Source organism: Pelobates fuscus, chromosome 3, assembly GCF_036172605.1.
Source record: "Pelobates fuscus isolate aPelFus1 chromosome 3, aPelFus1.pri, whole genome shotgun sequence".
NCBI classification, from domain to species: Eukaryota; Metazoa; Chordata; class Amphibia; order Anura; family Pelobatidae; genus Pelobates; species Pelobates fuscus.
Genome location: NC_086319.1, coordinates 330,790,666 through 331,079,023, shown reverse-complemented (window position 1 = coordinate 331,079,023; position 288,358 = coordinate 330,790,666).

Below are 288,358 nucleotides of genomic sequence, written 5' to 3'. Positions count from 1 at the left end.
AGAATAAAGTTATTCACTTCTAAAGTTCCCTAATTTGCTGCAAATTGCGATCATCTATATGGATCAGGAAGTGGATAGGAATTCCCAACCAATGTTGGAACGTCTATTATTCTCAAGGTGAGCGCTGGGCACTTTCCATAAACTCCTGATCAGCATGCCATACAAGTACTTGTATGAATAGGGGGAGTTACAGTATTAGAGATGAGAAGGGCAGAAAACCTCCTTGCATCATAATCTGCATGAAACATGCATACATTTATGGTGTGTGGATTGTTTAATATTTTAATAATAATAATAATAATAATAATTACTCATGAATAAACATTTACACATTGATCAATATTTTGTAAATAATAAAGGTAATTACAAGGGACCAAGAATGTCTTAATATACCATTGGTTTGACGTAAAACAACAATATTACTACACACTACAGTAACAACCCTCTGAATCAGAACTAGACATTTAGTTAGTTCACTTATTGCATTAAAGGGAATCTCCAGTGCCAGGAAAACAATCAGTTTTCCTGGCACTGCATGATTCCTCTCCCTCCCACCCCCCAATCCCCAGTTGCTGAAGGGGTGAAAACCCCTTCAGTGACTTACCTGAGGAAGCGACATGTTCCACGTCGCTGCCTGCTCCTCCCCCGCCGCTCCATCTTCTGCCTACGTCGGCCGGTGGGCGAGACTGATCCTGCCCACCGGCCGAGGAGACCTAATGCGCATGCGCGGCAATGCCGTGCATGCACATTAGCGCACCCCATAGGAAAGCATTGAAAACGATTTTCAATGCTTTCCTATGGGGAATTGAGCGACGCTGGAGGTCCTCACACAGCGTGAGGACGTCCAGCGACGCTCTAGCACAGAAAACCTGTGCTATAGAGCAGGAAGTTCCCTCTAGTGGCTGTCTAATAGACAGCCACTAGGGGAGGACTTAACCCTGCAAGGTAATTATTGCAGTTTATAAAAAACTGCAATAATTACACTTGCAGGGTTAAGGGTAGTGGGAGTTGGCACACAGACCACTCCAATGGGCAGAAGTGGTCTGGGTGCCTACAGTGTCCCTTTAAGAGGTTAACATACATAGCAGATTCTCTCCACAAACTTTTCATTTTGTCTTTCATTCATTCACATATGACAGATATCCACATTTTTGTATTATATATATATAATTATATATATATATATATACACATAAAAAAAAACTATTAACACAAGCAGCATGATATATGGGATGTGAAAGAGAGGTTTCATCCTCTTGTGTTTTTAATTAACTTGAAAATTGATATCCCAGCTCTCAGCCCTACCTTTTCTTTCAGCCAGCTCATTAAAGTATTTGGTTTTGAATATCTTTTACATCTCTTAATCATTCATCTTTTCTATTCTCTAAGCAGTAATGTTCCTTGAACATCAATACCATCCACCAAACTTCTAGAATGTTATAACTCTGTGACAGACTCACACCTCCACCAACACTGTAAAAACATACTGCTCTCCACACTGTACATACACACTACTACACATACTACAAACTAAACTGCTACACACTTACTGCTTAACACACTGTGCACCAACAACTACACACAGTGCTACACACACACATACTACTACAAACTCAACTGCACATGCTGTTACAAACTGTTACACACTGCTGCACCTCTACACATATACAGATATATACATAGAAACACAGACATGCAATGAAACACACACACCACTACAAATCTACATACATATATACATACTTACACTAAATATGTATATTACATAACATTATATAACAGTCAAGCTTTTCATCTTTTTTGGGGGGGGGTGTAGAGATAACTTTAACCCCTTAAGGACACATGACGTGTGTGACACGTCATGATTCCCTTTTATTCCAGAAGCTTAGTCCTTAAGGGGTTAAAAGGGGGAAGGTTGAAGGCCCCTTGAAATTCTGCGACTACTGGTGCTTGTGACTCTCCTCCCATCTCTCTGCTGTTTTTTCATTCCCCCTAAGGAAATTATTTTATTGTTTAAAGTATGTGCTCATTTCATCATATAACAATACTGTTAAAGTCAGCATTATATATTGACATTTTCATTCATTTTTTACTGTCTTTAGATTTTTAACACATTTTGTTCATTTCCTAATAAAATATCCTACAGCATCTACAGCACATTATACAATTTTACTGTAGATCCCTACATCAGTGTCAGTTCTATAGGGGAGGAGGATTAATGTCTCTTTTTTTTTTTTGTAATTTGGGTTTCATTTGGGATGGCATTTCGGTAGACATTAGGAATATGAGGGACATCCAGCATTCTGGGTAGCAATTAATATTACTTTAAAGGTTTACTACTAGGATATAATTTAATATTAAGAATATTTTGGATGATATTTGGGGGCAGTGGTTACAATTACTGATATATATTTGGGTTACGATGATATTTAAAGTTGGGGTTAAGGATAGTTTTAAGGTGTAGGAATAGGTGCAGAAGGAAGGCAAGGTATTTAATATTAGGGAATATTATAGTCTTTAGACACATACATTAGTGGTATTATTTGAATTAGGGGTCGTATGTAGAGTTAATAGGGAATATATGTAGAGTTGGGGACATTACTTGGGGTTAATGGCAGCATTTAGTGATGGAGGTTGCATTTTGTTCTTCATAACGCATACCTCTCAACATTTTACATTTAAACAGGGAAACTTGTTTTTGGAGGAACATACAGGTGTGTGCAAGGAATCAGTAACATTCCATTTAATTTTAGAATGTTTTATATAATTAAAAGTTTCTTGGTTTTTTTTTTTTTCCTCAGGCTATTCTATGACATTTATTGTAATCTAAAGCACATTTGTAAACCTATTATTCATGTGGAGCTCTCACCAGACCATGTGAACTGTGACAATTTCCCAGAAATAAGGAACATGGAATACAAGAGAGAGATTTGGGATCAAAGACAGACTGTCTCTCCTAAAGAGGCAAATATGAAAGGTACGGTACAGAATAGGTTTGTTTTGTGTGACTAACTCCTGTATTTCTACAATGATTGTCTATTGCAGATTATTTCTTTTTCATTTTAATTTTACTAGCACAGCATCGTAGTCTGGTTAACAGGAAATTTGAGCCTACACGTGTTGCATTGAAAAAATCAAGCATTCACATGTATTTTTTTCAATTAAAAAAAATTAAAGGGTTATTCACTATAGTGAGAATTCAAAGTCAATTCAAACTGAATTTCAAATTTAAGATTGATGGAGCTGAACTGGAAAAATTCTCTAAATAAGCTATCCTTTCAGTTTTGCTATTCTGGCTACACTTTAAATTCTGATTTTAGTAAATAACCAATCGAAAACAGGATTCACTCCGAACAAGTCAAATTGAAGGCAAATTTGCTAAGTAACCTACCTGCTACTTCCAGTAAAACCTACAAAATCCAGAATAATTACCCTCTGTTGGTTCAAGCAGCCTTCAAGCAAATCGATTTTTTTTTTTATAATGAATAAATGAAATTAAATTAAATTCCATAAATAATATAAATACATTCATCATATTATTTTAACAGCCTTATAAATATGCTTTAATTATAGGAGTATATGCAACCCTTTCTCCTATGTAGCTACCGATCAAAATTCCAAAGTTTCCAAAACATTTATCAAGAGAAGTCACTATTAAACTCTATGGGAATTTTTGTGGATAAAACATTTTGAACATTTTTGTAACAGTATTGAATCATTTGGAAAGCTTATTAAATTGAGGCCATTATTTTGAAAAATTCTCAGGATTAGCAACTGTCTGTCTGAAAATGTGTCCATTTATGGAAATTTGGTTGGTCTAAATGTGCAGTCAGAGATAATCCATTTCTTTATAAATTAATAACGTATTCCCATTATCCGTTATGTGTTTTAGACGTTCCGTTCGATTTAGACAAGCTGAAATACGGTAAACATTGACATGAATTCAAAGCTTGTATTGTCAAATCTAGGCATTGTTCATTAGTGTGATCAATGTCCAGAATTCAGACTTTACGAGATTATTTTTGTTAATCTGGACTAAATGTATTCCGATTCTAGGTAATAAACCTGTTAATGTTCTATTGACATCAGAAAAGAGCAAAAGTGAGTAGACAGGTTGCCTTGAACTCAGTATGAATGGGCAATAAAGTAAATCATGATATACTTATTGATGTAAAAAAATATTATACAGTATATGTATATATATATTTCATGGCTCCCTTAATACCAAATAGTATAAACTTGTTGCTGCCAGAGAGACAGGCATTGCCCCTGTAACCTCAATTTTGTCAGCTAATTCACATTCCAGATCTCTAGCTGCTGAATGGTACAGCATTTTCAAAGTTTACACAATCTGGATGTTGTTTTGTGATTCTTGTCACATATCATAAAGTTCTATTTTTCAACTATCGGAGCACTTTAGGAGAGTTGCCTGTCAACGCCTGCACTGTAAAAAGACTTACTACGTGTCGGAACAGGACTCCTAATGTCTATTGCGGATGGTTTTTATTAGATAAGTTGGTTTATATTAATGCATATGAAAGTGATATACCAGCCACGTTGACAACAGACAAAGCACAGACATGGAGTCACGAACTATTCAACTTTTTGCAGGCAGGACTTTTTTTTCTTCTGCCTCTCCTACAAAGCTAATTTATCTCGCATGCCAATTTGTGTGAAAGATTTCTGTATCTGGAAATTGTTCGCTTTAAACTAGGTGAAAAGTTTCTAGTTGGGTGCACATGAAGCATATAAAATGAAGCTCTGGAGACAAAGAACACAAGGAGCGTAACTGTAGTTTGACTCCATAGGAAATAAATATACACTGGCATTTAAGGGAATACACGAGCGGGATACCAATGTGAAACGGTTGCAAAAACAAAACTAAGTCTCTCTTTGAGACACTTTAGACCAGTGGTAGTCAACCTTTTTCTACCAACCGCCCACTAATGCATCTTTCTTGATGGAAACATTTCCTTACCTCCCACCAGTTTTCGCGCAACTGGAGAATATTTTTTAGAAAAGAGGGTGTTTTATAAAAAAAATAAATGTACGTACATTTATCTTTTTATTTCTACTTAATGCATGTTTATAAAGTTTAATGAGAAAACAATAAAGTAAATTGAAATTACCTTTACTAGTGATTAATGAGATCCTTGAGGTTGATGCTGCAAGACTAAATATTTGATATCTGGTTCGATTTTCGTAAGGAACAAACCAAGGTCTCCTCTTTCGGTGATATTCAGGCGATTTCTCTGTTTGCTCATAATATGATTTCTCATCTGTGCATCAGCTCCCGTCCTCTCCCTCCTCAATTCCCCTCACCACCTTTTTTTCCCCCCTTTTTTCTATTTTTTAACCTTCCTTATAGCAATGCCCAGTAGGAAGGCTAAGCTAGGTAGCCCACTTACTATTATTAGCCAACAACAATTCTCTCCTTTTCCTTCTTTCTCCTTTTTTTACAAGTACTCTACTCCTTCTTTCTCCTATGCTACAAGTACTCTGCTCCGTATTTCTCCTTTTTACAAGTACTCTGCTCTTTCTTTCTCCTATTCCACAAATAATCTGCTCCTTCTTTCTTCTATTCTACAAGTACTCTGCTCACAGAGAAACACATACACACATATACTTAGACACGCACACATACACACTCACACATACACTTACAGACACACACACACACATACACTCACACATACACTTACAGACACACACACTCACAGACAAACACACTCACACATACACTTACAGACACACACTCAAAGAGAAACACATACACACAAACATACACACACTCACACATACACTTAAAGACACACACACACATATACTTACAGACACACACACACACACACATATACTTACAGACATACACACTCACAAATACACTTACAGACACACAAATTATTAAGATTAAATGTCCACCCAGCCTCCCAACCTGGAGAGTTGGTGTGGATCTGTCCCTGGGGTCCAGTGGTGCTTCACTTCGGCGGGCGGCAGAGTTCTAATCCGAGGCGGCGAGAGAGCTGTAACCTCTCTGCTCCCTCGTGGGCTGTCTACTGGTGCCAGGAGCCAAAATATACCGTCATATTCGGGCTCCCGCGGCAACAGCAAACAACACGCGAGGGAGAAGAGCAGAGAGGTTAAAGCTCCCTCGCCGCCTCGGATTAGAACTCTGCCGTGCCGGGGGGTCCAGAAGGTGGCCTGGCAGGAGGAAGGCTTCCCTCCTGCCGGTCACTGAAATCTTGCGCCCCCAAGCCGCTTGCGCCCGCCCGCTCTAAAAAGGAGAAATCCTCTCAAAAAGAGGATTTAGCCGCCGAAATCCCTACCATCCACCTGGAATCCTGAAACGCCCACTAGTGGGCAGTAGGGACCAGGTTGACGACCCATGCTTTAAAGGGAAACTATTGCTACAGTAAGCGATACATGTATACAAATGTGCATTTTGAACGTTTACACAATATAATATATTACATTTTAAATTGTATTGAAACGTTTTTCTCTAATTGAGCAGTCGTGTAAATATGTAAATAACTATACAAGGCACTTAAGCAAGGGAAATTGTACTATTAGAAATCAGTCACACACATTTTTATGCTCATTCCCTTCTTCCCCCCCCCCTTTTTTTCTCTCTCCCCCAACCCTTCCTCTTTTTCCTCCAATCCCCACTGTCCACTTCCCTCTCCCCTCTGCTGTATCTTAATATTTCACTCGCCATCTGGACAGTTAAATGCGGGACAAATAGTGAAATATAGTGAGGATATTTAACAAGGTTCTGCTAGGCACTTCACCACTGTAGGTGAGTGTGTGTGTTAACTATTACCTATCTGCTTCATATTTGAATCCCACCTGCTACACATGGATGAGGGGCATGGGGAGATCATTTGGCAGGTCCCCCTAACTATAATTATATAACCACCATTCAGTGTACGGGGGTGTCAGGAGGGAAAGCCTAAGTTTAACCTTACCCCCACTGCCTCTAGGGGAGAAAATATTTTTCCCCCTGGGATGTGGGACAGAGCAAAGTAGAATGTGAGCAATGTTCCGCGCTCACTCATATTACTAACCTCTTACCTATTGCTTACTGGATGAGAGAGAGCCATAAAGCTGCCTCATTTATAAATACATATATGTATATATAACAAAATGTAGAAAGTCCTTGCACTCACGCTTTAGTAAACTGTTTCCCGGATGCTTAAAATCCAGGAAAATTCAAATATGTACAGGTAGTGATCAGCACTCTCGGACTTTTGAAGGTTAAAACTTACAGTTTATTAGCAATCCATTAAAAACAAGATCAACGTTTTAGTCCCAGCAGGGACTTTCATCAGGATCCTGATCCTGATGAAAGTCCCTGTTGGGACTGAAACGTTGATCTTATTTTAATGGATTACTAATAAACTGTAAGTTTTAACCTTCAAAAGTCCGAGAGTGCTGATCACTACCTGTACATATATGTATATATAAATATATATACTGATGAACAATCAATAGCATTCATTTGTAATTCAGTAAAATGAACAAACTGACCACATTTCAAATACATTTGCAATTATCCGAATCTGACTTTCTAAATGTACTAATTAAAAAAAAAAAAAACAGTCAGTGTAACATATCTATAGTCAGTATGGTTTTTGTTAGTTAGTGTGGTTAACGTAAAAAAAAAATACAGTTTCATACATTTTACATCACACCTTCTACTATAAACTGTACGTAGTTATTTCTTTGATTATAATGGAGTTTTGGCCCCATTTCTGAATCACATTTTAGAAGACTTCAAGTTTGTCCTTATAAAACAGTTGAATGGCGAATTAGTTTCTTCATTGCCAAATAAATTCATGTTTAGCTAGTAATTTATATGAATTAAATACAATTGTTAAAAATTAAAGTATATGCATGAGACGATAGATCCGTCTCCTATTGTTCGCTCGGGAGATTGGAAAAAAGCACGTGTAAGCTTGAGTGAGCAGATAAAGAACACTCATGATTTCAAGCACAAAAAAGCTCTGATGACAAGCAGGGCAGAGATTCAATTTACCATTACTACCTATACAGTTTGCCAACACAGAGTCTGATGTAAGACTCATTTTTTGTCTATGACACTTCTGCTGTTTATGTAAAATCATGAAAATAAAAATCCCTTTCTCAATAAGAGAAAGCATTGGATAAACACTCATTAAGACAGTTTTGTTACCCGATAATAATGACAATACCACAAAAATTCATATATAAATAAATATATATTATATATTTTTATATTTAATAAAAAATATAGCAAGTAGCTACATTTATTCCTTAAAAGATACAATTAACTGCTAATTTTGAAGGAATGACATATTAAGGTAAATCAATGTAGTAATTAAATGTTAACTATGTGAATCATTTTTTTTTTTTTTACCTTCCATTGCTATTTTGTAAAACAAAAAAGGCTGTTCTGGCACGGTCTGGCATCTCATGCAAATGTTTCCCATATCATAATACACATTCAATGAATCATTAGAAGCAAATATAAGTTGCATATAGCATTACTAGAAGAGGTTGGTCAATTAAAAGTATTAAAAGTTCAGCTGAGATGTTTATTTCTCATTAACTCTACATCATATGAAACCTCAACATATTTACTTGGTGGTGTAAAAAAAAAAAAAAAAAGGCTACCACCAGCAAAATCTGACACTAAATTTGTAAACTAATTTTTCTTCATTACCGTAATCAAAATGATAAAAAAAAAAAATGGCATACACGATACATGTAAAAGGATTTTAAAATGTTACTGTCACTGTATGGTTAAAGAGCAGGTTGATATTAATAGAAACAGAAGCATTGGAAAAACAGAAAGTAATATGGAAATTTCTCCATATTAGATGAATAAAACTTACAACCAGTTCACTAGACTGTCTCCTCCTGCAGTGTTAGATATAGTGTTACCTTAACTGGTTGTACATGAGAATTATAAACCAGAGGCAGTCTTTAGTATAAGTGGCCAGCTTGTAGGGCATCTGTTATAGACATTACGCTGAAGTCATCTTGTAAGCATAAGAGCCAACAATGATGGTCCAGACAAAGCAAAGTGAGAACCCATAGACAGCACCAGTGTAAAATGATCACTATAATTAGTAGAAGCAGGATTTAGATACAAAGTGCAACACTATATCTTGGAGACACTACAAACATTTCAAAGTACAGACCACTATTTTCTTCTTTGCACTGCTCAAAGTTGGTTTGCTGTCAGCTATTCCATAGAAGCAGAGCTCTTGGTGTCCACATTTCCAAAAAGGGCGATACTTGTGGTTAAATGAAATTAGTATTTATGGCTAGATAAGCGCTTATCAATGATATCCCATGCAGCACTATTAAGTGACCATTACAGAGACCAGAGGACTCCTTAGAAATACTTCAGTCTGTTAGATCAGTACTCAACATCTAAGAACGAAGACTGGGCACCTGTCTTTTATATGGTTGGCTCTACATATTTGGAACCTATCATTCAGTATCATTCCTCCATTGCCTTGCTTCTTGATAACCGATAAACTCGATTGACCTTTCACATGTGTGCAATGTTCAAAGTTATATGGATTAAAAAAAGGATTTTATTGACAATATCTTGTTGCAGATAGCCATGGTCCTAACATGACTAACAAATAATCTATAGGCTTGTATGGTTGAAATAGATCAAAAGAGGGGTAGAAATATCTTTATAGAATGTTGAAGTCGTTGTCAATGCTATGAGACAAAGTGAATGTCATAAGAAATAGAGAAAAGTTAGTGGAACTAGGATATTGACAAAGATGTCAAAGTATTGCTGGAATTTACCACAGTAACTACATTTTCACAAGTTTGAGCTTTTGAGCAGGGTAACAAAAAGCAATTTCTCTGAAAATTCATGAAAAATCTTGTAGGAGACACAGTGAACCACCTAAAATGGACAGGGACGTATATTTTGATCAGCTGGAGTGTGTAGGGGGCGTGGTTCCGGCTCTAGCCAAGATGGCCGCGTGAAGAGTGAGCTCCGCTCCACCGGACCCCAAATAGCTACATAAGCACGCATCCACTAACTTCATGGGGCGCACAAAACGCCCGGAGCACCCCCAAACCCCTAAGAATCCACAACAGAGACCGCTGGACGGCTTCTTACAGCCGCAACCCGGATCGAGCGGAGGCTCTCCAAGCCCCAAGATGGCGGCGCCCACGACATCGGCGCCGGACGCGGAGGTACCAGCCCTGAGCCACATTGAGGCCTCCCTGCAGGACCTAAAGGAGTCAGTGGTTACAAAAGCTGACCTCCAGGCCATTATCGCCACAATTCAGGACACCATGTGGTCCGAAATAGCGGAGATGCGCAACTACCTCACCGCGCAGGCAGGCCGCATTACAGTGGTGGAGGAAGCGAATGAGGCCCTTACAGCCAGGGCTACGGCCACAGACACCGCGGTAGCACGTCAGGGCGAGATGCTGCTCTCTCTACGCCGACAGATGGAAGATATTGACAATAGGGGTAGAAGATGCAACATACGAGTCCGCGGGGTGCCTGAGGCTGAGGGGCCGGAGGATGCAGTGGCTACACTTACTGACCTCTTTGGCTCTCTCCTGCAACCATCTCCTCCGACAGAAATTAAGTTTGAAAGGGCACACAGAGCCTTGCGGCCCCGCTCAGCAGAGGAGGGCCCGCGTGACCTAATTTGCTGCCTACACTCGTTCCCGATAAAAAATGCCATAATGTTGAAGGCCAGGGAAAGGCAGACCTGGCCCTTCCGGGGGACCCAGGTCTCTCTTTATAATAACTTCTCCCCAATGACGCTTGAAGCCAGGAGGGCCTTACGACCGGTCACTACGATATTCAGAGACCGCAACATACCTTATAAATGGGGATTCCCCTTCTCCCTGCAAGTCAGACATCAAAACCGCTGGCTCTCTCTTAGGTGGCCTGAAGAGGTGCCACGCTTCATGGAAGAATTGGGCCTTCCCTCACCGCCGGTTCCTGACTGGATCCTTGGTCCTTTGAATCCGCCGCCAAGGCCGCAGAGGGGACCTAGACATCGGGGCGGGAGAGCACCCACTGCTCCACATATGGGAAGCCACAGAGACCCGTTGTCTCCAGAGGCGTGACACCGTTTGCCAAACTGGACCCAGGCACGCCTGATACAACCCCGGGACGGCTTTCCTTACTGCACCCTCAACATCTCATACGCCCTCCTTAACCAACTACGATGCGCCCCTAAGCTGTTGCCGGATGGCTGATACTACCTCTCAGAATCTACAGGACACAGGTTTGACTTATGACCCAGTTTCAGGTACCTTGTACTTTGGGCTTAATAAGAGAGGACACGGGCTTTGGGTGGAGGGGATTGGGGCACATATATGGGGGGGGAACCAGATCCTGCTTCTGGCACAGGCGGAGGTACCATGGAGATAGCGACACTGGCCCATATGTATCTCCAACCGCTAGCTCCTTAAGGGTTGAAACGGGTTCGCCTTACCTTGGGGTGGGGGGAAAGGGGGGCATTGAGGGATGTTCACACTTGTTGCCTTATGGATGGCACCTCTTATAAGTTCCACCCGGGTGTAGAATGCCTAGATTCATATGTTCAATTGTTGCGGGGAACTACTCTTCTACGGGGACATACAGGGTACTGTGGGTTCCTTCTTGTTTGGCTTTGGAAGGGGAGATGGGGGGAAATGTGAATTGTGTTTCATGCTTTTCCCATACATTGTGATGTTTTATTGATTTAATACATGCATCTCATTTTGGGCCAGTATCCACGTACATTGTTAATCAGTATTGCACGGAAAGTTATGAAGGCCTGCGTCTCACTTCCATAGCATTTCTAGCGCCCCCCCCCTCCCCCTCCTCCCCCGATAGATCGAACACATACAAGGATCGCCGCCATACTCCGAGCCTACGGGCTCATGAAAGCGTATGAAAGTTTGTACTTACCAGTGGTTACTTGGCATATCTCCCCCTCTCTCCCTCCCCCCCCCCTCCCCAGTAGAGGGAGCACTTGCATGGTTCGCCACCCGCTACGCCCTAGGCCCACGGGCTCACATCAGTGGGTACAGCATTTATCCTTAACTCTAATCACCTGACGCAAGTGCGACCTGCACATCTCCCCCCATCCACCCCCCCCCTTATGGTGATACACCTGCGATTGCTCCCGCCCGGGGAAGCCTCTGGCGCAATGGTTCTAGGAGCTAGAGGGACACGGGTACGATGGGGATCCTTATGTTGGGTCATGGGGAGAATTGTGTATTGTATATATATTTATGATGTTTAAAGTTGTTGACGGCTCGCTCCACTTATGACGTGCAATGTTCCCATGTTGTTACTGTTTGCTCAAAGCTCAAATTGGGGGGTGTGGTGGAGTGGAAGCCCTCATACTTGACCCATCGACTCTCTGACACCTCGCTTGGCTGGGGCTTGACCCACGTTCTCTGCAACATCTACTCGCGCAAGTCACTTGGTGACCGTACGGAAGGAACTTGGTCTCCTGGGCTGGTCCCGGAGCTAACTTCAGCCGCAACCGGTTACCGCGCGAGACTTTCCTTCAACCGGTTTAGGGAATCCTAACTTGGGACGCTCACTGGTTCCTGGGAAATTACCTACATACAGTCACACGACTAACCACACATACACAAGATACTGTTAGCTTGACCCTCCTGTATTGACTCCAGGGCTCGCCGGCGTCCGACTACTGCTATTGCCCGCTCCTCCCCCCACTACCCTCGCCCTCCCTACACACACCCTCCCCCCCCCTTTTTTCCCACCTTCTCCCTTCTCGCCGCTCGACTTCTGGCCCACGCGCCGGGTGCGCGGTCGCCCTTGGCCTCCCGGAGTCTTGAGGATACCACACGGTCCTCCTCCGTTTGGGAGTTCTACCGGCACGAATAAGGAAGTATGGCATTCCAGAGTGCACCTCTGAGATTCCTCACCCAGAATTGCAGGGGACTCAACATCCCGGAACGGCGAACGCACCTGCTACGGGAAATGAGGAAGAAACGCACCTCAATTGCCTTGCTACAAGAAACGCATTTCAAGGAGGGTTCGGCACCAGGACTGCGAAGTAGACACTACCCGGTTAACTACTTTTGCAACCACCCTACAGCTCACAAATCTGGTGTAGCCATATTAATTGCGACGGAACTGGATTTTAAAGAACTGGAACGCGCTCAGGACTCACAGGGGAGATATCTCTTCCTCAAAGGCACCATAGCGGATAAGATATATACAATAGCGAATATTTATGTCCCCAACAAAAGGCAAGCATCATTTATACGCAATGTCTTACTCCAACTGGAGGACTTCACGGATGGGATACTGGTGATGGGAGGGGACTTCAACGCCCCACTCGATCCGACCCTGGACTCCTCCACGGGTCATAGCTGCATACCACAACGCAACATTAGGTCAATAAGGCAGTCACTCGACTCGTTACGATTAGTGGATTGCTGGAGGGCCCTTCATCCCTCAACAAAGGATTACACCTATTACTCCGCACTCCATAATCGTTATTCACGCATAGATTATATCTTTATCGGGGCCGACATTGGAACGACCACCTGGTCAGATCACGGCGCAGTCGAGATTGAGCTGAACTCACCTCTTTACAGACCGAAGAAATGGACCTGGAGGCTCAACCCATCTCTACTACTGGACACGGGCGTTAAAATGCAAATCCAAGAGGAACTGGAACAATACTTCAGAGAAAACAACACCTCAGACTCTTCCCCTCTCACAATCTGGGAGGCTCACAAGAGTGTAATTCGGGGCACGCTCATTCGCATCGCGTCCCAGAAGCGCAAGGCCCTCATGCAAAACATGGTCGAAGTTTACGCTGCTATCTCTACCTTGGAACGCCAACATAAACGCTCCCAACTCAATGCTACGTATGGCGAATTGATGGAGCAGAGGAGGAAGTTGAAGGACCTTATCCTTAAAAGACATCTTAGCACGGTTCAACGTACCAAGGGTTTCTACTACACGCACGCGAACAAAGGGGGCAAATATCTGGCACGACTATTGAAACCCCCCCCTAACCCCAACGACAAATCCATAAGATCAGGCTGACCTCGGGAGAAGTATCCCAGTTCCCGCAGACAATTGCGGAAGAGTTCCGATTGTACTATGAACGCCTATATAACCTCTATGGTCATAATGGAACCCCCACAGTCCCGAGTGTACACGACTCGTCGCGGGACTATTTGACCGACACAATCACTAAAGTGATAGACCAAGAGTCTGCCACACGTTTGGATGCCCCGATAACCATAGAAGAACTGTCAGCAGCCCTTAAGACCTCCAAAACGGGCAAGGCCCCCGGACCAGACGGTTTCCCCACGGGATACTACAAAAACTTTACTAATACATTGTTGCCTTGGCTTTCTAAGGCAGTCAATGCGGTTGGTGAAGGCGGATCCCTGGGGACGGAATCCTTGGCTGCCACCATCACGGTCTTACTGAAACCGGGGAAAGACCCCCTACAATGTGGTAGCTACAGGCCGATCTCCTTACTAAATATCGATGCCAAGCTGTTCACGAAGGTCATAGCCACCCGTCTTAAACATCTGCTCCCTGATCTTATACATCCTGACCAGACAGGCTTTATTCCAGGTAGGGAGGCTCGAGATAGCACATTGAGACTTTTTTCCATCCAGCACCACGCTAGAAAATCGGGGACACAACTGCTCCTGCTGTCTACCGATGCCGAAAAGGCATTTGACTTTGTCAACTGGAAGTATATGCTAGAGACCCTCCGTTTACAAGGATGTGGGCAGAGACTACTTGCGTGGATATCCGCGCTATATAGCAGTCCACGAGCGTCTGTGAGGGTGAACGGGGCTACAACCGGGGATTTCGCAATTAGCAACGGAACCCGACAAGGATGCCCGCTCTCGCCCTTATTGTTCGCCCTCTCTCTGGAACCCCTCTTACAAGCGATTCGCAACAATCCAGACATACATGGTTATGATTGGAAAGGGACACAACACAAAGTGGCAGCATACGCGGATGATCTTCTTTTCTTTGTCCGCAGCCCTAGGATCACGCTGCCGTGCCTACTCAAGGAATTCGATAGATTCGGGCAAATCTCTGGATTTAAGCTCAATGTATCGAAATGCGAGGTCTTGAACATCACGCTCCCCTCAGAGGAATTCCGCTCATTGGAAACAGAGTTCGCATTTCATTGGTGTCATGACAAAATGAAATACCTGGGGGTCTGGGTGTCAGAAGACCCGAATAGCATGTACCAACACAACTTCGCACCCTTATTAAAGGCCGTACTTTCGGACCTCATCAGATGGGCACACCCACACATCACTTGGCTCGGCAGAGTCGCGGTAATCAAGATGAACATCCTTCCGCGGATTCTGTACCTAATGCAAACCATACCTCTAGCTCTACCGATGGTCTTCTTTTCTACCCTGAAGACGGCAGTGCTCAAGTATATCTGGAGAGGCGGTCGATCTCGGATCCGGCACGAAATCATCTGCCGACCTAGAACCCAGGGTGGGTTGGCATTACCCGACTTCAAGAAATACTACCATGCCGCGATAATGCAACGCATCCTGGATTGGCATATAACACCCTCCACCAAGCAATGGGTGACACTTGATAAAGGTCTTATAGGCCCGACATTGGAGGAACACATATGGGGCTCCCCGAGGCGATCACCGACCCGCCACCCGGTCGAGGGACTGACCTACCAGACTTTGGTGGGATGGAGATTTGTGAGACAGTTGGATCACATATCCCCATCCCCGAGCCCGATGCTCCCGATCTCGCATAATGAGGCCATAGGTGGGGTACTTCCCCCCATAGCCTGGCCCTTGCAGGACACAGGGACGTATATACCCATCCACAGAGCCCTTGAGGGCGGGAGGCTGCGGACCTTGCCTTCGATGATGGGCGACAGACCACGAACGCCTCTCATATGCTTTCGATACTTCCAATTACAGCACTTCTATGAAACACTACCTCATAAAGACAAGCTGCACAGGCCCCTCACATGGTTCGAGAACCTCTGCGACCAAGGCACGGCTGTGGAGCATGCTATATCGGTCCTATATACATACCTCCAAACCAGTCAAGTAACGACGTCTCAGACGTTCAAGAGACAATGGGAAGAACAACTTGGAACATCTCTCACTGTACAACAATGGGATACAGCATTATTATGGCAGCATAAGAGCTCCATGAGTTCTTATTACCAAGATGTGAATTATAAACTCATCTCCCATTGGTATAGGACGCCGACCTTATTGCACCGCATATTCCCCTCCATACCTTCTGTGTGCTGGAGATGTCAGGAGGCGAGCGGAACGGTTCTACACATCTGGTGGACCTGCACGGCTATAACCCCGTATTGGGAGATGATCAGGGACACAATCGTACAGATCCTGGGGGACGTTCCGGACTGGTCAGCGGAACTCGTCCTTCTGCATATCACGTCGTCCTCTATTTCATCGTACAAAAAATCGATTTTGCGGCACTTACTCAACGCCGCTAAAGCCAACGTTCCAGCTCACTGGAAAAAACCTGATACACCTTCCAAATCCGAATGGATTCTTAGGGTGGAGGAAATCCAAAGTGCTGAAGCAGCCTACTCTGTCCTAACTGGCAGGGAAACGAAGCATGCGGAAATGTGGACGCCGTGGTTCATGTATATTTCTCGGTGCCGCGAGGACAGGGGCGCTCCAGGGAGCGCGTCGGGTGCGAGGGCCGTGCCGAGTTAGGCAGAGGGAGCAATACCCTTTCTGTTCCATTCCTATTCTCCCCCCTCACCCCCTTCCCTACCCATGTCGGTGGCCGAGGTTCCGGACTCAGACCGGAGGAGTCCTTTAGACGCTCACTGTGAGATAATGACTACACACTTCGACCTTAATACATGATGTGGAGATCCGAGATACACACACGACAACAACACTATATAGCAAGCGCTCACGGACTGAACTACCTGACTATCAGACTTGATTATTACCTATCTTATGATGGGATGATACCCACCGAACCGTGGGTTATAGATGTGACACCCCCCCGACACAATTCCTGCTTATGCACCGATAGCACACGCTACAACTTACATAACACGCTTCACTTATGAAACTTGAGATGGTGAACCTCCTCACGTCCCCCCCCCCCTTTTTGTTTTTTTCTTTTTTCATACGCGTTGAAATGGCCAACTGGCCTGATCCAGAGCTGAGTTGGAGGGGACCGTCGATGGGTCACATATGAGGCCTTTATTAGTTATAGGTCCCGTCTCCCAAGTTTACACGGGGCCTGAGGTCTTCACCAAGGCACGTGAATCCACTCTTCATACATCAGGGGTTTCTTTTTTGCTTGTTTGCCCTGGTATCGATACCACTAGCCATTTAATTTTCAGATATAGCATTCCCAAACCTAAGTGTGTAGGTGAGCAAATAGCACAATAGATATTTATAACGTGTACTGTACGTAATGGAGGGCTCGATTCCGGACATTACCTGTTTATACCTGAGACGTTTCATCCCAGAATCTAGTATATAAAGCGTTTTGTCGGCAAGATTACTGCCGCTTATATCTTTTCACATGTTGAAAATACGCTTATGAAGGACCAGGCTCAATTGTCGTAGATATTTTATTGTTTAGACCGCTATTGATTACCTAGTGAATGTTCAAAGCCGCTATCTACCTGTTATATTTTGTTGTTTCATTCAAAATTCTGGACCTGCGTGTCCTATCAGTCTGACATGTCGTCCTTGTTAATCCTTTAATAAAGAGATTTATAAAAAAAATATATATATATTTTGATCAGCTAACAGGTAGGATATTTCGTCTTCATTGTACTAATATAATTAGATGACTTTATAGGAAAATGTAGGATTATTCTGGCCTTAAGACTTAAAGATGCTGTAAGTGTACGAAAATTCTGACACATGGTATCTCTTAAAGAACAAGATCTACTGTCAGGTATTGGTGTGACAGTATCATGTTGTAGGCCTGCTCCTCTTCATTCGACATATGGGGTCTAGTTAGGATAGAGAGAATTACTGGTAACTCCAAATGTTTTGATAAATTGGCACAAAATAGAAAAGCAAGGTCACATATATAATGTGAAATATGATGTCAACACTGCAGTACAGAAGTGGAAGCTAGCTTAAAATGAATGAACCATTTATAATTAAATCATTTAGTAATAATATTATTAATAATTTCACCTTGAGGTGTCAGGGGTTTCCAGTCTCGAGACCTACCTTAAACAGCCCTCAAAATGCTGCTCACTTTCTCGGAGTGCCCTCTTGTAGCCTAAATCCTAATTATTGCAATCAGCTGTGCTGAACACTATCAGCAGAAACCAAACTTGTGCACTAGGGTATTTCAGTGCAACAGGTTAACGACAGAATCTTAGTCAAGTAGATCACTATAAAAGCTGTATCCTCCAATTATTTGTTGCCCTATTGTCATTTCTAGCTCTCTGTTATGTCATAGTGTTTCAGATAGCGATTTTGGTATGAGACCTGGCTTAACTTTTTATATTCCTGCATTCTGTCATCCATGACCTGTCTAGAAGAAGTTATCCATAGGCATCATGGTATATAGTGCAACAACGGAAAAGGTTTATTAGATCATGGGGACAGAATAAAAATACAATGTTATAGCCTTTTGGCCTTAATCATGTATATAATAACATAGAATGAACAAATACATACTTGTGGTATAAGTGAATTCCTGCCCAAACACCAGCCTTGTTTGAATGTATGACATCAGTGTGATAGGAGAACACAAAGGGAGGTGTAACGGCATGGCAAGTTGCTATGGGAACCAGAACCATAAACACCATCAAATCACCATCAAAGAGATCTCAACAGGTATTAATGCACACTTAATGGGTTATTCCAGGCACCATGACCACCAATGTTTATTGGCGTTGTTATGGTGCCCTGGAATCTGCAGTGTTTTGTGTTGAAATGCTACATGTAGTGGGTTTAACCCCTCTAGCTGCCAGAGGTGTAACTCCACCTCCAGAAACATCACGGGGTTTCATCAGCCAGCCCTGGACTAGAGTTAACTTTAAAGTTAACTCTGTACTAATTTCAATGCAGAGAATCTAATACATTGGTTGAGTGCAATCAGCTGACACTTCCAGGCAATGAATCAGAGGCAGGAGTCAGCGGCAGAGGCAGCAGCTGTGCAAAAGTCGGATGTCACTGGAGACCTGGTGGCCACCTGGACCAATTAAAAGGGTTTTCCCAATTACCATGGAATAGCACCAGGATACTCCTCCCATCATAACCCCAACAGTGGGCTCTAGTGATTATAACTGTTGGAGTAAACCATTAAGCAACTAAGGCATTGACAAGGTTTTTTTTTATTTTATTTTTTTATTATATTTACGTAGAAACAATTGTTTTCTCTTAAATAATGTTGGTAATAGACTTGTGCACAGCGAGAACTGTTGTTTCTGCTACATTTTGTTCAAGGATAGAACGTTTTTCGGACAGCAGCATATTCGGAGCTGAATCCGTAAAACAACCAAGAAGGTGTGAAAATAGGACAATCAGATTTCTTCACAATATGCAACATATAGAATTTTACTGCCATTTGTTTCACAGATCAACTGAGAAAAAGTAACCAATACAGGGGAAAAACTGTAGAATTAATCATAAAATCTGTAATTATACGTATTACATATTTATTAAATATATACAGTATATTTTTACTGCTCCTCCTCTTTTCCTTCTATTGGTCACTTATCACTTGATCTGTGAAGAAAATCAAGATTGGCTGTCCCCTAACCATCAATATATATTTTTTTCTTTTAATCCTCTTTTTTTTTTTTTTTGGTGCCATTAATAGAAATTAGAATATTAACTCCCCGAACGTGTTCGGTATTGCACAATTAAGTTACTTTGTAATTCTAGAATATTAAGGCACAGAATTTGGGAATTCAACCGATCGCCCAATTTGAGGCTAATTGCAGTTTGGTCTGAAATAAATCCCAAGTCTATTGATTATTTATTGAAGGGTAATAAAAGATTGGGTGGCTTGAATTCACCCTTTATTTCAATGAAAATACAAATGCAATATGTATGTGTGTAGTCTATTAGTGTACAATAACATTCAAGAGTGCTAAAACTGTAAGTAACATGTAAAGAAAAAAATCCCTTAAAGCAGGTATACTGAAAATGAGAACCCAAGTCTTGCTCAGATACCAATTCCCAAGAACCGGCCAAAGGTTTAACCATACAGACAATTAACCCCCTTTAGTAGTAAGCATAAGGGGTTACAATTGTTAAAAAGTCTTTATGTAGACACGTAATACTAATATGTGAATCGAAACAAAACGGTGATATAAAAATATGTGCTTAAAAAAGGGGCGTCTATCATGCCTGCCTGATATGTCCTAAATTTAGCTGCTAGACAAGTATCCAAATTATAAAGCAGCTGTTCCTGTAGCTATTCAAGTGCATAAAGTTAAATAACTATGTAAATTGTAGCTGTTAGGGCAATTTGTAACGACATTGATCAGGTCAATATATACACATGATCTAGATAATGATGGATGGCTTCAAAAAAAGTACAGAGTTTGGGGTGATAGAGGGGAATTCTCAGTATAATAGCTGAGAGAGAGAGTAAAAATCAATTAAAGAGTAATGGTAGATTACCCCTCCCTACTCAATCAAAAGAATTAGGAGATGAAAGTTAACAATCTCCCCCTTTCTTGACTCTTAGTTGTATATTATTATTTAAATGCACATCAGAGCATCTGGGAGTAGAAAGCAAAGCCTACGTGGGTAGAAATAAGGAATATTTCCCCCAGGGCAAAAGAATTGCGGTTTCCCAAGTAAGATACTTTAAAGCTGTACAGGTATAAAGTTCAGAAAGTTACTCCAAACAGGGTGTGGGAAATAAGGGTTAGTACCTGCCCCTACCCCTCTCTGGAATTTAAATCTCCAATGTAGCTTAAATGTGCAACAGAGTATCTGGAAATGGCAAAAAAGCCTGAATTAATTAAAGACAATTATCACCACCAGGGCTAAAAAGATGCGGTTTCCCAGTAAGATACCTGAGTACTGTGCTACCTACAACATCCACCCACCCCACAATGCCTGATAAGTAAATTGCCAAAGTACCCTAATCTCTAAACCTAGTGTTGAACATTATAGAGAAGGCACTATTCACCTAGGCTTAACCTACAATAAAGTAGCTGTTTACAAAAAAATATATTTTGTTAGTAAGGCTCCACAGAGACCCCTGTGATGATTAAAGGAAATAGCCTAAATGCAGCATCTTCGCTCGACGCACGTTTCGGTACTATGTTGCGCCTTTATTGAGGGCAATGGTATCTAAATAAGCCCGCCGGGTATTTAAAAGGTGTAGGCCCGCCCCCTACATTACGTCATGCGGCCAATCCGGTGCCGCAACGTTAGGTGGGGGTTAACCACACGGCATTAGTATCCTGCTGCCAATGGGTTATCATCTCGTCCAGAGTAGGCGGGAAAAAGGGTAGAGACCTGCCCCCTACACTGTCATGCAGCGATGTCAGGGGGAAGGTAGCTACACAGCACCAATAACCTGTAGCCAATAGGCTGTCATCTCGTCCAAAGTAGGCGGGGAAAAGGGCCGAGATCAGTTGCAGGCGTTTCAAACAGCCTGTTGTATCGGCTATGTATTAACCCCTAAACATGTAAAAAGTCCAAAGTCAACAGACCAATATGATAGTGGTATAGTAATATTAGTGTAATAATGGCAGGTATGTGTGTCCATAAGATCTAGGGACACAGAAGTGGTTAATATTAACACTTATAAGTATCAAGCAAAAGACAGGGAAGGTGGATAGTACATTAGATTCAATCCATCCTTCTTGTCATATATACAGTTGCAAGAAAAAGTATGTGAACCCTTTGGAATGATATGGATTTCTGCTCAAATTAGTCATAAAATGTGATCTGATCATCATCTAAGTCACAACAATAGTCAATCACAGTCTGCTTAAACTAATAACACACAAAGAATGAAATGTTGCCATGTTTTTATTGAACACACCATGTCAATTTTGTTTACCAGTTCTTTTCTTTACCAGTTCTAAACCACTTTTCTTTACCAATTCTAAACCACAGAAGCGTAGACCCTTGGAATCACCTCCATGACTTAAAACTGTAAGTAACAGGCATGGGCGTCCGCAGGGAGGGCGCTGTGTATGGAGAGACAGGGATAGGAAGCTGCATCTATGTCTGCTTCTCTCTGCTGATTGAAACCGCAGGGGAGCAACACATGCAGCCAGAGACAGCCTACAGATCAGGTAAGTGAGGCATTGGGGGGTGAGGGAGAAAGCCTATAGATTAGGGGAGTGAGGCACATGGGGGAGAGAGATGGCCTTTAGATTAGGCAAGTGAGGCATGGGGTGGCAGCCTATAGATTAGGCAAGTGAGGCATGGGGGCAGCCTATAGATTAGGCAAGTGAGGCATGGGGGGCAGCCTATAGATTAGGCAAGTGAGGCATGGGGGGCAGCCTATAGATTAGGCAAGTGAGGCATGGGGGCAGCCTATAGATTAGGCAAGTGAGGCATGGGGGGCAGCCTATAGATTAGGAAAGTTAGGCATGGGGGGGCAGCCTATAGATTAGGCAAGTGAGGCATGGGGCAGCCTATAGATTAGGCAAGTGAGGCATGGGGGGCAGCCTATAGATTAGGCAAGTGAGGCATTGGTGGGGCAGCCTATAGATTAGGCAAGTGAGTCATGGAGGGGAAGCCTATAGATTAGGCAAGTAAGGCATGGGGGGGAAGCCTATAGATTAGGCAAGTGAGGCATGGGGGGCAGCCTATAGATTAGGCAAGTGAGGCATGGGGGGCAGCCTATAGATTAGGCAAGTGAGGCATCGGGGGGCATCCTATAGATTAGGCAAATGAGGCATTGGCGGGAAGCCTATAGATTAGGCAAGTGAGGCATGGGGGTGGGGGGCAGCCTAAATTAAGAGTCAGCAAGGAGCAGGAAGGGTCTGCAATGAGCAGGAAGGGTCTGCAAGGAGCAGGGGCAGCAAGGAGCAGGAAGGGTATGCAAGGTGCAAGGGCAGCAAGGGGCAGGAAGGCTCTGCAAGGAGCATAAAGGGACAGAAGGAGCACAAAGGTAAAGGAGCAGAAAGAATCAGAAGGAGCACAAAGGTCAAGTAGAAGAAGGAGCAGAAAGGGACAGCAAGGAGCACAAAGCTAAAGTAGGAGAAGGAGCAGAAAGGGTCTGCAAGGAGAAGAAAGGAATCAGAATGAGAAAGGAGCAGAAGGGCGCAAAATAAGCAGAAAGGAGTAGAAAGGTAAAGGAGCAGAAGGAGCCAAATATAGAAGACAGTGTCAGAAGAAAAAGAAGACTGTCAAATGAAGGAGAAGAAAATGAGATTGGAGCAGGAAGGACAAATGAAGTGAACCCTCCACTTTATTCTGGACACCACATCATAAGGCTTTGGTACCTGGGCCTGGCAGGGAAACTCTGGACCTTCTCATCTCCCCAGGTAAAAAAAAAATATCAGTGTTAATATGTTCACTTTTATTTACTGAGTGTCAGGAAGCACAGAGTGCCGCTGGGTAGGGGTGTTGCTGATTGGCTAGAGCGGTCAGCTGGCACTCTAAGCCAATCAGTAGCTCCCCATTCATAAAAAAAAGTAAAAAAAACTTTTATGAACCAGGAACTAGTGATTGGCTTAGAGCGTCAACTGTTAACTCTAGCCAATCAGCAGCACCCATGCCTGACGTCAATCTGCACTTCCTGACACTCCGTTTCAGATGCGGAATACCACTGAGCGACCTGGAGCTGGAGGAAGCCTTTGGAGTTAAACCATTTGAGAGTGGTTTAACCCCATTAACCCCTTAAGGACCAAACTTCTGGAATAAAAGGGAATCATGACATGTCACACATGTCATGTGTCCTTAAGGGGTTAAAGGAAAGAGAGCACCCAGGAGCTTCAAGGCATCATAGCATTTTCATTTAGATGAAGTTGTTATGGTGACCAGAATGTTCCTTTAATTTGCTTAAAGGAACACTATAGTGTCAGGAATACAAACATGTATTCCTGACACCATAGTTGTGAAAACGCTATTCATCCTTGCTTTATGTGATAATGACTATGCTCCTCCCCTTCATGACACTGTCAAAAAGGGGCCAAGCATAGATGTCATTACAATTATGCCTCCCCCCTGGAAAAATTCCTGCGGACGCCCATGGTAACAGGTAATACTTTTGACAAAGACAAACTATTGCAGGAGTCTTTGAGGTCCTAGTTCTCAAATGTACAGTCTATTGCGACTGTGGATATAGAACTATAATCATAAAAATAGATACTTTCTCAAGAAACCTTTTGCCAATATTTATATTGAAAAAAAAAAATTACAATACTTTTAGACTTAAGGGGACTTTGGAACTGCTTAATTGGAGCTGAAGAATTTTACCAAAGTAAATTACATTTGCTGGAGAACTCATTTTGCTCTTTGTAAATTGTAAGATTCAATCTACAGCTCTCTCAGCAAACGATATCATTAATCTTACCTTCAAATAATTAAATGCACATTAGCGCAGGTACACTAAAGTGTTTTTGAAAAGTGCACCTCTCTATTGCTTTTATCCTTTATTTCCAGTCCTTTAACCTTCTTCAGAAACCACAAAAGAAATCTATCATGAAAACATTGTATAATCAAATTTGCGTTTAAGCACTGTAGTGAAACTTTCTGTTTCTTAAAAGTACATATTTGCATTAAAGACTGGTTTGCTAAAACAAAAGAAATGGCAAACAGAAAATGAAGAAAGGAAATAAAAAAATATAGAACTAAATTAAATAAAGGCTGCAGTCTCCCAAATTGTATTTAGAATGCACCCCGACACCTGTATGCTAGCTAAAAATAAATGTATACCCAAACTATATATATATATTCATTTAAATATGTTCCTGAAAAAATATATTGTGCAGTGGATATTTTTTTCATCACACTGTACAGTTTTTGATGTTACAAATTGTAGTTAAAATGAATTTTGCCATTTTATTTAAACATTATACCTAATCGCTCTCCCAAGCTGAAATAATGGCAAGAGCGTAATGTGCACTAATTTGTGCATTCCAGGACATGTATACCGTTTACTGCTCTGAGATTACAGATATATATACACTAACACTAACCCTAAAACTTGAAAACGAGCACAAATACTAAATCTGTTCCAACATTATCGGGGTTATTTACTGAATCGAGAATTCAGTGAATTTCAAATTTAAGGCTGAAATAACTGAACTGGAAAAATTCCCAAAGTCAGCTGTGCTGTCAGTTTGGCTACTTTGGATAAAATTAGAAATTTACTTTGAATTTATTTTAATTTCTAGTTTATAACAATGGATACATATTTGGGGAAATAAATGCCATCTTGAAGCTCTGGAGAGATTCATAAAGCACTCTGCCTTTGTTATCATGTTTTTAAATATGTCTTCAGAACTCCTTTTAATGGTATTGTTTATATATTCTTAATAAATATATATATATATATATATATATATATATATATATTACATAATAATAACTAAAGGTGGTTTGCAAATTTTAAAACACACACACACACACACACTTGCACAGCCACAAAGGCATGCACGCACGCACCCACTTACACGTACACACACAAAACCATTTATACGTGTTTCTTTTCTGCAATCATAGCAATATACTATAATATAACTAATTTATTGGATTAGACCAAACGCAACATGGTAGCTCCAACTAAGAAAAATAAAGCATAATTCTTAAAAGTGATTAATTATACATTATGAAAATTCCCAGAGACATCATATGGGTACATTGTATTTCTAACACTATTTGACCATACCTTGGATAAAATTTGTCATTCACAAAGGGCAGCCACATAGAGCCTTTCCATGTCACAGTCATCTCTCACGCTATGCTAAATAAATCTATGTGACAGGACTATACTGTTCAGAAACCTGGATTATAGCTCAATGGCAAGAGAAATGCTCACAAATAAAGGCTTGTTCAAGGTTACATTTTTAAGCAGTCTTTTTAATTACTTTAAATTTGTGACTGGCTGTTGTGTTTTTTTTTGTTGTTTTTCTACACAATGTGTTCATTTTAATTTGTCAGGTTATAATTAAACCAGGTTTTAAGGAGTACATTTCATAGTGTAAGCATGACACTTTTTATAGCTTTTGTTTTGTTTTTTTGTTTTTTAGAAAATATTAACTACAGGAATGAACAAACAAAGGGGAAAACCAACAAGTGGAACAAGGTCCAGCAATAATGCTACATATATATAGTAGGTGTATAATCTCAGCTGAGAAAACCGCAGTCAATTACATTAAATATATAAAATATTGTATTATTATTATATAATTTTCATTCTGCAACAGTTGGGCAAGTGAACATAGAGTTCCCTAGCCCATCAGACACTGCATTATTCTGTTGTACAGTCCAGATGAAGTGAGGACTTTGCTATATTTCTTGTAGAAGAAATACTAGCACACAAATTAAGATGTCCTTTGAATAGCAAAACTCCCAATAGCCAACTATTTGTCTCTAGCCTGGGTTATACCAAAACTTCAGGAGCCTAGAGGGACGTATAGAATATATTAAGCTGCTTATGACTGAGCATTTATATGAAGAAATAACAGTTTCTAGCACTGTGTAAGATAACGTATCCACTGCCATAAATCCATTTCTTGATCAGAGGTCAGAATAATAAAATAAAAATAAATCAAATTGTAAAGCGATTGAGCAAGAAATATATTAGTGTTCACCATTAAAAATATTCACTTAAAAGTAATCAATTTGACTCCTTAAGGACCAAACTTCTGGAATAAAAGGGATTCATGTCATGTGTCCTTAAGGGGTTAATACAAATGAAGCATCACAGATATAATAAATAAATAATAAAATAAAGAAGTTCCAAAAAGTGTTGTTTTTTGTTTGTTTTTGTTTTTAAATAATGAATTGGAAAATAATTATCTTTTACCATGCATTAAAGCTTGGGAAAGCAATCATCGGCAGTCCAGATGCTGTGGACTACATCTCACATAAGGCTCTTATAGCCATAATGTTCGAAAAGCATGTGGGGAGATGTAGTCCACAGCATCTGGAATGTCATAGGTTGCCTACCACTGCACTTAATTCAATCTCAGATGAAAAGTTCACATCCCTTCGCCTCAGTGCTATCATCTGGTACTGACTCTGTGCTTAGTGGTGCTTAACATCAGAATTGAAAAAGTCAGCTGACAATCAGCAGCCTGTTAGCTTCATGATTACACTGTAGTGGGTATGGTGCCAGGAGTGTCTTTTCACCCTACCAGGGTAAGTAAAGCAACTTACTTGGGGTATGCTGAGTGTCTGTCACCACTTTCTCTTTGCTGCAGACCCCCAGAGCTCTCTATTATTCAATTTAGATCAATGTTTGCCCGTCTATTGACACGCCTGTCTGTTGTCATGTGAGCACAGGTCAATAGAGATTAAGGGTCACCAAATAACTTTAGGATTAAGAATTCTAGAAAATTATACTCTGACTATGAGATTAGACTAAAACAGATTAAACCTGAAATCTTTAGAGTTTTCATGTAGGTTTACGTCTGAAACATCATACATAGATACATTGAACTTTCTACTCACTATCCATTTGTTGGTGACACAACTGCAATCCAGAGCCAGTTTATAGCACATGTAGTAAACTAACCATTTGTTTCTTTAAAATGTCTGTTTACGTCATTTTCCATAATCACTCTTTCATATTCTTTATTCAGAAAAAAAAAGTAATGAATTAAAATAATTTTAATGGCAATATACTTTACTAATACTGTTATGTTTTAATATGTTAATTACTTTTAACTGCACCACATGCCTCTGCTGTTGTGAAATAAAATTATCTTAGAACGTATAAAAGAATGTTTCATTTTATAAGAACCACATAACAGCGTAAAACGTCAGCAGGCATTATTCTAGTCATCTGGAGTGCTCCCACAACAAAGATAATTTTTTTTGTTAGACTTGCAAAGTAGTCATTCCACATCTGAGAGTTTAAAATCAGAAGCAAATTCTCATCCACAACTAAGTGCCACATATCAAACACTTGACTATATAAAATGTTTATACAATAATAGAAAACGGATAAAACAGTATTATGAACAGGGAGGATAGTTTTTGTTTGCCACTAAAATTTTCTCGGTCTTATTTTAAGATGTGAATCACTAATTTTATTGTTTGTCTCATCTTATCCGACGCCCCTACACCGCAGTACTTGTGAGTCTTATGAAGATATACCGTGCCGAAAAGACAATTTATCCCTGATGCGTCTACATCGTGCCTTCCCACTATGATGTGGCCAATTAACATCAAAGGAAATTCGGTAGCTATCCTAATGGCAGCTAAATCCTTCCTTTTTCCCAAACAAACAATGGTTTTAATGGAATCCCCTATTACTACAGGTCACTGGTAGCTGTTTCTCTTTTATTTCCCCCCGTGTGCAGGTCACAGTCAGAAACGGATGCGTATTTATTTTATTTCTCTAAGTAATAAAGGACATTAAACAGTGGCTTTCACTGTCAAGCATTTGAGCTGGATATGCCTCAACATGAGGCAAAATGTACAGAGATGAGTATTTAGTGATTTCAAGGCAGACCTGGAGGGGATACAGTAAACATTGAACTGTAAGTTTAAAAAGATTAGTTCTGCCCAAAAGTGAGATAGAAAGTGAAGACCAATAGTTAAGGTAAAGCAGACTCTGAAGGATTGCATTGTGTCATAGTAAATAGTCAGGGACAATTGATGATGGTTTACCCCCTGGGCAGACCATGTAGGGGCTATTTCGTCTTACTGTAAAAGCCCAAGTTGACAACAGGAGGACCCTTTCGCCACAGTTTGTTTTTTTAACATTTCCTCAGCCATCACAGGCACGCATGAGTGATGTGGCTTTTAGTGGATGAAACCAGAGAAGCTGATAATAATATGGCAGTGTTTTTTTTATAATATATAAAACACCCAAAAAAGGCAGATCCACTTTTACATAATCGTTTATAATAGTTTATTAACATTTTGAATTGTATTGTACTATTCTATTGCTCAATAAAATGTTACACACATTTTTTTAACACAATTTAAAGGTGTTTTCAGTTTTATACAGTCTCTGTGGACTCTACCAGAGTTACTGCTTTATTCATATCAGTGAACATTTAACGTGCATTGCTTTGTTACAGAGTTTTAGCACCTTTGGGTGAAATGAGACAAATGCAGGATTGAATGGATAGACACCATTAGCAACAACATTATTTACATCATGAAATATACACACATATTTGCTGCAATGTTTGTTAGGTTACAATTAGTTATCTTGGATTTTGTTTTTATTTATTTTCTCCACTATATAATAAAAATAATAGCGTTGCTCCATGAGCCTTTTCACCATTCTCCCACAACCTGCCGTTTATTAACCATTTGATCAAATTACTTTCTGGTTTAGAGTGGGCATATAACACAGGCTTCCCCAAACTCCATCCCTCCAGATGTCGCTGAACTACAACTCCCATGATTCTAAGAATGAAATAGATAGGCTTAGAATCATGGGAGTTGTAGTTCAGCAACATCTGGAGGGATGGAGTTTGGGGAAGCCTGACTAACACAGTGCAGATCAGGGATTCAACTAATGCAGCCACTGAAAATATATATTTTTATTTTTGTTTATTTTTTATATTTTATTATTTTTTGCCTACATGGATAGATTAGTTCAAGTCTTTTTTGTCGCTTCAATTAAATATATCCAAGGAATGCAATGTGAATTTCAGTTATTAATATATTTGATCAACTAGATTTCTGGGCAATCATATGAATTGTAATATATGAGTTTTTTTTTTTTTTTTTTAAACATACAGGTCTAAGGTGAACCAAGATCCAATAATGGCTTGCAGTAAGATTTTAAAACAATGTATCATAATATCTTAAAACTAATACAGAAAAAGGAACCGCGCACACATAAAAATACAGTTTTACAATTTACAAGGCTACTCAAAATCACCTATCTCAGCAAACAAATTTGTGTTGAGCCCACCACAAATCACAGACAAATCAAATAGTGCTAGTGCTAAATAATAAGAGTATTATAATAATCTGTTTTAAGAGCATTCTAAATATATATAGTGCAAAATTATAATGATAGAAAACACAATAAGAAAAAACAAACAGTGTCAAAACTAAACAATTAAAATTATGTATATACTCACCGTGACTATCATATACCTTCTCTATGAAAATTATAATTAAAGAGACATTACAATCAAAAAGCCTCCTGGAATGTATACCTTCTTGTGGTTGCTTCCAAATGGGCATTGTAATGTCATAAGACTATAAATCCACAACTCTATGCACCAAAAACAACAAGATTTTTTGCAGTGGTGATATTGATCAGTGTTTGCTGGAGAAGAGACATTGTCTGCTTTGCTCAAAGCCATGATATAGAACAGTGTCTGGGAGAGTTTTCGGGGATTGCCAACATAGTCCTTTGAAACCGCGACACTCCAGGTAAAACTAGCTCTCAATCAATACACAGTACATTTCCAACAGGCAACACACGGAAAATCATGTAATTCATGCCATGCTTTACATCGATTGCAAGGGAACTTGGTTCCCTGTAAACAAATGTTCCATTTATTGAACATCGTTTAGAAAATCAAGAATCATAAATGTTTCTCATATTACTTCCATGGTAGAATTGAATTTCAAATGCTCACAAACTGCAACTTGCATAGCTTCTCTACCTTTGTATGTGTTTAGCGAGACATTGAGGGAATAAATCAAATATTTTTCTCATACGTACACTAATGCAAACCTATAGTTTCACTTATAGTAGAAGGTTGGTGGAAATAAAATAATTTTTTAAAAAATATAATTATAATTAAACAAAAGCCTGTGTTTTATTCATTTCTTATAGCGCTAGCCGTTTATAATTTCGAGTTTGTTTCAAAATACTCCTTTGGCCCATTACAGAAAACATTTTCTATTTGTGCACTGTTATTTCTTGTGTATTTTCTCACCAGGTCCTGGAACTTCTCTCTGACCAAAGTCATAGTACTAGTGATAACAACCATGAATGGAGCAAAGCATTTTCCGTTCTTTCCTGAGTTTCGTAGTAGGTGTTTGGATACACGTTGCTCGATGATGTGTTAAGTTGTGTCACTCTAGTATGTTTATTTTTTTGTTAGAAATTATTGTACCACTAGGATATTACTTTTTGTTTAGTTACATTTTGTATTTTATGAATGCCTTCTCAATTAAAATTTATAGAAGTATTTTATAATAATAATAATAATTATTATAATAAAAATATGTCCCGCAGTTTTGTTGTTTAACAGAGTCTAAGTCGCATCCATAGAATGGTACCAAGAATGATAACCATTGGGTTTATTTTCTAAACTCTGGATTATAGCAAATTGAAATTTGAATGGAAAAATCTAGGCTAAGGTATGAATTCTCAAACTTGGCCATAGACGCAGCTTAAACATAATAGCCTTAATTTCTACGTTTTGATTTCAGTTAAATGAATAAACGCTCAAAATAAGAACAAATTAATCTGCCGATGAGCAAGAGGAGAAAAGAAAGAGTGGGAGGGAGATAAGATAATGTGGACACAGAAGAACTAGTTTGTCTTAAATGTAATTTTTCCACTGGAATTGAGATGCTTAACAAGCAAATTTGCTTGTTATTATCTCTCATTTACATGAGTCATCGATCACTGACCACTAACATCATTGGCAGCTTTTCACACATTGTTGATTAAATGTTAATTTATGTGCATGCACAAGGAGATCACATTAATTAATATCTGTGATCATCTGTACACTCATGAGGGTAACCAGCTGTGTGGTGAGAACAGCGAAAATAAATGAATGACTCAATGGTGATGCAACACATTGGAAGAGAAGATCACATAGGTTGCACAGGGAAACATCTCGGAGCAAATGACGCCAGTTCTGCTGCTAATGTCAGAGAACATTTGTTAAAAAAAGTATGTCTGATCAATTAGCCATGTTAAAATCTGAAAGAAGTTCTGTAAAGCAAAGAAATGTAGGTAAATTTCTTTAAATTAAAAATAAAAATGTATAACATCCATCTGCGTCACTTTCCTTGAAATATCACAGTAGCATCAACATATAAAGTATGTTTTATATATTCTAGAAAATTGCTTCTGTGACCTTAAAATAAGGCCACAGTGACAACAGAAAAAGACAAGAAAACAAGTCTCTACTTGAAATCTAAGCTATCTATATATTTATATATATTTCTGTAAAGCAAGCACAGCAGTAGGCAGGATACGTTGGTGGTCTGCCGTAATGCATCTGACTTCCAATGCTGCAGGGGATCACTTAGCTTATATTATTCTTCTTCCCCTTTTCAAGTTGGTTAAAAAATTGTCTGATCGTTAAATAGCTGTGCCTAACATTTACATTAACAAAGTCTATTTATAGCGCAAAGCTTCATTTTTATGAGTTATTAACCTCAAATTAAGTATCAACACTGGGTGAAAGAGAAGGGCCAAAATGAACAAAACGAGAAATACGTCTAATAAAAACAGCACATATGTCAAAAAACATATGTCAAACAAATGGAAAAAGCGCTGTGTATGTGGTTAAGAAATGTAATGGTTTATTCACAGAATATGTACAATATTGGCTAAAGCAAGGGAGCCCAAAAGGTGGATCCCTAGATGCACAACTCCCATGATGCTTTGCATGCTTTTAGAATGTCAAAATATCATGGAAGCTGTAGTTTTAAAACATCTGGGGATCTACGTTTTGGGCACCCCTGGGCTAAACATTTCACTTAAAAAGTCAATAAAAGCTCCAGTTATATTTCAAACGTAGGCCTGAATACTATTAGCCAAAAGTTTTCCTTAACTTTTTGAATAGCGTATCAATAACCAGAGTTCAATTTCTTTCTGATGACAGAATCCAGCCCTTAGTTTGAGTTTATTTGCCAAACTAGATACTGTGAAGAACTGACCAAGAAGTACACTTTGTGGAGGGAAGGTTTAGAATCCATCAGGGGAAGCGGATAAACAAAAGATTTAGCAAACAAAAATCTAGAAGAAATAGTATTGCGTTTTAACAAGGATCGTGAATAAGGAGACATTATCAGCATGAATGAGGGAGGCAATATGGAGAAAACATGTATGATTATCCAGAGATTGCCATGGTCCCCAGACAAAATGCGGGATGATACCTATCTCATATTTAAAGGAAATAAAGTACACATATTTGGGTTTAGACTTGTATAATTTCAGTTTTCAGTTTCACTATTTTATTCTTAAATTTTATTTTACCCACTGTTTTGAAAATTATTTTTATTTTTTCACCACAATTCACTGTTTAAAGAATAAATCCTGCAGTGGGTTAAATTGATAAATGTTACTATATTACCATATTTGTTTCTCTAGATACACATGGTTTTTTTTGTTTGGGGGGGGGGGTTGCCTTAGAATGCAACATGCATGCAAATAGGCCATCTGTGCAGTTGTGATTTAAGGAACTACTAAATTAAAAGTAAACAATATATTCATATATTTAGCTTTGTTACATGGAGAGAAGGCAACAGATAGTGTGAAGCTGCAGAGCTACGGCAATATTTCCCGATGATTTTGTGGCATCTATCCAATGCATTAAGAAGTGATCATCTCAGAACCAGAAAATAGAACAAGCATTCATTAATGAAAGGTTTGTACATTGAATGTCTCTTTTTCTACACAATGTGCACATTAAACCCAGTTCCAATATAATCTACTTCGGTGAATTGTTTAATTATATGCTTCTAAGTTAGCACAAACAGCATCTGTATGTGGCAAACATGCTATCATCAAATTAGCACGTTATTCACAAAAATTCAAATATTTGTAAATTGCCCTCTAACCTGCTGATTACAAGAGACCTCACTATAAATATTCACATTCACCACATATGTTGGATTCTTTCTAGAGTGACAATACAAGAAATCGCTACTAGTTGGCAATATGTCCTCTTCAACATAATTTTACATGCTGACAAAACTTAAAATAACAAACAGATGTATATTATTACAAATATACAAAGTAGGATACGCGCTAGAGAGTCAACTATATATATATATATATATATATATATATATATATATACACATACGAATAGGCAGCAAACACTGAATGTAAGGGATACCCTCAACCCCTTTCTATGAAGAAAACAAAACAATGCAAAATACAAAACCAGGTATAAAATCCAAAAGGTCCTAAGAGGTTAAGAAAAGTCCAAACTATTCTTGTGGAATTCCTGGTTGGTAATCGTTCAGGCTTCAGATAATATTAGGAATATGCAATTAAAACAGAAACAACCAATAATCATGCAGATAGTCAAATGCTATGTGTAGGGCACACAACAGAGATAAGTGGACTAACACTCATATTAAATAGACCTATTTAGCTATAGACCAGCTCTAAGTAAAACAACATACAGCGGTACAATCCCCACTGACGGATATGTAACTCTTGTGGGTTAGTCTCTCCAGATGAATATTAAGGGTAAAATACAAAAGCAAGACAATAGTGCCCACTGTGATAAAATCAAATACAGATAAAACAGATGGTAGTTTACTCACATTGATAAAGCGGTAGCACCGCTCAGATGATTGTGCTTGGGTGGTATGATCCCCACCAAGGATAAAATGTTAAATAAGTTCTCCAGAGGGTTGTCCTCTCCAGGGATTAGGTGTGTAGTAGAGTCAATCATTATAGATGTATCAGGAACATTAAATGGTTAACGAAATGATAAAATAATGTAAAAGCATAAAAAGTCTAATAAATGGTCTACAACACTTAGCAGGTAAAAGCCAAATATACTTTAATGCTAAAAAACGTAAATTAAAATAACGCAATCAGCGTTTCAGACTAGGTTTTTTGCCTTCTTTTGGATCAACAGCATAAACATATGTGAGGAAGGCTGAACTTGATGGATGCAAGTCTCTTTTCAGCTATGTATGTAACTATTGCAAACTACAAATCGTCCATATACAACTATTGCAAACTACAAATCGTATGTAACTATGCAATGTGCTTCGCCAGACAGGGGCCTTTTTAAAGTGTAAGTAGACTTTTTATTTGGAGCAACTCTGTTTTGTAAGATGTATATTGTTCCATATACTGTATATAAATAAAATATAACATATATATATAGCACGTTTATCTATCTATCTATCTATCTATCTGTCTATCTGTCTATCTATCTATTGATTTAGCAGTAACGGGGGGGGGGGGGGGATATCTAGAAATAGGCCATCTAAACCTTCTCACAATTTTAGGACTCAGCCTTTCCAAGCATTTATATTTTTGCATGTATATATCTTTATTGCTGAATTTATTTTATTAACCTTTAAAGGACCACTCTAGGCACCCAGACCACTTCAGCTTAATGAAGTGGTCTGGGTGCCAGGTCCAGCTAGGGTTAACTAATTGTTTTATAAACATAGCAGTTTCAGAGAAACTGCTATGTTTATCAATTAGTTAAGCCTTCCCCTATTTCCTCTAGTGGCTGTCTCATTGACAGCCGCTAGAGGCGCTTGCGTGATTCTCACTGTGAAAATCACAGTGAGAGCACGCAAGCGTCCATAGGAAAGCATTATGAATGCTTTCCTATGTGACCGGCTGAATGCGCGCGCAGCTCTTGCCGCGCGTGCGCATTCAGCCGACAGGGAGGAACGGAGGCGGAGAGGAGGAGGAGAGCTCCCCGCCCAGCGCTGGAAAAAGGTACGTTTTACCCCTTTTACCCTTTCCAGAGCCGGGCGGGAGGGGGTCCCTGAGGGTGGGGGAAAACGAGTATGCTTTCCTGGCACTAGAGTGGTCCTTTAAAGGATGAAGTTATTTCTGAGTTGAGAGGGCTATATTATCCATCTTTTCTGCCATTTGCTCTCTACAAGGCACAAACATTAATCCGGATTTTCTTTCTTACTTAGTGACACCCTGCGTTAGAAGCATTCCTTCATACACTCATCTGGAACGCACCTCCAACAATCTTTTCTATAGAAAACAGTTCTCTAATAATACATTTGAAAAGTTTTACAACAGCGTGGCTGTGGGAGCAATCCAGCTCTCAACCAGTAGGCAAAGGTATCTTCAATAAATCACCCACAAGAGAATTAAGTGCAGCACAAGCTCATCATTGAAGGGTTGTTCCAAGCACCGTGACCACTTCATTTATTTGAATAGGTCATGGTGTCTGGAGTCTGTATGTGCAGCCTTTTCACTATGAAATGCTGCAGATATGGAGATTAATCCATCTGCTTCCATAGGTGTAACTTCACCTTTAACAGCACCATTATCCTGCCTGAGACTAGAGTCTCAGGTTAATTCTGTGCAAAATTAGTGTTTGACACCAGCACGCAAAGCATACTGGCACCAGAGAGCCAATGAAGGCACCCACCCTCGATGCAATGTCACCCCTGTCCTCCCCTCTGGTGAGAGAGGGGATGTCATCAAAGGAGGATCGGGCAGAAGGAGAAATTGGTCTCAGCATTAAAGCATAAGTTTCAGCTGTTTAAATTTTTTTTTATATTAAAGGACCACTATAGTGCCAGGAAAACATACTCGTTTTCCTGGCACTATAGTGCCCTGAGGGTCCCCCCACCCTCAGGGACCCCCTCCCACCGGGCTCTGGGGAGAGGAAAGAGGTTAAAACTTACCTTTCTCCAGCGCCGGGCGGGGAGCTCTCCTCCTCCGATCCTCCTCCTCTCCTCCCATTCGGCTGAATGCGCACGCGCGGCAAGAGCTGCGCGCGCATTCAGCCGGTCTAATAGGAAAGCATTATCAATGCTTTCCTATGAACGCTTGCATGCTCTCACTGTGATTTTCACAGTGTCAGGATCGGGACAGGGATCCAACACGCAGAGTACGAACAGTAGAGATGTATGTATACCGGACCTTAGAATGGCCGGACTAACGTAAGGAGAAAGCAGAGAATAGTCAGAGACAAGCCGGGGTCGAGGGAACGAGAGGACAGGTAAGCGAGAGACAAGCCGAGGTCAAAGGACACGAGAGGTAAACAGGAACAATAGTACAAGCCGAGTCAAAACCAGATAGAACGATAAACATAAGAGCACTGAGGGACCAGACAAGCTTGAACCACGAAAGGGCAATCAACCACTAGCCACATCCCTCTTTTATACCCTGGTTCTCTAAATCATGGCTCCGCCCTTGCCGAGCCCTGATTCGTTGTTCCGAACCAGATTGACAGGTCGGGATGTGATTGCCGTCATGACGTCGGCTCCTGAGCGTCGTGTCATAAAAGGAAGTGGGGTTCTCGCGGCCGGCGTGGGAATGACTATGAGAGCTGTGAGGATTAGATGAATCAGCCCCGCTGAGAGAACGGACGTCGGGAAGTCTAACCTCCTCCGAGGTAGAGACTTCAGGTACCCTGACAGTACCCCCCCCTTCAGAAACGCCCACCGGGCGGAAGGAACCGGGGCGAGACGGAAAGCGAGCATGAAAAGCCCTGAGAAGGCGAGGAGCATGCACATCCTCCTGGGCCACCCAAGACCTCTCTTCAGGACCATATCCTTTCCAGTCCACAAGATATTGCACCTTCCCCCGAGAAATCAGAGAATTGAGGATGGAATTGATCTCATACTCCTCCTGACCCTCAACCTGGACAGGACGAGGGGACGGCACAGTGGAGGAAAATCTGTTACATACCAAAGGCTTCAATAAAGAAACATGAAAGGAGTTCGGGATGCGTAAAGCAGGCGGAAGAGCCAGACGATATGCAACAGGATTTATCCGAGACAGAACCCTGTAAGGGCCTATGAAACGAGGAGCAAATTTCATGGAAGGAACTTTCAAGCGGATGTTTCTGGTACTCAACCATACCCTATCGCCCGGAGAGAATACAGGAGCCACCCTTCTGCGTTTGTCAGCGTGTTGTTTGGACAACATGGAATTATGAACAAGGATTTGTCGAGTCTGATCCCACAACTTTCTCAGATTGGCAACATGAATATCAACCGACGGTATCCCCTGGGAGGGGGAGGCCGACGGAAGAACGGAAGGATGGAAGCCATAATTCATGAAAAAGGGGCTAGAACGAGTAGAATCGCAAACACTGTTGTTGTGCGCAAACTCCGCCCAAGGAATCAAACCGACCCAATCGTCCTGGTGTTCAGAAACAAAACAACGCAAGAACTGTTCAACCTTTTGGTTGGTGTGCTCGGCAGCCCCATTGGACTGGGGATGATAGGCAGAGGAAAAATTTAATTTGATACCAAGCTGGGAACAGAAGGATCTCCAAAACCGGGAAACAAATTGGGAACCTCTATCAGAAACGATTTCAGAAGGAAGCCCATGTAAACGAAAAATCTCCCTCGCGAAAATTTCAGCCAATTCGGGAGAAGAGGGCAATTTGAGCAGAGGTACAAAATAAGCCATTTTGGTAAACCTGTCAATTACTGTGAGGATAACCGTATGTCTTTTAGAAACCGGTAAATCAACAATGAAGTCCATAGCCAGACAGGACCATGGTTTCACAGGAATTTCTAGGGGTTGCAAAAGTCCACATGGAAGCGTATGAGGTTGTTTGGTCCTCATACAGACATCACATGCCCCGACGAATTCCTTAAGATCCTTACGTAATGAAGGCCACCAGAAATCTTTAGAAATCAGAGAACATGACTTGCGTATGCCAGGATGTCCGGCAAATTTACTGTTATGAAAACACTGCATAAGTTCCAGTTGGAGTTTAGGAGGCACGAAGTAACGGTCCCCCGGAATAGGTCCGGGTGCCAGATGTTGTAACTTCTTGATCTCCTCCAGCAACGGAGAGTGAATCTTAATGCTAGTGCTGGCAATAATATTACGCTTAGGAACTATAGAAGAAAAAACCATTTCAGGCATAGTAGAAGGTTCATGTTGGCGGGACAATGCATCGGCCTTAGAATTCTTAGAACCAGGTCTATAAGTGAGAACATAGTTGAAATGAGTAAGGAACAAAGACCAACGAGCCTGCCTGGCAGATAATCGCTTGGCTTCCCCTATATATGACAAATTCTTGTGATCCGTCAAAATAGTAACCGGGTGTAAAGTCCCTTCCAACAAGTGTCTCCACTCCTTTAAAGCCAAAATTACCGCTAACAGTTCCCTGTCACCAATATCATACCTGCTCTCAGGCCCAGACAATTTCCTAGAAAAAAAACCACATGGATGCAGTGGTTTATTCAAACTTAACCTTTGGGACAGAATAGCGCCTACACCTGTCTCTGAGGCGTCTACCTCGAGTAAGAAAGGCAAAGATGTGTCTGGATGAACTAATATCGGTGCTGAGGCAAACTGTTCCTTGAGAGTACTGAAAGCAACAAGCGCTTCTGGAGACCATGTCTTAGTATCAGCACCCTGTTTAGTCATGTTAGTAATAGAAGAGATAATAGACGAGTATCCCTTAATGAAGCGCCTATAGTAATTCGAGAAACCGATGAATCTCTGAATGGCTTTGAGTCCCTTGGGCAATGGCCAATCCAAGATAGATTGGAGTTTAACAGGGTCCATCTTAAAGCCCTCTCCAGAAATAACGTAACCAAGAAAATTTACCTGAGATTGGTCAAAGCTACACTTCTCCAATTTGCAGTACAACCCATGCTGTAGAAGTTTATGTAATACCCTTCTGACTTGTTTGTGATGAGTTTCAGGCTCTTTAGAATGTATTAGTATATCATCCAAATAAACTATAACACATTCCTGTTGAAATTCCCTAAGAACCTCATTAATCAAGTCCTGGAATACAGCAGGAGCATTGCAAAGCCCAAAGGGCATTACCGTGTATTCATAGTGGCCATACCGGGTATTGAAAGCCGTTTTCCATTCATCACCCTGCTGAATTCTCACCAAGTTATAAGCTCCCCTCAGGTCTAACGTGGTAAAAATCTTAGAACCTTTCAGGCGATCAAATAGCTCAGTAATCAGGGGAATCGGATAAGCATTTCTGATTGTTATCTTGTTCAAGCCCCGATAATCGATGCAAGGCCGTAGTGTGCCGTCTCTTTTATCTACGAAAAAGAAACCAACTCCGGCTGGAGAAGAGGACCTCCTAATAAAGCCTTTGTCTAGATTCTCCTGAATGTACTCCTCTAAGACTAAGTTCTCCTTAGCGGATAGAGGATATACATTACCCCTCGGGGGCATAGTACCAGGCAGGAGATTAATCTTACAATCAAAGGACCTGTGTGGAGGTAAAGTATCAGCCTTCCTCTTATCAAAGACTGCCTTTAAATCCTGATACTGGGAAGGTATCTGTAAATCTGTGGGGTTGTTAGAGTTGCTAGGTGTGTCCACTAGGCACAACGGTGAGACTTTCTGTACACAACCTTTCTGGCAACCCTGACCCCAAGAGACTATCTCACCTTGTTCCCAATCAATAGTAGGGTTATGCTTTTTAAGCCAGGGATACCCCAAAACTATAGGAACTGAAGGGGATGAGATAAGCATGAAAGAAATCTCCTCCTCGTGTAAAATACCAATGGTTAGTTTAACTGGTAAAGTTTCACGAGAAATAACTGGATCTAACAACGGTCTACCATCTATGGCCTCAACGGCCAGGGGAGTCTCCTTTAACTGAGATGGGATAGCATGTTTCTTGACAAAAGTTTGATCAATAAAGCTTTCAGCTGCTCCGGAATCTATTAATGCCATAGTTTTAAGTGTGTCACGTCTAAACATTTGTTATGAAGGAACACAACTGCAGATTTCTTATAGTTTGAATATTTATTATAAAAAGTAAAAGGTATTGACTTTAATTCCAATTTACAGGTACTGTAGCTTTAAGTAATAAACGATAACTGAAGTCCACAATTATAGGCACTGTAGCTTTAAGTAGTAAACGGCAACTGAAGTCCACAATTATAGGCACTGTAGCTTTAAGTAGTAAACGATAACTGAAGTCCACAATTATATGCACTGTAGCTTTAAGTAGTAAACGATAACTGAAGTCCACAATTATAGGCACTGTAGCTTTAAGTAGTAAACGATAACTGAAGTCCACAATTATAGGCACTGTAGCTTTAAGTAGTAAACGATAACTGAAGTCCACAATTATAGGCACTGTAGCTTTAAGTAGTAAACGATAACTGAAGTCCACAATTATAGGCACTGTAGCTTTAAGTAGTAAACGATGACTGAATCAGAAAGAGTCCTTTAGTAGTATCAATTAATTAGGTGATAAGAAGTTACAATAGCTGTTCTATAGACTTTAACTGAAGTAAGACAGATGCAGCTAACTGAGACAAAGTATGAGTTGAAGTTCGCTGTAATGGGTTTGTTTTAACGAAGGACTTTGGAGACAGGAAATAACAGCTTTGAGATGCAACGCTTATCACAGAGGTTTTACTTAGCTTCCGGCACATAGAACACTGGTTCCCGAGATCTCCTCAGAGGCGGTTTATCCTGAATGGTGAGAGTTCAGCTTTAGTCGTGGATGAGGAAAGGTGAAGGGAACTTGACACTTGACCGTGTCATAAAGAGGTGTGGCTAAGCTCCGTGGAACCAGGAAGTAAGAGGATACCATAATTAAGGCATGACAGTATCCCCTCCTTAATGAGCAACCTCAGGGTGCTATTGACTTGGCTTAGAAGGGTAACGCTTGTGAAATTTGGAAATTAATTTGTCAGCATGAACGACAGAGGAGTTTTCCCATGTATCTTCATCAATTCCATATCCTTTCCATCTGATGAGGTATTGTAAGGAGCCACGATGGATCCTTGAATCCAGTATACTTTGAATTTCGTATTCTTCTTCACCCTGGACCAATATGGGATCAGGAGAAGTAGTGACATTTCTTTGGAAAGGGTCAGGATGATGAGGCTTCAACAAGGACACATGAAAAACAGGATGTAGCTTTAAAGTTGGTGGAAGTTTCAATTTAACAACATTACGGTTGATAACCGATATTATTGGAAAAGGACCAAGAAAAAGAGAACTTAACTTCTTTGATGGACGATTTGTAGAGATGTTCTTTGAGGAAAGCCAGACTAGATCACCGATTTTATAAGAAGGTGAAGGTTGTCTTTTTGTATCAAAAAACTTCTTTTGATTGGAGGAGGCCAATTCTAGATTCTCATGCAATTTCTTGAATAAAGAGGACATATGAGAGATTTGATTCGAATCGGAGAGATTAGATGAAGAAACAGTCTGAGCAGGAAATGAGGAAGGATGAAATCCATAATTGGATAGAAATGGAGTCATTTTACTGCTGGTATGAAAAGAGTTATTATATGCGAATTCTGCCATAGGTAACCAAGTTATCCAATCGTCTTGTAAGTGAGAGCAATAACATCGTAGATATTGTTCTAAGCATTGGTTGACTCTTTCAGTTTGTCCATCTGTTTGAGGATGATATGCAGATGATAGTTTACGTTGGATATGAAGAGTGGCACATAATGCATTCCAAAATTTGGAGGTAAATTGAGTTCCTCGGTCTGAAATGATTTCGTCTGGCAGTCCGTGAAGTTTAACTATGTTATCAAGAAATATTTTCGAAAGTTCAGAGGATGAGGGTAACTTCTTTAAAGGAATGAAATGAGACATTTTCGTGAAGCGGTCTACTACCACTAAAATGGTGGTATGATGATGAGAAGGAGGTAATTCTACCAGAAAATCCATAGAAATGGATTGCCAAGGTCGTTCAGGAATTGGTAAATTCAATAATTGACCAAATGGTTGATGATGGACATGTTTTGATCTTTGGCATACAGAACAAGATTTGACATAAGATTCAATAGTTTGGTCTTGACGAGGCCACCAATAGTATCTTTTAGACAATTCAAGGGTCTTTTTTATACCTGGATGACCTGCCATAGGAGAATCATGAATAAATTCGAGTACTTTAATTCTGAAAGAGGGAGGTACGTAAATCCGGTCTTTGAAATAGTAGAGACCGTTTTTCTTGGATAATTTAATTGATTTAGGAAGTTCGAGAGCATCTTCACTGAGATCTTTAATGTCATCAATAAGAGAAGATAAGATTCCAATGACTTTAGGCGAAGGAGGTTCAATTTTAGTGTCTTTATGGATCCTGGAAAGGGCATCAGCCTTTTTGTTTCTAGACCCAGGTCTAAAGACGATTTGGAAGTTGAACCGGGAAAAAAAGAGATTCCATCTTACTTGTCGAGCAGACAGTGTTTTATTGGAGTGAAGATATTCGAGATTTTTATGGTCAGTATAAATGATTAGAGAGTTCTGAGCGCCTTCAAGAAGGTGTCTCCAGGTTTCTAAAGCCACTTTGATACTTAATAATTCTTTTTCTCCTGTAGGATAATTCTTTTCGGCAGGAGATAATGATCGTGAGAAGAAGGCGACAGGATGAAGAGGTTCTTGAGGAGTTTTGTGTTGAGAAAGGACAGCTCCAATTGCAATTTCCGAAGCATCCGTTTCAAGGACATAAAGATATGAAGGATTTGGAAGTTGAAGAATAGGAGCTGTTGTAAACTTTCTCTTTAATTCAGTGAAGGCAGTCTGAGCCTTCTCGTTCCAATTGAAGGGATGTTTTTTACTGTTAAGTTGATGGAGTGGGTGAGCTATCTCAGAGTAGTTTTTAATAAATTTTCTGTAGAAGTTGGCGAACCCTAGAAATCGCTGTAATTCTTTTACTGTAGAGGGAACAGGCCAGTTGATGATGCAATTGACTTTTGAATTATCCATACCTATTGAATGAGGGGAGATAACATAACCTAAGAAGGTTATTTCTTTGACGTGAAAAATACATTTTTCGGGTTTAGCGAATAATTTGTGGGTTCTGAGTCTGGATAACACCCATCTGACATGTTTTCTATGTTCCTCAGGAGTGTTGGAGTATATGAGAATATCATCTAAATAAATGATGACACAGACGTCCAATAGGTCTCTAAAGATATCATTTATGAAATGTTGAAAAGTTGCAGGGGCGTTGCAGAGGCCAAAAGGCATCACCAGATATTCGAAGAGGCCATATCTTGTTCGGAAAGCAGTTTTCCATTCATCATTAGCCTTTATCCTGATGAGATTATATGCCTCGCGAAGGTCAAGCTTAGTGTAGATGGTAGCAGTTTTCAATCGTTCAACCAGTTCATTGATGAGGGGAAGAGGATAACGATTTTTAACTGTTATTTTGTTTAAGGCTCGGTAATCAATGATAGGACGTATAGTCTGGTCTTTGTTTCTTACAAAAAACATACTTGAGGCAGCAGGTGAACTAGAGGGTCTAATGAACCCTTTCCGTAGGTTTTCATCTAGATATTCTTTGAGAATTTGTAATTCAGCCTCAGAGAGAGGGTAGATGTGCCCAAAAGGTACTGGGGCACCAGGTATGAGGTCTATAGGACAATCGTAGGAACGATGAGGTGGGAGCGTTTCAGCTTCTTTTTTACTGAAGACATCTGAAAAGTCTGAATAACAAGAAGGTATGGTTGGTTCTTTGGAGATTTGAAGAATAGGAATTTGCTGTAAACATGTTTCTTTACAATAATGTGAGTTAAAGGTGAGAGAGAAAGGAGACCAAGAAATTTGAGGGTTGTGGTTCCTTAACCAGTTGATCCCTATTATAACGGGATAGAGAGGTGATGGAATAACATCAAATACTAGAAATTCAGTATGAATATGATTGGTGGTTACCTTTAGAGGGATGGTTTCATGAAGAATCGGTCCCGAGGAGATAAAGGAGCCGTCAATCACTTTAATAGGAACAGAAATGGTTTTTCGAACACAAGGAATTTTATTCTTTGTTACAAAGGTTGAATCGATGAATACCCCATTTGCACCTGAATCGATGATAGCTTCAGTAACAATTCTCACCTTATCCCACTGTATTACAAGGGATATAGGTGTGAACGGAGTGGTCGGTGTTGAGGGGAGTGCACTGAAGATCGCAGAGGTATAGGCTTGTCTACCGGCCTTTGTCCGTTTTAATAAGGGACAATCAGAAACCAGATGATCTTGAGAGGCACAATACATGCATAGGTTTAATTGACGTCTTCGGTTCTTCTCTGCAGGAGTGAGAGGACTTCTTATTACCCCTATTTCCATAGGTTCACTTGGTAAGGAAGTCTTTTCTGGAGCTTTAGAGGGAGTAAAAGGTTTTCGGTCTTTAGAATGAAAAAGGGCTTTTTCTGCCTTTCTTTCTCTTAATCGTCTGTCAATGCTGATTGATAAGTGAATTAGAGCGTTCAAAGTAGTAGGGAGTTCTGTTCTAGACAGTTCATCTTTTACAGCTTCAGATAAACCAATTCGAAATTGGTTGCGCAATGTGATGTCGTTCCATTGCGTTTCTACAGCCCATCTTTTAAATTCAGCAATGTAATCTTCAACGGGTCTATTTCTTTGTTGTAGAGTTCTGATTGTTAAGTCAGCTGTAGCTTGTTTGTTAGGATCTTCATAGAGAAGAGACATGGCTTCAAAAAATTCATCCAGTGAGCCTAAGATGGGGTCATCATTATCCAAGAAGGTATGGGCCCAGTTCATAGGTTCACCTCTTAGAAAGGAAATAACTAAGAAAACCTTAGATCTTTCTGTTGGATAAGATCTAGGTTTTAAAGCAAACAATAATTTGCAGGAATAAAAAAACTCCTTATATTTGGAACGATCACCAGAGAACTTTTCAGGGTTACATACAGCAGGATCACTAGCCGAGTGCAGAATAGTATGAGGAGTATGAGTTTGTAGATCTCTGACATAAGTGAGAATTCTTTCGTTAGTAACTTGCAGGTCTTGCACACCTTGGGCTAGTTTATCAACTCTTTGATTCAGCGTAGTTATAGTAGAATCGAAATCTGCTGGATCCATTACAAAGGCTGGATTAATCTGTCACGTCTAAACATTTGTTATGAAGGAACACAACTGCAGATTTCTTATAGTTTGAATATTTATTATAAAAAGTAAAAGGTATTGACTTTAATTCCAATTTACAGGTACTGTAGCTTTAAGTAATAAACGATAACTGAAGTCCACAATTATAGGCACTGTAGCTTTAAGTAGTAAACGGCAACTGAAGTCCACAATTATAGGCACTGTAGCTTTAAGTAGTAAACGATAACTGAAGTCCACAATTATATGCACTGTAGCTTTAAGTAGTAAACGATAACTGAAGTCCACAATTATAGGCACTGTAGCTTTAAGTAGTAAACGATAACTGAAGTCCACAATTATAGGCACTGTAGCTTTAAGTAGTAAACGATAACTGAAGTCCACAATTATAGGCACTGTAGCTTTAAGTAGTAAACGATAACTGAAGTCCACAATTATAGGCACTGTAGCTTTAAGTAGTAAACGATGACTGAATCAGAAAGAGTCCTTTAGTAGTATCAATTAATTAGGTGATAAGAAGTTACAATAGCTGTTCTATAGACTTTAACTGAAGTAAGACAGATGCAGCTAACTGAGACAAAGTATGAGTTGAAGTTCGCTGTAATGGGTTTGTTTTAACGAAGGACTTTGGAGACAGGAAATAACAGCTTTGAGATGCAACGCTTATCACAGAGGTTTTACTTAGCTTCCGGCACATAGAACACTGGTTCCCGAGATCTCCTCAGAGGCGGTTTATCCTGAATGGTGAGAGTTCAGCTTTAGTCGTGGATGAGGAAAGGTGAAGGGAACTTGAAGTCTTCCAGTCCGGTCAGGTAACAGAGGCTTTCACAACGATGTTGCAGCCGGTTCGTGAGTACTGAACGTAGTTCATTAATCCAGCCTCGATCAGCTGGTGCGGTCAGATTAAATAGGGAGACCGTGTCATAAAGAGGTGTGGCTAAGCTCCGTGGAACCAGGAAGTAATAGGATACCATAATTAAGGCATGACAAAGTGCTCCCTTTTCCCAAGTTAAAGAAACCTGTACTAGTAGCCTATGATCCCTGTAATCATATGTAGAGGACAAAATAGAAACACCCAAGGCCTGTCCTCTGGAGAAACTTAGGTGCGAGCGTTTCCCGGACGGTTAGGGCAATTAAGGCGTAGGTGACCTCCTACTCCACAATACATACACCGACCCTCCCTTTTCCTATTTTGTCTTTCATTCTCTGAAAGGTGAGTGTTACCAATCTGCATAGGTTCTGGGAGAGCTAGAATAGTAGATTCAGAATTCTGAAATGCGGGAGTTAGACTTAAGGAAGGTCTATAACCAAAATCACGAGTGTTCTGCCTCTGTCTCATGCGTTCATCTATACGAGAAATAAATGAAATTAATTCCTCTAAATTTTCAGGAAGATCCCTAGTGGCAACCTCGTCTAGGATCGCATCTGACAATCCGTTCAGAAATACGTCCATATAGGCTTGTTCATTCCACTTGACCTCTGCCGCCAAGGATCTGAACTCTAGCGCATAATCCACAAGGGTTAGCCTATGCTGTCTAAGACGTAATAGTGATCTAGCAGCACTGGCCTTTCTCCCTGGAGGATCAAAAGTCCTCCTAAACGTAGTAAGGAACGCATTATAGTTATAGACTACTAGATTATCATTTTCCCACAGAGGGTTAGCCCATCTAAGAGCTTTGTCAATGAGTAGCGATATTATGAATCCAACCTTCGCCCTGTCAGTAGGATAGGCGCGGGGTTGTAATTCAAAATGAATTCCTATCTGGTTTAGGAAACCACGACAAGTATCTGGAGCACCGCCATACCGTAAAGGGGAAGTAACACGGGAAGAAATTCCCCCTGTGGCTACCTCTAGGCCTGTGTTAGCAAGAGAGATAGATGGAGTACGAATTTCCTCTGCTTGATTACTCGGATGGGATAGTAATGCCTGCAGCGCCAGAGCCATTTGGTCCATTCTATGGTCCATGGCTTCAAACCTTGAGTCAGGTGAACCAAACTGAGCGTTAGTACCTGCAGGATCCATGGCCCTGTCGTAATGTCAGGATCGGGACAGGGATCCAACACGCAGAGTACGAACAGTAGAGATGTACGTATACCGGACCTTAGAATGGCCAGACTAACGTAAGGAGAAAGCAGAGAATAGCCAGAGACAAGCCGGGGTCGAGGGAACGAGAGGACAGGTAAGCGAGAGACAAGCCGAGGTCAAAGGACACGAGAGGTAAACAGGAACGATAGTACAAGCCGAGTCAAAACCAGATAGAACGATAAACATAAGAGCACTGAGGGACCAGACAAGCTAGAACCACGACAGGGCAATGAACCATTAGCCACATCCCTCTTTTATACCCTGGTTCTCTAAATCATGGCTCCGCCCTTGCCGAGCCCTGATTCGTTGTTCCGAACCAGATTGACAGGTCGGGATGTGATTGCCGTCATGACGTCGGCTCCTGAGCGTCGTGTCATAAAAGGAAGTGGGGTTCTCGCGGCCGGCGTGGGAATGACTATGAGAGCTGTGAGGATTAGATGAATCAGCCCCGCTGAGAGAACGGACGTCGGGAAGTCTAACCTCCTCCGAGGTAGAGACTTCAGGTACCCTGACACACAGTGAGAATCACGCAAGCGCCTCTAGCGGCTGTCAGTGAGACAGCCACTAGAGGATTTGAGGGCTGGATTAACCCATTTATAAACATAGCACTTTCTCTGAAACTGCTATGTTTAGAAAAAAATGGGTTAACCCTAGCTGCACCTGGCACCCAGACCACTTCATTAAGCTGAAGTGGTCTGGGTGCCTATAGCGGTCCTTTAAGTTTGAGTGGGGTGGCTACACAGCAGTAGTTAATGGTCGCACATTAGTGCGACTCTCTACCTTGGCATACAATGGGCAAAAAAATATATATATATAGAGCCGTGGGACTTCCAGACATACTGCCAGACCAAAGAGTTCAGTGCTAACTAAATATATCCGTGACCACTAGTCGCATTCCCCTGGTGAGACAGATCCCGACATGGCGCTATCTACACAATGTGTACCTGAGCAGTCCTGCACCATCTGACTGCTCTGTGAGCACATCAGAGGCACTCCCTTTCTAAAGAAAACATGCCTCAAATGCTGGGCAGATTGGAGTCATCCTTCCAGACAAAATTGTCTGAATTAGGTGCAGACCTCCGCCATCATGACAAGCGGGTTATATCCACGGAAGAAGACAAACATTATGTATTTTCTCAACTTACTGCTCTACAATCAGAGGTCTCGAAGTTAACAACCCAACTCCAGCAACAACATCGCAATCTGGAAGAAAACAGAGGGAGAAGAAATAACCATCGTCTCAGAGGATAGCCAGAAGCAGAGGGTGAGGACCTACCTAATCTGCTACAACAGTTCTTGAACTCTATCCTGCAAAGGGCTCATGATCACGTCTCCTAGAGACATTATTTGCTGTCTTCACTATTTTTCTGATGAGTAGGATATACTCAAAGCAGCTAGAACAGTGAGTATTCCAACACTTACCAACCTGGAAGTACAAATTTACCAGGATTTTTCCTAGGGCACCCTGCAGGCACGGAGGGCCCTATGATAACTAACAGTAGTTCTACACGCAAAACCTTTTTAAAATGTTGAGGATATTCTTTTTCTCTATGAGTCAGACACTAACAACAAATACATGGTAACATCAGATGCTAATGTACCAGCCATTCTGCAGGTGCTGGGCCTGCCAGATATCCCTAGCTCAGATTGGATAGAGGGCTCTCAACCATAAGCACCACGAGCACAGAGATCTAAATGGCAATCTACACCCCACAATAACATAGCTAGGCTACAAATAATTGAAACATCTATCTATCTATCTATCTATCTATCTATCTGTCTGTCCGTCTGTCTGTCTATCTATCTATCTATTGCTTTAGAGGTAACAGGGGGTGCGGGGGGGGGGGGGGGGATATCTAGAAATAGGCCATTACCTTATATAAGCATATAGGCTTCTTAAATTAGTTTGCCTGAAAATATTATGCCTGTCGAATGGTATGTCTACATACTTAACAAATGTATGATAAACCATACCACCCAACCACTTCCAATTTGGGACGCCCAGATGATCACTGCAATGCTTACTCAATAAATATTTAACTTTTAGGGTGATTTTGTTATACCTTTTTCTATTTATTTTTGTAACCCAAGCTCCAATCATTGCTATGCTTGAACTTAAATTTTGTACTTCAATGTACAATGTATAACTGTGCCCACAAAAAACGCATCTGGCACTACAAGAATATGACCACCAATGAGCAGGTATAATTTATTTAAAGGAGACCCATTTCATACAGACAAGGCACCAATCCTTAAAAATCATTATTTTCCCACAGAGTACTTTAGTAACTATGTTAAAAAAAATGACATAGACCATAGAAGGGTTTGGTACATTTTATTAAAGGGGGAAGTAGCTGACAGTTTATTCACATTTGTAAATATCTACTTATCTAATACTGCTCAATCTTTTGCCTTAAAATATACCTTACAATGTGACAGATTTGCGGTGTTCGGCGAGACTGTAATTTCTCCCTAGGCTCCCCACAATCAATTCCCACATTTAACTAAGCCCCAAAGGGGCACAACATCACAATAGTTTACATTCTATAGATCATTATAACATGTTGGTGGCAGCGTGTCACAAGCTGCAAGACTTACTGGCAGCTAATGCCAAAAAATCTATGCTCTCAACGAAAAGCTGTTATTACATACATGGAATATTGTTAAAATTAAAGGAGAGGATGGTTCTCTTAAGTGGTAACATTTCCCTTAATTACTACCAACATTTACATATTTAATATAAGCCCCACCGCTGTCTCCCCACAGGACTTGAGGGCCTATTTAGAAAACCATCTATACAAAACTGTCCCACACAATGTCTCCTCTGCTTGGACGAGCCAATTGCACTGACAGAACTGAAACCTCTTAGAAAATCAAGATAAAAAAAGACCAAAGTTCTACAAAAACCAACAGCATACTGACACACACACAGACAGACATACTGACACACAGACAGACAGACATACTGACACACAGACAGACATACTGACACACACACACACAGACATACTGACAGACATACTGACACACACACACAGACATACTGACACATACACACAGGCAACTGACATACACGCAGACATACTTAAACACGCACACACACACAGGCATGCTGACACACACACAGACATACTGACACACACAGACACACATACACACACACACAGACATACTGACACACATGCTACATTTAGCCACCCTCCAGGTTCTTACCTTTTTCTGGAGGGTGATTTCCCTGGGGTCTAATGGCAGGCTGAGGCAGTTGGGAGTTATCTTCTGGAACTCTCCTCCTCTCTGCCTTCCTCCTCCCGCGCAGCATAATACTGCACAAGCTTCAACAGTCTGTATCTTTAATATTACATGACGTTTTAAAAATGATGGTTATGTTTAGGGATAGGCCTAGGGTTAGGATTAATTTTATTTGATCTCAGGGCAGCCTATGTATAAACAGAATGAGTCCTGGTAAATACTTTAAAAAAATGTTGTTCCTATTCAGAATGAGAATCGTTTCTATTTACACGCATTTTCAAATTATTGTGTACAATGCAGACGTAGGAGTCATAATAAAACATATTTTTCTCCCTATCAATTAATTACCGAAATGTTTTGCAACAAACCAATGATTGCAGGTTCATTTTCTAACATGCGACTGAAATCAAGGTTAACAAGGCTAATTGTGTTTACCAGTATTTGGAAGAGAGACAAAAAATGTCAACTAAATTTTAATATGATTTGCTTTTTTTTGTTGTATAGCAAGGAATACAAATGGAGTAATTGCTGCAGTTATGTCAGTGATTCCAGTACATTTTCTAGACTCCGGCTTTGTGGATTCCTAAGAACAAGAATAAAAGTTGAAAAGAACATTCATGGTGTAGTGCAGAGGTAGGCACTGCAGATGTTGAGGACTAGTGTAGTGTAAAGTACATTTTATTTTGGGTGGTTCAGAGGTTCAGATTTAGGTGAGGTCAACTAAATTTGTCATCATTTGTATTGGACACATTCAACTACAAATAGTCCTGAGTATCTCCTATTTTATCTGAATGTCCTTAAATATCTGAAAATATTCTGAAAGCCTCCACATATTCACCAATGTTTTGAATGATTTTATACCCTGATTGCTTTCTCATATGCTTAGAATTATCCAATAACAATAAATATAAGCATGTAGTTACTTTATGAATGAAACATGGCATCAGGGCCGTCTATAATATGAATAGGAACCCGGGCAAAGCATTTTCTTAGGCCCCCTGGGCCCTGCCCCTCCCATCGCTCCAATTACACCCAACCCCTAATCACACTTTTCACCCCAATGCAGTAGGGGAACTAAAGTAGAGAGATTCAAAGCATACTTACACAGCCATATACACTGACAGACATACTGACACATACACACTCAAACAGACATATTGACACATTCGCAGATACATACTGACACACACATACACTGACACACAAATATATACTGGCAGACATATTGACACACATTGAGATATACTGGCACACACAGACACACATACATACATATACACACACACACACACACACACACAGACATACTGACACACACAGACACAGGCATACTGACACACACACAGACAGACATACTGACACACACACTGACAGACACACTGATACACATACAGACATACTGACACACACACACACACACAGACATACTGACACATACACACAGGCAACTGACATACACACAGACATACTGACACACACACACAGACATGGTGACACAGGCATACTGACATACACACACACAGACATACTGCCACACATGCTACATTTAGCCACCCTCCAGGTTCTTACCTTTTTCTGGAGGGTGGTTTCCCAGTGGGGTCCAATGGCAGGCTGAGGCAGTTGGGAGTTATCTTCTGGAACTCCCCTCCTCCCTGCCTTCCTTCTCCCGCGCGGCTCTGATCTCCGGTGGGAGGAAGTGACGCGCGGCACTCCCTTCCTCCCAGCCGGCTGCTGAACACGAAGGTGCCAGGTCATGCTTTTTGTGCAGCCGCACCGCCTGGTCCATGGGGGCTGCGCAAATCGTGGGGCCCACAGGGCAGCTGCTCTGAGTCCCCCCCAGGAGCAACTGGGCCCAGGGCAGCTCCCCCGTTTGCCCCACGTTAAAGATGGCCCTGCATGGCATTCAAAGACAAGCTTGCCAGACATGTCATTTAGGAGAGAAATTTTAAACAAAAATTTTAATGACACACAAAGAGGGTGGAAGACTGGTCTAGGTATCCAGCATGTAAACCCTTAGCAGCATACTATGGGGGAATCTGGAAAAATAGCAAGGGCATTGACTTCCAGATCTACTAGTATTACTGCATACTAGAGATTTGGGTTAGGAAGAGCAGGCAACTACACTGAAAAAAAGCATATTTTTTTCTCATGTACACAAAATACAAACACAATGCATACATATATTACACATACATCAAGTACCTCTAGGACACCTTTTCCTTGCAAGCGTCATTTATTTATTGTATGTATTTATTTTTATATAGACCTTGCCAAAACAGATTTATGAGATCTATATTTCTCATCATGATCATGTAGGTGGTATAACATTCAGATATTGGGAAAAGGATACTTTCATATAGAATTCGACATACTTGTTGAAAATTAAAATCATCTGGGAAATATACTGGAAGTGTGTAAAAATAATGCTACTAAAGTGATAATTCAGATTAAATTCAAACTGAATTACAAATTTAAGGTCGATAGAGCTGAACTGAAAAAAAATCTCTAAGTCAGCTATCCTTTCAGTTTTTCTACTCTCTGACTACACTTTAAATTCTGATTTTAGTAACTAAGCCAGCGACAACAGGATTCACTCCGAACAAGTCAAATTGAAGGCAAATTTGCTAAATAACCCACTTGATTTTTCCAGGGAAATCTACAAAATCTACAGTAATTACCCTGTGTCAGTTCAAGCAGCCTGCAGGCAAATGGGAAAAAAATAATAATGAATAAATGAAATTAAATTCCATAAATAATATAAATACATTCATAATATTATTTTAACAGCCTTGTAAATATGCTTTAAAGTTTATGTGAATGTATTTAGATAAACTATATAGAAAGTTTTTCTGCAAGTATTGAATTATTTGGAAAGCTTATTAAATCTTGGAACAAAATAAAATAACAATTCCGTAATGTATTTTTCACCTGAACAACCCTAGCTTAATGAAGCAGTTTTGGTGTATAGAACATGCCCCTGCAGCCTCACTGCTCAATCCTCTGCCATTTAGGAGTTAAATCCCTTTGTTTATGAACCCTAGTCACACCTCCCTGCATGTGACTTGCACAGCCTTCCATAAACACTTCCTGTAAAGAGAGCCCTATTTAGGCTTTCTTTATTGCAAGTTCTGTTTAATTAAGATTTTCTTATCCCCTGCTATGCCAATAGCTTGCTAGACCCTGCAAGAGCCTCCTGTATGTGATTAAAGTTCAATTTAGAGATTGAGATACAATTATTTAAGGTAAATTACATCTGTTTCATGCAGGCTCTGTCAATCATAGCCAGGGGAGGTGTGGCTAGGGCTGCATAAACATAAACAAAGTGATTTAACTCCTAAATGACAGTGAATTTAGCAGTGAAATTGCAGGGGAATGATCTATATACTAAAACTGCTTTATTTAGCTAAAGTAATTTAGGTGACTATAGTGTTCCTTTAACGGCAATCTTTAAAACCCCTTAAGGACCAAACTTCTGGAATTAAAGAGAATCATGACATGTCACACATGTCATGTGTCCTTAAGGGGTTAAACAATTGATAAATGCGAGATTTACTCACCTGAGGCTGTTACTGACGCAATCCATTCATCTGATGTGATATGTCAGAGACAACATTTATTCTGCAATAAACGACAAATAAACATAAATAAGCAGAGAACAAAAATTACTAAATATGATACATGTTTTGCGGTACATTTTTGGGGGCATCAAATTACTCTGACTGTGAATTCGTAATTTGTATTAGAGGTGCCTTGATGAAAATGTACATGTTGCAATTTTTATTTAAAGTCAGGGAGTACTATCCCTGATCTTCTTGTAATATGGTGAAAAGTCACAGATAAACTAATTTGTAACTTGGCTCTATAATAGAGATTTCTGTAGACAATATGAAAGCATATCTCATATTATGCATAAACATTTTTCTATGTAAAATTAACTTAGAGAATTTATTGCAAGAAGACCACTTGTGAAGACAACCTTATTCAAGAGAACATAAGCACATCATGTTTTAAAGTTAATAATGCTTTAAATCACACTTCCCATCAATCACCATAATTGTTGAGCACAATAGAATTCAAGTGGGTTGAAATACGGATTAAGAGATTTGTTGTAATTTTAATGCAGGTTAACAAATTACATTTAATGCATTCCTTTTCCACTAGGGCATAATACCTCTTACTTTGTTTTAAACTGCATGACATCTGATCAGAGACCATTCACTGATAAAGACAGGATATAATGTAACATATTTCATGTTGGCATTTTTACCTTCTTTCCTACTGCTTTCAGATTGAAATGCCTGTTGAATTATGATGGGAGGTTGTAGCCACGCAAGGGGTTAATATAGCAATGCAAACGAAATACACAATAGACAACCTTTCTTCAATTTAACACGTATTATACATATATAGATTATATAACCAACCTTAAATTCCCTGTCGACCACAACTTTCCTTGTATAAGAATGTGTCAAGGGCACTAATGTACCTAGGATTATTAAAACGTTCTAGATTGTCTTGGAGTGGATGTTAAAAATGAAGGTTGGTTTCAGAGGGATGCTATCTATATTCCAAGAGAGACTTGTTATGACCTTGATATAGCACAGGCACATACATTACCCCATAAACCTGTATGAATTCATTTGTATGGAGACCAAAAAATCCAAGGGGCAGCTTTTCACCAAAAAAATCTACTACTTCCTTATTGAGAACAAACAACAGTTTCACACCGGGTATCTCTTCACACCATGGAACCTGCTATGAATCTCAGACCTCAAAATATCTATATACACTCTTTATGCTTTGGTTAACTCTTTTTATTTTATTTTTAATTTAATTTTCATTAAGTGTAACAGCACAGATGTACCCAACATACATTCTACAGTGGCACTGGTGGTGCGCCCTGGGTGACAAAGCCTAATTGCAGAGGGACTTACACTGCTGGCACCAAGGGGGGTGCTGGGATCACTCTTTCTTTAGCTTGCAGACTTTTTTTATGTATTAGTTAATTTATTTGTAACACTGACATGAGACTTAGTTAAATGCAAAAAAAAAAAAAAAAATTGTAATCCGCAACAAAAAAAGATTAAACATAATCCTTTCGATTAGCTGAAGGAACAAGTTTTATTTCTTGTTTGTTGTGCTGGAGTTAAAATTTGGATTTTGTGCCCTTTAATTACTTGAAAATTCCAATCTATTAAGATTTAAATATAATGCCAATACAATCATCTGTGGAGAGATTAGCTGAATTTAAAGTAGAGATGTCCAGTCTGATATTTCACAGTTGTGAAACTTCTTCTAGCCATGACATTGAACTTGACTTTCAAAATATCTGGGATTTTTTTCAGCAGACTGAGGTTATATACTATGTTTGTAATCAGTGACTGTGAGTACAAACACGTGTCAAATAACATAAAGATATAAGAATACCAGCTTCATAACTTTTACCATAAGCAATATGTATCAGAATCTCACTTACAACATTAGTGCCACAAGACAACCAGGTGTTTTTCAGTGAGAAAATATGACTATGGTAGATTTTACAGTCACATCCCAGTTGCCCACATACTCACTTATAGACCACATCATATGCATTTACCTACTCTTTCTCATACCACGACACATCCCATCCATCCCTTTCAATTCCACATCACAGCCACCCACTTTCCCTTTCCATACCATATCGCAGCCACCCATCATAAAGGCATTTGTTACATCCCAGTCCTGCTACTCAGTCTGTCAACTCCATACATGCTGGCAGAGTCAGTGGTGCTCTAGACCTTCCACTGCAATTCCTCCAGTTCAGGGCCACTGCCAGTCCCATGCCTTTAGTCCAGAATATTTGTAACCTATTTTTGTTCCGAGGCATTGATCTATCCATCTAAGCAGTTATAGAATCTAGAGTAGCCTTCCATGCAGGGCCGGATTAACATAGGGGCTGATGGAGCTGCCGCTCAGGCCAATGCCCATGCAAAAGGCCCATTGATTTAAAAAAAAAAAAAATGATTTACTACTTAAGAGGGATGTTGGGGAACAAACCTGGTGTGGACTGGCTGACAATAAAATTAGTTAAGGTGAAGCTGACTTTGCGCACTATGCAAATGCTCTTGCTGCTTCAATCTCTCTAGCACTGTGGCATGTTCCCTTTCTACTACACTCACTACATACACTTTTTCTCTGTCCCAGACAGTATACGAGGAGCTTCTGCCTGATAGTAAGAAGGCTAGGAGAGGAGTGGACGAGCAAGGTCTAGTAGACAGTCCTTAACGTAGAGCTAGCGCATAATTAGATGCATTTATGCCAAGCTCAGGGTGCTGTCTGCGCAGTATGCCCTTGGTTGGTCATCCTGCATGATTGGCAGGCAGCCTGATGTGAATTCATGCCAGGCTAACCATCTAATTCTTTGTGCAGACACGCCCCCTTTTGGGGCATTTTTGTCCCTTTGTGTGATTCTGGTTATGTGATTCACATCAGTGGCCCACCCTTTTACCACGCCCACCAAAATTCTGCTTCACTGAACACTGTTGTTAGGGGGTGTGGATTTATTTGAAAGATGAAAGCAAGAAATTAGCATAGGGCATGTGTTTTCTTCTAGCTATATTCTGTGAGTTTTCCTCCAGCTCAATCTCCACCAGACCCATGACATGGGAGGTAGAACTGTTTTAGTGTTTTCTGTTGATAAGATTCTATAACTAGGGCCATCATAATTGTCAGCACCAGGCCCAATGGGCTCTTAACCTGGCCATGCTTCCATGGTCAATTTATCTCTTGACTGGAGTGACAAACCTGCCAAATTTGCACATGCCATGTATCAGCACCTCCCACTCTCCTTTATTTAATTTGTAATATTTCTTAAACTCCATGGCAGTTACTAAAAAAAAATATGTGAAGGGAATCTTCCAGGCTTTCATCATCCAGTGGTCTTCACAGAACGTGTAAAGTTATACAGTGATTCTAAATTCTAGAACTGCTGAGAAGTGTGTGTTCCAGCTAAATCCGAGAAAAAATGAATCTACAATACAATAATAACAGACATAGCATAATACTGTTGACTTATAAGAAAGAGTGGAAGTATAGATAGTAGTTCACACTCACAAACCAAAATTGATTGTAGGCATATCTTATAAAGCGATGTAAATCTCAAGGTTGGTGGACCATCATAGGATACATAGAAGGGAATAAAAAAGCAAAATAGTGCAGAGTATCTTGGTAAAAAATTACATTTTAATAATAAGGCACACTTACAGTGTTGTAGTGGCAGACAGGCATATAAAATCAACCGGTCTCAGGATCAAGTGATGATTTTCAGGATCAAATTTACCCGGTCAAAAGTAATGAAAATAAAAATAATAAAACAGCCTAATCTAAACAATAAAAACTCTAACACTATCAATCAGCCCTACGCGTTTCGTCCAAACGTCCTTGGACTTCCTCAGGGGAAAAAACGTCCTTCTGTGTGTAGGTATAATCCTCCGTATGATGCTGGTGACTCTTTTAAGTCCGTCCGGTTTGGCGCGCCCGCAGTGTCCTCCAATCATTAGCTCGCTTCCGGGTTCGTCCATCCATAGTACTTCCGGGTGCGAGCCAATGACGTAACCGGATATGCGTCTCGCGTCTCTCTTCCGGATTTGATTTATGCGTTCCACCTGATATGCGTTCCACCGCTCGTTAACAGAGCGGAGAATAGCCACAGATAAAGAATTGATTTAGCGATATGCAACAGTAATAGTCTCTTAAACATGATGATATTTTCTAAGACTTAACTTAGAAAACTATTTACAACTATTTACAAACCCTTAATAACTATACAAAATATAGTATAAAGATGGAAAGTAGAATGAAAATATATTATATTCTGCAGAAGTCATATGTTTAGTTCAACCACATTATCAAGACATATATTTGTCATTATTAAGGTTAGAAATAAAAAGAAAAAAGTGCAACAGATACATACAAAAAGGTGTTCATTAAAGAAAACAGACCAAATCAAAATCAACGTTGAGTCCCCTAGGTTGCATGGTTTGTAGGGTATGTATCCAGTGGGATTTTTTAGAGAAGGGGCGAGACCAAAAGAAAACGATAACGGAGTTCTTTCCCCCCAGATCCCAAGAATTACCTTTAACAAATCGATTTATACCCCTAAGAGAAAGAAATACTCCAGGGAAAAGGAGGAGGACGAGCGGAGAAATAATGGGTGTTTAACTCTCACCAGATTACAAGAAGAAAGTTTGGGTGTGTTTAATATTTCAGATTTTCCCATAACACCTCAAGAGATACATCTCTTGAGTAAAGGTCTAAAATTTGTCCCAGAGGAACCTCCCAACCTCTTTCAACTCTTTATTGATACGCAGAAATTTGTGAGGAAAATGTCAATCAAGAGATTTTTTATCAAAAAAAGTAGTGAAGGTCCAATGAATGAATCAGTTAATACGACAAGATCAATACAGAGATTTAAACCAAGATCGAAATTCTGTCCAGGCGAAAAAGGTAGCCAGATTGAGGCCTTTAATAAAATGATTCTGAGAGATTTAGAAAAAATGGGGAATAATTTACGTAAGGATATGAAACGTAAGAATCTAACCGATTCAGAAAATAACATTTTGACCAGATTAAAGGATAGAAAAGAGCTGACTATCAAAAGTGCAGACAAGGGAGGTGGCGTGGTCGTCATGTCTACAAAGTACTATATAACAGAGGCATATAGATTACTTGACGACCACCTCACTTACAAAAAATTGTCCTATAACCCCAATGTGAAGTTTAACCAGGAACTAAAAGTTTTTCTAAACAATGCCAAAATACTTGGTACTTTGGATGAAGCTGCTTTTTCTTTTGTTTATTCAGAGTTTCCAAGAGTTCCCACTTTTTATTTCCTCCCTAAGATTCATAAGTGTAAAGAAAGACCCCCAGGAAGACCAATAATCAGCGGCATTGACTCCCTGACATCTAGACTCTCAGAGTTTATAGATTTCCATCTTCAAAAATATGCTCAGGGAGCCTTGTCATATATTAAAGATACGAAACATCTCATCCAAGAATTAGAATCGATCGAATGGGATGAGAGTTACGTATGGGCCACTTTGGACGTGACTTCCTTGTATACCGTGATCGATCATGATCTAGGTATAGAAGCGGTCAGAAGGAATTTAGAGAGGGACTCTGATCTTGAACCCCCTTTTTGTTTTTTTTTGGAAGAAGCTATACGATTCATTCTCACTCATAATTTTTTTGGCTTTAATGAAGAATTTTTCTTGCAGATAAAAGGCACGGCAATGGGCACCAAGTTTGCACCGAGTTACGCTAACGTGTTCATGGACCAGTGGGAACAAACATCTATCTGGTCCAACAACCCGTTCGGTGCAAACTTGGTGCTCTGGAGACGTTATATAGATGACGTTCTCGTCATCTGGCGTGGTCCTTTAGAAGAACTCAGGGATTTTTTCTCCTATGTCAACAGTAATTCCTTGTCCTTGACCTTTACTCCAAAGATAGGTATCTCGGATATAGACTTCTTAGATCTGTCTATATATATTGAAAATGGAGCCATTAAAACTAAAACTTTCTTTAAGAACACTGATATCAATAGTTTCATCGATATCAGCAGTGGGCACCATCCTAACTGGCTAAAGGGGGTCCCCAAAAGCCAGTTCATTAGGATGCGGAGAAACTGCAGCGATTTGGACTCATTTTTTACTCAAGCTAAGGTCTTAAAAGGTCGCTTTTTAGAGAAAGGCTATAACTCGGAGCTTCTTGATGCAGAAATTAACAGGGTGGGAAGGATTGATCGTAATGATCTCCTTATAGACAAAAGAAAAGATGTTCTCAGGAATTCTACATTCGATTTCTCCTTCAACACACAATACAGTTCTAAGGCTTTTGATATTCAAAGGATCATTAAAAAACATTGGGGGCTTTTGATGGAAGATGAATATCTTAATCAACAGATTCCCCATCTTCCTAAAGTAATTTTTAGGAGAGGGGTTAATCTAAAACAAATTCTAGCGCCAAGTACTTTTAGATCTGGAAAGAACAAAATTAAATGCAGGGAAGGTTACCACACATGTGGAAGCTGTGTTAGTTGCAATCATAAATTCAGTAGTACCACGAGTTTTGTAAGCACAGTCAACAAGAAGAGGTTTAAAATCAAAGGCAATCTATCCTGTTTTTCGACACATGTTGTATACCTACTCACATGTGGATGTGGGATGCAATATGTGGGAAGAACGGGTAGAAAAGCCAAAGTCAGGTTCCAGGAACATAGACATAATATCAGAAACCATCTGTTGACCCATTCAGTGCCAGTGCACTGTAATAAATGTCCAAACTTCAGCTTTAATACCCTCCAATGTACCATCATCGAACAAGCAGTCTTAGATGATAGAGGAGGTGACCTGATGTCATTATTGAGAAAAAGAGAGGGATACTGGATACATACCCTACAAACCATGCAACCTAGGGGACTCAACGTTGATTTTGATTTGGTCTGTTTTCTTTAATGAACACCTTTTTGTATGTATCTGTTGCACTTTTTTCTTTTCATTTCTAACCTTAATAATGACAAATATATGTCTTGATAATGTGGTTGAACTAAACATATGACTTCTGCAGAATATAATATATTTTCATTCTACTTTCCATCTTTATACTATATTTTGTATAGTTATTAAGGGTTTGTAAATAGTTGTAAATAGTTTTCTAAGTTAAGTCTTAGAAAATATCATCATGTTTAAGAGACTATTACTGTTGCATATCGCTAAATCAATTCTTTATCTGTGGCTATTCTCCGCTCTATTAACGAGCGGTGGAACGCATATCAGGTGGAACGCATAAATCAAATCCGGAAGAGAGACGCGAGACGCATATCCGGTTACGTCATTGGCTCGCACCCGGAAGTACTATGGACGGACGAACCCGGAAGCGAGCTAATGATTGGAGGACACTCCGGGCGCGCCAAACCGGACGGACTTAAAAGAGTCACCAGCATCATACGGAGGATTATACCTACACACAGAAGGACGTTTTTGCCCCTGAGGAAGTCCAAGGACGTTTGGACGAAACGCGTAGGGCTGATTGATAGTGTTAGAGTTTTTATTGTTTAGATTAGGCTGTTTTATTATTTTTATTTTCATTACTTTTGACCGGGTAAATTCGATCCTGAAAATCATCACTTGATCCTGAGACCGGTTGATTTTATATGCCTGTTTGCCACTACAACACTGTAAGTGTGCCTTATTATTAAAGTGTAATTTTTTACCAAGATACTCTGCACTATTTTGCTTTTTTATTCCCTTCTATGTATCCTATGATGGTCCACCAACCTTGAGATTTACATCGCTTTATAAGACATGCCTACAATCAATTTTGGTTTGTGAGTGTGAACTACTATCTATACTTCCACTCTTTCTTATAAGTCAACAGTATTATGCTATGTCTGTTATTATTGTATTGTAGATTCATTTTTTCTCATATCTATTGAGGACCTGGAGGAGTCCTTATCTACTATACATTTAGTGCAAGGGTAATTGTTTTTTGCTGTCCACTATTACCCACTAAGAGTGTGTTCTATCCACTAGGAGGTGAATCTACACTTTCTATATTCCAGCTAAATCCGTAGATTTATCGCAGCAGAGTTCAAGTGCTAGGAGTATCAACGTGCATGTGCTGGCAAAATCCATAGATTTCACATGCACACATCACAGAAATTGTGTGCGCTATGCACTGCGCAGGATAATACAAACTAAACTCTCATGTATTTCACATGACTCATTTACGTGGGAATCGGAATACCAAGCACTAGCCATAAAACTGCTGGGTGGAATCACACAAAATGCAAAATGAAAATTACTTGACGATGTGAACTGGACCACATGTCAAGATGCCAGATTTTTACTGTTTTATTTTACATTAAACTATTTAACTTTTAAGTAACTCAGTGTTTTAAAGACATCTTTTCACATTGTGCATTTAGATACTTTAATTAAGCAGTTATTGTAATTAAAGGAATTCTCCAAGTACCATAACTACTATAGCGTGTGCTAATTATGGTGCCAAGAGTACCCAGACACTATCAGCCATAATTAGTCTATACATTTTAATGCAATTGCACACTTACTCCCTTGAGTCTGAACTGCTTTTCGGTTCTCAGAGACCCTGGTAAGTGTCAAATCATGCTAAAATGGTTCACAGATTCCATGGGATGGCGCCAGTGCACTCATGTAACCATCACCACTACACTTAGTGTAGTCCTTTAAATCACCTTTTACGCTGCCTGAATACATATCCTTCCTATTCTTGACATCTATCTGAGTGTGGATTTAATGCTTCTCTATTTTTAAAGAATTAAAAAGAGAATCTGTGTATTCATTTTATAATCCTAATGATAACGATACAATACTGCAGTAACACATGCAAACTGCATCACAGATGTGCGTCAACCGAAGAATATTCAATAGTTTCGAAAATATCTCTCTTCCAGTGCTTTCAGACAGTTAATATTGTGTTTGGTCAAAATAAATGAGTTAATCATAATATTCAGATATTGTAATTATTCATTCATTTCGTTTGACCAAAATGTGAATTCTATACCCTGTCGGGTAGCACTCAAAATGAGCCATCTTACAGCATGATAAAATTATACAGGTCCACTAAAAAGAACAATCTGGACACTGCTACAGTTATGTTTTGGTTGGGTCTACCCTGCTCTGTGTCAGTACTACATTAATTCTGGCTAGAGCAATAATTATACACACCCGGGAAATAGTAAGCACACTGCATTCTGTTGACTTGGATAACATTGTAATCACATGCACAGTTTCATATGATCATACAAATAGTGCCAGACTATTAATATGGCTGATCTTTGACTAAAGTTCGGAAGTTTAATAATATACAAAGTGTTATATTCAACAAAAAGTTAAATTGTGCAAAAACTGACAAGGGAATTAAAAAATGTAAAGATTAAATTGCTGAGCTAAGAAATAACAAATTTGGAGTATTTTGACCTTATATCAATCCATTATCAGTTTTCTATCATTTCTGATTGGGTGAATATAGTAAATGACCCCAGTTGTGTACCCACTTGGGATTAAAATAATTAAAGATGGAATATCTATTATTAGTATTATTATTATTATTTTATTATTTATAGCACTAGCAAATTCCGTAGCGCTGTAAAATGGGTGGACTAACAGACATGTAATTGTAACCAGACAAGTTTGATGCACAGCAACAGAGGGGTTGAGGGCCCTGCTCAATGAGCTTATATGCTCGAGGGAGTGGGGTATAGTGACAGAAAGGGTATAAGTAGGGTTAATGAAAGAGGTTGCAAGAAAAGTATTCAGAATTTGGGATTTTTTTTGACAGTTGCAGGAGAAGAGTCATAGGGGTGAGGGTTGGAATGAAAAGCTGCTTAAATTATATGCTTTCCTTAAGAAGTGTGTTTTCGTTTCCTTAAAATACCAGATAATAAATTTAGAATAATGTAATTAAGCGCTCCAGTACGATGTAGTACATTTAATTTATAAACTACAGGCATAACAGTGGGAAATATCAATATAAATTATACATTATTGCAATTATGTTAATTAAAATGGAACTGGCTAACGTGGAGATGTCAAGGCCAGCTGAAGGCATTGTGGGGAAAAAAGTTTTAAACTTCAGCAAGAAAAGTGCCTGTTAGCCATAACTGGAAGCTTTCTGATGAGTATCCTGTGAATTGTTAACTGTGTAGGATTGACACGGATATGGGAAGTTTTAGGGCAAAATAGTCAAATTGAAAAAAATGTATCCTACTAAGTTTTAAAATCTGTCAATTCTCCAAATTTAGGAAATGAATCACTAATGTGTTTCATTCTGAGATTCAGGATTTTTGCCATCAGAAGTCTTGTTTGGTTCCAAACAAACAAACAACTGGTGTCACTCATGCATCAGAATGTTTACTGGACTGTACAATTTATAGATATTTGGCCCCTTATCTGAATATTTTTGAATTGCAAACCAGGTTGCCAGATGTCAGTTTATTTAGAAATACTAAAGGTCACCAATTTAACAACTGATCTATGTCATATGAATAAATATAAACATTATCTGGTCCCCTATTTAGCACAGCTGTGTTATCTACAGTATCTCACAAAAGTGAGTACACCCCTCACATTTTTGTAAATATTTTATTATCTCTTTTCATGTGACAACACTGAAGAAATGACCCTCTGCAACAATGTAAAGTAGTAAGTGTACAGCCTGTATAACAGTGTAGTACAAATTTGCTGTTCCCTCAAAATAACTCAACACACATCCATTAATGTCTAAACCGTTGGCAACAAAAGTGAGTACACCCCCATGTGGAAATGTCCAAATTGGGCCCAATTAGACATTTTCCCTCCCTGGTGTCATGTGACTCGTTTGTGTCACAAGGTATCAGGTGTGAATGGGGAGCAGGTGTGTTAAATTTGGTGTTATCACTCTCCCACTCTCTCATACCGGTCACTGGACGTTCAACATGCCACCTCATGGCAAAGAACTCTCCGAGGATCTTAAAAAAAGAATTGTTGCTTTACATAAAGATGACCTAGGGCTATAAGAAGATTGCCAAGACCTTGAAACTGAGCTGCAGCATGGTGGGCAAGACCATAGAGCATTTTTACAGGACAGGTTCAACTTAGAACAGGCCTCACCATGGTCGACCAATGAAGTTGAGTTCACGTGCTCAGCATCATATCCAGAGGTTTTCTTTGGGAAATAGACGTATGAGTGCTGCCAGCATTGCTGCAGAGGTTGAAGGGATGGGCGGTCAGCCTGTCCGTGCTCAGACCATACGCCGCAAACTGCATCAAATTGGTCTGCATGGCATGTCGTCCCAGAAGGAAGCCTCTTCTAAAGATGATGCACAAGAAAGCCCGCAAACAGTTGGCTGAAGACAATCAGACTAAGGACATGGATTACTAGAACCATGTCCTGTGGTCCGATGAGACCAAGATAAACTTATTTGGTTCAGATGGTGTCAAGCTTGTGTGGCGGCAACCCCAGGTGAGGAGTACAAAGACGTGTGTCTTGCCTACAGCCAAGCATGGTGATGGGAGTGTCATGGTCTGGGCCTGCATGAGCGATGCCGGCCCTAAGGGAGCTACAGTTCATTGAGGGAACCATGAATGCCAACATGTACTGTGACGCACTAAAGCAGAGCATGATCCCCTCCCTTCGGAGACTGCGCCGCGGGGCAGCATTCCAACATGATAACGACCCCAAACACACCTCCAAAGTGACCCCTGTCTTGCTAAATTTAAAGGTGATGGACTGGCCAAGTATGTCTCCAGACCAAAAACCTATTGAGCATCTGTGGGGGATCCTCGAACGGAAGTTGGTGGAGCACAAGGTCTCTAACATATTGCCAACGCCGTGATGTCTTCATGGAGGAGTGGAAGAGGACTCCAGTGGCAACCTGTGAAGCTTTGGTGAACTCAATGCCCATGAGGGTTAAGGCAGTGCTGAAAAATAATGGTGGCACGCAAAATATTGACACTTTGGGCCCTTTTTGGACATTTCCACTTAGGGGTGTACTCACTTTTGTTGCCAACAATTTAGACATTAATAGCTGTGTGTTGAGTTATTTTGAGGGGACAGCACATTTACACGTATGTACAGGCTGTACACTTACCACTTTACATTGTAGCAGAGTGTCATTTCTTCAGTGTTGTCACGTGAAAAGATATAATACAATATTTACAAAAATGTGAGGGGCGTCCTCACTTTTGTGAGATACTGTATGTAACAGCATAAAACATTTCCAGTTTTAAATGACATTGTATCTAACCATTTGCTACACATTTAATTAGCAGTGAGTTAATGTGAGATTACATTTTATTTACAATAAATGTCACCAATTTATTTTTTTAAATAATATACTTATATTTAAAGTGTCTCTGTTATCTACAGGCCCTTTTCAGATTTTACAAGTCCCCTCAAAGGTGACACCCCAACTCAGTGTGGTGGCCTGGGGTTGAAGCTGAGCAGACATATATTTATCTGAATTTCTGGCTCATGGGAACCGCCATTTTCTTTCTTCAACTCCTGGCACTTCATCTGCCAGGAGCCTGCATCCCTATTGTACTCTTGAGCATGCACTAGACTTTAACCTGATGTCTATGGTGGATCCGACAAGGCCAATTAATATTATTATTATTATTATTATTTTATTATTTATATAGCGCCAGCAAAATTCCATAGCGCTGTACAATATACCATGACAAAACCTAGAGAGGCTTTGTCGATTTTTGCCAACCTTCCCTACTGTGTTTTGTGATTTCTTTTAAATGCATTGGAGTTTCAGTTAAAGTCTAACACAGTCAATATGAGTTTTTCATAAACAGTTTATCTTTATAAAATACTCAGAATTAATATTGCCCAGACAGAGCTGCTTTATCATTAAATGTTGAAAGCCTTGCCAGCTGTGTGAGCATAATCATTAAAGCTAAAATAAAAAAATTCAAAAATTATTCTATGCATGTATTAACAACAACAAAAAAAAATCTGTGCCATAATTTATTTTCTTTAGAGATCTTTGCGTTTAGTGGATCAATACGCGTGCGTTTTAAGCAGTTTACTTGCACAGAATGCAGGACAGAAGGATAGTAATTTCACTTCTAGAGCTGCTCATTTATCTTCACTCCAAACTCGAGCAGCATGCACGGACACCAGCACTTAGTCACTGAAATTTAATTATAAGAATATATAATATAAATATAGATTTCAGTACAAATCCAAGGGGCTTTTGAAAAAAAAGAACTGTTGCCTTGGAAACACATGACATCACTAAAATAAATATTTGGTGTTTCGAGAAAAGATATTGCATTCATTTTTTATAGTTTTTTGATGCAGATGGCACATAGCTGTTATATATTATAGTTGAAAGAGTATATCTTTTATATTACAGAAAATCTACAAAAAAATACACATAATGGTGAAGTGCGCACTGTAACACATGTTTTGGAGCTATGTATCTTTTATATTACATGATTTTTTAAATTAAGGTTAGGGTTGGAGTTCGATCAATATCAGGACAGCTCCAGGATATACAAGTTACACTGTCAGGCAATAGTTGCAATTTACCATTAATTCAGGTACTCTTCCTTTCCTGACATGTAGGGAGAGACTGGGGAAAGAGAGACAGTGTAACCCTTTCAGCATACGAGTAATGGGAGGGAAAGGCAGCAGGGGAGGCAGAGATGGGCACATGGCAAGACCCAGGTACGTTGTCAAGCTGTTCTTAAACAGTTTGACTAATAACTATAGGAGGGCGATATAGCACTCCCGCACCATATTCCGAGGTAATGGTAAGGTGATGTAAATAGAGTAAAATGAAGGATGTCCGTGTCAGACAAGTCCTGTCAAAGAAAACTATGTACGGACTGGAATTGTTGTTTTCATTTCAACTGAGGACTAATCTTTGAGCTGCAGTTGTTTCTTAATGGGAAACTATTGCTTTTTTGGGGAAATTACGCAGATGAAATATATAGTACATATATAGTATATAAGTACATATTTGTTTAAAGGGACATTCCAGGCACCCAGACCACTTCTGCCCATTGGAGTGGTCTGGGTGCCAACTCCCACTACTCAATAATTACCTTGCAGGGTTAACTCCACCTCTAGTGGCTGTCTACCAGACAGCCACTAGAGGGAACTTCCTGATTTATAGCAAAGATTTTCTTTGCTAGAGCGTCGCTGGACGTCCTCACGCTGTGTGAGGACCTCCAGCGTCGCTCATTTCCCCATAGGGGAGCACTAATGCATGCGCATTAGGTCTCCTTGGCCGGTGGGCGGGATCAGTCTCGCCCACCAGCCGACAGAGTCAGTAGGAGGAATGGCGCGGAGGAGGAGGCAGCGACGAGGGATATCGTCGCTGCCTCAGGCAAGTGACTGAAGGGGTTTCCACCCCTTCAGCAACTGGGGATTGGGGGGTGGGAGGGAGAGGGAACCTGCAGTGCCAGGAAAACTGATTGTTTTCCTGGCACTGGAGTTTTCCTTTAACCCCTTCCCGACCGGTGACGGAAATTTTCCGTCAACCTTGTCCTTCAGTTAAGGACTGTTGACGGAAAATTTCCGTCACTAACTAAAAGTTAACCCCAGATCGCCGCAATTGCGGCGATCGCGGGGTTAACGGTGCTCCGGTCTGCCTCTGTATTAGACGCAGACCGGGAGCACCCGATCGGGCTGCCCCAGCACCGGTGCTCACTCTGACAGCATGTCAGAGCGAGCACATGTGCTCCAAATACTCACCTTCCGCCTCCTTCACTTCCCGGTTCTGTGTGAAGTGCAGGAAGATGGATCTTCACTGATCCTGCCCCCTGTGTAAAAAAAAAAAAAAAAAGTTAAATCCCACCCCCCCTTTCCCCTGTTTTAATAAAATTAATACCTTCCCTGCCAATTGATCACTGACTACAGTGATCAATTGGCAGGGTATACATTTTAATGTTATCTGATTTTTTTTTTAACCCCTGAGGGTTAATTATTATTTTTTTTAACCCTCAGGGGTTAAATTTATTGTATTAATTAATTAAAATATTTAAAAATTATATATTTAGCTAGCTGGGATGGGTGGAAGTTAGTGGGGAATTGGGGAATTTGGTGTTAGGCTAACTAGGGGTCAACGTTAATTTTTTTTAAAATAAGCTTTAAAAAGGTAAACAAATTTTTTTTAAACTGTTTTAGTAACGTTTAAGTAAAAAAAAAAAAAAAATACCACCCCCCTTTACCCAGTCTAAATAAAAATTAACCCCTTCCCTGCCAGTTGATCACTGCCTACAGTGATCAACATACAGATTGCAGTATTATACTGTGATCTAATTTTTTTTAACCCCTGAGGATTCACTTTTTTTTTCTTTTTAACCCTCAGGGGTTCAATTTATTTAATTCATTCATTTAAATATTTTATAATTATATATTTTGCTAGTTGGGGTGGGGGGGGAGTTATGGGAAAATTGAGAATTTACTGGTAGTGCTGCTTACTGCTAGTTAGGGGTTAACGGTAAAAGAAAAGTTTAGAAAAAAATGTAAAAGTGTAAAAAAAGTTAAGAAAATTTAAAACATTTAATAAGTAAAAAAAAATGTAAAAACGGGTTTTACAAAGTAAAAAAAGTTTTACAAAGTAAAAAAAGATTTACAAAGTAAAAAAACACATTACAAAATGCCCATTACCACTACACTTGGTACAAGCTAGCGGAAAAATGATCCCACGCTAAGGTTCAAAATATGCCTTTAAAATTACCCTGGGATGTCTTCTTTAAGAAATGGTATGCCTTTATGGAGTAATTGGATTATATAGCCTGGTAAAATACTCTAAAATGGGACATGGACACAGCGTAAAAATTCAAAGTTTGGAAAAAACTGGAATGGCTGTGTCTCAAATGTGCCCCTTCAATGTCCACATATACCTGGCAAAGGTACATACGGGGATATTGCTGTACTCAGCCGACATAGCTGAGCAACATATTAAGTATTATACAGTCGAAGTACACATAAGGTTTGAAAAATATACTGTGCAAACTCACTTTGTGTGTCAAAAAGGCAGAAAAAAATGCGTATTACCACTACACTTGGTACAAGCTAGCGGAAAATTATCCCACGCTAAGGTTCAAAATATGCCTTTTGAATTGCCCTGGGATGTCTTATTTAAGAAATGGTATGCCTTTATAGTGTAGTTGTAATATGTAGCCTGCTCAAGTGCTCCAAAGTGGGACACGGACGCATCAAACCCCTCCATGAAAATTCACACTTAAAAAACTTAACTTGTTATGTCTCTTTTACAGCAATGTAACTTCACAAAATAGTGTCTAGGTCATAGATTGGGCATATTGTTTTACTCAGAAGGCTTAGCTGAGCATAATTTGGGGGGTTTGAACTTAGTGGCACATGTGAAATGTACAAATGCCCAGCAAAAATGTAATCCATATGTAAAAAATGCCCAAAATTAGATTTTACCACATACTTTGGCATATATTGGTGAAAAAAATGGGGGCATGTTAAAGCACAATATGCACCATATGAGATGCCCTGAGGTGTCTACTTTTACAAATGGTAGGCCTTGTGAGGTTTTTTGAACAGTCAAACTGCTATAATACCCCAAATTGAAGCAGAGGCCCATTAAATCCGCCTCTCAAAATTCTACTGTAAATGTTGAAACGGACAGGTCTCCTATATGGCACTGTAGCTTCACGAAATAGTGCCAAAGACATACAATGGGGGTACCGTTGTACTCAGCAGAAGTAACTGAACACATAATAAAACCTTGTACAGGAATAGCACACACCAACTTTACAAAATACACATGAGAAGTTCTTTGTTATAAGTTTGTGTGCCAAAAACCCCAAAATACTAAATTTTACTCCAATATTTAGCAGAGATTGGCGGTGAAATGGCTACTTAGAAAGTGTCAAAACAACCTTAGGACAATAGCCTGTGATGTCTACTTTATATAAATATATACTTTTGTGTGGCAATTTTGTTTTCTTTTATGGCTATTAAGCTTACAAGACAAACATACCAAATTCTAAAATTGCTCCATATTAAAAGTTTATTTTACTCCTTGTGCCTTGTGACCTGTAACTACCAAAAAAACCTGAAAATCCCAGACACATTATATATTCTGTAAATCAGAACAACTAAATGAATTTATTTTTAATTACTTTCTTTAACCTGCACTAATTAGGCACACATTATTATTGCAAAAACTGTACAAAAAACACAAAATATTTCTTTTTTTTTGCATTTTTCTGTATTTTTTTAATAATAAATAAGCATTATATATATATATATATGTTACATCAAATTAAAGCCCTTTCTGTCCTCTAAAAAACAGTATATAATATGCGTCGGTGCAATAAACGAGAGAGATGCAAATTGAAGTTGAACGCATACAGCAGGAAAATGCAAAAATTGCTTGTGTCATTAAGCGTAAGACAAGCTTCTGAAGCTGTGTCCTTAAGGGGTTAATAGAGTGAATAAGTACACAAGATATTAAAAATCATGGGAAACAACACTTCTCTTTAAATATATTTCCCAAGATGCTCAGTCAGTTGGTGATTATACTTTTTTGACAGCCAGTAGCATCTCGTGATTTGTTTTGGTGGTCAAACATAGGAAATTTAGTTCATCTACAGTGCAAAGATAAGATATCAATTTTCAGACTTCTGCTAGTAAATAAATAAATACGTTTTTCCTTTTGTTAAGAAAGGAAATATGCCCATACTCCAGAGAGTATTTTATGTGTAATATGTAATATCGTAAAAAGAATCTTGACTTTTCTAGCAGAGCAGCTAAACTCTATGCCAGAACCACCCTGTGATTTATGCCAACAAGAGCTGACAGAATCTGCTGTATCTTGAGCTTTAATAGCACAGGGAATACTGGCATCTGTTTCCAATATCGCTCTTTTACTGACCTGCTTCTCGCAGCTGTGTCTGCCCCGATCCCACAAGGAGTAAGCTATTACTTCCTAACATTTCGATTCAGACAGGTGTGTTTAATATTTTCTTAAGTAAGGAAGTAATTGTGACATAATTAGTTACAACAATCCTTCAACGAACACCCCTTCAAAGCAATGTGCTGTGCAGAAATTCAAGTTTAACGCAGTGGTTTGAAATTAATGCCTTTATTGGGATTGAAATGTATTTGTTTGAGAGTAAGAGGAGTGACTCTCAATACAACAGTGCCAGTCCCCAGGGCACAGTTACATAGCGGTAGAAAAAACTTAAAGGAACACACCAATCACTACTCTATTTTGCACTGTAGTGGATATGGTGCCACGAGTTTCCTGGCACCCATCATTGTAAGGATTTAATTTGTTTAGGACATTTTGACTTCTTACCTGGGCTCCACCGAGCCCCACTCCCTGTCTCTTAGCTCACATGGAGACAGGGAGAAATCAGGTGATGCATGTTTTAAAAAAACCTACACCCTTCGTCACATTTATTATATAGATAGTGTGTATGAAAAAGCAGAAACATTTCTCTGAATATTCCTTCTTTTTTTTTTTTTGAGTTTTCTCCATAAATCTCTCCTGGCTCTCACAAAATCTAGCTAGCTAGATCTCTGCAATCCTCTGAAAGCTTAGATCTCTCATCTAATTTCTTTTCTCCTATAGTTATCATGTGAGATGTGTTGCAAATTTACCCATGTATTATTCCACACACATGCATGTGCACTCATTTTTCATAGAAATAAATATAATATTTAATAAAACATAAAATAAAATAAAAAAACAAGTTACAACCAGTAAAATAATTAATGTTGTCTGTCTGTGTCCTTCAAACATTAAAGTGAAACAAAGTAACAGGGAGAGGTAAGGCAACCTAGAAGTTAGGAGCAATCCCTCCATCGTATTATTATTATTGCCATTTACATGGCGCCAACAGATTCAGTAGCGCTTTACAATATTATGAGAGGGGGGATTTAACTATAAATAGGACAATTACAAGAAAACGTACAGGAGCGATCGGTTGAAGAGGACCCTGCTCAAACAGGCTTACAATCTATAGGATCTTGTTCACTTCCCACAACCCTTCTCTGTGCAGGCAATTTTGGGAACCTGAAGATATTGGCGTCTAAACTCTTGTTGCAACTTTTTCACAAACACATTTAATTTTTTTTAAACAGTAATTTATTTCACAGTTCACACCCTCACCTACAACAATACCTCTTGAACATTTCAGTTGTTTAAAACCCCATATATCACAACAAGCTTTGATAAACTCCTCAGAACATGTATTGGTAAAAACCGTAATAATTGGGCAAGGCGTTTGTGTCTAAAAGGAAGTCCCGTCTGGAAGAAATAAATCATTTTAAAAACAGGAATGTCACATAAGCATGTCTATGAGAATCTGTCAATCAACCCTGATAGACCCTAACAGTGTTTAAAGTCATGATCTGCATAGGATCATTGGTAATGCAACTGTCCTGATCAAAACACCTAGACTTTGCTTCAGTGAGCCACGGTGATATTGTTATTTTTCAGCCATTCTTACAGTGAAAAATCTTCAACGTTCTCCTCTATTCTATTAGCAGAGGTGTGGTGAAAACTGACATCAACACGGAGCATAATACACTATTCATTTTTGCAAATAAGCTTTTTGGAGAAGTTCTCAATGTGAAATAATCACAGTACCATACCAAACATGGAACGTTATTGCTGATGTCTCCACTCATTAGAACGGTACAGAATAATTTCTCTATACACATAATCCCCAACGGTTCACTGTGGATAGTATTGCTTCTTGCACCTGCAAATTATTTATTGTTTGTGAGTAATTTTGACAACTGGTGGGTGTTGATAAAGGCTTTACGGGAAGAAAAACAATGGGATAACACATGCCAATGTAAAACATGCTCATTTATATATAGAATGCACAATTATATCAATCTATTATTATCTATTATTTTCCATCACCTGTAGATTTGCAGCCAGAGAACTGGCACAATTTTCCAAAGAGAACATTTGTTTAAACTATTTATGTAAACCCAGCATACCTTTCAAAATGCCGTACAAATATGAAATCAAACCACAAATGATTTTCATATTTTTTTGATTGTTATGGGTTCTATGTAGGGTGGTCATGTAAAGCTTAATTGGCTAATTTATCAAAACATCAATGTTTTTAATGCTAATTTAAAATTAAAACCAATAGCACTGAATTTTATAAAACTGTGACTTCTTTTCTGCCAGATCTATCAAGGGTATTAGATAATATATTCTGTATCTTAGATGACCTTAGGTTGCTGAGATTTGCAGCATAAAAATGTATTCCCCCATCCTCCCCCCCCCCCCCCCACCCCCCATTGAGACATTTGGTACTCAGTGCTTACTGGCTCAATGTGCTCACACTATCCTGAAAACATCAGATGGATGAAAACTGCAAGCTATGTTGGCTTTATATAGCTGATAATAATAACAATTTCTAATATAGCCAAGAGGCTCAGGATTCTGGATCAGTCTTGGAACTGTCCAGGCATTTCTCCACCTCACCAATTCCCTGACACATAACTCTACAGTAATTTATCTTAGCTGCCTAGTACCTTGTGGCAAACTGGAATAAGTTCTGTCTTTGTTTTGCTACACCCACAGGTTTATTTACTAAAGCGAGAATTGAAAGTGAACTCAAGGAGAATTTATGGTCAAAATGACCGACGCGAAGAAATCCACTCAGATATGCATCTAGTTTGACTACTAAGACATTAAACTTGAAGTTCACTTTGAATTCTCACCTTAGTGAAAAACCCTGCCAGTGCTCCAGCATCCTGAATCTATAGATTCAATTCTATTCACAGGACAAATCTAGATTCAATCTAGAGGGGACATATTAAGGTCATAAGTGCCCATATATTCCTTATTGTATTTTAGGAGCACCTCCGGCACACCTGCACATATTCTCACAGATTTTTTTTCTGATACACTTCTTGATAGACCTAGATCACTGAACATAAGCAATGAGGTAGACCTGTACTCTGTGAAGTAACCCTCAAGGATTCCTCCGGTACTTAATAGAGAAAGTAAAATAAATCGAGTCTCTTTGTCAATCTTTACTTAGAACCTTTCCAGGTCCTCTTTCTGGTGGAATAAATCAATATCGGAATGCCTAATTACATAGTTACATAGTTACATAGTTACATAGCTAAAAATAGACATGTGTCCATCAAGTTCAGCCTTCCTCACATTTATTTTTTTGCTGTTGATCCAAATTTGATTGTACTAGATCTATTAAATAAACTTTTGTGATTGGAAAGTGATTGTATAGCTTTTATCAGACATTTCACAGCTATTATCTACAGACAGTCATAGATGACTCAATTTTAAATCTTGTTCAAATTCCAAAAGAAAACAGGTTTCACTCATACCCATTCCATGACTTTTGAAAGAATAGCTGTTTTTGCTTTTCCTGTATCTATAACTAAGAATACATATATTATTAGATACACATTGCCCATATTGTAAAATGATAATATCTTAATTTTTAATAGATTTTATTATCCTTTTTTCCCCTTAGGTATTTGAGTTGGTTTTTTTTATACTTATTAACTGTTTCTTTTTCCTGTGACATCATCCGGCAATCTGCTGCTAATTATCTTTTCTATTCACCATAGGTCCTGGGGTTCCAATGATCATTTTAAATATGTAAATCATGTTTAAAAGAAATTATGCCAAGTCAAGCTGTGTACACAGGACATAAAGCAAGTAAATAGATTCAAGTTTCCTGGCACTGCTGTGACCCAGTCAACTGTGGATACTAGGATCAAAACTGTGATGTTCTAAAAACAACAGATGGTCTCAGAGTTACTTAGAAAAATGACATCTGAGAAAAAAAAAGATGAATCACTACATACATTTTTAGGACTATATTTTAATACATATTAACCAGTGATATTTACATATGGCAACAATCCAAATCACCCAGTACGATTGCTTAACCTGACTCACATAGATTGATACTCAACATTTGCCGTCTGTTCATAGGTGTAGGCAGACTCTGTAATGAATGCTGAACTTCTGTGTCTTAAAATTAGATACAAGTTCAGATGTTGTTGAGTAGTGAGGGGTACCTAGAATTAGAACTAAAGGCAATACAAAAAAAATGATTGTGCAGTTCTATAGTATGGAGTCAAACACTAAAGAAGTTATATTTTATTTAGGTTTTTTTTCAATTTGTTTTGTGTTTTTTTGTTAGAGAAGTTTGTATTGATAATGTCCATGTTGATTCCGGTGGACAGGCTTTGGTGCTGAATATTTAATGCATTTTATCCATGGAAGGATATGTTATTATGGAAGAGTATATGGATGTGCGTAAATAGAATGGTTTGTCTTATTTAACTTTTGGTGAGTCTTGACCAAGATTATATTCTGAATTAATTTCAAGAACAGGGCAAATCCTATGCATTTGGAGCTTTGATAACTATATCCAGTGGTAGCTGGACCACCCAACTTGAATGTTAATGTAAGTGGATAAAGGTAATTTGATATTGATTAAGACAATCTATTAGATTCCCTTATTTTACAATTAAAAAACAGAATCTGGAATCAATGGAATCACTATTTGTCTTTTTGAAATAATAATAACACACCAGGAGTATTAAACCATGAATGCATTTTCAGATTATAAAGTGCAAATCGTTCCAGACTTGGATTGCAGAGATAGGCTGAGAGCCCTGGGCATGAGCCCTGCAGAGATAGGCTGAGAGCCGTGAGCATGAGCCCTGCAGAGATAGGCTGAGAGCCCTGGGCATGAGTCCTGCAGAGATAGGCTGAGAGCCCTGGGCATGAGCCCTGCAGAGATAGGCTGAGAGCCCTGAGCATGAGCCCTGCAGAGATAGGCTGAGAGCCCTGGGCATGAGCCCTGCAGAGATAGGCTGAGAGCCCTGGGCATGAGCCCTGCAGAGATAGGCTGAGAGCCCTGAGCATGAGCCCTGCAGAGATAGGCTGAGAGCCCTGAGCATGAGCCCTGCAGAGATAGGCTGAGAGCCCTGGGCATGAGCCCTGCAGAGATAGGCTGAGAGCCCTGGGCATGAGCCCTGCAGAGATAGGCTGAGAGCCCTGGGCATGAGCCCTGCAGAGATAGGCTGAGAGCCCTGGGCATGAGTCCTGCAGAGATAGGCTGGGAGCCCTGGGCATGAGCCCTGCAGAGATAGGCTGGGAGCCCTGGGCATGAGCCCTGCAGAGATAGGCTGGGAGCCCTGGGCATGAGCCCTGCAGAGATAGGCTGGGAGCCCTGGGCATGAGCCCTGCAGAGATAGGCTGGGAGCCCTGGGCATGAGCCCTGCAGAGATAGGCTGGGAGCCCTGGGCATGAGCCCTGCAGAGATAGGCTGGGAGCCCTGGGCATGAGCCCTGCAGAGATAGGCTGAGAGCCCTGGGCATGAGCCCTGCAGAGATAGGCTGAGAGACCTGGGCATGAGCCCTGCAGAGATAGGCTGAGAGACCTGGGCATGAGCCCTGCAGAGATAGGCTGAGAGCCCTGGGTATGAGCCCTGCAGAGATAGGCTGAGAGCCCTGGGCATGAGCCCTGCAGAGATAGGCTGAGAGCCCTGGGCATGAGCCCTGCAGAGATGGGCTGAGAGCCCTGGGCATGAGCCCTGCAGAGATAGGCTGAGAGCCCTGGGCATGAGCCCTGCAGAGATAGGCTGAGAGCCCTGGGCATGAGCCCTGCAGAGATAGGCTGAGAGCCCTGGGCATGAGCCCTGCAGAGATAGGCTGAGAGCCATGGGCATGGGTTCTGCTTTCCAGGGAAAGTTTTGCTTTTTGTCACACTATTCCAAAATGGAAAGAAAACCAGTTAATGACGCCCAGAGACTCATCGCCCCATAAACACTGCAATGGGCTACAAAGGTTATGGTGGTTAGAGTGCCTTTTAAGAACAGATGATGATGAACAGGTGATGCTGGTGAAGCTTGATTATTTAGAGTCCAGGATTCCTTAGATGAGGCACTCCCATCAGCATTTTGGTGCAAGCCACAAGACTATAGACCTATTCTTTTCATTTATGAATAGCAAAAAGCTGTCTTCTTTTATGGACTGGTCTAGACTAGACAATGAGCTTGACTGTCACTAGCTGGAAAGTAAATCTAGACTGAACTGGACTCAGCTAGAGTATTTATAGTAAAGACATGGTAAACTGGAGTCAGGATTCTGGACTTTTCAGTAGCAGCAGTATAAATTAAGGAGTTATCTGCTCCCAAAACCCTGTAGGTATCACACATTAATTGTGAAGTTCTAATGGCAAAAATACTTGAGCAGGTGTAAGTTGCATCCTTGCCAACATATTTATACAATCTCCATGGGCATACAACAACTGTGGATTCTCCTGAATAAATATAAGAGTGAGTCCCATATTTAATCCCTTACGATGCTAGAACATCTGTGTTTGTACAGCAGAGAGTTTTAGCTGACAGTATATTGAGTTAAGCACATATTTCAGAACCGAATGCGTTTTGTATTACTGGCTTCGACTTTGACTACTCTTGGAATTCTACTGTGAATTACTGACCTCTGCCTGGATATTACTACACTATTGATTGGATGTAAGCCTGAGCCCTGCCTGATATTGATTTAGTAAGAAGCTTGCTCCAACCAGAAAATATGATTACTCTATTGCCTTGTTGTACACTGCTTTGGACTATATTAGTGGTCCATGTTATAGTTGTTCATCTCCCCTTGCTACATAAAAGCTATGGATATAGGTCAATTCAGAGGACTGGCAGAAGTGTTTAGTCGAGAAATTATATGGATGAATTGTATTAAGTAACTAATTTGTTTTCCAATCCAATGTCACAGCTAAATCCGCTGTAATATTTTCCATGTGCGTTTTATCAAAGTTTAATTTAAAACTTGTTTTCAGACTTAAACAACTTTTATTAATTCCCTGTCATTCTCCATCTATATACCCCTGTCATACATGACATAAAAGGTCACTAGAACTGCTGATAAATTAAATCAACTTCAAAACACTGTAAGCATGATTTTCTCAGCTAAATCCCCAAATGAGATAAATTATATTATTACTTTTCTACAAGCTGCCTTTCTCGCAATTCCCAAACATTAATATTCACAATAATGCATTATTTTCTACTGTTTCTTTCAACGATTTTGTAAAGAATTTATTGAACATAATATGAAATGATATTTCTAGAATTAAAGGTAGCACTAGAAGGTTTACAAAGTATTACAAAGAGATAAATTAAAGGTGCAGTATTACTAAAAAAAGATATAATATATGTAGTGATGTGACCCAAGGTTTTAAACTATTAACAATTTGCTTCACATCATTTACAAACATCAAAATAATGAATAAAGAAGTAACAATTTGAGATGTAGGCTTACTTTTATTTACTTTGCCCTAATGGGATATGATTTGAGCACCTTGTGTCAAGTGTCAGAAACCAGCGGAAACAGAACAGTCTAACCTCATAACTAACAGAATACCCGTTGGCTTTAGAGACATTCATATGTACCTTGAAGGCATGGAGTTGAACATGTGTCAATCACTGTGAAATCTTCACCATTCTATAGTATAACCTTCATATCACTATTACCTGCTCTGAGAACCCGATGTCAGTTTGACATTCCTCCTTATGAAATGTGTCACTTACTTCCTTCTTTATGGCCAGTCGTTAACACGTCTATTACATCTATTAAGTGTCCCTAATGTTCTCTAATATGAATTCACAGCATTGATCAGAGAGAGAACCTGGAAAGTGAGATCTGTGCCAGCGGAACCATTGATCACCCTTCTGATCTCATTGAATCTGATCACAATGGATCTCCTCCATGAATCTCAGGCACAGCATGTAGGTATTAAAGCAGCACGCCAACCACCATGACCATTACAACTCTCCATGGCAACCACAAACCACACTCTTCGCAGCCACTTGGATAATGTGCAGATTGCATTTATAGCATATTAAGAGCAAATTACAGCAGTGATTGGCTGAGAGCCCTGGTCATTGGTTCTGGTTTCCAGGGGAAATCCTGCTTTTTGTCACGCTATTCCAAAATGGAAAGAAAACCAATAAATGGCACCCAGCGACTCATCGCCCCAAAGACACTGCAATGGGCTACAAAGGTTATGGTGTTTAGAGTGCCTTTTAAGAACAGATAATACAAAGGTCGTGGTGGCCATTGTCCACTCCAGGGTGCCATGAAGTGTGAGCAAGAAAATTAACTTTAGGTGAGTATATACTTTGCCAGCACAATGACTGGATTACATCTATACCAATCTGAAGGTTACCTAGTTATATAGACACATTGTGAATGACAGCTTCAATTTAATCAACCTACCAGACCCATCCAAGCTTCTTATTAACATCACACACGCAGTTCTCCATCTCCAATAGCGTAATACCTCACAGTCCCTACTATAACTTTTACTCCTCTGAGCAGTCTCCTTCTGATTCAGTTGTAAAGACAAAAAGGAATTGTGGGCACATCACGAACATGTATTTTGCAGGAATGGTGCTGCCGTGGTGACCAAAATGTATACATAAAACAGGCTAAGGAACAGCGCACATATAAAAATACATATTTAATTTTATAAGTCTACTTGAAATCCTCTGTCTCAGCAAACAGATATGGGATTGGGTTCCACCATATGGCCATATTGTGTTAAGTCCCCCACTACTTCCCAGTACCCCAATATCAGTGGGTCCTACACTATTTCCAACATGGGAGACAAATTAAATAGTGCTAGTGCTAAATATGCAAACGTGTATTTTAATTATCTGTTGTAAGAGCATTGTAAATATACATAATGCAAAATTAAAGTGATACACATATTTGTATTCGTATGTGCGCACTGTTCCTTAATCTGTATTCTGATTCAGTTGTGGCAGACTTTAGATGTTCATAACTTCTGTACATGAGCTGGAAATTCTACCTCATAAAATAACAATCACATTCAGATTAAACCCAATAACACGTTATGTTTCTTGCTGGATACATTGCTATATATATATATATATATATATATATATATATATATATATATATATATATATATATATATATATATATATATATATATATCTACCCCCTGCTTGCTTACATTTGTTTTAGCAGTATACACAAAAAGATCCCATACTCTTGCATACAATCCAGGCGCTCCGATTCCAGGTTTGGCAAATACCAATTTAGCAGATATGAAGTCAGGTCCATGCACTCAGGATATTAAGGACCAAGCTTAATTTGTTTTTTGTTTTTGCTGAAGGACCAAAACAATTTTTGCATGTTCGCTCTGTTTGTGTTTAAACAACAATTTCCATCTTTCTCATATACTGCACCAACACATATTAATTGGAACAAAGGAGCAACGTTTTGGCATGTCCTGAGGTCTTTGTCTACCTTTAACTAATTGCTGACATTTCCTTCATTCTTTCAATTTTTCATGTTTTAAGAGTTAATTGAATGTAAATCAATCCATTTCTCATCTCACTTCTAACTTTTTCACGATCAGGCACTGTTATTGTTCATTTGTGCTTCCACAGCGGTTCCATGGCAACGTCTACACACGTTGCTATGACAGCGATGTACACGTTGCGTTATTACGCATGGACCGGGGGTTAACGTAGGGTCACAAGGCAGTGCGCGCATGCGCGGTGTTCAGCGGTGAACGCCGGCGAGTAAGCACATCACCTGGGGTAAGTTGTTCTAATTAATGTAATGTCCTATATATTTGAGATGTTTTCTATGTAATGTTTGTATCACTTGATCTTGAGGAAGGTCCCTGTGTGGACCGAAACGTCGATCTTCTTTTTTTCTACCTTCGATGGAATAAACACCATTTGAATTCATAAGTCCGTGAGTGCAGCTTGCTTTACTTAATTTATCTATATATATATATATATATGTATCTACCCCCTGCTTGCTTACATTTGTTTTAGCAGTATACACAAAAAGATCCCATACTCTTGCATACAATCCAGGCGCTCCGATTCCAGGTTTGGCAAATACCAATTTAGCAGATATGAAGTCAGGTCCATGCACTCAGGATATTAAGGACCAAGCTTAATTTGTTTTTTGTTTTTGCTGAAGGACCAAAACAATTTTTGCATTTTCGCTCTGTTTGTGTTTAAACAACAATTTCCATCTTTCTCATATACTGCACCAACACATATTAATTGGAACAAAGGAGCAACGTTTTGGCATGTCCTGAGGTCTTTGTCTACCTTGACAAAGGCCTCTGTGCAGACCGAAACATTGTTCCTTTTTTCCAATAAATCTGCTTTGTGCAATATTCTGAGTGCATGGACCTGACTTTCTTTATATCTGCTTAAATGTATTTGTCATCACAGTGCGTACATACATAAATATTGTGTTTACTCATTGCGCTGAACTAGACAATATGTCATTTTATGAATATAATAATACAAACAACATTAAACAGATCTAAATACGAAGTGATTCAGTTCACTCTTACTTTATTTCTTAAACATTTAAACTGAGCAAATGTTTTAGTTTCTTTGATGTCTTCCATTTTAGTGGGATTTGCTCAATCATCAAACATAACGACTTGTCCCCCGGGTAACATCATTCTATTTACTTTTGCTAGTAATGGAAAGGGTCTGCTGATAATGCATCAGCAGGGGTTGTTATGTGAAGATGGATGGATTCTGGTTATCAGTTACATTAATTTGTTGTCATGAGTGTACACTTTGTAAGAGTAACCTAATTTGAAAGAGAAAAAAATATCCTGTGATTAGAACCGTTTATGCTAGTGTCTTAGTTATTTATATTTAAAAATACTTTATGACATGCCCATTTGTTCATTAATCAAATATTCCTATTCCACCAACTTGTGTTAATGAAGAATTATATTTGAGTGCTACATATTGACATTTGTGGCCCAATTTCATCCAATTTAATTTATGACATTTTGTGATCAATAGAATAAGACATTCCTAACCCTGCTGGTTAATTGGAGTGACATGACAGGGCTCTGTTTACAGTCTCTGCACATCGATTCATAGTAAGGATGCTCTGAAGATTTTATAGAGAGAATCGTAGGGATGATTTCAGCTGATGATTAGGCAGTCAGTCAGAATTAGGTCTCCCCAAGCGAATCTGCAGCAATTGCCCTGATGAATTCGGTATCTGGATTAAAACCGGTGCTTTAGCATCTGAATCCTATACAAAGTATAGGATTCCCAGAATTAACAAAGCACTTCTTGGTATGGGAGTGGCCTATCACTATGGTTACCATTTTTGTTCTTACTGTTTGTTTTCTTTGCTGCTATTGGTGGACAGTAAAGAAAGGGTTAAAGGGACACTATAGTCACCCAGACCACTTCAGCTCAATGAAGTGGTCTGGGTGCAATGTCCCTCGGGTTTTAACCCTTCAGATGCAAACATAGCAGTTTCAGAGAAACTGCTATGTTTACATTTGGGGTTAAGCCAGCCTCTAGTGGCTGTCTTCCGGACAGCCACAAGAGGCGTATCTGCAACGCTGGAGGCATATTATGCCTCCATCATGCAGAGCGTCCATAGGAAAGCATTGAGAAGTGATTTCCTATTGACAGCTTGAATGCGTGCGGCACTTGCTGCGCATGCCCATTCGGCCTCCGCTGACGTCGGACAGGAGAGCTGATGTTGGCGGGGGGGGAGAGGTCATCAGCGCCGAGGGAGCCCGGTTCTGGAATTAGGTAAGCTGCTGAAGGGGTTTTAACCACGGGAAGGGGACCCTGAGGGTGGGGCCACCCTCAGGGCACTATAGTGTCAGGAAAACCGCTTTGTTTTCCTGACACTATAGTGATCCTTTAAGCAATATGAGCCTCCGTGTCTTGACATAAAATTAGGTCTCCCCAAGCAAATCTGCAGCAATTGCCCTGATGCATTCGGTATCTGAATTAAAACCGGTGCTTTAGCATCTGAATCCTATACAAATTATATGATTCCCAGAATTAACAAAGCACTTGCAGGGACAAGTCATATTTATTTATTTTAAATGTGGGCCAGAATTTGCAGCATTCAGTCCAGATTTTAGCTGCCCAGTGGCGTTCGTTCCAAATATGGCTTGTCATATATCGCATGTATACATAACGGCAAAATCATAGAGATATACAGGATAGCAAACTATAGAGATATCTTTGAAACAGCTGAATGATCAAAAATAAGATAATAAATTTTCTTAATTCTGGTCTTTCAGCTGTTTAGAAGATAGCTCCCTAATTTGGTAGCCTTATCCGGGATGGACATTTTAGAGGCTACCATATTACAACTCCCTAATTCGGTATCCTTAAAAATGGTAATCCCATATAAGGAAGGCAAAGTTGTTGTAGTTGTTTACTAAACAGCTGAAAGATAATTCATTTTTATCTTTCATCTGTGTTTAGTAGGTAGCTCCCTAATTTTGTACTCTTATGTAGAATTGTCATATTTAGTTATTCCAAATTACGGAGCTGTTTAGCATATAGCTCCCTTGTGTGGTATCCTTAATAATGGAAATCCCACATAGGATGGAAAATTAGGGGGTTATCTACTAAACAGCGGAAATATCAGTGTTAAAGGGACACTATAGTCACCAGAACAACTACAGTTTAGTGTAGTTGTTCTGGTGAGTATAATCATTATATGAAGGCATTTTCATGCAAACACTACCTTTTCAGAGAAAAGGCAAATTGTCCCTAGGGACACCTCCAAGTGGCCACTCCTCAGATGGACACTGGAGGTGCTTCTTGGCGCAGTGCTGCACAGTAGGCAGCACTGCCATTCAACGTTACCACGCTCTGCATGAGACGATGAATTTTCCTCACAGAGATGCACTGATTCAATGCCTTGATGATTTTAGCCAATCCAACCCTATAGCAGGGCCGGCACCACCATTAGGCCAATTAGGCAGTGGCCTAGGGCGCTCTGTGAGAAGGGGCGCCTGCAAAGGCTGTAATAATCACCTGAATCTCCTATTAAAATGTGCTGGCTGTGTTCAGTCACGGGCAGCAATAACAGAAACCATGCCCCCAATGCCCGCCCCTCGCTGTTCCTGACCTAAACAAAGCATGTATGCTGTCTTAGTAACTCCGCCCACAACACAGTAACCCCACCTCTCTCGCATCTAACTTCTCCTTTCTCCACCCCAGACATTTTAATTCCACCTCCTAGCCTGCATTTGCCCCTCCTGCCAATACTTTACCTCCAACATCCAGTCCTTTGAAGAGGAGGGCAGCTGAGCTAAAGGCAGAGCTTTCATGTGCTGCTCACCCTTTCCTGTCCATGGACTGCCTATGGGAGGGACCCTGTTACAGACTGGAAGCATGGCAAGAGAAAGGGGGTACCACACTGAATGAGCTGATTCCAGTGCCCCCAGCCTCCACCTGAGTATGTGAGGGAGGCAGGGCCGGATTAACATAGGGGCTGATGGAGCTGCAGCTCCAGGCCCAGGCCCATGGAATAGGCCCATTTAAAAAAAAAAAAAAAAATTATTTTATTTTTACACACACTACTCTTAGGTTTGCCACCTGACTGGTATTTTATTGGTTTGCCACCTGACTGTTATTTGAGGCTGCCTGGCGTGCCAGTATTGCAGTAATACCGGCAATACAAATGCAGGTATTTTTCTCAGAGATTACTCTGCAATACCAGCACCGGCCAGGAGGGGTCACTGTGTGTGAGAGGCAGGGATAGGAAGTTACAGCATATCCCTGCCTCTCTCTACTACTTACTGATCCGTGAGGGAGCAGCAACACAGCAGAGTCCAGACAGCAGCTCTACAGCTCAGGTAAGAGAGGGATGGGGGGAAAGGCAGCAGGGACACATGGGGACACTGATACACTATAGGACACTGAGACACTAGGGGACATATATGGACACTGAGACACTAGGGGACACAGACACTAGGGGACAAATGGGGACACAGACACTAGGGGACACTGACACTCGGACACATGGGGACACAGACACTGGGAGACCTGGAAACACTGAGACACTTGGGGACACTGGAAAACATGGGGACACTGAGACACTAGGGGACACATGGGGATGCTGTGAAACATAGGGACATTGGGAGACACTGAGACATTGGGACACGGAGACACTATGTCCCCATTTCTCCCAGTGTCCCCATGTCCCCCATCCAGTGTCCCATGTCTCTCAGTGTGCCTAGTGTCCCCATGTCTATGTCCACAACTGTCCCCATGTCTCCCAGTGTCCCCAAGTGTCTGTCTCCCAGCCAGTGTCCCCCTAGTCTCTCAGTGTCCCCTAGTCTCCCAGTGTCCCTATGTCACTTTGTCCCTAGTGTCTTAGTGTCCCTAAATGTTTCAGTGTCCCCATGTTTCCCAGTGTCTGTGTTCCTAGTGTCTCAGTGTGCCTAGTGTCCCCATGTCTCCCAGTGTCCCCTAGTCTCCCAGTGTCTGTGTTCCCATGTCTCTGTGTCCCTAGTGTCTGTGTCCCCAAATGTTTCAGTGTCCCCAGTGTCTGTGTCCCTAGTGTCTCAGTGTCCCCATTTCTCCCAGTTTCCCTAAATGTTTCAGTGTCCCCATGTCTCTGTGTCCCCATGTCTCTGTGTCCCCATGTCTCTCAGTGTCCTCGGGTCTCTCAGTGTCCCCGGGTCTCTAAGTGTCCCCGGGTCTCTCAGTGTCCCCATGTCTCTCAGTGTCCCCATGTCTCTCAGTGTCCCCAGTATACTAGTGACATGGGGACACACTGAGACATTGGGACACTGGGAGAAATGGGGACACTGAGAGACTAGGGGACTGGGCGACATGGGGACACTGACACTGTTATACATAGGGACACTGAGACACTGGGTGACTTGCGAGACTGAGACACTGGGAGCAATCCATCTATACAGCAGAATCAAACTGTGAGTAGTTTGTTGGTGATTTTACAGAATTTTCTCTGATGTCACTCCTTGTGATTAAACAAATGATTAAGACTGGTATTTTTTTTCCAAGAAAGGTGGCAACCCTAACTACTCTTCACATACTCTTGCTTAAAGGAGCACTATAGGGTCAGGAACACAATCATGTATTTCTGACCCTATTATGTTAAAACCACCACATTGGCCCCTTCTTGCCTCCCTAAGTATAGTAAAATATAACTTGTATTCAAGTCTGCAGCTGCTGGCTCTGCCTCTGAACTGACTGTCTGCTAACATCATCAGAAGTGGTGGTCTGAGCAAATTACAATACTTCCCCATAGGATTGGCTGAGACTGTCAACTAGGCAGATCAGGGGCAGAGCCAGCACAATTCAAATCAGCATCTCCTCATAAAGATAAATTGAATCAATGCATCTGTATGAGGAAAGTTCAGTGTCTGCATGCAGAGGGTGGAGACACAGTGGAGTTATTTTCTCTGAAAAGACAGTGTTTACTGCAAAATGACTGAATGGAATGATTCTACTTACCAGAACAAATATAATAAGCTGTAGTTGTTATGGTGACTATAGTGTCCCTTTAAGTTTGAAAGCTTAAGAGGGATGTATGGGAACAAAACTTGTGTGGACTGGCTGACAATAAAATTAGTTTAGGTAATGCAGACGTTGGTCTCTCTAACACTGTGGCATGTCCCCTTTCTTCTACACTCACTACATACACCTTTTCTCTCTCTCAGACTATATACCAGGGACTTCTGCCTGCTAATAAGACAATAATGAGAAAAGTGGACATGTGAGTGCTAGGGGACAGTCCTTAGAAAGCATGGAGTGAGCGCAACATTAGATGCATTTATGTCAAGCTAAGGGTGCTGCCTGCATAGTATGCCCTTAGTTGGACAGCCTGTAGCATTGGCAGGCAGCCTGACATGCATTCATGCCAGGCTGTCCTTCAAATTCTTTGGACAGACATGCCCCCTTTTTGGGCATGTTCTCCCCTTTTGGCAGGTCTGGTCACATGATTCGCACCAGTGGCCCGCCTTTTACCCCGCCCATTGACTTCCTGCTTCACTGGACACTGCTGTTAGGGGTTATGGATTTACTTGAAAGATGAAAGCAAAAATTAGAGAGAGATTAGAATAGAGTATGTGTTTTCTTATAGCCGCATCCTATGAGTTTCCCTCCAGCACCATCTCTATCAGATACATGACGCTTGGGAGGTATGACTGTTTTAGTGGTTTTGGTCAATAAGATTCCGTAATTAGGCCCATCATAATTGTCAGCACCAGGCCCACTGGGCTCTTAATCCGGCCCTGGAGGGAGGACAGCTTGCTGTGTGTCTGTAGTAGGTAGTGACTGTCTATTAGATAATGTTTGTGTGTGTGTGTGTGTATTAGGTAGTGTGTGTCTATTAGACAGTGTGTATTAGGTAGTGTGTGTCTACTAGACAGTGTGTGTAGTAGTAGGTAGTGTGTCTAGTGTGTTTCTGTATGGGTCATTGTGTGTGTGTGTGTGTCAGTGTGCAGTGTGTTTGTGCATGGGTCAGCGTGTGTGGGTGGCAGTGTTCGTATATGGGCCAGTGTGTGTCTGTGTGCAGTGTGCTTCTGTATGGGTCATTGTGTGTGTGTCAGTGTGTTTGTGTATGGGTCTCTACTCCCAGTTTCCACGGTCTGTTTCTTACTATTTATGTGTCTTCTCACTAAAAAAAGATTAAGCAGGTATATACTTGAGGGTTCACTAAACAGTCATTTGATAAGTCTTGGGTCAAAATCACCAAGTTGGAAAACTTTTCTAACTAAGGTGAGATAGAGACTATTGTGAACTTTTCTTTTTTTTGTGTGGCAAAAAACACACAAGGTACACTGTGAAGAGGGTAAGAGACTCTAGCAAAAAAAACAAAAATAAAAGATTAGTTAAAGCAGAGTGAAGGAAAAAAAACAGAGGAAAAATTGATGAGAATGAGTGTATATACACTACTCAATACTATTCTTTCAAAGAGAGAAATAAATAAAGTATTACAGGTTTCTGAAAGTGCTTTATATGTCTGGAGTTTGTCATTTTCGTGAACGTTTATAAAAGTGCTGATTTCAATAGAAATCGGTCCTTTTAAAATTGGTGGCAAAAACACCTCCCTGTCTGTCACATAGACTCTTTCAGAGGTGACATTTTTTTTTCCAAATTTCGTTTCATTCTAAATTAATGATTTCTGAAATTGGTCCAAACTTGAAATTCAAAAATGAATGAAGCTAAGTGAAACAAAACACATTTTTCATCCTTGCACATCCCCAATAAATAGGGGTATTCATTCCATGTGATAGCCCTAGGACATAATCCATTACTGGCTGTAGTTGTTCAGTAGGAAGACTTGTTGATACAGGGCAGTGGTTACATGGTCCTTGAATACATGCTCCGGTCTGTTCATTTAAGCAGTTATATTAATTCATTCTTGTAGAAATGCAAGGTTTAGGACTAAGTTCCTTTTATCAACTCATCATTTAATCAATGCATCATTTAAAATGAGATTTAGGGTTAAAGCAACAAAAGGCAACATAAGCAGTTTTGCTAGCAAATGTATAGATTAGAAGAAAAAACAGACAACCACAGGAGGTCCCTTTTTGCTCTTCACCCCTAGCAACCACAGTGCATGCGCTGTGGTTGCTATAGTAAATAGAAAACAGGAATGGAGTGATGACATCACTCCGTCCAGACACTGGCACGTTGGCACAAATGTGTAACAATCACCTCTTTAATGAGACAGGCAGGGAAGTGGAGGGTCAGGTAAGTAGTTAGGTAGTGACATTTACACTCTAAACATCTATCTATCTATCTATCTATCTATCTATCTATATATATATATATATATATATATATATATATATATATGTATTTATATATCATTTATATAGTTAATACAATGTTAAACAAAAATCTGCACACCAGTCAAGCCATAATACTTGCTTTTTCCTACAGAAATCACAAATTTGCAGTGATGTTACTACCGCAAAAGATTCTGGATGGGCATATGCAAATACATTCAACAAAGAATCACATTTTTGCCTCATTCCATTTTAAACATGCATTCCTTTGAGTCTGTGTTTGCTGTATACATCAGCTTTGAAACACAACTTAGGAAAAGATGCAAAGCCTACACATACACACTAGCACATAAGAACCTAAATCAATACAAGAACATATACATAATAGAAATGCTTTAAACTTTATATAAAGAGGATCTCCCAAAAGTACCAATATTCCTCTAAAATGTATTACAAGATGTAATACTCTTTTAAAATTTTGCATCAGCATCAGTAGACTCAGGTATGCACACATGTATAAACATTAAAACTCATAAAAGAAAAAGACTAGATGAAGGTTTGAACACTGTTCCAAGAAATGTATATCTTCATTCAGTCATCTATGTTTGTTTGAGCATAGTCTCCTTCCATTTAATGCTGAATTGTTTAATCATTGATTTTTTTTTTTTAGGGGTGCGGGTGAGGGGACACATCACCAATGCTTTTCCAGCCCCCTCTATTGTGTTTAGACAGTCTTTTTAATCTTTTGTGTTTCCATTAATATGGGCATATTTGTGTGTATATGAGTGCATGTACTGACAAAGATTCACAAAAGTGTGAAATAAATCAAAGTGTACAGAAATATCCTGTGTTGGATGGTGGTGAACACCTGGCTTGAATGATTGATCAGCAACATATAGAATTACACAGCAATGTGATGTATCAACAAGCAGCAAAGAGCTTTCATAACATATCACTGCTTGACACTAAAGCAACACAAGGTAGCATGGATATGACATTTACTGAATATGTGGAATATATCATTTCACCATATATATATATATATATATATATATATATATATATATATATATATATATATATATATATATATATATATATTGGCATTATATATTCCACATATTCAGTAAATGTCATATCCTTGCTACCTTGTGTTGCTGTAGTGTCAAACAATGATCATAATAAACATATATTTTTTATGAATATTCTCTATAAAACCCATTTTCAGCACCTACTGGAGATTGACTAACTAGGGCCTATAGAGATAAAATATCTTATGCCACATAGTAGACATCCTTTTTTCTTATATGGAGTATGTAGCAACTACCCTGTTTCTCCTAAAATAAGACATCCCTAAAAATAAGCCTTTGCTTATTTTCGGGGGGATGCTTGAAATATAAGTCCTACCATAAAAATAAGCCCTAGACACTAAGCTTAAGCTTTGTTCGGGGGAAATTTCCCCGAGCATAGATTTGTGGGATAACATTCGTGAGTAAGATAATCTATGCTCAAGAAAGTTTTCGCAGGATTCCATGCCCTAGTAAACTGGTCTATGTTTTGGGAAATTACCCCAAGTGTAAGCCTGTTTTCTAGCACGTTTGCTACCGTTTTCCCCTGAAATTGCTACCTGCATTCCCCGAAAATGTTTTTTAGGGAAAAAAATTTATACAGGACTTAAAAAAGTCTTATTTTCGGGGAAAGATGGTAAGAGAATATAACACATGTAACAAAGAGGGTATAATACTATTCTGCCAAGATTTGATGCAGACTTCACAAATATTCAGATTTCGTCAGGACAGTCCACATTTCAGGGAACTGTCCCGTCATCCGGTGTTTTCTGGACACAAGGGAACTGATCCAAGAAAGTTCAGCGCAAGTGCATGACTAATCAAACCCATGGATCATTAGAATCCGTTGGCTGGATTCTCTAAGCAATATAAAGGCTTATTCTGTTTACTGAATAACAATTGAGGTCTAAGGGCAAATTGCTACTTATTAAGCAGAGTAAACTCCTACTCTGCTAAGAGAACCCAGCCCCATAGCTTCAGTATAAAAAAGTATTCAATCTATGCCTCTGCTCGCAGTTGAGTTAGCACAAATCATATATAAAATGCTAGCCTCTATAAAGTGCCACCACATCATTTTTGTATGACAGGTGCACTTTAAGTGTAGTGACATGAGGTTAGTAGATTAGTGTTGAATTCACTGAGGCTTAAAGAAAGCTGAACTTGTGAATTCCAAAAAAAAAAAAATTGTCTTGCAATACAGGAGCTGTGATTCCAATTTTCCCATTTGCAGTAACTAAAATCCTTCTAAATAACATTGATGCTTATGTCTGTATATACAAAAAAAAAAAATTCATTTCCCACCCCTCGTCCTTTAACACAGTCTGACAAATTGTCTCAGTTTTAGAAAGTGCTTGATGTGTAAAATTACTGATTAATAAAAATGACTGACGTTTAGAAACCTGCTTCCTTAGTTACAAACATTTTTTGTGTGAATTATCTGCATACAGACATTTCATTGAAGATTGACACAATAATAATAATAATAATAATAGTAATAAATAAAAAATGATGAAACCAATTGTATTATTACCCTCAGTAACAGAAACCTGTAAAAATACTCACGGGCACGACTATGAGCCTCTGTAATGATAGATCCCCCCACACCCTCCCCCAGATATAAATGAATTAGCGAGCTGGTATTCAGATTTTTAATATTATTATGGACATTTGTACAGTGTAAACTTATTAAAAAGCATTTTACAATATTGTAATATTGTATTGTATTTAATAACAAATGAGACAAATATACATTTTGGCAGCAATGATAGGTTGATAAGGACCAAGCTTACAGTATAGAGTTAATTAACAATGTGCACATAAAGAGTTAAACCATTTGGACACAATGAAACAGAAATTGGAGATTGACACTTTAAGGGTTATTCTTTATTGGCATCTAAAGTGTTATGTCGGTTAACAATTTAGACTTTTGTTTAAAACAAAAGTTTAACGTTGTGAAGGAAATGTGGATTTTTTTTTTAAAACGGGTATTGTATTTGGGGTTGGAGGAGATTAAAGGGTCAATTTACTGTTTCAAATGCATTCCCCCATTGTATGGTTTTCTGATCAGGAAATTCTGGCCAGCATGGCTGACTGAAAGCACACCTTTCCCCATAGAAACATCGGACACACATTGGTACGTTTTGTTGAGTTTTATTAGGTAGATGAGTCATAAGTAGCTCTATTGAAATGCAAAGCATAGCCATCGGATAACAATGTCACAAGTGCCTGCTGATTGTCCGATGCATATCGATTTGCACCTTGACTGATATAAGTTTTACATAGCAAGTGGCTTAGGAAGAGAGCTGACAGAGGGCACCTTTAGATTGCATTAGCTACTTTCTGATGCAAAGGGCCTCTCTTTCTTTAGTTAACCCCTAGTATACTTGTACTAATTGGCTTCCATCCCACTCAGTCATTTGCTTAGTGGACATCCTGGCACATGTGGTGGGTACAAGCACCACACTCTGATCTATTCCCACTGTAAATGTTGTCTCCATGTTTTACATGTTTGCCCCACCTTTATTTCACACCATGTACTGCATAACTAACCTGACAAACCATTTGTCCTTCATGAAGCCTTGTCTAGTGTTTGGATGGGAGGTTGGGAGATCTATTAAAGGAACACTATATGGTCAAGAGCACAAATATGTATTCCCTATAGTCTTAAAATCACCATCTAGCCCTCTTCCACCCACCCCACCCACCAACCCCCTAACCCCCTATTCCCCTCCTTCCCCCCCTAAGTATAGTAAAATCTTACTTGTATTTAGGTCTGCAGCTGCTGCCTCTGCCCTTGACCTGCCTGCTGCCCAACATTATCAGAAGTGATTTTGTGAGCCAATCACAATGCGTTCCAATAGGATTGGCTGATACTGTCAATGAGGCAGATCAGGGGTAGAGCCAGCACAAGTCAAACATAGCCCTGGCCAATCAGCATCTCCTCATAGAGATGCATTGAATCAACCTGTGCAGTGGATGGAGACACTGAATGGCAGTACTGCACAGTGTGCATCACTGCCCTAGGAAGCATCTCTAGTAGCCATCTGAGGAATGGCCAGTGGAGTTATCCCTAGTTATCTGAAAAGACAGTGTTTACTGGAAAAAGTAAAGGGAATGATTATACTCACCAGAACAAATACAGTATGCTGTAGTTGTTCTGGTGACTATAGTTTCCCTTTAATCATCCAGTGATTGGCTGATGGGTGTGGGATTCTACTAAAGAAGCTCAGGCTGTTAGGTGAGAAGCATCGAGGTACCAGTTTGCCACGGTAGCTCCTTGAGGTCTCTGGTGGCACAGAGAAGGGAAAGGTGCAGAAGAAGCTCCAGGACTGGATCCAAAGGCAAGAAGCAGGCACATTGTTCCTTCCTCTTACACTCTCACAAGAAAAAAATAGTTTTTATGAATTGCATAAATATTTCATATTTAATATGCTTTATGAAATGGATAAATATTTATGAACATATTTGGCTGTCTCACAATAGTCGTATACAAAGTTATCTAACTCGATTATCCATACAAGGCTTACAATAACGGATGCTGTAAAGAGGTTACAAAAACCCCTCTACTTCCTTAGCCACTAAAAATTTCAGATTGTTACGTAAAATGTATATATTCAAACTCCCTGTGTGAACCATGTACACCGTTGCCAGATTACAGGTCAATATATTGCTATGCTCATTCAAGAAAAAACAGCAACAAAACAAGCAATGGAAGAATGGACATGAGCAAAAACATAACACAGGACTGGTATTAGAATCTAGTGTGTACAAAAGCAGATTAAAGGACTATTACAAGCACCATGGCCACTATGGTGATTTAAAAAGGTCATGGTGCCTGGAGTCTGTATGTGCAGTCTTTCACTTTACAAAGCTGCTCAAGCTGATGAAACTCAACATCCAACAGCATCATTAGCCAGCAATGAGGTGCTGGTCCATGCTGTTGTTCTCTCTCGCCTTGACTACTGCAATCCCCTTCTCAGTGGTCTTACGTGTTTCCAGATTGCACCACTGCAATCTATAATGAATGCGGCAGCGAGGCTAATTTTCCTGTCCGCTCACACCTCCCACGCCTCCCCGCTCTGTCAGTCCCTGTATTGGCTTCCAGTTAGATATAGGGCTCAATTTAAAATTCTGGTGCTTGCTTACAAGTCCCTACATAATGCTGCTCCCACCTATCTATCCTCCCTAATACACAAGTATGTCCCGTCAAGGCCCCTACGCTCTGCCAAAGACTTACGTATATCCTCTTTCCGTACTCACACCTCTAATGCTCGCCTCCAAGATTTCTCCAGGGCTGCACCTCCTCTGTGGAACTCCCTTCCCTTCTTCGTAAGACTTTCACCCAGTCTCCACTCATTCAAAAAATCATTGAAAACTCACTTCTTCAAGAAAGCATATCAATTAAACTGTTAGCAGGTTTTTATCCCCCACCCCTCACGACTCCTCTCCTGCAACTGTCAAAAATAACCTACTAAGCCCTCAGTGAATACTTTTCTAACAACCTAATTCATACCCCTACTTTTACCCTTTGTGTCACTATACCCCACTCCCTCTAGCATGTAAGCTCATTGAGCAGGGCCCTCTACCTCTCTGTTCGTACGTCCAGTTGTCTGGTTACAATTACATGTCTGTTAGTCCACCCATTGTACAGCGCTACAGAATCTGATGGCGCTATATAAATAATAAAATAATAAAAATAATGCAATGGTTCTTCACAAGTTCAAGCTGCTTTGAAAGACATGACAATCTGCGCATGCATGAGGCAACATTGTACACAACTGTAACTGCATTATAGGAAAGTGTTTTGTTGCTATGACAATGTTTTCATTTATAAAAGAACACCAAATCAATTCATTGAATTAAAACCACGTGAAAGTTACGTTTGGCATGTATATAATTCCTGGAATGCTGAAACGTACTGTATTTTATTGTAAAAACGATACAAAATAAAATTTGCTTTTATTCTCTCTTAGGAAATATTGCAGTGAGTGTTTTATATTTAAGCTGCGAGTAGGTCTTGTCTGATTTTACCCAGCAGAATGATTAATCTTCCCAGTGTTCATTTCTGCAATTCCGATAAGTTTGTTGGGGATAGTTGGAAACAAGAGAAGAACATTATCAAGTATTTTTTCAATGCCAAACCTAACCTCTGCTACAAGATATTTTTAATTATACTGAGACACATTATGGAAACACAGAGAGATGTTAGTCCAGTGACAGGCTCGTAAGCTCCTATTCTTTCCCAGGTGGAAAATGATGTATCTGACAGTGTAGTAATATTTTCTTGCTCTAAAAACAATAAATCAAAAAACCTCCACCGATTAAAGAAAGAGCTCTGTGATCTCAATTTTACAAAGGAAATTACAAAGCTACATGTTAATACTTCAATAGTGATATTTTGTGCCGTTCCTATTTTGGTCCTGAGATCCAGTTCTCCACCCACATTTTCCCCAAGCTATGTTCGTCTGATTAATGTGTTTTTTTCCACATCATAATTCAAGAATTCAAAGGTACTTTATGTTTGGACCACTGTGGTAAAGGTAGTGATGCAGTTCTTGCTCATGTCATGGGAAACACTGGGAAAACGTCAAAATAATCAAGTACAGCACTTAAAAGTGTATAAATAATGTGGCAGAACTAACGCTAGAGCCAAGCAGACACCATTTCTGACCGCTCCATGCTTGTCTTGCAATGCTCATCTGAAATCAAAGCACCTACTTGGCAAACACCAAAACAAACCGCGGCAATGCAAACTGGACACCAGGCTGCGTTGATTGATGCCTTTCTCGTTCACACAGAGGCATGGTAAATCAAAACGCGAAGCTGGGGTCTACCATGCTCTGCAGACGCGAGGCCTGGAGACACTCCTCGACAGCTTTTTGGAGGCACCTGACACAAGCTAGTCGGACTTCCAACTATCGACACCGCAGCCACACAATCTCCATATGAGGCGCCGTTCACAAAAACCCAACAGGGACATCGGAGCTGTGCTCCAACGACCGGCGGCGAAAAACGCTGCCGACAGAGGACCTCCAGATCAAGGTGGCGCCAGACCATCTCGCTCCCAACCTAATCGGAGCACTTGACGAGCCTACACCTCACCGACAGCTCGGCCCCGACACCCAAAGGAGACCTCAAAATCCTCCTCTCCAACTTACACAAACTGATGCCAGCGGAGCCGGCGCTGCTGAGAACAGAGATTCAATGTCAGGATCCAAAACCTAATTTCGGAACTTCATGCATTTTTATTACATTTTGTTCCAGCAGTAACTATGAGTTGCCACTAGTGGCCTCCCACTAGAACTTTCCTTCCCTTTACCTCACCTGCCTGGGCTAATTACTTCTGCTACTAAAGGACACCAGGGGCGTATTAGCCGCGAGGCAAACAAGGCATTTGCCTTGGGCGGCATTTTCCAGGGGGCGGCAAAAAACGCCGCCCCCAAATGCCCAGGGCAAATGCCTTGTTAGCCTCGCGGCTAACAGAGATGCCGGTCGGGCGGGCGGCGCTGGCGGGCGGCGCTGGCGGGCGGCTGGCGAGGGAGCACTTCCTCTGAGCTGTCTACTCAGCTCCCTCGCGCGCCGCAGAGTGAGGCTGGGAGCTGGAATATGACGTCATATTCTGGCTCCCAGCCTCACTCTGCGGCGCGTGAGGGAGCTGAGCAGACAGCTCAGCGAGAGCTCTCCCTCCCAGCAGCCCGCCCGCCAGATATCAGCCCAGCAGCCAGTGCCGCCCGCCCGCCCAGCAGCCACTGGACCACCAGGGAGAAAGAGACCCTTCCTCCCCCAGCATTCCCAAAGGTAAGGAGGCTGGGGGGGAGGTTAAATAAAAAAAAATGTGTTAGTGTGTGTGTGTGTGTGTTTGCCTGTTAGTGTTAGTGTGAGTGTGTGTGTCTGTTAGTGAATGTGTGTCTGACTGTGTGTGTGTCTGTTAGTGAGTGTGTGTGTGTGTGTGCCTGCTAGTGAGTGTGTATGTTAGTGTGTGTGTGTGTCTGTTAGTGTGTGTGTCTATTAGTGAGTGAGTGTGTGTCTGTTAGTGTGTGTGTGTCTGTTAGTGTGTGTGTGTGTGTCTGTTAGTGTGTGTGTTTGCCTGTTAGTGTGAGTGTGTGTCTGCTAGTGAGTGTGTGTGTCTGCTAGTGAGTGTGTGTGTCTGCTAGTGAGTGTGTGTGTCTGCTAGTGAGTGTGTGTGTCTGCTAGTGAGTGAGTGTGTCTGTTAGTGTGTGTGTGTCTTATAGTGTGTGTGTGTCTGTTAGTGTGTGTGTGTCTGTTAATGTGTGTGTGTCTGTTAATGTGTGTGTGTGTGTGTCAGTTAATGTGTGTGTCTGACTGTGTGTGTGCGTGTGTCTCTGACTGTGTGTGTGTTTGCCTGTTAGTGTGAGTGTGTGTGTCTGTTAGTGAGTGTGTGTCTGCTAGTGAGTGTGTGTGTGTGTCTGACTGTGTGTGTGTTTGCCTGTTAGTGTGAGTGTGTGTGTCTGTTAGTGAGTGTGTGTCTGCTAGTGAGTGAGTGTGTGTCTGTAAGTGTGAGTGTGTGTTAGTGAGTGTGAGTGTGTGTTAGTGTTAGCTAGTGTATGCGTATCTGTCAGTGAATGTGTGTGTATTTAGAAGGCGGGGCGGGGGGAAGCGTTGGGGGGGGGGCACCTGAGTTTTGTCCTGCCTAGGGCAGCACAAAACCAGGATACACCACTGAAAGACACACCCTGCTCTATACTGTGCCTTTACATTGAATGAAGTTGATGGTCTACCTGTAAGTACTTCTGATCCTAGCTCCTAAAACCTTACCTACGCTACAGACTTCTGCCTTTGTTACCAACCCTTACCTATGCTACAGACTTCTGCCTTTGTTACCAGCACTTACCTATGCTACAGACCTGCCTTTGCTACCAGCCTGCCTTACTTCACCAGCCTGTACAAACCTACCAAATCTGCATAACCTGAAACCTAAAGGCTTTTAGGAGTTTCTTTCCTGATTCTACGAATACCAGAGACTCCCCAACCATTAATCAAGTAATTCTTCTACAGAATATGTCTGCATGTGATCCTAAATCTATACCTAGATTCCTTTATTTCAAAGTGTAATTGCCTGCATTATCTGTACTCCTCACAAAACAGGGGGCTGATTGCCTAAACATCTATTTCTGAACCGTTCTGTTCTGTTTTACTGGTTTCTCTATAGAACCTATACTTTTATCTATAGGTTTTCTTCTCTATCTAAATATCTTGTTATTTACCTGTCTGGGGCATATTGCCTAAATCGCTTTTTCTGTTCTCCCTTTTACTAACCTTCCTCTTTATAGTTCCTCTTTGGCTTGTTAGGTATTCTTATTGTGTGTAACTATGTCTAACGTTCCCAATAAATAGCCAAATGTTAACCCTGTCATAAGTCTCTTACCTGACCTGGTCAAGACCACCCTAAGTGGCACTGTACAAAAACTACATTCCTAGCAATACAATCTATCTCAGCTGAGAACTACCCTCAAAGATAACCAACGCCACAATAATATGTAAATTCAGGGCATCCCTGCCGAGATAACAGCGGAGGAACTACCTCATTATGCTCTGCAGGGATGGCCTCTATCCTGCCACCCGCACCCGCTGGCTTCTATCCTGCCACTTGTAGTGGCCAAGAAACATATATACTGCATCGCCGGCCCAGCTACCTTCTCTCCCGCAACACCACGGGATGTTATAGTGCGCTGCACTTCAACCTCTGACAAGACCAACATCATGGCAGCTCTGTGTGGAAAAACTCCCCTGCAGTTTGAGGACACCCTCCTAAGCTTCTTTCGAGACCTCTCAGTAGCGGAGCTCCCTGTACCCTGGCTGGGTATCTCCGCCAGAGGAGGTTGCTTCCTAGCCTTACCAGGGGAAACGGATGGGGAACTAGCTCTCTTAGTCCTTACAAGGACTTTCCCCGTTGCATCTCCCTACAAGCTGGAACACCAGGGTTAAATATTCCTTCCCTCCAGTAACCGGACAACACACAGTTCTGGAGGTTAAAACAATGACTATCTTTATTGAAAACAGGCATCTTTTATGCACAGACCCCCGCAGGGGTCTCCATTCAACACAACACAATCCCAGGCAGGAGGGGGTTGGGTTACAGATAGCCATCTCTGGGAGATACCAACAGTACACAGGGATACACATTAGATCCGGGGGGGTAAACTTTGGGGCTCGGCGCCCCAGGAAGGGAAGGGGTTACAGGGTTGAAACATACATTGCTAGATAGCCCAGGGTCCCCACTGTAGCGAAAGCCACTTCGCCACTGTGTTTTGGAAGGGGCTGCTTGCCCGCCTCTTACCCTGTGACTACGGTCCCTGGGCGATTTGGCCCTTTATGCACGGTATTTGGGCATACTGTGGGTTATTGGGCTGCCCCAGGATTATGGGCCCTCTCATCAGCCCATACGAAACTTAAATCCATGACGTTTGAACTGTGTTTGTGGCATCTGAGCGCTGTTTGGATATGTTGAGCGCTCAGATCCAAGCCATCTGGGGATGGGTTGAATGTGGGGGTTCTGTTTAGTATAACAGGAGTTATGTATTTTTATGACTTTTGGTGGTTGCTGGTAACATGTGCTTAATGGAGGCTGTGTTTGTCCCTGGATATAATTAAATCAGCTTCTCCATTGTCTCCAGGATAGAGGATTCTGGGGAACTAGTTTGAGCTGGAAAAACCATGCTTCCAGAAGGTCAAATGCACATTTGTACTAACTTTTGAACCCCTGGTCCAATTCATATGATTTTCCCCCGAATGGATTGATTGTGAATATGTATTTTTATGCGAATGTGATGTATATTTTGGGAGTTATGAATGTTGTGTAAAAACTGTATTTTCCCTACCTATGATAATTGTATTTTCCTGTGTGTACAGATAATTAGTTTACAGGTAGAGGGGAGGGCTATGTGTGGGATGTAACTATTGTGTGATTGGTTAATGTACGTTACTGTGTGTGTCCCTCCCCTTCATGGGAGCACCTAATAAAAAGGGCTGCAAGCTAGCAGCCAGAGAGTTCTATTTTTACCCTCAACTTGAGTCCTTTCTCTTATTGGGGGAATCTGCTACAAGGGATTGCTATGCTAGGCATATTCCCTTGCTATAATCACTGAGCTCTTGTAAGAGCTTGTTCCTGCTTCGTTCTGAAGGGAGATAGCTGCAGCCTGTGGTGCTTATGGTGTCTGGTGGAGTGCTTGGAGTCCTCTGGAAGCGCTAGGAGCATCTTTCAACGGAGGTACCCAGTCGGGGTGCCAGTGGATTCGTTACATTGGTGGCAAGCGGTGGGATGGCGTCCTAGTGCGAGGAGAAGCAGCTCAGAGACACCGGTAACGTGTGGAGTTGTGCAGCGTCCCTATCTTCAGCTACATAATGGAACCAGCAGTGGCTACAGCAAGCATGGCGTTTAGCTACTCCGTACTAGAGTTTGGCACGATGGTAGGGTTGCACCTGAAGTTTTATGGACCCAATCCAGAGGAGAAATACGTGCGGTTCGTGTGGGACATGGTGACCCGGAACCTACAACACAGGGCGTTGAGGGAAGGCCAGTGGGCAAGTTGGGAGAAACTCCAGCCACAGGTAGAGTGGGACGAGGAAGAAACCGAGGTGGCCAGTGGAGATGGGACCGAGGTCTCTCTACCGGCCCTACAGGGATGCTGGGCACCCGGCCCAGATCCCCAGCGGCAGTATGTTTTACAGGGAGGGGAGACAGTCGGTCTCACTCCCCAGCGGCAGAATGTGTTATTGGAGGAAGAGACAACCGGTCTCCCTCCCCAACAGCAACCAGAGGTACCCGAGGTAGAGGACCTCATAGACTGGTCCTGGGAGGACCCCCTGCAGGCAGGTGGAGATGGGACCGAGATCTCTCCACCGGCCCTACAGGGATGCTGGGCAACCGGCCCAGATCCCCAACTAGAGCTGGAGTTACAGAAAGTGGAGAGCATCGACCTCCCCCCCCAGCAGCAGCCGGAGTACCAGGGGGAGGTAAGTGATATTTCTCCTCCCCAGTCAACTCCTTTGTTCCCTGACCCCCCAGCAGAAGAGCTGGCAACTGGGCACAGCACCGCTGGCCTCTGTCCTCCCTTGTTTCCTTCCTCTGAGCCTGACTTTCTACAGGCTGCCCCAGCGGAAGAGCTGGCAACTGGGCAGAGCGCCGCTGGCCTCTGTCCTTCCTTTTTTCCTTACCCTGAGACTACCCCAGCTCTGACCCCGGAGCAGAGCACACCGGGCATCTGGCCCCCAAGTACTCACAGCCATTTGCCCAGCAAGGCCGAGGGTGCCACAGTTTCACCCCACAACTTGGGACCTACAGGCCAGTATGACTTATTGTGGGGGGGCTATTCTGTGAATTCTTTATTGTGGGGGGGGCTACACTGCTAAATTTGTTTTGTGGGTTAGACCCTCTGTGAACTATGTACCGTGGGTGGGCCATTCTGTGAATTCTTTATTGTGGGGGGGCTACACTGCTAAATTTGTTTTGTGGGTGGGCTACTCTGCTAATTTTGTTTTATGGGTGGGCTGCCCGACTAATCTAGGTACTGACCGGCAGAAGGTCAGGTACCTGGTTAGTCTACCCCCGAATGGGAAGATATGTAGCAAAAGCCACTTCGCCACTGTGTTTTGGAGGGGGCTGCTTGCCCGCCTCTTACCCTGTGACTACGGTCCCTGGGCGATTTGGCCCTTTATGCACGGTATTTGGGCATACTGTGGGTTATTGGGCTGCCCCAGGATTATGGGCCCTCTCATCAGCCCATACGAAACTTAAATCCATGACGTTTGAACTGTGTTTGTGGCATCTGAGCGCTGTTTGGATATGTTGAGCGCTCAGATCCAAGCCATCTGGGGATGGGTTGAATGTGGGGGTTCTGTTTAGTATAACAGGAGTTATGTATTTTTATGTCTTTTGGTGGTTGCTGGTACCATGTGCTTAATGGAGGCTGTGTTTGTCCCTGGATATAATTAAATCAGCTTCTCCATTGTCTCCAGGATAGAGGATTCTGGGGAACTAGTTTGAGCTGGAAAAACCATGCTTCCAGAAGGTCAAATGCACATTTGTACTAACTTTTGAACCTCTGGTCCAATTCGTATGATTTTTGAGTATGTTGTTCCCCCGAATGGATTGATTGTGAATATGTATTTTTATGCGAATGTGATGTATATTTTGGGAGTTATGAATGTTGTGTAAAAACTGTATTTTCCCTACCTATGATAATTGTATTTTCCTGTGTGTACAGATAATTAGTTTACAGGTAGAGGGGAGGGCTATGTGTGGGATGTAACTATTGTGTGATTGGTTAATGTACGTTACTATGTGTGTCCCTCCCCTTCATGGGAGCACCTAATAAAAAGGGCTGCAAGCTAGCAGCCAGAGAGTTCCTCAAAGTGAAGTGTCGTCTCATTATTGGGGGAGGATTTATTGTATGCTGTTCCAGTTTGACTACTAGGAGTGTAAACCTATTCGTATGGTTCCTATTCAACTGTCTACAGCATTCAGAGGCTTGAGAGGATTCATATGCTTCTCTGATTCGGTGATTGTGGTGTCTGCCAGAGTGTTTGGAGTCCTCAGGAAGCGCTAGGAGCATCCTTTAACGGAGGTACCCAGTCGGGGTGCCAGGCGATCCGTTATACCCACTATGATCCCTGAAATAGCGGGGCTATCGGATATACAGAGCCTGAGAAATCCATCTAAAGTCCATGGCTCTGTACATCCCCGAAATTAGTTCCATGAAGTTGCTTGGTTTAGTCAGGTGAATTCAAACTTCACGCCTAAACCAAGCAACAACCAATCAGCTGAAAGGCGCGAAACCAAATGGTGCCAATCAACAGGGGAGGAGAGGAGGTTTGCTGCCCAATCAGGAGAAAGGGTTTGAAACCTTTTTTGAAAAAGCGCTCCCTCTCTGATTGGTCGCCTGCAGCGACCTATCAGCGCCCAGTGTTCGTGCCGACCAATCTAGAGAATGGTGCGATTCCAGTTTGAATGGACGCGCCTCCTCCCATTGGTTCACACGGACTTCCATGCGGCCAGCGGGACTCTGCGGCCGTGAGGCGACATTAAGCTCCAAAGATTCCCTGCTGGTGCGCATCCCTCTCTCCAGTGGATATACCTTCATAGATACCGTAGAGCTCTCAGATAGCGAGAGCTCTCTCTTGGGCAGCTATGAGCCTAGCCTCGTAGCTCCTGGGCAGGGGGAAACTGTGGCCATAGCTCTGTTGGGAGCGGATAGGACGATACCCCGACACAGGGACCTGAGAGTGTGCGTAGGCCGGTTTGGGATACGAATGCTGTTCCTAGTTGGCGTTCGGTTACACGAACCGATGGCCAACTAGGAGAAGCACATGCCACTTGTTTCCCTTGCAGTTTTCACACCTCGTTACGAGGTGTGAACTTTCTAAACAGACATTCTAAATGAGGTGTCGGAGTGGTCCCCGTTCGGGAGCCGAACAGAACAAATTTGTATGAGCTCTTCCAAAATGGGGAGCAGGCAAAACACATGAATACATCACAATTACATATAGATACATGGGGGAAACACAGAATACAAAGGAAATGAACCTGGAACTGTGCTCAATTTGACGGTCAACCCATCGTTTTGCGTTTATTTTTTGCTTCTTAGTTATTCATTTGCTTAGTTACACATTGCTGATTAAGATGGGTCTCCTAATCTAGTTGTGTACCTTTCCAAGAGAGAATTAACCCTCCCCTCAGCACCTGACACCCCTTAGGCAAGGGGAATACTATCCAGCAGGATGAAGGTCTATACGACTCGCCCTCTACGGAAGCCTGTAATCTAATATCACTATGTAACCCGCTACACACAATACCTAAATACCTCACCCTCTCTTGGCACCTTGTTCTGGCGCAAACTGTAAGAGTACACATTAACTTTTACCGTTATAATATCTCTTGCATTTTTACACTCTACTCTAGACCCCCAGGAGCGACACTAACTCACCAGACCAACCAAACCTTCTAAGCACTACTACGAACAGCCTAGAGAGTTAAGAGCCTGATATATTCTAAAATAGTGCAGATAAGACATATGCACCAGGGAAGTTTTAGTTTCGTACGAATTATTTCGTACTAAATAAAAATTAAGTAATTTGTCAATCCCGAATTGTCTGCAAACCATTTGTTTTCTAAGGAAATCGGTAAAAAAATTTAATTATTTTCGTCCATTAGGACGAAAACAGCACTGTGCATGCGCAATAAAAAGAAGTAGGGACCAGGCAGCACTACCAGCTCCCTCCTTGTAACAAAATAACTATTCCTAAACCCCTCCCCCCGCATTAAAACCTATGGGTGTCACTATGACCACCCTTATTAATAAAAGGGAGGTTAAATCCTCCCGGATGCCCCTACTCGTGACATGCCGTGAGTAAGGGCATGTCGCCTAAACAAATTTAAAACTATTAGTGACTGGGCAGCAACCTATTGCTGCCCAGTCACTAGAGCAATAAGGGGGGACCGGCACAGGTTAAATCCTGCCGCATGCCCCTAACTGTGCCAGAAGGGGCATGTTGCCACTGGCTGCTCGCTGTCATTTAAAACTGGTGATAGAGAGCCACTTTCTAAATGGCTACTTTTTCATATTGCAACATTTTTATAGTTTTTACTATAACTTTTGGTTACATGTACTCTTATGGTAGCTCTCAATCACTTCTATATAAAATACTAATTTATTTACATCCAGTTTTAACCTGCCTGGCGGTATTCCCGAGCGTGACTCGGGGTTAATTTTCGCTGCCAGAAGCGGTAACCCCGAGTCACGCTCGGGGTAGATAAGATTTACTTACCTCCGCCGCGATCCGCTTCGGGAGGACTGCCTCACAGCCCAGGCAGCCCTCCCACGGCAAATCAGGCCCCCGGGGGCCATGTGATCGCTCTCAAAGAGCGATCACATGGCCCTCTATAGCTGGCTGTGGATCTGCCAGCAGGGGGACTGTTTGAAATATCAGACAGTCCCCCTGCTGGTGGGAAGTATAAAAAAAATAAAAAAAAGACAAGTGTAAAAACAAATTAAATATATTTTTATATATATATATATATATATATATATATATATTATGTATATATATTATATATATAATAGATGTACATATATATATATATATATTATATATAAATACGTATAATTAAAATAATAAATTAATAAAATAATAAAATAAATAAATAAAATATTGAAACAAAATTTTATATAAATTATATATGCATATGTAATTTCATTCTAACTGTATTTTGTTATTAATATATATATCGGTAACAAAATACACTTAGAATTACATTCTATATATATCTATATATATATATATATATATATAAAATACAAATAAGCGCAAATATATATATATAGATAAATACATATAATTACATAAAAGATTACATTAGTATACACGTAGAATTTAAATACCTATAAATGCATATATATTAAAATTCTACATGTATATTTAAATAATCTTTTAACGTAATTTGATTGACATGCCTGACATGGGGGCGGAACTGGGCGGGTAATTCAAATGCAAAAAAATGGTACCGCTTTTGGTACAAAATTCCTGACATAATCATACCGCCAGGGAGGTTAAATGGCCACTGGCTACTCACTGCTTAGGCGACATGCCCCTACAACACTGGGGCACCTGGCACAGGTATGGGGCATGCGGCAGGATTTTACCTGTGCCAGGTCCCCCCTTTATTGCACTAGTGACTGGACAGCAATAGGTGTCCAGTCACTAGTAGTTTTAAATTTGTTTAGGTGACATGCCCCTACTCACGGCATGCCACGAGTAGGGGCATGCGGGAGGATTTAACCTCACTTTTAATCAATATGGGGATCATAGTGGCCCTCATACTTATTTATATTAAGTTTAAATGCCAGTGAGCAGCCACTGGTGAAATGTCCCTAAACAGGAGGATTTAACCTCCCTTTTATTAATATGAGGGTCATAGTGACCCCCATAGGTTTTAATACAGGGGTGGGGGTGGGGGGGTGAAATTAATATCTACAGGGAGTGCAGAATTATTAGGCAAATTAGTATTTTGATCACATCATCCTCTTTATGCATGTTGTCTTACTCCAAGCTGTATAGGCTCGAAAGCCTACTACCTATTAAGCATATTAGGTGATGTGCATCTCTGTAATGAGAAGGGGTGTGGTCTAATGACACAGTGTGCATAATTATTAGGCAACTGCACATGAACTGAGAAAAGTCAAGCGTGCAGCTGCCAAGATGCCACTTGCCACCAGTTTGGCCATATTTCAGAGCTGCAACATCACTGGAGTGCCCAAAAGCACAAGGTGTGCAATACTCAGAGACATGGCCAAGGTAAGAAAGGCTGAAAGACGACCACCACTGAACAAGACACACAAGCTGAAACGTCAAGACTGGGCCAAGAAATATCTCAAGACTGATTTTTCTAAGGTTTTATGGACTGATGAAATGAGAGTGAGTCTTGATGGGCCAGATGGATGGATGGGTAAAGGGCAGAGAGCTCCAGTCCGACTCAGACGCCAGCAAGGTGGAGGTGGAGTACTGGTTTGGGCTGGTATCATCAAAGATGAGCTTGTGGGGCCTTTTCGGGTTGAGGATGGAGTCAAGCTCAACTCCCAGTCCTACTGCCAGTTTCTGGAAGACACCTTCTTCAAGCAGTGGTACAGGAAGAAGTCTGCATCCTTCAAGAAAAACATGATTTTCATGCAGGACAATGCTCCACCACACGTGTCCAAGTACTCCACAGCGTGGCTGGCAAGAAAGGGTATAAAAGAAGAAAATCTAATGACATGGCCTCCTTGTTCACCTGATCTGAACCCCATTGAGAACCTGTGGTCCATCATCAAATGTGAGATTTACAAGGAGGGAAAACAGTACACCTCTCTGAACAGTGTCTGGGAGGCTGTGGTTGCTTCTGCACGCAATGTTGATGGTGAACAGATCAAAACACTGACAGAATCCATGGATGGCAGGCTTTTGAGTGTCCTTGAAAAGAAAGGTGGCTGTATTGGTCACTGATTTGTTTTTGAATGTCAGAAATGTCAGAAATGTATATTTGTGAATGTTGAGATGTTATATTGGTTTCACTGGTAAAAATAAATAATTGAAATGGGTATATATTTGTTTTTTGTTAAGTTGCCTAATAATTATGCACAGTAACAGTCACCTGCACACACAGATATCCCCCTAAAATAGCTAAAACTAAAAACAAACTAAAAACTACTTCCAAAAATATTCAGCTTTGATATTAATGAGTTTTTTGGGTTCATTGAGTTCAATAATAAAATTAATCCTCAAAAATACAACTTGCCTAATAATTCTGCACTCCCTGTATTACAAAGAGGTAGCTGGTATCGCTAGAGCTCCTTGGTGTTTTTTTCGCGCATGCAAAGTGTTATTTCTCCGTGCTGTGGGGGTTAATGCCCCTGCAGCACAGAGTCTATTAAACAAACAAAATGAAAACGCTTTCTACTTTTTACGATTAGTTAATGTGCAGAGAGCAAATACAAATACAAAAAGAGAAGTCCTGCGCTTAAGCAGCTAGGACTGCAACACACATCAGCCCCAATATATAGTAAAAACCAAAGAAAAGAAAATGTTACTTGCGCTTTCTCCTTTAATCCCTATGTATATTTAGACAAATGGAGGTCATTTAGTTGCTCCAATGGCCATTGGAGGGATGCCCGCCTGCCAACGTCAAGGCAGACCCCCCCTAAGCGGGTCCTAACACTGACCCTTCAGCCTGCTTCCTTGAGCTTCTGGCAAAGATATCTCTAATGAGACAGAAAGGGGTATTTTTTATATACACCCCTTTACTTATTAACCCTTAATAGGGAACACATGGGATGGGTAGCAGCATTGTAACCAGGCTGTGTGATACAAAGTAAATACAAATACAAAAAGAGAAGTCCTGCGCTTAAGCAGCTAGGACTGCAACACACATCAGCCCCAATATATAGTAAAAACCAAAGAAAAGAAAATGTTACTTGCGCTTTCTCCTTTAATCCCTATGTATATTTAGACAAATGGAGGTCATTTAGTTGCTCCAATGGCCATTGGAGGGATGCCCGCCTGCCAACGTCAAGGCAGACCCCCCTAAGCGGGTCCTAACACTGACCCTTCAGCCTGCTTCCTTGAGCTTCTGGCAAAGATATCTCTAATGAGACAGAAAGGGGTATTTTTTATATACACCCCTTTACTTATTAACCCTTAATAGGGAACACATGGGATGGGTAGCAGCATTGTAACCAGGCTGTGTGATACAAAGTAAATACAAATACAAAAAGAGAAGTCCTGCGCTTAAGCAGCTAGGACTGCAACACACATCAGCCCCAATATATAGTAAAAACCAAAGAAAAGAAAATTTTACTTGCGCTTTCTCCTTTAATCCCTATGTATATTTAGACAAATGGAGGTCATTTAGTTGCTCCAATGGCCATTGGAGGGATGCCCGCCTGCCAACGTCAAGGCAGACCCCCCTAAGCGGGTCCTAACACTGACCCTTCAGCCCGCTTCCTTGAGCTTCTGGCAAAGATATCTCTAATGAGACAGAAAGGGGTATTTTTTATATACACCCCTTTACTTATTAACCCTTAATAGGGAACACATGGGATGGGTAGCAGCATTGTAACCAGGCTGTGTGATACAAAGTAAATACAAATACAAAAAGAGAAGTCCTGCGCTTAAGCAGCTAGGACTGCAACACACATCAGCCCCAATATATAGTAAAAACCAAAGAAAAGAAAATGTTACTTGCGCTTTCCCCTTTAATCCCTATGTATATTTAGACAAATGGAGGTCATTTAGTTGCTCCAATGGCCATTGGAGGGATGCCCGCCTGCCAACGTCAAGGCAGACCCCCCTAAGCGGGTCCTAACACTGACCCTAAGTAAAGGGGTGTATATAAAAAATACCCCTTTCTGTCTCATTAGAGATATCTTTGCCAGAAGCTCAAGGAAGCAGGCTGAAGGGTCAGTGTTAGGACCCGCTTAGGGGGGTCTGCCTTGACGTTGGCAGGCGGGCATCCCTCCAATGGCCATTGGAGCAACTAAATGACCTCCATTTGTCTAAATATACATAGGGATTAAAGGAGAAAGCGCAAGTAACATTTTCTTTTCTTTGGTTTTTACTATATATTGGGGCTGATGTGTGTTGCAGTCCTAGCTGCTTAAGCGCAGGACTTCTCTTTTTGTATTTGTATTTACTTTGTATCACACAGCCTGGTTACAATGCTGCTACCCATCCCATGTGTTCCCTATTAAGGGTTAATAAGTAAAGGGTGTATATAAAAAATACCCCTTTCTGTCTCATTAGAGATATCTTTGCCAGAAGCTCAAGGAAGCAGGCTGAAGGGTCAGTGTTAGGACCCGCTTAGGGGGGGTCTGCCTTGACGTATGCAGGCGGGCATCCCTCCAATGGCCATTGGAGCAACTAAATGACCTCCATTTGTCTAAATATACATAGGGATTAAAGGAGAAAGCGCAAGTAACATTTTCTTTTCTTTGGTTTTTACTATATATTGGGGCTGATGTGTGTTGCAGTCCTAGCTGCTTAAGCGCAGGACTTCTCTTTTTGTATTTGTATTTACTTTGTATCACACAGCCTGGTTACAATGCTGCTACCCATCCCATGTGTTCCCTATTAAGGGTTAATAAGTAAAGGGGTGTATAGAAAAAATACCCCTTTCTGTCTCATTAGAGATATCTTTGCCAGAAGCTCAAGGAAGCAGGCTGAAGGGTCAGTGTTAGGACCCGCTTAGGGGGGTCTGCCTTGACGTTGGCAGGCGGGCATCCCTCCAATGGCCATTGGAGCAACTAAATGACCTCCATTTGTCTAAATATACATAGGGATTAAAGGAGAAAGCGCAAGTAACATTTTCTTTTCTTTGGTTTTTACTATATATTGGGGCTGATGTGTGTTGCAGTCCTAGCTGCTTAAGCGCAGGACTTCTCTTTTTGTATTTGTATTTACTTTGTATCACACAGCCTGGTTACAATGCTGCTACCCATCCCATGTGTTCCCTATTAAGGGTTAATAAGTAAAGGGGTGTATATAAAAAATACCCCTTTCTGTCTCATTAGAGATATCTTTGCCAGAAGCTCAAGGAAGCAGGCTGAAGGGTCAGTGTTAGGACCCGCTTAGGGGGGTCTGCCTTGACGTTGGCAGGCGGGCATCCCTCCAATGGCCATTGGAGCAACTAAATGACCTCCATTTGTCTAAATATACATAGGGATTAAAGGAGAAAGCGCAAGTAACATTTTCTTTTCTTTGGTTTTTACTATATATTGGGGCTGATGTGTGTTGCAGTCCTAGCTGCTTAAGCGCAGGACTTCTCTTTTTGTATTTGTATTTACTTTGTATCACACAGCCTGGTTACAATGCTGCTACCCATCCCATGTGTTCCCTATTAAGGGTTAATAAGTAAAGGGGTGTATATAAAAAATACCCCTTTCTGTCTCATTAGAGATATCTTTGCCAGAAGCTCAAGGAAGCAGGCTGAAGGGTCAGTGTTAGGACCCGCTTAGGGGGGTCTGCCTTGACGTTGGCAGGCGGGCATCCCTCCAATGGCCATTGGAGCAACTAAATGACCTCCATTTGTCTAAATATACATAGGGATTAAAGGAGAATGTGCAGAGAGCAGTTCATGTGATCAAAGGCATGGTGTGGAGGATCGGCTATAGTGGGACATGCTTGGCAGGCTGCTGTTTACTGCTTGTGCTCATCCGATCCCTTCTGGGCACCAGGTGCAGACCCTGGGAGTCCCTCATACCTGGAACAACAAAGGCAAGTCTCTGGCTGAGTGCCGGGTTCGCGGCTTGAGGTGGTGGAAGCTTGTTTTGTCAGGTGGTCGGATCTGTCCCGGTGGTGCTTCACGTCCGGTGCGGGATTGTGGTGGCTTAAGGTGAAGGCGAGTGCTTGACGTGGGGAAGGCTCTGCATTTCTGTTTGTGCCTCCGGTCCCGTCTTCGATGCCTTTTGCGTTGGTGGATTTTAATGGGGACTGCTTCGCTTAGCTGTGGTGGAGCTTGTTGGGGCTGTGGTGAAGCTTGTTGGGGCTTCCTGCTTGTTATTTGCTTCCAAAATTGATTGAAGAGTCTGTCCAGCTTAGACTCAATATCCTGCCATGCTTTACTGGTACCAGGAGGACACACGGCTGCCGCCATATTGGGAGAGTCGCAAATGAGTATGTCAGCCTGGGCGGCTGTGCTCTGTGCGTCCATTAGCTCCAGACAGCCTGTCAGGGGTGGACCGGGATAACCCCCACCGGTCCGAGGGGGGGGGATAACGGAGCTCCTGCCGGGAAGTAGCTGCTCCTGGGCATCCCAGGATCGGGAGATCGTCCGCCTTTCCCGCCCGGTGAGCACCAGGCCACACGCGGAGGCAAGTAAGACTCTGTCAAGTTGCTGACCGCTATTAAGCATGTCGGGTCGGTCAGGTAGGAGCAACATTGCTGGGTCATCCCCTTCTGGAGTGAAATTCGCTTGTTGATAGCTGTTTAAAGTGAGATATTGAGGGAGCTCACACGAAGTGCGTCTTTCCTCCATGACAGCTAGGCCCCGCCCCTCGGAAGCTGCATTCTTAGTGAGAGGAGGGACAGTGTAGCTGCTGCTGATTTAATAGGGAAATCGATAGCTAGGCTAGTGTATTCAGTGTCCACTACAGTCCTAAAGGACTCATCTGATCTCTGCTGTAAGGACAGCACCCCAAAAAGCCCTTTTTAGGGCTAGAACATCAGTCTGTTTTTTTTGTGTGTAATCTAATTGCAGTTGCCTGCCTGCCAGCGTGTGTGTCAGGCTCACAGTGTATACTGTGCCCACTTGCCCAGTGCCACCACTCATATCTGGTGTCACAATAGCTTGCATTTAAAAAAAAAAAAAAAAACTTTTCTGACTGTAATATAATAGCAGTCAGTTTCCTTCACACGTGGGCCTGCCAGGGCACAGTGTCACACCAGTGCAACTCATATCTGGTGTAACAGTAGTGTACATTTAAAAAAAAAAAATACAGGGGGCTTGTTGTCACCTTTCGGGGACCCTTGGTGTTATACGTGGCTGGGTGGAGGAAGAGACCTTCAATGACATCAGTAAGGACAAGGAACGGGACATGGCTAGCTTGGTATCCAACCTTGTGCAAATGGGGAGTTTGCGGTTGTGCAAATGGACTGTTTGCGGTGCGTTAAACGGGGAGTTTGGTCTGTCACTGTGAAGCGGGCGTAACCCTTACACTACCTGATCGATACAACATCATACCTGATGTTTTAAAGCACGTTATTCCAAACAATTTAGGAATGTTAGGTGATTTATGCCCTTTATGGATTAAAACCAGACTCAACTATGTAATTTTCCATGGGAGTTTTGCCATGGATCCCCCTCCGTCATGCCACTGTCCAGGTGTTAGTCCCGTTGAAACAACGTTTCCATCACTATTGTGGCCAGAAAGAGTCCCTGTGGGTTTTAAAATTCGCCTGCCTATTGAAGTCTATGGCGGTTCACCCGTTCGCGAGTATTTGCAGAAGTTCGCGTTCGCCATTTGCGAACGGAAAATTTTATGTTCGTGACATCACTAGTTAAAAAGTGATGTGGTATTACTTTGAAAGTAATGAAGTGATATATATATATATCTCAATTAAGCCAACTGAGGAAGCCCATATCGGTGAAACACATTTTGGTATATCAGGACTGGACCTTAGAGACTAATAAGTGCTTGTCATTTGATTTTAATACAAGTTATAATGTTTATTTTTTTTATCTATTTTTGTTAAATAAATACTAGTTTTTAGCACCCGATCTGCCTACTAGTCCAGATTTCAGCTAGAGGAGTATCACCCCTAAATATTGACACCAAGAGTTCCCATCTTATAGCCAAGGCATCATTAGGCTCTTAAGAAGGTGAGTGTCATGCAGGGCTGGATTTAGATGAAAAGAGGCCCTAGGCTATTCCACTTATGAGGCCCTTTCACCTCCCATCATTACTGTGATATATATCAATATGTTAAATCAGGGCCGGACTGGGAGAAAAATTCGGCCCGGGCATTTTTTTATCCCAGCGGCCCACTAAGAAGGGGGCGGGTCAGAGGAGATGTGTTTTGTCATCACTAATGACAAGCACGCCCCCTCTCAAAGTGAGCATGTTGGTTCAATGCTCTTCCAGGGCAGACCATGCGCAGAGCTCTGCTGAAGAGCTCTAGCATGAGAAAAAAAAAACTATTTGTTCTTCACAGTGCAAGCAAATTTAATAACATGCTTGCACTGTGTTTCCTTGCAACTTGTCTCTGGTGTCTCTATAACTGGATACCAGGAGACAAAAATGCCAGGAGAGAGTATTGTGCATGTGTTTGGAGCCTGCTTGTAGGATTGCGTGTGTGTAGAGTGAGCTGATTGTGGTGTGGTATTGTGTAATAAGGTTAGTTTTAGACATGTTGTGCCTGTGGTGTAATGTGATGCATATGTGGCTAGGGGCTGTAGAGAATGTATGTAAAGGGGATGTAGCATGTGTGCAAACAGGCTATAGAGTGTGTGTATAGGTGATGCAGTGTTTGTAGAAAGTGTGTGTTTAGGGGTGTAGTATGTGTTTGCTTACAAGGAATCTAGTGTGTGTGTGTGTGTGTGTGTGTGTATATGTATAGGAGTCTAGTGTGTGTTTGAAGGACCCAGAATGTGTAGGAGATCTAGTGAGTGTGTGTTTATAACGGATTCAGAGTGTATATAGGGATCTAGTGTTTATATGTGTGTAGATGATCCAGAGTTGGGTAAGGGATCTAGTGTGTGTCTGGAATGTAATGTGTTTAGGGGTGCAGTATGTGTGAGGGGTGCTGTGTGTGTGTGTGTGTGTGTGTGTGTGTGTGTGTATGTATATATATGTGTGTGTTTGGAACTATTGTGTATGTGTTGGGGGGGTTCTGTGTGTATGTGAGGGGTGCAGTATGTGTGTGTGATGGATGCTGTGTGTGATGGATGCTGTGTGTGATGGATGCTGTGTGTGATGGATGCTGTATGTGAGGGTGCGGTAAGTGGTATGTGAGGGTGCGGTATGTGAGGGTGCGGTAAGTGGTATGTGAGGGTGCGGTAAGTGGTGTGTGTGAGAGTGCTGTGTGTGACAGTGCTGTTTGTAATGTGTGTGAGAGTGCTGTGTGTGACAGTGCTGTTTGTAATGTGTGTGAGAGTGCTGTGTGTGATAGTGCTGAGTGTGATGTGTGTAAGAGTACTGTGTACGATGTGTGTGAGAGTGCTGTGTGTGATTGGTTAGAGAGTGATGTGTGTGAGAGTGATGTGTGTGAGAATGCTTTGTGTGATGGGTGTGAGCGTGCTGTGTGTGAGAGTGCTGTGTGTGATGGGTGTGAGAGTGCTGAGTGTGATGGGTGTGAGAGTGCTGAGTGTGATGGGTTAGAGAGTGCTGAGTGTGATGGGTTAGAGAGTGCTGAGTGTGATGGGTTAGAGAGTGCTGAGTGTGATGGGTTAGAGAGTGCTGAGTGTGATGGGTTAGAGAGTGCTGAGTGTGATGGGTTAGAGAGTGCTGAGTGTGATGGGTTAGAGAGTGCTGAGTGTGATGGGTTAGAGAGTGCTGAGTGTGATGGGTTAGAGAGTGCTGTGTGTGAGAATGCTGGGTGTGAGAGTGCTGTGTGTGTGATGGGTGTGAGAGTGCTGTGTATGCTGTGGGTGAGAGTGCTGGGTGTGAGAGTGCTGGGTGTGAGAGTGCTGGGTGTGAGAGTGCTGGGTGTGAGAGTGCTGGGTGTGAGAGTGCTATGGTGTGAGAGTGCTATGGTGTGAGAGTGCGATGGTGTGAGAGTGCGATGGTGTGAGAGTGCGATGGTGTGAGAGTGCGATGGTGTGAGAGTGCGATGGTGTGAGAGTGCGATGGTGTGAGAGTGCGATGGTGTGAGAGTGCGATGGTGTGAGAGTGCGATGGTGTGAGAGTGCGATGGTGTGAGAGTGCGATGGTGTGAGAGTGCGATGGTGTGAGTGCGATGGTGTGAGTGCGATGGTGTGAGTGCGATGGTGTGAGTGCGATGGTGTGAGTGCGATGGTGTGAGTGCGATGGTGTGAGTGCGATGGTGTGAGAGTGCTGAGTGCGATGGTGTGAGAGTGCTGAGTGCGATGGTGTGAGAGTGCTGAGTGCGATGGTGTGAGAGTGCTGAGTGCGATGGTGTGAGAGTGCTGAGTGCGATGGTGTGAGAGTGCTGAGTGCGATGGTGTGAGAGTGCTGAGTGCGATGGTGTGAGAGTGCTGAGTGCGATGGTGTGAGAGTGCTGTGTGCGATGGGTGTGAGAGTGCTGAGTGCGATGGGTGTGAGTGATGTATAAATGTTAGAATGGATTTTGTGTGTAGGGGGGGGGTAAACAAATAAAATAACAGGCATTATGTCCCCCCCTCCCTTCTTACCTTTAGCCTGGGAGGGGGGGGACTGGTTCCTGGGACTGGGAGGCAGAGTGGCAGTGTTCCCTGGTGGTCCTCGTGGTGAGTGAACTCTAGCCTGCGGGCTAGAGCTCACTCTCGCGAGATCCGGTCGTTGCCATGGCAACGCTCCGGATCTCGCGAGAGGAACCCGGCGGAGCTGCAAGTTAGAGCTCCGCCGGGTCCTCTCTCCGTGCAGGCTGGCTCCCACCCTCTCTCCCCGCGGGCGGCCGCATTGGATAGCATGTGGGCCGGTGAGGGAGATCTTTGATCTCCCCACCGGCCCAACATGGAATACAGCGGGGCCGGCGCTCGGATAGTGCCGGCCCTGCATAAACCGGCAGGGGAAGTCCTGGGACCTTCCCCTGCCGGCCTCGGCCCCACGGCCATCGCGGCCCACCGGGCATTTGCCCGGTGTGCCCGATGGCCAGTCCGGGCCTGTGTTAAATGAAACATGTTGTGATTGGTACTAACCTTTATAAAAAATGTGGCACGGATAATAAATAAAAAAAAAGTCGAGATGAGGAGGGGGGGGTGATTGTGAGAGGGAGGGGGGGTGATTGATTGTGAGAGGGAGGGGGGGGTGATGAGGGAGGGGGGTGATGAGGAGAGGGGGGTGATTGTGAGAGGGAGGGGGGTCATGAGGAGGGGGGGTGACTAAAAAAATTACCTTAAATCCCTGGTGGTCCAGTGGGGGCTACCTGGTGGTCCGGTGGCCCTCATTTCCGGTCTGCAGCTCCGCAGAGCTGCAGACCATGGATCTCGCGAGACCCAATCTGATTGGGCAGTGCACGCGAGATCCATGGTCTGCAGCTCTGCACATTGCGGAGTTGCAGACCACCGGTCTCAGCGATCGCGACAGGAGGGGCATTGCAGTCTGCCCCAGGCACCCCCCTAGTAAGTGGCACCCGGGGCGGACCACCCCCCTCCCCCCGCCCTCCCCTTAGTACACCACTGGTCATATCATATGCGTAGAATTTCTCCTTATTTTCGGTTCAGTGTTTTAGTGTTCACGGTTTTTAGAATAGTGCAATTTTAATTTTGCTAACAATTTGAATGTAGGCCCCTCTTGATCTTGAGGCCCCAGGGTGAAGCTTAGTTAGCCTATAGGAAAATCCGTCCCTGGTGTCATGGTTCTGATCAGGTCAGATAAGAGACTTATACTGGGGTTAACTTTCTTTAGGTTAGACTAGTGGTGAGGGAGGCCACTAGTGGTGGAAAACTGTAATTGTAGAGAAATAAAAAAGGAGGAAATGAAACATGACTTTGGTTGATAAATCCTGACAGTGAGAGTCCTTTACTTTACTTATATATCACTTCATTACTTTCAAAGTAATACTACACCATAATTTTGCCTGCTTTTCTGTTTTATCCTTTTACCTTAAAGGACCATTATAGTCACCCAGACCACTTCAGTTCAATAAAGTGGTATGGGTGCCAGGCCCCCCTAGTTTTAACCCTGCAGCTGAAAACATAGCAATTTCAGATAAACTGCTATAGTTACACTACACGGCTAATCCAGCCTCTAGTGGCTGTTTCCCTGACAGCCACTAGAGGCCCCTTCCGTGATTCTCACTGTGAAAAATCACATTGAACTCACACAGCGTGAGTTCAGATCCCTATAGGAAAGCATTGAGTAATGCTTTCCTATGGCAGCGCATGCACATTAGGCTCCACTCGGGAGCTGACGTTGGCAGGGGAGGAGAGCCAAGCATTCTTTTTCCATGGTGGCATAGCTGACTTCCCTGGGTAAAAGCTCCCAGCTGAGATATGCCACTGGGTGCTCCATTCCGTCGTCCCCCACTTGGCTTAGCACAGCTCCCAGTGTAGAGGAAATGTGCTAGTGGAGAGGGAGAGATTGAAAATTTTCGTTAGGGGAAGAGCAAGAGAAGGAGACAAAATGCGGATGCGATGCAAGGGAATAGAATGAACTCTTGTGCCAAAAAGTAATGAGTACTATGCAGAAGATCCACTGTCCTAACCCTTCCAGCAAGGAGTAACATAAAGATTTATTTCTTCAAATAATATGACAACAATAGGTAACCTATCCATAAGTAGAACATCAGGTACTAACTTGTGGCAAGTAGGCCCTTAGCATTGAGTTATATGTATACAATGCAACTTCACTTTGTCTCGGACTTGGACAAAAGTGTATCTGGTAAAGGATGCATGTGTGCCTGGATACCAGTTCTGCTGAAGAGTGTTATAAGAGGGATGTCCCTTGATTGGTAATGATGTCATAGATGGGGGTTGTAACACTTTCACAACCAAGGTCGTAGAAGAAGAAAAAAATACATAAAATTAAATGGCTTTAAAGTGTTGTGTCCATGTGTGTAGAGTTGCGGTTGTACACAAGATGGGGGTAGCGGTTTTGCTCATCAAGTGGGGTAGGAGGACCCAGGGACAACCAGCTCCCTGCTCAAAGGCATAGGGCAGGCATAAACCTATGTGTAAGGGAAGGAACTTGGGATTTTTTGTGTGTTTTTATAGTGATCCTCTGTAGTTGGGTACTTGAGGTAAAGCAGATGGGAGAAATTTGCTGTCCATTTGGACCGGTCAACATATATGTTAGTCACATTGGCATAATTTGGGGGAGAAAGAAAATGTGAAAAGAACTTGAATTTAAAAAAAAAACATCTTAGAAAGAACTGATAACTATGTACTCTGTATCAAAATCTAGCCAGTTTGTTAGGTTCAAATGCTATCATCAGAGTAGCAAATTATTCATTACATACAACATGAGTCATACACAGAAAAGAATTTAAGTGTAATTGGATTTTCACTGTGTTAGTCCATTTGTTTTGTTTATATTTTGCAAATGTAAATGTTTCCCCCCTTTTTGTTGCTGTTAACAAATTTTGAACTAATTTCACCAACATGTTTAAACTTCTCAAGGTTTTCTCCTTAGTACTACAGAGAGGGAGAAAGAAAAAAAGCATACAATACCAACAAAAGGCACTGGTAGTCGGATTGGTGGGTCCCGATCAGCGCTCAAATACATTAGAGGAGCATCTCTAGGTAGCCATAGCCCACTCCGGAGACATCCTTGGGATCTTGAAAGTCAATGGCTTGTCCACTGCTGGGCACTTTATATTCCATTTTTGGAGGAGTTGGAAAACAGATACCAGGGACGTGAAAAATGCAAATGGCTGTTTTTTGATAAGGAGTTTAGCTGGAAAGCCCCAGTGGGATGCCAAGGAGTCAGAGTGCAAAATGGAGGTCAGTTGTAGTAGTGATCTTCAAAATTGCAGTGTTGGCAGGAAATGCGGTGCCTTTTATCACTTTTAGTATTTGCTATTTGGTATGACAGAAGTGGATTATTCTTTCTAAATCTGTTATCCAGATCAGACAGCTTTAATTTGTAGTTAATTTGCAAATTCATCCACCTTCAACTTTGTTCAATGTGGCCTGTTCTTTACCCCAGCTCAAATATCTAATTCTTTAGCCAACCTGCTAATCTATGGAATTGGGCTGTTAGAGTAGCCTGAAGTTGTGAGGAGAGCTCAGAGTGCTGCCTGGAGAGCGATGCAGATTGCTGACTCCCTGGGTGCCGCTCAGATGGGGCACATGGAAATGCTTCCATGGGGCTCCAAGTTGCGGCCCCACCACCACCTCAAAACCCAAATCATTTACTCTTAATGAAGTGTTTTGAGCCTAGATGCACTACTCTTTTTACTTTGCAATCCCCACACCAATAGTTGTCAGACAGTCAGTCACTAAGAGCTTCAATTAGTATTGTACGGGGCAAAAAATATCAATTGTTCTGAGCAAAACTTTCCAAATGGAAAGTTCGTTTTCAGTACCAACGACATTTGGAGATGTGTCTCTTCGGTTCGGCCAAGCTTTTTATTGGAAAACTAAAAATTTACTGAACTGGACAGCTCCTCTGCGCGAGGGTTAATCATGTGGTTATATCTTGCTAAAAAATTTAACAATTTAAAAAAAGCATCTGGCGATCAGTATGACCCACACATTAGAACAAGGGAGGTATTATACCTCCCTCATGCCCCCATTTACCATGCTGCGGTCATGGCATGTAATAAAAGACTTGCGATTAAGCTTAAATTTAAGGTACGGCTGTTGGATAGATCACTGTCCACCCTCAATGCCCTACACAGTGAGGATATAAATAAAATAAAGCATGGCGACATAGTTTTCCTTATGTACAGGCCCGTCACTACCAGGCAAGCAAACCAAGCAGTTACTTGGGGCCCCGAGCTGGCCTGGGGCCCCTAGCAGGGCCGGCACTTCCTATAAGGCTGCAGCCGCCTGAGCGCTCTATAGAGAGCCTTAGGCGGCTGCAGCACTGCCTCTCTCGTCACCTCCCATTCAGTTTCCTGTTCCCGGCTGGACTGACAGGAAGTGCACACTGAGTGCTCACTTCCTTTCAGTCTGGCTGGGAACAGGAAACTGAATTTCCTGTTACCACGCGGTACCCGGCTGGACTGACAGGAGGAAGAGGAGCTCGGCCACGCTACAGGGAAGGGGAGGTGAGAAGAACATGGGGGGGGGGAGTAAAAAGTACATAGGGAGGGAGGGGGGAGTAAAAAGAACATGGGGGAGTAAAAAAAACATTTTGAGGGGGGAGTAAAAAGAAAATAGGGAGGGAAGGGGGGAGTAAGAAGGACACAGGGAGGGGAGTAAGAAGTACATGGGGGAAGGAGTAAGAAGAACACAGGGAGAGGGGGGTGAGGAGATGATGAGAACACAGGAAGGGGGAGGTGAGGAGAAGGGGAGATGAGAACACAGGGAGGGGGTGAGGAGAAGCGGAGATGAGGAAAACACAAGGAATTTTGAATTGTTGAAAATGTTCACATTTTATGCACAGTATATGCAACAGCAGTATTTGCACTGTTAACCTTTTTTATTTATATAAAGCAGGGCCGGACTGGGATAAAAATTCGGCCCGGGCATTTTTTTATCACAGTGGCCCACTAAGAAGGGGCGGTGCAGAGAGGGTGTGCTTTGTCGTCACTAACGACAAACACGCCCCCTTCTCAAAGTGCAGGCCAGGGCAGACCATGCGCAGAGCTCTGCTAAAGAGCTCTAGCATTAGAAAAAAGCCCTGTATTTGTTCTGCACAGTGCAAGCAAATTTAATAACATGCTTGCACTGTGTTTCCTTGCAACTTGTCTCTGGTGTCTCTATAAATGGATACCAGGAGACAAAAATGCCAGGAAAGAGTATCGTGCTGTGTTTGGAGCCTGCTTGTGGGATTGTGTGTGTTTGTATAGAGTGAGCTGATTGTGGTGTGGTATTGTGTAATAAGGTCGGTTTTAGTCGTGTTGTGTTTGTGGTGTAATGTAGTGCATATGTGGCTAGGGTCTGTAAAGAATGTGTGTATAGGGGATGTAGCAAGTGTGTGCATACAGGCTATAGTGTGTGTGTGTGTGTGTGTATATGTGATGTAGTGTTTGTAGAGAGTGTGTGTTTAGGGGTGTAGTATGTGTTTGCTTACAAGGAATCTAGTGTGTGTATAGGGTATCCAGAGTGTGTATGTCAGGAATGTAGTGTGTATGTCAGGAATGTAGTGTGTATGTCAGGAATGTAGTGTGTGTGTGTGTGCGTGTGTATATATATATATATATATATATATTTGGAAGTATTGTGTATGTGTGTGGTGCAGTGTATTGGGGAGGTTCGGTGTGTATGTGAGGGGTGCAGTATGTGTGTATGATGGATGCTGTGTGTGATGGGTGCTGTGTATGATGTGTGTGAGAGTGCTGTGTATGATGTGTTTTGTGATAGTGCTGAGTGTGATGTGTGTGAGTCCTGAGTGTGATGTGTGTGTGAGAGTGCTGAGTGTGATAGTGCTGTGGATGATGTGTGAGAGTGCTGTGTGTGATGTGTGTGAGAGTGCTGTGTATGATGTGTTTTGTGATAGTGCTGAGTGTGATGTGTGTGAGTCCTAAATGTGCCGAGTGTGATAGTGCTGTGGATGATGTGCGTGAGTGCTGAGTGTGATGTGTGTGAGAGTGCTGTGTATGATGTGTTTTGTGATAGTGCTGAGTGTGATGTGTGTGTGAGTCCTAAATGTGATGTGTGTGAGAGTGCCGAGTGTGATAGTGCTGTGGATGATGTGTGTGAGAGTTCTGTGTGTGATGGGAGTGAGAGTGCTGTGTGTGATGGGAGTGAGAGTGCTGTGTGTGATGGGAGTGAGAGTGCTGTGTGTGATGGGAGTGAGAGTGCTGTGTGTGATGGGAGTGAGAGTGCTGTGTGTGATGGGTGTGAGAGTGCTGTGTGTGATGGGTGTGAGAGTGCTGAGTGTGATGGGAGTGAGAGTGCTGAGTGTGATGGGAGTGAGAGAATTTTTACGTGACATACTGAAGATCTAGAGGTGACTTTGAAAAAGTCTTCATGTGGAAAGACCTATGAGCCACTATTGGTGTCTCTCTAATAAAACAGAAGATGGAATTTTTGGCGCTTGTGTATTCTATGTTGGCAGCTTGAGCTTCCCAAACCAGAGTGGTAGGATGGATGTATGTAACACAGAGATGCAGGGAAGCATCGCCTGTGATAATATTCTCAAGTTTGAAGCAATACAGGGGATAAGATGTGAAAACGTTATATAGTGTAGTATGTATTGAATACCTGATAAATATAAGAAAACGTAAGGAAGTGCATTACCCATCTTATCCCCTGTATTGCTTCGACTTGAGAATTTCATCACATGAGCTGCTTCCCTGCATTTCCCTGTTTAAGATTAATTTGTCCCAATGGACCCTCGGATAACTTTAATTAAATGGTAATTAATAGCAAACCAAAAATTATTTGCCTATGCAGCCAGAGGCTGCTTCCTGCATTGTGCTTTAGGACAGGGTAACTGACTAGCTACTCCAAGCATCATAACATCTACAGCCCTCTGCAGTGGTTATAAGTAATGGAATAGTAATACTGATCATATAGGTACACAATATCATTATAGGTTCCAGTAGTGAAACAATACTCAAGGATGTAAAAGAAAAACTCACATCCAAATTCAAGATAAAAGAACTTGGAATAATCAAATATTTCTAAAACAATGCTGGTCTAGTAAAGATGAACCAGAAGAGATCCATATATTAAAGATTCTGGAGAAATTTGGCATGTCAGACTGTAAACACAGACAAAGACCGTGTGAATAAAGGCTAGATCATGATGATCATAGTAAGCTTTCAGATACAAAGAAATCTCGAGAGACAATGGCACTTAAAGGAATCCTATAGTGCCAGGAAAACAAACTCGCTTTCCTGGCACTATAGGCTCTTGGAGTGCCCCCCTCCCTCGGGGTCCCCTCCCTCTGCGCTGAAGGGGTTAAAACCCCTTCAGCCACTTACCTTAGTCCAGCGGCAGGCTCCCTCAGCCAGAGGCGTGCGCACATTAAAACCCACACATAGGAAAGCATTACTTAATGCTTTCCTATAGGGATCTTATTTGACGCTGGACTCCGTGAGGACGTCCAGTGTCAAATAAGTGTGATTAAGTTGCGGAAGTGGCCTCTAGTGGCTATCAGTGAGACAGCCACTAGAGGCTGGATTAACCCTGCAGTGTAAACACAGCCATTTTTCTGAAACTGCTATGTTTTCAGCTGCAGGGTTAAAACTAGGCACCCAGACCTATTCATTGAGCTGAAGTGGTCTGGGTGCCTATAGTGGTCCTTCAACAATATGACCAGATCTAAGTTGGATAATTAGTAAACTAACATGTCAGGACCAATTGAACCATTTTTGGTCACAGCTAAATATGTGATGAGATACTTAAAACATAGCATTGTCTATGAGTTATGCTACAAGAAGTATTAAAAAGATTTGAAACTGGATGCATACAATGAAGGTAACTGGATATCTGATGTGAATGACAGAAGAAGCCTGACTGGTTACTGCTTTAGTTTTACAGAGAAGGGTTCACTGATTGCATGGAAATCTAAGAAACAGTCTACAGTAGCTCAGTCCTCATGTAAAGCTGAATACATTGCTTCAGAAAGTTTGTACCTGATGCAATTTCTCTGAGAAATGGAAAATCGATGATAATACTAACCAGTGATTCAAGGAATCCAGTTTGTTATGAAAGATGCAAACATTTTGATATCAAGTACCACTTCATCCGATTAGTGGTCAAGGAAGGTGGCCTGGTCCTTGATTTACTGCCCATCCGACAGGATGCAGATATAATGACTTTGCCTGCAACAAAGTTTCAATTAGAAAAGATCTTGAGTAATTTGTTTTGGATGTGAATTATTGTGAATAACACATGTGAGAGCAAGTGTGGTTGTTAGGGATGTGATTCCAAGGTGCCCACTGTTGAGTGTGAGGCAGCGTAGTGTTAAACGCGTATGTGGTGTGCTCCTCCATTATTGTGTGGCCCTTGCCCAGTTATCCTACCCTCAGAATGCAGATTGAAATACAGGTGACTCCAGGAACTATAACCAATTCAATAAGATGAAATGATTACACTGTCTTTATACTGTCAGTGTGCCTTTAAAAAAACAACACACATATCAAATGAAAAATATAATATTTTGTGTCCACATCATGCTTATTTGGCAGAGGAAACCTAAATAATTTTACAATGGGAAAACCTATATAATGGATATTATGGTTATATCATTCACATTTGGCAGTTTGAAACTCATTTCAATTAATTTCATAATGGAAAACCTATATAAATTTAAATTATCATGCTTTTAATGGATATTAATTAGGCATCGGTTACAAAATGTCTGTCCAATACACAAAAAAGACAAATGAAGTATGCATATATTATATAGCTTGAGCTGATATAGATTCATATACGTTTCAAACCTTAGCCTTTAGCCTTTATGCAAAGTTTCCTCATTTATTTGCTTCGTATCTATCAGAGATTATATAGCAAGAAATTATTGCTTCATCTTTTGTTTCATCAAGGAAGCAAAGCGTCCATTATAAAAAAAATATACCAGCAATCACGCACCAAAGTACCTGTTATCTACATTTTCACCACTTCCGTACGCCCCATTGTTATATGCAGACTAAATTGTTATTAATGTGATTTCATGAAAAAAAAAAATTAATGTGAATTTTAAGATATGCAATTATATATTTAATTTCATCTCAGTCTCCCTGCATCAATGGCAGTTCTCTAATATGGCTGAGTTAGGCAGCCGCCTAAGATCTTGCACTCTCTGGGGCCTTGCGGATGCCTCTATTGCCTTAGGGAAGACTGGTCAGTCGGGTCCATGACCTTGTCACACTCCCCTCACCTTGTCACACTACCTCCTCCAACTATGTCACACTCACCCATCAACCCTGTCACACTCACCCTCCCTCAGTTTGTCATATCAACCCCCCAACCCTGTCTCATTCACCTTCCTCGCCCTGTCACACTCATACTGCCACAGTTACTCCTTTACTCACCCTGTTACAGTCACCCCTGAAGACAATCATCATTCACACACATTCATGAAGCAGAGCTTTGCCATAGCACAATGCACAAAGGTCACATACAGCCTCCCATACATACAAAACACTGCAAGCAGCTACCACAGACACAAACATACAGATGCTCACAGAGACATAGATTCACACACAAAGATACTCACTGTCAGGCACACATACAGGTAGACAATGCCAGACACACTTATAAATACACATATCCAGATACACATTGTGACTACTTGTCTGTATTTGTAAAATAGTGTGTTTCTGTGCATCAGTGTGCATTAGTGTGTATATGTGTGCATTTATTGTTTTTTGTATCTATGGCTACAATGTTAGGGTGGTATGGTATTGGCAATGCAAATTTGCTTGCAAATTATGCCATAACTTCAGTCGGAGAGCTCACAACACAGTGGCATAGGGAGCCGCGAGACTCCAAGCCTCTGAACAATGAATACAGAGTCACTCTCTGTATCCAGCGCTGCAATCTTGCCCTCCATTATCCACTGCCCTGAATTATGTACCCTTCTTACATATATTTGGAAAATGGACATCATTTTGACAAAAACTATACATTTGAATCACAGCTCAGTAAATAATATTTTTGGGGGTAAATTAAATTGTAAAACACTTTAAAACAAACAAAAAGCATTAAAAAGTTCAACAATACTGTTTTTCGAGTTAAAATGCCTTATCGGGCTTTACTATTAGGTCCCCTCAAAAAAAAGGTTTTAATACTTACCTGACATCCAGCGGCGGGTGTAGTACCCAGCGCTGACATCCCTCCTCTGTCTGTCTGATGCCACAGGTGGGCCTCCATGGTACAATGACTGTGAATGGACCACTTCGCCTGCTCAGAGTGCATGTGAGGGGGGGAAGTAAAGGGTGTACCGGGGAGGGAATTAAAAAAAAAAAAGCAAAACTAAATGCAGGGAGGCGGGGAAGTGGAGATGGTAGAAGCTAAGAAATGAGTGTCAAACCACAGACGTTTTTTATGCACAGAATAGACAGTGTTGTATGTTGCCTAAGGTATATTAGTGAGCTTGTAGTGTGCATCAGTGAGCTTGTATTGTGTAACAGTGAGCTTGTAGTGTGTATCCGTGAGCTTGTAGTGTGCTTGTGTGTATCAGTGAGCTTGTGGTGTGTATCAGTGAGCTTGTGGTGTGCTTGTGTATATCAGTGAGCTTGTGGTGTGTATCAGTGAGCTTGTAGTGTGCTTATGTATATCAGTGAGCTTCTAGTGTGCATCAGTGAGCTTGTAGTGTGCTTGTGTATATCAGTGAGCTTCTAGTGTGCATCAGTGAGCTTGTAGTGTGCTTGTGTATATCAGTGAGCTTCTAGTGTGCATCAGTGAGCTTGTGGTGTGCTTGTAGTGTGCTTGTGTATCTGTGAGCTTGTGTATTTGTCAGTGAACTTGTGGTGTGCTTGTGTGTATATCTGTGAGCGTGTGGTGTGCTTGTGTGTATCAGTGAGCTTGTAGTGTGCATCAGTGAGCTTGTGGTGTGCGTGTGTGTTTGTCAGTGAGCTTGTAGTGTGCTTGTGTGTGTCAGTGAGCTTTGCTTGTGTGTATATCCGTGAGCTTGTAGTGTGCTTGTGTGTGTGTATCAGTGAGTTTGTGGTGTGCTTGTGTGTATCAGTGAGCTTTTAGTGTGTTTGTGTATATCAGTGAGCTTGTGGTGTGCTTGTGTGTTTGTCAGTGAGCTTGTAGTGTGCTTGTGTGTGTATCAGTGAGCTTGTGTGTTTGTCAGTGAGCTTGTGGTGTGCTTGTGTGTATATCCGTGAGCTTGTAGTAAGCTTGTGTGTGTATCAGTGAGCTTGTGTGTGTATCAGTGAGCTTGTGGTGTGCCTGTGTGTATCAGTGAGCTTGTAGTGTGCATCAGTGAGCTTGTAGTGTGCATCAGTGAGCTTGTGGTGTACTTGTGTGTATCAGTGAGCTTGTAGTGTGCTTGTGTACATCAGTGAGCTTGTAGTGTGCATCAGTGAGCTTGTGGTGTGCTTGTGTGTTTGTCAGTGAGCTTGTAGTGTGCTTGTGTATCAGTGAGCTTGTAGTGTGCTTGTGTGTGTATCAGTGAGCTTTTAGTGTGCTTGTGTGTGTATCAGAGAGCTTCTGTGTGTCAGTAAGCTTGTGTGGGTCAGAGCACTTCTGTGTTTGTCATTATCAAGCTTGTGTTGGTCAGAGAGGTTGTGTGTGTGGTGAGCTTGTCTGTAGTTAGGTTGTGTTTGTCACTGAGTTTGTCTCTAGTGTGCTTGAGTGAATGTCAGTGAATTTGTGTACGGCAGTAAGCTTGTCTGTAGTGAGCTTGTGCATGTGTCAGAGAGCTTTTGTGTTTATCGGTGAGCTTGTCTGTAGTGAGCTCTTTTGTGTCAGTGAGCTTTTCTGTAGTCAGTGTGTGTATGTGCCATTGAACTAGTGTGATTTATTAATGTGGGACATTCTTTTAATATATATATTTTCTGAAATAATACAATTGACACACTGATGCCGATATGCTGATATTGGCATGGAGTGTTTCCCTGCTTAAAGAATTGTCCCCAAGCAGAGCCAGTCACAACGGACAGGGAGCGTCCTGGAGGGTGGTGGTTATAGCACTGTAACACCCATGGATCATCTAGAGCAAGGGGCTGCAGGTAAGACAAAAGTCTTCTTCAAAATGCATACATATAAACAATACAAGCATACTATATGACACAATGAATTAGAGGGCTGAAATACTTTTTTTTCCAGGGCTGCTTTCTGTTCCCAGTCCGGCCCTGTATTTACTATCCAGTAGCATGTAATGCACAGCCGACAAGTTTCCTACATATATTAAAAATCCCTTCCATTTTCCTAAAGCTTTTATACTGTACTGAAATGCAGGAATATATTGACAATTAAAAATACAATGAAAAAGAAAGGATTAGCTGTCTTCTTAGCAAGCCATCAATCCTTCACCACTCAGAAAGGTCAATAAAGCGGACATTTTTGCATACTCAATGTCTTTACATGTATTTTTTAGTCAATAGCTGTTTACCAAGCAATCATGGTTAGTGAAGGTGAGCGAGTGCTACAAGAGTCAGCATGTAATGAATTGCACACGGAAGGCAATGAAAAGAGAAAAATATAACAAACATCTAGTTTTGTTTTCAATCATTCCATTCAACATAAAGCCAAGCGAGGCAAATATTACACGCCACAATTTCATACCAACCTAACTGATTAAACAACATTTCCCTATACACAAATGACATGAATCCAGGCTCACAATGTGTGTGTTTCCCCTGATTTTGCCTTCAGCAAGATGACATTTTGTGTGGCTGTGGATTGCTTTCTACAGAATGACTCCGAACTAATCTTCTAACAGTCAGTTCCTTCACGCCGCTCCAGCATTCCGCCACAGAATCCTAATGACAGCTAGCAATTCACTCAATCTTTTCCAGCTGAACAGCAAAGCATGAGATATGTTTGGCAACGAGATACTAATTAACAAATACATTTACACCAATAGAGAAAAAGTTCACCAGCGTTCATAGAATACCAATTAGCTGGAGAAACAATGCAAAATCCACATTGCTTTTGTTCTAGAATGAAACAAACCAAGAGCATGCGAGTAGGATTGCTCAAATGTAGGGCAGAGAGCCACAAGGCTGCCGATTCAACGATACCGTCTATTATTTGAGTAAGGATTTGTATTCAATTTAACATGAAACATTTTGTTGCATATTTCATAGGCTGTGAAGGTTGTAAAGCCAGTTTAAATCTTTATTGATTGAATGGGAAATATCTGTGCTTACGCTTATGCAACATAATTCATTGGAAGCCTACCTGACATTAAATGCGTCAAGGGAGGTTCTGGCTACTTACGAGATAGCAGTGCATGAAACTGAAAGGATAGAGTGGTTGGTTAATCTTGATTTCTCATAAAACATCCTCTATAGCTGTGGTTCTCTGGTGATTCAGCTGCCAGGCTGATCACAGCCAAGTAGTGGTATCATACACTCACATTATTCATGCTGACATCCCTCGCATTGATTCCAGCACCATGGCCACTGCTGTTTCATAATGAATTTCAGACATGTATGTTGTGTTTTTGGGCAGAAAATGCAGAAAGACATATCGGGCAGAGGTGCCCAGGCTTGTAGCAACAACGTCTGTTGTTGTTTTATAGTGTATCATTACCGAGCAATCCACTACCCACACACACAAATATAAATTGGCTGCACGGCAAAGAGAAACAGCCACGACCCATACGATTGGGAGGACGGGCGGTAACAACTTTTCACTCTCTAATACCCACGCTTGTTTTGTGGTCTCTTGGGGAAAAAGTACCAACATTTGTTTATGTAAGGGTTCCTTTTGGGGGAGATGGTCTTACATTTTTATGCAAATAAATAGTGTTACGCTATGTGGATTTCTCTTGGATCTTTTTAACCCCTTAAGGACGTGTGACATGTCATGATTCCCTTTTATTCCAGAAGTTTGGTCCTTAAGGGGTTAAGGTACCACTGTTGCTGGGGTATACATTGTATCCCTAGACTGTGAATCCTACCTGTGTGGCAAGATTAACCATTTCTGCATCTACCTAAGAACTCTGGGACATTACAATATTCTTACTAATTTTTGGAGGAATAAACACGCAATAATACATGCTGTGGAAACGTCTAAGGTTTTTTTACAACTAATTGAAATTCAAGTATATTTAGTGGTTGTTTCTTTCATAGATTATTTGTGGAGGACCCAGTATAAAATGAAGGGTTTCTTAGTTCTTAGATATAGCGCTAAGACATTTTAATTTTTTCTTAATAAATGTATATTTGTGTGTGTATACATATATAATACGAATAACAAGGCGCACTCCTGGGTTTGAAAAAGTGTTCAGTTTACTGTGTCCATATAGTCAGATCTGCTGAACTCTGACTATGTGGACACAGTAAACTGAACACTTTTTCAAGTCCAGGAATGCGCCTTGTTATTCGTATTATATATGTTCTCGCTGGTTTTGCACCCTGGTATGTACTTAGAATTTTTCCATTACAAGGTAGAGTGCCTAATTTTTATATATATATACATACACACACACACACTTTATTTTTACATTTAACAGCTCTTATATAGAATTCTTATCCAGAGCACACCATTTATGCTAAAAGAACATTGGTAACTATACAGATAGGCGTATGTAAAATTAGCAACTAAACAGCAACTTCAAAGCATACAGATTTTATGAGTATTTTTTTAAAAAACACCTCCTAGGCAAAAATAATGGGGGTTTATTTACGGTATATGATCATATGATCCACTAAACAGCCCCCATTATTTTTGCCTAGATTAGCTGTTTTTTAAAAAAAATTCTAAAGAAACTAATAAAAGTTTGAAGTTGCTGTTTAGTGGACAAGTGAGTGCTTTGGATCTTGTGTATTGTATAAATCGGCCCCAGTAGCACCCCATTTATGCATGTTATGGTGAGTGCAGCCCCCTGGTTTTACATATACTATATATATACTATACACACACACACACTGATCAGCTCCAGCATTAAAACCAAAGAACAAAAAGTTACCTGCGCTCTTCCCAAATCCCTATGCATATTTAATGAAGGTTATTTAATAACTCCAATGGCCATTAGATGTAAGCCCAAGTCAAGGCAAACCTCTTAGGTAGCTCCTACACTGACTATTCACCTTGCTTCCATGAGTTTCAGGCAAAGGTATCTCTAATGAGACATGGAGGGATATTTTTTCTAAACCCTGTACATACTTATTAACCCTTAATAGATACACATTGGGTGGGCCACAGCATTGTAACATGGCTGTGTGGTACAAAAGTGAATACAAATACACAAAAATACGTTTTTATTTATTGAAATATGCATAGGAATTTGGGAAGAGCGTAGGTAACTTTTTTTCTTTGTTTTTTACTGTATGTATTGGGGCTGATGTGTACTATGGTCATTGCTGCCGCCCATGGGTACTTGTTTTTGTGTATTCATATTTATTTTTGTACAACACTAAAACCCCTGACAGGTGAAGTGAATAACATTAATTATGTTGTTACAATGTCAAGGAGTTCGATACATTATGCAGGAAGTACCCAGTCAGTTCTTGAATTTCATGTGTTGGAAGCACTTTGACAAGGGCCAACAGTGATGGCAATATGACTGGGATCAGAGTATGTATAAATACTAGACTTGTGCATGCAGAGAAAATATGGTTAGACACAACAATATCTGGTCCCCCTCCCCCCCACAAAAAAATGATAACATTTGCGACGGATGAATTTCGACTATATGTTGGTTCGACATGGTATAATTTTGGTAACGAGAATCTAATTCAAGAAATAAATCAGATGAAACAAAAGGGCTCAAAATATTAATAGTATGCATATATTTTCAGTCCATCGATAGGAGCATTTTCCAACCATTTAATTCACAGGTCAAGTGAGAAAAGTAACCAATGGAGAGAAGAACAGGAGGAACAGTAATCTATATTTATATAGTATTATTATTATACTTTTTTCATAAAGAGCCAACACATTTCACAGGAGGGTTGAGAGGGTTATGTATAATATGGAAATGTAATTTTTTTTTATTTTTATTTCTTTACTGCTCCTCATTGTTTTCCTCTATTGGTTACTTCTCACTTGATCTGGTAATAAAATCACAGTGACTGTCCCCTAGCCATCAATCAAAACTTTTTGTTTTGTGCCATGGGTGGAATTCAGAATCACAAATCAAAACGAACTTGCTTGGCCATTGTACATTTAGGTTGGTTAGCGATCCAGCTACATTTCAGCTCGGAGTTCAGGAATTCATCCAAACACCCAAATGTCCCGAATTAAGTCTAATAAATACAAAAATTACAAACACCATAAAATCAATGCCCCAATTTACAACACGCTATGGACGGATCCATCAAGACCAGACACAAAAACACCAAACAGAGATGAAAAGTGGAAAATGACCACAGTTTGCTGATAATATCAAAGCACAGGTGTTCTGGCAGGTCAGAACATTTATAGTGGTTGAATCTTGTTTTGTAGTTAAATCCTGCTTTTAGGGAAAACCTATTGCTTCCTTTGGAATTTACTCTCTATCTACCTCTAAGAATTGATTGTGTTCTTTACAATGCATGAATGAAGCACTTTGGCAGGGATGGATGTCAATGCCAAAATGTTGTCACATTATTACTAGTTTGATTGCTACATTTTGTAGAGGGATCACTTGCAGACGCAGAAGATGCAGAACACTCCCCATAGAGATGCAGTAGGATAAAGCATCTCTATAAGGTGATGCTCAGCTGCTCAGTGTATGAGCTCATTGTCGCCGACAATGCTATGGGGACACATTGAATTGACTGAGATCTTGTTTGTTATGCAAGCACCATAGGACATCTAACTTTACAGGAGTATATGCTAATATTAGAAATATACGTTTGTATTTCTAATGTTAGAGAGCTCCTTTAATCCAAAGTACTACTAATATTTTAGAGGCCTTTGTACCTGTTAAGCAATGTTTGCTCTGCAATCTCGTCCTCAGTGTAAGTGGGTTGTTTACAAACCTGTTTACCTAGAGTCAACGGTGTCGGCGGTGGGGTTTATCTAGTTAAAACCCCTGTGTTGGTCCCCTAAATAGCCCAATACATTTTTTAATTTGTTACTGTTAGCCCTTAGTCCTATGCTCTGTGTTGCCATAACAGGGGACTTAGGCCTAACAGTCAAGACAAAATGTCAACTAAAAATGGTGGGAGAGAGTACTTCTGCAGGGAACAGAGCATTGTTGTGGATTACCAAGGCATTGCTCTGGCTATCAGATATACTTTTGGGTTGCAGCCCCTGTTATTTTACCCACATAGAAACACCCCTGCCTAGAGGTTAGATGTGAGTGTAAATACCTGTACGTATAGTGTGTGCATTTATGAGCATCATCCACATATCAAAAACAAATTTAAAATAAAATCTACGTTAAGCATAGAAATTTAAGGAGCTTAGAGTTGTTATTATTATTATGTTATTTATATAGCGCTATCAAATTCCACAGTGCTTTACAACGGGTGGACAAACATACATGTAGTTGTAACCAGACAAGTTGGACACACAGGAACAGAGAGGTTGAGGGCCCTGCTCAATGAGCTTACATGCTAGAGGGAGTGGGGCAAAATGGCACAAAAGGTAAGGATAGTATTAGACTAGTGACAGTTGCAGAAGAGGAATCAGTCAGGAGCTATTAACAGTTTGATACGCTTTTTTAACGATTTCTTGGAGGGGTGGAGACTGGGTGAGCATCTAACGGAGGAAGGAAGCGAGTGCCACAGAAATCTTGAAGGCGAGCATAAGAGGTGGGAGTACAGACAGAATATAGACGTAAGTCTTCAGCAGATCGTAAGGGCCTAGATGGGACATACTAGGGTATAAGGGAGGATAGATAGGTTTATGACAACAATTTATCACTGTCTATACAATATGCCTTTCTGTGCTCATTTTCATGCCAAGCAGGGAATTTTGGGAGAATTGTGGGCTTCTCAGAATTACTATGTCCAATGTGTTCTCCCGGTCTCCTTTTTGTATTAGGCAGGAGCTGTACAAATGTAATGTTTAAGCCCTTAAGGACACATGACATGTGTGACATGTCATGATTCCCTTTTATTCCAGAAGTTTGGTCCTTAAGGGGTTAAATATACACATAGATATATAGACGCACTTCATATATAAATTATTTGCAATCAAACATCCACACGTTGAAAATCCATTGACCGTCTACCCATTATAAACTAATACTGTAAAAGGACATTTTAGCTGATGATTATTCATTGCACACCAGCTGTTACGCAGGCAACCTAAGATTGAACTCTGTGTTGGAAAAAAAGATTTAGAAGAAGTCAAGTAACCGGGAATCAATACATAACACTTTCTTGATGCCATTTCCACGTATACAGAAGGCAAGTGAGCCTTTAAAGAAGGCGACAGCTCAAAGAGTATAAAAAGAGACATTTAATAACAGGACATTTTGAGCATTAAAAGATTGTCAGCTGAGTGTAGCCAGTGCTGGGGCAAGCTCTCCAGACCATCAGTTATCATGTTTTCTAAGTGGTACTCTTCGGATTTTACATCACTGCTAATCACATATGATTGTGTTTATTTTCCTGGAAGTGGATAATATGTATTTGTAAAAATAACAACATAGTACATAATGCAGCAGAAAGATAGAATGTCTTCAAATACCATGTACATTACCTCTCTGAGAGGCTACTAAGATAAGGTAAGGTAAACTAGATAAATTAAATATTGTTTCCATTTCCTGTGAAGCATCGTGGATATGTATTACAATCCTTTTAGAGTGTAATAACATGCTGGACCCTCCAGCAGAAATATACTGAGCATTGGAAGCATGTCCTGGCTGAATATTGGGTTAGATTATCTGTGTGTGCCCTGGGCTGGGAGAATTTGCAATATGTTTTGTATTGGGTTTCACTGTGTCTGTGAGATGGACTCGTACTGTGTGTGAATGCTGATATTCCCACAATATACTAATATTCCAAACAACTTCTCTTGTTACAGATTCTAACCAGTTAAGGAAGGTGATGAGGGACTTTCCATTGAGAAATGTTCTTTAAATTATTCCAGGATGTGTCACAAGCAAAGTGAATATATATATTTTTTTTCTTTTAACTTCTGGGCTTTACAAAACAGAACATAAACATTTTCTAGATGTGATGTATGTCTACAGCCAATGGCGGAACTAACATAGAGAATTTATTTTGGCCCTGCTAACACAAAGGTGGCCAAAAGGTTGGTTTGTATTATCATACAAGACCCACAGTGCTTTGCCGGTGGTAATCTACCATTAGCACTGAGCAGTGTTTGTGTGTTTGAATGTAAGCTTGTTTATGTATATAGTATGTGTTTGTGTAGGGGTATCTGTGTGTACTGTGGCCAATTGAATACAGATGTGTGTTTTTATGTACTGTTGCCATTGGAAAGCAGCGGTATACTTGTGCAGGGGTGTGCTTTTGAATTTAGGGATGTGTTTTCTATGCAGTATTGGCTTTTGAATGCAGGCGTAACGTTGTGTGTAGTGTTGTTTTCTTAATGCATTTGAATGCAGGTGTCAATTTGTGTGTAGTTCTATTTTCTGAATGAAGGGGTGTGATTATATGTAATGTTAGTGTTTTAATACAGAGGTGTGTTTGTATTTAGTGTTAACGTATGAATGCTGAGGCGTATTTTTAGAGGTGTATACTGACACACACATATCGCTATATATATACACAAATTGAAACACATACAGATACACACACCGACACATTTGCAGATACAGACACATACGAACAAACACTGACACACATGCAGATACACAGGCACGCAGAAATACACACTGACACACATGCAGATACACACACTAAAACACATACAGATACACAGACTCACAGATACACACACTGACACACATGCAAATACTCAGACACAGAGATAAACACATTGAAAGAAAGAAGCAATCACACTTTAGATCATTTGTGCTCTTTGCCCATTTTCTTTTGCCATTTACCTTAACTTTTTGTGCACATTTATTCTATTTTCCATATCAAACCCAAAAGAATAGTTGATTTTAGTCCATAGAGGCCACCTGTTTTTTCCTAGCAGCTTGAGACTACTACTTTCATTGCAGACTAAGCATTGCCGATATGTCCAATGCAGCAGCTAGTGGAATCCTAGCAATAGCACACTGCATTGCTATTATGTGGCACAAAACAAGATCATAATTTAGTTAATTTTGATGTATGGTTTGCTGTTGCTTAGCTTTTGTGTTGGTTATAATTTCCATGACTCCCAAAAGTTCCAGTCCAACTCATCAGACCTAACATGGGTCCCACCATCCTCAGTTTGTATTCTAGAGTTTTTCAAATCTCCAAAAAGTGTATGGTGATTGGTGAGCCTAAATATGCACATAATATAAATATATATATATATATATATATATATATATATACACAACACTTCTTTGTATTACTTGATGCTTGAATAAACAGCACAATTAGAAATATTATTGAGTCCTGTGAGTGCACTTCAACAAAAACCTATATATATATATATATATATATATATATATATATATATATATATATATATATATATATATATATATATATATACACATGAACAGAAATAATTCAACAGAGCGTGTTATTGCTATTATTATTATTAGTTATATAGCGATATGAAGAGAACTTTGCTCAAACTAGCTGACAATCTATGAGGACTTGAGGTAGGCAGATATGTGTTTGTGTGTTTTGCCCATAAAAATACACTAATGTATTTACACACCCATACTATGTTCTATGCTCACTAATCAAAACAACTTTAAAGTATCATGAGTGTGATCCTTTAATTTTTATTTTATTTTAATTAGGCAGCCCATTGGCTACATTACTGTTCATACACAGCCACTGGGCATGTTGGAGTCTCACATGATCTGTGCCTTTTACCATACTTGTTGGTATGTTTTTCTTAACCATTCCCACGGCAGTGTATTACATAATTTTAACCCATCTAGTGTTATTAACGCTGGTCTTATAAAGTATAACCACTGCAGTGTAGCCATAGATAAATATTTATTACCCCATCCCCAGAAATAAAAGCAGAACATTATTGAATGGAAAATAGATCACAAAGATTCCAGGACTAGCACAGTATCAGTTACCTTTCTAGAATCGATGTAGTAATGTGACTCAAAGCAGAAATATATGTTTTGCTAAGATCTTGCTGGAGGTCTTTCGGATTCAGCTGTCAAGAATCCAAGAAGCTGTTTCATGATTTATCTGTCTGGTCAGGGGTTATGGAACATCGAAATGTAATTTCTTCCTCACCTTGGCTGCATTCTTCTTGGACAACTTAAAATGTCATAACCAATATTCTGTACACAACAAATGGACCTTTGTTAAAACGTTATTGAATAGTCAATTCTTCTCTTGCAGACAATGTTAGCTATCAAGTTGGAATATTGTTTAATTTAGTTTAAAGTACCCTGTCTCACCACTTCATACATTACATTAATGTGTCAGATGAAAGTACAATTTCATACTCAGATTTTGTGCAAAACTTTTTATTTTGAAAAGAAAACAGACAGCCAGGATTTTGGAGGATTGTGCACTAAACAGTGTATTGCGTTTAATTTCAAACGTTTGCGCAAAGTAGATGGTGGGAACCGCACTCAATCCCAACGGCCAAGGGTGCTCCGGATCAGGACCAGCAATCCCAGAATAATACACGAAAGAAGAGAGGACCACAGGCACTCCAAATTGAAACCGTATGCAGATTTATTAGGAAAAAAATGCAACGCCAAGCAACGTTTCGACCAACAAAGGTCTTTTCAAGCTTGAAAAAGACCTTTGTTGGTCGAAACGTTGCTTGGCATTGCATTTTTTTTCCTAATAAATCTGCATACGGTTTCAATTTGGAGTGCCTGTGGTCCTCTCTTCTTTCGTGTAATTTCAAACGTTTAGCACCATTTAACCAATTACAAACATTTTTTAGCTCATCTATACCAACATATATTTTCTTAAATATCAAGATATATTGGCCTAAACTTTCAGGTTTACGTTGCGCTCAATTCAATTTATAATGAATCAAGCCTTTAGTCTAGAAATAGTTAATATGTTTAAAGAAGTGGAGACAAGACAAATTAATTAATTAATTGGAAACACAAACAGTGTGTTCAATTAAACTATTGCACAAACGAAGCATCCTATGTGAGCAGAGGTGGGAGTTTGTGTCTGTGTTCCAGAACAATGAGGTCCACACCTATAGAAGTACACCTTTTGAATGATAAAATACTCTGAATGGTCCTACACAGCAGAAAGTGGTAGGTGTAGTGTGGGGCACTGTAACACATATGTCCTAATGTGAGTTCATGGAAGAACAGAAATTTTCGGCAGTGGGGATAGTTGCTTCAATCATTTTTCTAACATAGATATTTAGACATACATTTTCTAATTTGATTTTCAGTTACGGTAACTACAATTAATAAATCACTACTGTGTTCATTTTGGTAATGGAAATGCAATGCCTTTTATTCTTATGAACCCCAATTCATAAATTACTACTGTGTTCTTTTTTGCAACTAATAAATTAAACATACCTTGTGGTTTGGTAGATCATAAAATTATGCCAAAACAATTTAATGTATATTTTATTTCAATTCATGCAATGATGTTGTATTGTCATTTAATCATTCATCTTTTACAGCAATATTAAAGTAATATAGGGTTTCAGCTTTCCTCCAATATTTGTTACTTTTTACAAGTCTGTATAAACATGAAGTTTGGCAGTTATGAAAAATATATGAATAATAATAATGGTCAAATGCAGTAAATGCTTGTTGCATTTACAAGGAATATAAATGTGATTTAAAATGGTAAATTGCAAAAATACCAGCAGAATGAAAATACTTTCACTTACTGAAATCCACATATAATAAATCGGATGCATACCTTAAGGGACACTACAAAGCGGTTTTGGTGTATAGATCATGCCCCTGCACTCTCACTGCTCAATTATCTGCCATTTAGGCGTTAAATCACTTTGTTTATGGAGCCCTAGTCTCCCCTCCCTGCATGTGATTTACACAGCCTTCCTAAACACTTCATGTAAATAGCCATATAATGTTTACACTTCCTTTATTGCAAATTCTGTTTCAAGGAACACAAACATGGTACCACCATCAAGCCCCCCTGGTGCTCTCTTTCCTCCCTAATGTAGTAAAATATTACTTGAATTCAAGTCTGCAGCTCCTGGCTCTTCCCTTGTTTGCCTGTGAACCGCCTCTATCTGCTGACATCATCAGAAGTGGTGGTCTGATCCAATCACAATACTTCCCCATAGGATTTGCTGAGACTGTCAAGGAGGCAGATCAGGGGCAGAGTCAGCATGATTCAAACACAGACCTGGCCAATCAGTATCTCCTCATAGAGACAAATTGAATCAATGCCTCTTTATGAGGAAAGTTAATTGTGTGCATGCAGAGGGTGAAGACACTGAATTGCAGTGTTGCTCACTGTGCAGCATTGTCCCAGGAAGCACCTCTAGCAGCCATCTAAAGAGTGGCCAGTTGAGGTATCCCTAGGCTGTAATGTAAACACTGCCTTTTCTCTGAAAAGACAGTGTTTACAGCAAAAAGCCTGAAGGGGATGATTCTACTCACCAGAACAAATTCAATAAGTAATTGTTCTGGTGAATATAGTGTCCCTTTAAACTAGGCATCTATAGTTCAAGGAGCATCACAGAAGGCAAGATTAAAGCAGCTCTGTCACCAAAAAAACTTGATCTAAACCTGTTTCTATATAGCTCCCTGGGTCTGAATCTTTTTTTTTTTTGCTCTAGTTTTCTTGAAATATACAATTTAAAGTAGGGATCATTCTTTTTTTTTTTAATATAATTCTTCATTTTTGTAGTGCTTAGGAATACAAGCTTGCATAGACAAAGAAATGATCGTCAACGTATATAAATTGCAGTGATAAAACATGTCAAGTTGAGAGACTTGCACTTTTTGTGTAAATTCAGAGTAAGAGTAAAACATTTATGTCTAGCTGCTATATGAAGTAGAGTTATAAAGACATACGGCGTAAGAGAGACATGGGTAGTACAAGCTGCATACTAAAATAAGATGAGTATAGCTATGTACCTAAAAGCTATTCGTTTAAGATAAGTAGTAGCTATATCTCAATGAAGTCAATTGATTAGACTGACCACCACCACGTCATGTTTAAGCTGAGACTGGATCATAGCCCCTGACACATGTTGCAGACTGTTATGTTAAGTTAAAATAAACTAAACCAGAAAATATATCATCTGCTGGTGTGAAGGACTAAGGAGGACTAAGGAGTGCAGACTGCTGTAGTAGTGTGATAAAGAGGCCATCAGCCCAGGAGAGTTCTACTTGAGGTTTGGACAGAGTCCTGCCTGAGTTGCCTTCTGAGCTTCTAACCCACACAGTGAGGGACTGGTCTTTCTGTATCCGGTAGCTGAACCCTCCATAGTCACCATTGTATGGGGTGCTCTTCTGGCAACAGCGAGCCAGAACTGAGTGCAGATGGTTTTCTAGGCATCAAGGAAGGTCTCCTCCCAGCTCTGCACTGTGTCCTTCAGTAAGGTCTGTGGAAGTGTGCTGGTCGCCGCCATGTTGAGAAACTCAGCATGCTGCTCCGCTTCAGGATGTGAAAGTGCCGTGTCGGTGGTAAGTATCAGGGGCTGTTGTGGTGAGGACAGGGATGACCCCTACCAGTCCAACGGGGAGGGCTGGGCTTTCAAAGCAGCCTGCAGCATCCCGCCGAGGAGGTCGGCCGCAACTCCCAGCTGGTCCCACACTAGGTCGCAAATCGAGTCGGTCGGAGTACCGCTGCTACAAGCTGCCATGTGCTTCACCGGAGTGCTCAGCGACACCACGGTGCCTCCAGGCATCAGCTCAGCGCAGATCTGTCAGCTGTGTATCTTGATTTTATTAAAGACACGGAGGCTCATATTATGCATAACTTTATTTCTCTTATTTTTTATTTCCTCAGCAGCAAAGGTAGAGGAATATAAATATTATCAAAAAATGAAAGAAAAAACTGTACAGGCACAACAGGCAGCCAATCACATAATAGAGGAAGTAGCTATATAAGTCGTGTCTCCCACAATCCCCCTCTTTCTTTGCTGCTTCCTCAGACAGCTAAGTATCTTACTTCAGCTCTCCTACTCATTGCATTTTGTTTTGTGATGTTTACTTGTGGTTCATGTTTTTGATTTATGGCTTATTGCTATTTTTATTGTATTTATTTGTAATTGGTATTTCTGTTACCTACATCGTTGGTGTATTTGGGTGTTCCTCTGGGACTTTGCCCGCCGCCGCGGGCTGTTTTCCCCTCCCTCCCGTCCCTGTTTACTCTACTCGCTTCTCAGCGCTATTACTCTGCCGCGATGGTCCTCCCCCTGCGACCGCGGCTGAGTGTGCTCGTTTCCCCTCTCGCGGGCTGCCCGCGCGGGTAGGTGCACGCGCCCCTTCCCCCGCCGGGAGCCGGTCTGCGAGCGCACTCTGACACGTGCGGCGGCCATTTTGGCGGTCACTCGCATCACCCTGTTCTGCCGTGCGGTCGGTCCCTGTTTTTCTCCGGGTTCCCTGCTACACCAACGATCAGGTTATAGCTTGTATGCTGTTCTGCTGGGTTAATCAACCCATTTCTGGTATTTTTCTCTTAGACTTATATTAGTGCCCGTTTTTTTCTCTAAGTGCCTCATTATGCAGGATAGTAAGGATGGGCCTACTGACCCCTCTGGGGATTTCCCAATAGATAACCCTGAGGGTGCTATGGCCTCTCAGGAGTTCCAGGCCTTATTAGAGGCCACTATGGGGTTCCTCCCTTCAAAAGGCTATTGCCTCCGCTATGGGGGCTGTTTCATCCTCCTTTACTCAGTCACTTCACTCTGTGTTTTTACCTTCCATGGCTACCCCTACCCCCCTGGGTGTGGGGTCCCCTTCCCCTGCCCAAACTGTGCCGGGTGCCTGTAAGGCGAAGGCAAAATCTCGACATATCGGCTCCCACTCCTCGATGCAGGCTTTGCCTGCCATGACTGACATGCCTCTGGCGGTCGCAGATAGAGCGCATCCCACGCGCACAAGAGCCCCTGGCCGGGCTAAAAAGGCTAGATTGTGGAAACGGGCTAGAGCCCTGGATAATGGGTCGGATACCGTCCGGAGTGTGGAAGATGATTCCGATATTATGGAGTATGACTCCTATGTTGAGGGCAAGTCAGGCGAGGATCAACCCCCTACGGGTGTAACCCCTTCTGGGTCCTCTGCCAACCCCCGAGGGAAAGTGCCAGGCCCCGCTGGGGATGATAATAAAGGGCTTTTAGACCCACAGGGTAACCCCCTGTTTGACCCGGATGACCTACGTCACCTGCGGACTGCTGAATGGGTCCCTCCGGACCATATCGCCCAATATGTGGCTAAACGAATACGCACACCTCTGTCCAAGGAAGGCCGCAATAAATTGCAAGCCGAATGCCCACGACCTTCCCTCCCTGGCGCTGCCTGTAAGACCCCAGACGTTGACCCTCAAATTGCCCAATTTTTAAATAAGTCTGGGTGGAAACCTAAGAAGGGTCTTGATCACTCCCTGAAAGGGTGCCAAGACAAGATCCTAGATACGCTGGGCCCCCTGTCGAAGCTGTACGAGCTTCTTGACGCCGCTCGTACTGGTGACTCTGTTTTGGATGTCGATGTGGCCATCGGGTGGGTCCAGCGGGCTATCTGCCTTATAGGGAATGCTAACACGGCCATGTCTTCCGAGAGACGCAAGGCAATTCTATTAAAAATAGACCCTAAACTGGCCGCTATGATGTAGCTGAACCTGATTCAGCCGATGAGGGGATGTTGTTCGGCACATCCTTCGTGAGGGACATGGGATCTTATGTCAAAACCTTTACGGCAATCGACAAGGCGCAGGCAAATATGAAGCGCGTATTCGAGCCCAAGGTTTTTGGAGGGGCCGGGCGTAGCAGGAACCGTCCACCCGGCTGTGGTTTCCGAGGCTCGTTCCGTGCCACCAGAGGTTCCTTTTTCCCCTCCCGAGGGTTCCAAGATCCGAAAACACCTCCCTTCTTTCCGGCAAGAGGGAGATCGTGGGGCTCCAGATACCCCCGTGGTGGGTCTTCGGGCAGACGCCCTTATGGTGAGTACCCTTTCTTCCCCTCTCGATCAGGTTCGGGTGGCGGGGAGGCTGGCCTTATTCTACCTAAGGTGGGCAAATATAACCTCAGATGCTTGGGTTCTGCAATGCGTAAAGGGTTATCAACTGGAGTTTGTCTCCCTGCCTGTTCAAATTTCTGCCCCCAGGGAATTGTCTCTCCCACAGGAGCAGGACGCGATGATCTCCGCAGAAGTCGAAGAGATGTTCTCGAAAGGCGCCATCGAAGAATTGCCGTTCGCCACTCCAGGCTTTACGAGCAATCTCTTCCTAGTGCCCAAGAAAGGGGGCGGAGTCCGCTCAGTGATAAATCTTCGCCCTCTCAACGCCTTCCTACGCTACCAGCATTTTCAGATGGAAGGCATTCATTGTCTCAGAGACCTACTGAGACAGTCGGATTGGATGGCCAAGTTGGACCTGAAGGACGCGTACTTCACGGTTCCAATAGCAGTAGAGTCCAGGGACTACTTACACTTCACCTGGCACGGACGGCGTTGGCGTTTTACATGCCTGCCGTTCGCTCTCTCCTCGGCCCCTTGGTGTTTCACCAAGGTGATAAAGCCGGTGGTGTCGTACCTCCGTACCCGAGGGGTTCGCCTGATTATTTACCTGGACGACATCTTGATCATGTCCCAATCGTTGGAAAGCTTAAGACTGCACTTGGACTGGGCAGTCAACCTTTTACAGAAACTAGGTTTTCTGATCAACTGGGACAAGTCGGTCCTGACCCCCGCCCAGTCTATGGAGTTTTTGGGGTTCCAGGTGGATTCCATACGGCAGTTCCTGTACTTGCCGGAATCCAAGATGAAGGCCATCCAGAAGGAGCTTCGTCGAGCTCTTCGTGCTTCGGACTTATCGGTTCGGCAGTTGGCAAGGATCATCGGTCTACTGGCCTCCTCCATTCAGGCGATATTCCCAGGCCCTTTGCATTACCGGGCCCTCCAGCGGCTCAAGGGGTCACACCTACGTTCGGGTCACTCCTACGAATCTCGGATATGTTTGGACGAGGAATCCAGAGACGAGATGGAAGGGCGATTTTCGGTTCCATTCCGGACGTGATCATAGAATCAGATGCCAGCTTGCACGGCTGGGGTGCTCGTTGTGGCGACGTTTCCACAGGAGGCAGATGGTCCGACGCAGAGAAGTCGTTGCACATCAACTGCCTGGAACTTCTGGCAGGAGCCTTTGCGATTCGCAGCCTTACCCCTGGAAGGGCGAACTGTTGCGTTCTCCTCAAGTTAGACAACGTATCGGCGGTCCGGTACATAAATCACCTGGGTGGCACCAAGTCCAGGATGTTGGCTCTCTTGGCGAAGGATTTTTGGCAGTTCTGCCTTTTCAACAACGTTTCGGTGACGACGGAACATATTCCGGGTCTGGACAATTCGGGTGCGGATTGGAACTCCAGACATTTAAGAGACTTGGGAGACTGGCGCTTGCATGCCTCGGTCTTCCAAAGCCTTGCCAGGTTGTGGGGGCGATTCGAGATGGACCTATTCGCCTCTCACCTGAACACTCAATTGCCAAAGTTCTACAGTTGGAGACCGGACCCGGCGGCTATGGCGACGGATGCCTTTCTTCAGGAATGGCCGCCGGGCCGCCTGTATGCCTTTCCTCCATTCAACATGATTGCTCGCACAATCTCGAAACTGGTTCGTCACGACTGCTGTCTGGCTCTGATCACCCCTCTGTGGAGATCCCGTCCGTGGTTCCCTCGACTGATGGAGTTGTCCATAGACTTCCCACGTCTATTACCGAACTTTCGGGACCTCCTTCTGGATCCGGATGGGAACTCGCACGAATTGGTATTACGGCACCAGTTGCCCCTGGTAGCGTGGTTCCTTTCAGGGGACGCTGGGTTGTCCCTGACGTTCCACAGACAACTCTCTTGCTCCTCGATAACGCCTGGGCTCCGGGCACGCGATCAGCTTACCGTGCTGCATGGAAGTCTTGGTCTGGTTGGTGCATGGAACGGGCAATGGATCCCGTATCTGCCCCTCTCCATTTGATCCTGGAGTTTCTCACAGCTCTGTTCGACTCGGGCAAGGCGTACAGAACTATCAATGTTTTTCGCTCGGCCATATCTGCCGGTCACGGCGGTTTGGAAGGTTTACCCGTCGGCAAACATCCTTTTGTATGCCGCCTTCTCAAGGGTATTCGCCTCATCCGTCCACCTAGGTCGTGTTTTTCGGCCTTTTGGGACGTCAACATAATGTTGCAGTTCCTGTCGGCGTGGTACCCTAACCATGACTTGACCCTCAAGCAGCTATGCTCCAAGCTGGTTATGCTGCTTTGCCTGATCTCTTGTAAGAGAGTCTCCGATGTCAGGGCTCTTGACTGGGGTGCCTTTGTGTTTACTCCTGAAGGCGTTACTTTCAACATATCTAGGAGGACTAAGTCGGCATCCAAATCCTTCGTGTATCCTAGATTCTCGGTATGTCCGACACTCTGTCCGGTGGATTGTTTGAAGGCCTATCTGGATGCTACACGAACGTTGCGTTCGTCTGACCGACATCCCCTATTCATTTCCTTTAAGGCTCCTCATCGGCCGGTTTCGACACCGACGCTAGCGCGTTGGATTCGTTGGCTTTTATCCCTAGCGGGTATAGACACGTCTATCTTTACACCTCATTCTGTACGGGGTGCTATGGCCTCGAAGGCAGCTACAGTTGGTTGCCGTCTAGAGGACATCATGCGCACAGCGGACTGGTCCCGAGAATCAACCTTCAGGGACTTCTATTTCAGACCAATTGAACACATCGCATCTCAGGTGATAGCACAGCTTTGAACTTGCATAATATGAGCCTCCGTGTCTTGAATAAAATTCCCAGATTTTACTAGTAACATGACAAAAAGTCATGATTTTATTAAAGACACGGAGGCGAGTATTATTCCCTCCCACCCTCCCGGTGTGGATTTGGGATAGGAGATGCTTCGATACTATTCAGGTATGTTTTCAATTAGGTCTATATTTGGATCATGTGTTTATATCATATATTTTTATCATGTTTTGGATGATTTTGAACGTTTTATGCTGGTTTCTAATTTTTATATATTTTCTATTTCAGAATCCAGTTTTTTATGTATGATTCCTCACGGTTATGTTTGGTAAGTCTACAGTTTTGAGTTTGGAAATTACCATATTTTCTATCTTTTTTAGCTTGAAGTTATCGCATTGTTTCCCGTTTCCTGTTTGGATCAAGTGGGACATCGTTCATCTTACCTGGTCTTCGGTTTCGCAAGAAAGAGGGGATTGTGGGAGACACAAGACTTATATAGCTACTTCCTCTATTATGTGATTGGCTGCCTGTTGTGCCTGTACAGTTTTTTCTTTCATTTTTTGATAATATTTATATTCCTCTATCTTTGCTGCTGAGGAAATAAAGAAAGAGTTATGCATAATATGAGCCTCCGTGTCTTTAATAAAATCATGACTTTACGTCATGTTACTAGTAAAATCTGGGAATTGTTGGTGTTTAACCCAAGATTTTGCAGAGCTCACGCTGAATGTGATAGTTCAGCATGGCGATCAAGCCCCGCCCCCAGGGATCATTTTTACTTATGTGTTCCAGTCAAGTTGACAAAATGTATGTTTCAGTTTCCAATCAGACTACTCACATCCTCTGTAAAATCAATCCTACATAAAGGCAAACAGCAGACATTGGGGGCAGAGGAGGAAAAATTCCCTGCACCCATATATTGAGGTCCTACACATGGAAGAAATATAAATATAAATAGAGGCAGGTGACTAGATAGGAAAATAATAATCAAGTTGCAAGGGGACAAGGGGCATAAGGAAAGGGAAAAAAAGGACATTGTCACTCTAAGTCAGGTTTATTCAATAGAGGCTGCTCCGGGGGGGGCAAATGGGGTGACGCCTTTCCAGTTTTCGTTGAAAAAAAAAAAAAAAAAAACAACATTGGCATTGTACTACTGATTAGTATGTGTTAGAAAACACATGTGTCAGTCATGGTATATCTGCATTCTCAATTCTCATTTTTATTGATGACTGATTTTTGAATAGAGCATGGCATTATTGGGTCATATGGGAAGAGTCCAAAACATCTTTAAACTTCTAATATAGAATAGAAACATAGAATGTGACGGCAGATAAGAACCATTCGGCCCATCTAGTCTGCCCAATTTTCTAAATATTTTCATTAGTCCCTGGCCTTATCTTATAGTTAGGATAGCCTTATGCCTATCCCACGCATGCTTAAACTCCTTTACTGTGTTAAAGAATAGTAGCTTTATTAAATATAACTGCGTAATAGAAAACTCTACAGCATAATCCTATACATTTAATGTAATATCGTAATAACACATCGCAACACAATAACATATGGTATATAGTATCTATAGAGATAAATCTTAATAATATTCAACAATGCATTCAAAAACTGTTTATATTCGCCAGCCAATCCAGACAGATTGTTCACTCTGATTCAAATTTGATTTAGATATTGAATTATCCTCCTTCATTTCTATTATAGAGAAACAATATGAAGTCAGTAGTTTCAAATCTAAGTGCATCCTGCCCCAAAATGACCCTCTTATGGCAAATAATTTATTTTATAAAAATCACACAGATTCAAAAGGTATTTCTAGCATTGCGTTTATAAGAGTTTTAGCTGCATGCTTCCACAATTTACATTTTCAATCTATTTTTCCATTTCCCTGTAGACTATATATATATATATTATCTGTTGCTTGGGGAACTACAGTGCAAATAATACACTCCATGTTTTCCGTAGCACAGCGAAGAATTGGTTGCAAAAGCCTCTTTTGATCCTTATTCCAAACCTTGGAAAAACTGACCTACTTACTTTCATTGTAAATTTCCTCACATGGTTTGACCCAGGTTCATTGACTTATGTTAATGGACCAGATGTTTCTGCAGCTAATGCTTTCAAAGGTCTACACATCCCTTTGAGTTGCTGTTATTAAACACCAGAAGTCAATGAAACAGGGGGCACATCTTCACATCTTCACATACATACAGGAAGAAAATCAATTTTAATTCTCAGTGGTCGGGATTACTAAAGAAAAAGGTCGTGCAACGCAGACCTTGTTTATTTATTTATATTAAAAAAAAATATTTGCTATGAAAGTGGTTTAGTAACAGTTAGGGATTCTCTGAAACGATGGCCAGCTGGGTATTAAGAAGAGCATACACATACAAGACATATTTTGAAGTTATTTTTAACCTGCTTTAAAAGCATTAAAGGATATATTTGTATCATGTTTCTTCTAAACATATGATCATGTGGCTATATTCGGTGCCCCTGCTCATGGATTCAGTGTACAGCACACAATTGCAACAACAAAAGACTTTTAAAGATCACAATTAAGTATAATGTTCAGTAATAAAATGTACAACATCTTGTGAAATAAAATGCTCTTTTTATTCAGATCATATACTAAAAAGTGCCAATATTTAGAGAACAATTTTTGCAATGTCATTTGAGATTCAGTATGTGCTAAAAAGATTAAAAAATATTTAAAATATAACAAACAATTCATTATATCTTCCCATGACCATGTAAAACAAATTTTCTTCTTCATATGAATTCTGTCCATGTGACACATTTTGAAACCATGTAGTAGATGATAAGGGAGCGATGAGGAATGTAAAAGCAGGGACTTGTTTAGCCAAGCTCCCAAATGTAACAAACTATCAGTTCACTCTCTACTGATGGTAGATTGTAATAGCCACATGCAAATCAACCCCAGTATATGTGCATATAATACTGTAATGATACATTGAAATTTCTTCTTTTTACCAATAGAACATTTAGGCTAGCCTTCATAGTTTTTCATTTATAGTGGTGATTATTTAATCATTTCATGTTGTTTGTAATCCAGACCCTATAATGTTCCTTGAAAACAAACATGTATTTCTGATCGTATAATGTTAAAAACACTATCTTGCCAGCATGCCCCCTTTCTTGCCTTCTAAATATAGTACCTTTATTCCAGACTGCTGTGCTCCTGATCTGCCTCCTTGAGTGTCATCATAAGAATTGATCATCTCAGCCAATCACAATGATTTCCCATAGGAAAGCATAGGATCTGTTACGGTTCTCACGGTCCTTCATGTCCTGGGCCTGCTATACTGCCTCTAAACCACAGCAGATTCTGTTATTTTGAGTAATTCTATCTTTGTTATACCTGGCTATGTCTGCAGCACTGGGGGCTGGACTTCTTTTGTGGTTATTACTTGTGCTTCAGCTGAGGCAGGTCACTCTTCAACCGGGTATTTAAGACTGCCTCGCCCTGGGAACTTTGTCAGTTCTTTGACTCTGGTGATCATGTCATGTGTAGTTCCTGTTTTCTTGTCTCCTGAACTTGTTCTGCAGATTGACCCCGGGTTCTGGCCTTGGCTCCACTCTCTGTTTATCCTAACCTCTGGCCTCCTCTGACTTCGGCTTACCCCTGACTATCCTTCTGCTTGTGACTGCGTATTGGTGCACCTTTCCTGCATAGCCACCGTGCACAGATTCACAGTCCAGGTGGCTTCGTACCTGGTCACCTTGGGCCGTGCTTATCTGCAAGGGTGAGTGAACATATCTGCGCTACAGACTCCAACCAAGGTAAGCCGTGACAGGATCTCAGCCAAAGAAGCAAGCCAGGCCAAACAGCATCTCCTTCGAGATGCATTGAGTCAATGCAACTCTGAGAGGAAAGTTCAGTGTCTCCATGCAAAGGGTGGTGACACTGAATGTCAGTGCTGACCCATGAAGCCTCTCTAGTATCCATCTGAGGAGTGACCACTAGAGGTGTCCCTAGGCTGTAATGTAAACAGTGCCTTTTTTTCTGAAAAGATAGTGTTTACTGCAAAAGCCTGCAGAGACTGACTATACTCACCAGAAAAAATACATTAAGCTGTAGTTGTGCTGGTCACTATAGGGTCCCTTTAAGTTTGTGTTTATTTACTAACATCTGAGGTTCAATTTTTCAAGCTTTCAATCTTCTAAATGTTGAGTTCTTTCTGAAGTATAAAAGTTTCCCCCTAATATTTTCCAGCTTTGGTTTCCTCAATAGAGTTTTATAGGAACTTTGCCAATGTGATCATGATGAGGTAAATTATTTTTTGCTATGTTGCCTTCAGCCACAGCCACAGGTCTATTGGTGAGATAATCCATTCTCTCTCTCATTGCCTAAATGGACTTTAGCAACATTCATGATGCAAGTTGCTTTCCAGATGTGTTGTTTAATAGTATAACTGAAGGTATACACGATTCTGATTCTGGATCTAAAGTTGTACCATCTGATAATGCTCTACTTATTGCATCATCTTACAAATTCATTGGTCAACAGAAGCTTATGCCCAGTGACACCCTGGATCTTCCTGCATCATCTTTAAGCATACCTGAATGTTTATTAGATAGTATAACCGTGATTTAATATTGGCCTTGATTTAATATTGTCGGGTTTGTTTTTTAAATTATTTAATGTTTTAGATACACGTTTACATTAATTTCATATTATGAAAAATTTTATATATTTTTTTATATTTTCATATATTAAAAAAAATATTTGAAATGTTTATCAAAAATGTTTAAAATAATTTAAAAAGCTTATCCAACAATATTAAACAGTCCTAAAATGAATGCTTATATATCTGCGACTTTGTCAGGCCAATATACAGTTAACTTTTTTAGATTGCATATAATTAAAGTACTCTTATGAGAGTTTCTCCATTGATACAATAAATGCATGTAAGATAAATACATGTTGTTTATTCTATGCCTGCTTTACACACTCTTCTCATTGTTACTATTCTCACTCATGGTTTCAAGATATCAGTTTTCTTCCTGTTTACATTATCTATCTTCTTGAAGGTATTTTATTAAAGGGACCCTATAGTCATCAAAACAACTTTAGCTTAATGAAGCAGTTTTTGTGTGTAGATTATGCCTCAGAAGTCTCACTGCTCAATTATCTGCCATTTAGGAGTTAAAGCACTATTGTTTCTGTCCATGAAGCCCTAGCCCCACACACCCTGACTGACTGACCACAGCCGCATAAACAATGGTTTAATTTTCAATCAGATGTTAACTTACTTTAGATGTCTTTATCTCCCGTTTTGTAAAGGTAAATTTAATCAGAACCATTCGGCCCATCTAGTATGCCTAATTACATACAGAAGGTTCCTGCAATGTGTAGCAAGCTATTAACAGTGCAGAAGATAAGAAATTATAAATTAAACAGAATGTGCTATAAAAGAAGTATAAACATTACATCTCACGTTACATAAAGTTATTAGGAAGGCTTTGCACATTACACGCAGGGAGGTGTGCCTAGGGCTGTATAAACAACGTGAATTTACTCCATAACCCCTTAACCCCTTAAGACCGCAGCCAAATGTACAAGTTGTGAACAGAACAAAAGGTAAACAAAACCTGGCATTTGCGCTATATGTCTGTCCAACCGTAATTCACCTCTTTCATATTAAATGCACCCCCCTTATTATATATCATTTTATTCAGGGGAAACAGGGCTTTCATTTAACATCAAATACTTAGGTATGGAACATAATTTAATATAAAACAAATATAAAAGAATGGGAGAAAATAAGAATTTTAAAAAAAATTTTAGTTCTACGTGACATTTTAACTGTGGATGTCAAAATACTGTTTGCTTTTACTGCAATACAATACACATATTTGTATTCAGCGATGTCTCACGTGTAAAACAGTACCCCCTATGTACATGTTTTATGGTGTTTTGGGAAGTTACAGGGTCAAATATAGCGTGTTACATTTGAAATTGAAATTCGCCAGATTGGTTACGTTGCCTTTGAGACTGTATAGTAGCCCAGGAATGAAATTTACACCCATAATGGCATACCATTTGCAATAGTAGACAACCCCAGGTATTGCAAATGGGGTATGTCCAGTCTTTTTTAGTAGCCATTTGGTCACAAACACTGGCCAAAGTTAGCGTTAGTATTTGTTTGTGTGTGAAAAATGCAAAAAAACACCAACTTTGGCCAGTGTTTGTGACTAAGTGGCTACTAAAAAAGACTGGACATACCCCATTTGCAATACCTTGGGTTGTCTACTATTGCAAATAGTATGCCATCATAGGGGTAATTTTCATTCTTGGGCTACCATAGGGTCATAAAGGCAACATAAGCAATCTGGCGAATTTTAATGTGAAAAAAATGAAACACAAGCCTTATATTTGACGCTGTCATTTTTGAAAACACCATAAAACCTGTACATGAGGGGTACTGTTGTACTCGGGAGACTTCACTGAACACAAATATTTGTGTTTCAAAACAGTAAAAAGTATTGCAGCAATAATATCGTCCGTGTAAGTGCTGTTTGTGCGTGAAAAATGCAAAAAACGTCACTTTTACTGGCGATATCATCGTTGTAATACATTTTACTGTTTTGAAACACTAATATTTGTGTTCAGCGAAGTCTCCCGAGTAAAACAGTACCCCCCATGTACAGGTTTTATGGTGTCTTGGAAAGTTATAGGGTTAAATATAGTGCTAGCAAATTAAATTCCCTATACTTTCGGCATGGGTTGTTAGGCAGGTCCCGCTAATTGTAATTAATTAGGATACCTAATTATGTAAAATGATTACATAAATATATGTGTAGAATTAATATATGTATATATATATATACATATGTGTATATATACGTGTATATATATAGTGAGACAAAAAATTCCTGCACTCCAACTTGTTAAATTATAGCCTGGTTCACAGTAAAACAAAATCGTATAAAATAGAAAAAATACCGGCACTCTAGGTCTTCCAAATGGTGGTGTTTATTTTCAGATCATCCAAGGTCAACGTTTCAGCCCTGGTTCAGGGCTTTCATCAGGACACATAAGAAACATTAATGAACATAACAAGCTTATATAGGACTGTACAACCTATTGAGCACTTACCCGATCAGCTGTATATATATATATATATATATATATATATATATATAATTTTAAATTATAAATATAGGTATATATATATAGTGATATATACGTATATATTTATGTATATAGATATATATATTATTTCGTTCTATGTGTATTTTGATATAAATATATATATATATATATATTAATATCACAATACAGTTAGAACGAAATAAAACACAACTATATATTTTTTTGAAATTTTATTTTTAATTATTTTTTTTATTTAATTTTTTTACGTATTTACATTTTTTTATATTATATATAAATATATATATATAACAATAATTATATATATATATATATATATATATATATATATATTTAATCAGTATCAGTCTACGTGTAATTTGATATTAATATATATATATATAATTATATATATATTAATATTAAAATACACCTATACAGTGTATGTGTGTGTATGTATATGTGTATATATATACTTAGATCATATATATATAATATATATATATATATATATATATATATATATATATGATCTAAGTATATATTTATTTATTTTTACACTTATTTAATTTTATTTTCAGCCAGCAGGGGGACTACCTGTCATTACAGGCAGTCCCCCTGCTGGCAATGCAGTAGGCAGCTATCCCGGCCATGTGATTGTGAGGGCCTCACTCTCACATGACCGGGGGGGGACCGGAGGAGGAAGATCTGCCGCGGGGGGGCTCCCTGGGAGTCCCCCCAACCGCGATCGCCGGCGTGGGACCGCCGGCGACCGGGTAAGTAAGGAAAAACCGGAGGGCGTACTATTACGCCCTGCAGCGTTTAGAGCCGCTTTAAAAAGGACGTAATAGTACGCCCTCCGGTCTTAAAGGGTTAAGACCGCGGCCAAATGTTACTATATGTCTGTTCAACAATAATTTACCTATTTCATCCTCTTTCATACTAAGTGCACCCACACTTATTATATATCATTTTGTTCAGGGGAAACAGAGCTTTCATATCAAACATTCATATATGGAACTCCATTTTATATGAATAAAATCTAAAAAACTTTAAAAAATTAAGAAATCTTGTTATTTTTCAATTTCAGCATGGCAGTTTAACTGTTAATGTCAGAATACTGTTTGGTTTTCCTGCAATAAAACATACATATTTGTATTCAGAAATGTCTCACAAGTAAAACAGTACCCCCCATGTATATGTTTTATGGGGTTTTGGAAAGTTACAGGGTTATATATACGGCTTGTCCATTATTTTATTTTCTACATAGAAATTTGACAGATTGGTTTGAGTGGCCTAGGTTGCCTTTGAGACCATATGGCAGCCCAGAAATGAAAATTACCCCCATCATGGCATACCATTTGAAAAAGTAGACATCCCAGGGTATTCAAAATTGGGTATGGCCAGTCTTTTGTAGTAGCCACTTGGACACAAACCCTAGCCAAATTTAGCGTTCATTTATTTTGTTTGCATTTTTCATATAAAAACTGTACTTTCACTGATAATATTATTGTTAGTATATAGTTTACTGCCCTGAAACACTCCTAGTTCTGTTCAGTGATGTTTCATGAGCGCCATGGTACCCCCCATGTATAGGTTTTATGTTTTTTTTTTAAAGTTACAGGGTTATATATGAAGCTTATCCATATATGCTTTTTCACATTCAAATTTGTCAGATTAGTCTGCTGTGACAAGGCCGCCTTTGAGACCGTATGGCAGCCACAAAATGAAATTTACCCCCATCATGGCATAGCATTTGAAAAAATAGACATCCCAGGGTATTCAAAATGGGATATTCCCAGTCTTTTGTAGTAGCCACTTGAGCACAAACCCTAGCCAAAGTTAGTGTTTGTGTTTTTTGTTTTTGCATTTTTCACATAATAACTGTAATTTTAATGATAATATTATTTTTAGTATATAGTTTACTGCCCTGAAACACTCCTTGTTCTGTTCAGTGATGTCTCATGAGTGCCATGGTACCCCCCATGTATAGGTTTTATGGGGCTTTGGAAAGTTACAGGGTCATATATACGACTTATCCATTTACCGTATATACTCGAGTATAAGCCGACCCGAATATAAGCCGAGGCCACTAATTTTACCCCCCAAAACTGGGAAAACTTATTGACTCGAGTATAAGACTAGGGTGGGAAATGCAGCAGCTACTGGTAAATTTCTAAATAAAATTAGATCCTAAAAAAATTATATTAATTTAATATTTATTTACAATGTGTGTGTATATGAATGCAGTGTGTGAGTATGAGAATGCAGTGTGTGCGTATGAGTGCAGTGTGTATGGGTGCAGTGTGTGTGTATGAGTGCATTGTGTGTGTATGAGCGCAGAGTGTGTGTATGAGCGCAGAGTGTGTGTATGAGCGCAGAGTGTGTGTAGTGTATGTATGAGTGCAGTGTGTGCAGTGTGTGCAGTGTGTGCAGTGTATGTATGAGTGCAGTGTGTTCAGTGTATGTATGAGTGCAGTGTGTGTGTGTGTGTGTGTGAATGCAGTGTGTATATGAGTGCAGTGTGTGATGCAGAGCCTTGGTGGGGGGTGGGCATTTTAATACCGTATATACTCGAGTATAAGCCGAGTTTTTCAGCACATTTTTTGTGCTGAAAAAACCCAACTCGGCTTATACTCGAGTCAGAGTCTGTATTATGGCAATTTGCATTGCCATAATACAGACCGGGGGAGAGGGGGGCTGGCAGAGCTGTACTTACCTGTCCTGCAGCTCCTGTCAGCTCTCTCCTCCTCCGCGCCGTCCGTTCAGCACCTCGGTCAGCTCCCAGTGTAAGTCTCGCGAGAGACTTACAGTGGGAGCTGACAGAGGGAGCTGCACAGACCGCGCGGAGGAGGAGAGAGCTGACAGGAGCTGCAGGACAGGTAAGTACAGCTCTGCCAGCCCCCCTCTCCCCCCCACTGAACTACCAATGACACTGGACCACCAGGGAAGGAGCCCCCCTCCCTGCCATATATCAAGCAGGGAGGGGGGACGAAAAAAAAATATAATAAAATTTTTTTTTTTTTAATAATAATTCAATTAAATAATAAATAATAATAATAAAAATATATAATAATATTAAAAAATAAAATAATAATTAATAAAATTATTAATATATCAAAATGCCCACCCCCACCAACACATACACAAACACACACTGCATCACACACACTCACACTTCATTCATATACACACACTGCACTCATACACACACTGCACTCATACACACACTGCACTCATACACACACTGCATTCATACACACACACTGCACTCATACACACACACTGCACTCATACACACACACTGCACTCATACACACTGCACTCATACACACTGCACTCACACACACTGCACTCATACACACTGCACTCATACACACTGCACTCATACACACACTGCACTCATACATACACGCACTGCACTCATACACACTGCACTCATACACGCACTGCACTCATACATACACTGCATTCATTATATACACACACTGGAAATAAATATTCAATTAATATATACGCACACACACTGCACTCATACGCACACACACTGCACTCACACTGCACTCATACACACACACTGCACTCATACACACACACTGCATTCATACACACACTGCATTCATACACGCACTGCATTCATACACGCACTGCACTCATACACGCACTGCACTCATACGCACACACTGCATTCATACGCACACACTGCATTCATTATATACACACACTGTAAATAAATATTCAATTAATATAATTTTTTTAGGATCTAATTTTATTTAGAAATTTACCAGTAGCTGCTGCATTTCCCACCCTAGTCTTATACTCGAGTCAATAAGTTTTCCCAGTTTTTTGGGGTAAAATTAGGGGCCTCGGCTTATATTTTGGTCGGCTTATACTCGAGTATATACGGTATATTTTTTATTACTATTTTCTTTTTTTGTTATATTATTTTTTTTTTTATGACTATTTTTATTATTATTGTATTATTATTATTTTAATTTTTCACAAAAAATGTGCTGAAAAACTTGGCTTATACGCGAGTATATACGGTATGCTTTTTCATCTTGAAATTTGTCAGATTAGTTTACAGTGTCCAGGCTGCCTTTGAGACCGTATGGCAGCCAAGAAATCAAAATTACCCCCATCATGGCATACCCTTTGAAAAAGTAGACATCCCAGGGTATTCAAAATGGGGTATGCCCAGTCTTTTGTAGTAGCCACTTGGGCACAAACCCTAGCCAAAGTTAGCGTTTGTTTAGTTTTTTTGCATTTTTCACATAAAATCTGTACTTTCACTGATAATATTATTGTTAGTATATAGTTTACTGCCCTGAAACACTCCTAGTTCTGTTCAGTGATGTCTCATGAGCGCCATGGTACCCCCCATGTATAGGTTTTATGGGTTTTTTGAAAGTTACAGGGTCATATATGAGGCTTATCCATATATGCTTTTTCACATTTACATTTGTCAGATTAGTCTGCTGTGACAAGGCCGCCTTTGAGACCGTATGGCGGCCACAAAATGAAATTTACCCCCATCATGGCATAGCATTTGAAAAAGTAGACATCCCAGGATATTCAAAATGGGGTATGCCCAGTCTTTTGTAGTAGCCACTTGGGCACAAACCCTAGCCAAATTTAGCGCTTGTTTTTTTGTTGTTGCATTTTTCACATAAAAACTTTAATTTTACTGATAATTTTATTGTCAGTATGTAGTTTACTGCCCTGAAACACTCCTAGTTCTGTTCAGTGATGTCTCACAAGCGCCACGGTACCCCTATGTATAGGTTTTATGGGGTTTTGGAAAGTTACTGGGTCAAATATACGCCTGTCCATTTTTGGTTTTAAACATTGAAAATTGGCAAAGCGATTTTCTGGGCCTATCTTGCCTTTGAGAGAGCATGGCAGCCTGGGTAATAACATTTCCACTATTATGGCATGCCATTTTCAAAAGTAGGCAACCCAGAGTATTTCAAATGGTGCATTTTAAGATGTTTGGTTCTAACCACTTTATCAGAAATGAAGGGCCCACACATGAACTCACTTTTCACAGGACATTTCCTATTCCTGGTATGAGTTATTGCAGCAAAGCCTCACTATTTTTTTTTTAACATTGTCTCCTAATATAACAGTACCCCCATGTACCAGATTTTCTGTTTTTTGGGGAAGTCACAGGGACAAATATATAAGATATCCATTTCAAAGTTGGAATTTTGGCAAAGTGATTTTCTAGGCCAATCTCGCTTTTGAGAGAGCATGGCAGCCTGGGTAATAACATTTCCACTCTTATGGCATACCATTTTCAAAAGTAGGCAACCCAAAGTATAACAAATGGCATAATTTGAAATGTTTGGTCTAACCACTTTATCAGAAATGAAGGGCCCACATAGCGGTAATAGATTTATTTGTGCTTTTTTCCACACATGAACTCACTTTTCACAGGACATTTCCTATTCCTGGTATGAGTTATTGCAACAAAGCCTCACTATTTGTTTTTAACATTGTCTCCTGAATATAACAGTACCCCCATGTACCAGATTTTCTGTTTTTTGGGGAAGTCACAGGGACAAATATATTAGATGTCCAATTCAAAGTTGGAATTTTGGCAAAGTGATTTTCTAGGCCTATCTCGCTTTTGAGAGAGCATGGCAGCCTGGGTAATAACATTTCCACTATTATGGCATACCATTTTCAAAAGTAGGCAACCCAGAGTATTTCAAATGGTGCATTTTAAGATGTTTGGTCTAACCACTTTATCAGAAATGAAGGGCCCACACATGAACTCACTTTTCACAGGACATTTCCTATTCCTGGTATGAGTTATTGCAACAAAGACTCGCTATTTTTTTTTTAACATTGTCTCCTGAATATAACAGTACCCCCATGTACCAGATTTTCTGTTTTTTGGGGGGTAGTCACAGGGACATTTTCAAAAGTAGGCAACCCAGAGTACAACAAAATGCAGACCTTGAGATGTTTGGTCTAGCCATTTTAACAGAAATGCTGGGCCCATGTAGCGATATCTACTTTTAGTTTTGTCTTTTTAATCACATAAATTGGATTTTCACTAGAAATGTCATAATCCTGGTATTAGTTAGTGCACTAAAACCTCAGTATTTTGATTTAACACGGTCTTCTGAATAGAAAACATGTACAATGTTTCAAGGTTTTTATTATATCACAGGAATAGAACAGTACCCCCACATACACTTTGATCTGGAGGCAGAGAGAGGCATAGAGATTTTTGATCTCACATAGAGAGTTACTGTGTGAAAAGCTGAGAAGTTAAGAAAAAAAAATTGATTTTATTAACCCTTTCAGTGCTAATCGCAGCATTAACCCTGTGATTAGTTTTTTGCTTTTTCTTTGTGAAGGCACATTTCAAATACTACAATTGTAGTATTTTGAGTTGTTTGGTGTAGCCACTTTAGAATGGCTAGCGTAAACAGGGACAGGCCAAGGTCAGGGGAATCCAGAAGTTAGAAAGATACAAAAAAGGTGTGGCTATAAGGCGCTTAACGCTTATTTGGTGCAAACTTATTTAGTGTAGCTGCTATATGCACTTATAGTGGATACTCCAAAACCACTAAAATATTGAAACCAAAAAAAACAGAATACCAAGCAGTGAGTTTAGAGTGTGAGAAACATTAAACCAACACTTGATATAGGTGCAGCGCTTTCAAAGTATAATGTAAATAATCCTTATGCACTTACCCCTTACAATAGGCACGGGGTGTACATGAAAAATAAACAAAGGAAATATATAGGGTAGTACTGTCAGATAACTTGATAATAGAGTGAAAAATATAAAAGGGGGAACTCACATTGTAAAGAGCCTTTTATACGGGTATAGGCTCTAAACACATCAACCAGTGTGCCTTTCAAGGTAGGCAGCAAAACCTAGGAATAGAAGATGCTCCTTTCTTCCTTCTGTCTGCGAATTATATCTCCAAAATAAAGCACAAAAGAAGACTCCTAGTGCAGATTTATCTTCAATGAAATATTGTAGAACACAGGTATAAATTTGGTGCTCACCTTTTATAGAGCCTTTTGGGGACTGGCTCTAAGTGCTGTAGGCATCAGTGTCAATTTAGAGGTGACACTTCCCTCAGGTGGATACCAGATATATGGAGGAGATGGAGTAAGGGTATTTAAAAAATTACATTTATTGAAAATCACAAGAAAATATATATATATATATAAAATGCATACGAAGTAGCATGTATAAGTATACTACTACTAAAATGTCCAATCTCCTCTTCTCCCAGAAACGCGTTTCGCCGTCCTTATCGGCTTCCTCAGTCTGTACTTGTGAGTCTGCTGGTATCCAGTTTATAAGACATCAATTCGCGCCCTTTTCCTCGCCGTCCTGCAGCTGAATTTCATTTCCTGGTTAGATGCCGTCGCGTCACTTCCGGTTCGGCTTGTATTGCCGATACATCATTTCCGGGCTCCAGTTGTTCCTACAACTCCCAGCATGCTTCAGTTTGTTCTTCCGTTTTTTTCGAACCTGCATGTAGGGAATGAGCTGTGCAGGAAAAAGGGGTCCTCTACCATTGCTCAAAAGTTGATATGTAATTAATGTATTTCATAAAACTCTCTTCAGGGTAAAACATTTAACAATAGCCATATATCAACTATCCTGGTATATTATAGCATACATATTTTTTCATATTCAACCAGGAACAGTAAATAGTTTTCAAATAATTTTCAGTATGAGGTAGACAGGGATATACAAATGTTAATATTTAAAACATACAATGGTCATTATTAGTTAAAATTTCCATAAAAATTACGTTTGCATAACAAATAAATGAACAATAAATAATATAAAAAATATATATGATCGAAAAATGTATTATAAAAAATGACATAACTCAAAATCAACATTAAGACCAAAAGGAACAAGGGTATTAAGGTTAAAAATCCATTTCATTTCTGTTTGGCCAAGTTTTTTGATTACATCTTCCCCTCTCCAATTTGTCTCCACCTTCTCAATAGCAAAAAATTTTAAAAAACTTGGATCACTATTGTGTAGTGTTTTAAAATGTAGGGATACATTATGTTTTTCATAACCTTTTTTGATATTTCTTACATGTTCACTGATACGTATATGTAGGGGGCGTTTTGTTCTCCCCACATAATACAGATCACATGGGCACTGCAGGATATAGATAACCTTCTTGGAGAAACATGTAGTCATAGTTCTCAATTTATATTCCTTTTTGTTATGGGGGTCTTCAAAAGATGTAAGGTGTCTCTTACTGCTGCTAGTGCCCCTACAGGCCAGACATTGTCCACACCCAAAAAAACCTAACTTATGAAAAAAAGGAGTCGACTTTTTTTCTTTGATGTGGTTTTTAGTTAGAAAACATTTTAGATTGGGAGCACCTCTGTACACAATTTTTGGCTGGTCTGGTAGTATGCTATACAGCATAGGGTCATTTCTTAGTAAGGGCCAGTATTTTTTCATAGTTTTCCTGATTTGGTTGCTGTTCTGATTAAAACCACAAATAAAAGAGATCTCCTTATATTTTTCCTCTTTCTTAGGTTTGTATTCTAAGAGGGATTTACGATCTATATTTTCTATTTCCCTCTCAGTGTTTTGTAGTGCCTGATTTTCGTAACCTTTCTCCAGGAATTGTTCTCTAACTCTATGGACTTGATTTTTAAAAGTGTCTATATCCGAGCAATTCCTCCGAACTCTTAAAAATTGTGACCTTGGAATATTTTTTAGCCACGGGGAAAAATGGCAGCTTTTAAGACTGATGTAATTGTTGACATCAACTTTTTTAAAATGAGTTTTAGTTTTTAATATGTTGTTTTCCACATAGATGGTTAAGTCTAAAAAATTCACCTTTTCTTTGCTAAATTCCGTGGTCAGCACTATTCCCCACTGGTTATTATTCAGGAAACATAGAAAGTTTTGTAACTCCTCTACTGTTCCTCTCCAAACGAAAAAAATATCATCAATGTAGCGCTTATAGGTGACAAGGTTCGCGCTCCAGCCTGCATCTTCCAAAATGAAGCTATGTTCCCAAAACGCCATGAATAAATTTGCATAGCTGGGCGCGAACCTTGTCCCCATAGCAGTGCCACATTTCTGTAAGAAAAAATCGTTATGAAACCAAAAATAATTATTCTCCAGGATGAGTTTAATCCCCTGGAGAATAAAATGGATCTGTTCCTCTGGGTAGGTCTGTGCTTGTTTTAAAAAGAATTCCGTCGCTTCTAACCCTTTTTGATGGGATATGATGGTGTACAAAGACCCTACATCTGCGGTAACTAGAATAAAATGAGGTTCCCATTCTATACTGTTTAAAACCTGAATTATATTCAGTGTGTCTTTCAGATAACTGGGTGTATTCTTTACCACCAATTGTAGACAACGATCTAAATATTCTGAAAGTCTACTTGAGACTGAATCAATCCCCGAGACTATTGGTCTCCCTGGTGGATTTAGCAGATCTTTATGTATTTTGGGGAGATGGTATAGCACTGGGATTTTGGGTTTGTTGCTGTTTAAATATTTAAATTCATTTTCATTTATTATTTCCATTTCCCTGCCTTTTAGAAAAAGTTCCTCAAATTTTTTGCTTATATCCTTGGTTGGGTCTCCAGGTAATCTGCAGTATGTGTTGGGGTCCTCCAGAAATCCAGAAGTTAGAGTAGTCGTAAAGCAAGCCAATGGGTCGGTACAGGCAGCTAACAAAGCGTAGTCAGGACAAGCCGAGGTCAGAAATCCAGGGAAATCAAGCAAACAAACTGCCAAAGTCCCATACAGAGTGATTTAGAAGTTCAGCTCTGTATAGTAGACTTTGAAACAATCTGTTATGCAGAGGCCGGGTTGAGATTGGCAGGTTGGGCTATAATAACTAGAGTCCTTTCAGACTCCTTTCTTGTAGCAAACACAGCACTTTTGGGGGGAATTTATTTTACTGGTGGTGGCAGGGATTCGGGAAGGGAAGTGTTTGCCATAAAGTCTTTGGAGATCTTCTGATCCCAAAGTGGGATTGGGGGGCTGGGTAAATAATAAATGGGACAAAAGGCTAAGAGTGAAGTCTAGGAAAGGGCAGGGCTTACCTATGACCTCTTTTTTATAGAGGACATAGGCATTGAAAATTGCAATCTGAGTCACGTAGATTGCAATTTTCTTGTACAGGGTCCTAGATTTTCGGTTCACTAGATAGGGCTGTATGCATCGGTCAGCCAAGTCTACTCCCCCCCATAAACTTGCTGTAGTCTACAATGCACTTCGGCTTTTCCAGATGCTCAGTGCTACCTCTCACAGACACTGGCACTGTACTTTCGTCATGCATTGTAGACAGCATGTATACATCCTTCCTATCTGAGAAACGAAGGGCAAGCAACTCATCCTGGTGGAGGGCTGAATAGGAACCTCTACTACTTCTGCCTCTTGCCAGAGTTTGGGGGAAACCCCTGCAATTCTTCCTCACTGTGCCACAGGCTAGGGTTTCAAAGTAATATAATTTTTTTAAATAACGGTACACTGGTATAATAATTGTCAACCCACAGCCTATATCCCTTATTTAACAAGGGAAGGATTAGATCCCAAACAATCTTTCCACTTGTACCCACAGAATCAGGGCATCCTGGTGGGTAAAGATGGCTATCCTTCCCCTGGTAAATGCGAAACGCCCATGTGTAACCAGTACAGGATTCGCATAATTTATAAAATGTAACGCCATATCGGGATGCTTAGAGGGAATGTATTGCTTAAATAGCAGTCGACCTTTGAATTTCATAAGGGACTCGTCAATTGAAATATCTTTATCAGGGATATAATTTTCAGAAAATCTGTCTGACAGGAGTTGGATAAAGGGCCAAATTTTATAGAGCTCGTCAAACAGTGGGTCATTTCTAGGGGGACACAGTGAGTTGTCATTAAAATTAAGGAATCGCAGCAGTCGCAGATAGCGATCCCTCTGCATAACCTCAGGGAAAAGAGGTGTAGCCAGGATGCGTTGCTTGCTCCAGTAGGACCTGATACTGGGATTTTTAACTATATCCATCACTAGGGTTAAAGCCCAAAACCGCTTCATCTCTGCGACATCCGTGGGTCTCCACATATTCCTGCGATTATGATGGGACCCCGGATGTGCAGAGAGATACTGCATAGCAAACAAATTTGTTTGCTGAGCCATGAGCTCAAATATATCGTCTGACATAAAGAGCTCAAAAAAACGAATTGGCTCGCAGTCGTCCACTGTTACAGTGATGCCAGGTGTAACAGTGAATGGCGGTATTTCTGGTGCCATCATGTTTGAAGGCATCCAGTCTCCCTCTGGCATTGGGCATTCTGAGCGTCCTCTTGTAAGTGGTGGTGGGGCACCATCACTTGAGGTCTCACTCAGAGGCTCAATGTCAGAGGCAGTGATAGTGTCACTGTCTTGCAGAGTGTCACTATCACTGCCTGCCAGAAAGGCATACGCCTCCTCGTTGAGTAGCGACGTGCCATTCTAGGGAGAAAAATTAATTAAGTGAAAGGGGCTAACTAAGGGGCTAATTAATTAACTACCTGCCTAACACGCATTACCCACCCTCAAAAATAAAATAAATGTACTGATCACAGTATAGGCAGCTGCGATCAGTACTGAAAGGGTTATTTTTAAGTTTTGAAAAAAATAACCCTAAAAAAAAGTCAGCCTGATCAGAGAGCCCTTTGATCACAGTGATCACTGATATAGTACCATACAGCAGATATACTGTACAGTACAGTGATCACGGCAGCGGGGAAAGGGTAATGGAGATTTGGGTTGCTGCAACTGACACAAAGGGTCAAAAAAATGAGAAATTATTTTTTTTGACCCCCCAAAAATTAATAAATATAGTACAAAAGTACTAAATGCCCTAATCAGGTTGATCACGGTAATATGCTGTGATCAGCACTGAAAGGGTTAAATAAAATAAAAATTTTAAAACTTTCATAAAGTAATAAAACTTTTTTCTTTTTACAGGAGCTGTAAAACAAAGTTGTCTCTGCCTCTCTCTCTCAGATTGAAGTGAGGTGAGGAGAGGGGCAGAGACAATGTGTCAGCCAGTGATCGGAGGTCATTAGCTGACACATACTAACAGTGATCACAGTGACTGGCTGTCACTGTGATCACCTCCTGCAGATTGGGTAATTGATTGACCACAGGGGGGAGTGCCTGGGTGGTACAAGCACTCCCCCTACCAATCTGCAGGGGGATCATGGCGCCTGTTACATGTATCAGCCATTAGGCTGGCACATGTAACACTGATCACAGTGACAGGCTGTCACTGCGATCAGAGCGCTCTGAGATCGCAGTGACAGCCTGTCACTGCGATCAGACTGAGCAGATCGCGGTCACTGACCCCAGGTTAGATACTGACACACGCTAAATACGCTAAATACACGCTAAATACTGATCGCAGTGACAGCCTGTCACTGCGATCAGAGACTGCAGATAGCGGTCACCGGCCACAGGGGGGGTTGCCCGGGGGGGCCAGGCATCCCCCCCGACCACGATCTGCAGCGGGAGATTAGCGCCGGCCACGTGGGCGGCCATTATAGCGAGGGCGTACTATTACGCCCGCCGGCGTTTAGAGCCGGCTCCTGCAGGGCATAATAGTACGCCCTCCGGATTTAAAGGGTTAATGGCAAAGGATTGAGTAGTGATACTATGGGGGCATGATCTATGCAACCAAACTGCTTCATTAAGCTAAAGTTGTTTGGTGAATATAGTGTCCTTTTTAACATCTGTCTAACCCTAAGCATCATAATACAACTTGCAGTCCACACTATCCTCTCCTTATAAGGTCCTGTCCTTTATAATTACCTTGAAAACATTTCACTTACATGGGATTAGATACATTTTATAATGTGAAGAAGACCTTGCTAAATAATACATCATACACTGTGCTCCACTCACTCCAAGAACACAGAGAAAGAATTAAGGGCCACTGGGAAGTAATTGCATGGACATTTGTATTCCCACTGGATAAAAAACGGCAACATTTCAAAAAATGGACCAAGTGCTACTCACATATTGAAGCACACCGCAAATTACTTTATAGGTGGTATATGACCCCCGATAGATTACACAAAATATACCCAGAGGTCTCACCCAAATGTTGGAGATGCGATGTAGAAGAAGGGACTCTGCCACGCTTATGGTGGAAATGTGGGGGGATACAACCGCTTTGGGGGGATGTTCAAACCCTACTAACTGAACTCGCAATTAACAACTTCCCCATGGACATCGCATCCTGCTTGCTATTGCGATTCCCCGATAACACACACCAGAACCACACCCAACTAGTAGGAATAATCCTCATGGCTGCCAGACACCTAATTGCCTTAAATTGGAAATCACACAGGTGCCCGAATAAACAACAACTAATAGACAAGGTCCAACAATTCTATATATATGAGAAAATATCCACTGAGTCCGCTAAAGCCACAGAAAGGTTTAGAGATGTATGGGAAGTTTGGAATAGGTGGTACAGGGGAGGGAAATCTCGGGGAAAATAAGGGGTACTAAAAGAGGGATTGGTACAAGATAGGGACTTTTGCACCCTGACATGAAACAACATATGTAACAGCGTTAAATATGAATCTCCGTGGCTGTCTGAAAATTTGTTTGTGTAAATACATTTGTTGAGTTAATATTACATGGTACCACATATCCTACTGAAGGAAATAATAGACCACCAAAGTGAAATGAGAGTGAAATGTTAACGTGTACATTAAAACAGACGTAGACATTGTGATACTTTACTAGCCACTGTAAAACTCAAACCTTTTATCTTTTGTATACTCAGATATGTTTATTCTGTGAACCAACTATGTACTGGATTCATAACCTTGAAAACCTTCAATAAAAACTAAATATTAAAAAAAAAAAAAACGGCAACATTTTGGCCCTGAAAATAGATTTTCTCAAGCTTTAAAAAAATGTCTTTACAGATCCCAAATAGTTGACTTTATTGTCCCTTTATGTTGTTTAACTTGTTTCAGAATTTATGCATTGCTCTGGAGAGAAAGGTTTAATTAGTAAGTGCAATGTCAATTATAATGATTTCAAAGGCAGTTAGGTGCCTATTTACTTCTAAAATATATCAAAAACTGATAAACAGCTCGAGCACATGTTATCAGGTGACTAGATTTACTGTTAATTAATGTAAAAGCGTATTTATGTGACAGTTCTACATTATGGTTTAAAACCACCTACACATAACTTATTGGTACGTTAGTCATGGCTATCTGTTAAAAGAAAATAGATTCACCATGAAATAAATTTGCCGTTCGAGCTCTAGAGAGCAACGTTCTTGAAGCTTGGAGAGTTCTCAAACAAGGTTGTTTTTGTTTGTTAATGCATGCTTTGTAATACTCAACACTTAAAGTACACAACACTAAAAAATACATTGGATCCATTCAAAAAGTATATTAAAAACACATTCATCATTACATAATATATGAGCATTTTGTAATATTGCTATAGTATGTATAACGTAAGGCCGACCAAGCACACTCCTTTTACCAATCATTCTATGATCCCAAATCTTCTTTGACCATGATTCACTGCTTTAGAAAAGGAACTGAAATACCGTTGGAAATGGAATTAGGCCAACTAATAACTAATTTTTCTGATATTCCCAAAAGCTACCGTAAAATCAAGGGCCCTTTGCAAATTTGGCTTGGTATAATTCACTATCATGCTTTTTTTTTTGTTTTTTTCTTGTTTAATTCTTGGGACTTATCCTAGGATTATCATGAACCTATTCACTATCATAAAGCATATATTTCTGTTTCAAATGCTTTTCCTTTATTTTTTTTTCCCCTTCTCCAAAAAGCACTGCAAAACCTCTATCACAAAATTTCCAAATATTGCATAAAATAATTGTCACTCTGGTAACTCCTTTTTGTGAATCAAGCAGTCTTATCTAGCCATCAAGTTATCAACCCAGATCAATCACTGGATGGTTATACAGGATGGGCCAAAACTCAGAGTAGAGTTGAAGGAGACAACTTATTTTATTAATGAACCAATTTTAATGATATTACATACAATGAATGTATAACGTACAAATTTTTGTTTGCCTAGGTACGGAAGATGACATCTTTCAAATGAGCTCCATTTGCAGCCTCGCAAAGTTTGGTTCATTCGATTGCATTATTCATAATATTTGTTAATGTTTGAGGCTCTAGCACTCAAAATTCTGCATGCATATGCTTCTTAAGCTGCTCAAGTGTACATGGATTGTTCATCTTCTCCTTCAGATATACCCACAGGATGTAATCGTGAGCTGAAAGGTCAGGCAAATGTGTTGGCCAGTTAATATGGAAATTTTTTGAAATTATCTGCTCGACCAACAGTTATCTCAGAAGGTCCATTATATGCTGTAGTTCCATCCTGTTGAAACCACATTTCTGGATGATTTTCTCATTGCATCAAAATAATGAACCTGCCATTTTGAAAATAAAATTCTACAACTTTTACACTTTTGTAAAAAACCATGATGTATCTCCCAAGACTCCGTTATAATATGTACTTGCCACAAATTGTAACTACTAACAAATACGTTATTTATCTGTCATATACCCTTTATAAACTTGGCTGATTCACCAAAAGGACTTGTGCGTTTGTTTACAAATGAATTATTGCAATTTGTTGGAATTTTGGGAGAATGGCATGTTGTCTGAATTCTGTAACTCCAAATCGCCATATGGACAAATACCAAAACAAAGGAAACGGGCAGTGAACATTTTTTGTTTGTAATCCATGGGGTTTACTCACTTTTGTTCCAATGGTTTAGACATTAATGGCTGTGTGTTGAGTTATTTCGAGGGGACAGTAAATTAACACTTATGTACAGGCTGTACACTTACCACTTTACATTGTAGCAGAGTGTCATTTCTTCAGTGTTGTCACGTGAAAAGATATAATTTAATATTTACAAAAATGTGAGTGGTGTGTTCACTTTTGTGAGATACTGTAAATATAGATTGTTTACTTCTACTCCTTGTTTGCCTCTCTATTGGCTACTTCTTCTCGCGTGATCTGTGAACCAACGTCAACAAAATGCGCATCTTCATAATATTCTATAATGTATATATTTTGCAATACACTGATTGGCCAATTTTACAGCCTTTGCTTTGTTCTAATCGGTTTTTTTTTCGAAACTATTGAATGAACAAAATTTGTCCGAAATGAAATGCCACATTATCAAATCCTGGATAAACAGACACACTTTTTTTTTTTTTTTTGCCGAAATGAGTTTTTTTTTTTTTGTTTGTTTTTTTTCTCCATGCACAAACTTGGTATCCATTTCTCTGCTAACACATCAAATTGATATAGGCTATTGTCAGAACATTACTTATTATACAAATAACCTAGACATTTTTGATGTGTCTGACAATGCAGATTTTTGTATCTTGATGTTTATCTACAGATGTGGCTTCAAGGATTATATCATGATATATCAATAAAGACAACATGAGGATTCTTTAGGGCAAGACTGTCCGGAGTTATTGTTCTACACATTGGTAATGTAACATAATAATATCATACGCTCCTTTGTATTATATTGATAGTTAATTTTCGTCTAAATGCTATGCTTTGGAGAACATTGAAACCTACAATAAAGTTAATATTTAAAGAATCAACAGCGAAATGTGAACTCAAATAGATTCAAGGTAAATTCATTATTTTTTATGTTTTCTGAGCAAAATGTTTCATACTTTAAAACAACATTTACCTTGGTATTTCATTTAAAACAAGATTCTAGAATGTTGTGCTTTTGTTACTTGATTTACTTTTATGAATTCCTTTGGACCATTAAAAAAAAAGTCTGATGGTTTAAAGGAGCCCTATGGCTAAAGGTTTAGAATAACATAAGTTCAGAATGCTATTCTATCAGCAGCTATGTAAAGCTTTAAAAGTCTGTAACATATTTGTCGTATAGGATAGTGAATTCTCATAAAACTCTTTCAATGGAAATGTGTACAAAAAATACATTTTTTACAGTGTATTTATGCGTTTTGTGGAACATAAATTGTATAAAAAAAATATCAAATTAAATTGTGCCCGGAGCCATAGTGAGAGTAACAAGTAACACAGACTACATTTTGCATAGTTATTTAAGAATTCTTATTGTTTTACGTATATTCCTTGATGTGCCCAATGATGATTTAAATTCTGTAAAGTCCATATCTATTAGTTGGAAATTAGATAATAATCCCTATTCAGTATCAGTAATTTTTGTTCCCTCTCTTCTATCTTGAGCCTTTGTTTAGCCTCTTGAACTAATTTCACAATAATACCCACTTCAGATAGAAAAAATGAACACTCTATTGACAGTGATTTTATGGCGAATGCGCACAGACTTTATCTTAAAGGAACACTCTACGCACCATAACCACTACAGCCATGATAGCTAAAGGGAAATGGGAATGTTTAATTTAGCCACACTGTGAAAACTGGAAGTAGTGCAAGTGCCTTTGCGGGACCCAAGAAAGTGTCAAACTATTCGCAAATGTTTTGACACCTTACCAGCAGACAATACAACTCCTGACCACACGCTCAAGAAAACAAGAAGCATGTCCTAAACAGCGAGATAGAACAAATTTATGGAAATATATGAAAGAAACACATGAGCTGTAGATGTCTAACATCATAATTATTAACTCCATAATACTTCTGGTTATAATAGGTTATATTAGACTTAGGGCTATTTTGCTTGTGATCCATAATTTCCTGTCCCGCATAGGTCAATGTCTGGGAAATTCCTTTTCCTAGTGAGCTAGATATGATGCTTGATTAACTTTGAAAACTACTTTATAGCTGTTAGAAACATTAAAACTCTCCCCACTGAGAGGTGTATGCGAAACGTCCAACGTCAGGGACAAAATAACCCCCACATTGCGAGGATTACCAGATAGTGCTCATCTCTTGAATACCGACTCACCAGTGGGGTACCTCAGAGATCTGTACTTGGACCCATTCTCTTTAATATTTTTATTAGTGATATTGCAGAAGGTCTTGATGGTAAGGTATGTAACAGGGTTGATGTTCCAGGAGGGATAAGCCAAATGGCTAATGATTTAGGTAAACTAGAAAAATGGTCAGAGTTGTGGCAACTGACATTTAATTTGGATAAGTGCAAGATAATGCATCTTGGACGTAAAAACCCAAGGGCAGAGTACAGAATATTTGATAGAGTCCTAACCTCAACATCTGAGGAAAGGGATTTAGGGGTGATTATTTCTGATGACTTAAAGGTAGGCAGACAATGTAATAGAGCAGCAGGAAATGCTAGCAGGAGAGGTATTAGCAGTAGAAAGTGGGAAGTGCTCATGCCATTGTACAGAACACTGGTGAGACCTCACTTGGAGTATTGTTCGCAGTACTGGAGACCGTATCTTCAGAAGGATATTGATACCTTAGAGAGAGTTCAGAGAAGGGCTACTAAACTGGTTCATGGATTGCAGGATAAAACTTACCAGGAAAGGTTAAAGGATCTTAACATGTATAGCTTGGAGGAAAGACGAGACAGGGGGGATATGATAGAAACATTTAAATACATAAAGGTAATCAACACAGTAAAGGAGGAGACTATATTTAAAAGAAAAAAAACTACCACAACAAGAGGACATAGTCTTAAATTAGAGGGGCAAAGGTTTAAAAATAGGTAGTGGATGCATGGAATAGCCTTCCAGCTGAAGTGGTAGAGGTTAACACAGTAAAGGAGTTTAAGCATGCGTGGGATAAGGCTATCCTAACTATAATGAAAGTATTTAGAAAACTGGGCAGACTAGATCGGCCAAATGGTTCAATGTTTCTATGACTCCTTGTATTACCAGCTGTAGTGAAATTGTATTTATTAAAATTATTTCACCATGGAACAATTTGTGTGTGTGCAATTAATAATAATAATATTTTTGGTTCCTTAAACACTTGGCAAGAATCAGTTTGAATACAACTTTATTACTTGAAAGTCACCCGTTTGTAATGCTAACTTGAATGGGATATGCTGTCAGGAGAAAGCAGAGGAACCCTATAAAAAAAAACATGGAAATAGTTTCATTAAGTTTAACGGCTGCAAATATTACCAGTCAAAACCCTAGTGATGAAATAGATGAGTGTATACTGTTCTGAGCACAGTAATATAGTAATGAAGTCCTAAACTATCAGGGATGCAATCGTACTTTCCATTTACTGAAAGTGGCCTTCAGAGAACAAACTCTCTATTGTAATAATATTTATACAGAAGCATTTGGCAAAAAAAAAAAAAAAAAATAAGCACTCATTTTGGTGCCCCACCACTGAAGAAATAAATGGTCATTGAGCAAACATTGTTAATATTGGTGCACATTTTTCCAATTTAAATAACAAATTTAGTGTAATACAACTTTGTACAGCCTGGGTTCTTATTTTTTTCTCCATTAAGATATACATTGAGATTACAGATGTCTCAAAGTAAACCATGGTTATTTATCATAAGTAGCAATAGACAGTGTTTGGTAATAGTGTAATGCATTGGCGTGCACAGCCTATTGCATTAGGGGGTGCACCCTAAAGCACAAACACACGCCGCATGTATGTATGTATATATATATATATATATATATATATATATAATAAACAATACACAAGATAATATGGGCCCCAGCAGCACCCAATTTAAGCATGTTCAGGTGAGTGCAACCATCCCCCCCATGTTTCATATATATATATACACACACACACACACTGTTGTTTGTTTGTGTGTGTGTGTGTGCGCTGTTAGTGCGCTGTGTGAGGGTGCTGTGTGTGTAAGGGTGCTGTTAGTGTGATACTTCTGGTAGTGAGGGTGCTGGTAGTGTGCTATGTGGGTGAGGGTGCTGTTAGTGTGCTGTGTGTGAGGGTGCGGTTTGTGTGTGAGGGTGCTGTTTGTGTGCTGTGTGTGAGGGTGCCGTTTGTGTGCTGTGTGTGAGGGTGCTGTGTGTGTGGGTGCTGTTTGTGTGCTGTGTGTGAGGGTCCTGTTAGTGTGCTGTGTGAGGGTGCTGTGTGTGTGAGGGTGCTGTTTGTGTGATGTGTGTGTGTTAGGGTGCTGTTTGTGTTGTGTATTTGTGAGGGTGCTGTTAGTGTCATGTATTTGTGAGGGTGCTGTTTGTGTGAGGGTGCTGTTAGTGTGCTGTGTGTGAGGGTGTTGTGTGTTTGTAAGGGTGCTGTGTCTGGGTCCTCTCCTGCCTCCCTCCATTCTGCTGTGGGCCGGTGAGGTAGATCTTTGATCTCCCTGCTGGCCCATGGAGGCTTAGAGTAGAGCCAGCACTCAGATAGCACCGGCTCTGCATGAGCCGACAGGGGAGATCCAGAGATGTCAGGTCCTGGGGAATAAAGGGTGGGAACTCTCCCAAGATTCCCACCCCCCAAAAAAGATTATATACACTTGTGTATATATACTTGCACACACACACTTACACACATACACAGACACACACATATATATATATATACATATATATATATACACGCGTACACACACATACACTCACAGACACACACATACTCAGACACACACACATACATTCACACACACAGACACACATATTGTGAAGGATTTTTCATGTATTTGCCTGTGGGCCCTCAGTTAAACCTTCTCCCTGCTGTTTAAATGACTGTATCCGTTCGGTTCAATATGTATGTACCACTTTAAGAACCAAGGGTATGTGTGTGTAATGCATTGCAGAACATTTTTAAAAGTTGACAGTTGGGAGTTAACTCCTTGAGCCGGTATTAAAAATTGGCAGTTGTCTCCCTGAACAGTGTTTCGTCTGGTTACTGGGGGATTTGGGATATTACCTTCTATACCAGCAGAGATCTGGGGATTTAATATTGCAGTCCCGTTACAACTGGTTGGCAGCGGCGGGATTTTCCCTTCTACTTCTGTTACACCAGGATTCCAAGCAGACACTGGGAACAGTGAATGGAAGGCTGGTACACCCTGCTCAAAAGAGATACACTGAAAGAGCTACTGGAAGCTCGTGGAAGGATTGCTAGCAACAAAACCAAGCAGGTCATTATAGCAGAGTTAATGGAGCAAGACCGAGAGAACTTGGTTGCAGCAATGCCAGCTGTACAAGAGATGGAGACACCAGTGATTCAAGAGGAGGAATCACCAGCCAACAAAGAAATGAGGGAGAAACTAGCATGGTTCGGTCCGAACCCAACGGCTGACATTATTCTGAAAGTAATGAGCCTTTTAGTGGAGGAGGCTAAACAAAAAAGAGACGCAGAGCTACAATTAAAACTAGCAGCGGTCCAGCAGGAAGCAGCACACTCCCCAAACAGTGAGTACAACACAGCGGATACAAAGAAAATTCCGTTCAGCGCTTTTAAAGCTTTTGACGAAAAAGACTGTGAGATTGATAACTATTTAGCAGATTTTGAGCGGCAATGTAACCTGCACCGGATAGCTAAGGAAGAATGGGTTTCAATATTGTCAGGAAAGCTGTCAGGCAAAGCCTCTGATGCTTTCCGGGCTGTACCAGAACAGGAGATCCATAGCTACGCCAGGGTAAAGAAGCACTCCTGGCCAGTTATGCAGTAACCCCAGAGTCCTACCGACAGAAGTTCAGGGACTCACGCAAAACCGCTAAAGATTCCTACGTGGAATGGGCATGCCAGTTATCCCTGTCGGCCTCAAACTGGGTTAACAGTAGCCAGGCCGCCACCGCGGAGGAGATTTTGCAACTGATACTCCTGGAACAGTTTTACAACCATATCCAGGCGGATGTCAAAGACTGGGTGAGAGACCGCAGGCCCCTGTCTCTACCAGAGGCCGCCAAGATGGCGGATGAGTATGCGGATACTCGCAAAACTAACCAAATCGCACCACGGGTACAACCTCCAAAACCTTCAGTGACATTACACCCACCAGCAGCCCGATACCAACCCCCTAACCGACCTGTGACTTCTAACTCTCGCTACCCACGACAGGATGTCAGCGAGCTACGTTGCTTCCGGTGCCGACAGCTGGGTCACATCCGACAGAATTGCCCCATGGACAACCACACCAGGTCAAATTGGTCTCGACCTGGGTACCAGCAACCACCAGCAGCAGCCCATTTTGTAGATTCGACTTGGGGTCCAAAGGAGCAGGGTCAGGAAGAACCATTGAGCTCCCTTTACGAAGCCCTCATGGTGCAATCCACCATCACAGACAATCGGAAACACCATTGCCAACTGGTCATGGTTAACGGCAAGACAGCACGGGGATTAAGAGACAGTGGTGCGACCATCACGCTAGTACAACGACATCTCATTAAGCATCGGAGAAGCCGGGGAAATCAATTGCTGTGAGAGTGGCAGGGGGGGCAGTGTATCGCATTCCTACCGCACAAGTACACCTGGACTGGGGTGCGGGAGCTGCCAATGTTCAAGTGGGCGTAATGAAAGACTTACCCTCTGAAGTCATGTTGGGCAATGACATTGGGCCCCTGACTTCGGCGTTCGCCTCAACCACCGCTCAGGAGGCCCACGCACTAACCACCAGAGCACAAAGTCGCGCTGCCGAGAGCCATCCGCTTCCTACTGAGACCCAGGTAAGCCAACCCGACCTACCCCTGACTATAGAACCCATTCCCTGGGACACCCCAGAAGACTTTGGGCGGGAGGTGACCGGAGACCCTTCCCTCAGAAAGTATCAAGAGAAGGCCAGGCGGGGAACGGGGGGTTAGAGAAGGATCAGTTTATCTGGGAAAAAGGCCGCTTGTACAGGCTCACCGAGACACGGGTTAACGCACCTGGGCCTAGGCAAAAACGCCAGCTGGTAGTTCCACGGAAATACCGGCGGGAGTTATTGAGAATTGGGCACGACGTTCCTCTGGCAGGACACTTGGGAATACGCAGGACAGGATATCGGGTAACCCAGAACTTTTTCTGGCCTGGAGTATTGCCAGACGTGCGAGATATGTCAACGCATAGGTAAGAAGGGAGACCACCCAAAGGCTAAACTGGTCTCCATGCCCATAATTGAAGATCCGTTCACGAGGGTAGCCGTGGACATCATAGGACCCTTGGCCCAACCTAGCCGCTCCAGCAAATGTTATATCCTCACAGTGGTAGATTACGCCACCCGTTACCCCGAAGCGGTGGCCCTTTCTAACATACAGGCTGAGACGGTGGCAGATGCGCTAGTCCGGATATTCTCCCGAGTGGGCTTTCCCAAGGAGGTACTGTCCGACCAAGGTACACAGTTCACGGCCGAGGTAACCCAGCAGATATGGAAAGTCTGTGGAGTTAAATCCCTGACTAGTTCCCCATACCACCCCCAGACTAGTGGCCTGTGTGAATGCTTCAACGGGACCCTAAAGCAAATGTTGAAGTCGTTCACGGGGGCGTACAAGGATTGGGAGTGGTTCCTGCCACACCTTCTCTTTGCCTACCGAGAGGTGCCGCAGGAATCAACCGGATTCTCACCCTTCAAACTCCTATATGGGAGGCGGGTGAGGGGGCCTTTAGATCTTATCAAGGACCACTGGGAGGGGCAGACGGAGATTGAGGGGACCCCGGTTGTACCTTATGTGCTGGAACTGCGGGACCGCATGGAGGAACTAGCCCAGGCGGTGCAGGGAAACCTCCAGGCGGCCCAGCAGCGTCAGAGGGTATGGTATGACCGACGGGCTAGGCACCGGAGCTTTCAGATCGGCCAAAAAGTCATGGTGCTAAGACCGGTCCGAACAGACAAGCTCCAGGCCGCCTGGCAGGGCCCCTACAAAGTTATAGGGCACATATGCGACACCACCTGCACCATAGCTAGCTGCAAGGATGAGGATGTGAAGCGAACCTTTCACATCAACATGCTTAAGGCCTATCAGGAACGGGCAGAGGAAGTGACCGCTATCTGTGCACCAGCAGGGGAAGACACAGAGACACTACCTCTTCCCGACCTATTGGACAGCAACGAAGGGAGGACCCAGATAGAGAAAGTCCAACTAGGCAAACAGCTGGGACCACAAGAGAGGGCTCAAGCTGTCCGCTTGCTAGAAACCAAACAGGCCTGGGTACACACTCCTAGCCGTCCACAAGGTGGAGACTCCAGGGCAAGCACCCCTGAGGCAGCCCCCGTACCAAATTCCGGAAGCAGTCCGAGAAGGGATGCGGAAGGAAATCGATGAGATGCTTCGGCTAGGGGTAATAGAACACTCGGAAAGTCCTTGGGCCTCGCCGGTAGTCCTAGTACCAAAGAAGGACGGGACAACCTGCTTCTGTGTGGATTACCGGCGACTCAACGACAAGACAGTTTCTGACGCCTATCCAATGCCGCGGATGGACGAACTGCTTGACCGTATCTCTGCAGGGAAGTATCTGACCACAATTGACCTATGTAAGGGATATTGGCAGATTCCCCTAGCAGAAGATGCCATACCCAAGTCTGCCTTCATCACCCCGTTCGGCCTGTACCAATTCCGGGTTATGCCATTCGGGATGAAGAACGCCCCGACCACCTTCCAACGGATGGTGGACCAATTACTGGGAGGTCTCCAGGACTACGCATGCGCCTACCTGGATGACATCGCCATCCATAGCGATACCTGGGAAGCGCACCTAGAACACGTAGGGGTAGCATTAGATAGGATAAAGGGGGCCGGGCTGACCTTGAAACCAGACAAATGTCATTTGGGTATGGCGGAGGTACAATATTTGGGCCACCGAGTAGGATGTGGTAAGCAACGGCCGGAGCCGGCTAAGATCGAGGCCGTTGCCAATTGGCCCACTCCCTAAACCAAGACACAAGTCATGGCTTTCTTGGGCACAGCCGGCTATTACAGACGCTTTGTACCCGACTATAGCGCCCTAGCCAAACCCCTGACCGACCTGACTAAAAAGAAGTTACCCCGACAAGTCCTGTGGTTCCCAGAATGCGAGGTGGCTTTCCAAGCACTAAAGAATGCTCTTGTTAATGCTCCAGTGTTGGTTACCCCTGATCCTAACAAAAGGTTTATTGTCCACAGAGACGCTTCAATGTTTGGACTGGGGGCAGTACTAAGCCAGATCGGAGAGGATGGGGGAGAGCACCCGGTGGAAGTTGTTGCCAAAGGAGGTCAGTTATGCCACCATTGAGAAGGAGTGTTTGGCCTTGGTATGGGCACTCAAAAAGCTCACACCCTATCTCTATGGCCGGGCCTTCACCCTCATCACGGATCACAATCCCCTAGTTTGGCTCAACCGGGTCTCAGGGGATAACGCCCGTTTGCTGCGCTGGAGCCTGGCGTTACAGCTCTATGACTTTACTATTCATTATCGCCCAGGCAAGCAAAACGAGAATGCTGATGGACTGTCGCGCCAAACGGACTTGGCCTCAGATTAAAAACTTTGGAAAGACCCATCAACCCTATTGGACCAGGAAAGGTCCAACTGAGTTGCCGGAGCAGGGAGAAAAAGGGGGGCCATTGTGAAGGATTTTTCATGTATTTGCCTGTGGGCCCTCAGTTAAACCTTCTCCCTGCTGTTTAAATGACTGTATCCGTTCGGTTCAATATGTATGTACCACTTTAAGAACCAAGGGTATGTGTGTGTAATGCATTGCAGAACATTTTTAAAAGTTGACAGTTGGGAGTTAACTCCTTGAGCCGGTATTAAAAATTGGCAGTTGTCTCCCTGAACAGTGTTTCGTCTGGTTACTGGGGGATTTGGGATATTACCTTCTATACCAGCGGAGATCTGGGGATTTAATATTGCAGTCCCGTTACACATATACTCAGACACACACACACTTACAGACAAATAAATTCACAGACACACACACATACATTCACAGTCCCTCATAGCTATGGAGAATCAACTAGCCTACAACCTAGCAATGCATCTGGGGAACTAGAGTTTCTCGTCAGCTATAGAGTAATTGTTTTTTTGTTACTTTCAAACATATTTTGGGGGTTTTTGGGTCCTATTGACCAAGAAAACATTACTTCATTAAAGCTAAAAAGCCAGGCGATGCCACAGAGAATAAAAATAGGATGCACACAGTCAAGGCCCCAAAAACTGTTGGTTGGGGAAGTTGGGTATACTTCATTTATACTTCATTGGCCTTACATGGTCATATAACTACCCACTTTTAATTTAATGTGTGAATGTTTCTCCTCTACAACGCTGCAGTATCCACTGGTATATCAGGACTGTTAGGTTGGTGAATCCGGTTAAGGGCATTTAAAGTCAAGATTTTAACATTTATAGGTCCAAGGACAAAAAGTCTGCCCTACCCTGACTACGAAAACAGCAATCCCTAAAGATTATCTTCCACACCCATAACTTCAACAACAAATAAACCATTCCTCATTTGCAGTCCTTGCAAGCAAAATGTAATTCATTTATTAGTTATAAGGGAATGGGTAAATGTTTTGCTTATTTCAGAACCATTAAAAAAATTATATCTGGTTCCTTCCTTTACAGAAAAAATAACAGATACACTGACAGACAAATAAGTCCCTCCGATGGGCAGCATATCAAGCAACAGAGCCATGAAAAGGGAAAGACAAACCAATAAGCAATTATTTCTCTGACAGAACTCTGAAAATGAAGGCAAACAAAAACCAAGATGTTTTCCACGAGACAAATCAAATAATTTCATACCACCTAACCAACAAAACGCTGAAAACAATGAAAGTCTTTTGACTCAGCAGTTACCTCTGATTGCCAAACACAGTGGTCAATATATGCAATTTCATTGAAAGTCACAAAGCTACAGAGGTTATGTGTATCTCTGCAAAACAAGACTTCTCAGCATTTTCTGAACGGCTTGTTAGTATTTCATCACTAAATACCAAACATTATTTCCTAATTTTGTAATTAAATTGTGAGCTTCATAGGGTTGGCCCTTGGTGAGCAAATGTTAAATATAAAATCAGTATAGGTATACTTAAAGGGTTATTCCTACCCTTTTTGCTACTTCTGCAGTTTTAATTTAGAATGCCCTTTTGGGCATTTCTAATTAGGTCCCCCTGTACCAAAGCAGCAATTTGAGTTATAAACTCACCTAGAATCCAATGCTGGACGAAGCTCCCAGTGTTCCTCTCCGTGATTTGTTTGATGTCACAATTTCCCTTGTGCGGTCCATTCCAATGCTTCTCAACGAGACAGACAGGGGAGAAAAGGAAGGGCTTTGTCTAACTTATTTAAAAAAAATATATAAAACAGAGACAGGTAGGGATGGACTGAGCAGAGGAAGGGGTAATAATGCTTCTCCTTGCAGGTGTGTCGCCTGCAAGGGAGAAATCAACCACATCTGTCACCAGCGTGCTGTTTGCAGCGATAACAGATGTATTTTTCTGCACAGAATTTACATTTGTCAGTCCGGAAATGAGTTCCAGGCAACCTAAATCATGTGTGTCAGGGACATAGTGTAATAACTGTGGGATGAGGCCTGAGAGCCATGCTGGTAAGACACATTTACCTAATGTATCGTCTTGCCAGCGACAAAAACATGCTTAAATTTAATTTTCCAGCTAGGATCTTATACTGCAAACCATATTGGAATCTTTTTTCTGGAGTGAATCTCGGGATTGTGGTGTAGTAGCCAGTGTGCAGGAGAGGTGACCCCTCCCCTTGAATAACAGCTGACCAGCCTGCTTGGGTTCCCAGATTACTTCTCCCCTTTCCCCTCATTTTTTGGAATGGAGAGGTTATTCTGGTCCTTCCTGGAGTAGCCCTTACTCATCCTCAAATAGACATCAGATCAGCTGAGACAGCCTGCATGTGGGCAAATCACTAAGATGGCCACCAATTTTTTTATTCCAGTCACAGTCACAGTCATGTCAGAGGACATGGAGTGCACTCAAGCGGCAGCCTTTGATCAGGCTTTCGAGGCCATATGCACACGTTTCTGAAAAAAAACTGGATCAGGGTAAGAGCAGCCATTTCAGACCATTTCAGAGCTTTAGAAATAACCCTGAGAATTTTTTTATAGTAAGTGAGTAACTTGAGTATTTTAGTATATTTAGTATATACAAATTGAAACAATAGAAGTAGCAACTCTGCAATAACAAGAACGAATAGGTAATGGAACTCTTGAAGATTTAGATTGGAGATTTGTCAATACGTGAATCAAAGTTATGCCTTAATATAAAGGATATAACTTAACTAACAAAGGAGGTATTCAGAGAGAAGACTAGGTTTGGTAATGAGGCTTGAGGTACCTTCAAATAGATCTGATGTGAAGTGATACTGGGAGATAGTGGAGGCTGGGAACCTATTTATGCAAAGGAAACGGTTATCAGTGTTAGAATTAGAATTGGCATTCAAGCAATATTAGAGCTGTACTAGAGGAGAAGTAGCAATTGAAATGGTCAGGAAAATGTTCACAAGTCTCCCAAGAAGATTGGAGTCATGTTGACAATGTCAGTCTTAATAACAATAATAAGAGTGATCAGACGTAATGACTACAAGGTAAGATCACCAGGTAATGATGTATATGTCAATAGTTGGAAATGTCATGATGAGAAGGAAGACCAATGGTGGACATGATGCAAGATTATTTACTAAACAGTCAGTTGTGGTTAAATGAAAACTGGATTGAAAATGGATGTCAGAAAGTCAAAGATGTGTACGTAGCCTAATTGGAGCATCGTCTTTTTATCCTAAATCCTACATATCAATTCACTGAATTCTACAGAAGCAATTCAATGTCTTAATGAATGAAACTCAATATTATAGAGGAAGGAAAGACGAGATTTGCACAAACAAGCAGAAGGTATTTTCAAGTGGATCAGAATACTGGCTATTTTTTCCCAGTATGAGCACCTATTTCTCTCTGTTACACAATTTATATTTTGAATAGCCAAACTGCTGCTCAGATTTTGAGCTCTGATGGATAGAACCTGCCGTGGCCACATGGCTGAGCTAAGAGGCTAAATGCCTTAATAGGTATCTGAAAGAGAGACATTGATTCACGACTGGTAACTATTATCTGATTAAGTGCTGACTTGATGTGAAAAGAAAAGCAATTATCAAAGAAAAATACCAATTGTTTAAAGAGGTAGATTGCTGGAATACATTCTACCAGCTGTTGTGTTGTGGGGATATAAGCATGGGAAACATACCAATTGCTAAATGAAGCAGACTATTGTAATTAGAGGGAACAGCTGAAGTGTTGCAGGGATCCGGTAATGGAACATATATCTAAAAGGGACAGAAGGTTAGAGTAAAGAAATTCTTCTTGGAGAGATTGTCCATAAAGTAGGTAAGGATAACATCACTAAGCTATACCCATCCCCACCCTTTCTAAGAAAAAAATCATATTGATCAGCAGAAATTTGTATAACATTAAAAGAAGTACAGTTTAATACTTTTGTTAACATTAATATTAATTATTCTGTGGATCAAGAAGACACCTGGACAATTTTATAGGGAACCCAGTAAGAGTCCTGCTTACATTTAAATTGCTCGCTAGCGATTGAACTTGCATTTATCACACATATAAAGGCCAACCCCCGGAGTGGATAAGGAGGGGGAGCATGACTGCTGCCCGGAGAGGTTGCCATGGTGACAAAAAATTGATACATGTTTAGGATGAACTTGGACCGGGGTCACTGGGAAATACTTACCAGACCACTGGAGAGCACGCTGAGGGAACCTAGCAGTGCTGTTTCTGGTCATCTTAAAAGAAAAAAAAAACTGCTGTTAGTGTTTTAAAAACTGCTGTTCCAGAATTTTGCCACTGCAGTTAATAACTTAACATCATGGCTCATGTCCCTGACATGCCCAGAGAGGCTCTACTCACGATTTTGCAGGCCTTTCAGAGGACACACGGCGCAGAGTCCTATGCTGCACTGCTTCACAGCGTCCAAAACACCCAGGAGTCTCAAGAGGGGTCGGGGCCCACCAGAGGACGTCGTACCCGCCGTTCCAGGCCGCCATCCAGATTGTCTCCCAGTCCGGTGAGGAGAGCCAGGGCTGTGCCACCAACTACTACCAGTCCGGGGCCGAGCGAGGCTGGCCCCCTGCGGAGGAATCCGTTTTCCGGAAGAAGAAGGAGCGGGGAGAGGTGTTCCACGCGTCGGATGGCCCGGTCGGGGCCTGGCCATCAAGATGGCGGATCCCAAGATGGCGCTGTGGGAGAGGTGAGGTCGCGCAGTCCTCACCCTTCTCTTCCGGCTGCAGCGGATGTGACGTCAGGGCGTGCGGTTGCACGCCGGAAGAGGCGGGGCGCCGCACGCCGGAACGCTGGTGGCGCGTACGTGACGTCTGCGGGTCAAAGAGCGCAGACGTCACAGGCCACTGCCGAACCCGGAAGTCCGGGTGAAGATGGATCCGGGGATTCCGGAACGGAGCACCGCTGGCCCCCCGAAAGTGGAGATGGCCAGCGGGTGCAGGCAGGCCGGCGGAGGAACTCGCCAGGGCATCTTGGGACCACCAGGGAGAGGAGAGGGACGCAGGATTCCCCTCTTCTTCATCACCCCAGGAGACCTGAAGGTGCTTCTGCAGCCACAGAGGAGGGAGGGACGCAGGATTCCCCTCCACACACCCACCCCAGAAGATCTGGAGCTACCATGGGGGTGAGCCGCCAGCCCCCTGGAGGGCAGGCTGGCAGGCTGGCCACAGGACCTGTATTGACAGATGGATCGGATGTGGAGCTGATGGAGAGACCCCTGCTCCAGAACCGTGAGTTGGAATGCGCACGCGCTTGGTTAGGGGCAGAGGGGGTCTCTGGGCTGGAACAAGGGAATACTGGGGAAGTCATAAAATTGCTGCGCTTAGTATTAGATCTCTTAGGGCTGGTTGGCTTAACTGCGCAGGACGCTTCGCTTCCCACGGGGACCCCTCCGTTGGGTTCTCTGGAGGGTACTGCAGGGGGGCCGGTGTGTGACATAGCCCCCCTGGGGATGCATGTGTCGCTGGAGGTGAAGGAGAAAATATTGAAGGGTGAGTATGTGGACCTCATATCGTTAGTCCCTTTTGATAGGGAATCTGCTGATAGACCGCGACGCGGTGAGGCGACGGAGATTGGAAAAGGTAAGGAGCTCCCCCGTACCTTCGGTAATTGGTTGCAAGGATTTGCAACTTACGCTAGTATTTTGTCGACGAGGTTTCCAGAGCGGGCCCCGTCTTTGTTTTCTTATTTGGATTTAATTTGGGGGGCTTATAAAGTTTATGGGGGTCAATGCTGGTTTAAATACGACCAGCAATTTAGACAAAAAATGGCGGTTCGACCGCACATGCATTTTGGCATGCAAGATGGTAACCTTTGGTTACTTCTCATGACCCCGTGCCGTCCAGCCTCATCGTCCTTTCCTTCGGCCGCCGGCGCTCCTGGTGGAGTGTCGGCCGGGATCAAGAAGGGCATCTGCTGGCTCTTCAATGAGAGTCAGTGCAGGTGGTACAACAGTTGTCGATTTAAACATGAGTGTTCCCACTGTGGTGGGGCTCACCCGGCAGTTCGGTGTTTTAGAAGAGGAAAACCCCTCCCCAGGACGTCATCTAAGGATGACGCTCCTCGGGGGGAGGACTCCGGTTCGGGCGGAAAAACTGCTTCCGTGGCTCGCACGGTACCCCAGGCATAGGGATGCGCGGGTGCTTTGGGAAGGTTTCACCGACGGTTTTAGGATCCCATTTACTCCGTCTGGGAAGGCGTCGTTTGCGCACAATTTGTCCTCGATTCGGGGTAGGGAAGGGATTCTGGCGGCTAAGCTGCAAAAAGAAGTGGACTTGGGACGGATGGCGGGTCCGTTTTCCTTTCCTCCGTTTGATAATTTGCGGGTGTCCCCTTTGGGCCTCGTTCCTAAGAAGGAACCGGGGGTGTTTCGGCTGATTCATCACCTGTCTTTTCCAGCGGGGGCTTCGGTTAATGACGGGATTGCGAAGGAGGATAGTCGGGTCCGATACGCTTCTTTTGATCGGGCTCTGGATCTCGTTTGGGAAGCAGGGCCTAGGGCCCTGATGGCTAAGTCTGATATTCAATCGGCCTTTCGGTTGCTCCCAGTTCACCCTTCCTGTTTTCATTTGTTGGGATGTCAGTTTCAGGGGGAATTTTTCTACGATATGTGCCTCCCCATGGGTTGCTCGATTTCTTGTTATTATTTTGAAGTTTTTAGCTCATTGCTGGAATGGATCGTATCGGAGGTGTCAGGTTTTTCTTCCCTCTTGCATTATCTTGACGATTTTCTGTTCGTCGGTCCGGTTCACTCTTCGCAATGTGAATATTTGTTGGGACAGTTTAAGGCAGTTATGCGAGATTTAGGGGTTCCAGTGGCAGAGGACAAGACAGAGGGCCCGAAGGCGGTTATTTCCTTCCTGGGTATAGAGATTGACTCCATCGGTTTGGTCTTTCGTTTGCCCAGTGATAAATTGGGAACTCTTACGACCATGGTTGATCAGGTGAAGGGTGCGCGGAAGGTGCAGCTTCGTCAGATGCAATCCCTGTTGGGCCACTTGAACTTTGCATGTCGGATCATGCCTATGGGTCGGGTGTTTTGTAGACGGCTGTCTCTGGCTACTGTCGGCATTAGCCTTCCCCATCATTTTCTTCGGGTCACCAAGCGGCTCAAGGACGATTTGAATGTCTGGAGTGAGTTCCTCGCAGGGTACAATGGTTGGACAATTTGGCGTCGAGAAGCGATATCTAACGTGGCCCTGGAGTTGTTTACGGATGCCTCCGGCTCCCTGGGCTTCGGGGCATTTTTTCGGGGACGTTGGTGCGCGGAGCCTTGGCCTGCTGCATGGCGCGAGGCGGACCTGATACGTAACTTGACTTTTCTCGAGCTTTTCCCTATTGTGGTAGCAGTGGAATTGTGGGGGAAGGAGCTTGCGAACAGGCAGGTGGTTTTCCGCACGGACAACATGAGCGTGGTCCATGTGGTGAATCGTTTATCATCTGGCTCGGTTCCAGTATTGGCTTTGTTACGCCGGTTGGTTCTGCGTTGTTTGGAATTTAACATTTGGTTCCGAGCAATCCATGTTCCCGGAGTGTCTAATGTCATTGCCGACTCTCTTTCTCGCTTTCAGTGGGATCGTTTTCGGGAGGTCGCTCCAGGAGCCGAGGAAGCTGGTCTGGTATGTCCCACGTGCTTATGGACCCTCGATTTCGGAACCTAGCAGACCTGTTCAGGAGATCGCTGGCTCCCGCTTCGTTGTCTGCCTATCGGGCAGTGTGGGATCGGTGGCTGGTCTTTGCGAGAGAGTTCGGTTTGTACTCCTCTGAGGGTAGGTTGCTGTCTACTTTGGCTTTCATGTCTTCCTTACGGGAGCGCGCAGCTTCGGTGTCATCGGTGGAACGCAGTTTAGGGGCTCTTTCTTTCCTGATGCGTTGTATGGGGTGGGAGGACCTTTCAAAAGAGTTCGTGGTCCAGAGGGTTCTTCGGGGATGGAGGAAAGATAGGGTTCCTGATTGTAGACGGCCGGTGTCCGTCCACTTATTGGATGATCTATGTGGGGTTCTCTCTGCGGTGTGCTTCTCCCCCTTCGAGGCGCTGCTTTTCAGGGTGGCCTTTTCTCTGTGTTTTTACGCTGCGCTGCGGATAGGTGAGTTGGTGGCCGCGTCGGCTAGGGCTCTGGCATCTCTTCAAAGGGGGGACGTTCGCATAGGGCAGAGTGGAGTGGAGGTTTTCATTCGGAAGTCCAAAACAGATCAGTTAGGTCGGGGGAGGTCGGTTAGCATTGGTGCTACTGGGGGTAGGTGGTGTCCTGTGGCGCTGGTAGGTCAATACGCGCGCTTATGGCCGGAGGCTGCAGAATCCTTTTTGCTTCACGCAGATGGGTCAGTCTTAACCCGGTCTCAGTTCTCCAGTGTTTTTAAGACTAGTTTGCGGGCTTTGGGCATAGAGGATAAGGGATATTCTCCCCACTCCTTCCGGATTGGTGCAGCAACTCAGGCGCGACAGGTAGGGTTGTCCGATGCTGCAATTCAGCGCATGGGTCGATGGGATTCTCGCAGGTTTCAACTGTATATACGTCCTCATCTGTTATAGTCTGTTGGTAGTTATGATGTGTTGTTTTCTTCACAGGTTCCCCCCGGTATGTTTGGATCATCGGTCACTCCTTTATTTATTGGGCGGCTAGGCGCGCTGAGCACAGACCGTACGGCCGGAATCTAGGGCTCCCGCATGAACAGGTTAGGGTTCGATGGCGGGGGATACGGGGTTTGGAGTGGCACCAAGTGTATCCGGAGTGCGTCGCGCTCCGGCGCTTCGTGACCGGGTCAGTGGTTCTGGTACTTCATGCCGGGGGGAATGACTTGGGACGGTGCCGAGCTGTGGATTTAATTTACGCGTGCAAGCACGACTTGTATGGCGCTTTTCAGCGAGGTCACACTGGTGTGGTCCGAAGTTATTCCTCGACCGGCTTGGGGGGCGCTGCCACACGCCAGGGCAGTGGAGCGCGGCAGGCGTCGTTTCAACATGACGATTTCACGTTTTGTGCGTAGGCTGGGTGGCTTTGTGGCTCGTCATGTGGAGCTGGAAGGGAACAACGCAAACATAATGAGGGCTGATGGGGTCCACCTAAACGAAATTGGGCTGGATATATTTAATTTGGGATTACAGTCAGCCATTGAACAGGCGCTGGCTTCGGGGGGACGCAGGCCTCTCCAGGGATAGGGGAGAGGCTGCGGTGGCGGTTTGTCCTTCGCCAGCAAGTGGAACTGAGAGCAGTGCCCGGACGGGCTTGGGGAGTCGCAGCCTGGTCTGGTTGAGGACGGATTTCAGGCTGAAGAGGCTCTGGAAGATTTGTTGTGTTAGCTGTCTGCTGGGAAAACCCAGCAGCTGACAGTTGGTTTAAATTATGCTGGCTTAATAATAAAAGCTGTGGCCGTTGCCCTTACCCACAATTTGGTTGTCTGTGTTTTATTGGGGGGAAGGGTAACGGAAGATAAAAGGGAGAGGGTCAGCAGTCAAGGCCAACCCCCGGAGTGGATAAGGAGGGGGAGCATGACTGCTGCCCGGAGAGGTTGCCATGGTGACAAAAAATTGATACAATGTTTAGGATGAACTTGGACCGGGGTCACTGGGAAATACTTACCAGACCACTGGAGAGCACGCTGAGGGAACCTAGCAGTGCTGTTTCCCGCCCACCCTCCCTGGGTTGGTGTGAACACGGGATATGTTATGGTTATATGTGTTGTGTTTGGTGTGTTTTCTTTTCTGTTTCTTTTGTCACAGCTGCGGTTTGTCCTTCGCCAGCAAGTGGAACTGAGAGCAGTGCCCGGACGGGCTTGGGGAGTCGCAGCCTGGTCTGGTTGAGGACGGACTTCAGGCTGAAGAGGCTCTGGAAGATTTGTTGTGTTAGCTGTCTGCTGGGAAAACCCAGCAGCTGACAGTTGGTTTAAATTATGCTGGCTTAATAATAAAAGCTGTGGCCGTTGCCCTTACCCACAATTTGGTTGTCTGTGTTTTATTGGGGGGAAGGGTAACGGAAGATAAAAGGGAGAGGGTCAGCAGTCAAGAGATACAAGTCTGTGTCTTTAATAACAATTGAACAATAGCCAATGAAAATAGATTCATTCATAATATACACGGCCATTTTAGCCTCATCTATCAAGGTCAGTTTGGCCAAAATTGTCTATATAAGTAAGCTGAAAACAATTGTATTTGACTTATATATACCATTCACAAATTATGAGAACACAAAATAATTAAAATTGAGTAAAATACTGGTCAGTATATTATATAGACCATGGAACATGTACTAACAAATGAAAACATGTTCTAAGTCTACAATAAATATTCATAATTTTATAGCATGACAGGAGGCTTCATATTTGCTTAAGTCTCTCTTTACTAGAACTCCACAGCAGCACATTAACATAGAGAGATAAACACCAAAGACAAAAAACATAAGGTATCTATATAAGGCTCCTCCTAAGCCACCATTTTCTCTTTCTTTGCTGCTCCGCAGACAGTACAGGTCAGAGTACCTCTGCCTCCTGGTTTTCCTGGGTGGCTGTGGGTTTTTCTATGTGACATTTTGGAAATGCTTATTATTCATATGTGTATTTATTCCTCCTATTTTATTGTTTGGTTCCTTTTCCTGGGTCATTGGTTTCTATTTTTTCTGCATTCCATTTTATGATTTCGGTTTTTATATGTATTATTTGTTCCTCCCTTTTCTGTGTGGTATTTGCGCTTTGTTTCTCTTCTTTTTCTGCCTTTGGGGTTTTTCCCTTTGTTCCCCTGTGTGCTTTGTTTACTTTACGGTCGCCGGGAAGCGGTCTTCTGACCGCCTCCCATGCCGACCGTCGGGACCGCGGAGAAAGACTCCGGCGGTCCCTCGTGCGCTGTGTATTGATTCCCGCCCGCCGGCTTCGTCCGTCGAGTGGGAATCCCCTACCTGCTTCCCTGTCCCTCCCTCGGCTTGCTCGCATCCTGGCTATACACGTGCGGCGTGGAGAGGGTACAGGGAGCCTCTCTGTTGCCGCGAGTTGCGGCTTAGGTGCGCCCTCTCCCCCGTGACCGCGTGGCCGGGTCCGGGGGTGCGCGGTTTGTTCTGCTAAGCCTGCCGCGTGGGCGCCCTTCATTTTAGGGCGCAGGGCCCACATTTTCTTTTCTGTGTAAAGTTTACTCTAGGGATTACAGTCTGTGATGCACTTCTACACCTTATATTTATTGGAGATTTACACTTTTATATTTATTTTTTATATTCCATGCTTCACTGGTCATTTTCCCTAGATTCATTATATATCTCTCAGGTCTGATTTGAGGTTTTGCTATGTGCATGTGTCTTCCCTGTCTCACTGCATATGGCTGTACAATGCGTGTTTGCTTAGAGCTCTGCTGCTGGCAGTTGCTCTCTGTGCATGGATTCTGTGCCCTTGCTGCTTACACTATGCATGTTCCTGGACTAATTGAGGATTGGTTACTGCTTACATCTGCATATCTCCTGCAGGGGACCCTACTGGGGACACTATCCCTCACACTGTTCTGGGCCTGACCTGGGGATCCTGGTACATCTCTACCCTACACGACGCTGTGTCAAGATATGCCTGCCTGTCACCTCTACGGATTTACGTTTTGCCTCCATACACCTCTGGCCGGTGCTACCCGTGCCCAGATACTGGCCAGCTGTAGTCTGTGCCCCATTGATTGGCCTGCTTTGTCTGTGCCCCTTGATTGGCCAGTTTTGTCTGTGCCCCATGATTTGGCCTGCATTGTCTGTGCCATTTTACGCATGCTACTGGCCTGGTGGCTCCACTCCTGGACCCCTGTTTGTTGAGCCGGCATGCGTATAATACTTGCCTCTGCCAACTATAGGGGTGCGGCCCCTGCTGCCTGCTAGTGATACCTGTTCCCTATCTCCTTAGGTGTCACATACCATCAGCTCGGATATTATGGAGGCCTCTGCACAGGAGCAGAGTTTGCAGGCATTGTTTGATGCGGCGGGGTCCGCCTCTGTGGAGACAGCCCTGGCTAGGGCCCTCCCTCTATCACAACCGGACAGAGGCGCGAGTGGAACCCCCCGCTTGGCAGACGACTCGGCTGAGTCAAACTCTCATGGCAGAGGGCAGGCAAGAGCGCAAATGCGCTATTGGAAGGGCGAAGTCCCTAAACCACGCTCCCGGTAGGGCAAGGCTGCGGCGAAGCGACATGGTTCAAGGTTATCAACCTCGCCGGCCTTGCGCCTCCGTCTATCGGGCGCAGGGGAGGAGGCCTCCTTGTTTCCCCCTATCATAGGCCGTACTGATGAGTGGCGGGCGGTCCAATTCCCTTCAATGGCAGAAGATGATTGGGACTAGGACCGTGGTGTTGGCCCGGTTGGCGCTAGGAGGATGAAGACGCGCCGGGAACAGGGGCCCCCACGGTGGTGCCGGGAGACGACATCTTTCTAGATGCTAAAGGTGAACCTCTGTCTGACCCTCGCTCTATCTGGCACCCCAGGTCCTCATAATGGTCGCGGCCCGACCACTTAGCTCAATTCGTGCGCTACTGGGTCCGTAGACCCCTGGAAAGGGAGGCCCGCGAGTAACATCGGGCAGAATGCCCCTTGCCGTCCTGCCGGACAAGGTGGCGGGGGACCCGGATTTTGACCCCCTGGTGGTCTCGTACTTGAGTCGTGCGGCTCGGGACCCCACGAAAGGGGTCGAGCGTCACCTCCGCCCGGCGCAAGATGAACAGCCGGATAGGCTGGGTCCTTTGTGCAGGATGTTGGCCCTGACGGATGTGGCCTGCTCAGATGGTACGAGCCTGGACCCGGCCGTCATGCGGGATTGGACACTACGCCCCAGTTGCCTCCTTGGCAATGCTAATGTGGTTCTGCACCGAACGCAGGTAAACGGCTCTGTTCCGTATGGACACCAAGCTATCGGAGCTAGGATTCGAAGAATTGGGCCCCCCTGGCAATAAGTCCTACTGTTCAGGGAACCTTTCTTTAAGCAGCTACAGAAACGCATCAATGTATTTGCTTCCCTGGATAAGGCACAGTCCTCTATATAGAAGGTGTTTCGCTCACTGCTATCCCGGCTGGTCTTCGCTCCCCACAGATCTCGTGGCCCATCCTTTTTTCCACCATACCAGCCCAGACCTCCCTGCACCCGAAGGGCGGGTAGAGGTCGTGGAGACCGTGCCAAAGGACGAGCGAGACTACCTACGGGTGAGTACATCTCCTGCGACTTTCAATCCCCCTCTATTGCATACAGACAGATTGTTTCACTGCAGAGACAGGTGGCAGGAAGTGTCTTCAAATGCATGGGTCCATCAGTCGGTACGAGGTTATGTCATGGACTTCGCCTCCCCACCGACGCAGGTTGGACCTCCGAGTGTCTCCTTCATCGCGAGAGTTCAACGTTCATTGATAGCTTCGGAGGTTCGGACTCTGCTCGCCTTTGACGCTACCCAGCGAGCCCCGGATTTGCGGGGCTTCCTCAGCTTGTTTTTTCTAGTGAAGATGAAGTCGGGGGAGCTCCGCCCAGTGGTCGATTTTCGGGAATTGAACACCTTCGTTGTCTGCAACCACTTCAAGTTTGAGGGCATTCATCTCCTTCGGGACCTTCCCCAGCCGGGGGACTTGCTCATGTGACTGGACCTGAAGGATGCTTACCTCTCCGTCCTGGTGGACAAGAGTGGTCGCGGGTTGCTTCGCTTCACCTGGAATGGCACCCCTCGCCAATTCACATGCTTCCCGTTTGGTCTCAGCTCGGCCCCTTGGTGTTTCACCGAGCTGCTGACGCCTGTGATCGCCCGATTCTGGTCGGAGGGCATCCGTTTCCTGTTATTTCTGAATGATTTGCTGGTCCTCTGCGAAGATCCCTCCAGGCTCAGATGTCACACACGTTCGGCGATCTCCTTCTTGGAGCTCCTGGGATTCGTAGTTCATCTGCAGAAATCAGCTTTGCAACCTTCCCAGACGGTGGAGTTCTTTGGTGTTGTGGTCTATGCGACGGCATGCGTTCTTTGTCTGCCTTCGGCACCGATGGCATCCGCCCAGGAGGTGATGAGAAGGATATTGAGGCAAGTTCGGATTCCCCTTCAATTGTTTGCTCGCGTGGTGGGCCTCCTCTCAACCTCGATACAGGCAATAGACCCGGGCCCACTACATTACAGGACCATACAACGGCTGAAGGGGTCTATGGTTCTACGCATGTGACCTTCCTCAGACCGGATGGTTTCCTCTGTTCCCGGACGTGAAGGCCGGACTGCGCTGGTGGCTTCTGCGCATGGCCGCATAGAACGGCAAGGCAATATTCGGGCCAACCCCGGATTTCATGCTGGAATCGACTGCAAGCCTTGGGGTTGGGGTGCCACGTGCACGACCGGGTCCACGGGCGGCCCGTGGTCAGACAAGGAATCGGAGTTCCGCATCAATTGCCTGGATTGATTGCGGGTTCGTTGGCAGTTCGGAGCCTGGCAAGTCACCTGTCGGACTGTTGCGTCCACCTTCGGAGGGACAAGGTCTCAGCGGTGCAATATACAGACTGCTTGGGTGGCGCTCGGTCTCGCACACTGGAGGTGATGAAGGGGATTTCCAGCTTCTGCCCCAGCGCAACGTCGCATTACAGGCAGTGTATCTGCCGTGGGAGTCAAACCTGACAACGGATTGGTTCTCCAGACATTGGAAGGATGCCAGCGACTGGGCGCTCTCTCGACCCATCTTCATCGTACTCGTACGTCGCTAGGGTTTGTTCATGGTGGGTCTATTCGCCTCCAGGACGACCATCGGATTCGGTCGTGCTTTGGTTGACTCTCGGATCCAGCGTGCGCGGTGATGGTCGCGCTTCGACAGGTGCGGTCGTTTTCTCAGGAAGCTCGTTTTCCTCCTTTCGCGTCTATTCCCCGGGTGTTACTTCTAGTTTGTGGTCGACGTGTGTCCTTAGTGTTGTTGACTCCGCTTTGGCGAGATCGGTCGGGTTCACGGAGCTTCTGGATTTTTTCTTGTCGGGATCCTCTTCTCTTACCGTCCTCTTGAATTCTCCTCTTGGACACTTTCGGGAGTGCCTGGTATGTCGAGGCGTCATCACTATCGGCCAGGGACCTTCTCTGGGATCCCTCTGGGATTTCCTCTCAGCATGGATTTTCATAGTGTCGTTGGTGCTTAGGACAGGATGCTGAACCCTTTTTCCGGCCCGTGACCAACTTGCTGAGTGTCTTGTCCCTCCTCGATGTTTTGGGACGGTTGTGCCGTCTGGTTCTTGTGATTAGTCATGTATTTAGGCGGCGCGTGTTCCGTTTGGAGTTTTTTTCCCATCGGTCAGGACCCGCTAGTCTGCAGATTTCTACGGGGGATGAGGCTGGCACGTCCTCCAGCGCCTAAATACCCTTCCCTCTGGGAGGTAAGTATGGTTTTAGAGTTTTTCTTCAGGATTCGGCCGGAGTTCCTTGTTTTTTCCCCTCGCCAGCTTTCTACTGTGTTTGCCCTCTTGTTGTGTCTGGTTTCGTTCAGACGTGTTTCTGATGTCCGATCCTTCGCCCCTGTCCAATCTCGATGGAGGAGATGGTTATTGACGCTGGCAGGGGTGAATGCGACTCTTGGAGTGCATTCGGTTAGCGGCGCTACTGCTTCCGAGTTTTTCCTTGATGGGCGTTTCTCCTCGGGACATTTTTTGTATGTGGCGGTCCGGTCCCATGAGGAGTTTTTGCGCCAATTTATTTTGGACCGTCGGACTATGTTTCTTTTGCTTTGCTGTCGGAGCGTTAAAACAGCATATATGAAGCCTCCTGTCATGCTATAAAATTGTAGATTATACTAGCTTTAGTGTAACTATAATCTTAATTTTATTAATGACAGGAGGCGAATATTTCCCACCCAGTTTGGTTTCTTCCCCCCCCCCCCCTTGTTTTGGATGGATTGCATTGATTGTATTTCTGTTGATTTGTCTGATTATCTGGGCTAGGTTTGATAGTCTGGGGTGATGTTGTGGGAAGTGCATGTTATATTGTATTGACAGTCATTAGTGATGGATTTCATGTCTTTATTCTATCAGTACTGGATCGTGGGATTTATGTTTTATCAGTACATTTCGTTCACTAATCAGTGTTTTCGATTCTGTTTATTTTGTTTCAGTTTAATGGTTCGACTTCAGTTCATAGAATCGGCTGTTTGGCAGGATGAAGATCAAGTTCATCCATTATCCGAAGTTTTTCCAGATGGCATTCATTGTTATGTTGTAAATTTTTCTACATTTAGTTTTTGTCATTGTTGTGTACGTTACGTTGTCGCAGCGTGAAAGAGGAAATGGTGGCTTAGGAGGAGCCTTATATAGATACCTTATGTTTTTGTCTTTGGTGTTTATCTCTCTATGTTAATGTGCTGCTGTGGAGTTCTAGTAAAGAAAGACTTAAGCAAATATTCACCTGTCATTAATAAAATTAAGATTATAGTTACACTAAAGCTAGTATAATCTACAATTAAAAAACTAAATTGTGTTGAACTGTTTGCCAAGTAGTAGTGTATGTCTGCTATAAAAGATGTTGAGCAACTAAATCGTTGATAGGAAAGTTTATTTTTAAAGCAACTTACAAAGTTTCAGAGAGGTCAAATGGTCAACACCTAAAATGTAGGTAGATTAGTCACAAAAACCAATTCTAGGAAGTGTCAGGTGAAACAATCTTGGAAATAATGAGAGCCAAGTGCACAAACTGCGCGGGTAAAGATAAGCAGTGGTTGCAAGTTGAAAATCACAGGCAGAGACAGATATTTGAGGACAGCTGCTAAATGTCAAAAAAGCAATGTTTCAACAATGAACCTAGAATTTTCACAAATATGGAGTTGTATCAGGGCAACCACTGCATCCAAGGCCAGCATGCCATGATGTCAAAGCAGTACAAAGCGTGCACCATTGAGCATTATAATAAAGTAAAACAGATTAATATTACATGAATTCTTAGTTACCCAATATGTAGATGGTTATTTCTCTATTTATAGTAACTCACTGCAGCCTGATTTATCTTCCTCCTTGCTGCAGGTAAAAGGGACACTATAGTCACCAATACAGCTTTAGCTTAATGAAGCAGTTTTTGTGTATAGATCAATTCCCTGACATTAAGGAATTAGATCACTTTTGTTTCTGTTTACACAGCCCTAGCCTCACCTCCCCTGGCTGTGACTGACAACACCCTGCATGAAAACAAAATGTTTTGATTTTCAGTCAGATGTAACTTAATTTAAACGTTTTTATCTCCTGTTCTGTAAATTGAACTTTAGTTACATACAGGAGTCTAATATAGGGTCTATTACCAGAGCAGGATATAGGAAATTCTAAGTTAAACAGACTTTGCAGTAAAGGAAGTGTAAACATTAGATGACTCTTTACAGGAAGTATTTAGGACGGCTGTTTAAGTCACATGAGGTGGGACTAGGGCTGCATATACAAAGTGTTTTAACCCGGAATAGAGCAGTGAGACTGCAGGGGCATGATCTATACACCAAAACTGCTTTATTAAGGTGACATTGTTTTGGTGACTATAGTGTCCCTTTAATGTTCAACTAAAAACTTCGTTTAATGGTAACCTGGATTTCATTGCATCAGAAAAATTAGCTTGCAAAAACTTGTCAGACATTGTGCTTACTCAGTAATATCAAGTGTGGTGTCCAATGTTCAGTGGAGTCATCTTGACTTTCTATGACTTTTCCAAAATTAAGTATCCATTGATTTGAGTAGGCACATGGATCAATATTGCAACCATGATGGAAGCTTAGCAGTATCTAAGTTCCACAGGGCCCTGAATCATTTTGCACTCCAACTAGAACTGGGTATTTATAGTCGAGACTGAGCAGAATAATTTTAAATCCACACAGAGACCTAAGCTATTTTTGTTCCATTACAAATGGTAATACATTATAGAGAAATGTGCAGGGCAAAAAAGGTTCCACTGACTGTCATCCAGTTGACTTGTGTGGTTACTGTTGTTGTAATTCTGTTGTTTTAGAGGACTGTCAATCATCCATTTTAATGAGGATATCTATCACAGTTACATATATATTGCAGACAGCGTGTATGTGGGTATCTGTAGATTGTTAAAGATGAAAAAATGTAGGATAACTACAGCATGCCAGCTTTATTTGACATATTGACTTCATCCAAAAACCATGAGTGGGATCTATTTTGACACGTGTCTCATAGATCATGTCCACTCCAATAGTTTTGAGGTATAATTTGTTATCATTGCAGATTAGAGATCAGTATTTTTTTTTGATACACATCATTCTGTTTGAAACTAATTGGATATGTTTCCCATGTTTCCTTTTATAAGATTTTTATGTGCCACGCCATAAGGATATTATTATAGTTGACAGATAATATAAAGTAGTGTGTGGCAGTAGTGTGCATTTTTCTATTTACTGAAGGTATGTTTCTATCTTGAAGTGATGATTGATCTTTCATTGGAGTAGTGCCTTAAAGAAGTCTTTAAGAAGGAGAAAGATGGCTTTGCAGAAGAACTCTGACCTGTGATTGAACTCCGATCTGTGAGTTGGTTGTGGGAAAAAATCTTTCCATAGAAAAAATAAATAAATAATAATAATTATATATATATATATATATGTATGTATATATATATGCACCATTAATCACACACACACACACACATATATATATATACACACACACACACGTTTAAATATATACACATTTTTTATATTATTTTTTATATATTTATTTATTTTTTACATTTCAGTCATGGGGAAAACTTCTTTGAATTCTATGGTTTTACATATCAGGACATTATGATAATCATCTGCTCCTTAGCAGGCCTTAAAATAAGGTAAATACAACCTCAGATGAACAACAACGCATGATTTATTTAAAAAAAAAAAAAATAAAGCCAAAATGAAGAAGCCATGTGTGAAAAGCTAAGCACACTTTATCAAACAAAGTACTCTGTGCAATATCATCGCTTAAACACAAGTGCATACAACAGAATTAATTAAGAGTGCAGCTACCACACTATGGAAATTTCTCCTTGAACTACACACAAAACATAGGTCGACAATAATGGACCGAGTGGCTATAACAACCACCAGTGCATACAGTGTGGCTCTAAAAGATAACACTTACCCTTATGTGAAAAGGGATCGATGTGCAACAGAGGCTAAACCAAAAAATAAACAAACAAACAAACAATATGACAAAATATAGGCTGTAGGTAAGTATGGATATAAAATATATAGCAAAACACTCACATGTATAGAGCCAGATAGGATAGGCTCTGATCACATAGGTAGGTGTGTCCTCATGTGACACAGACCCTGTTCTATCTTTATCCAAATGGACTCAGGAAAGAGAAGACAAAGAGTAGAAAAGAGCAACAGTTCTTAGTAAAATGTGTCAATATTTATGTGACTGGTACCGTGTTTCTCCGAAAATAAGACCGGGTCTTATATTAATTTTAGTCACAAAAAACACACTAGGGCTTATTTTCAGGGTAGGGCTTATTTATTTACGGTACCGGTATGTACATTGAACAACATTTAAACAACATTTCTTCAAATACCGGTACAGTCATCTTCATTTTCCTTTGAACCATTGGTCCTAATCTCTCATTTACAGCAATATATGGTACAGTAGCTCTCCCTACTGTAAACAACATTTATTCAATTACAATCATGTCATCTTATTCTGGAATATCATCATAACTCTCCAAACCCTGATTGCCAGCCTGAATTTCTTGCATCTCCATTTCCTTTTGAACCATTGGGCCTAATCTCTCATGTAAAGCAATATAGCTCTCCTTAAACAAGTACTTCTTGTCCATGTAGCCTGCTCGTAGTGCTTTGGCAACACAGCTGTCGGTGATTTTATCCCATGAATTCTTCACCCATGTCACGACCTCTAGCAGTTTAGGCTTCACAAAGTTTCCACGCTGATTTCTGACCAATCTATTTTCAGTGTATTCATTGATTTCCGTGCGCAAATGGTCCTTGAATGGTTTGTTTATTGCAATATCAAGAGTTTGGAGATAAGCAGTCATTCCTGCGGGAATCATTACTTGATCTATTCTTCTCTCTGCAAGGAAGTTCTTCATGTCTTTTGCGCGGTGAGTGTTGGCTGAATCCCAGACTAGCAGACCTCTTTGGCCACCTCTCAGAACAAGTGGCAGCATTAAATCGATCCACTTTCTTATAACTGCTTGTGTGCACCAGGCTTTTTCTGTTTCAAGAACATAAATGCCTGAAACGCGTTCAATCTTATCTTTCTTGCCCTTTGCGATAATTAGAGGTGTGGCTTTTGTTCCATCCAGACGAATTGCCAAAACACAAGTAACACGTGCACTTTCATAACCAGTGAAGGGAACGTAGATTGAGGAGGCTCCCCTCTGATCAATTGTCGTTTGAGATCCTTGGCCCATATACACTGCAGTTTCATCCATCGCAATCATGTTGGAGAGTTGGTATTTAGAAAAGTCTATGCCATCAATAAAGAACTTGAATGCAAGTGCACGTTTAACAACTTCATTATCTTCCAGCTTGAACAGTGTTGTCGATCTTCTTAGAGATAGTTCATATCGCTTAAGGAAGCCATCCAGCCAGTGGTGTGATGCTTTGAAATCTTCTGTGGATATGTCGAATTGTGGTGCCATTTCAAGGGCAAATGCTTGAATATCAGCCCTGCGCACAACCAAAGCCTTTGCTCTCTTGTCAGCAATCCATTCACAGATGACATCTACCAGCTCAAGATATAATGGCTGGCGACCTAATCCACACTTGCGCTTCTTAGCATTTCCCTCGTCCACCTTTTGACTGAGGTTACCATACTCTGCTCGCCATTTTCGGACCATTCGGAGATCTAACTTCATCTCTTTGCAGAAAGTGGTCAGATTCTTGCCGTGGGAGTCTTCCACGATTCCTTTCTTGTACTCGACAGAATAGCTCTTTCTCTTTGCACTCATCTTGTCTGGGGATCAAAATACCGTACTGTATTAATACCGTATACAGTACGCATAAAGTGCGCAAAAAGTCTGAAGTCTGTCTGGTTGTTGCTTTAAGAAAAACCCTGTTCCTTTAAAGCATGATAAACAACACTGTGTCATTTATCCCTCTCTATTTTCTAAAAAAAACTGTTAAAATCTAAAAATTCTGTGTCCTGTCTTCCCTCAGGTCTCCCCCCCCCCCCACCACCACCACCTCTCTTATCATGTCGGGAGTCAGGAGTCCGTTTTTTTGATAATCAGTGCATACATAACGGTAACGGTAACGGTGTGAGATATTCTGGTGTACCTAATGTAACACACAGAGGAGAGGGAGATAGACTGGCACTCAGCTGCTCAAAAAACTGGAATCAATAGGGTAAAAACACTCTAAAATTCAGTATAGATAATGAGATTAGGTGTGTGGGTCCAGGAGCTGGCTGGTGACTACTGGCTATAGTGTATAAATAAAGAGTATAATAATTTGTATATACCAGATGGAGACAGGTTGGTACCGTATATAAGGTGTCTTGTACCTTTAAGTGCTAATATTACGTAATACAACTTCAAGTGCAATAGGAAAGGATGAATGAAAAAAAAAAAGGGAATTAATATAATACGGTAAATACCAGTAAAAGTAAATAGATAAAAGAATATAGATAAAAATCAAGAGAGTAGAGATAACATGGAAGATGAAATAAATAAAGAAGAAGAGAGAAAGAAATAAACAAATGAATTAGGAAAGACAACACTAAGACTGCATAAAACAAAAAACAAACAGCTTTATTCTTTTTTGATGATTACCGTACCGGTAGAAGAAGAAGTTCGGCTGTGATGGCGTCAGCCCGCTCCGTGCACTAAAGACGGAGGGGGCGCACATGTCCGCGGGAGGAGAGGAGGAAAAAGAAGAGCCAAGATCCCTGGCTGACGCGCGCACAGGAGGAAGCAGCAGCAGACATCAGCCGGGAGGAGAGAAGAGGACCTCTGTACCGGTAGATTGCCTAGGTCTTATTTTCGGGGTAGGGCTTATATTGCAGCCCACCCCAATAATCCAGCTAGGGCTTATTTTCAGGGTAGGGTGTATTTTCGGGGAAACACGGTATATACACATATAAACCCCCTGCTCACCTTCTCTAGAGCCTATAATCTTTTAAGACCAGCTAACAGATGCTTGTTATTATGTCTTGATTTGTAAAATCATAGAATTCAAAGAGAGTGTACTTTCTTTTTCCCATGACTATATATATAGTCAATACATTGTACATGCACATATCTGCACACACCACTCAAGTCAATACTTTTCCCACAGAAACCTCACATTTGCAGTGCTGTTACCACTGCAAGGGATTCTGGGTGAGTATATGCAAATAAGTTCAGCAAAGACCCACCTTTTGCCTCATTATTCCACTATAAATATGGATTCCTTGGAGTTCATGTCTGCTGTATACATCTGCTTTGAAACACAACTCGAGAAGAGATGCAAAGACAGTGAACCACTCATGGACAGTCATTTTGTTGTTAATGCAACTCTTTAGCATGAGGTTGGTTACTGGCTTGCTAATGAGGTGTGGCGTTACTTGCCGAGCACAAACCAAGAAAGTTGTGGTAGGGAAAACAAGTAATTAAAAACCCTTTCCACCTGAAGTCAGTGGATAATTAATACATTGCTAAACACAGATATGCACAAACCAGTCAAGCCATAAGACTTGCTTTTCCCACAGAAATCTCATGTATGTGTGAGTAAATCTGTGCGCTAATATATTGTTAATTTGGAGTTCAGTGAAACTGACGGTTAGCACATTCAGATAGAAAACATGTGTTTTAAAACATCCAGTCTTGCTGCCCTCTACAATATGTTGTTTCAGGCCCAAACCTGTTCAGCTTATGCAGAGACAGACCTCTGCCGTATAGGAGATTTCTGGCAGTATATAGTAACACAGCACAAATTTAAGAGTCTCGCTCCTTGAACTGATTTATCTTTGATGTCAGACACGCTTGTAGCTAGGTTTTCTTGATTCTCTAGGGAAATATAGATGCTTTTTTTTCCAGAGGGTAACCCTCCAACACTTTAATTCTTCATTAGACTTGGTGAAGTAGCTCACTTACGATATAGAGTTACTGTTATAGCCTTAATCGCAATAAGAAAGGTCTTGAAGGAAGCAAATCTAGCACATATATTAACCAAGTAGACATATTAATGGGTGTCAGATTTAAACAAAAATGAAAAGTAACAGGTGTAAAACAGAAATATTCCCCTACTAAGATATATCCAGATGACATTATGATTGCAATTCGATTAATGGCATTATCACTAATCACAGATTGTTTTTGTCATTGTTGAGCATGTATCGATATTAATTCATATATTCCTTAGAAAGACATGTTATATCTGCCATGTGAAGCACTAAGATTTATCCAAGATATATTACCAACATGCATACAATTAAATCAACAGTAAGAATATCAAAGAGATAGAATTTTTACAATATTGCAGTGTTTCCCAAACCAGTCCTCAAGACCCACCAACAGGTTTTGTTAGTATCTCCATTGGAATAAAACCGGGAAATACATAAATCCTGGACTGTTGGTGGGCCATGAGGACTGGTTTGGGAACTACTGCCCTATTGTATTAACAACTATCAGAAATATACAGTAGAGTTATATATGTTTATAGTAACTTCCACGCTCCGGGTTTGCAGTAAGCAACTATTTAGGGTAGTGTGTCCAACAGGTATGAGGTTTGAGAGCTTCTCTAAATGTGTTCTTGTTTAATTTATTGTTAATATACCCACCTTCTTCCTTCGAGTGGCTGAATGGAAATCCTGTGTATATTAGGGCGGGGTGGGGTGCATGCAGAGAAAGCCCTGTCTCCCGGTGTATCCTAGCTGTCACGCACATGACATGTTTCCTGCTAACTAAATCCTGGAACCGTCATATACATGTGCCATGCTTAAAGGGACACTATAGTCACCAGTACAACTACATCTTAATGTAGTTGTTCTGGTGTATATAGCATATCCTTGCAGGCTTTTTGTAAACAATGCCTTTTTAATGAAAAGGCAGTGTTTACATTGCTCCCTAGGGACACCTTTAGTGGCAGTCACTCAGACAGGCACTAGCGGTGCTTCCTGAGTCAGCATTGACGTCCATAGTCTCCAGCTAAACTTTCAATGCATCTCTACAAGGAGATGCTGATTGGCCTGCGGGGCTCCGCCCACCATCCCACCTCCTTGGATGAGATAATCAGAATTGACATCTCAACCAATCTAAGCACTGGATTGGCTGAGATCATCACTTCTGATTATCTCATCCAAGGAAGCGGATCAGAGTGGGACCAGTGCCAGCAGATTCATTTTACAGCCTTTTAAGGGGGGCACCGAAGGGACGGCCACCTAAATGGTGTTTTAACACTATATGGTCAGGAATACACATCCTGACTCTTTAATGATAGCCCAGACAGGGGAAAACTGGCAATTTTTGGTCTGGGAGGCAACAATTGTGGATAAATCTCTTGGTTGATGGTCCAACATGTGCATCTCTTGCAATATATAGGTTTTACAGTTGGAGATTGCTCGAGTTGCAAAGAACATCATATATATTATTGCAACTTCCATCATTATCACCTGCACAGTGCGACAGAGAGATTGCCCTCTTGCACTCCTTGCCAGCCATTGCATTACCCTAGATCTGATTGGTGAAGAGAGCTATAGACTAAGTCTTAAAAATCTGCATGGAAAGCCAAAGAGAGGAATACAAATAATCAGAATGGAATGAAAGAAAATAAATAAAGATTAATATTGGTGTTTAGCAGGATAATGATAGCTTCCCTTAAGGTCCTACAGGGTTAATGAATGAGTATTTTGCTTTTAATTACTCCATTACAGCATCTCACTTTATTGAAAGGATATGCCAGGATAACATTACTCATGCCTTAGAATTTCCTGAGATCATTAGGCCTTTCAACAACATCAAAAGCGATATCTCCTCACTCCTACTCCCATCACAGGTATCCAGGTAATCCTAGACTTTTATTTAATGACTAGCTTGCCATCCTATGGGGTGCTGGTAAGCAGAAAATCAGACATATGGTCACGTTTTGGAAAAGTGCTCTTGATCTCAGTTTGTGCCCCAGGCTTTGTAAGACTGAAAGCAGAGACTTTGGCAGCATTTTCTTTAGATGTGTCTCAGCAGAATAAAAGAGAGACAGGATCCAGGTAAGAAGCCAAAGTGGTGGTAACTGGAGAACAGAATTAACTTAATACATACTTGAAGGAAATACAAAGTCAACAACAAGTAATCGATTGCAAACCAAAGGACGGTCAAAGGCAGATCTTGGTCTGTAACAGGAAATCCACATCAAGCGTATCACAGGCCAGTAACATCTGTATAATCAGAGATCATCTGTAATATTCCAGCAATGGAGGGATGAAGAAAGGAAGGGACTAGGTTTATAAAGGGTTCTACTCAGGGGTCAAGTCCTGGGGAATAAAGTGTGGGAACTCACTCGAGTTCCACCCTCACCCCACCACCAGAAAAAAACAAAACTTGCATGCATATTTAAACACGTACACACACACACTCAGGTGCACACATACACTCACAGACACACACACACAGACACTCACAGACACACACACACACACACACACACTCACAGACACACACACACACACACACACACACACTCACAGACACACACACACACACACACATACATACATACACTCACATACACATACATACATACATACATACACTCACATACACATACACTCACAGACACACACTCCCAGACACATACACTCACAGACACACACACACTCCCAGACACATACACTCCCAGACACACACATACACACACTCCCAGACACACACATACACACACTCCCAGACACACACACACTCCCAGACACATACACTCACAGACACATACACAGACACACACACACTCCCAGACATACACATACACACACTCCCAGACACACACACACTCCCAGACACATACACAGACACACACACATACACTCACAGACACATACACACACACACTCCCAGACACACACACACTCCCAGACACACACACACACATACACTCAGACACACACACACTCCCAGACACACACATACACACACACACTCCCAGACACACACACACTCCCAGACACACACACACACACACACATACACTCAGACACACACACATACACACACACACACACTCCCAGACACACACACACTTACAGACACACACACACACATACACACACACTCACAGACATACACACATACACTCACAGACACACACACAGACACACTCCCAGACACATACACAGACACTCACAGACACATACACACATACACAAAAATTATTTGTATATATTTTTTTAAATTTAAAAATTTCCACCCAGCCTCCCTACCTGGAGAGCTGGCGTGGACCTGTCCCTGGGGTCCAGTGGGGCTTCAGTGCGGCGGGCTCTTGTCTCGCTGTCAGACGCGGCGAGGGAGCTGTGTCCTCTCTGCTCCCTCTCGCCGCGTGGGCTGTCTGCTGATGCCGGGAGCCGGAAATGACATCATGTTCCGGCTCCCAGCATCAGCAAACGGCGCGGCGAGAGGGAGCAGAGAGGACACAGCTCCCTCGCCGCGTCTGACAGCGAGACGAGAGCCGGCCGGGGGGGGGGGGGGTCCTTCAGGTGGGCCACCATTAGGCCACCTCTTGGGCCTCCCATGACAGGGGGAACACAGGGGCATTTGGGGGCGGCATTTTTTGACGCCCCCTGAGTGCCTTCAGGACCATAAACGGGAACGGCGTTCCTGCACTAGAAAAAGTGCAGGAACGCCGTTCCCACGCGTTCCTGCAGGACTCGAGCCCTGGTTCTACTGATGACTGACAGAGAACCCTGTAGTCTAAGAAGATAAAAGACCATAAAGGGACACTCCAGGCACCCACACCACTTCTGCCCATTGGAGTGGTCTGGGTGCCAACTCCCACTACTCTTAACCCTGCAAGTATAATTATTGCAGTTTTTTATAAACTGCAATAATTACCTTGCAGGGTTAACTCCACCTCTAGTGGCTGTCTACTAGACAGCCACTAGTGGTCGCTTCCTGACTTATAGCACAGATTATCTGTGCTAGAGCGTCGCTGGACGTCATCACGCTATGTGAGGACCTCCAGCGTCGCTCATTTCCTCATAGGAAAGCATTGAAAATCTTTTTCAATGCTTTCCTATGGGGAGCGCTAATGCGCATGTGCTGCATTGCCGCACATGCGCATTAGGTTTCCTCGGCCGGTGGGCGGGATCAGTCTCACCCACCGGCCGACGGAGTCAGTAGGAGGAGCGGCGCGGAGGAGGAGGCAGCGACGAGGGACATCGTCGCTGCCTCAGGTAAGTGACTGAAGGGGTTTTCACCCCTTCAGCAACTGGGGATTGGGAGGTGGGAGGTAGGGGGAACCTCCAGTGCCAGGAAAACAGATTGTTTTCCTGGCACTGGAGTTTTCCTTTAACCCCTTAGCGACCGGGGACGGTTCAGGACCGTCATAGAAACATAGAAACATAGAATGTGACGGCAGATAAGAACCATTCGGCCCATCTAGTCTGCCCAGTTTTCTAAATACTTTCATTAGTCCCTGGCATTATCTTATAGTTGGGATAGCCTTATGCCTATCCCACGCATGCTTAAACTCCTTTACTGTGTTAACCTCTACCACTTCAGCTGGAAGGCTATTCCATGCATCCACTACCCTCTCAGTAAAGTAATACTTCCTGATATTATTTTTAAACCTTTGTCCCTCTAATTTTAGACTATGTCCTCTTGTTGTGGTAGTTTTTCTTCTTTTAAATATAGTCTCCTCTTTTACTGTGTTGATTCCCTTTATGTATTTAAATGTTTCTATCATATCCCCCCTGTCTCGCCTTTCCACCAAGCTATACATGTTAAGATCCTTTAACCTTTCCTGGTAAGTTTTATCCTGCAATCCATGAACCAGTTTAGTAGCCCTTCTTTGAACTCTCTCTAAGGTATCAATATCCTTCTGAAGATATGGTCTCCAGTACTGTGTACAGTACTCCAAGTGAGGTCTCACCAGTGTTCTGTACAATGGCATGAGCACTTCCCTCTTTCTACTGCTAATAACTCTCCCTATAAAACCAAGCATTCTGCTAGCATTTCCTGCTGCTCTATTACATTGTCTGCCTACCTTTAAGTCCTCAGAAATAATCACCCCTAAATCCCTTTCCTCAGATGTTGAGGTTAGGAATCTATCAAATATTCTGTACTCTGCCCTTGGGTTTTTACGTCCAAGATGCATTATAATGCACTTATCCACATTAAATGTCAGTTGCCACAACTCTGACCATTTTTCTAGTTTACCTAAATCATTTGCCATTTGGCTTATCCCTCCTGGAACATCAACCCTGTTACATATCTTAGTATCATCCGCAAAAAGACACACCTTACCATCAAGACCTTCTGCAATATCACTAATAAAAATATATAAGAGAATGGGTCCAAGTACAGATCCCTGAGGTACCCCACTGGTGACAAGCCCAAGCTTCGAATATACTCCATTGACTACAACCCTGCACATGCACTTATGGATATCCGTTTGTCTAATATTTGTGAAATGTTCTTACTTCTTCCAATGTTACAACATACAAGATTTCTTTGATTATCTAAATTGTTGCAGCAGTCATATTTTAATCATTTTGCTTGTAAATGAAACTGAATATTGGAAACATCTAAAGAACAGTGACAGGTGAGACCGCAGGCTGTCTATTTCAAGCCAACTATGTCTAACTTATTTTTGGAAATACATTTTGTTTTACATTTAAGTTGCTTATCGTGTCTATTGAAATGCAGACTGTGAAACCACTGTTCAGGATGAGAAAAAGGCAAAACAAGCAGCTTAATAGAGGACAGTTTCCTGCTGTGATGCTCGATTTACCTTCTTCTTATGCTCTATATAGCTAATCTAGGAGGTGTAATGATCGAGACGCAAGCATCAGTATTGCTTTGAAATAAAGCACGCTTTCAAGTTGGCTGTAGACATATGATACACTGATACACATACACACTTTACATACACAGAAACGTACACAAACACACATACAAATATAAATTTGTATTTCTTTCTTTTTTTTCATGGCATTCTAGAAGACTTATGAAAAAGAACAGATACATTGTGTTCTTGTGGGGAATATATTAAAATGATATGATAGATTTTATACACTAATACATAGCCATATGACAAATTAATGTTGTTCACTAATTATATATATATCCAAAGCAGGGACCAGCACTCACAGACTTTTAAAGTAAAAAATGTGTTCTTTATGGAAGATGCATTAAAACAGGATCAACGTTTCAGTCTCCGTCCAGGACTTTCATCAGGATCAGAAACAAACATCAAAAAAAGCATTAACGTTTATATAGGGAAAGAATCAAAGGAAATTGACTTACCCCAGGTTCTGTGACTAATGCCGCTAGCGTTCCCGAGTGCAGTGTGCGCATGTTTATACATACTCCGCCTTTACGCGACGTGCCGTATGTTACCATGGCAGCGGGAGTAAATCCTAATCACCAAGAAGACACAAACAAAATACCCATTGTGCTTTGAAAGATAGAAATAGAACCGGTAACCAAGGCATGAACTGCCAAATTTGTACCAGACACAGAACATGGAAATCAGATAAAATGTAACAATATCAGTGAAAGAAGAAGTAGTTACTGAGCTTGAGTATAAAAATATATTTATATATATATATATATATATATATATATATAGAGAGAGAGAGAGAGAGAGAGAGAGAGAGAGACAGTGCACTAAAGTTGTTCAGGATGAAGTAATTAGCTAAAAGTGCATGAGTCCTAATTCATTGTTAATTCACTGTAAAAGTGCTAGACTGTATAAAGTGCATACGTAGTTTAAAGTGCCAAACTACATAAAGTGTGATCTATTTTTAAAGTGCAATCAATTTATAGAATGAAGATATAAAAGTGACTGTGTTTAATTAGTGCAAAGTTTACACCTTTCAGCGAGCCAGTAACTAGGATAATCAATAAATAAAATTGTGACGAACTGAGCCTCCTCACGTGTTCTTGGAGGGGCTTGTTTGCCAGCCTCCTGCCTCTGGACTATGGGCCATGCAAAAAAGCTCATAAAAGACCTTTATGACCACGAAGTGCCTTTTTGCTATTCTGTTCGGTAGATTGCATTCCCCTCCTTTTCTAACAATGTCCCATTCGACTACCGAACAACCGCATGAACCAGGGACCACCCGGGAGCTTGTTAACACATATTAACACCTTGGAACGGTTCTCACCACAGTGTTCTAATTGTTCGTCTGGGTGACCGCAATTCCTATGGACAACCACGAGGTGGCGGCCATCATGTTTGCATGAATGCAGGCAGTGGTGTTTGGGCATGAATCTCATGGAACTAAAATTGGACACAGAAACTCCTGAACACCGCTGGACTTCCATCATAGCATGTGTTCGGTTCTATACAATTTAGAAGGGCACTGTTCGGGGAAATCATTCATCTGGATGAGGGGAACAAGCTCCAGGGTAAAACTATTGACTCTCTTCGGTAGTTTGTTTATTTTTAAACTACCGAACTAGACCAACCGCAAGCCCTGATTTTCTGGAACTGTTTTGGGCATGGGACCATGCGGCCCTTCGGTCAAAATTAAGACTTCCAGGAAATTCCTGAACCACTGAACTGATCTGGGTGATTTTTGGATATGTTGGTCACCCATATCAGGGCTATCAGGGAATGTAACTTTTGTGGGGATTTTGTGTGTCTTAAGGTACTTTTGGGGTGTTTGCAAAAATGTGTGTTTTTTTGTGTTTGGAGATAACTGAGTTTAGTATAGTGCTTGACTCAATTATCTCCCAGGCATAGGGGAGGGATTAACCTATTTTGTGTGGGAGTGTCCTGGACCTGAGAGCCAATGTGATTGTGTATTTGTTTCTACTGTGGTTTACTCTCAGGTCCAGGGGGGAGTGTCCCTTGCATGGTGACATGCATATAAGATCAGTTGTGGCTGCCGTTAAACGAGATTCGTTTTACCCTTCATGAAGTCTAGGCTCATGTTTGGGGGATTGGAGAGCTATATCCACTCTGGGGATTGCTATAATCATTATACTCTCTGGGATCACAACACTTGCTCTTATAAGAGCAGCCTGCTTCGCTCTCTGGACTAGAAGAGGGCTACCCACTGGAAGCTGGATCCTGGTCTTGGGTGGACAGCAAGACCCCAACCAAGCTGCGGTGGTTTGTTGGGTTTACGGTGGTTATGGTGTTCCAGTGCAGTGCTTATGGTGCTCGCAAGTACTAGGAAGCAGCGATTGACGGAGGTACCCGGTCGGGATGTCAGGCGGTCCGTCACAATAATAAAACTAAGAAGAACAATTAAAAAAATTTCTAATACTGACAGGGGGTTTTATATAAATGAGTGGTACAAAATCATTTAATTGAGTCCTTTAGGAGCAATAGTGTTAAGATGAAAAATCCAGAATGCCTTTCTATTTAATAAACGTTTCCCACGATCCCCAGGGAGCTGGAAGGTGCGTGATGGAGTCATATGTCCGCATGTGACGCACCCCAGGCATCGGACACTGCCACGATTTTGTATTCCTGTATTCTCTGCGTAGCTCTTCACTTGGTCCGTGTGAACCAAAAGGTCCCTCAAATTTGTATTCTTCTTATAACAAATATGGGGAGGGTCTTTAACCCCTTCCCGACCGCGGACGTATCAGGTACGTCTGGCAGAAAACAGTCTTGGACGTACCTGGTACGTCTGCACCTATTTTGAGCTCTGGAAGCTCTGATAGTATAGCAGTGATGCTCTGCATGTGATGAGTGCCTTGAGGGGTCCTGGCACTCAGTGCATATATAATAATATATATATAAAAAAATAAATATAAAATAAATAAAATGATCAATATTAAAGCGGCACTGTCATGCCGAATGCCGTTTTTTTTTTTAACCCCCCTCCCGCCTCCACTACATCCAATTGACCCCTAGTCACCCCCAAATGCCCCTAAGCCCCCCACATTACCTATTTTTTATTCTTTATTTTCTGCCCCGATCTTTATTCAGGGCGCCGCCATCTTTGTGTGGGTAGATGAAGTCCCTGTGGGACACGTCATCTGCCCACACTAGATAGACTCTGAGATTCCCGCACATGCCCAGTGAAACACCTGGACATGCGAACAGGAATTTCACCTATTCATTCATTCATCAGACAGACGAATGAATGAATAGAAAAAATCAAACAAACAAACAAACACCGAATATCAGTGTTCGTTTGCTCGTTCAGTTTATTACAAGGAGGGAGCTACCGGCGTGCAGCTCCCTCCTTGTAATATGTAAAGACAGAAGCGGCAGGGAGCTGTGTGCTCCCTGCCACTTCATAAGCCCCCCCAGGTCCCCCTATATGACCCCCATAATAGCATAAAAATCTCCCCAATGCCCCTACTCGCTATACCGCGAGTAGGGGCATGTCCACTAAACAGTGAGCAGCCTGTGGCCATAATGATAATGGGGGGGACCTACTGTCCTCCCCCCGCCCCCACCCCTGGGCGGCGGGTGGGGGCACTAAGTCAATCCCCCCCCATCAAGGTGACTAGGGATCCCCAAGCCCCTAGTCACCCACCCCCCACCCAAATAAAAATGCCTCTACCTACCCCCCTCACCCTAAAAAGTAGTGAAGGGGGAATAAAATTGCTAACCTGTAAAGTAAAATTAAACTTACCATTCGCCGTCTTCTTTTTTCTAAAATCTTCATTTTCCAGCCCCAAAAAAGGCCAAATAAAAAACCATCATACCCGTCGAACTAAAAATAACATAAAAAACCAGAGCGCAAAAAAAATAATCCATCTTCACCCATGGAGGGCTCCGCGCAGATTGAGCTCCGCAGGGCGGGGGAAGGCTTATATAGCCTTGCCCCGCCCTGCAATTAGGCTTAGAACACTCTGATTGGTGGGTTTAAGCCAATCAGAGTGCTCTGTGTCATTTTACACAGCGTGGGAAAATTCCAAAGAACTGTGTTCTAAGCCTAATTGCAGGGCGGGGCAAGGATTAATTTATTTTTGCGCTCGTTTTTTTTTTTTTTTTTTTAAGTGCGACGGGTATGATGGATTTTTATTTGGCCTTTTTGGGGGCTGAAGAAAGAAGATTTTAGAAAAATGAAGACGTCAAATGGTAAGTTTAATTTTTTTTTTTTACAGGTTAGTTATTTTATTCCCCCCTCACTATTTTTAGGGTGAGGGGGGTAGGTAGGGGATAGTTTGTTTTGGGTGGGGGGGGGAGTGACTAGGGGCTTGGGACCCCTAGTCACCTTGATTGGGGGGGGTTTCATTTAGGGCCCCCACCCACCGCTCAGGGGTGGGGGCCAGGGGAAGGACAGTAGGTCCCCCCCTTATTGTTTTATTAGGGCCCCCACCCACCGCGCAGGGGTGGTGGCCAGGGGGGTAAGACAGTAGGTCCCCCCCCTTATTGTTTTATTAGGGCCCCCACCCACCGCTCAGGAGTGGGGGCCGGGGGAGAGGAGGACAGTAGGTCCCCCCCTATCTTTATTTAGGGCCCCCACCCACCGCTCAGGGGTGGGGGCCAGGGGAAGGACAGTAGGTCCCCCCCTTATTGTTTTATTAGGGCCCCCACCCACCACGCAGGGGTGGTGGCCAGGGGGGTAAGACAGTAGGTCCCCCCCCTTATTGTTTTATTAGGGCCCCCACCCACCGCTCAGGAGTGGGGGCCGGGGGAGAGGAGGACAGTAGGTCCCCCCTATCTTTATTTAGGGCCCCCACCTACCGCTCAGGGGTGGGGGCCAGGGGGAGGACAGTAGGTCCCCCCCTATCTTTATTTAGGGCCCCCACCAACCGCTCAGGGGTGGGGGCCAGGGGGGAGAACAGTAGGTCCCCCCCTTATTGTTTTATTAGGGCCCCCACCCACCGCACAGGGGTGGGGGCCAGGGGGGGAGGACAGTAGGTTCCCCCCCTTATTGTTTTATTAGGGCCCCCACCCACCACGCAGGGGTGGGGGCCAGGGGGGAGGACAGTAGGTCCCCCTCTTATTGTTTTATTAGGGCCCCCACCCACCACGCAGGTGTGGGGGCCGGGGGGGGACAGTAGGTCCCCCCTTATTGTTTTAATAGGGCCCCCACCCAACGCGCAGGGGTGGGGGCCAGGGGGGGAGGACAGTAGGTCCCACCATCTTTATTTAGGGCCCCCACCCACTGCGCAGGGGTGGGGGCAGGACACCAGCCGCGCGCGGGGGGGGGGTTTAATTAGGTTTTTTTTGTTTTTTACAGTGAGCAGCTATAGGCTGCTCACTGCTTACTACACATGCCCCTACTCGCGATATAGCTAAGTAATCTTTGCTTAGTATTAGTAAATTTGGCTGAAAGACCAATTTAGGTCTTTCAGCCTTTTAGTAGATAGCTCCCTGATACCGTGGGAATTAGGGAGTTATCTACTAAGCGGCTGCAAGATGCAGCCGTGGCAATGAATAGGATCGGAGTTTCATTCATTAGAATGAAATTCCGATACGAACAAAGTACCGAATTGCTTCCTAACACGAATGGAGAAACTCTAGGGATCATGGGAAAATTGCTCCGACCAGCCGAAAAGAAGCACACTTTGCTCCTCCGCTGGCTAGAGCTGGTCAAGCGGAGGAATCCTCCATAAGGCAAAGAGTCCCTACTTTGTCTTATGATTTTAAAGAAAACTAAAGAAGACAGGAAGAAAAGAATAACAGATCCCGAGAGAGGGGGAGAAGAGGAAGAGATTGAGGAAAGGTAAGTTCGGCATGACAGTGCCGCTTTAACTCCCCCCCCCCTTTTTCTAAAGGCAGTGAATCATGGGGCTTCTGGGGGCATCCCTAGCATGCCGCATCATAAGGGGCAGGCTGGGGTCATCCAATCACAGCTTGCCCCATTAACAATTTCATCCCAAGTCCCCATTTCTCTGATTAGTGTGGATCTGCCTCCCTCTCTTCACTTGTGTTTTAGTGAGAGAGGGAGAGAGATCTGTGGTTTAGCTAGAGAGATTTAGGTATTTATAGGTAGGGATTTGTAAAATCTTGAGACCCAAAGGCTCTTTTCAGAGCCATTAACCCCTGTCTTGCCAGTGATCACTATAATCACTGGCTCTTGCACAGCAGCATTTTTCTGCTGTTTGTGTCTTTTTTTTTTTTAGGGGTTCATTTTTTGTGATCTTTTTTTCTTTTTTGAGACCCAAAAGCTCTTTTCAGAATGATTAACCCCTGTCCTGCCAGTGATCACTATTTTTAGAGCAGGAACGCCGTTCCCGTTTGTGGTCCTGCAGGCACTCAGGGGGCGGCAAAAAATGCCGCCCCCAAATGCCCCCGTGTTCCCCCTGTCATGGGGGGCACAAGAGGTGGCCTAATGGCCACCTGAAGGACCCACCGGCTGGCTCTTGTCTTGCTGTCAGACACGGCGAGGGAGCTGTGTTCTCTCTGCTCCCTCTCGCCGCGCCGTTTGCTGATGCTGGGAGCCGGAATATGACGTCATTTACGGCTCCTGGCATCAGTAGACAGCCCGCGCGGCGAGAGGGAGCAGAGAGAACACAGCTCCCTCGCCGCGTCTGACAGCAAGACAAGAGCCGGCCGCACTGAAGCCCCACTGGACCCCAGGAACAGGTCCACGCCAGCTCTCCAGGTAGGGAGGCTGGGTGGACATTTTTAAATTTAAAAAAAATATGCAATAATTCTTGTGTATATGTGTGTGTCTGGGAGTGTATGTGTGTATGTGTCTGTGAGTGAGTGTGTCTGGGAGTGTGTGTGTCTGTGAGTGTATGTATGTGTGTGTATGTGTCTGAGAGTGTGTGTGTGTGTGTGTGTGTCTGTGAGTGTGTGTGTGTGTGTGTGTCTGGGAGTGTGTGTGTGTATGTGTCTGGGAGTGTGTGTATGTGTGTGTGTCTGGGAGTGAGTGTGTGTGTCTGGGGGTGTATGTATGTGTCTGGGAGTGAGTGTGTGTGAATGTGTCTGGGAGTGTGTGTGTCTGTGAGTGTATGTATGTGTATGTGTCTGGGAGTGTGTGTGTCTGTGAGTGTGTGTATGTCTGGGAGTGTGTGTGTCTGGGAGTGTGTGTGTCTGTGAGTGTATGTATGTGAGTGTGTGTGTGTGTGTGTGTGTGTCTGGGAGTGTGTGTCTGGGAGTGAGTGTATGTATGTGTATTTGCGTGTCTGTGAGTGTATGTGTGTGTTGGTGTCTGTGAGTGTGTATGTGTCTGGGAGTGTATGTGTATGGGAGTGTATGTGTCTGGGAGTGTATGTATCTGGGAGTGTATGTATCTGGGAGTGTGTGTGTCTGGGAGTGTATGTCTGGGGGTGTGTGTGTGTCTGGGTGTGTGTCTGGGAGTGAGTGTGTGTGTCTGGGGGTGTATCTATGTGTCTGGGAGTGAGTGTGTGTGAATGTGTCTGGGAGTGTGTGTGTCTGTGAGTGTATGTATGTGTATGTGTCTGGGAGTGTGTGTGTCTGTGAGTGTGCGTATGTCTGGGAGTGTGTGTTTGTATGTGTGTGTCTGTGAGTGAGTGTGTGGGTCTGTGAGTGTATGTATGTGTGTGTGTATGTGTCTGTGAGTGAGTGTGTCTGGGAGTGTGTGTGTCTGTGAGTGAATGTATGTGTGTGTCTGGGAGTGTGTGTGAGTGTGTGTGTCTGTGAGTGTGTGTGTGTGTCTGGGAGTGTGTGTGTGTGTGTGTGTGTCTGGGAGTGTGTGTGTCTGTGAGTGTATGTATGTGTGTGTGTATGTGTCTGGGAGTGTGTGTGTCTGGGAGTGTGTGTGTCTGTGAGTGTATGTATGTGAGTGTGTGTGTGTGTGTGTGTGTGTCTGGGAGTGTGTGTCTGGGAGTGAGTGTATGTATGTGTATTTGTGTGTCTGTGAGTGTATGTGTGTGTTGGTGTCTGTGAGTGTGTATGTGTCTGTGAGTGAGTGTGTCTGGGAGTGTGTGTGTCTGTGAGTGAATGTATGTGTGTGTCTGGGAGTGTGTGTGTGTGTCTGGGAGTGTGTGTCTGGGAATGTGTATGTATGTGTATTTGTGTGTCTGTGAGTGTATGTGTGTGTTGGTGTCTGTGAGTGTGTATGTGTCTGGGAGTGTATGTGTCTGGGAGTGTATGTATCTGGGAGTGTATGTGTCTGGGAGTGTATGTGTCTGGGAGTGTATGTCTGGGTGTGTGTGTGTCTGGGAGTGTGTGTGTGTCTGTGAGTGTATGCGTGTGTCTGTGAGTGTATGTGTGTGTCTGTGAGTGTGTGTGTGTCTGTGAGAGTATGGGTGTCTATCTGTGAATTTGTGTGTGTGTGTTTGTGTGTGTCTGTGTGTGTCTGTGAGTGTATGTGTGTGTCTGTAAGTGTATGTGTGCACCTGAGTGTGTGTGTACGTGTTTATATATGCATACAAGTTTTGGGGTTTTTTTGGTGGTGGGGTGGGGGTGGAACTCGAGTGAGTTCCCACACTTTATTCCCCAGGACTTGACCCCTGCTCCACACACGTTCAACTTTTTTATTTTTTTGTCTGGCTAAAAAAAAGTTGCATCAAAGCACTCCACATGCAATACCTCGGGGTGTCTACGTTTCAAGTATGTACCCTTTTGTGGCAATATATAAAACTGGGGTATGTGATAAGCCCCAAAAATTGTAACCGTACCTTCCCAAAATCCTGGCAGACCTATGCATGGCTGGGGGGGGCATGGGTGTCCTAAGGAGGCCTTGCAGAAAACAACCCGGGGAGTTTTCTTGCAATAACCATCAACGGGCTCTCCTAAATCACAGTCAAAAAGCGGTGTGCGTGTGTAAAATTGAGGATTGAACAGTTACCTCCACACACGTTCTTCAACTTTTTTTATTTTTTGTCTGGCTAACAAAAAGTTGCATCAAAGCACTCCACATGCAATACCTCGGGGTGTCTACGTTTCAAGTATGTACCCTTTTGTGGAGATATATAAAACTGGGGTATGTGATAAGCCACAAGCTAAAGATAGGTCAATCAAAAGAAATACTCTCAATTTCAGCTCAAATTGTAAGTCATACAATTGTAACCGTACCTTCCCAAAATCCTGGCAGACCTATGCATGGGGGGCATGGGTGTCCTTAGGAGGCCTCGCAGAAAACCACCCGGGGTGTTTTCTTGCAATAACCAACAACGGGCTCTCCTAAATCACAGTCAAAAAGCATTGTGCGTGTGTAAAATTGAGGATTGAACAGTTACCTCCACACACGTTCTTCAACTTTTTTTATTTTTTGTCTAGCTAAAAAAAAGTTGCATCAAAGCACTCCACATGCAATACGTCGGGGTGTCTACGTTTCAAGTATGTACCCTTTTGTGGCGATATATAAAACTGGGGTATGTGATAAGCCCCAAGCTAAAGATAGGCCTATCAAAAGAAATACTCTCAATTTCAGCTCAAATTGTAAGTCATACAATTGTAACCGTACCTTCCCAAAATCCTGGCAAACCTGTGCATGGGGGGGCATGGGTGTCCTAAGGAGGCCTTGCAGAAAACAACCCGGGGTGTTTTCTTGCAATAATCAACAACGGGCTCTCCTAAATCACAGTCAAAAAGTGGTGTGCATGTGTAAAATTGAGGATTGAACAGTTACCTCCACACACGTTCTTCAACTACTGTGGGGTGTCAACTTTTCAAATATATGCACGCTCATGGCAAGAAAATACATTGGGATATCTGATAAGGCCCCCAAAAGGAAGATAGGCAAACAAGATATGTAAAATTTGAAAAACGCATATCAGACATTTCGCTTTGCACCCCCCAGTGAACCCGACAAACGTATGCATGGGTGTTATCGATGTACTCGGGAGATGATGCCGAGTACATATTGGGGTGTTCTTTGGCAGTAACACCTAACAGGAGCTTAGAATCTATGCCCAAAGTAGAATGTGTGAGTGAAAAATAACACCACAAAAACGTTTGACAGAGACTGGTGGCAGAATTAGTGCATGTAAAGTGTTGAAATGCCACCATGTGAAATGCCCTAGAGTGTGTACTTTTCAAAAACATACAGTTTGACGGAGGTGAATTACATTGGCCGGCTTCAGACATGTTCCAACTGGGACATGGGTGCATGATGGCCAGCTGTGTTTTTTTTTTTTTTTTTTAGCATATTTTACTTTTTTTATTCTAGTAAATTATATGATATGATGAACATAATGGTATCTTTAGAATGAACATTTAATAGCGAGAAAAATGGTATATAATATGTATGGGTTCAGTAAATGTGTAAGAGGCAAATTACATCTAAACACAACCACTGCAGAAATGTAAAAAGAGCCCTGGTCCTTAACGGTAATAAAATTGAAAAATGGCCTGGTCACTAAGGGGTTACAAACCTTTGGAAGGGTGTCGTCACTGGCCAGAATTTTCCAGTTTGATGACCTTAGAGATTTTTTGGGAGAAACATAATTGAAGGTCTTGATGGTAAGGTATGTATTTTTGCTGATGATACTAAGATATATAACAGGGTTGATGTGTTTTACCAAACCCTGGAGTATACATTATATCCAAGAAGAGACATCAGGCACTTGCATGGTTCAAAGCAGTTTTATTGGCTCAAAATGCAACAACAACGTTTTGACCGAAGCAAAGGTCTTTGTCAAGCTTAGGCTGAAATGTTGCTCTTTGCATTTTTATCCTATATAACTACTTTGAACCCTGCTTAAAGCCTCTTCTTGGATATAATACATCAGTATTTGAGAAATTTTTAGGATATTCCGATGAATTTTTAAAGGTAAATATATACAAAGTGGTATATTTCTTGTCAATTTAGAACAAACACAACTATAAGCCAAATTAATGTACTAAAACTGTTTTCAATTAGTGTTTTAGAAGCAAATAGGTGCTCACTGATTAGGTTTCACTTGGTTCCAAGGGTATGTAAGATATTATTAGAGTCCTCTAATCATCTTCAAAATATATCGATTGGTACTAATATGTGAAGATACTTTGTGAAACTACCTTGTTATTTACCCTGTCTCCAAGGACTCTTGGTAATTTGCCCATTGTGTCCAGGGCGACCAGGACCAAGTACTTAAAGGGACACTATAGTCACCTGAACAACTACAGCTTAATGTATTTGTTCAGGTGAGATCTATAGCTCCCTGCAGGTAATCTAATGTAAACACTGTATTTTCTGAGAAAATACAGTGTTTACATTGATTGATAGGAATACCCCCAGTGGCCGTCACTCAGACAGCCACCAGAGGGACTTCCTATCATGTAAGGCCCTAAAAAGGCCTTGTACACGTCAGACGTAGATGCCTTCTCTCTCCAGCCTGTCAGCAGAGGAGAGGGGGCGGGTATAGACCGCGAGCTGAGCTGTCAGTCAGCTCAGCTCGCGGCCGTGCACACCGCGCGCATGCGCGGCAGTGCGCTTAGGACTTCAGAGGGCGGCATAAATGACGCCCTATGAAGTATGTGCGGCGAAGCCGTGCATGCGCACAAGGGAGCAATGACGCTTCCAAATGGAGCAATGACGCTTCCAAATGGAAGCGCCTGCTCGCGCCCGCCTATTTCGTCATTTTGACGAAATAGGGGCCGCGGCTTCACGAGGCTCCCGGCGCTGGAACCAGGTGAGTAAAATACTCTGCCTGGAGAGTCCCTTTAAGGTTCCTATTAGGGGCCCTTTCAGCCTGTCCTGCCACTTGGTTGTGCTTCACTGAAATGCAAAATCAAGATCTCTCTGTATGATCATTTAACCAAAGATGCCCTTAAGCATTATGGTCCTTTTCAGCAGTTGAATATGTAAGAATTTTGTCACCCTAGAGGCCTAGACCAAAGTCATGTCTTTCAAGGCCACACTGAAACAAGCTTTACATATATGTTTTTCTGTGAATGCATTTAGGTGTAAGTAATACATCCACAAGCCTTCATCTAAATAAAACAGACAAAGGAAGTGAACTTCTCAATTTTAAAGAATTATATAATTTTATATTAAATATGTCAAATAAAAATAACTAATTAAAATGAGAAAAACATATTTTTTCCCAAATATTAAGGCGGATAAGATTATCTATGGGGACTTGTAGAAAGAGAAAAAGAAAGACTCTAACAGTGACTAATTTGTTTATCTTTATTGTTATTATTTTCTTTAATTCAAGTATTTTTACGCACCATTTGTATGATGAATTGAAATAGAAGTGGTCAATCCTAGTTTAGAATTCCCCTTTACATTACAAACTGTTAAAGGTACACTCTAGTCACCAAAATTATTTTGGCTTTAGTGCATTGTCCAGCAGTAGACATGTGCAATTTGTTTCGTTCTGAATGTCAATTCGGATGAATTTTGGTTAATTCGGATACTTCCGAAAGTCCGAATAGCTGAATTGCTGAAGTTCCAAATTGCCAAAGTTACGAAATTGCAGAAGTGCCGAAGTTCCGAAGCACAGAATTGCCGAAGTGCTAATATACCCAGTGGAAGAATGAAGAATGTTACACTGTATACCAGTTTAAATAAAAAGTATACAAACATAGCCAGGATTCAGCTGTAAGCATTTGCAACACTTACAACAATCAAGTAACACATTCATATAAAATGTTAGTAACTTAGCCAGTCAATGTAATTTGACTCATAACAACACTCTGATTGGCTGATTGAAAGTAACCAGAGAGTTATGAGTCAAATTACACAGCGTGGTAAAATTCCAAAGAACTTCCCCACGCTGTGTAAAATGACACAGAGCGCTCTGATTGGTTGGATTAAACCAACCAACCAGAGTGCTCTGAGCCTAATTGCAGGGTAGGGCAAGGCTTTATAAGCCTTCCCCTGCCCTGCGGAGCTCAGTTCGCGCGGTGCCCCCCATGGGTGAACATGGATTTAATTTTTTTTGCACTCTGTCTTTTTTTTTTTTTAAAGTACGACAGTTATTATGGATTTTTATTTGCCCTTTTTTGGGGCTGAAAAAACAAGATTTTAGAAAAAAAGAAGACATCAAATGGTAAGTTTTTTTTAGTTTTTTTTACAGGTACCTAGTTATTGGTACTCCCTCACTATTTTTAGGGTGAGGGGGGTAGGTAGGGGTTCATTATTTTTTGGGGGGAGGGGTGTGACTAGGGGTTTGGGGACCCCTAGTCACCTGGAGGGGGTTACATTTTTATTTAGTGCCCCCACCCGCCGCTCAGGGGTGGGGGCCTGGAGGGAGGACAGTAGGTCCCCCCCTTATTCTAATTTAGGGCCCCCACCCACTGCTCAGGGGTGGGGGTCGGGGGGAGGACAATAGGTCCCCTCATTATTTTACTTTAGGGCCCCCACCCACCGCTCAGGGGTGGGGGCCAGGAGGGAGGACAATAGGTCCCCCCTTATTCTAATTTAGGGCCCCCACCCACTGCTCAGGGGTGGGGGTCGGGGGGAGGAAAACAGGTCCCCCCTTATTCTAATATAGGGCCCCCACCCGCCACTCAGGAGTGGGTGCCAGGGCGGAGGACAATAGGTTCCCCCCATTATTTAACTGTAGGGCCCCCACCCAACGCTCAGGGGTGGGGCCCTGGGGGAGGACAATAGGTCCCTCCATTGAAGTAATTTAGGGAAATGCCAAAGTTCCGAAGTTGCTGAAGTTCTGAAGCGTTGAAGTGTCGAAGTACCGAAGTTCCGAGGTGTCGAAGTGCCGAATCGAACCGAAGTCCTGAAGTTCCGTATAGCTGAAGTCCCGAATTTCGGAATGCCGAACTGAACCGAATATTTTCCCCATGCACATGCCAACCCAGCAGTCTGATTCTCTATTGTTTAGGTGTTAAAGTGAACCTGGCATTTGATTGGGCACTGCCCAGTATGAACAAGGAAATTAGTGCTGGGCAAAAAGTAGTTGGATCAGCTCAGTTGAAAAACATACAGAAGAGGTCGGATTTTAGGGAAGTAGAAAAATAATATTAAAAAACGAATAAAGGACGATCTCTTTTACTACCTTGTGTGTATTTTTTAACAAAGACTTTCATGTTACGATGTCCCCATCAAAAAAAAAAAATATTTTTTAAAAACATATTTTTGGATTAGATTTTCAAATAATCTAATATTTTTGGAAATATTTAAATTCATTTTATCAAAATATATATGATATATTTCATCAAATAAAGCACTAATGCTTTCCTCTGCTAATAAATTTTGTATGTTGTTTTATTCAACCAATATGTGTTCAAATACATCTTTTGTTTTTAAACCAGAAAGCAATAAACATAAGAGAAAAGGAAGAGCAGAAACAATATATTTGTCACACAAGCTAATAGAAATATGCAAATAGACAACTTACCATATAATCGTTAATAGAATGCTTTCACTTCATCACCTCTGGATACACCATAATACGAAATTAGACAAGAAATAAAATAATGATATTATCATCTGGAATTAACAAAATAGAAAGACCTTCAAAACGTTTAAAGGGTTATTCAGTGAATATCAGGTTCAGGGTAAAAATATCTGAAAAGGAAACATTTTCAAAGTCAGTTATGACTTTGGCCTTATGTTATTCACTTATAATTCACTTTGAATTCTCAGTTTAGTGAATAGCTCAGTTTGTATTATCATTTTTCTAGTTATCTATCTTTGTAGCATTCTGACATATACACATTATATATATATATATATATATATATATATATAGACAGACAGAGAAAAAAAATATGTATAGCTGGCAAAATGTACCTGACTCCTAGGACAGGAAACACCAAACATAAAGGAACACTATAGGGTAAGGAACACAAACATGTATTCCTGACCCTATAGTGTTAAAATCACTATCTTGCCCTCCTAAATATAGTAAATCTTACCCTTATTCCAATCTGCTGGTGCTGGCTCTGACTCTGATCTGCCTCCTTGGCTGACATCATCAGATGTGATGATCTCAGTCAATCACAATGCTTTCCCACAGGAAAGCATTAGATAGGCTGAGATTGTCAACTCTGATGATCTCAACCAAGAAGGCGGGCTAGGAGTGGAGCCAAGCACAATCCTGGCTAATCAGCATCTACCCATAGAGATGCATTGAATCAATGCATCTCTATGTGGAAAGTTCAGTGTCTCCATGCAGAACGTTGGAGTGTTTACAGCAAAAAGTCTGCAAAAACTGACTATACTCACCAGAACAACTACATTAAGCTGTAGTTGTTCTGGTGACTATCGTGTCTCTTTAAATAGATTGCTGGATCTTTTACATCATGAATAAAGAAATGCCTCAATCCATAGGCCTGTGCTTGAAGAGAACATTTTTTTTTCATAAAAATAGAACATTTTTCAGAGTGTCTGAATGTTGGCATGTCTGTTTGGCTCAGTAGAATTTTGGTATCAAAAACCTGATTCAGAAAGGAATCAGACAAACCAAAAGGACGTAAAAATGGGCCAATCAGTGTAGCCAATCAGTGTAGCCTATAAGTGTAGCCAATCAGTGCGGCCAATCAGTATAGTATAAAAAATTTACATAATATTATCCTATCTATATATACACTGATGGAAGCACTTTTCTGAAATTTGGTTTACAGGTCAAGTGGGAAAAAAAGTAACCAGTAAATATAAAAGTAAAGGTAACTATTTTTTTTTTTTTTTTTAAATGTAGAGGGGAAAACATGTTTTCTTACTGCTCCTCCTTTTTTCCTTCTATTGCTCAGTTCTTATTTGGTTTGTGAAGAAAATCAACATTAAGTGACTGTTCCCTAGCCATCAATTATCTTTTCTCTCATAACTTGTTGTTTTTATGTGGCAGTTGTGCAACTCAGAAATTCATATCAAAATGACCATGTTCAGCCGATGTGTGGCTAATTTGGTCCATAGTTTGGGTATATTTCATCTCGAAGTATGCAAATTCGACTGACCACTCCACTGGCCAGAAATTATTGCAGAATGTCAGTTCAAACTAAGTGATTATTCAAGTCTACATCATCCTTCAACTCTAGATTATACAGCATACATGCAATGCAGCGCAATCTTATCATAGTAACCGGTCTAGCCTACTAAAGAACAAAAACCAACTAGTTCACTAATGCAACAGAACACAGGTTTCGTGTTGTTCTAAACAGCACAGATAATAAATACATAGGTGTAAGTATGCTGTACTAAATAGAGGGGCACATCAAGTGATGGTGTATTTCACTGATAGTATAGAACCAGAGAAGAAAGAGATATAGTCCCCCCTCACTAAATATCATCTTTCAGTAGAGGAAGATACGATGAGGCAGAGCTAAGGTCATGATGCTTGAAACTAATCATGAAAAGGGCTCCCTGCTGTCTTGGAATGACATAGTTTAGACGGTACTAGATTTAGATTACATGCAAAATTAATCTAGTATTAATTAAGACCCGGGCGGACCTACAACGGGCCGTGGGATATGGCGGACCGGAGCGGTGACGGAGGGCAAGACTAACGAAAAGCCGAATGTACTTATGCAAACCACACCATGCCCCACCTGTCATGACAACTTGTACTAAGGTTCAAAAAGAAAAAAGAATATGTACACCTGCTTAACCCCTTAAGGACACATGACATGTGTGACATGTCATGATTCCCTTTTATTCCAGAAGTTTGGTCCTTAAGGGGTTAATCATAATAACTGAGCACGATAAGTTTATATGTTTCAAAATGCACACAACCAAATAGAAGACTGTCTATTGTTATACACATGATCCGATATACACGCCTCTGCGCAGGCGAATATCTGCATATATTTTCATGTACCAATATACACGCCTCTGCGGAGGCGACTACTTGATTTCACAATAATATGTTTGATATCCGCATTTATGTTGTGACAACAATCAAAATATTCAAAACAAATGTAGATGGTCTTTTATGATGCACATATATTCTAAATGTATTTATTTTTTCAATTATTTAAACTACAATAGGAAACTCTTCGCTGGGGAGTCTGGGAGCAGAGCAGTGTAAATCAAGCCCCCTCCCACTGACATCATCAGGAGAGGCCGGCCGACTTCCCTGGCTGCTGTATGCAGACTCCATATCCTGTCCCACCCCTTCCTGGCCCAAGGTAAGCTTCAGGGTGGGGGGGAAATACACTTTAGTTTTTTTGTTTTTTTTTATCCCCCTACTCAGCCCCTGTTCCCCTCCTCAGCCCCTGTCCCCCTCCTCAGCCCCTGTCCCCTTACTCAGCCCCTATCCCCCTACACAGCCCCTGTTCCTTTCCTCCGCCCCTGTGGCTCCCTCTATAGCAGCTGTCCCCTCTTTTATAGCTCATGTTCCCCCTCTCAGCTCCTGACCCCCTTAGCCCTGTCCCTCCCGTCAGCCCCTGCCTCCCTCCCAGACCCTGCCCCCCCTCTACAGCCCTTGTGCCCCTTTCTACATCAGCTGTGCCCCCCTCTACAGCCCATGTGGCCCCTTCTATAGTAGCTGTCCACTCCTCTACAGCTTCTGTCCCCCTCTCTGCAATCCTCCACTCCTCTATAGCTTCTGACCCCCTTCCTCAGCCCCTGTTCCCCTTCCTCAGCTCCATGCCCCACCCACCACAGCCACCATACCCTTACTACAGCCCCATAACATCCCCACTACAGCCCCTCTGCCCCAATTGCAACCCATATCACCCACACCACAGCCCCTTTCCCCAATTGTAGCCATCAACCTACTTCAGCCCCTATCCCCCCACTACATTTCCTAGCCCCCCAATTACAGCCCATACCCCCCATTACAACCCCTGCCCCCCACACTACAGCCCCTAGCCACCTACTTCCTCCCCTAATTGGGTGTAAGACATAGTAAAGGGGGATAAAAATACATTAAAGAGGGTAAGAAAATCAATAGGGGGGTTACAAGACACACAGGTGAAGACGCATTTTTTAAAACATTTTTTAAGGGGGTCTGCAAAATGTATCTTTGCCTGTGTAGCCAAAAATCCTTGCACTGGCCCTGGATGAGAATGTAAATGTTTATTTTACAGTAAGTACATCAGTCTTGTATGGTTTCCATCTACATTTTATATAGCAATAAATAAAAAAAATGCCATTGAAAATAAGTTTACATTTTGGGAAGTCCCTTGTATTTAACTGCAATTTTTTTTATGTTTTACATATAAAGTATTAGAAATAATGACACATCTACCACATGTGACTTGCTAACCTCAGGAATTTGATTTACACATTTTTTTAGATAAGTACCAGCAATGCCATTGTTAAAAAAAAAAAAAAAAAGACAATCTATTCTCTGTGACATGCTACTAGAAATTAAATCTGGCAGATGACACAAGTGGCACAGATGGTCACACTGGTTTATAAAAGCCAATAACCCACCAGAGACTGGCATTTTATTTTACATGGGGAGAGAAAAGGGGGAGAGTAGAATATTCATAATAAATACTAGCCAAAACATGTTTAACGCTCTTTAGCCTATTTGAAATGTGCATTTCGTTTGCCTCATTCCAAGAGCAACATGTTACTGTCAAAAATCTAGCCTGCGACAGTTATTCAGCTCAAGCTACCTTTTCTAAATCAACATTTACTTCATGTTTCAGCAGAGACATATTTGAACGGATAAAGGCCAAAAACTATTTTACATTCAGGTAGTGAATAAGCAGCTCTATATAGCTGAGCTCAGAAAACTATTTCATTATGTCCTGCAATATGAGGAACACAACAATATTATACAAAAAAAACCTCTAACAAGATAAGGACACTGCTTGTTTACATTGCAGTATATTGGATTATGGATCATCTATAACAACATTTGACAGAAGGCAAGAAGTAGAGAATTGCGATACCTCATTTTACAGTGAAATATTCTTCAGGACATTTAATTGCATTAACCATGTTGAGGTGCCTGCACACTATGTCCAAAACAGAACTACAGACAAGAGGTTTGACAGTCTGTTATTTATATACAGTACTAAAAGTTTTATCATAAACTCAACGTGACAGACACAAAGATACAGATGGACCTGCTTAAAGAACATCTGACACTTCTCTGGAAATTACACCATTGAATAAGAAAATGAAAATCACCCATTATTTGTTTTTCAAATGTTCCAATTTTCTTTTAAATTTATATTGAGATTCAGCAAATGACATCATAATCGAGTTCAGACAAGGCAAAACCAAGGCAAGCATTGTTAATAAAGAGAAATAGAATTTGGGGTGGAACAGCGCTACAGTTGTTAATAAACAGGAGAAATGGAAACATTGTTTTCTTTCTCCTCTTCCCTCTATGCTGACCTCCATATTCTAAGGACAGAACTTATAACAATGACTGACAAAGAGATAAGATGGAGGAACCCAGTTGCAGGATATAGAGGCGGGGATAATTATATATTTTGCACACCTCACAAACGCATATCTGTTATATATAGGCATAAGTAAACAGTTTAAAAAATATTAATAATAAAAACAGGGTAAGTGACAATGCATCTTTTTTTGTTTTGTTATTTAGATAGGGAGTAATTTGGATTAGGAAAGGTTTAGTTTGTAGTCCGTTATGGCTGAGTAAGAGTGTAGGAGTTTTAGGAGTCCGTGTATTGACGGGATCGGGTCTGAAAGGGTTAAGAGTACATCATCCCCGGAAGTCAAAGTCACCGTTACTTATTGCTGCGCTAGTTAATGCTTCTGCATTAGTTTGAGCAGCACAGAGGAGATGAGCTGCTGGTTACTCTCCTTTAGCAATAAACCATAAAAATGGTTTAACATTCAACGGAAGAGCATAGAAACATAGAATGTGACGGCAGATAAGAACCATTCGGCCCATCTAGTCTGCCCAATTTTCTAAATACTTTTATTAGTCTCTGGCCTTATCTTATAGTTAGGATACCCTTATACCTATCCCACGCTTGCTTAAACTACCTCACTGTGTTTAACTCTATCACTTCAGCTAGAAACTATTCCATGCATCCACTACCCTCTCAGTAAAATAGTAATAGTAAAATGTCATCTTAGGCGGCCTGGAGGGATTGTCGCTTGGAAACGTTAAATGTGCCTTGAATACACCACCCTCATATAAAGTGTCAGGTGGCCCAATTATAAGAACTTCTCAGGTACAGATCATTCTCATTTATAAGTCTAGCTGAAAACCCTACCACCGGATTCTTATCATGCTCTGCAAGTTGCCACCGCAGCAGGAGCGCAGTCTGCGGCTCTGTCATGCTTGGCTGCAGTGAGTAAAGAGTGGCTGCGGGGGTCATGTTGCTGGGCTCAGCAAGAGGAGAAAGCAGTGCAATTGATCTGGGCCATCACTCTTTGTGGTGCCACGGAAATCCGTACATTACAACCGCTGAGATGAAGCATTTACAGTGCCTAGAGCAGTGATGGCGAACCTATGGCACGCGTGCCACAGGTGGCACGCCGGGCCCTTTCTGTGGGCACGCGGCCATAGGTTTGCCATCGCTGCAGAGTAGGCACCTGCCTGCCCGAAATGGCAGGCGCCTACTCTGATTCCGGTTCGGGAGGCAGGGGGAGGCGGGGGAGGGATCTTTGAAGCAGCTCCCCTGTCCTCTCGCAGGCAAACTGTGTGGAGCGTTGCTGCGCGTTACCATGGCAACGCTCCACACAGCATCGCGCGGGAGGACAGGGGAGCTGCTTCTAAGATCCCTCCCCTGCCTCCCCCTGCCTCCCGAACCGGAAGCAGTACTTGCCACCACCGGACCACCAGGGATGACTGTGTCCCCCCCCCCCCCCCTCCTAGAAGAAGGGGGGGGGGAGATAATAATTTAATGTACTTTTTTTTTTTTTTCAAAGTTTACCCCCCCACACACAGCACCCCTACCCCCCAGCAGAACCCCTACCCCACACACACAGCATGCCTACCCCCCAGCAGTACCCCTACCCCACACACACACACACAGCACCCCTACCCCCCAGCAGTACTCCTAACCCCCCCACACACACAGCACCCCTACCCCCCAGCAGTACTCCTACCCGCCCCCCACACACACAGCACCCCTACCCCCCAGCAGTACTCCTACCCCCCAGCAGTACTCCTAACCCCCGCACACACAGCACCCCTACCCCCCAGCAGTACCCCTACCCCCCAGCAGTACCCCTACCCCCCCACACACACAGCACCCCTACCCCCAGCAGTACCCCTACACCCCCACACACACAGCACCCCTACCCCCCCAGCAGTACCCCTACCCCCCCACTCACACAGCACCCCTACCCCCCAGCAGTACCCCTACTCCCCTCACACACACAGCACCCCTACCCCCCAGCAGTGCCCTACCCCCCACACACACAGCACCCCTACCCCCCAGCAGTACCCCTACCCCCCACACACAGCACCTCTACCCCCCAGCAGTACCCCTACCCCCCCACATACACAGTACCCCTACCCCCTCCACAGTACCCCTACCCCCCACAGTACCCCTACCCCCCACAGTACCCTTACCCCCCACACACAGCTCCCCTCCCCCACACCCAGCTCCCCTCCCCCACACCCGGCACCCCTCATCTCCCCCACACCCGGCACCCCTCCCCTCCCCCTACACACATCACTTCTACCCCAACACACAGTACCCCTACCCCCCCACACACAGCACCCTTACCCCCGCCCAGCACCCCTACCCCCCACACACACAGCACCCCTACCCCCCAGCAGTACCCCTACCCCCCCCCGCACACACAGCACCCCTACCCCCAGCAGTACCCCTACACCCCCACACACACAGCACCCCTACCCCCCCAGCAGTACCCCTACCCCCCCACTCACACAGCACCCCTACCCCCCAGCAGTACCCCTACTCCCCTCACACACACAGCACCCCTACCCCCCAGCAGTGCCCTACCCCCCACACACACAGCACCCCTACCCCCCAGCAGTACCCCTACCCCCCCACACACAGCACCTCTACCCCCCAGCAGTACCCCTACCCCCCCACATACACAGTACCCCTACCCCCTCCACAGTACCCCTACCCCCCACAGTACCCCTACCCCCCACAGTACCCCTACCCCCCACACACAGCTCCCCTCCCCCACACCCAGCTCCCCTCCCCCACACCCGGCACCCCTCATCTCCCCCACACCCGGCACCCCTCCCCTCCCCCTACACACATCACTTCTACCCCAACACACAGTACCCCTACCCCCCCACACACAGCACCCTTACCCCCGCCCAGCACCCCTACCTCCCCACACAGCACAGCACCCCCCACACAGCACAGCACCCCTCTCACACACAGCACCCCTCACACACACCCACACAGCACCCCACACCCACCACCCCACCCCACCCCACCCCACACACACAGCACCCCTCACACTCACACACACACACAGCACCCCTCACACACACACAGCACCCCTCACACACAGCAACTCTCACACACACCCCTCAATGCAGTGTGTGTGCGTGTATTCAGCAGTCTGCGTGTACGCAGCAGTCTGCGTGTACGCAGCAGTCTGTCTGTCTGTGTACGCAGCAGTCTGTCTGTGTACGCAGCAGTCTGTCTGTCTGTGTACGCAGCAGCAGGGCCGCCATCAGGGGGTGACAACCATAACGGTTGTCACGGGCCCGGCGGCCCTGGGGGGCCCGGGCCCCACGTGTAGCAGCGGAACTGCGGCGCCCGCACGCTGATGGGGCCCATCGGGTGGCCTTAGGGCCACCCGATGGGCCCCATATCTTCAGGGGCCCGGTCAGCGCTGTGGCCGTGGTATAGCGCGACCGGGCCCCTTTAAAAAATAAATTGCCGCCGCAGCGCAAGTGCTGCTGGGAGGAAGTAGTCACTTCCTCCCAGCTCACTCCGCGCGGGAGGAGGGAGCGCCCGCCTGCCCGACAATGAAGAGGGAGAGCCCCGCCTGCCCGACAATGAAGAGGGAGAGCCCCGCCCGCCCGACAATGAAGAGGGAGAGCCAGCCGACTGACAGTTCCATCAGCCCCAGCCAGCCACCCTCCTGCAAAGACAAGGTAAGAAACAGGAGGGTGGCTGGAAAATGAGCTCTGTGTGTGTGTGTGTGTGTGTGTGAATGTATGTCTGTGTGTATGTCTGTCTGTCTGTTTGTGTGTGTGTATGTCTGTCTGTCTGTGTGTCTGTCTGTCTGTCTGTGTGTATATCTGTCTGTCTGTCTGTCTGTGTGTATGTCTGTCTGTCTGTTTGTGTGTGTGTATGTCTGTGTGTATGTCTGTCTGTATGTGTGTATGTCTGTCTGTCTGTGTGTATGTCTGTCTGTCTGTCTGTCTGTGTGTATGTCTGTCTGTGTGTGTATGTATGTTTGTGTGTATGTATGTCTGTGTGAATGTATGTCTGTGTGTATGTCTGTCTGTCTGTTTGTGTGTATGTATGTCTGTGTGTATGTCTGTCTGTCTGTTTGTGTGTATGTATGTCTGTCTGTCTGTGTGTATGTATGTATGTGTGTATGTATGTTTGTGTGTATGTATGTCTATCTGTCTGTTTGTGTGTATGTCTGTCTGTCTGTTTGTGTGTATGTCTGTCTGTCTGTCTGTGTATGTCTGTCTGTGTGTGTATGTATGTCTGTATGTCTGTCTGTCTGTCTGTGTGTATGTATGTCTGTCTGTGTGTGTGTATGTCTGTCTGTGTTTGTCTGTATGTGTGTCTGTGTGTGAATGTATGTCTATCTGTATGCATGTCATTATGTGTATGAATGTCAGTGTAGAGAAAAAACGGGTCGCAAGAGTATTCTGAGAACGGACAGCAGCTGAAATAGCCTGCCCTTCGGTGGGTCCCCGCTCAGAACTCAAGCTGGTTTTAGCTCATCTTGTGCCATTACAGAGAGAACATATCTGAAGCATATCAGACTGGTCCCACCCATACGGGCAGTCCAGATCCGAAATGCCAGCAAGTTCTCTCTGCACGAGAGATACAGCAACCCCAGACGATCGTTTCAGCCTTGTTAGGCATCATCAGTGAGGCATAGCTGATATCTCTCTAGGCACCGTGAGCAAGGGGTCCACGTCTGGATTACCCTTTAAACTTATGGAGAGAAAAAACGGGTCGCAAGAGTATTCTGAGAACGGACAGCAGCTGAAATAGCCTGCCCTTCGGTGGGTCCCCGCTCAGAACTCAAGCTGGTTTTAGCTCATCTTGTGCCATTACAGAGAGAACATATCTGAAGCATATCAGACTGGTCCCACCCATACGGGCAGTCCAGATCCGAAATGCCAGCAAGTTCTCTCTGCACGAGAGATACAGCAACCCCAGACGATCGTTTCAGCCTTGTTAGGCATCATCAGTGAGGCATAGCTGATATCTCTCTAGGCACCGTGAGCAAGGGGTCCACGTCTGGATTACCCTTTAAACTTATGGAGAGAAAAAACGGGTCGCAAGAGTATTCTGTGTATGTATGTCTGTCTGTGTGTGTGTATGTCTGTCTGTGTGTATGTATGTCTGTGTTTGTCTGTCTGTGTGTCTGTGTGTGAATGTATGTCTATCTGTATGCATGTCATTATGTGTATGAATGTCAGTGTATGTATGTATGCATGTCATTATGAATGTGTGTATGTCTGTCTGTATGCATGTATGTCTATGTGTATGCATGTCAGTGTATGTATGTCTGCATGTCATTATGAATGTGTGTCTGTATGAATGCATGTATGCCAGTATGAATGTATGTCATTATGAATGTGTGTATGTATGGATGTCAGTGTCTGTATGGATGCCAGTATGAATGTATGTCTGTATGCATGTATGTCTATCTCTATGCATGTCATTATGTGTGTATGAATGTCAGTGTATGTATGTCTGCATGTCAGTACGAATGTGTGTATGTCAGTATGAATGTCTGTCTGTATGTCATTATGAATGTGTCTGTATGTCCTTATGCATGTGTGTCTGTATCTATGTTAGTATGTGTCTGTCACTATGTACGCCTGTGTGTCTGTATATGTGTGTATGTCTCAGTATTTGTGTGTCAGTATGTATGCCTATATGCATATCAGTATGTGTGTCTGTTAGTATGTATCAGTGTGTGTGTGTGTGTGTGTGTGTATCTGTGTCCTTTTGTATCAGTGAATGTGTTTGTGTCTGTGTGTGTATTCCTGTGGGCGGGATTTGGAGGCGGTCTCTGTGGGCGGTCTCTGTGGGCGGTTTTGGAGGCGGGCCCCCAGGGGCCCAGACCCTGAGCTCAGTTAGGGGCCCCCAAATTTCTGGTGGCGGCCCTGCGCAGCAGTCTGGCTGTCTGTGTACGCAGCAATCTGACTGTCTGTGTACGCAGCAGTCTGGCTGTCTGTGCACTCAGCAGACTGTCTGTGTACTCAGTAGACTGTCTGTCTGTGTACTCAGCAGTCTGTCTGTCTGTGTACTCAGCAGTCTATGTCTGTGTACTCAGCAGTCTCTGTCTGTGTACTCAGCAGTCTGTCTGTCTGTGTACTCGGCAGTCTGTCTGTGTACTCAGCAGTCTGTCTGTGTACTCAGCAGTCTGTCTGTCTGTGTACTCAGCAGTCTGTCTGTCTGTGTACTCAGCAGACTGTCTGTGTACTCAGCAGACTGTCTGTCTGTGTACTCAGCAGACTGTCTGTGTACTCAGCAGACTGTCTGTCTGTGTACTCAGCAGTCTCTATATTCAGCAGTCTTGTGTGTGTGTATGTATTCAGCAGTCTGTGTGTATGTATTGCATTTGTTGGAGATACTAATAAATATAAGCTTAATTTTATCTATTTATATCATTATTTAAAATTTGTATCATTGAACTCTCTGTTGTTGTGTTCTTTTAAAACAAAAGTTGTTAATTAGTTCGGACAACAGTCCGAGTTGTTTTTTCTAAACTTAAACCTCAATATTCAGGTTTAATTGCCGTGTTGGCACTTTAAGGAAAAAATTTTGGCATGTATTGCGGTTTGGGCACTCGGGCTCAAAAAGGTTCGCCATCACTGGCCTAGAGTGTTCCCCTAAAGGTCACTGTAAGTACCATGACAACTTAATAACTGCTGACTGGGGCGTATAACTGCAGCAAATTTATAAAAATGACTTCAGCTATAAGCCAGGCCTCTAGCTTTTACACAGCAAAGATGGAGATTTCACTTCCTACATTGCTGTGAACATTCCATCCAAATTGTAGATGCTGACGACACATGCTGCATGCACAAGAAGAAAAGATCAAGGAAAATGTTTGCAACAAAAACAGAGAATATGAGAGCTCTGAGAACGGACAAAAACTTAGAGACTCTCAATAGTTCGCCTTTCAGTAAAACTCTGATCAGATCTCAAAATGTTTTTGCTCAGTTGTGCCATTACAGCGTGAACCTATACACATCATACGGATCGCACCCATTAGCGCAGTCCAGATCCGAAATGCCAGCAAGTTCTCTCTGCCCGAGAGATACAGCAACGCCAGACAATCGTTTCGGCCTTCTTTGGGCCTCGTCACCATGGTGTAGCGCATACACCTCTAGACACAGTCCCATGTCTGGATTATTTTACATGTCTGTATTATAGCTTTGTATTCCTAACGCGATAGTATTCCTTTAAGTTAATTTGTGATGAAGTTCAAGATGCGATGGTAGAGATATTGAATTCTGAACACCCAAATAATTTGAGAAAACAATGTGAATGAAGCAAGGTATAAAAAAAAAAAGGCATTGCTAACATAAATATTGCTACATTGGCCAGATAAGAACTTCACACTTTATTTAAAAAAAAGTTTACAAATCAAAAATATGTTCGCAACTCTTTTTACCATAAGATTCTATGCTAGAACGTTAATTTTTTTTTTTTTATCCCGGCACAGGTCACCTTTATAAAAGATTCTGCCCTATTTCTTCAGGAAGAGTTTCCATCAGCAGAATCTTACTACGTATCCACACACCAGCAAGTTTCATGAATAAACCATAAGTTTCTAATTCTACAACTGAAATACTGCTGTAGACCAGTTTCCTGAAAATGCAGGTTATGACATCCCTTTGTAAGATGGATTGCTGTGTTTTTGTGTACTGTGTTTTTCTTACACATTTCCTGCTCTCGCTCAAAGCAATTATCTCCCATGAATTTAGATTTATCTTAATTGCATCACCACTACTGCTTTTATAGAACCTTACCGTTGGTATGGAATTTATTAAAAAAATATTTGTAGTACACGCATTTACATTATGGATAGGGTGTTAATCAAGCCTAAATTAATTCTTCTGAAAAAAGAAAAAATAGTCTGAAATATGATATCACCTAGAATTATCATGTAAAAAATAATCTGAAACAATTTGAGACAAGTTATAAAAGGTGTTCATGTGCCACATTTTTCTAGAGGGTTTATAGAAAATACTTGTACTCTTTGGGTACAGGTCAGGGGTACGCTGGTGATCTGTAGAAGAAGTAGAAATTAATTAGCCCTCAATCACAGATTTATTTTCCAAATTTTTTTCTCATTGCCCTGTTGTGCTAATGTCTCTTAGCACCAAGATCTTAAAGCCATATCTAAAATCTATAGATGTAATTACTAATGCAGACTCGGATGACCAAGAAAATAAAGATCAGTACCAAATAAGTCATATATCTACTGTATTTCTATGCAATTTGCTGGATTTGGATTTGGCTACTGAATTTTGGAACCTGGGGGATAACTGGTGTCTATAAACAGTCCCATTAAAGGGTAAATTTGAATATAGTTTGAAAAGTATTGATTTGTTAACAATCTCACCATAATCTTTTCGACAACAATCGTTCAATTATTGGATCTTTGAAAGGGTCTTGTACTTTACATCTAAAAATTGTAAAGCTTAAAGGAGCACTATAGAGCCAGGAAAACAAATTTGTTTTCCTGGCACTATAGGGTCATTAGGTCCCCCCCACCCTCAGGGCCTCCTCCCGCTGGACTGAAGGGGTAAAAACCCCTTCAGCCACTTACCTTTCTACAACGCCGGGCTCCCTCTGTGCTGGGGAACTCTCCACCCCCTGCCGACGTCAGATTTGAATGCGCATGCGTGGCAAGAGCCGCACGTGCATTCAAAATGCCCATAGGAAAGCATTACTCAATGCTTTCCTATGGACGTCCATCGTCTTCTCAATGTGATTTTCACAGTGAGAATCGTGGAAGCACCTCTAGCAGCTGTCAGTGAGACAGCCACTAGAAGCTGGATTAACTCTCAGTGAAACATAGCAGTTTCTCTACAGGGACCCCACCAGACCCCTTCATTGAGCTGAAGTGGTCTGGGTGCCTATAGTGGTCCTTTAAGCAATCGTGATCCTTTCAAAGATGTTACTCATAATGGAATCATCAAACACTTAGTAAGTTCACCACAAAAAATTAACTTGAGAAACCACACAAATAAAACACTATTCTAACAATTAACTAACACCTAAAGAATTTGCAAAGTGTTTTTTATGAGCTAAACACAACAATTGTCTTGCATGAACAGATGCATGGAAGCAAAGTCGCCAAACCTGTACTGATAATTCACCATTAAACAAAATGTTAATTTCTTATGGGTATTTTGAAGATGTTGGACATTCTAATGCAAAGTGTGAGAACATTTTTCACGGAGTCAAACTCTGTGAAAGTCCAGGAAGTGCCTTTGGTGGCTGTCTGGTAGGCAGACACTAGAAGTAGGCTTAACCCTGCAATGTGTACATTGCAGTTTCTGCAATGTTTGCAGTTGCAGAGCTAAAATGACAGGGACATTGCACCCAGACCACTTTAATGAGATGAAGTGGTCTGGGTGCTTATGTGTCCTTTTAATATATTTGCAACAGACAAAAAATATATTCATCACGCACATATTCACTACACTCAAATGCATACATGCATTCTCACACTAACGCTAAATACACATACGCATTCATACTGATACCATATACAAAAATAGGACATGCATCCATCCAGACAATGCACAAGTGTATACACAGAGATTTTTCACAATCAAATACAAACTTGCATTTATACACGTCTTCACACTATACACAACCAAAGAAATACAGTATTACCAACGAATTATAGTTCAAAAAATAATTAGCCTGAAATCATGTGGTATTTCAATTGGAAACACAATGCAGTATCCAGAAAATCATGGATATTAATCAAAATTGTATTTCCATTCATGAACCCAAACAAAAAGGGGTTGACTGTTTCATTAAACGTTTTTTTTCCTAGCAAAGCTGCTAAAAGGAAAATGACTGTAATAAATGTCAAGTATTCATTTCTTATACTATATTGACAAACCTACAAACATTGTATAATTCCAGCCACTGGTTCTTAGGCTGCTAATCAGAGGCGGCTCTCTAATTAGGCGATTTAGGCGGCCGCCTAAGGCCTCGCGCTTATGGGGGCCTCGCGGCCGCCTAAATCGCCTTAGGGCAGTGTGACAGGTCGGGTCCTCGGTCAGAGACCGAGGACCCGACACAGGAGGGTGCCCGGCGGCTTGCCCTTAATGCCGCCGGGTGCGAGGCCCCTCCTAGGCCTGCCCGGGAGAGCCAGCCTGTCTGCAGCTCCGCCGAGCGCAGAGCTGCAGACTGAGTGGCTCTCGCGATTTCAGCCAATCAGAGCGTTGCCGCGGGTTACCACGGCAACACTCTGACTGGCTGAGATCGCGAGACTAAACTTACCACGTGGTCTGCAGCTCTGCACCCGGCGGAGCTGCAGACCGTAAAGGGAGCCCACCGGACCACCAGGGAAACAGCCTGGCCACCCACTGGACCACCAGGGATCCTAAGGTATGCCTCCGCTCCCCACCCTGCCCTCCTACCACCCTCTGTCCCAGCCACCACACCACCACCCCAGCCACCCCACCACCATTGCCCCAGCCACCCCACCACCATTGCCCCAGCCACCCTCTGCCCCAGCAAGCCCACCACCACTGCCACCCCACCACCACTGCCCCAGCCACCCACTGCCCCAGCCACCCCACCACCACTGCCCCAGCCACCCCACCACCACTGCCCCAGCCACCCTCTGCCCCAGCCACCCCACCACCAATGACCCAGCCACCCCATCACCACTGCCCCAGCCACCCCACCACCACTGCCCCAGCCACCCTCTGCCCCAGCCAGCCCACCACCACTGCCACCCCACCACCACTGTCCCAGCCACCCTCTGCCCCAGCCACCCCGCCACCCTCTGCCCCAGCCACCCCACCACCCTCTGTCCCAGCCACCCCACCACCCTCTGCCCCAGCCACCCTCAGCCACCCTACCACCACTGCCCCAGCCACCCCACCACTACCCTGTCACTGTCCTCCTACCACCCCCTGCCCTGTCATAGTCCCACCTACCGCCCCAGCCACCCTCTGCCCTCTTACCACCCCAGCCACCCCAGCCACCCACTGCCCCAGCCACCCCAGCCACCCACTGCCCCAGCCACCCCAGCCACCCACTGCCCCAGCCACCCCACCACCACTGCCCCAGCCACCCTACCACCACTGCCCCAGCCACCCTCTGCCCTCCTACTACCCTGTCACTGTCCTCCTAGCACCCCTTGCCCTGTCATAGCCCCCCCTACCATCCCAGCCACCCTCTGTCCTCCTACCAACCCCTGGCCCAGCCACCCTCTGCCCTCTTACCACCCCCTGCCCCAGCCACCCTACCACCCTCTGCCGTCCTACTATCCTATGCCCCCTACCATCCCCTGCCCTGTCACAGCCACCATACCAACCTCTGCTCCCTACTACCTGTACCCTGTCACTGCCCTCCTACCACCCCCTGCCCAAGCCACCCTCTGCCCTCCTACCTCCCCACTACCCTGTCACTGTCCTCCTACCACCCTCTGCCCCAGCCACCCGCTGCCCTCCTACCACCCCACTACCCTGTCACTGTACTCCTACCACCCTCTGCCCTCCTACCATCCTATGCCCCCTACCATCCCCTGCCCTGTCACAGCCACCCTACCACCTTCTGCTCCCTACCACCCCGTACCCTGTCACTGCCCTCCTGCAACCCCCTGTCACAGCCACCCTACCACCCCGTACCCTGTCACTGCCGTCCTACCACCCCATGCTTTGTCATAACCGCCCTGCCCCAGGGGAACCCTACCACCCTCTGCCCCAGCCACCCTCTGCCCTCCTACTGTCCTCCTACCACCTCACTACCTTGTCACAGCCCCCCTACCACCACCTGCCCCACCACCCCCTGCTCCAGCCCCCCCACTACCCCTTGTCCTGTCAAAGTCTCCTACCCTCTCACAGCTCCTCTACCCTGTCACCCCACACCCACCCAATCACAGCCTTCCCACACACACGCACTGTCACAACTTTCCACCGCACACCTTGTCATTCCCCAACCGGACCCTATCATTACCACACACACTGACATCCCCTTCACATACACTATCACCATTCCCAAACAGTTCAGACCCCACACACTGCCGCCCCCTACACCCAGCCAAACTTACATAACCCCTCCTAATCCTGTCACTCTCACCCACTGCAACCATACAATACTCCTTGCTTTGCCACACCTACCCTATTGCATTAACCCCCCCATCAACCCTGTCAGACTCACCTTCTCTTGCACTGTCACACTCACCCCCCGACCCTGTCACTCATCCTCTATCAGTCTGTCCCACTCACCCCCTTCACCCTGCCACACTCACCCTATTACATAAACCCTTACAATCCTGTGTAACACTCACCCCAAACCCTGTCACACATAGGTAGACAATGCCAGATACACTCATATATACATATTCCGGCACTTATGTATACACGACTGCAAGGCTATGTAACCATACCCCTCAGTCATGTATAAACGATTGGCATAATTGCTAATTAAATTTGTTTATTGCAAATTAAGTTAGTTTGCATATTATGCCATAACTACAGTCAGAGAGATCATAATGCGGCGGCACAGGGAGCCGCTACACTGCAAGCCTCTGAACGATGAATACAGAGACTAGCTCTCTGTATCCAGCGCTGCAAGCTCGTCCTTAAATACAACAACAGCTCCTTATACACACAATGCAACCCCTATTTTTAACTTTAGGTGTTAGTGGGGGCCTCAAGTTTGAGTTTCTGCTGCTAATTAATGTTTTATAAGTCATGTGCCATCTTATAAACCCACGCCCTGCTTTACTCAATTAACAACATTCTGCAGCTGCATTAAGGACACCTTCCAAGAAGCCATTTTTGGAGATAACATCTAAATATTGATTAATTAATTTATTTTTTTAGAACTTTGAACCTTTTATGAAATTATAGCATACACGGCTAATTTGCTACTCAGCAAAAAAAGCCAAAGTGATATATACCAAAGATACATTTTATGCATCCTTAGCATATCATATGTTAATTTGCCATTTTTTATTGAAATTAATTGGATTAATAGTAATGATTTTAGAAACAGTTCAGTGCATGCAGATTTCTATATGTTAATTAAACATAAAATTACATTAGCTTACATTTATATTCTGTTGTTCAGTGAATATGACTAAAATAAAGGACACCACACATATCTCATATAAACATAGTACAAGTGGTATTATTTATAAATAGCCAATAAAAACTACCACGTAGTAAATTATAAAGTTATTTATTAAACCAGAAAATTTCATAAAGAGAGAATTTATTCAATACATGTATTTGGGCCTAAAAGGTTCCTAGTCTACTGCATAACCTATTTATGTAAAACTAAATATAAATACTAGGTTAGGTCTATGCATATGTGCATGTAATCTGTAGAAGATGCTGTAACATGGAAATGCTATGTTTAGGTAACTTCTGAATCAATGTTTAGAGTAATATAATCTGTAAGTGAACATTCAGATATCAATACGCTAAGACCTATGTAATTAGATTTCTACAGAAGCTCTTATTTGGCTTTGATTACATTACTGCAGCAAACTAACATCTTTTGTTTGGATGTATTAAATTAGAGGCGCCACAAGGCATTATATAGCACTGAATCATATTGTCTTGAGTGGTCTACAAAGCCCTATCAAAAAAAGCAAAGATAGAAAAAGTTCAACTGCATTTTTAAATTCACCATCTCATTTAAAAGTCTAATCTAACATTCCCTATTGCCCTCTGACCTCCTTACTATTTAATTGTGGTTTCACTGCTGGTTTGAAGATAATTTACGAGGAGCTAATGTAGGGCGATATTCTATAGGTGGGGTAAATGCCAAGAGAATGTTCATATAGCGTGTCTCTTTATACCCTGGTTGTGAGCTGTGCTCAAGTGGAGGACGGTTATAAAATGTAGTGGAGGTTGGACCATGAAAAATGTATAACTGGAGGAGATAGAAGGGTGAATAGAAAGGTTGGTGAGGCAAGGACACTAGAAAATGCAGAGTTTGAGAAATTATCATGTGAAAGAAAAAAAATGGGTAATAAAAATTTGGAAAAAATGTGAGGGGAGGATTGAAACACGAGTAGGAAGGAAATGTAAGTGAGATGGTGATAGCGGATTGAGAGGGAAACGAAGAGTTGGAGAGATAGTTACATAGTTACATAGCTGAAAAGAGACTTGCGTCCATCAAGTTCAGCCTTCCTCACATATGCTTTTGCTGTTGATCCAAAAGAAGTAAAAAAACCCAGTCCAAAATAGCAGTCAGATGTCTGCTTGGATCAAGCAGCTATTACCCCACTAATTAGAAATTATATCCCTGTATGTTATTTTTTTGCAAGTATTTATCCAATTGCAGTTTAAACATCTGTATAGACTCTGACAAAACCACCTCTTCAGGCAAAGAATTCCATATCCTTATTGCTCTTACTGTAAAAAAAACCTTTTCTTTGCCTTAGATGAAATCTCCTTTCTTCAAGCCTAAATGTGTGACCTCGTGTCCTATGTATAGCCCTGTTTATGAATAGATTTTACTGGCCCCGAATATATTTGTATAATGTTATCATATCCCCTCTCAGGCGCCGTTTTTCCAAACTAAAGAGATTTAAATTTTTTAACATTTCTTCATAACTAAAATGCTCCATTCCTTTTATCAATTTTGTAGCTTGTCTCTGCACTTTTTCTAGTGCCATGATATCTTTCTTTAAAACAGGTGCCCAAAATTGCACAGCATATTTAAGGTGTGGTCTTACCAGCGGTTTATAAAGAGGCAAAATTATATTTTCATCTCGAGAATTTATGCCCCTATTTATACATGACAAAACCCTACTGGCCTTAGCAACGGCAGATTGACATTGCATATTGCTACCTAATTTATTGTCTATAACAATTCCCAAATCCTTCTCGTGTGTGGTTATCCCTAGTTCACTACCATTTAGGTGTAAATTGCTTGTGCATTCTTAACCCCGAAGTGCATAACTTTGCATTTTTCCACGTTAAATTTCATCTGCCATTGTAGTGCCCAGTCCCCAAATCTATCCAAATCCCTCTGCAGCAAGGCAATATCCTGCTAACATTTTATTACTTTACAAAGTTTTGTGTCATCTGCAAACACTGATACATGGCTTTCAATGCCCATTTCAAGATCATTTATAAATATGTTAGTACACTAGTGATGTACTGGCGAATAGTTCCCGGCGAACATAGCGTGTTCGCGTTCGCCACGGCGGGCGAACACCAGCGCGGTTCGATCCGCCCCCTATTCATCATTATTGACTAAACTTTGACCCTGTGCCTCACAGTCAGCAGACACATTCCAGCCAATCAGCAGCAGACCCTCCCTTCCAGACCCTCCCACCTCCTGTACAGCATCCATTTTAGATTCATTCTGAAGCTGCATTCTTAGATAGAGGAGGGAAAGTGTAGCTGCTGCTCATTTGATAGGGAAATGTATAGCTAGGCTAGTGTATTCAGTGTCCACTACAGTCCTGAAGGACTCATCTGATCTCTGCTGTAAGGACAGCACCCCAAAAAGCCCTTTTTTTTTGTATAATCTAATTGCAGTTGCCTGCCTGCCTGTCAGCTTCTGTGTCAGGCTCACAGTGGATACTGTGCCCACTTGCCCAGTGCCACCACTCATATCTAGTGTCACAATAGCTTGCATTTAAAAACAAAAAATTTTTTTTCACTGTAATAGATTGAATAGCAGTTAGTTGTCTGCAAGCATCTGTGTGTTAGGGCTACAGCGTGTACTCTGCCAACCTCTGCCAGTGCACAGTGCCACTCATATCTGGTGTCACAATAGCGTGCATTTAAAAACAAAAACATTTTTTCACTGTTATAGATTGAATAGCAGTTAGTTGTCTGCAAGCATCTGTGTGTCAGGCCAACAGCTTGTACTCTGCCAGTGCACAGTGCCACTCATATCTGCTGGCACAATAGCGTGCATTTGAAAACCCAAAAACATTTTTTTCACTGTAATAGATTGAATAGCAGTTAGTTGTCTGCAAGCGTCTGTGTGTCATGCCAACAGCGTGTACTCTGCCAACCTCTGCCAGTGCACAGTGCCACTCATATCTGGTGTCACAATAGCGTGCATTTAAAACCAAAAAACTTTTTTTACTGTTATAGATTGAATAGCAGTTAGTTGTCTTCAAGTGGGTGTCAGGCCTACAGCGTGTACTCTGCCAACCTCTGCAAGTGCACATTGCCACTCATATCTAGTGTCACAATAGCGTGCATTTAAAACCCAAAAACTTTTTTCACTGTTATTGATTGAATAGCAGTTACTTGTCTTCAAGCGGGTGTGTCAGGCCTACAGCGTGTACTCTGCCAACCCCTGCCAGTGCACATTGCCACTCATATCTGGTGTCACAATAGCGTGCATTTAAAACCAAAAAACTTTTTTCACTGTGTAGATTGAATAGCAGTTAGTAGTCTTCAAGCGGGTGTGTCAGGCCTACAGCGTGTACTCTGCCAACCTCTGCCAGTGCACATTGCCACTCATATCTGGTGTCACAATAGCGTGCATTTAAAACCAAAAAACTTTTTTCACTGTTATAGATTGAATAGCAGTTACTTGTCTTCAAGCGGGTGTCAGGCCTACAGCGTGTACTCTGCCATCCTCTGCAAGTGCACATTGCCACTCATATCTGGTGCCACAATAGCGTGCATTTAAAACCAAAAAACTTTTTTCACTGTTATAGATTGAATAGCAGTTACTTGTCTGCAAGCGGGTGTCAGGCCTACAGCGTGTACTCTGCCAACCTCTGCAAGTGCACATTGCCACTCATATCTGGTCTCAGAGTAGCTTGCATGCATAGTACCACTAATCAAAAAAAAAATGACAGGCAGAGGCAGGCCACCCCGCAGGGGCCGTCGTGGTCGTGGTGCTGTGATTCCCTTTTGCCCTAGAATAATGCCCAATTTTCAGAGGCCACGTACACTGAACTTGAAAAGTTTTGAGGACATAGTTGACTGGCTAACACAGGACACCCAATCTTTTACAGCTTTCGCTCGGAACCTTGACGCACCATCCTCCTCCAGCTTAGCTTCGGGCACCTCTCAAGATACCACTCACCCGCATGCTGCCACCACCAACACTAGCACCACAGCCGCTTCACTTTATCTGTCAGAGGAGTTATTTACACATCCGTTTGAAGAAATGAGTGATGCGCAACCATTATTGACAGAGGATGTAGATAACAGGGATATGTCTCAGTCAGGCAGCATTAAACACATGGAGGTACGGTGTGATGATGATGTTGTACCCGCTGCTGCTTCCTTTGCTGAGTTGTCAGATACAAGTGAAGCGGTTGATGATGACGATGCGTCCATGGATGTCACGTGGGTGCCCGCTCGGCAAGAAGAAGAACAGGGCAAAAGTTCAGATGGGGAGACAGAGAGGAGGAGGAGACGAGTTGGAAGCAGGGGAAGGTCGTCGCAAGGAGCTAGAGGCACAGTCAGACAGCATGCATCGGCACCCGGGGTCAGCCCGACAGCACGCCAATCAACGCATGCTGTGTCCACCACCAGAATGCCGTCATTGCAGAGCTCAGCAGTGTGGCATTTTTTTTGTGTGTCTGCCTCTGACACCAGCGATGCCATTTGCAATCTGTGCCAAAACCCACCTAGGTACAACTGCTTTGCGTAGGCACATGATCGCACATCACAAACGCCTATGGGATCAACACATGAGTACAGGCAGCACACACACTCAGAGTCGCCGTCCTCCTCCTGGTCCAGCATCTTCAGCCACGTCAAACACTGCTGTCCTCCTTGCCCCCTCTCAACCATCCGCCACTCCGTCTCTCGCCTTGAGCAGTTCCCGCTCATCTGCCCACAGTCAGGTGTCTGTCAAGGACATGTTTGAGCGTAAGAAGCCAATGTCAGAAAGTCACCCCCTTGCCCAGCGTCTGACAGCTGGCTTGTCTGAACTATTAGCCTGCCAGCTTTTACCATACAAGCTGGTGGAGTCTGAGGCGTTCAAAAAAATTGTGGCTATTGGGACACCAGAGTGGAAGGTACCCGGACGAAAGGCAATCCCCAACCTGTACTCGAGTGTGCAAAAGGAAGTAATGGCATGTCTGGCACACAGTGTTGTGGCAAGGGTCCATCTGACCACTGATACCTGGTCTGCAAAGCATGGTCAGGGCAGGTATATCACCTACACTGCGCATTGGGTTTACCTGCTGACGGCTGCCAAGCATGGAATGCGTGGCTCTGCAGAGGAGTTGGTGACACCGCCACGACTTGCAGGCAGGCCTGCTGCCACCTCCTCTACTCCTCCTACTCCATCCTCTTCCATAACCTCCTCGGCTGAGTCCTCTTCTGCTGCTGCGTCTTGCTCCACACCAAAGGCACCCCCCCAGCTCCCCAGGTACTATTCCACATCCCGGATACGGCAGTGTCACGCCATCTTGGGTTTGACTTGCTTGAAAGCAGAGAGTCACACCGGACAAGCATTCCTGTCCACCCTGAACGCACAGGTGGAAAAGTGGCTGACTCCGCAGCAACTGGATATCGGCAAAGTGGATTTTGACAACGGAACAAATTTGTTGGCGGCATTGAAGTTGGGCAAGTTGACACATGTGCCGTGCATGGCACATGTGTGTAATCTGATCGTACAACGCTTTGTGCATATGTACACAGGCTTACAGGACGTCCTGAAGCAGGCCAGGAAGGTGTGTGGCCATTTCAGGCATTCCTACACAGCCATGGCGCACTTTGCAGATATCCAGCGGCGAAACAACATGCCAGTGAGGCTCTTGATTTGCGACAGCCTGACACGTTGGAATTCATCACTCCTAATGTTCGACCGCCTGCTCCAACAAGAAAAAGACGTTAATGAATATTTGTATGACCGGGGTGCTAGGACAGCCTCTGGGGAGCTGGGAATTTTTTTGCCACGTTACTGGACGCTCATGCGCAATGCCTGTAGGCTCATGCGTCCTTTTGAGGAGGTGACAAACCTAGTCAGTCGCACCGAAGGCACCATCAGCGACATCATACCATTTGTTTTCTTCCTGAAGCGTGCCCTGCAAAAAGTGCTGGATCAAGCCGTAGATGAGCGGCTGAAGAGGAGGAGGAAGAGTTGTGGTCACCATCACCACCAGAAACAGCCTTATCAGCATCGCTTGCTGGACCTGCGGCAACGCTGGAAGAGGATTGTGAGGAAGAGGAGTCAGAGGAGGAATGTGGCTTTGAGGAGGAAGACCAACCACAACAGGCATCCCAGGGTGCTCGTTGTCACCTATCTGGTACCCGTGGTGTTGTACGTGGCTGGGGGGAAGAACATACCTTCATTGAGATCACTGAGGAGGAGGAACGGGAAATGAGTAGCTCGGCATCCAACCGTGTGCAAATGGGGTCTTTCATGCTGTCGTGCCTGTTGTGGGACCCTCGTATAAAAAGGCTGAAAGAGAACGACCTGTACTGGGTGTCCACGCTACTAGACCCCGGTATAAGCAGAAATGTTACCAAATTACAACAAGTCAGAAAGGATGCAGCATTTGCAAAATAAATTAAAAAGTATGCTTTACACAGCGTATAAGGGTGATGTCACAGCACAACGGGAATCTAACAGGGGAAGAGGTGAAAGTCATCCTCCTCCTCCCACGACCACGCCGGCAAGGACAGGACGCTTTAAAGACGTGTTGTTGATGGAGGACATGCAGAGCTTTTTAAGTCCTACGCATCGCCACAGCCCTTCGGGATCCACCCTCAGAGAACGACTCGACCGACAGGTAGCAGACTACCTCGCCTTAACTGCAGATATCGACACTCTGAGGAGCGATGAACCCCTTGACTACTGGGTGTGCAGGCTTGACCTGTGGCCTGAGCTATCCCAATTTGCGAACTTCTGGCCTGCCCCGCTTCAAGTGTCCTGTCAGAAAAGACCTTCAGTGCAGCAGGAGGTATTGTCACTGAGAGGAGAAGTCGTCTAGGTCAAAAAAGTCTAGATTACCTCACCATTATTAAGATGAATGAGGGATGGATCCCGAAGGGACTGACAGTGGGCGATACATTCGACTAAAAAAGGCCTGAGATGAGCTGCCTTGGGCTAAAAATGGTGACCCTATGTAGGAGGAACAGTCCCTATTCTGCTCTGTGTCAGTGTGTATCAGGGTCCCTGAGGACAGGTGTCAATCCATATCTGCCAAGTGACCCTATGTAGGGGGAACAGTCCCTATTCTGCTCTGTGTCAGTGTGTATCAGGGTCCCTGAGGACAGGTGTCAATCCATATCTGCAAAGTGACCCTATGTAGGGGGAGCAGTCCCTATTCTGCTCTGTGTCAGTGTGTATCAGGGTCCCTGCGGACAGGTGTCAATCCATATCTGCCAAGTGACCCTATGTAGGAGGAACAGTCCCTATTCTGCTCTGTGTCAGTGTGTATCAGGGTCCCTGAGGACAGGTGTCAATCCATATCTGCCAAGTGACCCTATGTAGGGGGAACATTCCCTATTCTGCTCTGTGTCAGTGTGTATCAGGGTCCCTGAGGACAGGTGTCAATCCATATCTTCCAAGTGACCCTATGTAGGGGGAACAGTCCCTATTCTGCTCTGTGTCAGTGTGTATCAGTGATCCTTAGGTTAGGTGTCAATCCATATATGCCAAGTGACCCTATGTAGGGGGAACAGTCCCTATTCTGCTCTGTGTCAGTGTGTATCAGGGTCCCTGAGGACAGGTGTCAATCCATATCTGCCAAGTGACCCTATGTAGGAGGAACAGTCCCTATTCTGCTCTGTGTCAGTGTGTATCAGGGTCCCTGAGGACAGGTGTCAATCCATATCTGCCAAGTGACCCTATGTAGGGGGAACAGTCCCTATTCTGTTCTGTGTCAGTGTGTATCAGGGACAACTGACTGCTATTCAATCTATTACAGTGAAAAAAAAGTTTGTGGGTTTTTAAATGCACGCTATTGTGCCACCAGATATGAGTGGCACTGTGCACACTGGCAGAGTACACGCTGTTGGCCTGACACACAGACGCTTGCAGACAACTAACTGCTAATTAATCTATTACAGTGAAAAAAAAGTTTGTGGGATTTTAAATGCACGCTATTGTGCCACCAGATATGAGTGGCACTGTGCACACTGGCAGAGTACACGCTGTTGGACTGACACACAGACGCTTGCAGACAACTAACTGCTAATTAATCTATAACAGTGAAAAAAGTTTTTTGTTTTTAAATGCACGCTATTGTGACACCAGATATGAGTGGTGGCACTGGGCAAGTGGGCACAGTATCCACTGTGAGCCTGACACACAGACGCTTGCAGACAACTAACTGCTATTCAATCTATTACAGTGAAAAAAAAGTTTGTGGGTTTTTAAATGCACGCTATTGTGCCACCAGATATGAGTGGCACTGTGCACACTGGCAGAGTACACGCTGTTGGACTGACACACAGACGCTTGCAGACAACTAACTGCTAATTAATCTATTACAGTGAAAAAAAAAAAAAATTTTAAATGCAAGCTATTGTGACACCAGATATGAGTGGTGGCACTGAGCAAGTGGGCACAGTATCCACTGTGAGCCTGACACACAGACGCTTGCAGACAACTAACTGCTATTCAATCTATTACAGTGAAAAAAAAGTTTGTGGGTTTTTAAATGCACGCTATTGTGCCACCAGATATGAGTGGCACTGTGCACACTGGCAGAGTACACGCTGTTGGCCTGACACACAGACGCTTGCAGACAACTAACTGCTAATTAATCTATTACAGTGAAAAACATGTTTTTGTTTTTAAATGCAAGCTATTGTGACACCAGATATGAGTGGTGGCACTGGGCAAGTGGGCACAGTATCCACTGTGAGCCTGACACAGAAGCTGGCAGGCAGGCAACTGCAATTAGATTACACACACAAAAAAAAAGCAGACTGATGTTCTAGCCCTAAAAAGGGCTTTTTGGGGTGCTGTCCTTACAGCAGAGATCAGATGAGTCCTTCAGGACTGTAGTGGACACTGAATACACTAGCCTAGCTATACATTTCCCTATCAAATGAGCAGCAGCTACACTTTCCCTCCTCTATCTAAGAATGCAGCTTCAGAATGAATCTAAAATGGATGCTGTACAGGAGGTGGGAGGGTCTGGAAGGGAGGGTCTGCTGCTGATTGGCTGGAATGTGTCTGCTGACTGTGAGGCACAGGGTCAAAGTTTAGTCAATGATGACGAATAGGGGGCGGATCGAACCGCGCATGTGTTCGCCCGCCGTGGCGAACGCGAACACGATATGTTCGCCAGGAACTATTCGCTGGCGAACAGTTCGGTGCATCACTACCGATATGTTGTAGAGCTGCCCTAATCTTATTAAAATTGGCTTTTTTTAAATTATACGTTTTAATATACCCCACGTGCTTTTGCTTTTTTGAGTTTATTTCAAAAGTGACCATATTGTGATCACTATTTCCCAAATGCTCCCCTACTTGAATGTTGGTTAAAAGATTAACATTGTTTGTTATAACGAGATCCAGACAAGCATCCTTTCTAGTTGGTGCTTGTACCAGTTGTGACATGAAGGTGTCATTTAACACATTCCAAAACCGGATTCCCTTTGCTGAAGTACTAGTCCCTCAATCCCAATTTATGTCCAGGTAATTAAAATCTCCAATAATTAACGTGTTACCCCGATTTGCAGCTTTACCAATTTGCTCTAACAGCAGTTCTTCCTCATTAATATTTACATTTGGTGGTTTATAACATATCCCAACCAATAACGTATTTCGCTTTGTTTGCCCCAAGCAGATATCTACCTATAAAGCTTCCACATTTTCCTCGTCACACTCCACATGCCTAAGATTTGACTTTAACTCATGGTTGACATACAAACATACCCCACCACCCTTCTTGTTTTTCCTATCCTTCCTAAATAACGTGTACCCATTTAAGTTAACTGCCCAGTCATGTGTCTCATCGCACCATGTTTCTGTTATGCCTATTATATCGTATTGTTTAGTGTATGCTATTGCCTCTAGTTCCCCCATTTTGTTATATAGGCTCCTTGCATTAGTAAGCATGCATTTAATATTACCATGAGTCATTTGAATTTTTTTGTGAATTATCAATGTTACATACCTCCTCTGTTCTGAGCTTCCCCCTCCCCCCATCTCCACCCCCTTTGTTCTGAGCTAAAGCCCATCTCATTTCTATCCTATCTCCATTTTCTAGATTGCTTTGACCCTCCCCCCCTACTACTAGTTTAAAATCTCCTCCAACCTTCTAGCCATCCTATCCCCCAGCACAGCAGACCCTCTTCCGTTTAGGTGCAATCCATCACGACTATACAGGTTGTACCCAAGCGCAAAATCGGCCCAGTGCTCTAAAAACCCAAATCCCTCTTTCCTGCACCAAGACTTCAGCCACGCATTGACCTCTCTAATCTCCCGCTGCCTTTCTGCTGTCGCGCGCGGCACAGGTAATATTTCTGAAAATATTACCTTGGAGGTCCTATTCTTTAGCTTACTTCCTAGATCCCTGAACTCACTCTTTAGGACCTTCCATTTTCCTCTGACTTTGTCATTGGTACCAATATGGACCATGACAGCTGGATCATCCCCAGCCCCTCCCAATAATCCCTCCACTCTGTCAGCAACGTGCCGGACCCGAGCACCCGGGAGACAGCAAACTGTCCGGTTGAGTCGATCAGAGTGGCAGATTACCCTATCTACTCTCTTAATAATAGAGTCCCCTACCACCACAACCTGTCTAGACTTCCTTACCCTCTCAACCCCACCTGTACTAGAGGGGCTGTTCCCACGGCTGTTAGAAGGAACAGCTTCCTGCAGTACAGCTACTCAGTGGCGTACACATGACCCATGGGGCTCCGGTGCGAAAATTGATCCGTGGGCCCCCCCCCCCCTCGCGCTTACTCTGCGCGGGCCGGGGCAGCAACACATGGCGGCGGGCACCTGGTCACAGGGGTTGCAGGGCTGCGACCGCGGTATGTACGCCAGTGCATGCAGATGCACACACACTTAAAGGACCACTACAGACACCCAGATCACATCAGCTCAATGAAGTGGTCTGGGTGTCAGGTCCCTCTAGTTTTAACCCTGCAGCTGAAAGCATAGCAGTTTCAGAGAAACTGTTATGTTTCACTTAGGGTTAATCCAGCCTCTAGTGGCTGTCTCACTGACAGCCGCTAGAGGCGCTTCCGCCATTTTAAGACACTGAACGTCCATAGGAAAGCATTGAGTAATGCTTTCCTATGGGCGGTTTGAATGCGTGCACGGCTCTTGCCGTGCATGCACATTCGGATCTGAGAGGCGGAGGGATCCCCAGCGCCATGGGAGTCCGGCGCTGGAGAAAGGTAAGTGCTGAAGACACACACACACACTCTCACGAACAAATGCATACACACTAGCTAACAGACACACACATTTACTGACAGAGACACACTCAGCGGCAGACATACATACACACTCACTTACAAAACATACACTCTCACTGACAAACACACACTCACTAACACACACACACACAAACACACTCAGTAACAGACACACACAGTAACACACTCACTGACACTCACTAGCAGACACACACACTAACACACACACACACTCACACACACACTAACACTCACACACACACTAACACTCACACACACACACACTCACACACACTCACTCACACACACACACACTCTCACTCACACACACACACACACACTCTCACTCACACACACACACACTAACACACACTAACACTCACACACACTAACACTCACACACACACTCACACTCACACACTCACACACACACTAACACTCACACTAACACTCACACTAACACTCACACACACACACACACACTCACACACACTCACTCACTCACACACATACTCTCACTCACACACACACACTCTCACTCACACACACACACACACTGACACTCACACACACTAACACTCACACACACTAACACTCACACACACTAACACTCACACACACACTCACACACACACACTCACACACACACACTAACACTCACACACACACTCACTTACACACACACACTCACACACACACACTCACACTCACACACACTAACACATGTTTTTTTTTTATTTAATCCCCCCAGCCTCCCTACCTTTTGGAGTGCTGAGGGGATTCCCTGGGGTCCAGTGGTGCTGCTGGGCTCCTAGGCGGGCAGTCAGGCTGGCCGGTGCGCGAGGGAGCACTCTCCCCTGAGTGCTTCCTCTTCAGCTCCCTCGCGCGCCGCGTAGGGATGCCGGCGCCGGAAGATGGCATCATCTTCCGGCTCCGGTATCAGTGCGGTGCACGAGGGAGCTGAAGAGGAAGCACTCAGGGGAGAGTGCTCCCTCGCGCACCGGCCAGCCTGACTGCCCGCCGGGTGTAAGCAGGGGCAGCCTCGGGGGGCCCGGAGGTGGCCGGCTTCAGGGACCCCCAGGAGAAGAGGCTAGCCCAGTGCGTACATACCGGGTCGCAGGGGCGGCTGGGCCCCCTGGTGGGCCGGGCCCGGTCGCAGCCGTGACCCCTGCGACCCTGGTATGTTCAGCTACTCCTGAACTGATGCTCCCAACATCTTCACTCAAACGGGCAAATCTGTTAGGCTGCACTAGATCAGGACTAGCTAAACCTTTCCTCTTCCCTCCCCCTCTGCTTCCTCGCCCCACTGTTACCCAGCTATGTGCCTGTTCTCCAACTGTCTCATCTACTCCCACTCCACTACCTGCACCCACTAAACTCTGCTCAGTGAGCAGACTCCTCTCAAGATTATCAATCTCCCTCAGTGTTGCAATTTGCCTCTCCAGATCTCCAATCCGAGCTTCCAGAAAAAACAAGGGGCTCACACCCACCACAGAGGTATGGACCCTGGACAGATTTATCCAGGCATGCATACATGCAGCAGGATGTACACTGAGTAAAACTTGTAATCTTGCTAGCACTCATCCCCAGTTACAAAAACACAAGTGAGCAAAAACAATATTTACCCTCTTGATTTCAACTCCTGTTGTTTTAACTCCTACTTTAAATAGCCTACTTTCAAGCAAACTCCAGTGAGCAAGCTCTGTGAGTCAGTAGTGGGTTTATATTGGCAATACAAATCCCACACAGGTGGAAATTAAGGGGCACCCCCCCCCCCCTAATTAGCTCAGCAGCAGCAGCACCCACAAGGAGGGGAATAGAAACAACAAGAGAGGGGAAAATTAAAAAAAATTAAAAAAGGAGGGAAAACGTTTTAAATAAAATCAGCAAGGAGAAAAATATAGAAGAAAAAAAAAGGGACAAAGTTTAAAGATATCCAGCAAAGAAAAAATATATATATATATGAAAAGGGGAAAAAAAGTTACAAAATAAAAATAAATCAAAACAGCAAGGAGAAAAATAAAATAAAAAGGGTAAAAGATAAAAAAAAATGCAATACAAAAAATTTAAACCTGCTTTTTTCCACTTGGTATTAACTAATACCAACCACCTTCCACCAGTTCTCCAACAAACTCCTGTTGTTTTAACTCCTACTTAAAAGAGACTACTTTAAATAGCCTACTTTCAAGCAAACTCCAGTGAGATGGTGATGAAGAGTTGGGATGGCAAAATACAGCGGTGATAGGAAGTGGTGTGAGCAGAAAAATGGAAAATGTAGAGCTGGAGGTGGAATAAGTGGGATGGTGTGGGGAAAAGAATGGAAAAAGAAGAGGTGGAGGAAAGGAGTACAAGGAAAATAGGATAAAAAGATGGAATTGTGGAGTCGGGGATAATGCAGATAAATAGGCAAACTCTTACAAGTATCTATCTACTGTCTATATATCTACTTACCTACCTAGTATGTGTTTTAAAAAATGCTTTAATGGTCATAAGATTGCATCGATTGGATAAAAATACAGAAATTGTTACTTTGTTATTAAGGTGTGAGGAATCCTAAATCCATATTAAGTAGTTTGCCATGAGTGACGAACTATCTAATTATATTTATTTCACATGTTTTCATTTCCTTGTAATTTTGAAATTCCCTTCAAGCATTTTGATTTCATGGTTATATATAGAGTGTTTTCTCTTAGAGAAATGACGACCTTTGCAGTAAAGTCATTTCTTTTCATCATGTTTGTTGATGGAGAGTAAATTTAAAGGTTTTTTTTTTCCTTCTGGTTTCACGGATATTGTATCCCATTTCTCATTTAGTATGTCTGCAACAGTGTGAGATGAACATGAGTATGATTTTTCAATGCTGCGTGTCTTGTGTTTGTATGCTATTATATCAAGGAACATATTTACACAGTTTGCTGTAAGATGTGCATGATTTGGTCCCATTCAGGGACAGTACATGATATTTCTTTTCCCTAGGCAAAAATACATTCTGTCTAGGCAGATATGGGATAGAACAAACACTGACAGACAGACAAAGACACATGAAGATAAGATGGAACAAAAATCGAAGACAGATTTAGAGAGACAAGGGTAAATTGCAAAAAAAGAGTCATTACAATAAGAGACAGAAAAAATAAGAAACCAACCTAGACAAAGAGTGAGTGATATTTGGAAAAAAAAAAGAATGAGGTATTGCCCGAAAAAGAGAGAGAGAGAGATAAGATAGACAGACCACGAGAAAACAGCATTGTGCCATCTCATATCTGTGTCTTTTTTTGTCTCCTAGTTTAACCTTTGTCTCTCCTTAGGTCTGTGTCAGTCTACTTTCCATCGTATCTGTCGTAAACGTACTAGGTGTTTTTCTCAGTCTTTGTTCAATCTAATCTCTGTCACTCTGGTTTTTGACTATATTAGTCTCACTCAGTTAGCATGTCTCTGTTTTTTTCTATTGCTTCTCCTCTATGTCAGGATTACAAGTTGATCCAGCACGCAGTACTGTGTCACACCTAGGAGTAAGGATAACGTATAACCGGACTTTAAAATGGCCGGACTCAACGTCTCCAAGAATAGTCAAAATACTTGCTGAGGTCAGGGACACAGAATCAGACACAAAGATGAGGGAAAGCCAAAAGTCAAGGATACCAGATATCAGGGAAGTCAAAACAAAGCCAAATACAAGAAAATCAAGATCAGGAACGCACTCTCAAGAAACCATATACATGAAACCATGACAGGGCAATGAGCAATAGGAGAATTGGATTTAAATAACCCTCCGATTGGCTGTAACCGGCCTTTGACTCCAAAGGCAATTACTAGGTTTCCATGTGCATGATTGCCGCTCAGTACAAACCCTCCTGTGGATTTGGTTGGCCATGATCGGCCTTTGACCCCAAAAGTAATTACCAGGTTTCCATGTGCATGATTGCTGCTCAGCACAAATTTTCATGTCAGGACGGTAATGTTGCTCAGCACAACTTTTCCTGTCAGGATGGTAAATGCCATTAACCACATTTTTATGTGTGGATGAATACGTGACACTCCCTTAACCACCATTTATTTTAATTATATTTCCCTAAACTTATCTGTCTTATCTGTATTTTAAAATGTTTTAAAACATTATCTGCATTAAAATGTTCTACAGTTCTCTGATTTGTTTTTCTAAGAAATTGTCTTATTTATCAAAATGACAATTAAGGAACATTTTTCAATAGTGGGGTCCTTTTTGGACTTTCAATTGACTCTGTACTCTAATCATCCACACAGGGTTTCTACTCACATACTACTGATGATATACTATTTGGTGTTAAGTTAAGTCTGCCATCTACCTATTGGTTAGAGTTTATCTTTTCATTGGGAATACTTTGTCATTTCATTTTATATTTATTTATGGTTTTATTTTCCTTTGGGACTAGTAATATGCTAACTAGTAAACTAGTTTGTTTGTTTTTCTCTTTACAGTTTAGGAATTTCAGAATTCTTGTGAAATGTTATCATTTTATTTATTGATATCTGTGTGCAAAGACAACTGCGATATCCATATCATAAACCCTCAGTTATGAAGTTTCCTTCGGTAAAAACACATCTACATGTTAAACTACCTTTTGCAATTAAATAAATGTTTTGTATGGTGCTGAAATACAAGCTGCATATAAAGACTTGGCAATCCTATATTTTTATTTAAACCTCTCATTATGCCGAAGTGTTGTGATGGCCTCTGGAGAATTTTTTCAGTAAACCCCGTGATGGGTAAAGCATCCAAGTACTGATAATTCTCAGGGAGATTAGATGTAGAGAACCAGGAAATTAGATTTTGTCAAAGGGGAACTGTCATTTCCTTGGATTTTTCATATTACGTTTGCTTACCCTTATATTTACCAAATATATATTTATGAGGTGGAAAATATGAAATTTAATGAAGGGACCCACTTTATCCTGCAAATTGGCACCTCCATATTATTACATGTCATATTCTAATATTGCCATAGGTTATGTCCTTTTCATATAGCAATCCACAATAAAATAAAACATACATAGAAAATGAAAGAATATTCACACCGGGGCCCTGTGGTTTCTAGTTACGCCTCTGGTGCAGTTGGTTGGGTAGCTGAATGGCAATGTGTATGTAAGAGCATATTTGTGTGGAGTGTTAGTGAGTGGACGTGATTGATGGGTGTATTTGTGTAGAGTGCTAGCCTGTGAATTTAGTCTTTTAATAGAGTGCCAGTGTGTGCATACAGGAGCATATTTGTGTGATGTTTTAGTGTGCATGTGTAGGCATTTAGTGTCCATTTATAGGTGTGTTTTTGCACTGTGTTTCCAATTCCCATCTGCCCCTCTTTATCTCTTAATGCTCCTCTCACCTTTCCCCAGTTATGCTCCCCTCCCCATAACCCTCCCTTTCTCAAATTGTTTCCTATTCTTGTTCCCCCTTTCCTTACTTGTTCTTCTCTTCTTTGTCCCCATACCTCACTTGTTCCTCTCTTCTTTGTCCCCATACCTTCCTTGAACACATTATCTTTCCTCCTTAAATCACCTGTTCCACCCTGCTTCATGCAATTGTTCTCCTCTTTTTTCCCACATCCACCACTTGTTACCTCTAATCTCCACCTGAGCAGCAGTGTTGGGCTTCAGGCAGTCGGAAGTTCAGATTTGGACGTCATCTTGGACGTTATCTCCGCACACACTCTAGCAGTTACTTTGGCTGCCAATACTAATTTATATTTACTTATTTTGGGGTATATCTTGCATTAGCTTTCTTTATATTTTATCACTGATATTAATGTGGTTGATAATCTATGTATGTTTTAGCCAATGCTTTACTATGGGAGGGCCTAAAGAGTTTGCCGAGCATGCGCATTAGGCCACTCCCCCCATCGGATGAAGGAGGAGGAGGCTGAGTGCTGACTAGGTGCCGAGGGCCAACAGCACTACAATCTGGTGAAAAGATACACATTTTAACCCTTTACGTACTGCAAGTGGGGCCTTGAGGGAACTATAGTGTTAGGATCTCCTCTACTTAATCAATGTTTTTTATGCTGAATCAATGTAATTCTCACTAATCTCAGGTTATGCTTAGGTATGTCACATTACTGCTCTGAGATTTCTGGCCTCACACTTTACTATGACAGTCACACCGTGAATTATGGTTTTTAATGTATTGCGATGTCGGAAACATGATCTTCCCTGAGCATATATATATTTTTCTATTCAAGCTGTGTTTTCAGATCTACCAATGAAAACATTTTGTTTAAGCAACAGGTTTGCTTTACAACAATTATAAAGCAATAATTCTACAACTCATCAGCCAAAAAAGGCGATCATATAACATAAACCGACCTTCATTTTGGCCTACGTGTAAGTCTTCTGCAGATATCAAATTTCCAATTTTAAGGGAACAAATCAGAGAACATGTCATTTTTGTACTTTGAAATAAATGAAACCCGCCTATACATGGCTCTGAACAAGAATTCATTGCCTGCTTCTCAAGCACTCTAACCCTTTGCTGCCTGTAAGAAATGTGTTTTTTCTCAGGCCCCAGAAACAAGCACTCGTTTTTAATAACATAGCTTTAGGCTTCATTTATTTTTATGAGCCAGTCAGCACTTGTATTTGACTTGCATTTCTGATATATTGCAATGGTTACTGAAACTATTATCACTAAAGTAATTAAAGCCTCTTCCAGGAGGTGTGTGTTGCTGTGAGCAAAAACAGAGCTCTGTCATATTTCTTACATTGTATGCGAGAAACCCAATCCTCATTTGCGTTAAGCTAGCTGTACGTATATTCTAACTGCATTAGCCAAGTAAAACTTTATTTATAACACTTTTATGTTGCTTGACCCTTTCATTGACCTTAAAAATAAACTTGCCAAGTTCTGCTGGTTTCCAATCAACAGCGCACGCATAAATTATTGTGACATTAGAAAACAAGTGATTCATTTTGCGTGTCATTGTTCCCCTCACGTTCATTACCGAAATATCACATGCAACAAGCCTAAAAAAACCTCCAGGCTTGGATCACATCTTATGAACCAACGTAAGTCTCAAGAAACCATGAATAAACCTTAGCTTGTGAAACAGAATGCACCTGCTCACAGCAGGAGAGTAACTTACGAACGGCAAAGTGTTTTGTTGCAGACTCAAGTGTTTTGTTGTAATGATTTTTCCATCTAGATTATGCCAGTTTCTGTTTAACAACAGTTCGATATAATCTAGAAATGAAATGTTTGCTAATATCCACAATCATGTACTATGCATTTACAAAAAATACACCCAACAGTAATCCAGTATTCCAAACAATGTACTTTTACGTAAAGGGACACTATATGCACCCAGACCATTCCATCTTATTAAAGTGCTCTGGGTTCTGTGTTCCTGTCCCCTTAACTCTTTCAGAGACACTGTAATGTTTAAATTCATGAGTTAAGACTGCCACTAGTGCCTGTCTACCAGACAGTCACTAGAGGAGCTTCCTGGAGTGCCCTGAAACAACACTGGCATCCTCACGCTTTGCATGAAGATGTCCAGAGTGTGGAAATCCCCCCATACGAAAGTATTTAACTCAATGCTATCCTATGAGGAAGGCCTAATATTTGCATAGCACTCACCATGCATGCGCATTAGGTTCCCCCAGAGATCTGATGTCAGAGGTGACCCACCCAGCCAGGGACGTATCTTCTGCGAGGCAAACAAGGCATCTGCCGCCCCCAAACACCCAGGAAGATCCCTTGTTTGCCTCATGTCTTGGGGGGATCAAGAGCTGGCCGGCTGGCCACTTTTGAGCCCCCCCGAATCGGGTGGCGGGCAGCTAGCAGCGAGGGAGCATGCTCACCTGAGCTCTTCCTGCTTAGCTCCCTCGCGACGCTTAATGAAGCCGGGAGCCGGAATATGACGTCACTCCAGCTCCCGGCATCACTAAGCGGTGCACAAGGGAGCTGAACAGGAAAATCAGAGCTCCCTCGCCGCCTACTCAGGACCGCAGGTAAGCAATCCACTCCAGCTCTCCCAGGGAGGCTGGGTGGATTTAAAATAAAATGAAAACAATAATTTGTGAGTGTAAGTGTGTGTGTCTGTAAATGTGTGTGTCTGTAAATGTGTGTGTCTAAGTGAATGTGTGTGTGTCTGTGAGTTAATGTGTGTGTGCCTAAGTGAATGTGTATGTCTAAGTGAATGTGTGTGTCTGTAAGTGTGTATGTGTGTGTGTGTCTTTGAGTGAATGAATGTGTGTGTGTGTCTGTAAGTGTGTGTGTCTAAGTGAATGTGTGTGTTTGGTCAGTGAGTGTGTATGTTTCGGCCAGTGAGTGTGTATGTGTCAGTACGTGTGTCTGTCAGTGCGTGGGTCTGTCAGTGAGATAGTGAGTATGTCAGTGAGTGTGTGTCTGTCAGTGAATGTGTGTGTGTGTCGGTCAGTGAGTGTGTATGTGTCAGTGCGTGCGTCTGTCAGTGCGTGCGTCTGTCAGTGAGAGAGTGTGTCTGTCAGTGAAAGTGTGTGTGTGTCGGTAAGTGAGTGTGTGTGTCGGTCAGTGAGTGTGTGTGTCGGTCAGTGAGTGTGTGTGTGTGTCTGTCAGTGAATGTGTGTGCAGGGCCGGACTGGGGGTACACAGCAGCCCTGGAAAAAATCTATGCCAGCCCCATGTCATTGAGCCTTGTGTGTGAGTGTATATATATATATATTTGTGTGTATAAATTAGTAACTGGAGCAGGATAGTGGAGTGCAGGGGAATGTTGGTGTGTGCATGCAGATTAGAAGGGGTTGAGTTGCCAGCCAGATGTGAAACGTTATGCGCCACCTCAAATGCTTGTGCACAGTATTTTATTTATTTATTTATTTAAATTACATTTTATTTTATTTATTCAAGTATGTACACAACTTCAATTTGTGTGCATGCAGGGGCATATTTGTATTGATAGTTTTATGTGTGTGTGTATATATGCAGGGCCATATTTGTATGTAGTTTGTGTGGATACAGGTGCATATATATGGAGCAGGTCAATGTGTTTAAATGTAGGGACGTGTGTGTGTGTGGAGAGAGTCTGTGTGTGTGAATGCAGGGATATGTCTGGAGGTTTGATGAGCGTAAAGGTGCAGAAGTGTGTAGTGGGTCAAAGTGTTCTTGTGTTTGGTGGGCACTGACTGTCTGCGTGAATTAAGTGGTCAATTTGTATCCCTCATTGTCTGTAGTCCATTTCCATCTGCAATAGCTAGTAGCCCATTACTGCCCCATAGTTTGTAGTCTGTTTTTTCCCTCCTATTTCCCATAGGTAGAAGAAGTCTTTGCCCTCTGTAGTTAGTAGCCCATTCCCTTCCCCCCATAGTTAAAAGCCTATGTTCCTCCTCTTCCCCCATAGATAGTACCCAATCCCTCCCATAGAAGTAACCTACTCACCTCTTCTCCCCCGTAGATAGTACTATATTCTCCTCCTAGTACTCAATTTTCCTCCTAACCCCATAGATAGTATACATTATACCCCCAGTCCACCTCCCCATAGATAGTACCCCAATCCCTCACCTTATAGACAGTGCCCCAATCCCCCTCCTCATAGATAGTGCCCCAATCCCCCTCCTCATAGATAGTACCTTAATCTCCCTCCTCATGGATAGTATCCCAATCCCCCTCCTCATATATCGTACCCCAATTCCCCTCCTCATAGATAGAGCCCTAATCCCCCTATTCATATATAGTACCCCAATCTCACCCCTCACATATAATACCCAAAAAACCCTCCTCATAGATAGTGCCCCAATCCCACTCCTCAAAAGTATTGCCCCAATCCCTCCCCCATAGATAGTGCCCCAAAACCCCCCATCATATATAGTACCCCAATTCCCCTATTCATATATAGTACCCCAATCCCCCTCCTCATAGTGTCATAATCCCCCTATTCATATATAGTGCCCCAATCCCACTCCTCATAAGTATTGCCCCAATCCCTCCCCCATAGTTTCCCAAACCCACTCCTCATATATAGTATCCCTATCCCCCTCATAGACAGTGCCCCAATCCCTCCCCCATAGATAGTGCCCCAATCCCTCCACCATAGACAGTGCCCCAATTCCCTCCACCATAGACAGTGCCCCAATCCCTCCACCATAGACAGTGCCCCAATTCCCTCCCCCATAGGCAGTGCCCCAATCCCCTCCCCCATAAACAGTGCCCCAATCCCTCCCCCATAGACAGTGCCCCAATTCCCTCCCCCATAGGCAGTGCCCCAATCCCCTCCCCCATAGACAGTGCCCCAATCCCCTCCCCCATAGACAGTGCCCCAATCCCTCCCCCATAGACAGTGCCCCAATTCCCTCCCCCATAGGCAGTGCCCCAATCCCCTCCCCCATAGGCAGTGCCCCAATCCCCTCCCCCATAGACAGTGCCCCAATCCCTCCCCCATAGACAGTGCCCCGATCCCTCTCCATAGGCAGTGCCCCAGTTCCCTCCCCCATAGGCAGTGCCCCAATCCCTCCCCCATAGGCAGTGCCCCAATCCCACCCCCATAGGCCGTGCCCCAATTCCCCTCCTCATTTCCCTGAGGGGGGGCAGCAGTGTATTAAATAGGCTCCCCCCTAATGCACTCCCCAAATGTAATACACAATAGGTCCCCCAAGCCCCTTTACTCCTACCTGTACTTCAAGTCAGGATGCCGACAGGGCAGCTCAGCTCAATAGTGATGGATAGTCTGCACAAGCAGGGAAGGGATGCCGCCGGACGCCCCTATGCTGTGCAGTGTAGAGCCGCCGCGCAGCCGCCGGATATGACGTCATATGCCGCTCACATCTGGCGGCAGGTGAAGGAAAAATCTTTGCGCTCGCAGCTCTAATTTCCGCGGCCCGCTATGCAAAAAAATATTTTCCTGTCTTGTGGGTGCAGGCTGCAGCCACATGTCAAAGCGGCCCCGGGGTCGGCGGCCTACCGGGAAATTTCCCGGTATCCCGGTAGGCCAGTCCGGCCCTGTGTGTGTGTGTCGGTCAGTGAGTGCGTATGTGTCGGTCTGTGAGTGTGTGCGTCTGTCAGTGTGTGTCCGAGTAATAGTGTGTGTCTTTCAGTGTGTCAAATCAGTGAGTGTGTATGTCATTGTTTGTCAGTGTATATGAGAGTGTCTGTCAATGAGTGTATGCATCTATCAGTGAGTGTGTGCATCTGTCAGTGAGTGAGCGTCTGTCAGTCAGAGTGCAGCCTTGACAGGAAGGGGTGGGGACAATTTAAATTAGGGGGGATGTCCGAGCACCGTCCTGCCAAGGGCAGCACAAATCCTAAATACACCACTGCACCCAGCACCAAGCAACCACTGTGCTGTTGAAAAGTGTTGAAAGTTTTTTTTTTTTTACTCTTTACTTAGCACGGGAGGGGGAGGGGTGGACAATCATTTTAGTGTATAGGGACAAAACAGCGTTAGGAATACACTTTTGTATTATTATTATTGTCGCCATATATATAGCGCCAACAGATTCCGTAGCGCTGTACAATATTATGAGAGGAGGGATTTAACTAAGGACAATTACAAGAAAACTTACAGGAATGATAGGTTGAAGAGGACCCTGCTCAAACGAGCTTACAGTGTATAGGATTCCTAACACTATAGTGTTCTTTTAAGCCAAACAGCCTTGAATCTCAAGGAGGCATTTGCCAGACCTTGACCTACAGTATATGACAAATACATTGATTTTATTTTCAGACAATAGAGTAATGCAGAATCATTTTGTGCTGTACAATTTCTATAGAAGAGAGTTGTGGACATTGCAGTGCAGTTGCTGTGCTTTGGCACCTAAAATGTTAAATGATTTATTTTATAATCAATGGCTTCAAAACTCAGACATGCTCGTGCAAAGCTTGAGGAAGTCCAGCGCCACTAGGGGCAGTTTTAGCCCTGCAGTGTATACTTTGCAGTTTCTGTAAAACCACAGTGTTTTCAGCTGCGTCCGCGGTACTCTTAGTACTTACACGATCGCCGCCGTTCCCTCGCCGGCGATCAGTGTTCCTCTCCGTCTGGTTGGGACTGTCTGACAGCCCAGACAGTCCCCCCATTGACAAATTAGACATGTGTTCAAAAGAGCGGTCACATAGCCGCAATAGGCGTCCATAGTGCTGCATGCAGTGGCCTGCCTGAACTGACAGGCAGTCCCCCGCTGGTGAAAAGTAAAATAAAAAATGTTTAATAAAGGAAAAAATATTATATATATATATAATCTTCTAATAGATAACAATCCAAGGTCTTGTCCAAAAGTAAAACGTAGCTTTTAATGCTCAAACATAGAAATCAATGTTTCAGTTTGACATTACAAACTTTCATCAGGATAAAAACTGTGTTCCCTCTGGCCTTTCTCTCCCTTGCTCTGAACCAGGATATTAAGGGCTTAATAACCCTTTAAACTCTTACCTGATTCTAGTGCCAAGGGTCATGCTCTTCCTCCGGCGAGGTCAACTGATGGGGAGACCTTATGTGCTTACTTGGTGAGTACTGAGCATGTTTTAGGTCTCTCCCATAGGAAAGCATTGCCTTAATGCTTTCCTATGGGGATTTTCTAGATCCTGGAAGTTATCATGCACAAATTCACTGCACAATGCAGGGTTAAGGGAACAGGGACACTGCACCCAGACCACTTGAATGAGATGAAGTGGTATGGTTGCCTATAGAGTCCCTTTAACCCTGATAATGACACTCAAAATAGAATATACTTGACCTTTTAAACATTCCATCTTGATCTCAACATTTGAAACGCATGCTGCTTATCTTTCAAAATTAAGTCATTATATGTGTGTACATACATGAACATTTTCTTTTATTATTAATTTTGTTTATTCAGGTTTTTTTTTTTTTTTTGTAAATGCTCAGTTTAGCAGGATAATTTTGTTTGATACAATTCTTTCACTGCAAGAAAATAAACTTCCGGTTGTTGTTTCTTTATAATTTGAATGTGACATTCATAATGTAACAGTATTAAACATTTTTACACCAAACAGCTTTTCTAAGCTAATAACATGACTTGCAGTGCACAATTTCGAAACTGATCATTCAAGTAATATAGTTAGTTCTTATAATAATTCCCTGCAGTAAGCACAGCAATTTAAGGCTCAATAATTATGAAATAAATTCTTCCGCCCCTTCTCTCAAAAGAGTGGCAGTCGCTTACGCACAGGGAGTCGGCTATGATTACCAGCATTAATCTGACAATTACACCCCAAAGATACTAATTCATGATATACAATTAACAGGAAACATGCAAGGTACAGTTTCATTTCTAATAAAAAAAATGTGTAATTTTTTTTTTATCTTGTGAAAATAAAATCTCATAGAAAATAAAGTGTAAGCCACCAGTACATCTATCACTGATGTTCGAATATGGATGATGATTTTTTTTTTTTTTTAACTAAGGTAGTTCTAGCACACAATTGTGTTATAATGATCAGGGCCGGATTAACATTGGGGCTGACGGAGTTGAAGCCCTAGGCCCATGTCCATGCAATAGGACCATTGCTTTTTTTTTACTACTCTTCCCATGCTCTTGATTTGTGCAGAGGGAATTAAGTGTAACAAACTTAAGAGGGATGGATGTAAGGGAACAAAACTTGTGTGAATAGGCTGACAATTAAATTAGTTAAGGTAAAGCTGACTTTGCACATAGTGCTAATGCTCTTGCTGCTTCAGTCTCTCTAACACTGCGGCATGTCTCCCTTCTTCAACACAGCCCATTACTCTGTCCCAGACTGTACACCAGGAGCTTCTGCCTGCTAGTAAGAAAGGAGGAGTGGACAGGTGAGTGCTAGGAGACAGTCACGAAAAAGTGTAGAATGAGTGCACCATTAGATGCATTTGTGGGAAGCTTAGGTCACTGTCTGCATAGAACGACCATAGTTGGCCAGTGTGCCTGATTGTCGGGCAGCCTGAAAAAAATTCCCACCAGGCTGACCTTCCAATTCTTCAGGAAGACCTTCCCCTTTTTGGCGGTGCCATTGGCTTGATTCATGTCAGTGGCCAACCCTATTACACCACGCACCAACATGCTGCTTCACTAGATGCTGCTGTTAGGGGTTATGGATTTGCTTAAAAAATGAAAGTGAGAGATTAGCATAGGGTATGTGTTTTCTTATAGCTGCATCCTGTGAGTTTCCCTTCAACACCACCTACACCAGATACATGACGCTTGGGAGGTATGACTGTTTTAGTGTTTAAGATTCTGCAATTAGGCCCATCATAATTGTCAGCACCAGGCACAATAGGCTCTTTTTACAGCCACTTTACTTGTACTATTTGTATGGAATCACTGGATGAAAAAATATTTTTATATGCAAACTTAATCGGGTGTGCTTTGGGTTCTTTTTTATTGTGTGCATGCATCTGGTGGGTGAACAGATTCTTCCCATGAAGCACCCAGCACCCTTTTAACCACACTTTCACCCATATAGAGGTTGGTTGAGCGCTTACCATATAACTGTCTATGCAAATATAGGTACCATTACAAAACAGATCAGTGCTACAGAGAATAGCAGGATATTAAATATAAGAACATACACACCAACAACAACAAAAAAGCACAGGGCTCTGTCACCTCTTTCTCGAATTGCTTATGATTCACTAGCTATAGCTTTGTTATTAAGAAATTGCAATGAGTGAGGATTTAGTGCAGAAAACACGTTATTTTAGATCTCGTTTATGCAGATGCTACATCTTGAGCTCTGCTTCATTTTCCAAATGCGACTGTTTCAGCATTCTGACAGTGAATTGTGAACTCACCGAGTGTGCATTCCATGAGTTTGTTTCAAAGCTTTCACCTGCTACGAAGTCATCACGGTTTCCTAGTTCCCAAATGTAGCCACGGGAACAAACAGCTCATAGGCAGGTTGTAATTGTTAAATCACTCCTTAAGCACTCAAACTTTCAAATTCCACTAAGTACTGCGTTCTGCAACATTGATCACTTTCTCAGCCCTTACGTGGCTCAAGAACAATTAGTGTGATTCTGGAACAAAGGAGCAGGGAAAAATGAGTCGATAAAGTCTAAAGTGGATGTTAAATATTTTAGAATGTGACATTAATACAATCAGCTTATAGTAATGATTATAACATTAAATCTCACTGCTATCCAAATCTTCATATTTACAGTTGTGATGATAAAAAGACAAAGGCACCTCATCATTTTATTCAATTCACATGTCAAAGGGACCATTAGAGCCCATAATAGCCTCAGTATTCCGGTCTTGACATAATGTTACTCGTTTAAAAATTAAAGGAACACTGGAATGTCAGTAATACACTATACACTATAGTACCTGTGTGGCTGTTTAGGTTACTGACCCCCTTATATTGCTCTGAAAAGGTGATTTCACTCACCTTTTCTCCCACAATCAGTCAAACTTTTTGAAAATGGCACCAATGGTCTCTGTATACTATAGCAACTACAGCATACGTTAGTGTTTATGGGGCTTAGAGTGCTCCTTCAAAACAAATAGGTACACATTTTGAATATACATTTATCATGATTACTATTATTGCCATTTATATAGTGCCAACAGATTCTGTAGCGCTTTATATATTTTTTAAAAATTAACAATCACAACCAATTGGAACTAGGATTGTGGACAGCAGAACTTGTTTTTTTTTTTTTTACTGTGTTGAGCTATAACTGAGAATATAGTTTAAAAGAACACTCCACGCACACATACCCACTCTTCCTTAAAGTGTGGGGACCGTGGGAAGAATACATTAATTCTGACTAAGCCACTCCCCCCCTCCTCCCCCTGCGGCAGAAACCACTCATCCTTAGCTCTCCCCCCTCCCCCCTTTAATCCCCCCCCCCCTTTTTCGAAACACTCTCGTTCCTCCCTTTCTAAAAAGTAACTGGTAACTACATTGACCATGCTCCAGACATCTGAACAAAATGCACTGGATAGAGGTGTTAAAATACGGAAGTATAAATACCAACAACACACTAAGGCCATGTGCCAATAGCGTAGACAAAGACACGTAGTCCAGAGCTGCCCCACAGCTACCCTCTCCACAGAAGAGCAAGGCCACCTTTTAAACATAAAGTTACACAAAGGGAGAATGGTCTTATACATCTCTTATGTACTGTTTAATTTCTCTGTATGCTTTTATAAAATACAAAAATGTGACAGCATATGAAAATACCTGTTGTATATGATACGCACATGTGACAATATGCCAATCTCGGATTCTGCGCAAGCCTCAACAATGTATGAATATTATGCGTTGAAACATGTCACGGCCTAAATAAAGAATTGAAAAAAAAAAAAGAACACTCCACGCAATAGTGGTTATGTTACCAGAAGTGTCCTGGTGCTCTCCCAGAGTAATTTGTTAAAATGTTTAAGACAAATGAGCTTCCCAGGCGCCCACGCCACATCCATGTCTCTCCAATGAGTGTGTCCCTGCTTAGCTTCACGGAACTAACCAGATTCATCTGGGGGACCAAGTTATATTGTCAAAATGCTCCTAAATGGCTTGACGAATTATACTGGGAAGGCACCATAGTTCTCTAGGTACCATGGTGCTTGCACTGTTATAAAACACAGAGGACCTTTCTCTTCCTTCTCCAACATCCCACTACATCACTTGTAACCTGCCCAAGGTTTAATCAAAAGGATTGTTTCACCTTGGGTGCATGCGCTGACATCCCAGTAACTCGCCAATCAGCTTCTTCTGACAGAGACTCATTGAATCCAGTATGTCTCTATAAGAAACAGTGAACACTAGACTGCACATGCGCACAGTGTGAGTGTTCACAAGCTTTAGCTTTTCTCAAAGCTAAAGTACCCCCACTTCCAAGTTGTGCTTGATCTGATGTGGGGAGGGAGTGTAGGCAGCACAGAGAGTGATTTACGGGGTGAACAAGTGGAGGGGAAAAAATGAGTATAACATATAATGTAGGGGGAAGGCTGGCATTAGGGAGGGAGGGAAATTTTGTTCATTGAGACAGTACTTTAGACTGTGCGCAGTAGAGCAGCTTGAACACAGTCCATCAAGCTTCTCCTTGCAGGCATGCTCATAGTGCTGACTGTGAGTGACAAAGCTCATTATGTCTGTTGCCAGTGTTCAGCTACTTACATGTTTTATGCACAGAATTGACATTAGTCAACCTCAAACGTAGTTTCTGGCTCAGTCACATGTGTCGGAATAGTATATACACTCCAGCACACATTCACTGATTTCTATGTATAGTCAGATTGCACATACAGATTGCTTGCACCTTGACCAGTTCAAAAAGCAGAAGTGGTCATGGTGGTTGGAGTAATCCTATACATTCAAGAAAACATTCCCCATTTACTAGGGTGTAAACATCTCTGTAAAACCATTATTTTTATTTTTAATTTATTGTAAATTGCAAACACATTCCTTAACAGGTCAAATACAGGTTTGACTTACATATCCAGTATAAAAGTAAAATAGTAAATCACTTTTCCTTTAAAAGTTTTGCTTTTTACTTTTTCTTTACATTATGCATTCAGACAGCACTAGAATGATATGTGGAAGTTTTAAAGTATTGAAGGTTTATTTCTTCATACTTTATGATCACATCTACCCACTAATCCTACAACTGAAGTAATTAGATTGATCATCCAACTCCTCAAGATTCCATCCTTTGAATCTTGAGTACTTTATAGTAACTCTGGGATATTATTTAGCAGAAAGATTTTTCCTTTTTCAATATCTTTTTATCCAATAAAAAAAAAATTTAAAAAAAAAAGATTACATGATAGTTGTCAACCTCTAATGAGCTGGAAAACTGGTTTAATTTAATGAATAATTAATGACTCAGTCAATGAAGAGCTTTTAACAGGGTGGTCTGTTCCAAGAAATTCAATAAAGAGTTTGACCTACAGGGTATTGCATCCACCTACAGTAGCCTGATCACTCATATAGTGTTATTGAAGAACATTTTATAACCCTATATTTTCAAACAGTATCCCTCTATTTTTAGAACTATAATGTTCATTTAGTTTAAAGTGGTGTGTGTGTGTGTGTGTGTGTGTAAAGCCTTCTACCACCCTCAAATATAGAATAAACTAACATTTAAATAAAACAACCTACTTATAAATACAAACAATCAGCCTCTGCTATACTTTAGGAAGATACATCATTTTAAACTCACATGCCAAATGAAATTATTTCTGAATTTGCCTTATTTAAAAAAAACTAAAAAAAAAAAAAAAGATAAAAAAACCCCAACAACTTATAATTAGTTAAATCATCCTGTGGAATATGCGGTTGCCTTATAAATAAAAAAAACAATTACGATGTCTAAAAAAGTAAACACAAATCTAGTTCTTTATCTTCTTATTAATCAGTTGGTGTGTTTTACCAACTTAAGTGAAGAAATGAAAACAAAGAAAGGTACATCTGTTTAACCCCTTCAGGACAGAGTCAATAGTGCACATTCTGATCAAAACAAAACGTAAACAAAAACTGGAATTTGCGCCATATGTCTGTTCACCCGTAGTTCCCCTCTTTCAAATTATATGCACCCACACTTATTATATATCATTTTGTTCAGGAGAAACAGGGCTTTAATCTATCATTAACTATTCATATATGGAACATAATTTATTATGAATAAAATTAAAAAAAATGTGAGAAAATTAGATTTTTTTTTAAATGTGCATTTCCGTCTGACATTTTAACTGTGAATGTCATAACACTGTTAGGTTTTACTGCAAAAAAATGCACAGATTTGTAATCAGCAATGTCTCACGAGTACAACAGTACCCCCCATTAACAGGTTTTATGTTGTTTTGGAAAGTTACAGGGTCAAATATAGAACATTCCATTTTCAAATTGAAATTTTCCAGATTAGTAATGTTACCTTTGAGACGGTGTGGTAGCCCAGGATGAGCATTACCCCCATAATGGCATAGCATTTGAAAAAGTAGACAAGCCAAGGTATTGAAAGTGGGGTATGTTTAGTCTTTTTTAGTAGCCACTTAGTCACAAACACTGGCCAAAGTTAGCGTTCATATTTGTTTTTGTGTGAAAAAAGCAAAAAACGAATATTTGGCCAGTGTTTGTGACTAAGTGGCTACTAAGAAAGACTGGACATACCCCACTTGCAATACCTCGGGTTGTCTACTTTTGCAAATGGTATGCCATCATGGGGGTAATTCTCATTCCTGGGCTACCATACGCTCTCAAAGGCAACATAACCAATCTGGCAAATTTCAATGTGAAAAAAATTAAATGCAAGCCTTATATGTGACTCTCTAACTTTCCAAAACACCATAAAACCTGTACATGGGGGGTACTGTTATTCTCGGGAGACTTCACTAAACACAAATATTAGTGTTTTAAAACAGTAAAACATATTACAACAATAATATAGACCATAAAAGTGCCGTTCGCTTGTAAAAAAATGCGAAAAACGTCACTTTTACTTAAAATATCATCGTTGTAATACAATTTACCAGTTTGAAACACTAATATTTGAGTTCAGCGAAGTCTCCCGAGTAAAACAGTACCCCCTATGTACAGGTTTTATGGTGTCTTGGAGAGTTACAGGGTCAAATATAGTGCTTGCGAATTAAATTCTCTGCACTTTCTCCCTGTGTTGTCAGGCATGTCAATCAAATTTGAATTAATCAAATCACATAATTACGTTAAAAGATTATTTAAATATACACGTAGAATTTTAATATATATGCATTTATAGGTATTTAAATTCTACGCGTATACTAATGTAATCTTTTATGTAATTATATGTATTTATCTATATATATATATTTGCGGTTATTTGTATTTTATATATAGATAGCTATATATAGAATGTCATTCTAAGTGTATTTTGTTACCGATATATATATATTAATAACAAAATACAGTTAGAATGAAATTACATATGCATATATAATTTATATTAAATTTTGTTTAAATATTTTATTTATTTATTTTATTATTTTATTTATTTATTATTTTAATTATACGTATTTATATAATATATATATGTACATCTATTATATATATAATATATATACATATTATATATATGTAACGTCATTCTAAGTGTATTTTAATATTAATATATGTACTTATATTAATATTAAAATACACTTTGTATGACGTTACATACAGGGCCGGACTGGGACAAAAATTCAGCCCGGGCAATTAAAGGCAGAGCAGCCCACCATTAGGGGCGGGGTCAGAAAGGGGGCATGTCATGTCACCACCACCAAATGAGTATGTTAATGTCACGCTTCTCCAGAGCATCCAGTGTTTTTAGATGGAAGTTAATGCCATGTTGTTTCTTTTGGGGCGCAAGCATGCGCTGTGTTTGCTTGCGATTTGTCTCTGGTGTCCTCAATAGTGGGATACCAGAGATCAAAACAGGAACAGGGCTGTTAAAGTGTTGTGCATGTGTGGGGATGTTCCCTGTGGTGTTGTATATGTTTGGAGGTTGCATGTGTGTAGAACAGACTTTTTGTGTTGTATTGTGTGTAAATGGGTCTGTTTGTGGCGTACTGCATGTGGCTAGGGACTGCAGTCTGTGTTTCTGGGTTGTAAAGTATGTGTATTTATATAGGGCCTGTGGAGTGTGCGGGCCTAGTGGATGTAGTGTGTGCATGTAAAGAGCTGTACTGTGTGTTTGTGAGTGTATCTAGGGGCTCTAGTGTGTGTATGCATATAGGAGCTGTACAGCACATGTGTGTAGGTGCAGTGATGTATGCATAGGTGGTGTAGTGTGTACAGGGGGTGCGGAATATGTATTTATAGGGGATATAAATTACTGTGTTTGCATGCAGGAGGTGTAATGTGTGTGTTTAAAGGGTCATAACGTATAAAAGTGCAGGGAGTGTAATGTATGTTTAGGGGGTATAGAATGTGTATGTGAGTGCCGGGGGTATAGTGTGTATATAAGGGGTATAGAGAGTGTGTGAAGTGTGTTTGTGTGTAATTGCAGGAGGTGTAGTGTGGATATAGGGCTATAGAGTGTGTGCCGTGTGTTAATGCAGGGGCTGTAGTGTGTATATAGGGGGATAGAGTGTGTTTAGTGTGTCTGTGTGTAAGTGCAGGGGGTGCTGTGTGTTTGTGTGTTAGTGCAGTTGAGCAGTATGTTTGTGTGAGTGCAGGGGGTACAGTGTGTGTAGTGTGTGTGCTAGTGCAGGGGGTGCAGTATGTTTGTGTGTTAGTGCAGGGGGCAGTATGTTTGTGTGTTAGTGCAGGGGGTGCGGTGTGTGTAGTGTGTTTGTGTAGGGGAGCAGTATGTTTGTGTGTTAGTGCAGTGTGTGTATTGTGTTTGTGTGTTAGTGCAGGGGGTGCAGTGTGTTTGTGTGTTAGTGCAGTGTGTTTGTGTGTTAGTGCAGGGGGTGTAGTGTGTTTGTGTGTTAGTGCAGGGGCTGCAGTGTGTTTGTTAGTGTAGGGGGTGCATTGTGTTTGTTAGTGCAGGGGGTGCAGTGTGTTAGTTCAGTGTGTTAGTGCAGTTTGTGTAGTGTGTTTGTGTGTTAGTGCAGGTGGCTGCAGTGTGTTTGTTAGTGCAGGGGGTGCAGTGTGTTTGTGCAGTGTGTGTAGTGCAGTTTGTGTAGTGTGTTTGTGTGTTAGTGCAGGTGGCTGCAGTGTGTTTGTTAGTGCAGGGGGTGCAGTGTGTTTGTTAGTGCAGGGGGTGCAGTGTGTTTGTGCAGTGTGTGTAGTGTGTTAGGGCAGTTTGTGTGTTAGTGCAGGGGGTGCAGTGTGTGTGTGTGTGTGTGTGTGTGTAGTGTGTGTATGTGAGGGGGGTGTATATAGTGGATGATATGGCCATATACGATTTTGTTCACCAAAATTTGTACATCATTGGGGAGACCTTCAATTGGCTTGGCCCAACGCTCAACTTCTTCACATTATTAATTTATTTAAAAAAGTAATTAAAAAAAAAAAATAATACCATCTACTCCCTCCCTTTTAACTTGGCAGGGGAGAGAGGAAGCATTCACATACCTGGTGGTCCAGTGAGGGGGTTTGGGGCCTCGCCACGCACCGATCCCAGGTGGTCCAGCGGCAGGTAATTCAGTCTGTACCCCGCAGGGTACAGACCATGTTTCTCTCCCTCTCGCGAGCGCTGGTTTTTCAGAGCGTTGCCATGGGTTACCATGGCAACGCTGTGATAATCTCGGAGCTCGCGAGAGGAAGAGGAGGAAGCTGCTCGGCGTTCTCCCCTCCGGCCCATGATGGGAGACAGGACTCCACCTTGGGGCCGGTGCTGCCCTGCATGGGCCGGCAGGAGAGATCTCTTGATCTTTCCTGCCGGCCTCGGCCCATGGCCATCGCGGCCCACCGGGCATTTGCCCGGTTTGCCCGATGGCCAGTCCGGGCCTGGTTACATATATATAATATGTATATATATTATATATATAATATATATACATATTATATATATATATATAAATATATTTCTTTTATTTTTACACATGTCTAATTAATTTTTTTTACACCTCCTACCAGCAGGGGGACTGTCTGATATTTCAGACAGTCCCCCTGCTGGCAGATCCACAGCCAGCTATAGGGGGCCATGTGATCGCTCTTTGAGAGCGATCACATGGCCCCCGGGGGCCTCATTTGCCGGAAGGGGGCTGCCTGGGCTCTCAGGCAGCCCCCCAGAAGAGGATCGTGGCGGAGGTAAGTACACCTCTCTTCTTGGGGGCTTAAGCCGTTACGGCGTACCATGCCGTCGCAACGGCTTTAAAGCCCATTTAATGCGTGACGGCATGGTACGCCATAACGGCGTTAAGGGGTTAAAATAAAGGCACAGACAGGGATTCATGTGCATTATTATTATTATTATTATTATTGCAATTTATATAGCGCCAACAGATTCCGTAGCGCTTTACAATATTATGAGAGGGGATTTAACTATAAATAGGACAATTACAAATAAACTTACAGGAACAATAGGTTGAAGAGGACCCTGCTCGATCGAGCTTACATTCTATAGGAGGTGGGGTGTAAAACACATTAGGACAGGAATTTGCAATCAAATAGGGTGGACTGCCCTTTAGGAGAGGGCAAGAGACAGGTATGTGAGGTATTGGTTAGTCTTGGAGGCCATAAGCTTTCCTAAAGAGATGGGTTTTAAGGCACTTCTTAAAAGATGCAAGACTAGGGGGAGAGTCTGATGGCGGTAGGCAGGCTATTCCATAGGAAGGGAGCCGCCTGCGAGAAGTCCTGCAAGCGTGAGTTGGCCGTACGAGTGCGGACAACGGACAGGAGGTGGTCACAGGCAGAGCGGAGAGACCGAGAAGGGACATACCTATGGATCTGTGAGGAGATATAAGAGGGGCTAGAGTTGTTCAGTGCTTTATAGGTGTGAGTTAGTACCTTGAATTGACTCCTATAGCATACAGGAAGCCAATGTAAGGACTGGCAGAGGGGTGAGGTGTGAGAGAAACGACTAGAGAGGAAAATCAGTCTAGCAGCAGCGTTCATTACGGACTGTAGGGGTGCAATACGGCTTTTGGGAAGACCAATCAGGAGAGGGTTACAGTAATCCATGCGGGAAATTACTAGAGCATGGACAAGCTCCTTGGTGGTATCTGGTGCAAGAAAGGGGCGGATGCGGGCTATGTTTTTAAGATGGAATCTACAGGATTTGGCAACATGCTGGATGTGAGGCTCAAAGGTGAGACCAGAGTCAAGTATGACGCCAAGACAGCGCGCTTGCAAGGATGGACTGATGTTGGTACCACAAACTTGAAGGGAGAGCGAAAGAGGAGGATCAGTATTAGGAGGAGGAAAGACAAGGAGCTCAGTTTTTGAGAGATTGAGTTTCAGAAAGCGGGAGGACATCCAGTCAGAGATGGAAGAAAGGCAAGCAGTGACACGTTGCAGGACGGCAGGGGAGAGGTCCGGGGAGGAGAGATATAGCTGGGTGTCATCAGCGTACAGGTGGTAGTGGAATCCAAAAGAGGTAATAAGTTTGCCAAGAGAGGCAGTATAAAGAGAAAATAGAAGGGGACCAAGGACAGAGCCTTGGGGGACTCCAACCGAGACAGGGCGAGGGGAGGAGGTATCATTAGAAAAGGAGACACTGAATGAGCGTTGGGAGAGATAAGAGGAAAACCATGAGAGGACAGAGTCACAGAGACCAAGCGATTGAAGAGTTTGAAGAAGGAGAGCATGATCAACGGTGTCAAAGGCCGCTGAAAGGTCAAGAAGAATTAGTATGGAGTAGTGGCCTTTGGATTTATCTTCCAGAGATGATACCTCTGCTCAGAAGATTCTGCAGGACTTGGTTGCTTGGGAGTGCTGGGTGTTAATGCTGTTTTAAGGGGCCCAGTCTGAAATATAAGGTCTGAGGTTAGAAAAAAAGAACTAAAACACACTATTATGGGTGGGGAGACATGGGGCTATTGAGGTAATTAATTAGAGATGAAAAACTAAAAGGAGAGAACATTTGGGATAAAAAGATAGGAAGGATGAGATAGGTGAAAGTCATAAACCATGTGCAGTTACTTATTTTCTGGCTGTTGCAGTGATTATGGTTATGATCTGAAAGTGGCACCACAAACATTGAAGTCCAGTGCAGTTATTATAATGCAAATAGTCTATGAGCACTAGCCCAAGTTTTTGCTCAAACTGTTTAGAATTTGTTTGTGCACACAAACTCCTCGTTGTATGACGCTTTCTATACCATGTCCTCATGTGTTTGAGTAAGGAATATAGTTTAATTGTGGTGCCCAGGACTGTAGTCTTAGAGCACTGGAAGCACTCACTTCTACTGTGATGGGACTCTTTGACCATAAATCAAAACCACATACTATGTCAGTTTGCTACATAATTTCATATTTCACAATAGCTTTTAGTTTCTTTCTATGTAATGTATGTTGTCCATCTTAATCATGAACACTATTGAGGAGTTTCATAAAATAGAAAAAAAAAAAGCAGGCATTGCATTGGAAATAAACAATAAATAAGCTTAAATCTTTATAGTGAAACATGAAAAATAAAACTATTTAATAAGGGAAAGTGGGGAAGATAAACTAAAACTGAAGAGAAAAGGTAGGAAATAGGAAGGGAGTGAAATAGAAGTTTGAGGAAGGATCAAAATAACAGGTTCATTTTTCAATTAGTACAGAAATCCAAATTAAGGCACTGCAGTGAAGTCTATAGTCAAAGGAAACGCCAGACTGTGAAGAGTTGAGAGTGTGCAGTGACCTCTTTTTTACTTTAACAGAAATGTACACTTTTATAAATAAACTTAGTTACACTCCCCAGGCTGTCAGTCAGACAACCGGTCCTGTTACTTCCTGGTTTGTTTAGCTCAGTTAAACTAAACCTTAAGAGGTCGGCAATTGATTAGAACTCATTCTCAATGCCCTGCATTGGAAAGTCTGTGATTGGACACAAATGTAATTGGACACAAATGGTTTCATAGTGGCATAAGCAATGCATGAAGCCTTGAAACAAAAAGATGACCTCAGACAGACTCCTAATGAACACAGACTCATATACAGGAGTTTAATCATACTCTTTAAAGGGACACTATAGTCACCTGAACAACTTTAGCTTAATGAAGCAGTTTTGGTGTATGGAACATGCCCCTGCAGCCTCACTGCTCAATCCTCTGCCATTTGAGAGTTAAATCCCTTTGTTGATGAACCCTAGACACACCTCCCTGCATGTGACTTGCACAGCCTTCCATAAACACTTCCTGTACAGAGAGCCCTATTTAGGCTTTCTTTATTGCAAGTTCTGTTTAATTAAGATTGTATCACCTGCTATGTTAATAGCTTCCCCTGCTATGTTAATAGCTTGCTAGACCCTGCAAGAGTCTCCTGTATGTGATTAAAGTTCAATTTAGAGATTGAGATACAATTATTTAAGGTAAATTACATCTGTTTGAAAGTGAAACCAGTTTTTTTTCATGCAGGCTCTGTCAATCATAGAAATAGAAACAAAGTGATTTAACTCCTAAATTGAGCAGTGAAATTGCAGGGGAATGATCTATACACTAAAACGGCTTTATTTAGCTAAAGTAATTTAGGTGACTATAGTGTTCCTTTAATTCCATTGAGGTAATTTAACAATGTTAAATCAATTGTTAAGGATCACATATAAATGTTCAATCAAGAAGAAAACTTTGCCAGTTTTTGTTGGACACATTTTAAGTAAATTCATGTATTGAATATTATTGTCTAAGAACTAAAGTTTGCTAACATGGATCTATTATTACAGTTCCAACCTTGCCCTGTGAATTAATCTAAATATATAAAACTCCTTCCCCAAGATAGCTATCCCCAATACCTGGTCTTTCTATTTAAATTATATTCATGCAGTATTTGTATGTCTTTTAAATATTATATCTAACTAGTGATGTTCCGAACGGTTCGCTGGTGAATAGTTCCCGGCGAACATAGAGTGTTCGCGTTTGCCACGGATGGCGAACATATGCGATGTTCGGTCCGCCCCCTATTCGTCATCATTGAGTAAACTTTGACCCTGTACCTCACAGTCAGCAGACACATAGCCAATAACCCATAGCCAGTAACCTGTGTTTATTATACATTATCCCCCCCATAGCCAGTAACCTGTGCTTATTATACATGATCTCCCCCATAGCCAGTAACCTGTGTTTATTATACATTATCCCCCCATAGCCAGTAACCTGTGTTTATTATACATTATCCCCCCCATAGCCAGTAACCTGTGTTTATTATACATTATCCCTCCCGCATTTCCAGACTTTTCGGGACTTTTGTTGCAGCCGCTTGGTAGATAATTCCCTAATTCCCACGGTATTAGGGAGTTATCTACCAAAAGGCTGAAAGACCTAAATTGGTCTTTCAGCCAAATTTACTAATACTAAGTAAAAATTACTTAGTATTAGTAAATTGTGCCCCTACTCGCAATACCGCGAGTAGGGGCACTTAATCCACCAATCAGAGTGTTATGAGTCAAATTACACAGCGTGGGAAAATTCCACAGAACTTTCCCACGCTGTGTAAAATGACACAGAGCACTCTGATTGGTGGATTTCAAACCAACCAATCAGAGTGCTGTGACAGGTAAATGTAGAGACTTACCTGTCAGTCTCTTCATTTGCCTGTCAGAGCATTCTGATTGGATGGCTTAAACCCACCAATCAGAGTGCTCTGAGCCTAATTGCAGGACGGGGCAATGCTTTATAAGCCTTCCCCCGCCCTGCAGAGCTCAGTCTGCGCGGAGTCCTCGCCGGGTGAAGATGGATTTTTTTTTTTGCGATCAATTTTTTTTTTTTTTTTTTATTGCGTTGGTTATTATCGATTTTTATTTGGCCCTTTTTGGGGCTGAAAAAAGAAGATTTTAGAAGAAAGAAAACATTGAATGGTAAGTGTATTTTTATTTTTAAAGGTACTTAGTTAAATGGTCCCTCCTCATTATTTTTAGGGTGAGGGGGGGTAGGTAGGAGTTTATTTTTTGGGGGGAGGGGGAGACTAGGGGTTTGGGGACCCCTAGTCACCTGGGGGAGGGGGGTTAAATATGTATTTAGAGCCCCCACCCGCCGCTCAGGGGTGGGGGCCAGGGGGGAGGACATTTGGTCCCCCCCTTATTTGTGTTTAGGGCCCCCACCCACCGCTCAGGGGTGGGGGCCAGGGGGGAGGACGTTAGGTCCTCCCCCCCTTACTTTTGTTTAGGGCCCCCACCCACCGCTCAGGGGTGGGGGCCAGGGGGGAGGACATTAGGTTGTCCCCCAATTTGTATTTAGGGCCCCCACCCACCGCTCAGGGGTGAGGGCCAGGGGGGAGGACATTAGCCCCCCCCCACTTATTCTTGTTTAGGGCCCCCACCCACCGCTCAGGGGTGGGGGCCGGTTGGGAGGATAATAGGTCCTCCCCCCTTTTTTTACTTTAGGGCCCCCAACCGCCGCTCTGGGGTGGGGGCCGGTGGGGAGGACAATAGGTCCTCCCCCTTTTTTTTTACTTTAGGGGGCCCGCTCAGGGAGGGGGGACCCTTTTTTTTATTATAATTTTTTTTTACAGTGAGCAGCCACAGACTGCTCACTGTTTAATAGACATGGCCCTACTCGCGGTATAGCGAGTAGGGGCATAATTTACTAATACTAAGTAATTTTTACTTAGTATTAGTAAATTTGGCTGAAAGACCAATTTAGGTCTTTCAGCCTTTTAGTAGATAGCTCCCTAATACCGTGGGAGGGAGTTATCTACTTATTAATTCCTGTCATTACACTGACTGGCTTAGTAACTTACATTTTATATGAATGTGTGTTACTTGATTGTTGTAAATGTTGCAAATGCTCACAGCTGAATCCTGTCTATGTTTGTATACTTTTTATTTGAAATTGTATACAGTGTAACATTCTTCTTCTTTCACTGGGTAAGTATATTCGTACTTAGGCAATACTGTGCTTCGGAACTTCGGCACTTCGGAACTTCGGCACTTCAGCAATTCGGCACTTCGGCACTACTACACTTCGGAAATTCGGTAATTTCGCGACTTCGGGACTTCAGCAATTCGGCACTTCGGCACTTTGGCAATTCAACTATTCGGACACCAGACTCTGCATCAACTATGTAATTTTCCATGGGAGTTTTGCCATGGATCCCCCTCCGGCATGCCACAGTCCAGGTGTTAGTCCCGTTGAAACAACTTTTTTTTGTGGGTTTTAAAATTCGCCTGCCTATTGAAGTCTATGGCGGTTCGCCCGTTCGCGAACATTTGCGGAAGTTCGCGTTCGCCGTACACGAACGGAAAATTTAATGTTCGCGACATCACTATATCTAACATTAATATATGCGGGATATCTATTTACTAAGGTATTTTTGTCAAATATGTATGTGAATATTGTGTATGTTCACACAGCTTTGTATGTTTTATATTTGTCTTTATATACAACATTAATAAAAAGGAAATTTGAAAAAAAAGAAGACTATTAAAGTCTGTCCTCATAACTGATCAATGTAGATTTTAGAACATCATAACATGAGGAGCTCTCGCCCCACCACTTGCCCGCTTGATCCTGTCCCGTCTCACCTTATCAGATCTCTCTCCTCTTGACTTGTGCCTTCCTTAACACACATCTTCAACCGCTCTCTCTCTCTTCTGGTGCTGTCCCTGCTGCCCTTAAACATGCTACTGTAGTATCCATGTTAAAAAAAAAAAACATCTCTTGACCTGTCCTCCCCTTCTAAATATCATCCCATATCCAGGCTCCCTTTTTCCTCAAAGCTTCTGGAAAGACTTGTCTTTACCCGTCTGACTTGTTTCCTCTATTCCAACTCTCTCTTCAGTCTGACTTCCACCCCCTCCACTCTACTAAGACTGCTCTTATTAAAATCACTAACGACCTAATCACAGCTAAATCCAAAGGGCACTACTCATACTCATTTTTCTTGACCTCCCTGCTGCCTTTGACACTGTTAACCATGTTCTCCTTCTCCAAACTCTTCAATCACTCAGTCTCTGTGACACTGTCCTCTTTTGGCTTTCCTCCTATCTCTCCCAATCCTCATTCAGTGTCTCCTTTTCTAATGATACCTCCTCTTTTTGTCCTGTCTCTGCTGGAGTCCCCCAAGGCTCTGTACTTGGTCCCCTCCTATTTTCTCTTTATACTGCCTCTCTTGGCAAACTTATTACCTCATTTGGATTCCAATACCACCTGTACGCTGATGACACTTAGATATACCTCTCCTACCCAAGCCTCTCCACTGCCGTCCTGCAACATGTCACTGCTTGCCTTTCCTTCCATCTCTGACTGAATGTCCTCCCTATTTTTGAAACTCAATACTGATCCTCCTCTTTTGCTCTCGCTTCAAGTTAGTGGTATCCACATCAGTCCATCCTTGCAAGGATGCTGTCTTGGCCATATACTTGATTCTGGCTCACATTTGAGCCTCACATCCAGTCTGTTACCAAATCCTGTAGATTCCACCTTAAAAACCTAGCCCGCATCCGCCCCTTTCTTTTGCAAGATGCTACTAAGGAGCTTGTCCAGCTCTAGCAATCTATTGCATGGATTATTGTAACTCTCTCCTAATAGGTCTTCCCACCAGTTGTATTGCCCCGCTACAGTCTGTAATGAATGCTGCAGCTAGACTGATTTTCCTCTCCTGTCGCTCCTTTCACACCTCTTCCCTCTGTCAGTCCTTACATTGGCTTCCTGTATCCTATAAGAGTCAATTCAAGGTAATAATCCACACCTATAAAGCACTGACCAATTCTAACCCCTCAAATATATCTCAATACAAATTCTCGGTCTCTCTGCTCTGCCAATTACCTTTTCCTGTTCACTGCTCGCACCCATACGGCCAACTCACGCTTGTAGGACTTCTCACGGGTGGCTCCTTTCTATTGGAATAGCCTGCCTATGACCATCAAGTTCTCCCCTTGTCTTCAATCTTTTAAAAAGTGATTCAAAACCCATCTCTTTAGGAACACTTATGGCCTCCCAGAGTAACCTCTACCTCACATACCTGTCCCTTGCTCTCTCCTAAAGGGCAGCACTCTAGTCAATCCTCCAGCTCTGCTTCACTCCACCTTGTTTGATTGCAACCTCCAGTCCTGTTGTGTTTTACGCCCCACCTCCTATAGACTGTAAGCTCGTTTGAGCAGGGCCCTCTTCATCCTATTGTTCCTGTGAGTTTTTGCAATTGTCTCATTTATTGTTAAATCTCCCCCTTTGATAATATTGTAAAGCGCTGGCACTATATAAATACCAGTAATAATAATAATAATAATAATAATAACTGTAGTAACAAAGGCTGACCTATTTGTTCCTAAAAATCTTTCTTATTATGGCAACCTTAAAAAAATAAAAATAAAAGTTTGAGTACACGTGCTTTATAATGGACACAAATACCTGTTCTTCTTACAAAGAAACCTATGTGTACAAGTGTGATTCACTTCATACCTCGACTTTTACCACTTGCTACCATGGAGTTAAAGAGTTAGTGCAGTGGTTGATTCTCAACTCATCCTTCTGAAGTTGATAATTTGATTATCATTAAGTTGGGTAATGATAATAATGAACTAGATATAGTAGAATCCTTTAACCCCTTTCCAACGGCGGACGTATCTGGTACGTCCAACAAAAAGCGGAATCATGATTGCTTCCAGCCGCTCTGATGGTATTGCAGCGATGCCTCAATGTCGATACATCCTGCAATAACCCCCTTCACTGCCAGGCCGCCGGGTGATCAATCCCCTGGAGCTATCACTTCCGGGTTGCCCCACATGGCACCCGGCAGTGAGGAAGAGCATCGGAAGTCATCAGGCAGGCTTCTGATGCTCTGCCTGTGCTGAGTGCCTAGAGGGGTCGAGGCACTCAGTGAAGATTAAAATAAAATGTAAAAAAATTAAATAAAATAAAAATATATTTTTTAATTATCCCCTTCCCTTCCTCCCTACCTCCCTCCTCCCTCTCCCTCCATGCAGGTATGAAGTTTGGCCCAGATCAGCACCAGGACACGCGGGAGCACCCAAAGAGACGTAGGGTCTATGGTTGCCCCAGCGACATGTGGTGCTTAGCCAATTGGATTGCACTACCTGGTGGGTTCGGACAAACAGACCGAAACCCAGAAGTAGACACAAGCAGGCTGGCGGTCTGAGCGGGCCCGGCGGTCGAGAGAAATGAGGATTACCTGTTTGTAAGTACCTTGTGTGACTAATTGCATGTCCTATATAAGCTTGTTTCATTTTAATGTCTTGAGTGTCCTGATGAAAGCTCTTTAAGGGAGCTGAAACGTTGATGTTATTCAGAATATATCTTGGAAATCCTTGGAGTGCCGGTATTTTTTCCATATATATATATATATATATATCTATATCTATTTATATTATTTTTTTTTTGTAAATATATTTTTATTATCATTTATTCATTGTGAGACTCTCAGGTCTCTATAATTGTAGCATAACTGTAACATATTCAACGTTCAAATTGAGACTCGCAGGTCTCTCTGAGAGTAGTAGAAATGAAGCACAACATGTGCTATAATATGCATAGAAAACAGGTAGGTATTTGGGCACGCAGGCCCCCGACAGTGGTGGACACGCAGGTCCTAGTTCATGTGAACCTTGGCTAGGCTTTTATTGTAGCTTTCGTGTGTCCCTCTCGGTTTGGCCACATATGAAGTCACCACTGGTGATTGTCAAGGTGCTTAGATTTAGTATGTATGTGGCTTCGGTTCATTGGAGGAGGGGGATGGACAACCATTAGTGCGTTGTTAATTTCCAAGTCACTGTAGGTGTGCATTATGTGCCTATATGACTTACAAAGCCACTGTTAAGTGTTCAGACGGGTCTCCGTGCCGTCGGGGTATGTGCCTGCGATCGTAATGGGGGATGTAGGAGAGATTAGAGGGGAGGAAATGGGGGGGTAGGGAAAAACATGAAGGGGGGGAGGGGATTTGGGTGATGTGGAGGGTTTGGTAGGTGGGGTGGTGGGGTCAGTCCGTTCCGTCGTGTGAGTCCCCTGCGTCCAGGTGATGATGAAGTCTGCCTGTATGGTGGATATAATCCAGTGTGTCCAGATCTCCATGTATTTTACAGTGGTATTAGTTGCCCCCGAGTGAAGTTCTTCTATAGCCCTGAGTTCCTCCATTTGATTGAACCAGGCTCTTAGGGGAGGGGGCCTGTCCTGTTTCCAATATTGTGGAATGATTTGCTTTGCTACATTGAGGATCCTAATGGTCAGGGATTTTTTATATCTGGATCTGGGTATGGTCGTGTGATGTAATAACATTGCCGCTGGGTCTAGCGGTGGTGGTGCGTCTGAGAGCTTTGTCAGAATAGTGTGGATATCCTTCCAGAATGGTTTAATCCTACGGCATTCCCACCATAAATGTAGTGTGGTGCCCGTGGCCTCTCCACATCGCCAACATAAGTCGGAGTGTGAGGGGTCTATGGCATGTAGTCTATGTGGGGTACGGTACCAGTGGCTCAACAATTTAAATGCCGTCTCCATCGTCTTTGAAAAGGTGGAACAGTGGTGTGTGAGGTAGCAAATTTTGTCCCATTCCGTCTCAGTAAATGTCCTCCCCAGGGCCGTTTCCCATGTTCCTTTAAAGGCAGGAGTCTCAGTCGGAGTCTCCCTCTGTAGTAGTGAGTACAAAAGGGATATGCTGTGGGGTAGGGGGTCTGGGTGGATGCAGTATTCCTCGAAGGTGGTCGGTTCCCTAGCGTGGTTCTGTCCCCCGGGTAGTGAGTCTATGTAGTTCGATAGTTGTTTGTATTTGAAGGTTTGCATGAATGTGGGGCGTGTATGTTCCGTCAGTTGTATAAGCGTCTTCCGTCCGTTATGTGTGTATATGTGGTGTAGTCTGGGGATGGGTTTGTGGATGAGGTCTCTGAAGGCCTTCGGATCTAGACCTGGTGGGAAGTCCTGGTCGTGGATGAGTGGTAATAGGGGTGATGGGTGTCGGGTGAGGCCATGTACCCGGGACGCTCTATGCCACACCCGCAGGGTGTGTTGTGCCAACGAGGAGCATCCCCGGCCGAGGCCACCCCCGGAGCACCACGGTAGGGTCGACACTGACCCTGCTATCTCTGTCTCTTCCACTACTTTCCATTGCTTGTGGACATTGGTCTTGGTCCAGTCCATAACTCTCCGTAGGTGTCCCGCTGTATAATATAGATAGAAGTCAGGGATGGCCAACCCCCCCCTCTCCTTAGGTAGAGTAAGAGCCTGATATTTGAGACGTGGTCTTTTCCCGTTCCATATATAGGTACTTGTCATCGTGCGTAAAGCAGTGAAAAATCCTTTAGGGATTGTTATGGGGAGTGTCTGAAATAAGTAAAGTAAGCGTGGGAGGAGGTTCATTTTAATTACCTGAACCCTTCCCAGCCACGAAATATGTGGGTGGGACCACTCGGCTAATTCTCTCTTGAATGTGTGCAACATAGGGGTGAAGTTTTCTTTGTATAGGTCTTCTCTCTGCCTGGTTAGCCATGTACCCAGGTAGCGTATTTTGTGTCCTGCCCATTGGAATGGGAAGCTAGGGCGGAGAGGGGAGGTTCGGTTGTTAGGTAAGTCCACGTTCAGTATGTGGGATTTGGAGTAGTTTATTTTAAGGTTGGATATGAGTCCAAATGTCTTGAAGGCTTGTAGTATATTGGGGAGGGAGATCTCCGGTTTCGTGACATAAAAGAGGAGGTCGTCCGCGTAGGTGGCCACTTTGTGATGTGTGTCCCCCGTGTGTATGCCTGTTATGTCGTGGTGTTCCCTGATGGCCAACATAAAGGGTTCAAGGGCAAGGATGAAGAGCAGCGGGGAAAGTGGGCATCCCTGACGGGTGCCGTTGTTTATCGGAAACTCGTCCGTCAGTGCCCCGTTCACTATGACGTGTGCCGTGGGTCTGTCGTACATGGCTGCGATCCAGCCCTGCATGTGGGGTCCCAGTCCTATTTGACTGAGGACCTGGAATAAGTACTCCCATCCCACTCTGTTGAAGGCCTTCTCCGCGTCGGTAGACAGTAGGAGAAGGCCTCCGGTTTTGTAGGTCTTGTTGTGCATAAGGGCAAGGGTCCGGATGGTATTGTCCCTTGCTTCACGGTTTGTGACAAACCCGACTTGGTCAAGGTGTACCAGTGTGGGGATGTGCGGCTGCAGGCGCCTGGCTAGAATCTTCGCCATCAATTTAATGTCACAATTGATGAGGGAGATGGGCCTGTAGTTCCCGCAGTGCTCTGCGTCCCTGCCCTCCTTTGGGATGATAGTTATATGTGCTGTCAACGCTTGTTTGGGGAAATGGTGACCTTCTCTTATTGCGTTAAACGAGGCCAGCATCGGTTGGTATAATTTGTCTGCGAAATGTTTATAATAGCAGAGAGGCAGGCCGTCAGGGCCTGGACTCTTGCCAGGTGTAGTTCCTTTTATTGCCAATGTCAGCTCCTCGATTGAGAAGGGTTCGTCTAGCTGGTCCGCTACCTGTTGATCTAGTGTGGGTAGTTTGTGGGTCAGTAGGTATTGTCGGATGGAATCTTTTAAGTGGGCAGCCGCTGTCTCCGACGTCGGTCGGGGAAGCGAGTAGAGTTCTGAGTAATAGGTTCTTATCGTTTGCAGGATTTCGGCCGGTAAGCGGCGTGTCACTCCCTGTTTGTCTCTTATTTTATTGATGTATGTCAATTGGCGCCGTTTCGCCAGCATTCTGGCCAAGAGTTTGCCACTTTTGTTTCCATGTAGAGAAAAAAAGGCCTTGTGTCTGAGAGCTTCTCTATGATGTTTGGACTGGATCAGGGAGGTCAGGTCTCGTCGTAGTTGTAGAAGTCGTGTTTGGTGGGCTGGGGATTGTGTTTGTTTGTGAAGCGTGTCGTGTTTGTGTATGTCCGCTATCAGTTCCGTGATTCGGGCTTCCCTTTGTTTTTTGAGTTCTGCACCCTTTTGTATGAAGTGTCCCCGTATGACGCTTTTGTGTGCCTCCCATCTGATCGTCGGGGAGGTGTCCTCAGGAGCATTGTCTTGGAAGTAGTCAGTCAAAACTTTACCAAAGTGTGCGGCCAGGTCTTGGCATGACAGCAGGTATTCGTTCAGTCTCCATTTGGTTATTGCGGGTCTAAGGAGCGGGGATCGGAGGGTGATAAGGAAGGGGGCGTGGTCCGACCAAGTCGCTACCCCTATCTTCGTGTTTCGTATTAAGGGGAGGTGATAGTGTGTGGTGAGGAAGTAATCTATGCGGGTGTATGTCCGGTGGGGGTGGGAGTAGAATGTGAAGTCCCGTTCGTCTGGGTGATGTGCTCTCCAGCAGTCAATAAGTCTGTGTCTATTCAGTAGGGTGGTTATTGCTCTAAGGTGTTGTCTGGGGAGGTGGGAGGTACCCGTGGAGCAGTCCCAGGTTGGGTCCATAGCAATGTTCAAGTCGCCCCCTATTATGAGGACCCCTTCTGCGAATGTGTGGAGTTTCTGTAAAGTGCTTTTAAGGTAGCGGTGATGTTTGTTGTTCGGTGCATATAGAGTAGCAAAGGTGTAAAGATGGTCGGACACTGTGCCTTTTACAAAGAGGAATCTCCCTTCCCGATCGGTCATGCTTGCTTTCTCTACAAACGGTATTTTCTTATTAATCAGTATCGCCACCCCCCTGGATTTCCCTTCGTGGAAGTCACTGTAGTACCCTGTAGGGAAGTGATGATTGGTCAGTTTGGGCCTGTCCCCTTCCCTGAAGTGGGTCTCCTGTATCATGACTATTGACGCTTTCTGCAAGTGGAAGTCCCTCAGTGCCCCTGACCTTTTCTCCGGTTTGTTAAGCCCTTTGGCATTTATGGAGAGGACGGTGAGGTCGCACGGTAGCAGTGATTCGTCAGTCATTATGGGGTGTGCAAGTACCGTTACCTGCTTTGGGTCTGGTCAGTGTTCGTCGGGGATCAGTCGAGTCGTCCGTTGGGGGAATGGAAAGAGTGTGGGTGGGGGGGGAGGGGGGGCAGGCGCGGGGTAGGAAGGGGATGGGAATCAAGGTGGGGAAACTATGTACAAGAAACTATTCAGTCACTCGAAGGTGGCTGTTTAAGGGTCGAGCGTCGGGGGACAAGGAGTGGCGGGGTCCACCAGTGGTCCACCAAGTCCCGTCCACCTATCTGTGGGCGCTCTATCCCTGTGGGGAAAAGCGGAGGAGGTCGGGAGTCTCCATACGGGTCCCGCCCGGGGATCCCGGGATTGCGTGGCTTCCAGTGCCCTCACACACGGTTCTCTCGTGAGCCGGACCTCGTCTGGAGCCCTCGACTCCCCTGCGGCTTTAAGTATGAGTGGTGGGTGGATGTTTGTGTCATCCTCGTCCTGAACTTGTATTGGCCAGAGGCCCTTAGTGAGTAAGGTCTTGTCCCGTCGGGCGTTAGATGTTGGTGCGGTATGTAGCCCGGTGGGCAAGTCAGTAAGCAATAACAAGCAATAACTTTCAAATGAACAGCATATTAAACAAGTATTTCCAGTCGTATCTACCAGAGAAAAGTCCCGCCCCCCCATTCCTCGGAATTGGCCTCGGCTTTCCCATGCAGTTCTAAGGTTATAAGTTCCCATTCGTTCCCGTATTCTGTGTG